The 235,872-nt window shown below is 40.9% G+C and overlaps 9 protein-coding genes across 21 annotated transcripts; 7 read left to right on the top strand and 2 right to left on the bottom strand.

Moving 5' to 3' along the window:
- Positions 1-17,241: 17,241 nt before the first annotated feature.
- tm6sf2b (transmembrane 6 superfamily member 2b) lies at positions 17,242-30,469 on the bottom strand. The gene is made up of 12 exons (XM_028587683.1): positions 30,439-30,469; positions 29,709-29,772; positions 29,353-29,477; positions 27,442-27,545; positions 24,242-24,339; positions 24,042-24,145; positions 23,337-23,419; positions 22,249-22,373; positions 21,383-21,484; positions 20,516-20,608; positions 18,525-18,644; positions 17,242-17,478 (listed from the first exon to the last, which is right to left on the bottom strand). The coding sequence occupies exons 3-12, from the start codon at positions 29,430-29,432 to the stop codon at positions 17,242-17,244; spliced, it is 1,146 nt and encodes a 381-aa protein (XP_028443484.1). The 5' UTR covers positions 29,433-29,477; positions 29,709-29,772; positions 30,439-30,469.
- Positions 30,470-32,617: 2,148 nt separating this feature from the next.
- On the top strand, positions 32,618-104,664 carry sbno2b (strawberry notch homolog 2b). Of its 2 annotated transcripts, XM_028588285.1 has the most exons (32): positions 32,618-32,766; positions 49,320-49,546; positions 51,003-51,088; positions 66,433-66,553; positions 85,050-85,226; positions 86,343-86,429; positions 87,245-87,350; positions 87,506-87,666; positions 87,775-87,908; positions 88,259-88,349; positions 88,527-88,670; positions 88,769-88,886; positions 88,989-89,094; positions 89,772-89,925; positions 90,047-90,223; positions 90,599-90,696; positions 91,384-91,466; positions 92,368-92,550; positions 92,739-92,860; positions 93,047-93,178; positions 93,332-93,467; positions 95,000-95,112; positions 97,695-97,766; positions 97,943-98,051; positions 98,164-98,235; positions 98,406-98,549; positions 98,876-98,970; positions 100,030-100,122; positions 100,328-100,459; positions 100,973-101,049; positions 101,397-101,587; positions 102,266-104,664. In XM_028588285.1, exons 2-32 carry the CDS (start codon positions 49,439-49,441, stop codon positions 103,030-103,032), a joined length of 4,389 nt encoding a protein of 1,462 aa, XP_028444086.1. In that variant the 5' UTR covers positions 32,618-32,766; positions 49,320-49,438; the 3' UTR covers positions 103,033-104,664. The 2 variants fall into 2 exon arrangements, with proteins under 2 accessions (XP_028444086.1, XP_028444087.1); XM_028588286.1 differs by lacking the exons at positions 32,618-32,766; positions 49,320-49,546; positions 51,003-51,088; positions 66,433-66,553 and adding an exon at positions 74,161-74,562.
- A 3,355-nt stretch (positions 104,665-108,019) lies between these two features.
- Positions 108,020-135,640, top strand: tjp3 (tight junction protein 3). Of its 5 annotated transcripts, none has more exons than XM_028588202.1 (30): positions 108,020-108,154; positions 116,262-116,318; positions 116,853-116,974; positions 117,136-117,238; positions 117,348-117,636; positions 117,735-117,838; positions 117,963-118,152; positions 118,423-118,498; positions 119,742-119,839; positions 119,994-120,084; positions 120,360-120,536; positions 120,685-120,788; positions 122,850-122,934; positions 123,645-123,733; positions 124,264-124,360; positions 128,448-128,524; positions 128,642-128,705; positions 128,897-128,970; positions 130,228-130,291; positions 130,403-130,559; positions 131,427-131,535; positions 131,633-131,852; positions 131,943-132,148; positions 132,319-132,414; positions 132,534-132,613; positions 132,751-132,961; positions 133,186-133,286; positions 133,735-134,310; positions 135,102-135,160; positions 135,253-135,640. In XM_028588202.1, the coding sequence occupies exons 2-30, from the start codon at positions 116,271-116,273 to the stop codon at positions 135,371-135,373; spliced, it is 3,888 nt and encodes a 1,295-aa protein (XP_028444003.1). In that variant the 5' UTR covers positions 108,020-108,154; positions 116,262-116,270; the 3' UTR covers positions 135,374-135,640. The 5 variants fall into 5 exon arrangements, with proteins under 5 accessions (XP_028444003.1, XP_028444002.1, XP_028444000.1 ...); XM_028588201.1 differs by having other exon boundaries at positions 108,065-108,252; XM_028588199.1 differs by lacking the exon at positions 108,020-108,154 and adding an exon at positions 111,235-111,313 and having other exon boundaries at positions 130,409-130,559.
- Positions 135,641-138,809: 3,169 nt separating this feature from the next.
- On the top strand, positions 138,810-154,795 carry arhgap45b (Rho GTPase activating protein 45b). Of its 3 annotated transcripts, none has more exons than XM_028588170.1 (24): positions 138,810-139,455; positions 140,643-140,892; positions 142,127-142,309; positions 144,840-144,983; positions 145,221-145,305; positions 146,341-146,413; positions 146,658-146,733; positions 147,285-147,416; positions 148,142-148,203; positions 148,365-148,475; positions 148,638-148,718; positions 148,829-148,999; positions 149,280-149,417; positions 149,583-149,779; positions 150,200-150,321; positions 150,603-150,689; positions 150,779-150,880; positions 151,017-151,180; positions 151,309-151,497; positions 151,601-151,738; positions 152,456-152,727; positions 152,829-153,066; positions 153,609-153,714; positions 153,869-154,795. In XM_028588170.1, the coding sequence occupies exons 1-24, from the start codon at positions 139,339-139,341 to the stop codon at positions 154,318-154,320; spliced, it is 3,690 nt and encodes a 1,229-aa protein (XP_028443971.1). In that variant the 5' UTR covers positions 138,810-139,338; the 3' UTR covers positions 154,321-154,795. The 3 variants fall into 3 exon arrangements, with proteins under 3 accessions (XP_028443971.1, XP_028443969.1, XP_028443972.1); XM_028588168.1 differs by lacking the exon at positions 138,810-139,455 and adding an exon at positions 139,532-140,120; XM_028588171.1 differs by lacking the exon at positions 138,810-139,455 and adding an exon at positions 139,533-140,120 and having other exon boundaries at positions 153,887-154,795.
- A 388-nt stretch (positions 154,796-155,183) lies between these two features.
- Positions 155,184-159,614, bottom strand: polr2eb (RNA polymerase II, I and III subunit E, b). The gene is made up of 8 exons (XM_028588176.1): positions 159,427-159,614; positions 158,743-158,917; positions 157,392-157,477; positions 157,125-157,205; positions 156,944-157,002; positions 156,655-156,733; positions 155,811-155,883; positions 155,184-155,341 (listed from the first exon to the last, which is right to left on the bottom strand). The coding sequence occupies exons 1-7, from the start codon at positions 159,481-159,483 to the stop codon at positions 155,818-155,820; spliced, it is 603 nt and encodes a 200-aa protein (XP_028443977.1). The 5' UTR covers positions 159,484-159,614; the 3' UTR covers positions 155,184-155,341; positions 155,811-155,817.
- Positions 159,615-159,804: 190 nt separating this feature from the next.
- On the top strand, positions 159,805-164,603 carry gpx4a (glutathione peroxidase 4a). Of its 4 annotated transcripts, XM_028588172.1 has the most exons (8): positions 159,805-160,005; positions 161,064-161,093; positions 161,883-161,977; positions 162,082-162,226; positions 162,945-163,096; positions 163,262-163,286; positions 163,533-163,592; positions 164,259-164,603. In XM_028588172.1, exons 1-8 carry the CDS (start codon positions 159,913-159,915, stop codon positions 164,289-164,291), a joined length of 633 nt encoding a protein of 210 aa, XP_028443973.1. In that variant the 5' UTR covers positions 159,805-159,912; the 3' UTR covers positions 164,292-164,603. The 4 variants fall into 4 exon arrangements, with proteins under 4 accessions (XP_028443973.1, XP_028443975.1, XP_028443974.1 ...); XM_028588174.1 differs by lacking the exon at positions 161,064-161,093 and having other exon boundaries at positions 159,805-159,978; XM_028588173.1 differs by lacking the exon at positions 161,064-161,093.
- A 633-nt stretch (positions 164,604-165,236) lies between these two features.
- On the top strand, positions 165,237-217,754 carry pip5k1ca (phosphatidylinositol-4-phosphate 5-kinase, type I, gamma a). 3 transcript variants are annotated; one of them, XM_028587065.1, is made up of 18 exons: positions 165,237-165,807; positions 186,475-186,506; positions 187,305-187,391; positions 187,928-188,058; positions 188,393-188,510; positions 191,795-191,947; positions 195,727-196,026; positions 197,300-197,508; positions 198,502-198,585; positions 198,741-198,789; positions 200,499-200,583; positions 201,389-201,550; positions 202,174-202,315; positions 202,960-202,992; positions 203,266-203,385; positions 206,962-207,226; positions 213,572-213,661; positions 215,059-217,754. In XM_028587065.1, the coding sequence occupies exons 1-18, from the start codon at positions 165,675-165,677 to the stop codon at positions 215,059-215,061; spliced, it is 2,196 nt and encodes a 731-aa protein (XP_028442866.1). In that variant the 5' UTR covers positions 165,237-165,674; the 3' UTR covers positions 215,062-217,754. The 3 variants fall into 3 exon arrangements, with proteins under 3 accessions (XP_028442866.1, XP_028442867.1, XP_028442868.1); XM_028587066.1 differs by lacking the exon at positions 213,572-213,661 and adding an exon at positions 207,536-207,581 and having other exon boundaries at positions 165,238-165,807; XM_028587067.1 differs by lacking the exon at positions 213,572-213,661 and having other exon boundaries at positions 165,239-165,807.
- Positions 217,755-219,269: 1,515 nt separating this feature from the next.
- Positions 219,270-223,706, top strand: LOC114561960 (ras-related protein Rab-11B). Its single transcript, XM_028588138.1, has 5 exons — positions 219,270-219,418; positions 220,495-220,690; positions 221,105-221,298; positions 221,433-221,513; positions 221,617-223,706. The coding sequence occupies exons 1-5, from the start codon at positions 219,379-219,381 to the stop codon at positions 221,760-221,762; spliced, it is 657 nt and encodes a 218-aa protein (XP_028443939.1). The 5' UTR covers positions 219,270-219,378; the 3' UTR covers positions 221,763-223,706.
- A 162-nt stretch (positions 223,707-223,868) lies between these two features.
- On the top strand, positions 223,869-232,045 carry marchf2 (membrane-associated ring finger (C3HC4) 2). The gene is made up of 5 exons (XM_028588136.1): positions 223,869-224,210; positions 227,821-228,104; positions 230,061-230,256; positions 230,570-230,779; positions 231,147-232,045. The coding sequence occupies exons 2-5, from the start codon at positions 227,923-227,925 to the stop codon at positions 231,303-231,305; spliced, it is 747 nt and encodes a 248-aa protein (XP_028443937.1). The 5' UTR covers positions 223,869-224,210; positions 227,821-227,922; the 3' UTR covers positions 231,306-232,045.
- The last annotated feature ends 3,827 nt before the right edge of the window (positions 232,046-235,872 follow it).

The raw sequence follows: 235,872 nt of genomic DNA, 5'->3' as shown, positions 1-235,872 counted from the left end.
AGGCAAATGTCTGATTACTCTACATTTTAATTGTGCTATTTGATGATTACATTTTGAATCTGCAACGTTCTTTGTCAGGTAAATGTAGGTGTGGCATTGTAATTTAATCTTAAACAACGCTCATTATCCATCCCTGTGCGGTCTCTTACCATTAAAGACGTTAAATTAAAATATAAAATATAGGCTACTACGGGACGTAGACCTGAGCCTACCCTATGCTCATGAACTCCGCATGACTGCACTTCACCATCACACCACTAGGCTATGTGAGCAAAGTCACCCTGCTTTTAGCTTAATATGCTTTTGAGGTAAATATCACCAATACATCTTAAATAAATAAATCTGTAGCTATCCTCTGCCATTCAGAGCTCTGGAAAAGTCAGTCATTGTCAGCAATACAATGCAATCTCTGATGTCGGACAACATCTCAGTGCAAATTCCAAAATTGTTTGTCTATTTATTTCCACGGTTCAACACACAAGACGTAGTGATAACAACACTGGGTGTTGTTATCACTATGTGTACATTACAAGACTAGAACATAGTTTGGCTGTGCAATGGCTTTATTCATTTCTGCCAGTTAGTGCACTTCCCCTGTGTAGAAGTTAAAGACTGCATGCATTATTGTGTTTGACACTGAGGATATCTGAGACGGTGGTCTGGTTCAAATGAGTTACGTTTTATTTCATTGTGAAATTGAGAATGACACTCAAACTAAATTGTTTAGTCTATTTCCTTGTATTGCGAAACTGAAATGAAATATGGACTATTACAATCAATAATATGTTGAAATTAATTAAAAGGAATCCACTTCTGTAAAAAAAAAAAATCTCTCTGTCTGTCTGTTGTGTGCGTGTGTCAAGTTATAGCCTAGGCGGTACCGTGCGCATACACTGCGCAAAAGTGCCACTGGTGCCTAGGCTCTTTAATTGTATAGCCTTGTTAGGCTATGTGCAGGGTGTGACAACTTTTTTTATGAGATAGAGAGACCCCCTTAAAGACAAAAAGATAATTCGAGCACTGTGTAGAAGTACACTGTCAGTAGTAGGCTATATAGTGAGTGGAGTTGCATAAGTGGTTTGGGGTCCAATTTGGAGAATGGAGAATGCTACAAGCAGCAATACCACAGGCCAAGCAACAGGCACATTTTGAACGGCCCTGTGCTAGTGATGTCTAAGTGGCTGTGACAAATTTGTTGCCATTTAGCCAAAACGTGCCGCTGTAGCAGCATCATCTAACCATGAAGGAAAAACTTCAATTATATGTAGCCTATGTATACAGGTATGACTTTCCATACCTAAAGAGCTGTTCATCCAATCGACTTCACACTTGGCAGGTGTATTGCAGAGGACCCAAGGAAGGGCTATGTTGAGTGTGAAGTCGATTGGATAAGTGGTTCTTGAGAACATCCGGGGGCAAGCAGTCAGCCCTTTCCGAACGGGCACTGCACTAGTTCATTACATTTTGGCAAGTCTGTTAATTGGGTTTCTGTTGCTTGACATACTTTTTGCTTTTCATGCACTCACTGATGTGTCTGACTGTGTCTGAATTCTCTCTCAAACACCATATGGGCATGTGGTGCCAACTCTACAACAGCCTTCTAACCCATGGGAAACAAAACATGTCAGGTAGAAACCCTAAAAGTCGAAATACTTTGTGACTGTTTTCAAGGATGAGATTCGGGCTGTGCTTGAAAGTGAAATGTCTGGCATTAAATCGGAGATACAAGGCGCCAAGATGGAGCTCTCTAACTTCAAGGCTGCTATAAAAAACGAGGTGACCGCGATGGGGAACACCATGAAGGAGATGGAGAGGGGACTTTCTGGATGCTCAGATGACATCGTGGCTCTGCACTGTACAACAGCTCTCAACACAGGTGACTGCCTTAGAAAATAAATGTGAGGACCTGGAAGGTAGATCCAGGCGCAATAATATACGTATCGTTGGGGTGCCAGAGGGCCGTGATTGTAGCACAACTGCAGTCTCCGTGCTGCTGAAAGAAGCTTTCCAGCTGGAAAATGCCCACACCGGACCTTACAACTGCCACCGAAACAAGGGGCCCCACCTAGAGCCATCGTGGCCCGACTTCATTACTTCCATGACTGCTCCAATATCCTGCGTCTTGCCAGAGAACGGCGGAGGGTGAAGGTGAACGACATAACTGTCTCGGTCTTCCCGGATTACACAGCAAGAGTTGCCCGTGCACGAGCAGCATTCAACGGCATTAGACAGCAGCTGCGTGGGATTGAGGGGTTCCGTGTGTGTGTGTGTGTGTGTGTGTGTGTGTGTGTGTGTGTGTGTGTGTGTGTGTGTTTTAAATTAAGCCTACCTGGAGAGGTTTGCTGTAGTATCTAGCTGTCTCTCCCTTCCATTGATGTGTGTACATGCATAAATAACTGAAGGTTAATGTCAGTTTACCAAACCTATATGGAAGTGATTGTTTTACGTTTTGATATCTACGCCTAATAGCTTTTTTGATGTTCTGCTGAGTTTAGCGTTTAGCTGGTTAGTTCCCCTATTATAAGCACAATGTGCGGATATTCTATGTTAGGGAGAAGTTCGAACCCAGTTAAGATGGTTGAGATGGGAAGGGAAATGAGGGTCTTAGTACATTCTGACTATTTTTTTATTGTGTTTTCTTTTTGTACCTGTTTTTTTTGCCTTGACTTATGTAGTGATGGGGGCCTTACATGCAAATTACTATCTGGCTTTGACATGGCACAGAATGTGACTACAGGCGGGATTGCTACATGTCCAATCTCATTTGTGAGCTGGAATGTTAAGGGGATGAATCATTCTGTGAAACGCAAGAAAGTTCTGACACATTTACAGCAGCTAAAAGTTGATATCGCCTTCCTTCAGGAGACCCACTTGAGAGTATCTCACCATTCACACCTGCATGCTGGATGGGTTGGTGAAGTCTATCACTCAAAGTTTCATGCTAAATCAAGAGGGGCAGCACTTCTTATTGGCAAGCATGTACCTTGTATCATATCTCAGATTGATGCAGACCCTGCGGGCAGATATGTTGTTGTCACGGGCAAATTGTATAATACCCCAGTTATTTTAGCAAGCATTTATGCACCCAATTGGGATAACGCTGCATTCTTCACCAATCTCTTTTCCCGTCTGCCTGATTTAAACAAAGTCAAAGTCAAAGTCTCTTTATTAGTCTCCCAAAAGAGAAATTTGTTTTGGACAGAGAGAAATTGCTGCAAGAGTAACATAGACACACATCAAACACAGGGTTAAAACAGTTAGACATTAAACATAAAGGCTACTCAAGTAGCTGTGCAAAATTACAAGTTACCATTTTCTAAAAAGGCAGTATAAAAATTTTTTTATCCATTTGGAAATATAAATATACTTATTTATAGCATCATTTGATAATAGGTGGAGACATGAACTGTGTGCTAGCTCCTAACCTAGACCATAGCTCTGTTAGGAATATGCCGACCTCTAAAGCTGCCCATTCAATTCGGTTGTTTCTTGACAGCTATGGTGTTGCTGATGTTTGGCGTTCTTCAAACCCTGCTGCTCGGAAGTATTCTTTTTTCTCCGCTGTCCACAAAACATTTTCACGCATTGATTACATTTTTATGGACAGGCGTCTTCTCTCCTCAGTTCAGCATTGTGATTATCATCCGATTGTAATCTCTGACCATGCTCTGCATATGATGAAGCTTAATCTACCGAACACAAAGCCTGCTTACAGACCATGGCGTCTCAACTCACTTCTGCTCTCTGATAAAAACATTTTAGATTTTATTTTGTCACAAATTGATCTCTTTTTGGAAATCAACCAGACCCCTAATATGTCACCATCAACAGTATGGGAGGCGCTTAAAGCTTATTTAAGAGGCCAGATTATCTCCTACAATGCACAGCTACGGAAAACCAGAAACGCCCGTATTAACTCACGCTTAGCAGCAACAACATCAGCTGAAGACATTAAGGAACGCCTACTCCTCCAAAAAGAATTTGATCTATTAGCCACACTAAAGGCTGAGAACCTTTTGATCAGATCCCGTCATAGGTACTACGAGCATGGCGAAATAACTGGGAGAATTCTTGCTCAGCAGCTTCGCCAAAGAGCAGGAAGTCTAGCAATTTCTGAGATCCGTGAGATCCATTGTACAGACCATGTCTGTATCAACTTAATGTACTTAATCAAGTCATTTCTCCAAAGCATTGACACCCGTTTTCAGTTGGAGAAATTGAAATGGCCATTAAGAGTATGCGGTGCGGGAAATCTCCAGGTCCGGATGGAACTACAACAGTTTTTCAAGAAATTCTCAAACCAATTGGCTCCCATACTAAACTCTGTATATAGTAATTCCTTGTTGGTTGGCTCACTACCCGAAACATTACGGCAAGCGACCATATCACTTATTCTGAAAGAAGGCAAAAACAAACAGGAATGCGGTTCCTACCGCCCTATCTCTTTACTTAATGTAGACAGCAAAATCCTTGCAAAAATTGTTGCTCGCCGTCTCGAAACAGTTCTCCCAACTATAATCTCAGAAGACCAGACGGGTTTCATAAAGAATCGGCAGGCTTCCTTTAATATCTGCCGTCTGTATAACATCATTTACGGTCCCTCTCCAGCCGACCATCCAGAAGTTGTTATATCTTTAGATGCCGAAAAGGCTTTTTATCGGGTGGAGTGGGACTATTTATTCCATACGCTTGAGAAATTCGGATTTGGGCCAAAGTTTTTATCCTGGGTCAAAATTCTACATAGCTCATCGTCAGCGGCGGTACGCACTAATAATAAAGATATCACTATCTTTTTCACTAACACGAGGGACGAGGCAGGGGTGCCCTTTGTCCCCCCTACTTTTTGCAATTTCAATCGAGCCGCTAGCCATAGCTTTGCGTAACAGTGAAAATGTTAAGGGTATTACAAGGGCGGGGTTGGAACATAAAACCTCATTATATGCGGATGATATGTTACTTTACTTGTCTGATCCTTCCTCATCTCTTTCCGCAGTTCTTAGTCTTCTGAATGAGTTTGGCAAAATTTCGGGTTACAAAGTAAACACTCAGAAAAGTGAGCTGATGCCCATTAATCCAGCGGCAAGGGAATCTCCGTTTCTCCCTATGGTGCCGTTCAAAGTGTGCATGGATAAAATAAAATATCTGGGTGTCCGGGTCACGCACAAATTTAAAGACCTTTTCCCAGCAAATTTCCCCCCTCGCCTGTCTTCTCTAAAGGTAGACATTGATCGATGGGATCTGTTACCCTTGTCTTTGGCAGGCAGAATTAACGCCATTAAAATGAACATACTACCCAAGCTTCTTTATTTGTTTCAGTGTGTGCCAGTTTTCCTAACTAAATCATTTTTATTTCCCTAGACAAGAAGCTTTCTTCCTTTATTTGGAATAAAAAGAATCCACGTATACGCAAGGCTATACTGCAGAGACCTAAGCAGCAGGGAGGTCTTGGTTTGCCAAATTTTCAGCATTACTACTGGGCAGCAAATATTAAAACGATTTCCTATTGGATGGAGAAGGACGATGCGACAGCCGTACCTGATTGGTTACTTCTAGAGAGAGACTCTTGTAAAGATACCTCATTGTTTGCTTTATTATGCTCAGGGTTGCCATTCTATGAGCCTATAACCAAATATACTTCTAACCCAGTTGTTGTTCATTCTTTGAAAATATGGAAACAATTCAGACTATCTTTTGGGATCAGTAAAGTGTCATTACTTGCTCCCATCGTGAAAAACTTGTCATTCCTGCCGTCTATGACGGATGCCGTATTCAGTACGTGGCACAAACGGGGTCTGTTCGTTTAAAAGCATGTACATGAATGGCTTATTTGCCTCTTTTGACCAAGTAGTTGAGAAGTTCAACATTCCCAGTTTGCATTTTTTTAGATACCTACAGATCCGTAGCTTCTTAACCTCAAATACAGCTCACTTTCCCTCACAGCCACCAGAGACCCTACTAGATTCAATCAATGACATTACTTCATCCAGGAAGGCAAAGATAGGTGTAATATATTCCTTGATAATGTCAGAACAAAATTACCAGCCTTAACTCCCTCAGAGACCAGTGGGAAGTAGATCTGGGTACTGAAATCTCAGACTCCCTTTGGTCAAAGATGATGGGGGGTATACATTCATCTTCAATAATTGTACACAAACTCAATGTGTCCTCATTGTGAATTGTTAATTTGTTGTAACAAAACTTAAATAAACCATGTTCAAAAAAAAAAAAACACTACAGTTGGCAGCAGGTAATGTTAGCCTAGCGTTAGCTAGCAGCTGGAGTAAACACGGTTAAAATGCTGACAGCTAAACGGTGTAAAAGTGTGTCTGTATTTCACTGGAGAGGATTGTAAAACCAGACTGTAGCTGCCGTTGTCTGAAAAACACAGAAGAGATGTGTCACCTTTTTCAGCCCTTCTGAGTTTGCAGGTATGATTTTAATATAACATTATTATAGTCATTATGGCCTTTAGAAAAATGTTTTTTTGTGGAAGTGGGGTTTTGTCCCCACGTTTTGGGGTTTAGCTTTTGTCCTTAATGGCATTTTTCCCCCTTACATCAGGGGTCTTAACCCCTTAACTTAAAGTGAGATGTAGCAAGGACCCCCTAGGCCTATATTGTATGAAATTAAGTTGCATATTAAACTGGGCCTACAATGACAAGGCAACCTAAAGCCTTCTTACATACCCTTTTTTCACAAGCTATTAAAATATTAATTGTTGGCATGATTTTATAAATCACATTTTAATGTTACATATCGTCACCTTCCTAAAATAATTGCCTAAGTAATTTTTTCAGGTTTTTCAGAAAACACAAAAAATAAAACTGCCTAAGTCACATGCTTGACATAGGCAGTTATACAAGGTGTAGAATCACATGACCTGTTCAACTGAGGATGTAGGCAATTTTACCAGTGGTGGCCAGCACCATGAGGAGATGATTTAGGCAAAGAAATCATTTTTGTTAAAAGTTATTTTTTCAGGTTTTTCGGAAAACACAAAAAATAAAACTGCCTAAGTCACATGCTTGACATACGCAATTTTACTAAAGGTGTAGAATCACATGATCTGTTCAACCGAGGATGTAAGCAATTTTACCAGAGGTGGCCTGCACCATGAGGAGATGATTTAGGCAACAAAATCATTTTTGTTAAAAAATGACTTAGGCAATTATTTTAGGAAGGTGACAATATGTGGCACAGTAAATCTAGGATTAACTGTATCTGTGGGCTGATATCATAGTGACTACCTAACCTATAGGCCAGTAAGCCTATCATCAGTGGGGATTTAAATTTGCTAAAAATATGTTGGAATTATGTTAAGGCATTTTAATTTTATTTTTTTAAAGACTCAAAAATTTACAATAATTTGGAGGCCCCCCTGCAATGACTTTGAGGACCCCCTGTCGAAGATCTCTACCTTACATTACTTTTACTTTTATACTTTTAAGTAGTTTTGAAACCAGTACTTTTACACTTTTACTTAAGTAAAAAACTTGAGTTGATACTTCAACTTCTACAAAAGTCTTTTCAAACCCTATTATCTATACTTCTACTTGAGTAATGAATGTGAATACTTATATGACAATATTCCGAATTTGGTCATGTAAACTGCATATTCCGGTTGGATATTCTGAATAAGGCCTTTTTCTGAATATAGCAATTTCAGATTAACACATGTGGGATATACAGGCTTAAAGAAACACGGCGACTAATTGGGACTTTAGCTTATTCACAGTGTCCCCCAGAGTTAGATAAGTAGGCCTAAGGATTAATGCCCTACGAGGTGTCCGTTGTCACCTCGTACATTAACCCGCTTATACCATGGTTACTTGCCAAATAACATATTTTTAAAACATTTGTTTATATTTTAATTTGTTTTATAATCGAAATCTAAAGTTTTTTTTTAAGATTATCTTTTTGGGCATTTTTAGGCCTTTATTGACAGGACAGCTGAAGAAATGAAAAGGGAGAGAGAGGGGAGAATGACATGCAACAAAGGGCTGCAGGTTGGAGTTAAACACTGCGTCGAGGTATAAACCTATATATATGGGCACCCGCTCTACCAACTGAGCTATCCGGGAGCTGTTTGGTAAAGAAGTTTTACCAAACAGTAACTCCGTTTCCCTTGTTACGCCTGAGGGTTAGACTAATACCTGGAACGATCATTCCCATCCTATAAGGTTCTTATGCAATGCAAACGTTGTTTACTCCTCCAGGATATAGGAAGGACCTTAGATACGACTTGCCACCCTTAGCAACGGGAGATATTTATAGCCCATCATGGGCGGAGTGATTTGCTCGCAGCACCTGAGAAGCCCCGTGGTGAGGAGCAGAGAGTAACAACCATCTATATTATGTCTGGTAACAACGGTGCCTTTCAGGTGTTGCGCTAATTACTCCGCCCAAGTAGCAGTGCTTTGCCTTCTGAGAATATAGTTCCCAGTATGTATACAGTTGGAAGATGGCTGTGTCTCATGTGACCTTGTTATTTGTATTTGTATATGCTGTGACCATAGACAGTATATAATTGACCAATAGACCCCGTTGCTCTGGACGGAGACCAGTGAAGGCTATTAGAAGCACTTTTCCGGTGATCTCTTGCTTTACTGCGCAGCCTCCAACTGAGAGAGATGACATAAATGTGACGTGAGCAACGTGTCTGAAAGTTGGAAGTCTTCTGGTAGCTGTGCCAAGAGAAATCTCAATCATTCCCAATCTTACAGAGACAGAGAGCGTAGGTATATGTAAGGAGAAAACGTAGACACAGGCTAATTATTGCTAACTAAAATGCTAGTTAACATCAGTAATTAAACCTAAACAGCTAATGTGAGTCCAAACTGCCTGCAAGCTTCTCCTGTACTATACGGTAATTCCTCTGCTATGCGACAGTAAGTCGCTTGGTTATGACACAATCGTTAGCCTATTTTTACAAAAACATCTGCTACGGAGCCATAACGTGAGATACAAGGTAATGGAGACTTTTATACATTGTCAAGTTTCTTTAGAAATGAACAATGGACAAATAGAGTCTTTAAACGCTTCAGATGTAAAGTTATTCGCTGTCAAAGTGACGTCAAAATGAATGGTCAATGAAATGCTAACGGCGGGTGATCACTTGTTAGCATCAAAATGGCGCCATAGGAGCTATGCATTCCAGACGCTCGCTTACCCCCTTGGCTGTGACTATACAAATCACAACATGTAAATAAACATGTTGCCGTTATTTTGTCACTTATTGGGAGCAGTAGGCTAGATGGAGCCAGTTACCTCCAGGATCTGTGCTAAGCTAGGCTAGCGGTTTGTACGCCAGGCTCACGGAGATGAGAAGGGTATGTATGGACTTATCTAACTCTGGGGGATACGGTGAATAAGCTAAAGTCCCAATAAGTCGGCATGTTCAAGGTCAGCTCTGTGCGTTGCAATGGTTACTGTAAACAAACCAACCAGCCAACAAGCCAGCAAGGCTGCAGACCCGATAACAAGGAGAAACACTGCTACTTTTAAACATTGTCAAAGACTTTGATATCAACAGATTTTTGGATATGCGCACACATCGCTACGCTGACCTTTTCAAGAAGCTGGTTGAAGGAATGAAAGAGGGACGCCGTGTTCACACGCTCCAACAAGTCCGCTGTCGCTGGGAACCTTTGAAAATATCCTGTTTTCCATGGCTACATGTAAACGAGAATATTAGTGGAATACTCACTTTCATTAGCCATGTAAACAGCTTAGTCGGAATATCGTCTTTTTCGGAATTAGGGCAAAAAACAGAATATTATGAGCATGTAAACGGTCTGATTGACAGCTTGCTTTCAGGCTTTAGCCAACAGCTCATCATCTTAAATGATGCATTGGTTGCTCTAAAATGAGCTAAACAATTCTCTGCCCTGCATCTACAGCAGGGGTGTCAAACATGCTATTATGTCATCGTAAAAGTCAAGCATCTTTTATTGTATTATGCATGTCTCATATCATCTTCTCACTTACAGCTCAGTCGACATAAAGACCCAAAAAAAGTCAACAAAAAAGTCGGAAAAAAGCTACAAAAACTAGGTGAGCCAAAATGTATTGTGAACCTAAATTGATATGCGGGCCGGATCATAATCTGCGAGGGGCCAGATTTGGCCCACGGGCCATGAGTTTAACACCTGTGATCTACAGGATTCAGAGAAGGTCTTTGCAGAAGAGCTGCTTCAGTTAAGGGACGTCAGAGCTGAGCAGAGAAAGAATATCCTCCGACAAATGTATTACAACCTCCAGGCAATTTTCTTGTAATATTGCTGTAGCACTCAGGGTTTTTCTAAGATTACTACCTGTTACCTCGAAAGGGAGGTCATTTTCTCTAATGAAATCCACAGAAAATAAACTGAGAACAACCACGTGCCAGAAATGTTTATTATCAGTGATTCTGGATTTGGAGAATTTAAAAGCCCAATTGTCCAAACAAAATCAGGACGAAAGGATTGCTAAATGTTCAGTATAGAGTTCAGTTTTCCTTGGAGATGCATATGGATAGAGCTGGTTATGTTGTCCAAAAATCAATGAATGCAGCTTCAAGTGGTTCAGTGTTTGAAAGGTGTTTACGGCCTACTGAATAGGGCTAGGTATCGGTACTAAATACCTCAATAAGGTGTTGACCAAAGTAACCCAGTACCGTGTAGGATTCTCGTAGGGTACAGATTTGATCATTGGCAAATTATCAAAGATGTTTTATCAATATTAATAAAGTTATGAATATGGTTATTAATAACTTTATCAAATCGGCAAACAAACAAAACGGGGCACCACCCTGCAAGTCAGGGACCAATAAAAAGACTGTGGGACAGTCTCATTTCTGTGGTAATCCTTGTGGAAATAAAGGAAGGGGTGAATCCAAGCACGGACCTGATCGACCAGCAATTATTACAACAAGTACACAAATAATCACAAGCAACTGCTAATTAAGTATAATAAGATTTATTAACGTCACAATTATCAGTAGCTAATCAATAATCCTTCAATAATAAACTTATATATCTTTTACAATATCACAACTAAAACAAAGCAAAAACAAAACAGCATGGACACGTCTGTGTCTGTGTGTGTGTAAGTGTGTGTGTGAGAGAGAGTGAGTGAAAAAGGAGGGGCAGTGTCGAAATGTAGTTCTAACACAAAAACAACTCCAAAAATGGCTACTCCTGTGAGCTGCACAAAACTATTTAGCCTCAAGAGGGCGGTAGTGGTGTTGGGTGCACCGAGAGGGGCCGAAGAAGCCGGGGGGTTGCTAGGCAACGCGCACGCTTAGCCGGTATGGTAGCTAGTTCCTGTGTTAGCTCTGTACGAACGTAAGCCGATTCCACGTGGCTAAACTACAGCGTTAGCTCGGGAGCTACGCGGCTAGCCTGTGTCGTGTGTGTGTTAGTAAAAGAAGAAAGAGAAGAAGAGTAAAGAAAAGAGGCACTTTGATCTTAGTTATCGATAATGACCCGCCCCCCTCAGCTACTCAGGTCTGGACCACACGTGTAGTTAGGACAGACTGAGACTTTTGACTTACTGAGGGAAACTTTGGTCATTATAACCACTCCATTGGCTAACAGCTGATTTTGCGATTCTATCGCAGACAGTAATTAAAACTTTGTGAAAGGAGTGATTAAGCAGGTAGCGATTACGGTTTACCAAGCTACTTAACACAACAAAAATCAAACAGTATAGTGATCAGTTATACATTCACAGAACAGATAATAATAATCACATATGGACCAGTACATGATTAAATCAGATCACCTTAATGGCAACAAGTGGTAGCGAACCCTTTTCTCATTAATAAACACACTACTTATCTCTGCCCAGACGTAAGCCTTCTTACGGTGTGTTCAGTCCGTTTGTTTCTGTCCATAGATTTCCACAGAAAGGAAACAGAACGAATCCCTTGGCGCTCGTCAGCAGACACGGAGAAACTCCCTCCAAAAAGGCAGAAAGGGGGAAGTTTAGTTGACTTTGAGAAGAAAAACTTCGTTTCCTTCTCACTGCAGATATGAAAACACTGGTGCGTTTTCAAGGATCCACCAAAATAAAATCCACTTTCTCCAGAAAATGGAAGTTCAGCACAAGCGCTTGTGCGCTCCCCTCAGCAACGGAGTTGCAATGGAAGACAAGGATTTTCCTAGGATTAGGCTTTTTATAGGTTGAGACCCCCTGCTGTGTTTATGGTCCCGCTGAACCAATAGGAAGACTCGAAACTCTTGAAAGGGTGAAGACTACAATCTTGTAGTTCTTTGACTTCCTGCCAGTTGTGAGGCGTTTCCTTTCTGGCTGGCACTTTCGCATAGAGGTGTGAATTACCCCGGCTTTGAGGTTGACATGCAGGCCAAGATTCCTTTGTCTCTGAGCACATGTGTGTCCTGTATCCAGAGGTCAGTTTAATCTGAGGCCTTTTGGTTAAAATCAGGTTTAACCAGACTCTTGGTCCCCAACAACCGAGTAGTATCGAAACACAATACCAGTCACACAATACACCTTTTTCACAGCAGACATGTTGACATAGTAGTAATGCACAGTTGTATTCAAAACCATTAATGTCTGCTGTGAAAAAGGTCCCTAGTTGTATTCAATCCTTTTTGTTCCCAGATCTAGAAAGACATGAATATTAATTGTTCTTCGATTTAATGTAATGTGTGACTGGCCCACTGCCGCAGCAGCTAGTTGTGGAGGCATTTTACACAACTTAATGCTTCCATTCACATTTACATAGATAGATAGGTATCGAATGAAGTAAAACAATACTCTATTGGTATTGGTATCACTTCAAGGTTACTGGTATTGGCACTCTTTCCAGCATTACTGCTAATGTATGCAGTGTTAACTACCACTATATTGTAAGACAATTATATTTCAACATGCATGTGTAACACATAAACATATTGACTGCAGAGAGTCATGTATCCAACTAGAACCGATCGGTGCATTCATTAACCTGACACTAGGTGTGAGGAAAAAATCGCAAATCATAAGTGTTGTAATTTTTTGGGAGACTTTTTTTAAAATTGATTCCTTTCCATAGAATCAATATTTTCTATTCATTTTTTTTTACCAATGATCCACCTAGATATTTTATGTTTATATACGGCACCGCCGACAGCAACTACATAGCAGCATGGCGGCCCAATGGTTAGCACTGTGGCCTCACAGCAAGAAGGTTCTGGGTCTGAATCCAGGTTGTTCCGGGCCTTTCTGTGTGGAGTTTGCATGTTCTCCCCATGTTTGCGTGGGTTTCCTCCGGGTGCTCTGGTTTCCCCCACCATCAAAAAACATGTACTAGGTTCTCCAGTCAGTGCCCTTGATCAAGGCAGTGGCTCAGATCTGGAGTTGGTCCCAAAGCGCTGTAAATTGCTGCCCACTGCTCCCTTGAGGGATGGGTTAAATGCAGTCAATGAATTTCGCTACATTTAAGTGTATGTGACAATAAAGTACCTTTACATCATATCTGTTTCCAGCAAAACAGCAAAAGCTGAAAATATATCACGTACTTCTGTACAAATGAAATAAATGTCAGACTGACTGATGTGCATTCTTCTAAGAAAACAATTAGTTTTTAGAAATGTCTCATGATATTATTGTCTCTAGAAGTGTATTATTCAACTTTTTGCACAATATAAACGTAAATCATGAAGATATTAAAACTAGTTTTCAATAGCACAAGGTCTCAACATTAAGTCATAATGAAAAAGCTGCCATAATGCAAGACCATTGTAATTTCAGTTAATTTTGTAATACTGTGGTGCATACGCATATCCACAAACCAAACACACATTGGACCTGGGGATTTTGGGCCCCCTAATGTTCTGGGGTCCCAGGGCAGTTGCCCTGTTTGTAATCCAGCCTGTTTATTGGAATTAATGAATGTGGGTTCAAATAAGCCAAATACTGGTGACCTACTGGTGACCAACCAGAATCACAAGTGGAATCACAGGTTAACAAATATCCTCATTACATAATAATGATAATTGTGTTTTTATGTACTACGTAAGAAGACAATACATTACCTGATAGCTACTTAGATACTACTAGATATATAGAATAAATACTCATTTATTATGTGGACCCTCATGCTATGCCATGCTATATTAATACTTTAAATGAAGCGATGAAATGCATTCGTTAAAACATATTTTCAAAAGACATTTCCAGATAAAGTGGTACCTTTTCCATCACTGTGGTGTGAATTGTTTAGTTGTGTTTTTCAGAGCCACAGCTCTCCGGGGCCCTTCTGCACAGCTGAGCAGACATCTGCAGCAGAGATGCCCCTGTGACTCCCGTCATGGGATTACAGAGTTGTTTGGAGCAGCCACATTTGATTTAAAGCCTCTGTCACACACACAGAATGCACTGCTAGCATGTGCACGCAGGGGCGATGCCACACTTCAGCATGAAAAAGCTGCTGAGGGAGAGTGAATTAAATGAGTCTGTCTGTTGGCCTATTGCTCAGCGAAGTACGAGGGATAATTACTTATGAGAGGGCTACTGTTATTGATGGGGTAGGGATGGAGACAAGGGTTACAATGCTGTTTTAAAAAGCTTTATCTAACCACGAAAATAACCCCCTTTGTCTCCGTCAGGAAAACGCTGTGTTCATTTAAATGAATGAACTGCACTCAAAGCATTATTTTATTGGTAAGGTTTGGCAAATAGATGTCAACTGCTTTGCATTGTGTGCTGACAATCTGCTTTTTTTTTATTTTGTCAGGCAATAGACCTCACAGTATTGACAGTAGTCTTGGCCGCCTTTCTTCTAATCAAATGTGAAATAAACCTCTTTTACACACTGCCTGCTGGTCATTTCAGTGTGTTTGTTTATGCATAGAAAAACCATTCATTTGATGTCTTTGTAAAAGACAATGATGAGAGCGGCGGCAGACTATTTACTGGGCCACCCACACAGAGCAAGCACACAGCAGAAATGAAACAAACAGGATCAAGGAATGTAAGTGGAGAAGGAATGAAGCACTCACAATTTGGGCACACAGGATCAGACAGAATGCAGAATGGCAGAGGCCCGTCTTGCTTTTTCCACTTAAGCTGAGAAAGAAAAGCTGTCTTTTTAAAAAATGAGATAGGCTGACAGCAGACAGTGGCGGTGTGTGTTCATCAGAGTGAGTGAGTGACAAAAGCGGCTGTTGAAGTATATACATTACCTTCTGCAGCACATGCTTGCCACTCAGCTCTGTGTAGTGATCTGTGGTGGCTCCAGTGGAAATAGCAAGCATATTGTGAATTATCCCGTCTACTGTAAAAGACTACTGTAAAAGTCAGCATGCTATTAACAGGTTTACAAATTAATTCATAAAAAGATGCAGCTAACACTGCCAATCAGCCAGCAAGGCAGCAATAAATCAGTTTCAGAGACAATGTCATTTTACCGTACAATTTATTCTCTGTTGTTGGAATGATGTATATTTTAGCTTTTTAAATGACTTGGTATTGCTACATTTTCTATAGCTTTAATCTCCTCTTTGTCTTAACTACACACACGCTGAAAAACTTGTTAATGTCATTCACTGGTTTGTGTTGAAGCAGTTAAGTGCAGGTAACGTAAAGAGTCACATCCAATTTCTCACTCATTTGTGCTCACAAACTTAAAGAAATTGCCACACGCTTTCCTGTTGGGTTGAATGCGCAGAGGATGCTTTTGCACTATTTATTAGCTCCCCTCGAGACTGTTGACACGTTAACTCTCTTCTGGTTCAGTCATACATATGGCTGTGGGAGTTTTTTCTGTTGCCTTCAGACATGTATGAACAAGTGTAAGGGGAAAGCTTTGCATGTGTGCACAGTGTCTTTGAGTATAAGTCTAAATAATAAATCATACATTGAAATGGTTCCAATGTCAAGTTAGATGTTTAAAATATTTATTGTGAAGCAACACTTTTACTTGCAAAGAGTGAGAAAACTGAAGCCTCTAATTTGCAAAGAACAAGTGGTTGGATGCATAAATTATAATGTAATATAATATACAGAACACTGAGCACTAATCTTGGAAACAGAATACCAGCTATTTGCTTTTATATTACTCTCATTATTAGTCTTCTGCCTTGTGTGCACTTTTATTGATTTGGGTACATCATAAGATGCTATATATATGTTTCTAATTAGGTTTCTTTTAGGGTGCAATTTGCCCACTTTTTAAAAGCCCCACCCACCACACATTATATGAAACCACAGCAGCGCGCTGTTTCAACCGTCAACGTCCAATTTGCTGGAGTCCTTAAGGCAAAGGTTTATAGAAAGGTCCTATAACTGATGCTTTAATGCTCATTCATCTATTTTTTTCTTACTGATTGGCTGAAAGGAACAGTGAACAGTGAAGTCTAGTTAGCATTCTAACACGCTCACTACGTCAATGCTAACATGGTGATTTTCAGCAGGTATAATGTTTACCATGTTTACCATCTTTTAGTATTGCGCGTTAGCATGCTAACATTTGCTAATTAGCTCTAAGCACATGTACAGCTGGCATCTGGCGCTACAAGAAACATCAGAGGATCCCTAAAGTTATTACAATTCATCCTAAGGGGGGCATGAATGTCTGTACCAAACTTCACAGCTATCCATACAGATTTTGTCAAGAAAACCGCAAATTTCAACATCTTGTTGGTACTCGAGGAAAAGTCAAAGTATCACCAAAGTAATAAGAAAACCTCATCTCGGAACCATATATATCTATACCAAATTGTTTGCCAGTTCATCAACCAGTTATTGAGATATTTCACAGAAAAAGTTGGAACTATAGATGAAAAGTCAGGGGATTATGAAAGTCAAAAGGATTCATCCTCTTGGCACCACGGATCCAGTTGTCAAGATATTTCATTAAAAGCCAAAAATGTCAACCTCACAGTGACGCGAGAGAAAAAGTCAGGGGATCACCAAAGTAATTGGGGTTTGTTGCATGGGCACCTTACATGTCTTACCTAAATTTCATGGCAATCCATAAAATAGTTGAGTTAAAATATTTCTGTCTGGACCAAAGTGGTGGACCAACAGACTGACCTGCATCGCCGTTCCAAGACCCATGCCGCTAGCATGGCTAAAAACAGACCAATCAGCTGTTTCAGTATTCATGCATGACATAAGGAATCAAAGTGTTACCAGCAAACATTTAAATAAAAACTAAACCCAAAGATGTTGAGCAAAATAATCTTGTATTTTGGCATTTGAAATAAAACAGCTCTTCATGAACCATCAGATAAGTAATTACCTTAAGAATTACTATTTGTCTTTGTACTTAGTATCTTTCTCCTCGCTGTTTGGCAAACCTGTCTGCCCAGGAAAGGGGGCGATCTTCAGAAAGAAATAGTGGTTACTGTAAACCCGCAAGGCCACCAGGATGGGAGTAAGTGTGTAGAGCAAGTTAGCTGCCAGCACACACCAGAAAGCATCATCTGGGATACGAAATGGAGCTGTAGTACGAGGGTGGAGGGACCCCCCGATGTGGGCCCACTGGCACTGAAAGGAGACACAGACAGCAAGACAGAAGTTAGACTGCATTGCCATATTCTAATACTGCATAATGTACCTATCAAGACTGATACTTCCGCTATTTAGTTCTATATTCACACTGATGGCAGGTCATTTGAAACATCAATGTTTCTTTCCACAAACCCGCCAGAGGAATAACTTGGAGGGAATAAGTTATCTTGAGTCTCTCCTCCAAATTATTAGTCTACCGTTAAAATATACAGAAAAGGATTCTAAAAGGGGAAGATAAGCCGCTGGACAGGAGATATACAAACAGAAAACCGAGTTTCTGCAACCTCTTTTTTTATTGATTTTTCTCACAATAGGAATCAGTTGCCTATTACTATCCATGATTCAGATGTGCAGATTATTGAGAAATGTAAAGGTATCGTTCTGTCAAATGTTCTACTGATCGCCATTTAAACAGTTTTTTTCCACAAGCTGTGATTACTTTAAACAAAGCACCTTAAACTAGGCACTTTAAATTTATGTATGGATTTTTATTGTACAGCATTTTAATATTGAGGTTTTATGTGGCTTTGTTTGTCTGTTTTTATGTTGTGTCCTCTTATGTGTTGACTTTGTACTTTGAGCTACTTTTTTCCAATGTGGGTTACACTGCAAATGGCTAATAAAGTGAATCTGAATCTGAACAGGGAAACAAGGCTTTAATCAAATGCTTCCTCGTGGTTAATGGCTCCAATCTTTCTGTCAGGTATGGGAGAAGGCACCAACCAGCTTGTTTATAACAGGAAATATGCTTCAAAGGATAAATGTGGTCCAGGTGATTATTAGCAGGATGAGAGCTCACTACAAGGAGTTTAATTGCAGTGAAACATGGCAGACCTCTTTGTACTGAATGTAAACTTTACTTTAATTTGACTTGAATCAATCAAAGGCAGTCATTTCCCCAATGGCTTAAGGTAATGCACCAAACTGCCATTGCAACCCACCTCAGTATGCAACACCTGTATCCTAAACTATGTATTCAGAGCCAGTTTTCACATATTGACCGCTTGTCTTCGTGGTGTTACCTGGATCATGGCTCCAGCTAAGAACACAGTCCAGTCTGACATCCATGAGCAACCGGGCTTTAGGAGACCGTAAACAAATGCACCCAACAGAGGTAGTCCATAGAAGAACAAGTGCAGCATCTGTAAAAACAAATGTGATAACTTGTAAGAATTCGATTGGTTGATTATTTCTTGTAAAAAATTGCAAAACAATAACATACGCATATTCAATAGTTATATACAATTGTTAGTGTATATTCCAGTAAATAGGGATCCAGTGAAAAGTGCCATCATCACTGTCAGTCTATGTTATTGTTGGGCCTTGACCAATAATCCAGCAGATAATTAATACAGTACATCCTCCTTCTCCTCCGGACTGCACTGCACTTCCCCTACTCTCACTGAATACAGAAGAGGGATGTGTTTAATGTGGAAATACAAACACTTCAGAACACAATCAGAATAATCTACTGCATACACGTTGCACTACTAGTATGGAAATACTTAATTAATACTTAAATAATTGCAGCAAAAGTAAAGTAAAAGTTATCAAGTATTAGCAGTAAAGTGTAGGTAAGTATCAAAAGTGAATGTACTCAGGTTTGTACCCTCTAGAGCGTTACATCGTTCAAGTGCTGCAGTGTTTTGATGTTGTACGGTCCAGATGTTACTGGGTCCAGTTACGACAACTAACACTGCATCCTTTTATAACCTTAATCTAATCTCATGTTAGATTATGTTGAATGTAACATTTTATTCTGCAGTGTGACTATTAACTGCGGTCATAAGACACATGTAATGTGAAATGTAAAGAAGTAAAATGAGCTTTTACGAAATGGAAATACTCAAATAAAGTCTCAGTATCTCTGAATTGTTCTTAAGTAGTGCTGGAACATTTTGCCACTTCTAAGCTCTGCAGTCTCTCAAACACAAATTTGCACCCTCAGCACAAATAACTACTCCCACACAATAGTCGTTACAGAGTCTTGACCTTCAACTTAAAACATTTGGCGAAAGCCAGTTTCCCCCTCTTTACAAAAAAAAAACCCTCAAATTATACCACTGAACAGTTTCTTTTTATTCTCGGTCTGAGGTCTAGATGAATGCTAATGAGTTCAGCCCAAGGCCTGAAAGCCAATCATATATGCCCTTCAGTCTTTTGTTCGAATGTCTTTTTAGTGCTGCCACGGAAATCTGTCACATATCGTTCATCATCATCAATGAATAAAGAGGTCGGTCAGTGCAGAAACAGTGCAACCCTGTGCAACAAACCAAACCTAATTTCATTTCTTTACACCCACACATACACACAAACATCCATCAGCTTATGCTAGACACATACACACACACAAACACACACACACGCACGCACGCACACACACACACACACACACACACACACACACACACATGCACACACGCAGAGAAGCACAGATTTGCCAAGGCCGCTACCCAAGACATACTTTCACATGCTGCACACACCCTCCTCCCACCCAGTGAGATGCTGATGTGGGGCTTTAAAAGAGGGATTAGTTTATCAAATTCTCAGCATGCGGTTCGTCTGTCTGATCAATGACTTGCAATTGTGACTGGACTGCAGCCCCGACAAGGTCTTTGGATAACCTATTGACAAAGCTGTGTACACCGAACAAAGCACAACAAAAAACCCACAGCTGAGTAGGGTCAGAGGAAGAAATTAAAAAGAAAGCAGACCCACCGCCAGTCACAATAATAATCTGTTATCCATCTTACACAAATGAAAGAGACAGACAAAGATGCGCTGGCCTTTCAACCCTCGCCCGTTGTTGCCGTAATGATGAAAAATGGCTCCGTAATCAGCTGCGAGCGAAAAGAGTGGAGGAGATAAGGGCAAGCCTCCAGCACACTCAGGGTGATATCCATGAAAGCAGAGGTCCATTATGTGGCTGAACAGGCTGTGGAGGAGCGCTCAGGTGCTGCTGCAGAAAACACACAGGCTGAGTGTGGAGACAGAGAGAAAGGAAAACACTCACCATCACTCTGGGGTAGCCCACAGGATCCTTCAGGTAGGGTTCATAGTGTTTCAGGTAGATGGAACAGGCTTCGAGTGGAGAGTCCAGAGCCGCCTACAGAGGGCGGACAGAATAACAAGAACACCTTACAATATTTGACACACCAAAAACTACAACTGTTTACCATAGAGTTGAACATCTCCCTGACTCTGTCTAAATGAAAAATGAACGTCCACAAGTGTTTTTTAGTATCAATTTTGGTATAAAATGACACACTGAACATGGTTAAAGGAATAGTTTGACACTTTAGCTTTCTTGCTGACAGTTGGATGAAGAGATCGATACCACTCTCATATCTGTCCACTAAATGTGAAGCTACATCCAGCAGCTTAAACAGGGGGAAACAGCTAGTCTGGCTCTGTCCAAAGACAACAAAAACTACAACATGTCTAGGCTGTTCATGTATGATCATGTAAGGAAACAAGATATAACATGTTAATTGGTGAGCTTTAGAGGTGCTGGGAGGTGGATATTTTGAACAGAGCCTCTCTAGCTGTCTTTGTGCTGAGTTAAACTAACCGGCTGCTGGAGGTAGTTTCATTTCCCATCATAAGACTAAATGTCTATCCCCTTATCCAGCTCTTGGCAAGGAAGCGAAAAAGTATGTTGAAGAATTCCTTTTGATTTACTAATATTATATATAAATGCCAGATCCTTTTCAGAGAATAAATACATAACGCTTCTATATGGCTCAATTAGTTGAATGTATTGCTTGTTAAAGCAAAAATAATATACGCAGTTTATCCACTCTGCATGAGCAAGATTGCAGGCTACATAACTTTTAAAACGTCCAAAACTATCCATGACGTAGATGTGATGTATACTCACCAAGCCTCTGAGCGCGGTGAAGGCCATGGCAGCTAACAGGAGCAGAACCAGGATCAGATCCGAGGGACGCCAGATCAGCTTCATGCTCTGAGCATGCTGGGCCTGTGGGCCAACACAATGTACAGTATAGAGCTGGTTAGTCAAGGTAATTGTTTCATAGCACACTCTCACTTTCACGACACCTGCGCCACTGTGTTCACTAGCGGGTCGCTAACTTTGTATGTCTGCCATGTGGTGCTGGGCGGGTAGCATTAAGTCGGTTCATCAGAGCTGAAACACAGCTGGAAGCCACGCTGATGAGAGTGAACCAAGACTGTAAAGCTGTGGGCCAGAAAACCAAAACACTGAGTTGAGGGGAACAGTAGTGTTGGGTTTTCTGTGGGTTCATCGCCTCAAGCAACACCTTTCACATAAGTTGTTGAGTTCCATTGTAATAGGAAAAAACATTGACTGTAGCTGCTGTAAATCCAAAACATATCTACGACCAAACTCACTTGAGTTTGAATTAAGATAGCGGTGAGGTGAGGCTAAATTAAGACCACTCTCCCAAGGCTAATCATTTTGTTTTACAATGTTTCTTATGTGGCGAACATTATACTCAAATTTGGTAAAACATCGCACCTCCACTTGCTAATAATCTCCAATAATTTTCCAGATTTAGGTGCATACACCGGAAAATCCTACTATCACACTGACTATACCACTGGAAATTACTGCAACTCATGAATATAAATCATTCAAATTTGTCATTCTTCATGTCCTAGATCATATTTAACTGGTCTGCACTGTGTTACCCTGATTAAATACAATCAGCAAACAATACTGCTCTAAACCATGGGGTCAAGCCATTCATGCGTTAGACTTACATTGTATCCACCGATTAGTGGTCTGTCCTTGGGCCTGATGAATAGTGTGATGGCTCCCCATACAGGCATCAAAAGGAAGAGAAAGTTGAGCCAGAAGGCTGGACGGATCTCTGACCCATATTTACCTGTCACAAAGAAAAAATAAATTGTTAATTTTCTATTCACCCATACAAAGACATAGCCTGGTCACTCTCCATTGACAAGTGTTAACTTCCTTGAAGTTACTCTGTTGAAGTTTAAAACTATTGGATCTGCCCAGAGCCACTCTGGATCTGCCATCACCAATCGCTAACGTTTGGTCGTGTCGTCGGCTTAGCATCGCTAACGTTCGCCTTAGCGAACTCTTTCACCACTAACGGAGCGAGCTGGAAAATCAAACTTTTGCCAAACCCCGTGGGGAGGAGGGCCACCAACATCATGACCACCAACAAAACTCAGCAAAGATTTTTCTTGCTCGGGCTTTAACTTCTGGATATTCTGCAGCGTTGCCACAACGGACCGAATGGCTTCGCTCGCATCTTTCTACGCCACCATTACGGAACTATAACTCAAACTAGCGCACAACGTCATCGTTCTCAGCCACTCCCTCTGTTCGCTGATTGGACCGGTAAAAATTTGACAGGAGAAAACCTGCAAAAATACCGCAAACCCAGACGGAGTACTGAAGGAAAATGAAAATTGAGCGGAAGTATGTAGGAGGGCGGAGCCAGGCTAACAAAGACACACTGTAAACATCTCAATGCAAATCTGTAATTAAGTTTCTAAATGAAACGTCTACAGGGCACTTCGTGCAAAGGCATTCAGTGCAGTATGTCTATGATAATACAACAGAGAACAACACGTTGCCTGTAGACGAGATTGATCTTGTGACACTCGTGTATGCAGTTTGAAATGCCAACAACAGATGCTTTAATCCTGTTTCCTGCTTTGTTCTGTGGGCTGTGACGGCAGGCAAGGCACGGAGCGTGTGTGTATTCTCTTGGCAGGCTGAACTGTGACACTGATGGTACACCGCAGTGCAGATGTTCGCTTGATCAACGCTTGGAATCATGGGACTGGTAAAGGGGGGAATAGGAAATAAGGCTCACCTGCCACTATGCCGCCAATGAACACACTCATGTTGGCACACAAAGAGCCAGCCCAGAACAAGCCCAGGGTACGGTAGGCTTTCCTGGGAGAGAAACCAAAACAACAAAGGTGATTATACTATTGTAGAGATAGCATGTAAGATAGAAGGAACACCAAGTTTGATAAGCCAAGTACTAGCCAGTTGAGGTAACGCATTGGCTCTATAATGGTTTTATACGTCTATCACACATGTTTTGTATAATACAAAGCCCAACACAATTTCTCCTAGTGTTGAAAGCTGGCATTGTTTAAAAGAGGATTTCATTTCCATGATAGCACCTGCACAGAGGCAGCTCTCATTCTGAACTCTTGATCCCTCACTGCACTCCATGACTAACTCACTCTAGACTAAAGGACCCCCTGTTTTTCCCTGAAAATACTGTTTTATTCCGGCCATTGAGTGAATTTTATGTGATAAAATGTCAATCTCTATCTCTACTTCTTTAGGAAAATCAAATATTTGGAAACAACAGGAAGCCTGAAGCCTATCATGTGCTGCAGTAAATGGTAATCTTAGGGTTGGGATGTAGTGTATACTGTTCTATACATTCAGACAGCTTCCACAACTTCCTAAGCAGTTGTTTGCTCAGTTAGATAAGGTATTATATGACGAGAGTAAGATGAATGAGCTTGATGTGACTTAGACTGACTTAACCATCACCCACCTGTCTGTTATCCTGCTGATCATCATCAGGTACATGATAAAGTGCACTATTCCATCCCAGTAACACATCATGATGCCATAGGCTGTCCCCAGATAGGGTTCTCCCTAAAACACAGACATTACATGAATAGAGTCATTCTAAATCCAGTTATTGTTGCAATATTACTATCAGCATTTTAGATGTGAGAATAAGAAACCTACTGTCTTTTGATAGAATTCCATAAAGCCGGAGATAATGCCATCATATTCCAAGGCACTTATCAGGTCAATGACACAAGTAAAGGAAAATACAGCAAAAACTGCAAAGGCAAGAAACAATACAGGGAAATAAAAACATCTACGAAAAAATGCCTTATTTTAAAAGTCAGTTTGTTTCAGGTGTGTGTGTGTGTGTGTGTGTGTGTGTGTGTGTGTGTGTGTGTGTGTGTGTGTGTGTGTGTGAGGGAAACCTTGACATGTTAAGCAGCTTTGTCAGCTTTGAACAAACGTCATTCAGAAGCCACTGTGATTTTGAAAGTTCCATGTCATTACTCAATCTGCTTTGTCTACCTACTCTGAAAACACACACACACACACACACACACACACACACACACACACACACACACACACACACACACACACACACACATTTAGCTTATTAGCAAAGAATGCTAATACTGGAATGGCAGAAAACCTAAACTTCTAATTCCCAGCCTTTTTTATTTATATTGAGTCCATGGTGAACAGCCTTCTTCTATCCTCAGGTTAAGAGCCCAGCAGAGCTGAAAGGCCATGTCCACAAGCTGCACAAACACAAGTGGCATATGGGTCACACTAATAATCTATACTAAAAAACCCTGACCACACTGATACCATGGCTTTTACAGACTCTTTTATCAATGGTTCAACTCCCTGTGGGCTTCCTGCAAGGAGGTTTTGAGAGCTAAAAATTGTACCTAATACCCACACTCCAGCACTGAAATAAGAGAAACAGTGTTCCCCTTCTCTGTCATTTGCATATGTATAACTACATAACAAGTGTGCCTACAACACCAGCAACTCCCTTCCCAGATTCAAAAACTTTCTTTTCAAATTAATTACTAAAAATGGGCTTTGAGCATGGTCAAACACTTTGATAAGGGGGTTATTATGGGTGCCAGGAGGGCAGGTTTGTGGCCAGGGCCACAAACCTGCCCTCCAAATCATCTCACTGGTGAACAATGAATGGACCACAACATGCGTCAGCTTACCAAAACATTAGCTAGAGCATGTTGGAGACTTTGAGCAGATGATTGTGGGAGATGATCAGGTGCCTCGGATCATTAAAACCATCATCAGTGTGCAGTGCAGCGTGAAATTTAACACCACAATATAATTATATAGTATAACAACAGCTTGGGCACACACAGGAGTACCTCTGCTGTCCATGATAAACTGTAAAAGGATGGATAACATGCCCATTGGACTGTTAATGACTGGAAAGATGTTGCCTGGGCTGGTATAAATTGCACAGTCCACATTCATGATGGCAGGCTCAGAGGCATGTGGGATAAACAATATGAGGCAATGGACCCTTCATCCATGGCTACAACGGTACACACCAGTTAGGGAGGTATGACTGTTTGGGGACATTTAATGTGCATGAACTGACTGTAGACACCGATAACTGCAGATGGATATTACATAGTATATATTTAGACTGGGTAAACCCAGCCCGATCTGCCGGCGATTTGATTTTCAATTCAAACGTCAAAAAGGCCCAGAGCCATAGCCGGGTTGGCTCAGTGGGTGGAGCAAGTGCACATATGTAGAGGTGTTTGCCTTGATGCAAAAGGTACAGGGTTCAAGTCTGAACTGAGATGATTTTCCTGCATGTCATCCTCCTCTCTCTCCCCCCTTTCATATCTAGCTGTTCTTTAAATTAAGGCTGAAATGCCCTAAGAGGTAGAGGATCAGAGGCTTCAATGGCTAAAATGGCGCCCCTTTTTTTAACTTTGTAAATGTATCTATCTATCTATCTATCTATCTATCTATCTATCTATCTATCTATCTATCTATCTATCTATCTATCTGTCTGTATCAGTGATTTACAGTTGGAATCAGTTCATGGGAAACATTGTAAAAGCCATTTCAATGATTTGCTGCCTGGACTTTTTTCACAATGTCATTGTAAAGGGAATCACTTTATGTTGTGACACAGGCATCTTTCTGCAGATACCAGGGCTTAAAGCGCTGTACCACATCCTTCCTATCTGTTCTTCTCACACTCTTTGCACACAGATGCACACAGTGTCTCTGTAATCCTCTAGACAACCAGGTTTATCGCTGACATCTAACAGGTGAGATAGCAGAGGGATTATGGCTCTCATTGAGAAGAGCCTGCCACAGCTTTGTCCTCATTGTTGTGGTTGTCCTGCACAACACTTTTAATTGTTTTTAGTGATTTGCATGTCCTTGTTCTATTCCAGTCATTGTTTTTTACAATTATTGTTTGTGTATTGTGTTCTAAATTAAAAAGTGATTGTCTATTTATTTTCTGTAATCTCGGCTACATTTAAAAATGAGGGCTTGCCCTCAATTGTACCTTGAAGGTTGATGATGATGACTGTAGAAAAGCTTAACTAAAAGTGTGTGAAAGGTGCACAAGCTGCCACTGTCACATGATCAAACTGAATATAAAGGTCCATATGGCATTTAGAGCAAGTAGTGGAGTATGAATGGTTTTATACAGAACAATATACTTTCATACAGGTTTCTTCTCCTGTATGACCGTATAGCTTTTGCTCAATTCTTTAAAGAATATCTACAATTTTAGGTGTGTCCGAGTGTCGACAAGTTCCTCAGCTTGGAAGGGGTTTGGGTCAGTCATGGAGGGGGTCTGGGTCAGTCGTAGAGGGGGTTTGGGTCAGTCATGGAGGGGGTTTGGGTCAGTCATGGAGGGTGGGTCAGGTGTTTGGGTCAGTCATGGAGGGGTTTGGGTCAGTCATGGAGGGGGGTTTTTGGGTCAGTCATGGAGGGGGTCTGGGTCAGTCGTGGAGGGGGTTTGGGTCAGTCATGGAGGGGGTTTGGGTCAGTCATGGAGGGGGTCTGGGTCAGTCGTAGAGGGGTTTGGGTCAGTCATGGAGGGGGTTTGGGTCAGTCATGGAGGGGGTCTGGGTCAGTCATGGAAGGGGTTTGGGTCAGTCGTGGAGGGGGTCTGGGTCAGTCATGGAGGGGTTTGGGTCAGTCGTGGAGGGGGTCTGGGTCAGTCTTGCCTCAGAAAAGTGTGGCTAAGATTTGCTCTGAGCCTGATCAGTCTAAGCCGCTTTCAACATATCAGGTGAAATCCCATTGAATGCCATTCACGATAAATACAATTCAACCTTTGTAAAACTATTTGGAAATATATTGCACGTGTGTTGGGAAATGCAAATACTTACCAAAGAATAAGGCGTCTTTAGGTGGGTTGCCACGAGTGATGAGGAAGTAGAACAGAAACACGACCACCAACACAGCGACGCCGGTCGCCAAGATCATATAAGGCCTGTGACAGAAAAGGAATTCAACTGTCATCTAAGAAAAATAAACACATCTTTACAATCTCACTGCTGACACTTTTAGACACCAATCTCCCTCTGATTTTCTGCTTCATTCTCTTTACTAATTAGTTTCTCCCATGGAAGTTGTGTCGGTCCTCTATTCGCAGTGCTAAATTAGTAAATGATGATGAATGGGAAGTCAGAGAGAATGATAATCACGTAACACCCAGAGTTAGCACAGGGAGAAAATAAAATAGTGCAGAAGTGTGAGGGGAAATCTGTTTGATAACACTGCACCCAGAGGGAGCAAAGGCACTGCTGGTGTGGTAGTCAAATTCCTGGTGAGATGGCAGTGTCACATTGGATTTACCATTCAGATCTCCTATCACCTCAGGTTGCTTTAAGTACAAAGAGTAGCCTCATTTTAATCCATGTTTTTTTTTTTTAAACATATATTAAGTGTAACTTGGTCCTGACGTTTGGCAAGAGAATTCTGGTTCTGTGTTGCTAGTATTTCTGATATTTCATTGTATTGTATGCATTGCATGTTTTGTAATATACCGTATCTTGCTAGTCTGATCAGGTAACGTCCACTTTTCACAAAGACAAAGTTGACCATGCTCAAAGCCCATTTTTAGTAAAGACAAAGACAGTTTGCCTTTGTTAAACTCTGAATTTGCATTACATTAAAGGCACAGCTTTGCAAAGGTTTAATCAATCATATAGTCAGAGGTGTGGGAAGCAGGAAGCTAAGGCCATGTTAGTTCACATCTGCCCTCCATGTTTACTGGTCAAAGGTACCACTGCCTTGCACTGGAAAAGATTAATGTGCTCAAGGTATCTCCTAGTAAACAACATTACATCCTCAGAAAACTCACAATGTGTGCTCACAGAAGGAAAACAAATGCCGTGAGAGCAAAGGGAAGCTCCCTTGCTACAACTCCAATTCAACAGTACAGGAAGATTTATGCACACAATACAGTTTGTTTGCGGAGTGGAAAAGCATGAAGCATATTGAATGTCAAGAGCAATTTATCAAACACTTCTGTGCCATCTGTATTGATTGTCAATGTCCACACATATTCACACAGGAGGCGTGTAAAAGTCTGTCAGAAATGAGAAATATAAAAGCAGTAAAAAGTGTGAGGGTGTGTTTTACCACGGGCTCTGTATTCTATTCAGCCTACAGTGATGCAGATCACAATCATCAACTGTGGAAGGTACTATAAAGGCAGTATGCCAAGAAACAAGGCAAAGCAGATAACCATTGAATAAGAAAATTATTCCTTACAGCTCAGAAAAGTAATTATCCCAAACATCACATCCGATTATCTCCACAAATTCTGTTCACATTCCCGTCTCTTTGCTCCCTATTCATTCTCTTGCCCCTCCAAGAAATGTCAGGTTTAATTATTCAAAGAGTTTACACATTTAAAGACGCGATTGGCAATACGCTCATGGAAAAAAATCTTGAAATTAGTAGTGCTCAACATGGTTGTGGATTTATGAGCTTAAAGCTTACAGTGTGCTCTAGTGGTGGTAAAGTATAATGTCTGGATCGCCTGCAGTATTGTACATTTATACACTTTTAATTTGATTATTATTTTAACACTATAGATTGTGTATTATTACAGTAATACCTGCTAGTATGGGTATTCATTGTATGTGTTGTGGTTGTATTCAAGTTGTTAACTATAATTTTATAGCAATCATTTACAGCTTTTTCCCAAAACAGAAAAGTGTGGACCTATACAGTATATAGACTTTATGTATAAGCCGAGTGATAAGAAATCAGTAAATGGTATGACTTACTCTTGAAACTCAGGAATGGTGTTCATGGCATAAAGAATGCCAAGGGCAGAAAATGAAAATAAAAAGACTAAGGTCTCCATCTCTTCGACAGCTGTTCAGCCTCTCTCCCTGTAGAATCCACAGCACTAGAATACAATACAGTTTTAAGTCAATGCAATCTGCTCCAGCAATACTGCACTAATATTTGATCAAAACAATACTAAAATGATGCCAAGAGATCAATAGATTCATGAGAACTGGAACAAATGAAATAAATTTTTTAAGTAGAATTAAATGATATGAATGTCATGAAATAAAATCCCATATGATATCTGTAATTTTGAATAAAATGGAAAAGAAGCAGAGCAGGCTCTTACCGTCTGGCTACTCTTTCGGTGGATTAATGAAATTACTGCTGGCCTCAGGCAGACATGGCCTTTACTGGGAAAATAATGAAGTGGAGACAAAGAAGCTTTTGGGGGGAAAAGTTACGCAATTTGGTTTTGTCAGAGCTTTACATAAGTCGTATTAGTGAATAGGCCCACATTCCACTTTATGCCGCAATACTCTTAATACTATACAGCCTTTAATGTTGTGCTTGATGAAACGTATGAATTGTGAGCGGTCTATGAGATATACTCACAAATAGGCTACTAACAATGTTGTATCGATTGTATGGATGTGACAGTACTATATTATATTTAGGAGATCAAGCACCAAAAGGGAATTGTTGTTGCCTGTTTTTTTTTCATTCTACCTCTAATTATTCAATATAGCTAATTTTATGGTAACTGTGGCCTAAAATATATGAAAATGTCCATCAATCAAAAGACATTTTCACATTCCAGTAGGTCCAAAAAAGCACAAATAAAAGATAGGTTAACTTCCCATGATAGAAGTTAACCACCAGTTTGAGTTTCGTAACAAACACTTTTTTGCTTCTTCTGTAAAGCTAATTCAAACAAAGGAAGTGTCTTTGACGTCCTCTGAACTGAGATTGCTGTAATATTCACTAAATTACGTAAGAGTCGCAACGATCATTTGCTGAATACGCAACATTTGAAAGAATAGTTCTGTAGTTCTATCAGGAACACAGTCAATACACACCATTTAGGCGATGACAGCAGGCAGTGAGGACACTAACAGGAAGTGGGAATACTGTATTCTTGCAGTGCTTTCTCCAGTCTTGATCAAAATGTCTCAATGGAGGCAGATCCTCATTGTGCCCGTGTAGCCTACCTAATAGCTTTGCTTCATGTGCTTTTTTTTATCAGCCCCTGGAATTGCCGTTTTCTACTTAAATTCTTCAATTACTTTGCTCAAACAGTTAAGATGAGTTCAAAATCCAGTTCACCTCAAACCAAGTGTTTGCAGTATGTTTCCAGTAGGGTGCACCAAATTCAAACTAAAAGAGCAGACTCCTTACCTATTGAATTAGGCAACAGTCCATTTAATTTTGAGATAAACCATCAGGTATGCTTTTTTAGCTCACCCGGTAGAGCGTGCGCCCTGTGTACAGAGGCGTAGTCCTCGATGCAGCGGCCACAGGTTCAATTCCAACCTGTGGCCCTTTGCTGCATGTCCACCTCTCACTCTCCTTTCATGTCTAAACTATCCTATCAAATAAAAGCCTAAAATGCCCCATCTCCCACCCCCCCAAAAACAAAAATTGTCTATGAACATTGTGTTTGGAATTGGTGCATCGCAGGTTTGTGCTATCATGTTGAACCAATAGTCATACAGTGAAGCTAGTAAATTTCAAGAGCAATATTTGTCTAAACTGAAATTGTCCTCAATGATAAGGTAACATGCATCTTAAAGGTTTGACTAAAATGTGCCAGGATGCTGCTTTCACTTCCTGTATCATCAACCACCACCTTGCTGACATGAAAGAATACAGCAATATTAGACAGGGAAGATAAAGCACAACCCTGACTGCCAATATCTTTCACATCTTTCAACAGTACCTTAAATTTGAGCGCACACACACACACACACACACACACACACACACACACACACACACACACCGCCCTTTGCTTCCCACCACCCTCCTTTGTTGGGAAAAGGGGGACTGTTATACCAGGAAAGCAGTGACAGTGTGTGTTTGCTGGAAACAACTGGAGCTCTTCCAGCTCTGTTGTTCAATAACGTAGAATGGACAGATGGATGCCAAAATGAAACAGCGACCTGCAAGAGGAAGATGGATATGTACTCGATTTAAATATGCTTTCATACAATAACTGTCTGCGGGGAAGTAGTTCAGATGATTTGCTAAAATGAAAATACCATGTATGAAACAATAACTAAACATATTCAGTTCATGTTCAGTTGCACAGAAAATCATACACCCCAAAAAATACAGAAAGGCTAAGCATATAATATGAATTAATCCCTGGGTCTTTTTTTTTTGTGAGAGAAAACAATTGTCCAAAGTCCAGATATGATCAGTGAAAGAAATGCTCATTTATTCATGAAAATTAAGATTTTTATTTGTCTTGATCAACGTTGTTGTTATGCTTAAATTTCTTTATCTTTTACCATGATGTTGGTTTTTTTAACTGAAGGAATCTGAGGAAAGGTTGCCTTTGAATAAAAAAACAAACAGAAATAAATGGACTCTCAATTTAAACAGACGATTTTAAGTGCTGCAGCCGTAGGTGCTCTATAAAATCATATCAATAATAGTATACTCTCATGGAGGAACATGTAGTCATAGACCTCTTTCCTACAACGATGTGGTTGAAAAGGCCTGACTCAATTTTCAGATATTATAGTAGTTTACTAATAGTTCAATGGCTCAATTTACTTCCAAAGACTAACTGGTCATACAAACTTACACAAGGATGTATACAGTAGTATTGTATACACCATACATTGTGGTGTAAACCAACCTAAACAATTTGCCTATAATTTTAATTTGCAGAATACAGTTTAACTAACATTTAGTCTTACAGATATCAATTAATAAATAAGTAGTCTAGTCCTTTTTTTTTTTTTTTAACATTAGGCTACATCTAATTACGTTTTTTTCTGAGTTTAGGCCTACTATTATTATGTTATTATTATTTAATGACATTAGGTAAATAGCTGAGCTGTAACTGGCTTATTTCTCGTCACATCTGCCTTCATGTATTTTACTTATTTATTCTAATTTAAAGCAGTGGTTTGGCTGTGCGAGACATCACTGTGATGAACTATTTATGGCCTGGCTGTTTTCTGCTTGCGATCTCCAAGTGGCACTGCGCGTGACGACAGCGGCGGAAATATTTTTTCGCTATTCAAAATGGCACCGTCTTAATCAGGAAGTGGAGAAAACAACTAAGAAGAATAAGTTGGATAAAATCCCTTATTTCTGTTACTTTGACGCGAGTGTTCTTTTAAAATCAGCCGGTGTGCCCGTGGTTTGGATTGAGAATAAGAAACATATTGACGGTAAGTGTAATTCGAGGATATTGTGAAAAGGCAAGCGACACATCGGCAGTTTTTCTTTACAACAAGATGCCTCTCCTATTAGGCGCACACGATTTCCACTACGGGCTACACCGGTTCTTTAGCGGTTGCCTTTAGTTTAGCGGTATCTTAGGCGACGATATCGCTAAACTTTAAATGAGTTTAGACCCAGGGATATTGTAATAACGTCACCTGTAAGTTAGCAAATGAAAAGAGACGCGGTGTTACTGATATCTTTGGCATTACTAGCTATACCACCGTCAAGAAAGGCCAGCAGCTAAACAAGCTAACGTTAGCTAGTTACTACGTAGCTAACGTTAATAAGCTACTGCTTTGATATTAACGTTAGTTATCCAGCAAGTAATGTGGCTCATCACAAGATTCCGTGCTAATGTTTCTTTAAAAAAAAGTAGCATGCTCGTTTGTGTGCTTGCTAACGTTAACTATTTATTTATCACATTGTCTTTAACAAACTAACTAGTTAGACTGCGACGTTAATCCAATAACAAACATAGGCCATGTACAAATCGAACATACCCAAAGTAAAAAAAACGGCTATGCTAACATAGCTAGCTAGCACAATTGGCTATTTGAAGTATGCCTAGTATTATTAAACTAGAGTAGGATCTTGCTAGCTATGTTTTCCGTCCGGTATTACTGGCCTAGAAATTGAAGTGGACAATGCAGAAATGCATTGTACCCAACGTTAGTTTTCTTGCTAGCGCTTGTAAATGTACCGTTTGTCGATCGGCAAGCTACCAGTAGTGGCACTAACATTGTAACGTAGCTATAGCCTTGGCTGCTGCCTTTCTTTGTGCTGTGCTGAGACCGATGTGACTCTGTACCTTTCTTTAGAAGAAGGCACATTTCGGCTTACTACGGTAATGGTTGTGTGGAAACGTTGCACAAAGTCCACGTAAATGTATGCGCACTTTAATGCGAAAACATGGAAATATTGGCTAACGCTAGTAGAATTGCGGATGGATGGATGGATCGTTGAATTGCAGGAATGGAAATGTAGCTAATGTTTTAGTATAATCTCAGTACACATTGAGTTAACGTTAGTCAAACAAAAATAATGTAGATCTCACAAAGCTTTCAGATGTATGTCATTACATTTATACATGATCAGCGTAGTAGTTGTAGGTTAGTAATACTGTACAGCTTAATAACAAACTTTGGTCGGCTTACGTTAGTGGTAGCTAAACTAATTGTAAACATTGTATGTAACTCATGTATGTATCCCCAAATAGTTTTACATGAATTATATGGTGTTGGAACGGAGTATGCATCAGCTTAAGCATTAATGCTCAGAAAGAAGCGGCTGTTTTGTGTGTAATTAAGAGTACCCTGCGTTATGCCACTGGACCACCATGCTGTGACTCATACATTAGGGGTAAAAATGTCACTTGTGTTTTCTTGAATTTCCTTACTTAGCTATATATAAATAAATAACTGACCTGATAATATAGGGCTTAATATATGACAGATACAAATGCATACTGGGATATTTGGGAGTGACTCAGAAAACTGGAGGAGTGACCAGGAGGAAATGAAAATAGCTTTCAAAGCTGTCCCCTCTAGTTCTTTGTCTTTCCTGCAATTTTCACTCTTTAGTTTCCAGTGTGCCTGTCGCCTGCAGCCAAGGCTAGTCGGGCCTCATGCAAGCCTTGACATAGTGGGTTGCTATGGTGGCTGGCTTATTTTTCTAATTATGTCATTCCCCCCTTGGTGATGGATACTATTTGCTAACTGTGAATGACATGCTAGGTTCCTGTCTTTTACCCTTAATCCCAGTGACATGGTCAATGGCCTTGGTGTCACTTGCTATCAAATCCCTCTTGCAGACCGGTCTATCTCTCCCTCCCAATATAGTGTTTTATAGCAACTGGCAGACTGTTTTACTATTGGATTGTCAAGCAGAAATGCAGGCTATAAACACACTGCTCATTTTTTTTTGTTTCACCAGTCCACAACCTAGACTACTCAAATGTATTAGACAGCTGTCCTCAGATAAAACCCTACAAGCAGGAAAATGGCTTCATCACATGGTTCCTTTTTTTGTTTTGTTCTGTTCTTAGTGTAACCAAAATATCCATCCGACATGTCCATGGCTGCAGAAGCAGTCATAGTAAAGGTACCTTCTGAAAAGATTAATGTAGGTGAGAGTGAAGTTGCATGTTTGTGCTGCACAGCTCTTCTTTTTCCAATTTCCCCCTGTGTCAGACAATTAATGGCTGGCTGCCCCGCAGCGACTCACTCAACAGTCCACCAGATCTGTTGATACTGTGTTAAGAGCCTACAGGATATGTACAGCAGAGTAGAACATAGGGGTATTTCACAAAGCAGGATGAGCAAGTTGGTCTGGATAAATGATCTTAAATGTAATAGTCTGGTTTTGTTTAACACATTCAGATAGTTGTCACCAGGAAACAGCATACTTATTTTTTTTTTTTTGGGACATTACTTTTTGAAACACTCACTGGTGGTGTGAGTTTAAACAAATGTGATCTATGGCTCAACCATGGCTCATGCCCCCTGCTCTTTGTGACTCCCTCTGCCTCCATCTTTGCCAGCCCGTATTTCTCCCCTCTCCAATTGGTGCCAGTGATAAATCTAATTTATGGCCCGTGGGCTGATTAGAGCGAGAGAGTGAAATGTGGAGTGGAGGAGGGGGATCAGGGCTAGGTAATACATTTGATTCAGTTCCTGCTTTCCCGGAATCTGGCCTTCATTAGATTATAGTTCATGTATTAAACATAACATGGATGTTTGGTCAGAAGAGAGTGTAGTTACATTTTTTGAGAGGTGCACGTCAGGCTACGGCGTAGGGTCGGTATCTCCACGTACGTACCTACAGCGTTGATTTAACACAGAAGTATGAATTGGCCTTAACTATGTCTCCTGCAGTTGAAAAGACAGTTGAATAATCATCAAACATACTTTTTGGAGAGACAGATGCTTTTTTCTCCTCCTCTGCATTTCATTATTTGCAGCAGTGAACCTAGAAGTAGGGCTACTCTAGTATCGATTTATGACCATTTTAAGACGAGGGGAAAACATTTCTCTTTGTTTAATATCATTAAAAGTAAAGTTAGGGCTTGCTGTCGGGGTCCTGACTCATTTTAAAAAAGACGGAGAGAAAAAAAGCGAGCCAGCAGCCACGCTAAACTGCTGCCGGGCTGCAGACGTGTGTCTCGGGCAAGCTAGAGGGAGGGAGGGAGGGAGGGAGGGAGATCGGCAGTACCTTCTGACGTTTTAATGCAGGGTTTTACGGGCAGCTTTTTTCCAACTGCAACTCCGCAATAGCTCTTCAAAACCTGGAGTCAACTTTGGAGAACGGGCGGGGGGATTTCTATGCTAATTTCGAGGTCAAAGCACTTGTGTACTGATATCGCAAGACAACTTTTTACCAAGAAATATCGTAACGTTTTGGTATTGCGACATCTTGTGGGAAGAGATCTCGTCACACCTCAAGGGTCCCTAGGGGTGAGATAAACATCAGTCTCACCGCTTCTCCCAGCCAGTTCAGTTTCATTTAAACCTGGCCTGTGGCAAATTTTGACCTGCTCGGTCCTCCTCCCCTATTTGTATTTGCGCTGTTGGCAGTTGGGTTTATTTGTCTTAGCTTATGTTTGTCATTATGAAGTGCCCAGCCTACAATCCTACACATATCCTATTACAGACTAAAGAAAAAAATCTGGTACAGATCCTAGTAAAAATCACACTATAGGCTAATCATTTTAATTTCCTTTAATGTTAAAATGTTGAATATTTTTTTGTTGCATTTTAGGCCTTTATTTGATAGGACAGATTAGGTGATTAGAAAGGGGAGGGGGGTGACATGCAGCAAAGGACCGGCTGCTACGGCGAGGACTGAGCCTCTGTATATGGGCACACTCTTTACCAGCTACCCAGGCGGCCAATTTTAATATTTTTCAATGAGAATAATGATACAAAAATTAGCATTCCCTCCAATACCGTAAATCATACCGCAATTGCAATATATTAGTATATAATATTAGTCAAAAACAATTGCAATTAGATATTTTCCTATTAGGGGTGACCCCATATAGTCGACTATTCGACAATTGGATCTGGAGCCTGATTCGTCGCAGCTGTGGAAAATGTGGTTATGAATCAAAGGATCATTCCATTCAGCGTATTGGGGGTGCTAAATGTCTGATTTGATATTTAATTGCTTAGTTTCTCCCAATAAATCATGTAGCCTATTTTGGAATACATTTATTAATCAAAGCACTCACATAAGAAGGTAGCACTAGCAGAGTGCTAAACTTTTTTTAATTTGTGAACGATTCTCTGTTAAAATCAGCAGGGGGTGGGGCGTCTGGATGGCTCACCTGGTAGATTGTGCGCCCCATGTAAGTAGGCTTGGTCCTTTGATTCTGACCCACGGCTCATTGCTGCATGTCACCCCCCCCCCACACACACACACACACACACACACACACACACACACACACACACACACGTTCACGTCTTAAGCTGTCCTATCTAATAAAGGACTAAAATGCCCCAAAGAAAATCAAAAAAAAAAAATAATAATCTGCAGCTTTGAAACAACTGTTTGCGGCTTGACTGTTCTCTTGTTGACTGCATGGATGTATAAGAAAACTAGATACAGTGTTGGCGGTGGGCCCCATTTATTCCTATGAGAGTTGCTAAGTGGCGCATGAAGCCCAAAAAGTTAAAGGGTAACTTTGGTTTTTTTCAACCTGGAAGGAACTTGATAGGAAGAACAATTTTGAACAGCTCACCCGGAGACTGAAGGCAGGGCACATCCAGAAACCCGTATCTCACACAAAACAGCGTGGATGGAGTTTTTTCCAAGTTTTTATGCATGTGGAACCACCAGAGACACAATTTTTTTTTTCATAATATGGGCACTTTAATACTAGACCAATTTTAAAGATTGTTGTTCCTATCCGTCCCTTACACACAAAAACATAGGAAAATAGAGTCCAGGTTGAAAAAAAAAATGAAATTACCCTTTAATCTGCTGCGCGTAAAAGTACCAGAATGATCGGCACACCTCCACACTATGGAAGCCATAAAGCAGGCGCAATAGCGACTTCTACCGGCTGAGCCGGCTACTTCCGGTTTAGCACTCCAGCTAACTTGACTGGGGATCAAATGATTTAATCATGCGACTTTTCTAGGCTTTCGAAATGTTATCGGACCGACTGTGTCTCCAAAGTGCTAAGCTGGGGGTTTTCAGAAGAGCGCTTGCATTTTTAGCTGGGAAAAAATGTTTTTGTGGACAGGTGGTCTCATGAAAGTAACGCCAGCGATTGTCCGATTGTGTTTTTGACCCCTTTGTTTTGTCTTCCACTTAATCACTTTTACATCATTTTTCGAGAACGAATTGTGCCTGTAAGGCAAATTTTCTGCATGGATTACTGGCTTGCAGTGGTTTTGGTGTTCAAGAGTATGATCACAGCGTCAGATGATACCAGACAGATGAACTGAATTGAACTGATGTAGCATTGCAAAGTGGCACAGATGGACAGACACAGACAGGCTCCCTGACGCTGTGCATGTGGTGCAATATTCTCCTGCCTGCCAGAGAAGTGGGGTCAGTCTGAGTGGAGCAGAGTACGGTTTGGATTTGAACAGCAGCAGGGAAGAGTTCAGAAAACTGAAACACTTATATTGTCAACGTCACTTATAGAATTTCACTCTCCTGTGTTTTTATTTTCAGCATGACAAAATATAATTTTTTGCTAATGCCATTTTTAATTCATGTAAGGAGTACAAGATATATTCTAAGACACAGGTTTGCTTCAGTTCCCATTTCAGGATAAGCTTCAGTAGGTGCTCAAGAATGCCTCCTGCTTGGATATGTACTACGCAACATGATATTTGAACAAATGGACTTACAATTTCTGTTTGTAGCATCACAACATGCGTGTTTAAAACCTGTCTTGCACTCTAGTGCAGTAGTCCAGATTTTGTTTCCATGTGCTATGTTGTTTGCTTGTGAAATGTGCATCTCATAGCTTTTGCCTGGTACTTTGACGGCCTCTGATTTACCAAGACTGAAAGGGGTGGGTAGTGGGTGGAGTCAGGGAACCAGCTGCCTCCAATCAGCATCAGAATCCATCTGGGGGTCAGTCTGGGTGAACATAAGGAAATTAGGGACATGGCTAGCACATGACAAGAGAGAGATTGTGATGGAAATAGGAAAACGGGCTATCACTATAAAGAAGAAAAGAGGAATAATGATGGAGGCAATATCACTGAGAAAATATGGGGCCAGTGATAGCAACAATATGGAGTGGGAGGGTGGCAGAAATGGAGATGGTTCACATTTTGAAAATGGAAAGGGCTGATGTGAGTAGACTACAGCAGTAAAGGTGGGATTTATCTGATGCCGAGAGAGAAAGTATACTCTATCACAAGGAAAAGCGGGGAATGGAGGAGCAGTGCGGTTTCTGGGCAGATGTTTGTACATTAAAAGGCAACATTGCATTTAGTGATAGTTAAAGGTGGAGTCTGGACAAAGATTGTTGATATTTGAACTCAACACCCAAACAAATACACCCCTCCTGTCAGTGCTCCGTCAGATTTACCATCCCTCTCGCTCCCACTGCCTTTCTCTTTATACATCCATGGCCTATACCCTGTCCTGTGCATGAGGACTAACAGATTTTTCTTTTCTCCAGCGCACGCATACACAACAGACAGCTAGCGGACTGCGAGGAGATATTTTACAAAAAGTGTATTGGATTAGAATCACAGACTCCACCTTTCAGTTTTCTGTTTATTATTTATCTACGATTGCAAATCTGATAATATTATCTTTTTTTTTTCTTTAAGATTATTTTTATGCCTGTCTACAGCTGTAGGCAGGAAAGGGGGAGAGAGGGGGGGACGACATGCAGCAATGAGCTGCGGGTGTGAATTGAACCCAGGCCACTGTGGTAAGGACTGAGCCTTGGTACATGGGGCGCACGCTCAACCAGGCGAGCTACCAGGGCGCCCCTGATAATGTAATTTGACAGACATGATAGTATAAAGACAAAAATATTATTTTTATTTGGTCTGCAATTACACAGCCTATATCTCCCCTTTTTAAGTTAGTACTTTACATTTGGCTTCTTTGCATTCTTTGCATCAGCTGAGTCAGAAACAGAAAAAATACACTCTTTGCATTTATAGCTTTGAGAAAATGAATCCAGAATCAATAGCTTGCTCATTAATTACGTGCACAAGCTAATTGCTATTGCTATGCCCGGCCCTCGGTATTCAGTGAGTACTTTGTGTGCAAATTTGTTTCGGTAAAATAAGCTTGTCTATTCACATAACTAGCAGTTAAACCAGGGCAATAACAAGTAGAGAGCCACACTCAGCTAGCATGTGTTATCGTCCTTCTATTCTGAGGAATTAGATGTCAGAGGAAAACAGGGCAAAGAAGCAGCTAAGTGGATCCTTCTCTCTGATCTAGTCGGCCTTTGATCTATTTCTGGTGGGTGCTGGTGGTACAAGTAGAGGGATTTGCTCCTAAAATGAGTGTCATCAAGCCATTGCAAACCGGTGTTTGTGATCTTTTCCTACTTCTCTGCACTTTGCAGTACTCCGCTATGGTCTTTGTCAAACTATTTTCTGCCCTTGCCTGTCTTTCCTCTTTATTTACCACAACAAAGGCATCCTCGGAGCCTCGAGCGCTTGATTAGGTTTTAGCCTTTATGGATAAGTCACTTTAATGTCTCATTCAGCTCGGGTTTGTGGGCACAAAGATATTTATCATCATGGCAAAATGGTGTGAATAGCCACTTGAAGTGGGTTGATGAGAATCTAATTAAGATTAATCGTTATCCCCTTGTAAGTAACTAAATCTTTGAACCCTGCCTTTCAGTCAGACCAAATCATTCAAATGACTGCCCGTTTGTTCAGTGTGTTCCTGTGTGCTGTCCCAGTCCAGAGAGCACCTTTTGATAAATATTTAAACGGGCTAAATGCAATAACAACAGGCTCCTAAAACCCAATTTGTTTCTATTTCCCGGCTTTTGATAAGACTGTAGATTCGGTTACACAGTCATCCGATCATTATTCTCTATCCAGTGTCCTACCCGGTCGCTGGGCTGTCCACAGCCCCTTTATGGCAATGTCTGTAATACTGAATGGGAATTGTGGTTGTGGGAAGCGGAACAGGAACCGATTGGTACCTAATATCTATGTCCTTTCATTTATGTGCTTAAGGGTATGTGTCGTGTGTGTGTGTGTGTGCGTGTGTTTCTGCATGTGCGCACAGAGGCAGGTATAGACCTTTTGTGTTGAAAAAGGTGCTGATTAATAATGTAGCGTGTTTTGAATGACGAAGCCCTGCGTTTCCCTGGGAAGTAACTTGTTCCTTTTATGAATATTTCATTATAGTAGCTAATTAATCTAGTCAGTCTAGGCAATCATAACTAACTAAAAGCCCCCTTGCTGCTCTGGTGTAAGGCAGCTGGGCCTAAATCTTTTCTAACCTGATTACTGGTGATGCAGATGGACTCCGATTCGTGATGAGTTAGTGTTGTTTATTGGATTGAATGATTGATGTCAGCCAGCTTGTTAGTTGGGAAGACAGATGCAGACTACAGCAGGAGAGGGACAGATGCCAACAGAGGGCTGTCGCATGAGAAACCTTTGTGTACTATAGAGACAGAATACATGTAAGTCCCGCCCCCACCAAGGGGGGAGAACTCTCCGCTCTCCATTGACTTGTATTGCGGGAAGGTCCATTTGTCTGCTAGCAAACAACAGAAAAATGTCTAAAAGCTGCTGTATGTTATTCACTACTAGCAGGGTAAATAACCAATAACTGGATCCCACAGTCTTCACTTTCTTCCTGCTGATTACAGTTTTTTTCGATTGCTAAACGACACGACGAGTGGGCACAACTGGAGTCACATGTGCAAAACTCTAACTACAGTCTGCACAGCAGCAATTCATGTGGACCAAACTCTAGATCGTTTTTCATTGCTTGAACACAGTTTTCAGAACTCTACACACTTATCCCATGACTTTAACCACAACTTGCACAACACTGTAGATTTACAGCACTTTGTTCAAATGCTAACACACTGCTGTCAAAACTGTTAACCACGCATTCAAAACAGAATAGCCTAGATTTCAGTCTGGTGCCTATCAAACACTGCTGATTGCAATTTTAGCTGAAAGCCTAAGTAGGTGTCTTTTATTTTAGACTAGTTAGTGAACATACAGAGAAAGCTCAGAAAGCCTTTTTTTGTATACAAACACGAAATAAGAATGAAACAATTATACACTACCGTTTGAGAGAAACAGGTAAAAGAGCAAAGATACCAATATGTCCAGGTAAGATGTCTGAGGCTATGTACACAGCTATAAAAAAAGTGAAAAACACTATCTTTACAATAGTAAAACTGTGTTCTTACTGTTTTTCAGAAAGTAATGGCGTTGAAAGCAATGGAAACACCACATTCATTTGTATTTAGAGATGATGCAGACATCCAATGTGATGAAGAAAACTTGCCACATGATGCTGGAGCGAGGCAGGATTAGTCACACTATTCTTTGGTACTGTTACGTATGTACCTTTAGTTTTTTTCCTCCAGTAATTCCATAAATTACTAGAGACAAAATACTATATTGAAGAAAACTGCTGATTTTAATTTCTTCTTTTTTACCTTATGTAAAAATTGGCATGCTATACAATCTATATTTTGTCCTTAAATAAACTTTTGAGTAGTGTAAAAGTCACTCAAGTTGTTCAAACTGTAAAGATGAAAAAGTTTGTAATTTCTGTATTGGTGTTTGACGCTAGTGTTTTTACCCTCAGTGTGTTCTGAGTGACAGTGTGTGTTATCTCAGTGAGGCTTGTGCATAGTGTTTGGCTGCACTGAGCCTGTTTTGCAGGTGATGTGAACTGTTTAGCTCATGTGACTGTTGGTAGTGCAGACTGTAGTTTGAGTTTCGCACATGTGACTCCAGTTGTGCCCACTGTTGTTTAGCAATCGGAAAAAACTGTAATCACATCTGTATCCACTTTTGTCTTCATAAAAGCTCAGTTTTTCAGTTTGGCAGCTTATAAAAACTTAAGTCATGGGTTATTTACCCTGCTAGTAGTGAATATCAACACACAGCAGCTTTTAGGCATCTTTCTGTTGTTTGCTAGCAGACGAAATTGACGAGGAGGCACCTTCACGCAATACAAGTCAATAGAGAGCCCCTGTGGGTGTGGCTTTCAGAGTATGATGCAATGTGCTCTGTCTCTATGCATGCAATTATACTGTGCATATTTATTGGATATGCAGTTCTGTTACTTTGAACTTCATACCGTGTCTCCTACTCCTACTTTTTTTTTTTTCTGGGATTTTGTTTTTCCTGGCCTTTCCACTCAGACTTATCATAGACTCATACACTACAGCAACAGCTGGACTTGTTCAGACAGTACTGCTCTGCACATGACTGAGCTAACAGACACAAAGATATACCCATACATGTAAGTGACATACAGTATATTGACCTGACAAAGTTTCGATCGATGAGGAGGTGGCGCATCGTGATGCATCTGGATATTGATTTGAATCGTTGACGGGATAATCGTAATTGAATCGTGAGACCAGTGAAGATTCACTCCCCTATGTCCTACACAGTTATACTGTCTCTAGCAAGTACGTCACCTTGTGTGGACACAAAAGAATGAATGTGTTTTACGACTATATTGTGTGTGTGTGTGTGTGTGTGTGTGTGTGTGTGTGTGTGAGATTACACATATCAGCACTCAACATGTGAGTGGGATGGCACGCGCGCCTGGCAGGGTGGTTGTTCTCCTCGTGAGCGTTAATCGTGATTTAGCAGCTTAAGGAAGTCACACTTCCCTTGGTGATCCCCATGTGCTCTGGCCACCACTGACACTAACAAAAGGCCACCAGCATACAACCAGGCAGTCCTTCCTACCACAGACTGCATTTTACCTCTCACCTAATGTACTTCCCGCACAAGTTGAGTGGTGAAATCATATAAACACACATCTTGTGTTTTTGAAGTGACGGAAGCATGCTGCTTGTTAACCTCGGTCTGGCTGACAGACACAGTGACTCATGCAGCCAAAGGCAACCAACTGGCCTGGAATGTGGCCACATTGCTAGAAATACTGTTTCTAACGTCACTAAATCTTAATGCATGCAGTCCTTCTGTCCAGATAAGTCAGTCTGTGTATTTTGGCATGTATAGCACATGGTGTATGGGCTTGTTTCAGTTTTTAAAGATTTTACTGCACATGAAATGGCCTAATCTCCCTGCAGTGAGCTTTTGCACCAGGCCACCCACAGAGAGAGAGAGAGAGAGAGAGAGAGAGAGAGAGAGAGAGAGAGAGAGAGAGAGAGAGAGAGAGAGAGAGAGAGAGAGAGAGAGAGAGAGAGAGAGAGAGAGAGAGAGAGAGAGAGAGAGAGAGAGAGAGAGAGAGAGATGGGAGGGGGTTGTACAAAAACCAGCAGTAACCTTTGAAGTAATTAACAGATTTAACAGATTACACTGCAAAAGAGTCTTTCTCTCTGTACTGCTTATAACAAAGGTATTGTGTGTTATTTTAAAATGGCCACAGAGGACATACACAGACATTTTACTTAGCAGTCTTAATACAGACTATAAATCCAGATATTGACAAAGGGAGACCCATTTTTTAATAACCGAGCAGTGTTATAACAATGACTTGTGTATGCTGCTTTTGGATGAATGAACTCCTTGTGTCCCTTTTGCTTCGTTCTTCATCTTTTGTTTTTATTCTCCTATATCTCCTACCCTCTTTCCTCTACTGATAGCCTTTCTTTATCACCTCCCTCTTTTTGTTCATGCTAGGAGTAGCAGGGTGTTATGCGGGACCACTTTTACAATGATCAGTATCGATTATCCTCAGAAGCTCGCTGGAGGGGCGGGGGTTCGGTAACGGGACAACAAAAGACAGACATTTCTTCTGTTGCTAAGAGACAGTAACTGGCATGGTACTGGGGAGCGACGTGGCTACGGGTGATGGAATGACGGCACCTAATCAGGAGTGTGTTTTCAGCTGTCACACTTGTTGATCAAATCATTCTGTCGGCTGAGGAATGTATACTACTACTAGCCTAATACTTCTGTTATTACTACTACTACTACTACTACCACTACTGTATTACAGGGCAATTATGTATTCTGGCTTTCACATAAAGTGGTATATTGCTGAAATGATCTTTTCTCTACTGAATGTGCTGTCACAGATTAATCCCTGGATGTAATCCTTCAGTGACTTGAGACTACAGCTGTAGTTCTCATACACGGCACGGCAGAACCACAGGATTCAATAGAATAACACAGAATTATAAAGTGAAAAAATTAAGTTTCAGTTTAGTTTCTTTCTCTCGCTCACCCACTTACATGCAATCTATCTCTCCTCTCTATGTTCTTTTTTTTTTGTGGTAGTTGGGAAGTCCATGACCTAAATGTACAGTGTTACACCCAAGTAAATCATGATCGAAGGAGTGTGTGTGTGTTAGGGCTGGGCGATATATCGATATTATATCGATATCGTGATATGAGACTAGATATCGTCTTAGATTTTGGATATCGTAATATCGTGATATGACATAAGTGTCTTTTCCTGGTTTTAAAGGCTGCATTACAGTGAAGTGATGTACTTTTCTGAACTTACCAGACTGTTGTAACTGTTCTATTATTAATGACTATTTATCTAAAATCTAAGTGTGAAGATATTTTGTTAAAGCACCAACTGTCAACTCTAGAATATATCGCCGCAATATTGATATCGAGGTATTTGGTCAAGAATATCATGATATCTGATCTTCTCTATATCGCCCAGCCCTATATTAGAAAATATGGGATGTAGAAATAAGTGCTGAAAATGTGTAGAAGAAAAATTTTACAATTTAAAACGTTGGAAAAAACTAAAACAAACCTTATGGAGCTTTGATTTCAAAAAAGGTACTCCTGTTGTTATACAGTATTTATGTTTACATTTTATTGTTATTTGAACAGCTGAGCATTTAATCATGAACAAGGTGAAGAAACCTGTTTATTATTTATTCATTTGATTTTGCAACTGTTCACTGAAATAGCCGGTTTCTATGAAACTACATGTGACATGTCATATTTGGCTTTGACTGAACTGCTCTCGCTTTGCGGAAAAAATATCGGGATATATATTGTATATCGATATTCAGCCAAAATATATCGGGACATGACTTTTGGTCCATATCGCCCAGCCCTAGTGTGTGTGTGTGTGTGTGTGTGCTCAGATAATGCACATTGACCCATTCAGATTGAGTACAAATGTGCATTTAATCTGCGTGTGGCCTGCATGTTGACTGTTGGGGCGGGGGAGGTATAGTAAAAAATGAAGACCTAGGACCCAAATTAACTGGCCAGACGCTTAGGAACCTTTGATGGATCAGCCTCCTTCGTGTTTTGCATTGAGTACAATTCTGCATCACAAAAAGGGGCCTCACAAGGCTCTCGACAAACACTCCCTGACTGCCCCGAGCTGCTTTGCTTTTCTGTGTCTGCTTTTATCTGGATCCTAGAGGCTGGAAGCTGTCCATAATACGTATACTTTTGCTTAAGACCACTTGTCTAGGAAGTATACTAGTTGGTTCTTTGCTTTGGTCTTCACATTTGCATCACCCTTATCCAGACAGTATCACACTGGCAGCTTGAGGGTAAAATGGCCTCCCTTTTGTGTGTATTGGCTATGCGAGTGCTGAATATGTTGGGGTCAGGTCTCTGTCTCTCTCTCACATGCACACAAAGGCCTTCTTATTTAGACCCTCATGAACTCTATCAGGATTTATTACCTCAGCTTTGTCCCCAGTGAACACGTCTGGCCTGTGTTCCAGATTGGGTGCACACTGAAGGAAGGGAGAGGGGCAGGAAGGTAACCGTTTGGTTAGTTTGAGGCAAGGGAGTGTTACTGACGTTACACAGACATGCATTGTGGAGTGCTGAGAGAGAGGACTGATTCAGCAGTCCAAATGGTGAGATATTTGTTAATTTTCAGCCTAATTGTAAAATAGAATTAATTTATTTATATATATATATATATATATATATATATATATATATATATATATATATATATATATATATATAAAAATTAATTCCAGGAACATCCCTCCCATCGCCGCAGTCCTGAGGTGACATACAGTACGGAAACGGCAGCATGTTAACGCCGCTGAATGCCTTCCACCTGAGTTCACAGCCTCTGCAAATGGAATATATAAATATATATATATATATATACCTATATACATAATGCATTTAGAATCACTATTTTACCATTTGTGTTCCCACATACCTCACAGAAACACATCTGTTGTAAGCACATAGTGATAGTGTGCTGAAGCTGACTTCATACACATTATTCCATATTGTACTGTTATAAAACCTTAGTGTTAGGCAGCAGAAGTACAAGCCGTGTGCGTGCGTGCGTGTGTAAGACTGGAGCTTTGTTGGCATTGCAGTGAGCCTTCTGCCTGTGTCCAGAGACTGGTCTAGCTAGTCTAACCTGTCATTATATTGGGCACGCTCAGCTTGAGCTGTTAAACACACACACACACACACACACACACACACACACACACACACACACACACACACACACACACACACACACACACACACACACACACACACACACACACACACACACACACAGAGCTAGTACTATGTCGACTAAAGGCGCTGACACACTAACCCGATAATCGGCCGTTGGACAGTCTTGGTGATTATCTGGTATATTATCTGATGAGCAGGTGGCACCTTGTACGGCAGCCTCGGCCACAGTGTGTGAATGTGTGTGTGAATGGTGAATAAAGAAAACGCTATATAAATATAAATACATTTAGATTTACAGTACTTAAAGTGTCCTACATTTATGCATTATCCCTGCTAATTTGGGCTTTATTTTCCATTTATTGCAAGTTTTACTGCACTTGAGGTGTTATGGTGTGGACACACAGGGCCAAAAATCGGCCATTGGACAGTCTGGCGAGGTCAGTGACTCAAATCTGTTCAGTGTGTCCCGTGCCGTCGTCCATCTGAGGGGCCGTCTGCCTTCATTTTGGCCGACCTGACATGTTCAGCCGGAGACAGGGCAGTCGGGACTCACCCGGAAATGGGGAGCGGAATGAGCGTGACTATAGTCTCTCAAAATCTGACGAAAATCTTTTAAAGTGACCCTTGTTGATCTGAAATGAAGACAGATTCAGCAACTGCATGGCCTATTTCTCGCTTAAAGTGTTTTCAGAAACACGTTTCAGTGAACTATTTTAGTACAATATGAGATCGTATTCTGAACGAGCCGCCATGACAGTCTGGCGTTGAATTTCCGGAGAAAACAAACCCATTTGACGCGTTCGTCCAATCAGCTGCCGGTTTTCATTTTTTTAGCAACAATACAGATAACGCCGCCTGCTGTTATGCAGATGTATTACGTCTCATCTCTTCAGTGTATTCTGAGGCACTTTTTGGACCAACACGGGGAGACTGATCAGTCCGACTGGCTTTTCTTCCGACGGTTGGCCGTCTGGTTGGTGTGTAACTGCCTTAATATCTAGTGCCTTCTTACACTTTGATTGTAAAAATTAATAATTTTGTGTAACATTTAGTCTAGGCTTTCAAAATATATAATAACACAAAATCAAACGATCTGCACCAACAAAAAATAAGTTGTCATAATCTTCATGTCAAATATCACTAAGTTCATAATCAGTTGCTGTACCTTAGAATAGGCCTGTTCCTCTGCCTCCCAGCCTGCTTGCTTTGTTGTGGACCTCCTGTTGGGATTTTAATTGGTCTTCTGATGAATTATGAATACGATCTGAATTCAGTTTGTGTGGTGACAGAGACAACTAGAATCATTCTTGAGATGGAAGACCAATTATTTGTCTGTAATCTGCTTCATGTTATAAAAGTTACTGATTTAACACTGTAAAACATTTTTTATGTTCTTTATTTTCATACAGTTTGAACTGTTCAGGAGTGTATGAAGTAATGGCCTATCTTGTGAAATTAACCTGTTTATAGTTTAAGGGCAGACTTATTGCTTTTTAAGGCCTCTTTTAGTTTACTCTGTTGACTGTTTGTTAAATTGAAAGCATTATACAACATTTATATAATCATTAATATAATCAGTTTACATGAAGTGTACTTTTATCTCCTGATCATTGTCAGCCAATGTTACAGCTCTTTTGTTGTGTGTTCTTTAATGGAGGGCATTGCAGATCAACCACACTTTGTTATTTATTGGTACTCTTGCCTTTGTACTATCTCATACTAATTTCCGTTTAAATAACAGCATGGGTGAAAAGCATATGGCCATTGAAATAGGCAAATGCTAGACCTCAGTGACTCTTTACACATGCTTTTATACACATCCAAAATGTTGACGCGGTATCAATATGTCTGCTGGAACCAATTCCCTGTAACTCTTCTAATGTCTTTTTGCCCTTCTTTCCCCCTCCTCTACATCCCTCCATATCTGCTGTCTTCCTCAGGTCATGGAAAGCGTTTGCCCTTGTTAGAAGTACTATCTCAGACACAGCCAACGCGTGTGCGGCAGTCGGAGGGTGCATAGCCTAAGTCAGCTGGTGGTCATGTGTGAAGCTCTGGTCTGATGCCCACCCTGCCCTCAGCGCTGGCCATGGACGGGGAGAACTACCTGCATCCAGAAGGCCCTCAGCTGGACAGCAGCTTGTTCTCTGTGGCCACCTCTAACATGGAGGTATGCTGTGGGATTTTATTTGCATTTATCTAGACGCTAGATGCATTTTTAATTCATTTACATGAATTTTTTTTTTTTTTTTTTTTTATCGTCTTCATGTGTCTGTATTGTGTATACAGATCTGTGTTTTCCCTCGGTTTGTGGAAGACTTAGGTTCAAGTATTTGGCAGGGGTTTAGGGGTCCTCCCTCAAGAAAATGAAAGTTTTTCAAGAAAAAGAAATGCAATTTGACATAATTATGGACCAATGTTATTACTATATCTGTGTCCTAAAACGTTGGAAAAGCTAGAGCAGATAATAAATAAATAAATAACACTCAAAATGCTCAAAGACAAAACTTGTTTAGTCCACTGGGGTCCAACTACAATCATTAGCTGTGAGAAAAGTTATTTAGTTAGTTTTGATTCTCGCATTGATTTCACATTTATTCAGCTTAGGTGGAGCCCAAAACTGCTCGGGTGCTGCACCTAAGCCTTATAATTGTAGGGAAAACCCTGCAAATGCAAATCAAATGTTTTACTCACTTTTGTGTTAGCTCACTATTTATGAAAGTCATACATTTCTTAAAGTAAACTTAAATTTCACCTCTTGCTCTTATAGGATATGTGTAGCATTTTGTTTAAAATATTATAGTATTTTCTAAATAGTGCTAAGGATCAATCCCAAAAGACTGCTCAAATGTATTAATTGCATGTTGTGTAAGTTTGTAAGTACAGAACAATGCGTTCTTACATTGGAGTGGATGCTCTACCTAAACATAAAGGTTGAAACAATGCCAGTAGTAATCATCTGCAAATATGTGGGAAAGGAAGTGATCCTACTTGTGTTATGCATTGCCTGTCACAACTGCTTAGCTTAGCATAGCATTTTTGCAAATCGTACTCTGTCATCAGTAACACATGGTTTATAGTTCCAAAGACCTTGTGGAGCGAAGATTTAATTTGATGTTAATAAATATGAACCTCCTGTACTTTTCTTTTCTCGCTATTGGGCATGGCAATATGCACTGGTGATGATAGTGTTCTTTTGCACTGAATTGTAAACATAACAAAGTGTGATACAGCTCGCTGTTTATTTTGCCAAAAAAAAAAAAGAAACAAGCTCTACTGCACTTAAGATGTTCAGTGTTATATTTCTATGTTTTTTTGTAACATGACAGTGTTTCCTTTAGGATTTTTTTTTTTAGCAGTGGAGGGCAGGTCTGTCCGAACAACAACATTGGGCCCAATAACCTCTGAATAGTTCTGCTTGTTGTTAAATTGCAATGTGAGTGGCAGCCAACATGGCAGGTGCATTATGTCGACAGGATAATTTAAAAGGCAACCGCAACTGCATTTTTTTGTACAGCCCTATTTTTGATAGCGTGGTGGCAGAAATTTTGCCAGGGTGGGCCGCCACTACAAAATCAACATAGAAGAAACACTGATGGCAGATTTTCATTTTGTTCTGTTTTTAGAGTTCAATATATGCCTCCTCTGGTTCCTGGGGACCCTATCAGCAGGCTGGATACAGCATACACTGCCCTATGCAATCTGGAAACCAGTAAGTAAATACAAACTCACACACACCTTTGACAATACCATGCATAATCGTAAGCTGAGAATGACAGGATATCCGCTGAAAACATGACCAGTGAAGTGAGCAGTAACTTTGAAGTAACATTTTGACACTAGTTCATACACGGTGCCTGAGAACTTTCCATAACACATTTCCAGTACTCACAGCAGGCATTGGCTTTTAGATTGAGGGGCTGCAAACTGTTGATATTGGCCGATAACTAAGTTTCCACACATGAGCTGACAAAATGCCTCATAAGCCCTGGACTCTCAAGTGTTACACAGTTATATGTAGTTATTATGAGTGTGATGTTTGTATTGAAGGTGTCATGCATGGGTTGTGTGTAAATTTGATGCATTGTTGTATGAGACAGCCACATCCACATGGCAAACAAACACACACAGCCTATATTTAGACCTAAATAGGACACTCGGACTAAGTTGCATAGATAAAATGTATTCAAATTAGGGCTGGGCGATATGGCCTAAAAATAAAATCCCTGATGTTTTTAAAAACAAATCCGATTTAAGATTTAAATTGATTTCTTTTCTCCCCCTACTTAAAATCAATCTGCAGATGACAAAGAAATTGTTCAAAACAAGTTTTAACTTTACTTTGTTTTGACTCATACACACACGTACACACACATGGGGCTACATATTCAACAACAACAAAACGGATGCAACCTTGCCCCTATTTTCACCTGTTGCTGAGTAACGTACATTAACATCCCATGGTCTCTTGAATGTAGCATACCTGTAGCAAGCTCCTTTGTAGTAACTAGCGGTAAAAAAAAAACGTCGAAGAGGAGCTCCATGCTACAGAGCGGCAATTGCTAGTTGTTTAAGCCGCTACAGACCTCCGTCCCATTCAGAGGTACAGGAGCCCAGAGGGGAGCGTCGGCGGATGTTAAGGAGAAAATCGATTTTCATCTAAACAAATCAACGTTAACTACACACTTGAGTTAATCGATAAAATCGATTTATAGCCCAGCCCTAATTCAAATTAAGTAATTCACTATGTTAATATTATACAGGACATATACTATAAATTCAGAGTTGTGTATTCTGTGAAAGTAAGTATTTTTCCATAGGAGTAATAATTAGATATAAAAGGCACTAGGTTTATATTTATATTCAGAAATGTTCAAATAGAATTATAATTGTGTGCGTAAGTGCTTGAACTGGAATGTGAGGGATGCTGCTTCACAGTAAAATCGAGGCTACGTTTTAAAGTGTTTGAACAGGCCTAAAGCTTTTCAGACACTTCTTATGTTGATTGACTATTCATTATTACATATTATTGGATCCCATTATTGCATTCCTGACACTAGACCTAACACAATCAGGCCAATATCTCACTTTTAACCTGACACGGCACCACACACTCACGTCATTGGGGATGGCCTCCTTTATCAGACATCCTTCATTTCCTGTAGCGGCTGGCCAGGTGACGGCCTTACTAGGGAGTTAATCTCAACATCTTGCGTTCTCTGTTCTGTTTTAATGACCTCACCGCTAAATGAGAGATGTTTGTCTCTTTGCTCTCACATGGGGTGTGTGTGTGTGTGTGTGTGTGTGTGTGTGTGTGTGTGTGTGTGTGTGTGTGTGTGTGTGTGTGTGTGTGTGTGTGTGGGTGTGGGTGTGGGTGTGTGTGTGCATAAGAGAATGTGTAATTCAAAGGCTGTCCAACATCTTGTCTGCTCCGTATGTAGTATAAGCAGCACGTCAACAGAGCAGAAGCGGCTGCAGTCCTTGTCTGTTTACATCGCACCCGCTGAACCACGGGATCGCTGTGCACTTACAGTAGAATACCTTTTGACAATCACAGCCCAATACACTATCAGTGTAGTTAAAAGATGCAGCTGAGCCATCTACCTATCTGAATTGTTCAACATGCATTTTCTTACAGAGCTTTGGTTCAACGTGCTTAGACTTAGACTTAGAAAACTTTAATGTCCCCGAGAGGCAATTTGTTGTACAGTACAGGCATATAGACACATAATCCACAACACAAACACCGAACCAGACATCCACAGCGCTACCCATCCAACACATCAATAAATAGAATACAGCAAAAAGATTATATTGCACAATATCATAAATAAATAAAATAAAATAAAAACTACTGCACATTGTCCTACTTCACATATATTCCTTCAGTTATACCCCTCCCTAAACCTTATTTAACTGGGTTATTGACATAGGAATGAATGAGTTTTTTGCTCAGTTGGTTCTGATATTGGGGTATCTATATCTACGACCGGAAGGGAGCGGCTTGAACTCCACTGACAGTGGATGGGTTATATCCATACAAACCCTATCTGCCTTCTGTGCCAATCTGGTCAGATATAGTTGGTACAGGTTGCCTACCAACAATTTTTCCACAGATTTTAAGAATCTTCCCCAATTTGTTCCTATGGGTGATTTTTGAATGTCCATACCAACATACAATAAAGTAAGAGAGAATACTCTCGATAAAGGACTTATAAAAAAAGAGTCAAAATGTTGTTGTCGACATTAAAATAGTTAAGTTTCCTAAGAAAATACAAACGTTGTTGGCCCTTTTTTAAAAACTGCATCAGCACACTGATCCCAGGATAATTTATGATCAATGATGAGACCGAGATATTTGCACTCCGTCACCATCTCTATCTCCTCTCCTCTAATCAGAGTTGGAGTGGGTGAGGAAGCCCCACGTCTAAAATCAAAGACCAATTCTTTTGTCTTCGACGTGTTTAACTGCAACTGGGAGGCTTCACACCAGTCAGCAAATTCCTGCAACACTGGACCATGTTCGGTTTCATCTTGCTCCAGTAAACTAATCACAGCAGTATCATCTGCAAATTTAATTATATGACGTCCTGGGTGACTACTGCGACAACAATCGGTGTACAATATATAGAGCAGTGGTGACAAGACACTACCTTGTGGGGTCCCAATTGAGGTAAAGTGCATCCCAGATAATGTGTTTCCCACCCTTACTCTTTGTGGCCTCCCACTCAGGAAATCCAAAATCCATTTAATTAATGTTGAATTTAGCTGGAAATTGTCTCTAAGATTGTATTGAATGCTGATGAAAAGTCTGCAAATAAGATGCGAGCATGCGTTTTACAGCCCTCCAAGTGGGTATACAAATAGTTTAAAAGCACTGCAATGGCATCGTCCGTCCCCCTCCCAAATCTATAGGCAAATTGTAAAGGGTCAAGGACATGCCTACAGGAATTAATGATGTGTGTTTTAATGATCCGCTCAAGTGATTTAACTAAAAGAGAGGTGAGAGCGATGGGCCGATAATCCTTGGATGAGGATGGATGGGAGACTTTTGGAAGGGGGGTCACAACTGCTGTTTTCCAAAGCAGTGGAACCACCTGAGTGTCCATTGAGCGCTGGAAGAGGGAACAGAAAATTCCACTTAATTGGACCTCTGCTGCTTGGTTGCTGGTCTGACTTTTGCTTGGCTTTTGTAAATGGGTGTTTCTATTAGAGATGGATTTCATTTATAATAATAACTTCTCCAAGACCAGAGAGAAAACAAGAGACAGAGGACACTAGTATGTAGGCAAAAGCAGTGTAAACCGAAACTGCAGTCATGTACTTTTAGTGTGTAGCAGTGTCTGCTAACAGCAAAGAACAGGTATTAACTGTAATAGCAATCTCATATTAATGGTCACAGTGTGTCTGTATTTTGGCTGTGCAGTAACTGTGAACTATGTATCGCTATCACAGTTATCAGAAAGCCCTACCATGATAAATATCAGTGTCTTAAAAACTTAATATCAACATGTTATTAGTTTTACTAATGCGGTTAGGAATAAGGAACTTGTGAATTGAATTTGAGATTTATGTGGGTGTGTGTGTGTATCTGTTTTGTGAATCAATAGATACTTCTTATTTTAAAGACAAGATTTCATGCTCTTTGAGTCAAAACTAAAATGACTTACAATATCTTGTGTCGTACTTAAACACTCAACTCAGGAAGTGTGTGACGTGAGAGCACGGTCTGTTGTTTTCAGGTTCACTCAAAGAAGAACTTTCTGACATCACTCTCGGTCTTACAAAGCACACATACTGTATATTGTGTCTGTGGTTTAGAACAAGATTGGTGTGATTGAATATCATCTTGTGACTTCATTATTGTGTTGTAAAGGCCCTGCTCTAGCAAGAGAAACGTCCTGTGGTTTGAAGAGGTTTTAATTCAGCATTATTCTCTGCCAGTAAATGTTTTCTCCCAGAGGAACCAGACATGTTCTTTGAACAAAGGACCAGGGGCCTCATTTATAAAACCTGTTACGCAAGAAAAAGTTGCGTGAATCAGGGTGAAATTTGACGTCGCAACATTCCACGCAAAAGTCGGGATTTATAAAGAATTTCCAATGCGTAAAAATGTGCCCAGTTTTCCGCAACCTTTTGACCACGCATGTGATCGTGCATTATGCTCCCAAGGTTTTGTAGACTACATTGTAGTGAACTCTGATGGTATCCCCGTTTTCCGAACCCAACCCAGTTTTTGTTTTTCTGAACCCAACAATCCCGTTCTTTCCAAGCTGACCCAGAGCCGGTCGCGGCGCCCGGCGAGGGGCTGCCAACAATGGGGAGAGGCAGGGGATCCTCCCAAACCGTGCAGCGGAGGAAATGTGCTTTTCCTCCACTGCCCTCCCCTGCCTCTCCCGGTGAAATGCGCCCCGTACATCAGGGAGAGGCTAGGATCCTCCCACACTAAAGGAGACTTTTAGCGTCAATAAAAATGACAAAGGCACCTGACCAAACGTCCGTATTTTACGAGATGGGAGTGAGAATCTGTTGATGTGAGCACACTCTAAATTTTAATAATAAAGAAAAATTATGGTATTTATTATTTCTTCTAACTCAGTCATTGGCCTTGGCTCATTTTTTGTGAAGAACATAACCAATAACTTATTTTCTATGACTGCCCCCACTACACATTACATATAAGGTGTTCGGGTCTACTGGACCAGAGTGTAATAATTGTAGGTGCTATTAAACTTAACTGTGTGTGTGTGTGTGTGTGTGTGTGTGTGTGTGTGTGTGTGTGTGTGTGTGTGTGTGTGTGTGGGCTGTAGCGATACACTAATCTCACTATACGATACACGATATTCAGCTCACGATACGATATATATCACAATATTCAGCCTACGATTCGATATAATTCAATACACTTACATCATTTTCTGAAAGATTTAAAGGGGACCGAGTGATTTTGATGACATCTTGTGAGTGTTCCATTTACTTGGATTTAATTAATTGAACTGAAAACATCAATTACACAATATATGTCTCTGACTGGACAGAGAGTCTACAGCAGGGATCATCAACTACATTTTTTTCAGAATTTTTCTAAGCACTCTGGCGACCGGACTTTCAAATAAAGAAAATAAAATGAATTTATACCTAATACGCCTATTCTTGTTTGAAATTTTCACTTTCTTACTGAATTAATGCTACTATTTTTTTAAATGTATTAGTGTGAGCAAACTCCTAAAAAACATGGAAACTCCCTAATGATAACTGGCTCTTTAACTAAAAAAGATCTCCGACTAGGAGGCAGTTCACTGAGGAGTGATGGTTAAAGTCTGTGATTATGGAAACATTGTTGTAGTATGCAGCATCCTGATTGGTGGAAAATGCTTTCAGAAAGAAAGGCTGTTGTCAAGTAAACATGTCACTGTCAAAGACGCTGAAGCAAAATGTTGACGTGGAAAAGCCAAAAGCCCAGCTTTAATGATGAATGGACTGATAAGCAGGCTATGCACTTGTCATGTATGCCTCATTTGCAATGAAACGATGTTGCAAAATAATACAACCATCATCATCATCATCATCATCACTGAACATAACGATCGCGTCATTCACGTGCATATTAAGTAGTTCCAGATTGTCCGCTCCAGCGGAGAGTTTGGTTTGTTCAGCCAGCAGTGAGGTTTACAAGAATTTGTCAAAATTTCCAGATTCCCGGCAACATAAGAGAAACAGTTAGACTACAAACCGACAGCTTTTGTTTTAGCTTGTTTGTAAAAATTCGCTATTTGCAGAGTTGAGCTGTGTTTGCGTAAAACAGTGCGGTGGACTGAGCAGATTGAAATATCGCTTTCTAAATGTTTATGCCGGTCTACACAGGTGAGTGCATTGATAAGTATTGACTTTCTACTCACGAAGGTTTAATTGTAGCCTATTTACAGAAAAGAGACCAGCGTGAGTTCATCTGCCCCAGCGGCCATTGGTAACTCTGTATCGTTCCCAGTCAGGTGCTGCGTGTTTTAACCTTTAACGCACCCACATCTCGGCTCAGCTGTGTGTGTGGAGCTCGGGCATCGCTGTAGAGAATCCCGGCATGTGAATAGAGATGTAAATACAGGGGGCTGGGTTTTTGCTCTAAATGCTTGAAATGATAAATAACAGAACACATTTTTTCCTCTTTACATTTTGTGAATTCATGATTATTCTGCGGGCCAGACTAAAAACTTTGGCGGCGGGCCGCCAGTTGACATTGGCTGCTCTACAGCAACACTAGCGGCTGGCTGACCAAATCGCTCTTCCTGCAACGTGAACGGGGGTAAACACGGGGGTTTTGAATGGGACTTATGTATCGATACTCGCGGCATAAAAATCTATACTTTCTTGGGGGAAAAAATATCGATTTATATCGCAGAATCGATAAAATTGCTCAGCCTTAGTGTGTGTGTGTGTGGGAATGTTGTCTTTCTGCACCTGCTATTCCCACACAAAGTTACAAAATTGTTACATTTCAAGCATTTTCACCTGTTTTGATTAAGTTCTTAGAAATAAGCACCAATAATGCCGTTTTATAATTGAATTTCCTTGTTTTCTCCCAAAAAACGAAAATGATCATATGATCGTAAATGTGATCTCACAGGGGTAAATGGCAAATATGAACCATAAATGATGTATATATCATTGGTATTTGAGCTAAATCTGTTAAAGTGATGGTTTGGAGTAATTTCACCCTAGGGTCCTTTGCACCATGACCTCGAGCCAAACACCCCCCCAGAAGCTTTTTTCACCTGGGTCGAACATTGGGGGGTTTGCGTAGAGTAGCGTTATCAGCCGAATAGCTTAGCGCAGGGGCTAATGGATCCAGTTATGTATCTCGTAAATGACCCCACTAATAATGCCCGAAATGATACCAAACTTCTACACTAGTACAAATAGGTTATGTACTCATAAAACGATAGATTGGAAAGTTTGTAAGTACACCAGACGTTTATGTAAATAACACTTGCCTGTTGGCTTCTGCTCTCTGCTGCTCTCTGCTGCTGCTGCTGCTGCTGTTGTTGTTGTTGTTGTTGTTGTTGTTGTTGTTGTTGTTGTTGTTGCTGCCGGCAGTAAGATGAATGCTTAGGGACGTCTACAAATTACAACACCGAAAAGAGATGCAACAAAAATATTTATTAATTTAACTTTTTTTTTTTTTAAGTAAGTGCTGTAGTATAACTAGCAGGAGACAAGTTATAATTGAGGTAAGTTTGGAGACATTACCTTATTTAATCATTAAATTAATAAATATTTTTGTTGCATCTCTTTTTGGTGTTGTAATTTGTAGACAGCCCTAAGCACTCTTACTGCCCGGTAGTAACAGACCCAGGTGAAAAATCTTCTGGGGGGTGTTTGGCTCGAGGTCATGGTGCAAAGGACCCTAGGGTGAAATTACTCCGAACCATCACTTTAAGTATTAAGGCGGTGTAACAAAAATATGAACACCACACAAGGGTTAAGGCTTCCTAATAGGATTTTGTTTCGATGCTCTACCTCTGTTAGGAGCCCATTGATCTCACAATCACTGAATCGTGTTTTTTTTGGGGTTTTTTTCCCCATTTTTTTTCTTTTCATGATTGGTCATCAAGGGCTTCTTTACAAGGCTGCTATATTCATTGATTGATTAACATGGACCTTATTAGGACAAATATGGGATGGCCTTGGGAGGAGTGTGAGACTTGTGCACGAACGCATAAGGTAGCGCACGTCCGTATTTATAGCGAGAAGAGTCGTACCGGTGTGCGCCGCAAGGTGTTGTATATCAGAATTTTGTTTTTGCGTACGAAAATTCTGACATTTTGGCGCACAAAATCTTTCAGAATAGAATCTATGCACAGTTTTCTAAATGAGGCCCCAGGACTGTAATCAGGAGGTAACTCTTTGTAAGCATTTTTGCTGCAGCACTTCAAAAAGTGTTTTCGGTTCTGCTCTCAGTTTGACCAAGTAAACGGGACCGAGGTTTTAAAGCTCCAGCTTTTGCACTGCTTCCTAGTCATGTTTCCTTCACTCACTTCAGTATTTCTGATATTCAGCCAGGCTCTTTTTCACTTGACTCTGCATTTGCTCCTCTTTTCTTCCATGCTTTACATGCTGCTGCTTAGTACGACTGACTTGCACTATACAGTCATGATGTAATTGAACTTTAAAGCCTGTAGTTGTCTTTCCCCATGGCCATTGAGAATAAGCAGAGGAGTGCCTTGATCACATGGCACTAGTGAGGAAAAAATGTGAATGGGCCGGTGCTCTGTTTGCACTCATTGATGCACTGAATGACGTGCTCACTCACCGCTGCACAGCAGAAACTATTCTTACGAGTAGTGATAAAAATGTCTCTCGGACTCTGTAGAGTTAGTAGAACAGGAACCGGTCTATTCTAGGCCACAACACTGTTTACAGAGAATAGATGTCATAACAGCAACTCATGTACAACATAATGCAATCCAATACACTAACCCTCTAAAAAGGTAGTATTCTTTTTTTTATTTTTATTTTTTATAAAAAACAATGTTCGGTTTTTGTTAGGATGCATCGATCCGACTTTTTCAGTCCTGATACCGATACCTGGGCTTTGGGTATTGGCCGATACCGTATACAGATCCAAAGTGTTTTATTAATGGGTTGTATGCCATGGGTTGTATGCCAAACTGTGTGGAAGTGGGATTATTCTTTTATGGGACTCATACAGCTGTGGGAAAAAAACAAACCCTGGTGTAGACCCACAGGCTGAATTTCAACAGATTAAGCCAGAATTGCATTTAGTATTACGTTAACTATCTGGTTAAAAAATATTGGTGATGGAACACCACAAGGCCACATCAGGCTTGACTTAAACATTGCTTTCCAAACTTTGTAAAACAAAATGTAACAAATAAATACATACTGGTGGTTTTTTTGCATTCCACCCACAGCAGCTTTAATCCAATGTTTGAGATGAGTCTGAAAAGTGGAATATGTAGGGCACTCCCTTATTGCACGTGGTAGGCTATCCCAATATTTATCAGTCTCGGATGAATGCATCCCTAGTTTTTGTTGACATTGGGCTCTGTTTTAGTGTTGCCGCACATTGATGAGCGCCGCTCTGTACTGGTGAACTTGCATTTTCCTGCCACAGTGGGAGGAGGGACACTAGAGAGTGTACCGTTGTCAATCAAACAGCACACTGTAATCTTGGTCAAGGATAACTGCGTCTTGTACGGTCCCCTGCATGCTCAGAACAGTCAATTAGAGCCTCCGTTTGGAGGCTCTAATTGATGATGTGCTCTGTCGAGCCACAATCACGTGCGGTAGATCCGCTGCTTAAATTTTGTGGAACCAGCACCAAACTGTTGCAAAATACCACAGAAACCTCCCTGCCTATGTAAACATAAAACTTGGCTGCCGGTAATGATTAAGCCAGGATTTCCCAGTTATCCTGGCTTTATTTAGCCTTGACTTGGTTTCACGAAAGCAGAGGAACCTAAATTACCATGGAGATTTATTCTGTGCAGCTAGCCTGCTCCCGACCAGGTTAACAGCCAGGATTTATTTATCTTGGTGCCTTTTCTGTTCACTCAGCAGTGGTTTTACCTTATTATTATTATTATTATTATTATTATTATTATTATTATTATTATTAGCCTGCATTAAAATAGCATAGGTACATATTGCTGTTCAGTTAAGTACTGTTATTTTAAGTACCCATGTGAATGTTATTGTTGCGCTTACATTGCGTTTATGAAAAATGCCTTTCATATTGTTGTTAGAAGTTTGATGAATGTTTTATGGCGGCAGTTGACATGATTAGAAAAGGCTGATGAAGTTGCAAATGTGTTTTAAATAAAGTAAATATATAAAGTGCTATACAGGTGTGTTTTTATAGTGGTTCCAGCAACGGCAGACAGGTGAGAGACAAATACGTTGGACTTGTTAATTATTTTAGTTGATTTATTTCTTTTTGTATTCTTTAATAATAAAGGATCATGCTTGTAACTCTTCCATTTGCATTTTATTTGGCGTTCTTAGCACACAATTTGTGTTTTGTCCAGTGAAATGGGACTATAATTTGGGAGGATTGTACAATTATCATAATTGTATGATCCTCCCAAATTAAAGTCCTAGTTCACTGGACCAGTCACTATATGTGACAGTGTATGCTACTGTACATTCATGAAACAACAGGGAGAGGACACCTCAATGATTTCGACCTTATATTTGGCATGCTGTGTTAGTCATGTTTACTGTATGCATTAAATTTATCACTTAATTATCTTCACAGTTTCTAGATTTCAGAGTCCAATGTCTTCAGTGTCTCTATTATGTGTCCATACATGAAGAAGCAAAACATATAATATATGGGGGGAAAGTGTGGCAGACAATAGTGGAGCGACTGAATGATATACATTTACGGACTGCTGCTCTTAACCAAAACCATTCATGGAGTTACTTGTCACAAACAAACCGTTGTAGACATTACATTAAAGGTCCCATGGCATGAAAATGTCACTTTCTGAGGTTTTTTAACATTAATATGAGTTCCCCCAGCCTGCCTATGGTCCCCCAGTGGCTAGAAATGGTGATAGGTGTTAACCGAGCCCTGGGTATCCTGCTCTGCCTTTGAGAAAAAGTAAGCTCAGATGGGCCGATCTGGAATCTTCCCCTTATGACGTCATAAGCGGAAAGGTTACCTTTCCTTTCTCTGCTTTGCCCACCCAGAGAATTTGGCCCGCCCATGAGAAAGTGAGAGACATCATGGCTTGCAAACAAGCAAAGCATGGCAGTTGGTCAAGGCCACACCCCCACCTACCACTCCCTGTTACTCAGAAAAGTGCGTTTTAGCCCATAGAAGAGCAGTGGTCAGTAAATGTATATTTTTAGGCTACTTACACATTCAGTTGGTCCGCGGTTGTCTGTTGCGCTTTTATTACATCAGCTGCGTTTCTTTTTTCTTCTTTTCTTTTTTTTTCTTATTACAAATAATGTTTCACTTCATCATACTTCCATAAGAATCTGTGGCTCACCCTGTGTAAAGTATGCACAATGCGTATTCTCCATTTTAGCATCCGTGAATCTGTGATCGACCTTGCGGTCTGTTAAAGAAAGCTGTGAACGCGCATCCATCCCAATTACTTCAGCTTGGCCAAGCTAGTCGCACCTCCTCAGCCTGGCTTGGCCGTCGTGAAACACACACACAGTCAGGATGCACAGATTAGACTAGGCCAAGCCTCGCTTTATCAGTTGTACTGGATTTATAAATCCTGCTTTTGTGAAATAGGCCCCTGGTCTGGACAACAGTTTATCCTCATATATGTCACTGTCCACTACGTACAGGTCGCATTGTACATACAAAAAACAAAATGATGGTGTAATGCAGTAAAAAGCTCTACACTGTTATGTTAATGAACTACCTAAAATATGTTGTGTTTTCCTGTTCTCTTATTCCATTTATTTTTCTAAGCAATTTAAAGAGAGAAAATAAGGCCCACTGTTTTGAATCTTTTTAGCAAACAACAGCAACCGTTGTGGTAAGATGGTTAGGTCTGTCCCACACAGCTGAGTCTGGGTGTATGTTTACAGCTGAAGAATGAGAAACAGACCACAAATATGCTTCTATTTTTTATATTTTTATTTCTGATTGTCTATGACCGACTCTTAAGTAATCAATCATGAAAGCTCAGATTGTGTGCTGTTAGTATTTAAGGTTAACATTGTTCTGTGAAATAGGTCTTTATTATATTACTTGATACTGAACATTAGACAATATTTTTTATATCCTTACTCCAATAGTTCGGTTTGACTTGCTGTCTGTCTTCTCTCCGTTACTCACTGTTGAAACTGCCTGCAGCCAGACTGAAGTGTTTCCCACTGCTATAAGTCAACGTTCACTTATTGCACAATATTAATGGCATTAGAGCAAGACGTCATGATTGGATTGGCTGTAAGTAAGAGTTTTTCCAAGGAATCTTAGAAGTTGGGGTTCGGGTGTCATTGTTTACTGGTTAAATAAATGTTTTTCGGTGGAAGTAACATTTTGAGGGTGGCTGTGGCTCAGTGTTAGAGTGGTTGTCTGCCAATCAGAAGGATGGTGTCCTTGGGCAAGACACTTAACCCCGTGTTGCCCCCGTTGATGTGCATCAGAGTGTAAATGTGTGTGATTGTTTATCTGATGAGCAGGTGGCACCTTGTACGGCAGCCTCGGCCACAGTGTCTGAATGTGTGTGAATGGTGAATGGTTCCTGTACTATGTTAAAGAGCTTTAAGTAGTCGCTAAGACTAGAAAAGCGATATATAAAAAAAGTCCATTTACATTATGTTTACTTACAGTGCATTTTATGGAACTTTTGATGACTACTATGGAATTCTGTTCTTCTTACTTGAAGGACAAGATAGCTATTCTATGTATTTATGTTATATAAAAATGAAAACTTTGTTGATCCTTTCTAAATTGCAAGAAAAGTTTTGCTTTAATACGGTTTGTCTGTCTTTGCCTTAACATCGGAGTGTAAATGTGTGTGATTGTTTATCTGATGAGCAGGTGGCACCTTGTACGGCAGCCTCGGCCACAGTGTGTGAATGTGTGTGTGAATGGTGAATAAAGAAAAGAAAACGCTATATAAATATAAATACATTTAGATTTACAGTACTTAAAGTGTCCTACATTTATGCATTATCCCTGCTAATTTGGGCTTTATTTTCCATTTATTGCAAGTTTTACTGCACTTGAGGTGTTATGGTGTGGACACACAGGGCCGAAAATCGGCCATTGGACAGTCTGGCGAGGTCAGTGACTCAAATTTGTTCGGTGGGTCCCGTGCCGTCGTCCGTCTGGGGGGCTGTCGGCGTTCATTTTGGCCGACCTGACATGTTCAGTCGGCGGCAGGGCAGTCGGGACTCGCCCGGAAATGTGACGGGGGTTAGCTCCGGAGCAAGTACCGATTCCGGTGGTGGAGACGGAGAAACAAAGTGTCTCCCTTGTGCTTTCTGACCACGGTCAGAAAGCTGCAGCATGAAAAGTCAACCCTCTCCTTGATTCCATGTCGCTCATGGAGAAGGAACAGCAGGAAGTGAGTAGGAGGAATTACGACGCTACCGAGCCACGGCCAAGTGAACCAATCACAGTTGTGCGGTCTCTGTCGCAACCTAAAATTGCATTTCTGGGGAGTTGCTATGGCGTGGGCTACAGCGTGGGCTATAGCGTGGGGTCAGTATCTACATACCTCCGTACGTACCTACAACGTAGTAGATTCAACGCAGAGCTGTAAATCAAGCTTCAGTGTGTTTTGAAGAACAGCACTCCCAGAACTGCATCATAAAAGTCATTATGATGTTTGAAACATACAGGAGTTTCAACACTTTAAGTCCCTCTGTTATGAAGTTGTCAACAAATAAAGCACTTGTCTATATGTAAATTAAATCTTTGTAAAGTGTCTAAAAATGACATTGTTGTCATGCCTGGCTAATTTTTTTAGTTTTTAGCCTCAAATAAGAGATTGTGAAACAATGATAATCTGTATACAGCTACAGGCTGCGTAGTATGGGAAGGCAAACTGTAAGTCAGTCAGCTCCTTTGGCGGAGAGCCCTGAACCAGCTTTGTGCCAAGCCTTCTGCTGTAATATCACTGTCATATCACGGTTGGCTGAAGGGCTTGGAAGGGTATTTCCAATGTGGATGATTGTTATCATTGATAGCACTGTGATCTTTCTGAGAACTAAACGATTCTTTACCTGTATGATCTCATCTTTTTTTTTTTTTCTAATTAATGTTTACCCCTCATCATGATTGCAATAGCTTTATTGCCCCAACTTCGTTGTCATATTTAACTTCCTATTTGTGTGAGTACAGAAAAAAAAACCATAGCAAACATCCCAAAAAAGTGTTTTTAGGAGTAAAAACTCACATAAAAAAAAGGTTGTTTACATCACAACCCAGTGTTATTTATGGTTATCTAAAAGACAATGCTGAATTTTTGAACTCTCCAAAAATAGAACATTTCAACATGGACACTGTTAAATATTGAGTTTTGCTGCATGTTGTTTGAAAATTTAAAAAAACAAAAAAACCCACAGGAACCTTGTTTTCATAGACCAGATTCCATCCACTGGCTACAGGCTGCTTTTTCATCTTCTTGGTGTGTTTTGAACTTAAATCGATCAATCTCACTGATCTCTGACCCGTGATTAAGGACCCAGAGCAAAATCCGGTGAATAGCTTTGGCCGAGCTCAATCCCTCTGAGCCCTGGCACCTGATTGGATGAGAGGAACGTGGGAGGGTATGATTACAGGTCCACCAAGGTTTCGTTTTACTTTCGTTTTGACTGTATGTCCACCACTATCGGTGAAACTTCACTTACTTTATAATGACTTGGACTAAGCAAGAAACTGAAAAATCTCATGTTGGGAATACAAGGTCTGTGGACCCGTCTCTGATATAAACCTTAGGCTCAGGGAGAATTGTAGGTATTAATGATAGTTGGACCTTGGATCCTCAAAGTGGGTAAAGGCTGTTCTTGTTCTCCATTCTTTGAATCTCTGTGTAGAAGTCAAACTCTTGCCCTGTCTCTCACCTTATCTTAACCGCTCTCTGCCTGTCTGACTTGATATGTGTTTCTATTATCTCTCTTGACAGTTGAAGTTGCTACTTTGTTGGCTTTGAACACCTGGATTCCTCTTAGATACTTTGATTTAGAAAGATACTAGACCGTATTGATATCTGCTGACATCAGTCCTTTCCCTAATTAAATGTTCAGATCATTTTTTGTCAAGAAACAAAACTGAAAGTGTTTGTGTGATGTGTTGGAATTGCTGAAAACATGATATGATGCAGCGGTGTAGTGTTAGATTATTGTACTTAAGCATTACAGTACCATCTTCTCTGTTCTGACTGTGACACTTGATCACATGAGGTGCCTTTCTTTCTCCATTATTAAAATATGTCATATTATTATAAGTGTACATTTGTGTAATTGTATGAGGGTGAAGGAAACGGCATGTGTTGGTTTTACTTGAAGAAGTATGTGTTAAACAAACTAAACCTTTTTTTATTTTTTTTTGTCCTCCAGGCAATACCACTTGAACAGCAGCACTACCACCACCACTCCGGATGTGCCCATGGACATGTACTCGGGATTCCCTGACGTGGACTTTGGCCTCAACCTCGCTAGGAATGGAGACTTCTCTCAGGTTTGTTTCAATATCCAGGGTTTTTCCTGGCTCAGAATAGGCATTTATGGGGGAAAACATATATGAAGCGGGGTGGTCTGGGTGACCTCCCCCAGGAAATTTTGAGCATCAAAGACTTCATTTCCTGCATTTTGATACATTTTCAGGGACTAATTCATGGTAATTTATGTCGAGGAAAACACAAAATTCTGGTGGCAACAGTTCAAATTATACCGTACCGTGTGGCTCGCATCAACCAACAACAACTGTACCAGAACACAGAATTGGACTACTAATTAACGCGACTACGAGACGTTTTCACAGGTTCTGAAACTGTCTCAACGTCAGCGCAGCTCGGCGCCCGTCAGCAGTGGCTCCTCGCTGCGCTGCCAGTCCCCCGGGGCAGCATGATCACCGGGAGAGTCCGGGTCCGGTACAGCCTGACTCTGAAAAAGGGAGATCCTATTAGCGCTAGCTTCACAGCGAAGCGTTCAGATCCAATCAAATAAGCGCCAGCCGCATGTGTATGCATGTAGCAGCTGTGGACAAGAGGGAGGCTGGCTGCTGAAAATCAGACGTTTTGGCACTCGTGATTTTTCTTTTGGCGCAGGCTTAAACCTCTTTGGGAGGCGCCAAAACTTTCTCTTTGCAAAACCACTGATATCTGTTGTACATGTTGGCATATTTATATTTGCATTAAAGTAACAGTGACAAATTGTAGTGCCTACAAAAGCCAATATGAAAACACTTATAAAACTCATAACTTAAAACTAACTTTAACACAGTTGGATGTATTCTAGTTTTCCTCTTCCTCTCTTACTTGCTTATCAGAGGAAAGGCCATGCCTCCCACCCACTTCTTTCATCATTTAATCTACGTGTATTTAGCTCTGCCTAATTTACCATAGAGCAGCCTGATTAAAGGCTAGTGTTGTCTAGACGACTGCAGCAGTACCTGCCCCATTCTTGTCAAGGCATGTCATTAATAAGACACTGTAATTAAACATTCTTTTACACTTCCACGCTGCATCACTGTTGGGTAAACCCAGAATCTCTTTGTAATTTCCAGCCATGCTTGGAATGAGTCCACAAAGTGAGATATGTTGCTAGAGCCTTCTTTTGTAAGTAAATATTTTGAGTGTCTTTGGGATTATCCCCAAAACCAGGCATATACAACTAATAAGATTAGGATGTTCATTTCATGATACATGGTTGTTAGACTGGGACAGCCAAGTAAATGTGCAGGCTTCAACTCCCTTATATTTACCTCACCGTTCCAGATGATTACTATCCATCAGTTACATTTTCTATTTCTGTGCACTTGCGTGTCTGTCCAGCCAATTCCTTATAGTTAGAATCATATGAATAGGAGCCAATTGTAATGACACAGGCCAGTGAGTTTTAATCTGAGGCCTATTTGGGTTGAGCTGATGAGTGCCATTATGTAACCATATTAAAAAAATGCTATGATGATGAGTTTTAAAGAAGGGCAGTCATGGGTTACCAAGCAGACTTATAGTATCCCCCTTTATGATTAGCCTGTCTGACAGTAGAGAGGGCATCTCTATCTTTGTTTGTCTTGGTTCAACATAAGGCCAAAGCAGTACAAAACAAGGGATGATGTGTGGTGTGACATCAATGTCTAGGGAAAAGGCATTTCTTCCCTTGACTATGCGTTTTTAAGGCTTTTCACTGAATAATACAAAATGTTGGTACAGTATCAGTTTAAACTGCTGTTCACATGGATTGTATGTCTCCACCTGTCTCATGCTTGTTCCAAGAGCAGGTGTGGGTTGATTTTCTGTAAATAAAATCCCTATGCACAATGCTTTTTGTGCATTGGAATTTCTCTGACAAATTATGAGACAAATTTAAGTTTTTCTTGCAGGTTACTATATTACTAAAATACATGTAATACAGCATTCACAAAACTGCAATCCAATAAATTAAATGTAATACATTTTACATTTACTTAATTCTAATACACAAAGTAATGCCATGTGTTAGAGAAATTACAAAAATACTATAACTGAGCTAATTTGGCATTGAGGGATGTGTTTTTCTTAAATTGCTGCATGATGGAGTTAATTGAGGGTTTTCTTGTCTCTGGAGGTAACCGAGTCTTACAGCCTGAGTGTTTGATGAAAGCTTAAGGCTATATTTTAAAGTTTATTCAATTTGATGCTCAGCAAGGTTTTGCCAAATTAAGTTAGATCCTTACAGGTTGTTGTTGTACTTTATTAACCCCCTAGTAGAAATCAAATTTCCAAAGATCTTTGCTAACAACATACTGTTGACAGTTAACAACAGTTTAAAGCAACACTAAAGATTATTTTGTACCTTAAAGGTAAAATTTTACTTTGAGGTTTTTTAACATTAATATGCATTCCCCCAGCCTGCCTCTGGTCCCCCAGTGGCTAGAAATGGTGATAGGTGTAAACCGAGCCATGGGTATCCTGCTCTGCCTTTGAGAAAATTAAAGCACAGATGGGCCGATCAGGAATCTTCCCTTTATGACGTCATAAGTGGAAAGGTTACCTCCCCTTTCTCTGCTTTGCCCGCCCAGAGAATGTGGCCCGCTCATGAGAAAGAGAGAGACATCATGGCTTGCAAACGAGGACCACTGAGGCCTATATAAAAGCATCCAAAAAGCAGCATGTCATAGAGACACTTTGTTTCTCCGTCTCCACCACCGGAATCGGTACTTGCTCCGGAGCTAACCCCCGTCACTCCCTCACTAGCTCTACCACTTACTCCCCATGCACACACCAACCTCCGTACTGGCTCTGCTATTCACCGAAAGAGATATGCTAAAACAACGCAGACTCAGCAGCACACCAGTAAAAATCCTCACAACGGCGTAGGCCACTTAAGTAGGTTAGGCACAGGCTATGCGTAAAGCCTACAACCAACAATACATCTTAAACTATTAACAAAGCAACATCCTTTCAGCACACTAAAGGTGATGACACACTAAGCCGACGGCCGACCGTTGACAGAAAAAGCCAGTCGAGATGATCAGTTGCGTCCCCGAGGTCCAAAAAACTGCCCCGGGACACACTGACGCAACACCGACTTGAGAAACGTAATACGTCTCCATAGCAGCAGGCGGCGCTACTCTGTATTGTTGCCCAAGAAATGAAAACCGGCAGCTGATTGGACAACGCGTCACATGGGTTTGTTTTCTCCGGAAATTTAAAGCCAGACTGTCATGGCGGCCGCTCAGAATACGATCTCATATTGTACTAAAATAGTTCAATAGTGTTTCAAGAACAAAGACTACACATGAAGGCTTTAAAATACAAGAAAGTGATGTGTCATCCTCATCATGTGTGTTGTTGTGCTGGCATGGATTTTGTGATTCACGTGGGGTTTCCCTAGTTTTCCATCTGCCCGTCTGGCTATGGCTTTCTTCCTTAAAAGTAATTCTGAGAGTAATTGTGATATGTTTTGGATCTACTCATCTCTCTCTACATATTTAGAAACATATGGCTTCACAGTTGTCATTTTTATGTGGTTAAGTTCAAATGAGCTCCTTCATCATTGGTGCATTCGTGAGCAGCAAGTTTGCTTTTCCTGGCAGTGTAGATGTGGAATGTTATGGTGCCTGAGAGAGAAGAGAGCGATGTTTTGTGCTTGTGTTGTGCTTTCTCAGCTGTTCTTTCTGGTTTTGGACACTCCCTGCCATGTGAGGCATGCAGAGAAAAAAGTAAGTCACGGGGTCATCATGACTAATCTGCCACCTCATGCTTAGACCCCCTTTTCAGCCTCCACTTTCTTTCCCACCATCATTATGGCATGCTGACCATGCCCATTTTTCCCTCTATCTGCCTACAAGCAGGATTTCTTGTTTTCTTTGCACTGCTGAACCATGACCGTACAGAAAACGTTGAGGCATGTGTGACTGGGTGAAGTTATTGATGTTATTCTTTAGTTTGTCAGGTGACGGCCATGTTAATTTCAGCCATTTCCTTATTTCAATGACAGCTGTAGATTCATTAGTGAACTCTCTTTTTGTTTTGCACAGCTTCCCGCAGTGTTAGTTTGTTTATGCAGTTCACCAGAGCTCTGTTGGAATATCCTGATATTGTAAGGGAGCACACTGTTGGAGCATGTGTACAGGATATGTGTCTCTAGATTAAGTCAAATGTTTGTTTGTATTAGAATCAATAGAAATGTAATACATGGCTACTGTACAATGATGTGGATAAAGTTGGCATCTCACATTTTTAGTAAGATTTGGCCCAATGGCACCAGAAAATGTCCCAGACATGTCACAATTGAAACTTCCTCTAAAACCTATATTATTTTTCCTTATTAGGCATCAAATCTATCATAGTAGTAGTAAATTAAGTTGCAAGTAATTCATGCATGATCCATGTCCACTAACTTAAGTGACATACATATCCACACAACTTTTAAAAGTGTACTTATCTAGATGTTTGTATGTTATTTATTTTCTATTTTGTAGATATTTATATTTTACAGATGAAATCGATCTAGACAGTGGCTTTATGAAAAACAAAACAAAAACGTAAAGCTCGATCATTTGATATATATCGGTACCAAATTGCAAATTGCCTTCCCAGGAAACTTCCCCAGAAATAACAGTTATACATTAAATCCTTTCTTGGGAAACTAAGGACCCCCCTAAAATAAAGCATTATCCAAACACCCAGCTTGGGCACGGTGGAATTAAGACAAACCGTGGAAACTTTGACCAAACCAAATTGAGGCTTCATCATATTTCATCGAAATTTACATTAATATTAAGTCTGTAAAAGTATTGATGGCAGGCTGAGGCGTCTTGTATCTTTATTAAAATGAACTTGGATAGCTTCAACCGTGCTGACACACCAGAGGTGGTTTAAAAAAAAAAAAAAAGTCTAAATTCAAAAAAAATCTGTAGCCTGCACAAAATGCTACCAATACCATTAAAAAGCACTAGTACTTTGCGTTGAAATCTTAAACTAATTAACTGTGGTTTGAAGGAGAATTGTAAACTTTGCCACAGTGACATGTGCACACCTGTCTAAAGGTTGGGTCATTTGTGGATCTAAAGTATGTGAACTTTTATGCAGAGCATCAGAATGAAAATAAGACTTACTGGAAGACAAAAACCAGAATCATTCACAAACCACTTTGGCTAACCTCAAAGAGTGAACAGCACTTTGCAAGCACACACAATTGACATACATACTGTTCACAAACTATATATACTGTACACAGACTAAACACTAAGGCACGTTTAGGGATATTCACAGTGTTTGTCTCTTGCTACATACTGTACTCTTGTTCTTTCTCTATGCGGTTCCTCTCACTATTACAGATACTCATTTGCACACTGCACTTCTAGGAAGAGTTGATATGCATTTAGTCTGCTTTTACAGCTCCTTTCAGTTTTGCTTTATGTGGAATCGGAATCACGTTATTTGCTCAATATGGCATACCCAAAACCCTGAACGTGTCTTAAGTCTTTAACCCATCCTAACTTTTAACAGTTTGCTAACAAAACAAACTGAAGATACTCTACTACAGATTTAATTTTACTGACATGAAAGATCTTGTTTTTCTGAAGTTATTTATTACATGTGGCAAGCCAATCATGATATAAATCAGTTGGTAATTCTCAGTTACTTCCTTGTAAGATGCTATAACTCTTAGTCATTTCAATACCCTCCGTTTAAAGAAGGAAGTTGAAGGTTAATTCAAAGGGTTTTAGTAGGTGCATTGTTTTCCTTGGTGTGTGCTGATCCACTTTAATTATGGATTAGCATTGGATGGTTGAACCTCTATCTAGCCTGTATTTAATCAAGTATGCTTTTTAAACAAAAGTTTAGACCTACTAAACCTTTGTTTACATTGCCAGTTACGCATTGTGTCAGTGCACATGTATGGTGTTCACAATATGCTCGCACTAATACTAAATATACTGTATTAACTGGGCAAAAGCAATTTCTTTAAACAGAGTAGGTTCATCTAACATGACAAAGAATTTTCTGCAGAATGGCGCAGGTAGGGTATGTAAAATTATGTACGCAGTTGTAATTATGACAGCTAAGGATAAGCCGATGTTAGCACATCCAACTGAAGTAAAAATGGTACCAGCAATCAATGCGAACTGGTATCAGAACCAGAATTACTGAAATCTAAACGATGACTAATTTTGCTCATATGTGGTCTCAAGCAGCCACATCACAGCCGTCCCCAGGATTCTGCAAAACAGCAGGAGTGAATAGGTGCATGTAACTGTGAGAGTGCATCGAAATGTCTGTACTCCAACTGTGTTTGTGTGTTGTCTGTGAAGTCAGACATGGATCCTTCCTTCTTTAGACTGTAATGCAATGAAGGTGTGTTTGAGTTTTCAAAAGAAGCTCATCAATGATTCATTCCTCCCCATTGACCCTCTATGGCCCCCCGCCACACACACACACACACACACACACACACACACACACTATTTAGAGGATTCCCACCATGATGACACCATGGACAGGCGCCACTCAGTCTCTAAGAGTCTGACTCTCCTTCAGTCCAGCAGAGATGGACATTACTGTACCTTACCATGCTGACTTGAGATCATGTATTCCTGGAAGCGGGGTATGCAAATGTACTCCTCTGTTCCATTCGTCAAGTAGACAAATCACATTATTTGTTTTTAAATACCACAATTACCTCATTTATGACTGGAAAAACAAAGGTTACGACACTGTCTTTGATCAGCATCTTTGTTGAAAGAATCCATTTGCCACCAGATTCCCAGAATATTCTTTTTTCAGCCATTCTGCCCCTAGTTCCAGTAAGCCGGAATGGCCATTCATTATGAAGTATTTGTGTGTAATTGTACACAGATAGAAGTAGTGGCTGACGCCTGAAAGACCCTTTTGAATAGGCAAACTTGCAGCTTGCACTTGACCTGTTAATACATTCCTGACCATGTCAGCTGCCTCCTCCTCACTTAAACTGTCTAGAATGGTTTTCAGCGTTTGTCCATGGGAAAACTATAAATTTGGTTGTCAAGTGTCATTTAATGTTGATTAACACAGCGGAGCTGAATTAATAGGGAATGTTTTGTCAGGCGTATTAATAATTCAAGTCTACTAACTGCACCTGCATTCTCAGACGTAACATACCGCTCCAATCAGCTAATTATCACACTAGTTGTTTGCTTCATTCTTATTAGCTTTTACACCTCTAAGCTATGGGTCATTATATTAATCAGTAATTGTTACCAGAACAGCAGCCTTGAAATTGAGCCTGTGCAGACAAATACAAAGACAAAAAGCAGAGTATGAAGTAAGACAGACAGCCACGCAGAGTCTGTCTCTAAATATAATAATCATTAAATAGTGGCCCAGGCCCATTAAACATAGCAATAAGCAGCGGGGTGTGAGGAGCGGCAAGGTCCACAGTGCAATACTGTTTACACTACAAATGCGGTTGAGTTACACCATGTACAGTAAAATGGGCCTGACTGCCAGTAACTCTAGTCACTTACCAACAAAAGCATCATTTCCTGAAAGCTCCTCCCTCCTCCCTCCCTCTTCTCCCCACCTCTCCCCTCCCCTCCCCTGCTCTCTCACTCACTCTCCAACCACCTTTTTGAGCTCTGAGGAACTAGTCCACAATCACTATGACTAAGCCCTCTATGCAAATACCTGACTGGCCTGGTGAAGCAGGAAGCATGTTTTAGACTTGCTCGTGTCTCTGTTGTGAGGGAGCAGAGTTTGTATGCGTGAGCTCATTGCCCAGAGCGTACCTGCAGTAGATGCAGATGTGTGTGTTGAACCAGAGAAGAACCGTGAAAGGGCTAGCGAGAGTCCACTTTTGGGCAGAAGTGCACCATCTGTGAGGTCAATACCAACACTTTGACCAACAAATGGAAGAGGCTGTCGCATTCAGGGAGACCAGGTGAACAGGGGTGCATGTGTGTGTGTATTTTCCCCCCACCATACTGCAGCGTTTGGACCCATGTCGCTCATGCAGCTCTGGACTAAATTGTATTCACAGCTGGGACGACCACTTCCCAAGGTACTGGTACTGTTTGCTACTTTTTGGTCTATATTACGCTAAATCAAGTCTGCTGTTTTAAGACTTGCTGTTATTTTGTCAAACTCTTTTTTATTTTATTTTTGATGCCAGTAATTGAAAACTGTTAGATAAGGAATTGTGACAAACTAAAAGCTGCTTTTGTGAAGAGTTTTATTGTTCTTATCAGGAAAGTAAGCACTGTATTACTCATTTATGGCTGTGTTTTTGTCTTTACTTCTTAAATGAATTTAAATGAAGTACTTCCTTATTGTCAGATTATTAATGGAAGCAGGCCTGTGATTTTTTTGTGACTCTTGTTTTTTCCGCTCTAGAGTTTGGCCCACATTGAAATTAATCTGTTATTTAAAAAAAACATTAAACTTTAAAAGTTGTGTGGAAATCAATTTCAAACTTCAGACTAAGAACATTTTATCAATAGGAGTCACCGTTGACCGTTGTTTTCGAGTAGAACAAGGCTTAATTCCTGTTACAGAAAACAGTAGTCTACTCTACTTGTTTATTTCTGCATACAACACTAACCCTGCTGCTGGTTATTAAAAGAGAAAAATGCCATTTCTTTGCTGGCAGGCCAGAGTGGACAGTCATTCACACTGTACGCCTTTTGAGATTCTCATTCCCAGCCAGGAACTATGACAAATGATCGTCTCCCTCACTCCTTGCTGTCTTCCAGTAAATGCGAGAACCTGATATCTTGTGATGCTAAATAGCACTCTTGTCTGTTTTCTGGATGGCTATCAAATATGGCTATTGTTGTTCTGCGCTGTAAATAGAACTGAATTGTTTTTTTTTTTATTTGCTATTCATTAGACTACAGTGTTAGTGGAAGTGTAGCTCATATCAGTCAGTCTAAGGTCTTTATTGGTGCAAGGCTTGATGAGCACATTTCCACTGAATTTCTGATTAAGTTGATTGGCTTATCTGAAAAATTATACAATCTTTGGTTTCAAGTAGTTTATGCTTTAAACAACAATGTTTTTGTTAAATGAAAAACGTACAGACTGAAGTTGGGTTTGCTACGTATCCTGTAGCCTGGGCCCATTTTCTTCTGTTAGTTTTTCCCTGACAAGCTGACTGGGGGTCTCTCTCCACAACATATGCGTTATGTATATGTTAGTATCCATGCATCAATATCACTATCCGTGTGCACTTGCCACTTAATGCCACAATATCTGTTCTACACCCTTTAAGGATAGGTTCATAACTTTTTTTAATTCTATATTTAAAAATAGCCAGGTTCCAATATTCATTCCTCCTCTTCATACTGGCCATTTAGAGATACCTTCCTAATGTGCTTTAAATCTAGGAGATGGGGGCCAAAATTCAAAGTCCAGTTTCTGTTCAAAAATGTATTCCAACATTTATATGAAGTTAATCCGAGGCTTCAGCCGTCAGTTGGTTCTTTCCAAAGATATAGTCTTTTTTTTTTTTTTTTTTACTGCATATGCCCTCACTATTGCTTTAAACCAGACTTAAGAAAATGAATTGAAAAAAATTGTGATCCTATACTTTAAGGCCAGGGGTGCAGCACGGCAGCCTCTTGGTGGGCACATGTTGTCAGTTTCCTGGTATTACGTTAAACCTCAAACATGACCTAGGCGTGCAGCTTACGGGAAGTGAAATAAACAATGATAGTGAGGATGAGTGAGAGCATGGGGGGTGGCGGCCTTATGATAAGTGGTAAAGAGAACAGGGGAGCAAGAAAATACAGCATGAATGCCAGGAATGCAGTTTTTTTTTTATGCTGCAGAGACAAATTAAAGGTTGATGCCTTGCTTATCTTGCATGCCGTCTTTACCAATATCTTACTTTGTTAGCAATAATTAAACATATTTCGGGAGCATTTTGTTATGTGTCATGCGTCAGTGCCAAATCAAACTGCAACAGTGGAATAACCCAGGGTGGCGCTGGTGAAAAGACAACATAACGGGGTTATATCCTAGTTAAGCTAATTATTGCTGGACGTTAAAACAATTCTTGCGGGATACAAGCTGCCTTAAATATGTCACGTCAGACAGTATTCAGAAACAGGACAACCGCTGCAGTAGGACGAAGATGTGACATTACAGGTTTACCGCAAACAAATGTTAACAAAGAATTTAGGTTTTACGCATCAGTGGTTGCCTTTTAATAATAGCAGAGCTTAATGCCTTATTGTTGTCCTTATTTCCCTTTGACTTGAGTTTGGAATTTAAAAATATAATCAGATGGGTATGTTTTTGAATTTTCAAACTGTGTCACATACAAGAATGATCATCCTGTAGCTGAACGGTTAAGATGTGTACCATGTAATCGCAAGGTCCCCAGTTTGATTTCGGCCAGCGACCTTTGTTGCATGTCATTCTCCTCTCTCTCCGCCCTCCAAAGTCAAGTCTTCTGTAGACCATAAATTATTGTTTAGTTGTTGATCTCCTTTGCCACCCTGGTGGGAAGTCACACTAATGCAGTATTTTTGACGTGCGTGTGATGGAAATAGTTTTGGGCCACTGTGTGCCCCCCCCCTCCTGGTACGCACAACCAACTTTAGGAACTTACTGGCAACAAGCCCACCCTCCTCTGTCACAGCATGATAGTAGTTCAGTCACCGCAGGTGTCTGAAAGTGTATGTGTGTGACAAAAGAGAGAGGTTATTTGAGGTAATACAAGAACCTGTGAATATACACTTCAGATGTTTCATACAACTGCATAATGTGGACCTCTAGTATTGGTCTTCCACATATGGCAAGTAAAAATAGGATATAGTAACACTAATTAATTTCAAACTTGACACGGAGAACCCTCACTTTAAAAAATAATCAAAAATTTCAGTTTAGGCTGTACTGTATAATACCAATTTACACACAGATATCAACATGTGATAATGTACTCGAGTCTCTGACAGGTCCCTATTAGAGCATGAGCTAGCACAGGTGTTTTTGTCCTCCTATAGATAATATAATCATCTTCTTAACTGTATGCAACTAGTGTTCTTTAAAGTTATGACCAGTTGACACAGTCACATTGTTTCGCTGAGATTTTAATACCATTTTCAGTTATTATCTAGGCCATTTTGCATGTGACTGTAACAAATGACAGCGTTTGCCCCTGTTGCAAGTGTTGTGTGTGTGTGTGATATGTTGAAATTTCTCCATAAGTGGGATGTCATGATCTTGCGTCAACACTCCCCTCACATCCACATTTTTTTCAGCGCTGAGGACGCAGGCTCACACACGTATTTAGTTATCACACATAAACACAAAGACCCACGCACATAATTTGAAGCTGTGTGAGTCATTTTTCGTGTTCTTTGGTTTCTTATGTTCTCTTAATTTCACAATCGCACATCCTTTTCAGATGACCACCATATTGTTTCATATCATTTCGTAGTCTTTTTTTCAGTTCAGGACACAGGTGAACTGAAAAAACTACTGAGACATGCCACTGTGCATGCCATCTCATCCTCATGGCACCTTTCTGTGCGTAACTTCCTCTAGGCACCACCCCAAAAGATGAAATCTTTGTCAATGCTGCTCTCTCTATTTCTTATTATTTTCTAAACTTGTTCTACTTTTCACTTGTTTAACTCTGCTTGTGCTTCTTTGGTGGAGAAAGAATCTGTATTTGCCAACAAGATTTATTTGCTGGCAGTACCATGAGGATCGTAGAGCCTTGTTAGTTTCTACTAGTCAGCTTACGTTTCAGGCTCTCCTACATACACAACTAGCAGAACAGTTCTTTGGACCAGTTTCGACGTTTGGCTGCTAGCTGGGACACTTGACATGACATCCTTTTTATTTTCCAGAACGTATGAAAACACTGGAAAGTTCCAGGAGACTTGTAAGCATCAAGCAGTAGCTGGCTTGGTTTACTCAGACTTGGCACAACATGAAGGCTTGCCTGTCAGGAGGTTGCTGGACTGGCTGCTCCGCTTTGATTGGCCTTGAATAGTTGATCAGGGATATGCTAGACTTGACTGTCTGTGGGATAGACGAAGATGATACAATAATTTTCTTTAGACCCCATAATTATAAAAATATAAATACAATGAAAATTGATTACCCCTCTTATTTTTTCAGACCATCCCTTTTAAACTGACATTTGCAAATTTTATTTCAGCTGTCAAGAGTCAACCTGGGTCTAAGAACAAACGTATTATGATTTCAATGGAAAACACTGATTAAATAATATTGCCAGTGGCCAAGTTGGATCAGTGGGTACAGCAGGTGCACATATATTTAGAGTTTTATGCCTCGACGCAGAGTTCCAGGGTTCGTGTCCGACCTGTGACAATTTCCTGCATGTCTTCACCCTCTCTCTCCCCTTTCTCACTGTCCTGTCCATTAAAGGCGGAAAAAACCCCAAAAAATAATAATAATATTGTCAGAGGCCTTTTTAACATCACTTTTGGCTTGGCAGGGGGTCCTAAGCGAAGCTCTTTGGTGTCAATGGAAACTAGTGAGCACTTCTCTAGGCCTGACACTTTAAGTTGTCTGTGAAGGACTTTGAAAAGTGTTTGAATGTATTTTTGGCTGGAGGTTGTGTGACTAAAGGGTCCGAAACAAGATGTAAAACTTTCCATGCACGTACTCGTAAAAATACAATGTGTTTTTTTTGTTTTTTTTTGACAAATTAGCTCCTTGATCAAAGCTCTGTGAAAGGATAAGCTGATTTATGTCTGCACGTCTTCTAGAGTCATTTTGGTATAGAAAGACCGCTTTTACTGTCCACAAAACACTTGGTGTGCTTAACTATTACGCACCACAGCAAATCAATTTTATATTGAATTCAGAAGACCTCTAACTGCTGCCGGTCTTCTCATAAATTCAGTGTTTGCTTCAAGTCTGTGAGACGGTCAAGGAAAAGGAAAAGCTTAGAGCTGTGCTATTAAAGTCACGGCTCAACAGATATGTCAGGGATGCAAGACATGCAGACAGCTTGGCATTACATAATCTAGACAGAAAGAGAGACACCAGTGATGGCTTTTTGGTTCCATGCCCCAGACCCCACTACTTGAAAAGACACACACACACACACACACACACACACACACACACACACACACACACACACACACACACACACACACACACACCATCAATCAGGTTCTGTTGAATGCATGGACAAGGTCAACAGCTGACCCCAGAGGGGAGAGCCTGGGGTGGGGGTTGTTTTAATCAGCTGATGAGAAGTGTGGGATGGGTGGTTTAGTAACCCCTCCGTCCCACCAGCCTTTCCACTTAGACACACCACGGAAATTGACAGGTAAGACCGTAGCTTTCAGTGCAACTGCTTGTCTCGTTGACAGGGTTATGCCAGGTAACACCGTCATTTTGCACACGTCATTTATAGCCATTGATAATATCTCCCAAAAAGGATGTTGAGCTACATGCATATTAGTATCAGTGAAAAGTAAGTGTTGGGTTAAATACAGTAGATCGAAGAGGATCTACTGTGGGGAAAAAACAAAACTAGGATAAACACACAGTGAGAGGCTGAAAGGGCAAGCAGAAAAGGTGACCGAGGTGGGATGGGAAACTAGGGGGATGGAGTTTAAAAGACTGGGAGAAAATACAGTAAGTAAAAGCTGATAGAAATGTATGTGTGCGACAATAAGGTCATTTGAGGTGTGTTTTTAATACATGTGGGTGTGTGGGGTAAGTGGTAGGACAGGGTGACTTGTTTCCTGGCCTTGGAAAAGCTGGCAGTGTGTAGGAGGGGAAAGCCCGGGGCTTGCCTGCCTGCCTGCCTGGGGCTTTAGCCTGGCCTTGTGCTGAGGCAGGTTATTGAGTTGACAGGATGTGGCCAAGGACTATATACAGTACTTCTTACCTGACGCTTGCTTTTTGATAGCAGGGGAAAAATGTTAGCCTCTAATATGTAGCAGTAACATAAACTAAGGCAGAAAAAGTCATTTCTGTTTAAGGTTGGTTCATTGTCAGCCTTTGGCTTTGTCGTGAACTGCATTAAAAATAATTGAGGGGTCTTTACACGTGGAAAGTCAGGAAGGAATCATGTCCCTGTCGTTGCAACAGCGACAACACGTTGACATGTCAACAGTTGTCGACGTTTACAACATGCTAAAGAAATGTCCGGTGAGAAGTAGCAGCTGGCAACACCATGTGTTTCACAGGAGGCATGTGGGTGTCCATATATTCCCCTGGATAACACTGGAGTTAGCAGTGACAATAACTACAATGCAGATGGTTTTACCAAACTTTTAGAGGAAAAAGTGTAGACAGCTATTCTTCATTTGATTTCAGAGGCTATGCTTGTAACATAACGGAGCTTATTAGGAAACACAAGCTGCTTCTTCTAAAGATATTCCTATAAGGACATGTGCTTAAAAAAGGTTCCTATCTGATGAGCCATACATACATTTTAACCAAAGCAGTCTTTGTCACGATACACACCTATTATTGATGGGATTTGTGATTAGAAACCGTTTTTTCCTTTAAACGTAAGGAGAAACATTTACAGACAAAGAGAGGTACAGTCCATGGATTTTTTTTTTTTTTTTTAATAAAGCTAACAAAAAAATAGGGCTGTTAGATTTCCTTGTATGGTATGGCAGTGCCTGAGCTCATCATAGGTGTCCTATCCAGTGTAATTGTAGTCATTATATCAGGAGCTGCTGTTACTTCTCCCAAAGCCATTGTTGAAGCTGCACGAGTAGCTCCGATAAATGCCTTTTCACTGTTTTGTATTTGCTAATAATTATTTTAGCTTGAAGGTACTTTGTAGCGGTTACCTCATATGGTCATGGATTCACTGTTTTTTTTTTATTTTATTTTTAAAGGAGGGAGTTATTCGTTTCAGATTACGCAACACTCTGTAAATACACCAACTATAACAGATGATGAAGCCAAGGTGTTCGTGGGTGGTTTGTGTTTAGAAGTGTATTTTTCCAGTTGTGCTCATTAGAGCTGATATCCACCACTTTCAACCACAGCCATCAAGTAACTCTGCAGCTCTGCCCTCGAGAAGCTTGTTGCTGCTGCTTTTCACTGCCGTGTGCCTCCATTCATCTTCGCCAGGCAGACAACTGCCATGATCCAGACAATCAAATACAAGTTACTGCTACTGTGGATACACGATGTGAAGACCAGTGCATGCACATGTGTTAAGCTTCTATACAGAGCTTCTCACTCTATGTCCATTTGAATACAAGGTTGTTTAGATTGAACCATTTTGTAGGCTAGTGGTCAGAAGGATGGCAGTATTTGTTGGTTTCAACTTTACTGGGTGGGATAAGAGGAGGATATGCTGCTGGCTTTAGCATTCATAGCAGAGGAGAAATTGAAGTGGGAACAGTGTAAAAGGCAAACATGAGGGGGGTCAAACGAGGTGCACATGGGCTTTCACATGTTTTTCTGTTTATATGTATTTTTTTTTCTTCTAACTATTCTCAGAAATAACAATAAAGATTTGAAGCAGATTTAATTCCCTGAAAACAATTTTGAAAAACACACACATTAAGACATTATTTTTATTGCACAGCAGAGAAAAAGAGCAAGAGAGAGCGAGGCAGGATTAGTAGTTATACGGTTGTGTGGCTGTGTGCTGTGGAGGGAGCCAGATTACCATCAGAGCAGTTGGAATTCAAGCCTTATCTCTGCTCGGCAGGGCCCAGTCTTAGGAACAGTAGATGAACTAGCCCTGGGTACAGGCCTGCCGGGGGACAAACACTGCTGCCTCTGTTACGCTCTGCTTAACAACTCGATTAGCATGGTACAGAGGTCGGCCGTGTCTTGGTTAGCACCAACCAACCTGCCGCAGTTTTCTGTGATTCCCTGTATCAGGACTGTCTGTCTCCTTGATAACAACACTGCATCAGCACAGTATGCTCTGTTACATGAATTTAAATGATGTGGTCACAAACATAGTCCCATCGTAATGTAACATAGACCTGCAGTTCCAAATGCAAATCACATATTTTCAGAATAAATTGATATAGGACTAGTTTCAGTTTGAGCTTGAATTAATCCAGTGTAATGCAGCATATTAGAATCATTAAGGGTTTCATAACTACTTTTTACAAGCAAAGCTATTATGACAGCTCGTATCTTTCATTGTAACCCAAGTTAAGCTGTATTTTCATATTAAATCTAATTAAGTAGTTTTCTAGTTAATTATTTTTTGTGACAAAACTCTACTACTCTTTATTCTACTAACCTTTTTCATCAGTTGTTTGGGATTTGGTCTGCTGCAAGAAAAAATCCATTTTTCCATGGTAAAATACATATGACTATGTGCTCATCTGTGTGTTTTCCCCAATTTTGCTTCGGTTAAATGATGCCTCTGGTGATGCAATATCCCTTTTCCAAGCCTGTTTACTCATCCATCCTCAGCCAGTAGAGCCAAAAAAGGAGGAAGGAGAGCATTTGGTGAGACAGACTAGGATTGGATAGGAAGACCCCCCAGCTGATAGGATAATCAAAGAAAATGGAGAAAGGAAACGTGGTAGAAAGTGACAGGTTATGTGGGAGTGGTAGTGATATTTTACAGAGACCCTCTCTACATTCTACATCTACACTTCTGGCACCCTAGAAAAGGCGGTTGTTACACACACACACACACACACACACACACACACACACACACACACACTACACACTGGGAGAAAAGGAAAGAGTGAGAGAGTTGCAGAATAAAGGCATACTCATAGAGCTCCTAACAAACGCTGATAAGCTGAGTGCTGTATGTACCCTTAAAAAAAGCACAAACATCCACGCGTTACGGTCAGAGAGTTTCTCTAACGTCAGAGGGCAAAAATATACACGTGTATCTGTAAAGGGTGGGCCTGTGTTTGTATGCCTGCTGTTTAGTCATGTTACACTAAGAGCTCTACGTATTGTCTTGTATGCCTGTGAAACCTTTTCAGCTGAACTGTGAGTAATGGCTAACGGGCAGCTATGACAGATGTCAGCACAGATTCATAGAGTTAATCAGTAGCAGCTTATATTGTTGAGATTGAGGCAGCATCACAACTTCTCATCTCCGTTTCAGGACAGTTTTTACTTTGGCTTCTCACAGCTTAGACTTTTCCTTTGCTTATTAGTCATCTTTAGTCATAATAACCCAACTCATTACGTGTTGTGCTGTACAGGATTTTTATCTGAAAAAGTGTCACTGTGGAGGGGCTGTAAGAAAACCATGTTTAAATGCAGGACAGTTACAGAGATGTGTAAACTCACTGTATAAATATTAACAGCACAGCACAGACAACCAGGCCTTAAAGGAAAAGTTTGTGTGAAATATGCGTATTTGCACTCCTGCCGGGAGTTGGATGAAAAGATTGATACAACTCACATATCTGTCTACTAAATATGACGGCTAAGTTAGCTCAAACACTAGAAACAGGGAAGCAGCTAGCCTGCCAGTACTTTTTTTAAATTGACTTATAAATATGTTTTTTGTTTCTTTAATGCTTACAAAAAAGCCTGGCAATTGTGCTAAGCAAACTTAGCCGGCTGCTGGTGGTAGAATTATATATACTACTTATGTCTATACAGCACAGAAATGAGAGTGGTGTCAATCATCTCATCTAAGTGAATAAGCATGTTTCTGAAAACGTGGAACTATCCCTTTAAAAATGGGTAAACAGTGTATTATTATAGTCTGGTAGTATTCAAGGCTGCTTCATGGTCCTCTGGAGGGGGAAGTTGGAACATGGGGGTGTGGGAACTTCCACACATGGCCCACAGAGTATAAAACATTCACACACATTTCAGACTACACTTGGCAAACACATACAACAAAAGGGAGATTCATACTCCCATCTCCAAAAACTGTTTTTCCTCTGTTCAGTCGTTGTCTACCATGCTGTCTCCTCCCTCCCCATCCATCTATCCCTATCTCCCCACATCCATGTTTATAAGTCTCAGGGGGCCCAGGGGTGCCCGGGAGAAGCTAGTTAAAGAACATAGCATGCTAATGGCTTGGAAAAGATATGAATAGAGGGGCGACTGGAAGGCAGCCATAGCTGAAATGACACACACGGACACAAGCACTCTCCTTATGCCTGCCCCTCGCTTTCTATTTTATGTGCTCACTCTCACACATCTGTGTGTGATTAGATTTTGTTTAGGCTACTTGTGTTACTCCCAAAAGAGTGTAGTATTGGCTAAAATCCAGAATGAATGGGCTACCTTTATTGTCTGTGGTTCACTCCCATCCATATAACGTTTTTCTTTCTTAGGTATACACATTATTCCTCTGCTGCACAACCTGTGTGTTGTGTCTGCAATAGCATATATAATAAGAATGTATAGTTCTCCTTTATTTTACAGTGAAGCTTGATGGTAAAGGGAGTATTTGGAAAGACTATGTCTAGCTGTGGTTGCATACAGTGGTTTTGAATTGGGAATCACTTTCACAATACTTAACTCTTTTTTCAGCTGTAGAAAATCAGTACGACTCGCCGCTCTGCCCATAATGTTGCTATACATCAGTGGTTGAACTTAACGCCTCCTCTCTTTCTCTGCCTTCAGGACCTGTCCTGCATTGATGAACTCTCCACAAACTCTCTGTTCTCCTCTCCGGCTGACTCCCTGTCGGAGTATGCTGATGCCCAGCCCTTCATCAGCCCAGACAACCTGAACACAGTGCCCACCCTCTGGGACATCAACACTAGTACCACCACTGCACCAGCACAGAGCCAGTTAGAGGTCAGTAACACACACACACACGCACACACCCACACCCACACACCAAGCACTAGCAAGCAAGGGTCAGATTGTCCCTCTTGCTCTGTTAAACATTAGTGCTTTTCTGGCTCTCTGCCACCTATCACTCTCAGATGGGACTGTCATGGTGTAGCAGGTTTAGTGTTAATTCTTCTGAAAATAAAGAAAACACCATCCACGCTACAACTCTGTTTTAACCCAGGCTTCACTGCAATCTACACACAAGAAAACAAATGTTTTTGTTTTTTTTTATTATTTAATTTGATAGTATGAAGGGCAGGGCAGTCATGTGGTACCATAGCTTAATGAGAGATTTTCACCTTGTTAGCCACCCATTTATTGTGTAATGGATTTAAGCCAATTTGTATCAATTATCTCCTTTTGGAAGTAACAATGACTTGCCATGATCAGTTACTGAATGTTTCAACCAAGGCTACTGCTCTGCGTCCTCAAATAACCTTGTTTTAACCATTAGATAAATAATGATTTACTGACACTTACTACAATACCAATAAGTCGTTATTTGGCTTTTATGCAGGTATCACTCTTTCTATGAGATAAACAATACCGTAATCATCTTTGTTTTTGTTGAACTGTCCCTTTTAAAGAAACTCATTGAAGTGTAGTATTTCATGGTCTCCAAGTTGGTCTGAGAAGAGCAACTTTGTTCTTGAGTGTTAATCCTCTATCCCTGCTCGCATTATTGTTGAGTCTACTTTGAATTAGATGGGTCCGAGGATATCTTTTTGATATGAATCAGCGTACATTTATATCTCCTGCCTTCTGAAAGCATTTTATGTTTTCCTTTTCATTCTGCCATCATTGCATCCATTATGTTGCCCAGACACTCACGGCTTTATCTGCTTTTTGTTGTTGTTGTCATTGGCTTTTCACCGCCAGACAACAAATTGTCTGATTTTGTTGAGTGCTGCTCCATCAGACATCCATGAAGTGCCCACACGCTCTCATACACATTCATGTATACACAACACACACATACAGTGATGTATCATGTTTTGTCTGTTACTCCTTTCTCATGCATTGCCACTGTTTTCATTTGTTTTTTTTCTATTTCTTCATTTTATGTTTTGTTGACAGCTGAATGGCACCAGCAGGTTTCATGGCTTGGCCAGTTTGGATGATATAACTGCTATTATCAGCACCCCACCTTTAGGAGGATTCCAGGTAGCCACACCAACCTCTCCAATCTGATGTTAAAATGAAACCAAGCTCTCCAACTAGATGAGCCTAATGGCAGTTATCAGTAATGCACAGATATTCAGTGTATGTTATGTGTCTAATGTGCAGCTGTTATTGCCCTGTGTGTTTGCAACACAAGATAAGGCTTAATTGTTTTACATAGCAATATAACATGGCACTAATCTAAGACTGAGGGCCGCATTTTGACAGTGCAGTACATGAAGGTAGGAACATGTGATGAGTGAAATTGTAATGGTTGCTCCTTCTTTGGCATGTCTATTTCCACAGATGATGAAAACATTGCTGCATGTTGCATGTATTGAACATTCCGCAAATGCACATTGCATAGAGAACAGATCTTATACAATATACCGCATTGCCTCATTTAATAGTCTCTGTGAAAAGAAAAGAGACAGTGTAATATTAATCTGTCTGTCAAAACGGGACTCTTTTGCATTTCCAGTTTCTCAGATAACATTAATCTGACGTTGCCGGAATATATCTACAGTTACAAACAAGTTTCAAAGCTCTTATTCATTCTGCTTCAGCTGGTTTTACGCACCAGTAATTTAAGTTGTTGTTTTTTACCGTCGCACTGGTTAACATTCTCAGATTAGGAACTCTAGATGTGCTGGGCTAACCTTTTACTAACTACTACTACTCACCTGCCTTTGACATTTTCAGCTACAGTGTATTTTCTAACTTGTCTTCACATAAGCTGGAACAAGAACTATAACTCCCAAATGTGGCTGTTATTATTAATGTGAATTACATTATTGAAATCTCTTTGGTGTTCCCAGCCACAGAGAACCCAGTCACCCCCAGAGGAGGAAGAGGATGCTGAGGAAGAGGAGACAGAGGAACTGGGACATGTAGACACATATGCTGAGTACAGACCTTCCAAATGTAGGTCACTAGACTAAATGTCAACATCTAGTTACCTATTACATCTACATTTTACTTCTTAATATGGCAACACACTCGTGCATTTTGCAATTAACATGTTTGTAAAACTTTCCCTTCTTTAAACTGCCGTTTTTTTTTTTTTTTCCTCTCTTCAGCCACTATAGGAATTTCTCATCCTGACATAGTGGTGGAGACCAACACGCTATCCAGTGTCCCTCCTCCTGACATCACATACACTTTGTCTATCCCTGAGGCAACTATTAACCGTGGCCTACTGTCAGCTCTGCAGCTAGAGGCCATCATCTACGCCTGCCAGGTACACACACAGTATACAATGCACTTATTCATTTTAATTTTATGAATGATTAATGGTTTGATTATGCAGGCATCTTTGTTCATGCATTTGCTCTTTGTGCGCCCTCAGCAACACGAGGTTATACTTCAGAACAACCAGAGGGCAGGCTTCCTGATCGGAGATGGAGCAGGGGTCGGAAAGGGACGCACCGTGGCAGGAGTCATCCTGGAGAACTACCTTAAGGGAAGGAAGAAATCACTATGGTAAGAGAGATAAACAACTCTGGTACACCTCCTAGAGGGGCCAAAAAAAATCACTTTGAAACCTAAGTTACTACCACAGTTTCATTGGGTTTCAATCAGGGTTCAAAATTAGCACAATCTAGCAGCCAAATGCTGGTAAAATATGCAATTGGCTGGGTGCTTCACTCACCAGCCAAAAACAGGTAATCTATTTAGCGGCTGGTAAAAGGTGAACATTCGCTAGCCATGGATGAAAAAGTTTATTTTGACCCTGGTTTCAATAATTGATTTATATGTTTGTGTGTTGCATGCAGTTAGTTAGTTGGTGCAGAAGCCATTCAAATTACTGACTTTCCTGCTCCTGCCCTCAGGTTCAGCATATCCAATGACCTGAAATTTGATGCAGAGAGGGATCTCAAAGACATAGATGCTCAGAATATTCCTGTGCATGCCTTAAACAAGGTGAGTCCAGGTGGAATTAGCGTGACAAGCTGAGAGAATGAGTTGTTCCTGGCAGCTGTTTGAGTTATATGTGCATCCTTGCAGAAAAGGAGACAAGTTATACAGTGTGGCTCTGTAAATGTTAATGCATACCTCACGAATACTCTCCTCTTTCGAATGTTTGATTTGTTATTGTAGATTAAGTATGGAGACACAGCTACCTCAGAAGGAGTCCTGTTTGCGACTTACTCTGCGCTGATTGGAGAGAGCCAGGCAGGAGGGCAGCACCGGACGAGAATTAAACAGATCATAGATTGGTGCAAGCCAGACTTTGACGGAGTTGTATCCTTCCATTTAAACAACCTCACATCCAACAGTTTTCTAACCCAAATTAGTGTTCCATTTCTGCGTTGTTTGCCCTTGACCTTTCCCCATTAAAGATTATTTTTGACGAATGCCACAAAGCCAAGAACGCCACATCTACAAAGATGGGCAAGGCGGTGCTTGACCTGCAAAACAAGCTGCCCCGGGCCAGAGTGGTGTATGCCAGTGCCACAGGTAGGCTGACACACAAATAAACACACACACTTGTACACGTAATGCAATACAACCAAAGATTTTAGAGTATTGTTTTTTCTTTTCTTCCCATCTCTGCCCCAGGTGCCTCTGAGCCAAAGAACATGATCTATATGAGCCGCCTGGGGATCTGGGGTGAGGGCACGCCCTTCAGAGCCTTTGATGACTTCCTGCACGCCATCGAGAAGAGGTTTGTAGCGTGACGTGTTGCAGAATTCCCTCAAAAGTGCTCTGTTTTCCGAGAGCCTTTCAATCATGTGGATACGTATCTTCAAATCATTGTGCTTACTGGAAAATACCTTTTTATAAAGGCAAGACTAGGACAGCACTCCAATTTAACTTTTTTTTATGACGTCTGTTTATTGGTATTTTAGAAGGCAAACGTATTGCTTACAAATTATATGAAAAATTACAGAAATAGTTTTACAAAAACATTTACATAAACAACAGGTCCTGTACAAGAGATAATCTGATTAGATAATAATCAGGGTACACAGCTGCTCCACATACTTATTGACATCCCACCTCAGATAGCTATCATAGCTAAGAGTTAACGTAAGAGCCAATGGGATATGTATTGCCTAGCTTCTACTATATCAATGAAGGGTTGCCAAGTTTTATAAAATGTTTCAACGGAACCACGCAATGTATATCTAAGTTTTTTCAGTTTTAGGTGCTGCATGACGTCTTTGATCAACATAGTGAAAGTGGGAGGTTGTGCTCGTTTCCAGTTCAATAGAATTCCAATTTAACGTTTTAGTATTGCCCCACGGATGTGGGGAAAATACCTTACAATCAGTTGGTGGTTATGGCCGGTTGATCCATGATTGAGTTATGTTGAATAATTTATATGCTCTTTGCAAACAGAGGTGTCGGTGCCATGGAGATTGTTGCCATGGACATGAAAGTGAGCGGGATGTACATCGCCAGGCAGCTTAGCTTCTCAGGGGTGTCTTTCCGCATTGAAGAGATCGCACTGGACAATGACTTCAAACTGGTCTATAACAAAGCTGCCATACTGGTGAGCATCATGCCTTTGTCTATTATATTTGTGTATGCTTATGGTAAGGTGTGTGAGATAAAAAAAAAAAAAAAAACACTATACATTAAAGTGACTATTTACATCTGGAATCTGTGTCCAGTGGGCGGAGGCGTTGCAGGTCTTCATGCGTGCAGCCGATGAGCTGGGCCTGGTCAGCAGGAAGTCTCTCTGGGGGCAGTTCTGGTCGTCTCACCAGCGCTTCTTCAAATACCTCTGTATCGCCGCCAAGGTCCGCTGCCTGGTGGAGCTGGCCCAAAAAGAGCTGCAGGCTGGAAAGGTCAGCACGACACACTCTTGAACACTGAGTCATATAGTATGTATAATCTAGAGGACTAGAAATAATCCACGGGACGATCCAAGCAGGAACTGATATTGTATAGATAAGTGGGGATAGCTGCAAAGACAGAAGTGAAGCATATTTATTTCAAAACATTGCTTTGTCTGCATAGGAACAGCCGAGTTTTGGATGTTATTAGTTGAATCTACCAGCAGTATTAAGGTTTTATTTAGCACTTCACTTCACACAGGTTGAGATGAGTGCATTTTGTTTTTTCCACAATCCTGGTATAATAACAACACGATAGAATTGACTTCAGGTAACGCAGTAAACCGGTTTGGTTGTTGATGTGTATTTGTTTCACCTCCACCACAGTGCATCGTTATTGGGCTGCAGTCTACTGGAGAGTCCCGAACCAGAGAAGTCCTGGATGAGAATGACGGGCATCTCGACAGATTTGTCTCTGCAGCAGAGTGAGTGAAAAGGAATATTTTCTCCGTTGGTTTGTTTTGATACTGTATGCTTTTAAATCGATGTGTTTATTTGAAAGAATATTCACTAAATTGACAAAATGTCTTCTCTGGGTTACAGCACTGTCTGAACAGCTAAATGCTCACTCACAACAGCAAGTTTTTTTTAGGAAAACGGGAAAGTTTAGCATTTTCCTCCTTCATACCTTTCTCTCGTACATTAAACCCTGTATGGAAAGGTTTCTGTCTGTTTGCTGGAAGCCATAGCAGCCTGTGGGTTTCTTCCATTTCATTTTGTTGCTTCATTGAAATGCCTAATGATTTGCCAATCTTGAGGAGAACACATCCTCACCACATACATTCTATAAAATGATAAGTATTCAGGTCATGCCATTAACGTCCTCACAATTTATCCTCAATTATACCAAACAATCTCCTCAGTTATTAGCAGCGTTTTAATTACGAAACGGCTCATCCAAGAAAAACAAGAACGAGAGGGTAGAGGTGATGAGTGCGCTGTACTTGTTTGACCCTAAACCTCTCACAGCAGACATGCTTGAAGGTTTGGTATATTAGATCACACGCAAAACGCAAATGTCTGTCAACACCTGACAGCTATAATAAGGCTGATCACTTTGCTGTCAGAATAAAAGTTTCTCTCTCTTTTACTCCTCTTCCTCTTTCCTTTAGGGGAGTGTTCCAGTCTCTTGTAACAAAACATTTCCCTTCAGAGAAACAGAGGAGAGAGAAGGCACCAGGGAATAAGAGAAAACGTAAGTGAACACCATGCAAGCATGTGTACCCTAAATCGTATTAGAGCAGTTCACTTCCCATATTAAGTCTTTCACTCTTAATATATGTAGCCAGTGCTCAGCTGACATGTCAGGCATTTGCCTTGCAGTCTAAACTAACGGTTAACAAAGTGTTGTTTGTATGTATTTATATACAGTACAGGCCAAAAGTTTGGACACACCTTCTCATTCAATGTGTTTCTTTATTTTCATGACTATTTACATTGTAGATTCTCACTGAAGGCATCAAAACTATAAATGAACACATATGGAATTATGTACTTAACAAAAAAGTGTGAAATAACTGAAAACATGTCTTATATTTTAGATTCTTCAAAGTAGCCACCCTTTGCTTTTTTTGATAACTCTGCAAACCCTTGGTGTTCTCTCAATGAGCTTCATGAGGTAGTCACCTGAAATGGTTTTCACTTCACAGGTGTGCTTTGTCAGGGTTAATTAGTGGAATTTGTTCCCTTATTAATAAAAAAGCAATGGGTGGCTACTTTGAAGAATCTAAAATAGAAGATATGTTTTCAGTTATTTCACACTTTTTTGTTAAGTACATAATTCCATATGTGTTCATTCATAGTTTTGATGCCTTCAGTGAGAATCTACAATATGTATAGTATAGTATAGTCATGAAAATAAAAAGGAAACTTGTTTAATGAGAAGGTGTGTCCAAACTTTTGGCCTGTACTGTATATGAGTGCATCTGGTTGATTGCATACCATCTGGCAGCCATGATTCACATTGAAAAACAATTCTTCTTGCAATCCGCTTCTATTTCTTGGCCTCTCATTGAATGATACTACAGAAAGTCTAAGTGTTGTTGAGCTGTACTTCGTGTTTCTTAATCTAATATCATTTCGTGGCTTCCAACCAGGGAAGCCTAGAGGTCGCCAGCCCAAGGTGCCCAAGCACACCATGGACAGCGGCGGTGTGATCAACATTAGCGACGACAGCAGCAGTGACTCCGATGGCATGGACACGGACTCCAACTCCTCACCAGACTCCCTGCTAGACAATGATGATGTCATCTTTGTTAACCACACTAGCTGCCAGACAGGTAGGCATAGCTCTTTCTTTGGTTTGTTTTGTCAGTCGGAAGGCAATTTCAGCCTCAGTAGGTGTGTCCAGTCCCAATTAAACAGATGCGTGTCTAGACGGTGAAACAACCTTCCATGCCCTGTTGTTTTTGTTACTCTTGCCTGTCAGGGTTACATGGTTAATGTCTCATCTGCTTCCTGTTCACAGCCCGGATAGAGGAGATGAAACAGGGCCTCCTCAATAAAATAGCCATGCTGGGAAAAGAACTACCTCTCAATACCTTGGACGAGCTCATCGATAAGTTTGGAGGACCAGATAAAGTCTCAGAGGTACGTGCCTAAAACACTGACCTGGAAACTCCCTGGCCACAGGTATCTAATGAGCTTAATTGGTACAGGTGGGATTCATGTGTTTCCTCACCATCTAAACCAATGCTCACAAATAAGAGCAACAAATAAACACATGTTTTTTAAGGGCAAAATGTCTGACAATGTAATGAATATTTTTTTCTGCAGATGACTGGTCGTAAGGGTCGTGTGGTGCGGTGTCTTGATGGCAGCGTCCGTTATGAGTCACGTGCTGAGCAGGGTCTTACCATCGACCACATCAACATCAAGGAGAAAGATCGCTTCATGGGTGCAGAGAAGGTCAGATCCACCAATCAAATAGATATAAATGCTGTCCTGCGTCTACAAATTCATGACTTGGCTGCAAACAATCTGTGTCTTAAAGAAATGTACTGCTTTTATACACAATGTTCAATACGATGTCAACCAATACCCAAAACCTATTTCCTTCAGTTGGTGGCCATCATCTCCGAGGCAGCCAGCTCTGGGATTTCCCTGCAGGCGGACAAGCGAGTGAAAAACCAGAAGCGCAGGGTCCACATGACTTTGGAGCTGCCTTGGAGTGCAGACAGGGCCATTCAGCAATTTGGTGAGTCTTTTAAAAGTGAAGGAAAGTAAATGCTTTGAGAATAAAACACACAAAACAACATATTTCTGCTTTCCCATTCAAATGTGCTGAGTACTTTTTTGTAGACAAAATCTTGGGTCTCTCAAGCTAATTTAAAGTTGTTGCTGTTTGTTACATGGAACATGTAAGTCAGTATTATTTTCCCTATTCATAACTTCGTTACTATAGCAACAAATGTCAAATACTCCTAAAACAAAGTTGGTCTGAAAAATGACTCATTACAACTATTCATATGGTGTCATTTCTTATCAGTGGATGTTATTCATCAATGAGTTGCGCGTTTCATGATGTCACGGGTAGAAAGATGGGCTGGACTCTTTTGTTTTTACGTAAATGCCTGAAACAACATGCAGCAGTTTTTGGGTCACAGGGTATCAGGTATATAAAGAGGAGTAGTTCCTCCTTTAAAGTCAAGAGAGGCTCACTCCAAGGAGCCTTACCTAGTTTGATGGATAACCATTGATGGATAGGATTACCAAATAAGGACATATGTTGTCTTACTGAAACACTGCTGGTAATACAGTATATGGTTGGGGTTGCTTTCAGTTATTCCACATAGAGTACAGTACAAGTCAAAAGTGTGTCCATACTTTTGACTGGTACCGTATATATAGGCAAGGATTTAGTAAGTGTCTGCATCCATTATGTATTTTCACAACACACCATCACAGAGGAGTGGATGGATCCATTGTTTGCCATAATTAGCAAACTGCTTAAGTAATTATTTTCATTAGCAGACTCCCTGCTTAGTGTCAAACTCACTCTTAGCTTAATTCTTTAAGTTTGGAAGGTTATTGTTCATACACACGCACATTGTACAAATAAAAAGTCATATTTATGTCCTCATAAGAGATTCTATTGAATTTTCCTTGGCTTCCATAGAAGAACTTTGCGGAAAGTTTTTTTTTTTTTGGTTGTAAGTTGTTGGCTGTTCAAACAGGGGATCTTCTCTCATAGTCTAAATATCAGATTGAATTGATATCAGTTCTCATTTGATGTTCCAGGTCTTATCATGTCACCAAAAATATCCCCTTCTTACTTTTCTGTTACTAATAATGTATCCATTGTGTGAGTAGATGCAGCCTGTGTTTCTTGTTTTTGTCTGTCTGGCTGTTGATACCAATAAAGTCTGTTGTAACCAGAGATGTTGCACACAAAGTAACATAAAGATCAGTTGCTGTTAAATTATTGTCCTATCACAAAATATATCAACTCATACTGCTGTTGTGTAATTTCAAACCTTAGGAAATGATTACCTTGTTTGTCAACAATATTTTCAGTCAGTGTTTTCCTTTGGCTAGATTTCTGTTTGACAACAGCACCACAATCATGACACTGGTTGCTCATCCATCTTTGTTGTTAAAATTGTATTCTAAAATTATGAATTTTAGCTGTAAGGAATTAATGTGCACTGTAAAATGCACTCAGTCTGTAGGCCTCATCTCTCTTACTGTTTTAGTAGTATAAATACGGTCTCTTCTTTGTCTTTCCAGGTCGCACCCATCGGTCCAATCAGGTGACAGCCCCAGAGTACATCTTCCTCATCTCAGAGTTGGCTGGGGAGAGACGTTTTGCCTCCATTGTGGCTAAGAGACTAGAGAGCCTGGTAAATATCATAGCCTTATAGTTGTGTTTGTGTGGGGGTGTTGCATTTGCTCTTCTTATTTTGCACAATTCTTCCACATTTACTAGATTTTTCCATTTAACTCAGTGAAATCTGTCTCATGGGAAAATAATCCTTTTCATCTTGTTGTCCTTTGGAGTGTGAGAAGAATTGTTCCACTGTAAACGGAGAGGAGCTGTGTTTTGTGTTTATTGATCTGCCATTTGCCTTTTCACCCTGGCTTTAACCTCTGTCCTTCTTGTTTCCTGGGGTTTTCCCTAGCCTAGAAGCTCTCCACAGGATCTCTTTTATTGTTTGTTCGCTTAAAAATCGGATTTTCTCCACAAACCTCAAGAAATTCTGGGTTTTTCCCTTCTACAGCTCAATAATGGAAAACTGACTAAGCAGAAAAAGCAAAGGAGCTTGTCTGGATAATTTATAACTCTAATTTTCCATAATTATCAATGCATTTCAGCACTAGCGTTATTTATTCGCTGTCATTTATTTCCATGGTGACACAGCATGACAGTTCTTTTGGGAAAACGGCAAGGGGGTGCTATGGGATGGCGGTTCCGTTAAGTCGTTCATGTGTTTGCCAGCCGTTTTCGGTAAATCTGCATCAAGAATATGTCTCATCTGTCTGCCTGCCTGCCTGCATGAACCCAATACAACACAAATAAACACACACACACACACACACACACACACAGACACACACAGCATCGCTTCAACTGCTGAATACCTTTGCAACCGGCTGACTCCAGATCAGCAGTGAAGTCATATTTGGCTAAGACATCCCTTTGTTTTGGTATCTCAAGGCATTTTTCTGCGTGGGCAGAGCCAGCAGCTGGCTACAAGACTGATCTGCTGTTGACTTTGCTTCTTCTGAATTTTCCTCCACCTTCCTCGCAGTTCATTTCAAATCTTTAAAGGATGAAAACCACACGAGCTGGGTTCTTAAATAACCCTGCAGTCATATTTAAATTAAGATTGTGGTAGAATAATGTTTCTTCATGCACTTTTGTCTTACAGTTGTGTTATGTCTGTGGCTCTTAAATGTTGCTCAAAGTCCTATTGAGGCACAACGTCAGTAGGAGAGTTGAAGAGCAAGTTTCGCTTTACACCTTAACCTCATCTGTTTCCTCTTGATACACTGGGCAGAGACTGTGTGTGTGTGTGTGTGTGTGCGCCTGTGTGTGTGTGTGTGTGTGTGTGTGTGTGTGTGTGTGTGTGTGTGTGCGTGTGTGCGTGTGTGTGTGTGTGTGTGTGTGTGTGTGTGTGTGTGTGTGTGTGTGTGTGTCTCACATGCTGCTGTTTGATGCAGAGTTAATCTAACTGTATCTAAAGGTGTTGTTTTTACCAGGATTTTTAACTGGACTGTAGTTCTATACACTAGTACATAACGGAGTTCTATCAGACCTAAGCCATTTTCGCATATGAATTCCAGACTATGTCCAAGCAATTGGGTCCAGACGTAGTCCGGAGTTTCCCTTTCACACATGTAGCACACAACAGGAGATTGTCCGTGTCAGATGCGTTCTCACTTACCGGAAATACTCCATTGGGTTAAGAAGAAGGGTGGTGCTGGGTAGAGCGTCCAGCAGACTGGACATGACACGGATTACAGTGCTTCATTGAGCCGTTCATAATTTGGTCATAAACAACCGAGTCTCCTGCCGTTCCTTGAATTTGTCTGATGATTTCGGCAATGGCCCTTACCGACAGGGATTGTCGAGATTTTTTGTGCTAAGGAGGTAGAGCGGTTGATGTCCGATCCAACTAATTCAGACGTTTGCACTCTCAGATACAGCTCTGACGGGTAATGTCTAGATCAGGTGTCGGCAACCTTAGGCACGAGTGCCACCGTTGGCATGCGGTAGTTCAACAAATGGCACATTAGCAATAAGTGTGCAAGAGAGTATTATGGAAATGTTCCATTCCGAATGCCAAATGACCTTTTTCCCAGCCATTGGCAGGAGCACAGACTTTTATTTACGGTAGTTTGGTTTCCTTCATCATAGGCAACGAGGGGGAAAAAAACCTGCCAGAGCAGGCTCGGTAGATGATGGCAGGCTTAATGCTGATATGGCACACTGATTAACAAGGAGGTTTTGAAATTGCTCTTCATATTAAAAAGATTGCAGACCCCTGGTGTAGATAATTTTAGGTTTGTGTGTGAAAGGGACTCTAGTTGTAGATTTCCAGGTAATTAAAAGTGGTGCTTGCAGTGGAGATTTAACATGGCAAACATTCATATGTGGTGTAATTTTAAAGGATTTCTGTATTTCGTCAATTTCTAAAAAGTTAATGCAGTAACATACACTCCACAATCATGTTACATACTGGATCTCTTCTATTTTAAAGAGCAGGATTTATAAATGAGAGGGCTAGAAGTCCACACTGTTACTATCTATTGTAAGGTTGTAGTAATTCTGTGACTGTATAGTACTATCCATATACGTAGTTCATAGTTAACAGATTTATCCCACGTCACTTTGTCCATCTGTATTAGTGTGATGATGGTCTGAAGCCTGCAAGCCTAATACTTATAATACTAATAATAATGTTGCTAATCCACTTTGCAGGGTGCATTGACACATGGAGACAGAAGAGCCACAGAATCCAGAGACTTGAGCAAGTACAACTTTGAGAACAAGGTAGGAAAATTTACCTTCTGAAAATAAAATTCTGACTTTTTAATGTCAAAACATGATTATTTTTTAACTTAAACTATTAAAGGTTTTTTTTTTCTTACTTATAGCAGTATTCAGGATTCTAGCAAAGTTGCTGAAGAGAATTTGTGTATACCAATTGCGTTTCTCTTTTCTTGCAGTATGGTACCAAGGCTCTTGATAAAATCACCAAAGCAATCCTTGGCCACATAGAGAACAAGGTGCCCCCTCCCAAAGGCTACCCTGGGGGTGATGCCACTTTCTTCAGAGGTATGTTTGAGCTTTGGTTGACTGTCAGCTTCTGGAAAATAGATAACTTCACCAGCAGAGTTTCCTGTGATTGATCAGTAAAACAACTATGCTTTTCTTTATTGCATTTCAGACATGAAAATTGGAATGATGGATGTGGGCATCTTTTGTCGAGAGTCTCGTTTTGGGATCAGTACTGAGAAAGGTAGAGTACCCAAGAGGCATGCAGGCATATTGTACGCCAGTATACTTAAGATAAATACGTCGACCCAGGCTACCTACTTCAACATTTAACTTTAGCTGTGTTCTTTGTTCATCTGTCAACACAAAATCGGCTGCATGAACTGTTGTGTGTGTTCTATGTCTTTATCCCAGACTGCAGCATCACCAAGTTCTTAAATCGCATCTTGGGCCTGGAGGTCCACAAGCAGAACTATCTCTTCCAGTACTTCACCGACAACTTTGACTATCTAATCGAGAAGGATAAGAAGGAGGGCAAATATGACATGGGAATCCTAGGTATGGAGCTCAAAACACTGCATGGTTTTAGGTTTTACAATAATGCAATTTTATTTATGATCCAAAATGGTAATGTTGCTTAACCCCAACCACGAAAAGTAAAAGTAAAAAAACGGTTTGAAATATATTGACAGGCTTTTCAAAAACAGCCTAACACTGTATAACAACGAAACTTACAGTATTGTTCATTACACTGACAATAGTCTCTGTTCGTTAAATTGGATTGCCATTGGCCCTTAAAGGATTGACTAAAAGAGAAAGATGGTTCCTAATCTTCTAATGTGAGTAATCTGTTCGGTTCTCTTGTTCTTTTGTGTCTCTGACAGACCTAGCCCCGGGTAACGATGAGATATATGAGGAAAAGCAGGAAACTTTCTTGACAGTTGGAAACCCTCAGGATGGACAGGTTGTTCTCTATAAGGTAGGCACCTCATAACCTCATTTCAGGTATATTGTTAGATGGCTTTCTTTAAACATAATGCACATCACTGATTCTCCTGTTGTTGTGCGACTCATTACTGTGGGCAAAATATCATCATTGTATCAAATATCGAGATATCCTGCAATGTCCAGCCCTAGTTTTAAAGAAGCCAAAATAAGAATTGTGTTGCACAAACCAAGAACAGATCAGCAATATTGTGTTGCCTACATGTATGTATGTATGTCGGATGATGTAGCCACCACCAGAAGGGCAACAGACAGCCTGGTGAGCATAGGCACATTTACAGGCCCAGGCTAATCTTGAGGCATTGCACTCACAAACCAGGTTAATTCTATGGATAAACATGATACATAAAAGAAAGTATTGTGCTCTCTCTCTTCTTTGAGTTAAATCCAGTAGGATTTGTAGGAAGCCAATAGAACAAAAACAATGACAAATTCATGTGATGGCAGCTAAGAAATCTTCACAGATAGCAAATACCAGTTCTATAAATCCATTAAGATTTCCGTGACAAGGTTTGCACTGCATCATACAAAGATAGTACACCTGGTACAACGGTGAAATGTGTTCCACATGCAGTACGAGAGGTAACTCAAGTAGCTACCTCTGCACTATGTGATGATTGATGTCACTTTGCCAGCAGCAAGGCTGTTATCACACGGGCTTAGCCCAGGGCTCAGGGGCCTATGTAGACACTAGTGGCAAGTGGGAACAGGATAATTACTGATGTCTTCTGCTTTTAGCTGTCGGCTGCATGCTAACCTGCATTTGACATTTCAAAGTTGGCAGCCAGGCAGAATGCTGCACAAGAAGGACCAGTTTAGCAAGTATAAAGGGAGACATGCATGACTGTGGTAGACAATGCGTCTTATTCAATTATATTTATGTCTGTGTGTTTTTAAATATATGTCTTTTGTACCTTTTGGGTTTCTATGCAAGAGTCGGTTTCACCTTCAGGATGGCAGTGTATGGTTACATAGCTGCTTGGTTCCCCCTCATTTACAGCACGTTTAAGTCTGATCCTTTTTGCCCCTGCAGATCAGCGTGGACAGAGGCATGCCCTGGGAGGAGGCCTTCAACAGGTCACTGAAGCTCAACGGCCCTGACGAGGGATTCTACCTGTCCCTGAAGGTGAGACCGTGTTGTAATTAGCAAACTAAACCCGTGGTCTGCTGTAAAAGGCACTTAAATATATATATATATATATATATATATACGTTTTATTAATTAATACAAACCTCACTGAATAGCAATGTCATGACACAGTAGACGTCCACTTCAAAGATTTTATTAGTCTCTAAGATAACAAGTCACTGTCTGCATGGCCTCTCCACAGCTGCGAGGTAACCACCCATGTGTGCTGCTAGCTGAGCAAGGAAGAGGCAAGAACCTGATTGTCTACAAGCCTAATATTGGCAAGCAGACCCATCCCGAGAGCCTGGACAACCTGCAGCAGCGTTACCGGAAGGTAATGTTGATGAATCAGTTGGGCTTATAGTTGTGTCTGTATATTGGTGTCTGTATATTAAATAATGTCTCCACCCAGCAGAAAAAAAACAAAAAATTTATAAAAACATGTTCTGGTTATGTAGAAGGTTTGACTAAAGACAAAGCTGGACATTTTCAGGACTCACATTTTCCTCCCATCTGCAATTGCTATTTGGAGTATATATATGTGGAGTCTGATGCCCCCTTGTGGTCATGGAAGAGTACTGAACCAGGCAATGTTCAAGGAAATGCTCAGAATATGACAATGGAAATAATACAATTCCTTTATATGTATGTATGTTGTTAATTAAAGCTGTACCGGTTTCCCTGCTTTGACAATAATTATAAACAAGATAAAACTATGCTAAAATTACACCCCTTTATTACTAAAGTTTCTATGTTGGTAAAGATGTGATTCTAAAGCTGTGTAATGGTGTCATGTCAAACTGTGGAGTTCCTTGCTGATTTTGGTGTTGTACATTTCCTTTTCCAGTCGACTCCGGAAGAAGCCAGGGACAGCTGGGAGAACCAGTTCACCTTCTCCTTCAAGAAGTGTAGTCATGCCAACTGGTAAGTAGGAATCCACAATGTCCCTCGGGATTAATGGCTCAGTGCATCCAATCAGGCTGGAACTCATTAGGATTTAGTCAGGGTGGTTTTAGGGTCAGATGCCATTCCCAGGGATTTGCAGATCACCTGAGAAGTAGTCATGAAGAAATAACTTGCAGGTCTCACATGTGCCCTCGTCACCAGATGACCAGTGAGCTGTGTTGAAATGCTAGGATTGGAGCCGTCCAACAGTCGGTCCCTCAACCTGCCATACAGTTTTCCTAAAAGAGGGATATGCAAGGAACTTGTGTGCTCTTTGTGTTGTCTGCATAAAACGTTTGACTTTTGTTTTCCTGTCCTTTCCCTAGGAATGGCAAGTGTAAGAAAATAGAAGAAGGTCAGGAGTGTTTGCAGGGCATGCGCCTCCGCCAGTACCACATGTTGTGTGGTGCTCTGTTGCGTGTGTGGAAGCGCGTATCCGATGTGGTGTCTGACATCACCAGCTCCAGCATCCTGCAGATTGTCCGCCTTAAAACCAAACAGCATAACAAGCAAGTCGGTTAGTACACCACCACCACCACCACCCCCACCCCCCACCCACCCACCCACCATGCAAGTCATATGCGGTTTACTAAGACAGTGCACATTTTTACTGGTGGTTAGAATATCTTTCACACTTGACAGTGGTAATAATGAGCTTTAAACATTGATAAACACCGAAGAGGAAGTTTTAAAATGTGCATTTAAATTACCAGATGTCAGTTTGTTGTTTTTATGCTAAAATATGATGCTGACACTTACCGACAAATTAAGGAATCAGAATTGTCGCTCACATTCTTCATTCTCATGAACTTTTGAGTAATACATTGATGCTAACTGATATTTGTTGAAGTTATTAGGCCAGATACACAGAACATTTTGCAGTTCAGCTTGACAACCCACGAAAACCCTACAGCATAAAGATAAAAAAGACAAATACACTGTAGAAAATATGTATTATTAGATCATAAAATGGAGAAGGCATCACAGAGGCACATAGCTGTGCATATCCAGTGCCAAACCTACCAGTCCGTTTACTGTTTGTGTTAATACATGTGCTGTGAAATGAAATCGGTGGAAGATCTGGGTCTGGATCGTCACGTTTTGAAAAGTGTTTGGTGAACAGTTATTCAGTGAAGTCTTTGAGTATTTACCTCGCTAATACCTGTGGCGTGACCATGCTCCTCGTCTCTCCCAGGTATCAAGATTCCAGAAAACTGCGTGCCCCGCGTGCGCGAGGAGCTGTTGCAAATGGACGAGGAGGTGAAGCGGAGACGAAAGGAGAGGGAGCAGCAGGCCGCCGAGCTGCGGCTGGTCGAGGAGCGCAGTCGTAAAATGGAGCAGGAGAACAAACACCTCCTGGCAAATCTGTTCAACTCCAAGCCCATGCTCAACCACTCCCTCGTTCGGTCTCTCCCCCAGAATCAGATCTCTCCGCAACAGAGACTGCAGGCCCAAACCCAGTCCCCTTTACAGCAGCAGCCCCTGTTGTCCTTACAGAGAAATCCCAGCCAAACCCAGCAAAGGACCCACATCTGGCCAAACAACTCCACCGCCACCAGCCAGGGCCCCGTCCCCAACACGGTTAGCATCCGCTCCAACTTCTCACAGTTTTACCCCCAGTCCTTTGTAACCCCTTTTCAGCAGCCGAAGAACCCATCTCGTCCACTCCATCAGACCACGCTGTCTTCCAAGAATCCCCTGGATGAGATCTTGGACCTGACTGTGAGCTCGCCGTCTCCCTCCCCAGACACCACGGAGGGCGGACTGCATCTGGACAGTCTAGGGGTGCACGCAGCATTCGGAGATGACTTTAACCTGGAGTCTCTGATCTCCCAGAGTGCACCGAATGCCCAGCAGGCCGCACCAGTACAGCAGCCTATTTTGCTACAGCAGCAGCAGCAGCAGCAGCAGCAAACATCTGCAGGCAACACCGCAGCAGAACCACAGCCTGCTCGCCAATAACCAAGACTTATTAGATTTATTTGACCTGCCCCTTTCTCCCCAGATGCCCACACAGAAAGCCAGCCCTTCACCCTCTACCTCCTCCTGCTCTTCCTCCACGTCCTCCACCTCCAACAACCTGGCTCCGCACGTCTCCACCGGCCTCCTGCCCGCATCCGCCCTCATCCCGACATCGTCCTCCTCTTCCCTCTTCTCCAACCCGTCCCCGTCCTCCTCTTTGTTTTCCAACTCTTCGCCTCACTTCTCCTCCAACTATCTCCTCCCTCAGTCAGACTCGCTGTCCTTACCCAACGGCCACTCCGGCACCCTAGACGTTCGCGAGGCTCTGAACAGCATGCTACAGCGCGGTCTGGACCGGACGTCTGTCATTAGGTACCGGCAAGAAGACTCGGAGCTTTAACAGCAACCGCTCGTCTGGACTTTGTTTTCCTTTCGGGTCATTTTGTTTTGTCTTTTAAAGCAGATTGTCTTGTTTGCTGCTGTCTATGATCGCACCCACGGACCTACTCCCTCTCCCCTCAGGGCCTATAGTCACATCACTGCCTGTCCTGCACTCGGCTCACCCTGCTCTTTATCCACCTGTAGCGTTCACCTGCTTGAGGCTGTTTAGGCGATAGCAGGCTCCATCAGTATCCGATTTCTGCACCAAAGTGTGTCCTCCACAGTGAATGGCAGCTGTGAAAACAACAACCGTGATAACTGTATTTTATTGCATATACGAGCTGTCAACAAACAACAAAAGCTCATTCATCGAGGTTCGGAAATCTGTAATAAGCCTCCCCGCTGCTGATTTTACGAGGTATGATTGGTGAAGTTGCTGGAAGCTCTAAATGCCTTTCACCAGTTAAAACCATATCTTTAGACTTTGCTTTACTGCTACTTCGCTTCATGGCCGTTTTTGTCTTGACTAAAACAAGGCTGTATGCAAGGCTTGGTTTGAGTGAAACAAAAGATAGCGTTGAACTGGAAGATGAGGAAAAAAAACAACAAAAACAGATTAAATCTTTTAGCTGATAAGCCATGAAATGCCTCAGTTTTCATTTGTTTTTTCTTCTACATGCTCCCTCTTGTTTCTCTCCCTGCTTGTATGAACACTAGTGTGAGGAAAAAGGGAGAGGAAGAGCAGTCTGCTGTTGCAAACAGTGCCTTTTGGAGAAATCTTTAAATGCAGTCTTTAAAAATCCATGTAGCCTAATGTATAGATTTGTACTCTTGGTTATTCATTTTAATTTAAACATGGTATATTTGTATTTAACTTTTAGCCCCCTCAGTCAGTCAGTCAGTCGTTTGTGTTACACTATGGTGGTGGGTTTCAGGAAGAAGCCTCCGTTAAGCCTGTATGTGCTCGTATGATTGTGTGGACTTGTCCTTTTTTCTGTGTTCTTCTGTCCCCGTTGATATGACATTGTGCTTTTATTATTGAGCAGCATGGATAGGAATTGTGTCCCAAAATTTTATCTCCCTATTTTTATTTTTTTTTATTTTAAGCTGACGATAACATTTAGTGATGTGACTCCTGGTTTTGATCTGATTTTGAATTTCTCAGGAACGTCTCGAATGCTTTGTTGTTGGTGTCGTTTTGACCAACAAACATATATATATATATATATATATATATATATATATATATATATATATATATATATATATATATATATATATATATAAAAAAAAAAAAAATTTTCAAGTCTAAGTACAGTGGATGACAAAGAATTTCAAGGTTTTATGGTCTTGAGTCTGAAAAGCTGTTTTTTTTTTTTTTTTTTTTTTTCAAAATCCTCACTTTTTTTTTTTTTTTTGAGAGACAAATTTCTGATTAAATGTGTTTCCATTTCAGGCGCCAAGGCTGTAAAACCATTTGTGATGTTCACTGTGTATGATAGTGCATAGTTAAAAACCTGTGAGATCTGGCCATCTTTGTGTGAAAACGATGCACTGTAGTTGGTTCGTGACAAAATGCCGGGGTAAGTTCAAGTGATCAAAAAGCAATAAAACCATAATTCTACATTTGTTGTGAAACAGACATGCCTAAGTACTGTTTACGCTCAACGGGCAAAGCTTTGTGGTTACCTTTGCATGGTATGAATCTCCTTATTTCTGTTGTGCTTCATAGTCTTTTAGTCAAACTGATTCTGAAATGCTTACAACCTTTTTTGTATAGTAAGTTTTCACGGGATGAACGCAATGCGTTCTTGGTGTTTTAGTCCTCGTTATTATAAAAGTTCTTGTTATTTATATTTAAGGGATATTTAGATTTTAGATATGTTATCCTGCTTATTAGAATAGTTAACAAAATGTTTGGTCAGGGAAGTTTCTAGTTTTCAAGATTACTATAAAACAAATTCTATTATAACCTGCCACCAAATAAGATTGCACTGTTCTGTACTGCTGTACAGCGTCTGGATTTATTTCTGCTCATTTCAGCTTTTGCTTTTCTCAAGCAGAATTGTTTCTCCAACTCGTAGACCTTTTTATTGTCAGGCCTCCAGTTTGCAGAGAGATACCAAAGTATTCCACGGACACCCCCCACCCCCCTAAAGTTACTGGCTCAAAGATAGCAGACCTTTTTCTCAATCTCAGGAAGAAACCTACAGGAGGTGTTAATGGCGGGGCGTTTAGCAGAAATCTATCATTTCCCCTTACAACAGTGGTGAAACTATCCAGTACGTGTGCTATTTTTGTTCCTAACTCTGTGCTGTGACACTTGCTGTATTTATGTTTTAGACTTTATGTAATGGGTTTGTTGTTTGTCCTTGTGAACATGTCAGTGATTCTAAAACATTTATGCCTTCTTAGGGCAAAGAGCAAAAGGCGGTTTCTTTTTAAGAAACATTTTTCTGTGGACCGTTTTTCATTTTCATTTGTGTTGGACATTTAATTCATGTTAAAACTGACCGATCTTTAAGTCGATTCGCACCTGGATTATACTGATATGTGCAATTGATCTGTCCAAGCCTTCACCTCTCCCCTCAGTGTAACAGATGTTTAGGTTTAGACTCACAGTATCTCCAGTTCTTGTAAACACTTCTTTTCTTTTTTTTTATTAGCAGACTATAGCATTCATATAGTCTTTTCTGGTACCCTCGATAATTTTGCTTTAAATATTCCTCATCAGGCACATTCCGAGACATCAGTCTGCAATAGACTTGCCTTTCTTTTTTTTTCTTTTTTTTTTTATAGCCACACAAATAAAGCTTTATGCATTTGAGGGATATGGACCGCATTTTAAGATTTGTAGTAACAGTATAGTTTTAACGTTTTATTATCATTTTGCACTAAGAATGGCATAATCAAGTTACTGTTCTCTTGTGGGTTATGATTGAGCGTTGCAAGCTTTTTGTTTCTTTTCTGATCTTTGATGGATAGCTCTGTGTATACTGTAACCATCTTTCCTGTTTCTCCACCGTTTGCATATTACATACATGTTATCACTCTTAAAATAATTTATTGCTAACAAAAAAAATGAAACAAAAAACATGCTACTGATTGTATGTATTTTTAAACAAAGCCTATTTTTTCTGTAAAAAACAAACAAAAAAAACTGTGTTCAGCACTTTTATTCTGGGTTGTGCTTTTGTTTTCTATATATTTATAATTTAGATCCAAATGTATATATTGTAAAATTTGTGCCTTTCGACTAATTCTTTTAAAAAAAAAAAAAAGTTTTCTACTCATTAAAGGAAGGACTATATGAAATTGCAATCTTAACTTTGTAAACAAATAAAAACTTGAAGATTGCTGATACGGAGTCTTTTGATCATCAGGGTTGTCCAGGCCTGGAGGCTTACTGTGGGTTCATGGAGGAAGAGGCAGCATGTGGGACATCACCCCTCATTTATTTAAACTAGGAACATAAAGAAAAAAGACTAAATAGAGCAGAAAGAAAAGGCAAAGGCAGAACTGTTACTCTTCAAACATCTGCACTCAGCAGCCGACCACAAACTTTTAAGTTCACACAAAATCTGAACAGAACTAGTTTCTGCCAGTGATGTGCTGCAATAAATGTCTTAAGCGTTATGGATAAATTACCGAACGTGGCTACCAGACACAGTCCTTTATAAGCCCCCTGTGTGAAGGACTTAATATTATTTTGTGCTGGAGAGTCAAAGTGTGTGTGTATATTGGGGGTTATAAAGTCCTGCATTGAACATTTAAAAAGATCTAAATATACTGAAGTACCAAAACCAAATGTATTCATTAGAGGGAATGGCCCATTTCAGAATAATAATTAGTATAATTTATGCAATAATGTGTCTATCACTTCAGTGTTGCAGCTGGTAAAGGTGGTGCTATTTTTAATTACTTGATAAACTGCTGGGTAGCTTGTCAGTTTCAATAATCAACAATCTTATCTTAACCTTTTATGTAGAGTAGAAGTATAAAGTTAGCCTAGAAATCTAGACGCACCCTAGTGGCAGCAAATTGAAAATACTCAAGGTATTTCAAGTACCTCAAAAGTGTACTTGACAAGAGTACCTAAATGTAGTTACTTTCCACCACTGGCCTAGCCCCCGAACCCCCATCATCTTGAAATCTGACGCAATACACTTGCTACACATCATTTAGAAGACTTTTACAGTTATACTGTAGACTATCTGCACAGTTCTCTGGTGCTCTTTGTGAAATTTATTTAAATCTCAAGTTCCCTTCACATAACAATAAAGCACAGGGTGGGGGGGGCAATATGCAAATGAATGATCATAAAATAAAGTTTAGCGGTTCTACGGTATCATTTGTAAAGTCGGCCGCCCGTTATACGTTACTTTCTTTGTTTTCAAAGCAAAACGAGCTCAAAATTAGGACTTGTGACAATTCCACGAAAGGCACAGCCTCGCCTGAGACATGTTTGCGTTCCATTAATGTTACACAAGCGAAAGATTTCTCTTATCGCAACCAAAACTGGGTGGATGAATTATGGGATGTGGGGGGGAAAAAAAGAAAAAAACTGGGTGGAGGATTATTTATGAGAAGGACCAACTTCCTGTCAGTGACGCTACACTCGCGTGATGACGTCGTGAAACTCACCTGTACGTTGGACGCAACTCCTCCTCCTCCTCACCTGTCTTCAGGAAGATTTTGGAGAAAGTTTTCAAACTATACTGCGATAGTTACCGTGAGCAAGGTAGACTATAAAGAGCATTTCAAGAGTTTATAGGTTTTTGAATTTGGACGAGTCGCGTGATAGTGACGGACAAACCCCTACAGAGCGGAAGTTTACAGGTAACATTCATAGACATATATAGCATATATAGGTAACATTCGGTAACATTACGTTAGCTTCACTGCTGTCAAAGTTTGCTTGTAACGTTACACGGGGAAAGCCTGGCGGTCAGCTTAAATACCGTCAGTCTGACGAGGGGAAAAGAAACGTTTAAAAAGTGAAACTTTTTACTGAGGCAACTTAAAAGAAAACATGTTTTGTGTAAATTAGACAAAAATATTTAGGCGCTAGCCACGGAGCTAGCATTGAGCAGTAATAGGCCTATAGATTATGACTGGATATTTACAGGACTAAAGGCCTTGTAGCTTCATTAATGATTCCTTCCTCATGAGTTGGCTGTTTACTATTATAGGCCTACATAATAGTATATAGCTGTGTTTTTTAGTTTCTTTTTTAAATAACCTGTTTTGATCTGTGGTTTACATAATTTACAGGGTATTTTATAGCATTGGCGTGTGTGTGTGTGTGTGTGTGTGTGTGTGTGTGTGTGTGTGTGTGTGTGTGTGTGTGTGTGTGTGTGTGTGTGTGTGTGTGTGTGTGTGTGTGTGTGTGTGTGTGTGTGTGTGTGTGTGTTGACTGTCAGCTGCAGGCCCCATTTTCCTCACTTTACTGGTTCTGCCACACAAGTTTCTACCTGCCCGCCAGAAAGTTTCACAATAGTTTCGATTTTTGCATTCCCAAACAGCTGCGTCTTCCTTTCTCTTGACTGCAGTCTGTGTGTTTACTGATGTAGGCTACCCTTTGACATAAACGGTGTTTCAGGATTTGAGTCCCAGATTTTGGCTCTTGTTAAGTCTTTGTCTCCTTGAAGAGAGCTGTGTGTTTTGTGGGTGGTATGGATACAATTCTTGATAGAAATTGTTAATGGATTAAAAACCCATACATGAATGTCTGCTTTTGGGTGATCCAGCTAATCTTAAGTACTTCATCACATCGACCCCATGTCAAAAAAAAAAAAAACAATATTATATATCTAATATTGCTATAACGTCGATATGAGGAAAATATCTAATTGCGATTTATTTTTTGACTGATATTGCGATGTGATTCACAATATTGGAGGGATTGATCATTTTGGTGTCTTCATTTTATTTTCTTTAGTCTGTAGGATGGGATGTGTAAGCCGGGACGTCTCTGTGGCACCACAACACTTTATTCAGAATGGTTAGATACATATTTTGCCTTTTAACAAATATTGCACCCTCCTGCGATTTGGATATTGCACTGGTCCATGTTGCGATTTCAATAAAACTGCAATTAATTGTGCAGCCACTATGAAGTGGGTGTTTGCAGTACTTAAACACTGTTGACAGTACATGCCATGAGTAACTCCTCTGTGAGTGGAAGCTAGAGCCGTGGTCTGTGTAATTACAGCCACTCTGTGGGCTCTGTAAACCTCTGGAGTATTTGTCTTTCAAATCGCTATACTTTACAAGGAGAAGCGTTGCCATTTCTCATCAACCACTAACCGCTGTAGTCAAGGCTTTATCGGTCTGTCTGTCTAAGTCATTCATATTTGTGAGAGTCGCCTGTTTGCATGATGAAGAATTCCAGTTATGTGTCAACGTCAAAGTAGGCCTCTGCATAGGGCTGGCTATCGCCGATGATTTCCCGTATCGATTGCGATTCACAGGGTCCCGATTCGATTACATTTTCAATATTGATTAGGTTAGGGACACTTCAGTTACAATACTAATTTTGCTTTGATATAAAAGAGATTCTTGGAAAACTTATGCTGTAAATTGTACAAGCAAGAAGCATACCTGCCCCAAAAAGGCTTATATTCAAAGATCGATTTTGGGATTTTATTAATCAATATCAGATCACTCAAAGATACATTTGATTTGTAGAATTGATTCATTAAACCCAGCCATACCTCTGTATTCATTTGGTTTTGGTGAAACAAGATACTCTGGAGTTGAGCATTGTATGTTTGCATGTTGGTAGGCCAACAGGAGTGGCCTTGGCTTGAAATGAAAGAAACAGCCTCTGCGGTGGCTCTACTGCTGAAAAGACGTGACACAGGAATGACTGATTATTTACCTAGTAGAAGGGGGCACACCTTTGCTAAGTGTTTGCTTCGGTAACAGTAGTGGCTGCTTGCCGTTCTCCGTTTTTCTTCCAACCTATTAATAATTCAGCACCGGTGCCCTGGCTGACCAGAGGCCAGCTGTTCCGCCTGGCTGGAACGCAGGCCCTTGTTATTTTATCAATTATTTTCAAAGTGACAAATTTCACACCAATGTGTGATAGACATTCTCTATCCCTTTCTGAACTCCCTTCAGAACTCCCTGCAGATACAGAACTGCTCCTCTTTGTGTCTCTTCCTGGTAAACAAGTGTGTCACTGTGTCCCTTGACTGGGCAGGGCACCGATAGTCCGAGACGAACAGAAAAAGATTGCATCACACTCGTGCTGTTGAGGCGTGCTTAAATGTTAACCTTGAAGGAGAAGCTCCGTCAAAGCTCTGTGTTGCCACAGTGTCGTTTCCTGCCACAGGGACTGTGTAGGAACCCAGGAAACTTCACTCCGGGCAAGCAGACCTATAGTGCAGTAAACACCCCGTCAATTATTAACAGCCCAGTGCTCTCATTCCCCCGACGTAACCATAGCAGCCAGCAGGCTGAAACTAAGCCAATAGCCTGGTTGCTGCTGCTTCCTTGTGGGAAAGACTACAAGTTAACTTAGACACACACATACCACTGACAGTGGGAGCAAGTTGTATCATTCGACACATGCCCTATCTGTTGGAAGTAGAGGAATGTCAATTTGTTACTTTTTATTTTAAGATCTTTAGTGGAATACTTTTGAAGTGTCCTGTGGATTGTTTTGTCTTTTGGGGACTAAGAGACCTGCATCAGTGCCCGTGTGTGGCTGAGATACAGACTACATGGTCAGACTGAAGTGACTGAGGTAGTCAGCAGGCATTTTTTTTTTTCTTCCTTTTTTAAAGAAGACCACAACACTGTCATCGTCATGAATCTGACGCAGCGAATGAAACTACTTAAGCACTTTGGCTCCGTGCCCCCGGAGCCTCCACCACCACTGCTGCTGGTGCCTGTAAGTGGATGGATAGTACTGTAACTGTAGCAGTAACCTGTATGCAACCTCTTAATGCTGGCAAGTGCTGTTTGATGTTATAGTCCATATTCGGGTATCTTAATTTATTTGTATTGCACTACATCTGTTTGCACTTTGTAGTAGCAGCGTGAGTGATATCACTGTTGCTGCTACTACCCCCCTTTCCTCCCCCCACATATCATTTGGCAGATGCCTCATTACAAATGCATGTGTTCTGGCCAAGCTTTAGTCAAGCCCACAGATCTTTTACTTTTAAATTTTTAGTCAAGATCCAAAAGCTTCCATTTATGTACTCCTGAGATACAGAAAGTCATTAGTTTATCATTCTAAATATTTGCTGGTTACAGCTTCAGGAATGCTAAGACTGTAATGTGATATTAACAAGTTAAAAGAATCTGATGATGATGTATCTTCTAGTATTTATTTTTGATCTACACTACCGGTCACAAGTTTGGGGTCAACTTAGAAATTTCCATTCCACTCCATTGTAGACCGAATACCAGCTGAGATCAGTTGCATTTTTTTTTTTTTTTTTTTTTTTAACCAGGGCAGCAGTTTTCAGATTACATTATGTGCTTGCATAATTGCAAAAGGGTTCTCCAATGTTTTCTCAGTTAGCCTTTTAAAATGATATCAGATTAGTAAACAGAATGTGCATTTGGAACATTGGATGAATGGTTGCTGATAATGGGCAATGTAGATATTGCATTAAAGATCAGCCATTTCTTTCTACAACAGTCGACAACCCTTTTGCATTTATGTAAACCCATAATGTAATATGAGAACAGCTGCCCTCATTAAAAAAAAACAGTGCAACTGACCTCAGCTGGTATTCTGTCTATGATGGAGTGGAATGGAAATTTCTAAGTGACCCCAAACTTTTTACCGGTAGTGTACATTTGTAAATATACCAGTACATTAAACTTAAAAAAAAAAAATTTAAATATACATTTATGTACTGCAATGTTTAGCATATCTGCCAACATATACACCGATGATAACAGAAGGACAAAATATCTGCAAAAAAAACCTGGCTCACCCATCTGTCAGCCTGGCTTCATCATAGATGCTGCAGTAGGTTTTTTTTGGCTGCTTATCAGACTGAGAAATCCTAAGATAAATTATTTTTTCATTATTTTACATTTTATTTTACTGAATGAAAATAAAAAAAAAATCTATTTGCAGCCCTACACATATGGCATTTTGAATAACATGGAAATGTGTATGACTCAGTTGAGGGTTGGAATAAGCATTGGCAGAATATGTAGTTTTAAGTGTAGAAAAATATTTGTTCTGACTTGAAAGCAGCCAATTTTGCAGTTCAACGCACACTTTGCATGTATTTGTATTTCTTTGTGTGTGCCCTTGAATTCCCATTGTCATGTTTTTTAACGTCTGGAATCTGCTAATATTCATCACTCTTGACTCTCCTCTTCGCTGAGCTGTGTATGGTTGGGGGGGGTGGGGGGGTTTAGTCAGGCAGTGCAGCTCCACCTTCAATCCCTGTTTATGAAAGGCCAGTGGAGAGTGGGCAAAGGTTGGGTGGGGGAGGAGCGCTCCAGGTGAGCGCTCTCGCCTACATCTTTCTTTCTCCCTGCTGAGAGCGAAAACACCACAGCTGGTCAAAGTACAAATAATTTCAGCGGGAGGAGGTCCGATTTTCTTCTGGACGGGAGCCACCACCCTTACAGGGCTGATCTGAAGAGGAAGTGACTGGAGTTGGATAGCTGTGGGATCTGTGAATTGTTTTGCTCTCGGTGTGTTGCCATATGGAATATAAAGAGCTGGCTGTTCTTTGAGCACCGGAGGCCACAGGTGTGTGGTTAGCTTAGACATCCCAGCGGGAAATGGAAGTAAGGTTCAAAGACCAAGTGGTAAGTGGAGAGGGAGGAACACAAAGCATTAATGGTCTAACCGTACACCACTGCCTGAAAGTAAAAAAAAAAAAAAAAATGTAGCCATTTAAAAATGAACAAAGGACCTAAATTATTACTGCTATGTACAGCACAATCCCCCAGCTAAATGTTCCTGAGAGCTGGTAGGTGAATACTTAAAGGGGCAGGAGGTTGTGGGATTAAATTTAAAACAGATTTTTTTTTACAGGAGCTTTTGCAGTGCTACTATATGATGTAGTTTTATGACAGTGTGATTTTATTGAAACGCCCCACTTCTGACTGAGAGGAATGATTTTCATTGCAGACCGACAGACATTGATCTCCTTTTGTACAAAAGGCCTGATTCGATTTTGGAAAATCTCAACTTATATTTAGAAAATTCCCTCGACTGAGGACTGATAGCGTACCTGCTATTTGCATATTTTCTTCCTTTTTACCGTCAATGCTGGATGAGAATTGACTACAGCAGTAATTGCAACATTAGTTTGATTTAGTTTTCTCAGTAGGGCAGTTAAAGAAGTTGTTTGGCAGACATGTTTGCAATGATTCATGTTTGATCTCTGCGAATTCTGGTTTATAATCCTCTTTGGACTTGTTTATTCTGGATGATCTTCTGATCCACGCCGGGTGAAAAAGACTCTTGTGTAAATGAGCTGCCGTTACTATATTATCTTGCACCAACTAGTGTTTTTTTTTTTTTTTTGACAGATTATTGTTGTCCACATTCAGTTGTGAGCTCACAATAGCCTGCACACGCTGTAGCTCTAACTAACTGCAGTGAAACCACAATATCAAACATTAACCCCTTCAGGTTTCAGTGTCAGTTTTGTTCAAGAAAATCCACAGCCAGCTTTTATTTAAGCAACCAGGTCAGTTACTGTGTTTTTTTTTTTTTTTTTTTTTTTTTCTTCCCGACTCAGGTTTATAATTAACTTGGTCAAACAAATGGCCCACTGTTCACCGGTCACACACTGTACAGCTGTGATTGCGGTTGCCTGCGGAGATTTTTGTGGTCATCATATTTGAGATTTTTTTTTTTTTTTTAAACTTAGATTGACTTCAATCTTGTTTTGTAAAAGGTATCTTTGCAGGATCAGTGAATTCATGGTGTATTTTTAGGCGATGCGTCTGGGTGTTACAGGGCATACTTGGCTGGTGTTTGTGCCCATTGAGTTGTAATGGTTGCACTGCCATTAACTGCCACTGCCCTGCACTGGTTGTGTGACCTGCATATTCTGCCCTTGTTTGAACAAACTCCAAGCTGTTTCTGTCACTAGACTACAACAGCTCTCTGTCTGACTGGAGTAGTTGCTTTAACTGTTCTCACTGTAACTCAGCAGGCGCCTTCGGTGCTCTATGAAATATAGTCCCCGGTCAGCCCACGCTTTTGAAAAAGTATGTGGAACATGATAAACAGGAGAAGCATGTTGTCATGTTAGTGCAGCGAATAAAAATGTGTGGTATGGTGTGTTAGTTAGTGGTAAATGTAAATGTTTTTTAGGGATACAAATGTAGAGATGTGACCAAGGTGAACAAAACGTCTTCATAGAAATATGGTTTAGGAAATGTTCACAATCTTCACAACAAGTAGACCTACTTGAGTGAAAACTCGACCGTCTACACAATGGCTCTACTATTTCAGCCTCCAGGGCGGAGTGATCTGACTGTTTACAGAGTGTCAAACGTAGAAATGTGCTCTGTAGAACAGGCACAATGTGTCCGTGTCTCTAAAGAGAAAATATTTTGCCTCTCGAGATGCCACGTTCGGTGGTTAATAGGTTAGTAAATCAACAGAAAATGTATTGGCATTTATTTTGATAATCGGATAATCCTTTTTTGTAAGCTTTCTGATTCCATGTTCCCATATCTCAGGATTTGTTGCTTTTTTCTTTGTCATATCTGATAGTAACGTCTGAAGATGTCACCTTGGGCTACGGTCAATTGTAATGGCAGTTTTTCACTATTTTCTGACATTTTATAGCCTGGATGCCAGCCGAACCTAGCCCCGCCCACAACATTTGAGGTCGGGAAGTTCGGTCTGGACTTGATCCGTTGTGGAGCAACTATGCTCGAACCAGAACTGTTCGGACCAATCAAATTGTCAGGGCAGCGCTTTATACGATGATGGACAGATGATCAACAGTGATGTAATGAACCACGTCACCAAACAGCGCTTGGGTTGAATTTGTTTACAACTCCGTTGTTCTGATCGGTTGTAGGTCTATCCAGCTGAGTGCAGAGGCATTTTCTTTCCTGGTTCGGTTGAAACACGCCCCATAATCACAGCCCCAATGGAGGAGCATCAGACTCATATTCTGACTACAATCTGCGTATCACGACGTCAGGCTAGACATTTTATAGGCCAAAAAATTAATTGATTAAAGCTGTGGTAGGCAGTATATTTGTTGTGTCATGTCATTGGGCGATATGTACCTTTCAGCATATTGTTATTAAAGTGGGCTGAGAGAAAACTACACTTCTGCACCTCCGCTTGGCTCTGTTGTCAGGCTTTAGGAAATCTTGCCGTGACGTGAGACTTTGGCGAATCACAGGTCATTTCAGAGATAAAGAGAGAGCATTCCTATTGGCTGATCTACACATGCATTGCAGACAGAGAGGAAGAGCAGCAGGAAGAAGTCTCACTCTCCTTCAATTTTCTGCCATTTTAATCAAGAAAATAACAGATTAATCGATAATGACAATAACCGTTAGGTCCAGCCCTACTTTTCTTTATACAATGTTTTTTCTGTGTGTACACTTACTAAAAAGCACCGCAGTTACATACAGTATGAGCACACACACACACACACACCCACACAGCCGGTAGCCCCTCCTCCATACCGGTCAAGCAGGATTGAGACAGGTGAGAGCATGTTGAGAGGTTGAGTCGCGTACACACTGTTCCTCCTTGGCTCAAACTCAAACTGTCCTCCATGTAAGGGCCTGGATTATGTATCAGGATTAATTATTTGTGAAATCTTCCTTTGCAAAATTTATTCTCATTATTGTTTTTTTTTTTTCTTTCTTTCCAGAAACCTGGTATGGAGGAGCTAACAATATGGGAGCAACATACAATAACACTGATCAAAGTAAGTCGTTATTTGTTAAATAATCTAATATATATGAAGTGCTTCAAATGATATGTGTTTCAGATGTGAAGGTGTTAGGGGTTATGATAAGGATATGGATGTTTTTTCCTACTCTATTTAAACTGTGTTAAAAACCACTATGTAAAACTACTACTATTTTAAAAAAAAACGCCTCAGTGGTGTTTGGTCTGTGCTGAGTGGCTGCACAAATACAGAAGTGAAAGTCGATGCTCGATGTATGGGATGGGGGCAACTTCAGTATCGTTTCCGCCGGTATTGTAAAAGTGCTGGACCGTGGGTGTTTCAGACCTCTCAGTTTCACAGCACATACTCCGGCAGGAATTTCAGATACACACCCTGCCCCACAGCGCCAGCTGCCTCTTCACTATCCTGCCTCAGACTGAACGCCACTCCCTCTATCTCTCTACACGTCCTCATACTCCGCCCACTTACTTTCCAGCATTCTTTCTCTTTGTTTGTGTTACTCTGTCATGTGCTTGCTGTAATTTGTGTCTCTTTCTCTCATAATGTCAGGATCCCAAAGTGGGCTTTGGCTTTGCCATTTCAGGAGGCAAGGACAAGCCTCACCCAGACGGGGATACAGCTGTGGTGGTGTCAGATGTGCTGCCAAATGGACCAGCCATAGGACGACTGTTGTAAGTTGGCTACCATGGCTCTGACCGGACTGTAGGAACTTTTTAAAACTTGACTGTTTTTATATTAAAAAAAAAAAAAAATCACATGATTACTTACTTGAAAGGACTGTTAACCCACCAACAGAACCTGACTCATGTGTGTATTTGCTTGTGCTCTTCAGCAACAAAGACCAAATCGTCATGGTCAACGGAGTGTCTATGGAGAACGTCTACTCTAACTACACCATTCAGACCCTCAAATCATGTGGCAAGACTGCAAACGTAGTAAGTAGGGAGCACCAAAACAAAACCGCTAAATGACTTCTAATCAACGATGCATCACTGCCCCCTTGAGTGCCTAAATCTCTGGCCCTGTTCGTCTTTCTCTCTCCAGACGTTGAAACGCCCTCGCAAGATCCAGATCCCAGCCACCACCAGACCGACTCGAGCCGCCTCCCAGTCCAACCTGCTGGACCACGACCCTCCCAGACGGACGCGACGCTACTCTGACGGCAGCGACGACCGAGACGGCAACCGTTACCGCGCCCGCAGCCCCTCGTTCGACCGCAACGGCCACGGCAACACGCTGCCGTTGATGTCGTCGGGGTACAAGAGGCTGCCGGCTCAGGACGTTGCAGAGAAACCCATCAAAACTACACTGCTTAAAAAGAAAATCACAGATGGTAAGACTTCAGTCACCCGTTTTTGTCCTGAAGTACTCGCGAGGGAGGGAAGAGTACCGACGTCTGACCGGACTCTTGTTGTCGTCCTCTTTCTGCAGAGTACGGATTGAAACTAGGCAGTCAGATCTTCATCAAGCACATGACCGATACCGGCCTGGCTGCAAAGGAAGGAACGCTGCAGGAGGGAGACCTCATCCTCAAGGTGAAAATTAAGATTTGGATGCTTCATCTAAAGTCTAAAGTCGTGTGTTTTTTTTTTATTTATTTATTTATTTTTTTTTTTTCTTCTTTCTGATCATGGTAAATGACGTGTCTCCTCTGACCAGATCAACGGCATAACGACGGAGAATCTGTCCCTGCTGGAGACCAAGCACCTGGTGGAGAAGAGCAGGGGCAAGCTGACCATGACGGTGCTCAGGGACAACCGCAAGTTCCTGGTCAGCATCCCAGAGGTGGAGGACAGTCCCCCCAACAGCGAGGACGACCACCGCCAAGAAAGCAGCACTGAACTGGAAGGTGAGGGAGGGAACGGTGGGGTGGTGTGTGGTGTGTGTGTGTGTGTGTGTGTGTGTGTGTGTGTGTGTGTGTGTGTGTGTGTGTGTGTGTGTGTGTGTGTGTGTGTGTGTGTGTGTGTGTGTGTGTGTGTGTGTGTGTGTGTGTGTGTGTGTGTGTGTGTGTGTGTGTGTGTGTGTGTGTGTGTGTGTGTGTGTGTGTGGAAAGACAATGACGGGAATAAGAGAAAAAGAATGGCGTCACCAATTGACGTCGTCTTCTGTTTCCCATCAGATATTTCAGACCTCGACGAAGACTCGCCAACTCACAGGACGTCCCGTCAACCCACCAGAGAGAAACGGACACGCAGGTACACACGACACCCACCCCACCACCCAAAGTAGTAAACAAAAAGGGTAACACTTTACTTTAAGGTATCTACATAAGAGTGACATGACACTGTCATGACCCATGAGCCCTAACCCTAACTTGACAAAAGTTGTCATGACAAAAACCAAATGACACTTAATGACAGAAGCGTTATGTCATAAACGTTTATGACTTGTTAATAATGTTTATGATACATTCATGACAGTGTCATGTCACTCTTATGTAGATACCTTCAAGTAAAGTGTAACCACATAAAGAAGAAGAAGTAGTAGTTGTAATGTTATAGTAGTTCAGTGTATTTTCTTAGGCTGTTATTTCTTGGGAGAGATTTATCTCGTAACGCAAAACTTGTCTCACCGCTAGTTTTCTGATTTATCCACAAGGCCATCTGACATCGTTTGTTTAATAGGTAGTTACTAGTTTGCCATTTCTTCTATGTGCCCAACCCACATCTTTGTGTGGTATATGTGTAGAGCAAGCAAGCCGGTAATGAACACAGTAACAGTAATCAGTCCAGTTTTTTTTGTGATTGTTGCGGGCAAAAATCCTTGATTATCTTTTTTTGATCTTTTTCTTAAAAAATGCGATGGAATATGCGGGATATTTATGCAATTTTATGCGATGAAATTGTGGGAACTTGCAAAAATTGTGTGAACTTGCAAAAACTGCGGTTTGATGAAAAAGAGAAAAAAAAAAGTGATTTCCCCCAACACCTTGCTTTTTTTTTTCTTTTCTTTTTTTTTTATTTCAAAAAATAGTTTACAGATATTCAGTCATTGCAATACGTAAACAAATAAAATACAAAAATATATACAAATTAAAGCTGCGAGCAGCGATGGATGGGCCCTCGCGCCTCTGCGCGCATCGGGGTTACCAGCAGACGCCGCTCCTTGCGACCGTGCATTTGCGCGGCACTCAGACACCGCAAATCTTCACCAATGAAAAGGGAACTCCCCGCTGAGTACGATACCTCACACAAGATTCTACGTCATGAGGTTCATTAGCTGTGAGAGGGGGCTGGCTCAGTATCACATGTAGACCACACATTCTGAGTTTCATGTAAATCAGATGATGTTTGTCATATAAGGCGCATTTCCTGTTGCCAGCGGGGGGGCCCTATGACCAAAAGTCAATTTTGGCCTGTATGTTCTCCTAGTTTAAGAATAAAGGCACTATAGAATGTCTTTTATCTTTTTAATTTCTTTTATTTTTTTGTTACTCAGAACGAGAGCTGAACCTCCTCCAGCCAAGTCTCGGGATTCCTCACCAATTCGCTCCACCCTGACCCGGCCTCCCGTAAAAGCCTATGCACCTCGCAGAGGTCAGAGCACACATAAGCTGTTGTGATTTTAACACTGTGATAGCAAAGGTTTCATATTTCTGTGGCTGCTGGAATTTGCATTGAGATTGAAGATGTAGGTGATATTACACAGTAATATATATATATTTTTTTTTACTGTTTATCGTTTCTTTAGCTCCATCAGAGTCTGAGTCGGACCGCAGTGCCTCTCCTCCTCCTGTCAGGAAAGACAGTCCGGACATGAGGGACCAATCCAGCAAATACAAGTCAGTTTCATTTACTGTTTAATTGACTTAATATTCATCAAACTCTGTGTTTGGGCACATCACCTGTATGCTTCAGATGTGTAGATAAAAGACAGATCATGACATGCAAAATAGATGAAGACTGACTGATCTTTTTGAATGTTGGAGAGATGAAACATATTATCAGATTTAATATGCAGTAAGCTCTCAAACATCCAATAAAATGACATTTGTCTAAGAATCAATAGTTCTAATTCTTATGATTCTTTCTTTGCTCTCTCTCTCTCTGTCTCTAGAACTTTGTCTGGTATGTCCATCGTCCCCAACCCCCGGTCCTCTCCTGTAGTCCCAAACTGGAGCACCTCTCGCAGCACCTCTTCCATCTCACAGCCTCGCAAGCCGGTGTCGGAGTCCGACTCTGACCACAGCTCTCCACCACGCAGACGGAGCCCGCGCCCAGACAGCAGATACAAGTAAGGACAAAGCTTGATTCAACTCCAAGCTGAAACTAAAGAACCTAGGGAATCCCAATGATGGCCAACACCATGAGAAATCAAACCTTTTTTTTTCTCCCACCAGACATTTTTTAACTGTCTTTTGCTCTCACTTCCTCCCGACCAGAGTTCTTCCTGATCTGCCTCACACCAGCCTGAGACCCTCCCCCATTAATGTTCGCCAGGAGGCACCAAGGAGGATCAACTCTCCTGTCAGAGTCCCGCCCCCAGGTCAGCACACACACACACACACACACACACACACACACACACACACACACACACACACACACACACACACACACACACACACACACACACACACACCAAAACAAGTATCCAACTCCCATTTGATAGGGGTGGGAATCATCAGAGGCCTCACAATACTTATGTCACAATACGATATTATTGCGATTTTAAACATATTGCAATATTCTGCGATATATTGGAATTTAGTACCTTTTTCCAACTTCAAATTTTTCCCAATTTCAAATTATGTCTCCAAAAGGAAACGTTGTCAACATCTGTTTTATTTAAAAAGATACATTTCTCTGTTTGTTCATCTCACTTCACTTTTATTGCTGCAAAATGGGATTGTCAAGCAGACAAACAACACCTATATAATAAAAGATGGATACTTGGCGTCTGTGTGTCGATACAGTATTGCTACGGAAAATATCGCGATACTAAGCTGTATCGATTTATTTATTTATTTTCCCGGACTTTGTCGGACACCTCTTTGACATTATTTGCTTTGAAATGTTGCTGCTGAACAGGTGTTGACCATGGGCGTCAGTTTGGTTTGGAATGTCCTGGGGACAGAGACTCATTTGGAAGTGCATTTCCAGAAGTGCTGGGTACAATAATATTCCATTCCTTTTTTTCTTTTTTTTTTGTCTTTTGCGCAGGTCATGTTTTGAAAGACGCTGTCTAACGTATCAGATAACTTGTAAATTAATAAAAATGTATTCAAAAATTGGATGACCTCTGACATGTTTTAAGAAGAAGAAGCCTTAAGTTTTCAAAAACCATTACACAGGCATTCTAAAACGCTTAACGTGGTTTAATGCAGGGTGCGAACTACGCAAGCATCAAGGCGTGGCGGCGCTGCAAATTCAACTCATGTTTAGGACATGTTGTTAATTTAAAGATTCGCAGAAAAAATATAAACATTGGAGGCCATTAATCGGCACGCAAAGTCCTTGAAATCCATTCTGCAGTAAGCGTCATATAGCCATGGTAAAAAGAAAACAAGGCAGTTTAATTAATTTCGGTTTTACTAAGAAATAGTGTAGCGATGACGTTAATAGCATGAACAATTCACCTGCTGCCAGCCCCACGTCCAACCGGGGTGACAACACAAGAAGAAGCTGAAGAAATAATGTCCTCTGGCTGAAGATGCTCCTAATCACTCTTGCTCCTCTCTCTCTCGTTAAACTGGAAAAGTCCTATTATTATGGACGTTATCTGATAAGCGTTTCTGCTTCATTCGAACCAATAAGGAAAAAGCTTAACGTGGTTGAATGTAGCAGGACAACCTAAACAACAATCAATGATCACCAAATTTCTCTCTCATATTGCTCATCATAACCACTGATAACTGTCAAAAAATCTAACCGAAAGTCCTATTATTATGGATGTTATCTGACATGTCCTGTAAGGTCCGCAGCAGGCTGTGTCTGTCCTGTCCTGTGGGGATCGAGCTTTTTGTGGATTTGTTGGTTATCTGTCGCTCACGAATTATAGGCCTATGTGTTATGAACTTTATTTTTTTTAACTAAATTGAGCTCGAGGTTTTAAAAAAAAAAGTGGTGGGTACAAATTACTTATGATGAAATCTACTCCTATGGTGTTGACAGTCAAATGAAGCTAAAGTAAGAGCAAACATGAAAGGTAACTTCTGCTGTTTATGGCAGTGCTTTTTGTTTTGTATTAAAAATCAATTTAGCTGCTTGTGTGAAACTTAACATGTTGAAACATCTGTAGCTTGCAAGTATCAGGCTATAGTTGTAGTTATTAATGCAAACATTTTAAAGGCTAACATGAATACTAAAAAAATATTTGATTGAAAGGACCCTAAAAGATATAATAATTATAAAACACATATATCAACATTAAAGTGGCATTTAAGCCACTCGCACCATTTTAAAACACTGGCAGAAGGGGGAAAAAACAACCATGGATGGAAAGGACGATGTGATGCGTAATTTTACAAAAAAAAAAAATGCTGCAGCACAGGGAAAGCAGTTTTAATCTGCCATATTCTATAACTCTTGTTCTCCTCATTCTCAGACTCTGATTCCGAGTCGGAAGTCAGCCTGGCGCCTCCTCAGAGGCAGAGCACCACGTACAGTCAGGACTCCCTCAGCAGATACAGGTACAGATGAAGGTGCACCCAACCCCAACCTCCAACCCCCCCCCCCCCCCCCGAAACCAAACAAGATCTCACGGACTGGGACACTGAGCAGACTGACGCTCCCGTTTTACATTAGCTAATTACATGTTTTTATTTACCCTTTAAAACTTAAATACCCTTTCTGTCTTGTGATTTTTATTAATTTTTTGTATTATTGATTTGCTCGTGTTGTGCCTTAAGCCTTATTTTGTAGCCTTTGATTTTGCTTGATTTGTGTGTTTGACTGTGTACCAAGTGTTTGTGTTGACATTTTGTTAACCAATGAAATAAAAGTGACTTATACCGAACATGTCCCTCTCCTGTATGTGGCTACATGCTGATTAAACAGAGGACACTTATCAGTGAAGAAACAATATTCCAATCAAACATCTGTAGAATAGTTCCCTGATTGAAAATGTGCATGTTTATTCAGCATGTTATAAAAAAGAAAATTTATAGTAAACACGACATGACAAGATCAGGAAATACGACTGAGTGGTTAATTTTGATCAGTTACAAAGCAGTTAACCGTCAAAGAGAGAGCGCTTCCCTCAGAGACAATAAGGTGAATATTCAACATTTCCGTCTCATCCTCTCATCAATATTTAGCCACGGGTCCCCCCTCTCCAAACGTAACTGAGATTTGCTGTCTTCCTCCTCCCTCACTCCCGCCTCCCTCTCTTCTCTTCCAGAGTCTTGCCAGATGTTGCCCTGCAGCCCCAGCTGGAGCCGCCACGATGGAGCGCCCCCAGCATCACTGCCAGCAATCCGCCACAGAAAGGTGTGTGTGTGTGTGTGTGTGTGTGTGTGTGTGTGTGTGTGTGTGTGTGTGTGTGTGTGTGTGTGTGTGTGTGTGTGTGTGTGTGTGTGTGTGTGTGTGTGTGTGTGTGTGTGTGTGTGTGTGTGTGTGTGTGTGTGTGTGTGTGTGTGTGTGTGTGTGTGTGTGTGTGTGTGTGTGTGTGTGTGTGTGTGTGTCATCACTGCCAGCAATCCGCCACAGAAAGGTGTGTGTACATAATGTTTTGGTTGAAGTCTGTTTGTATTGAGTTAGTGAGCATTATGCACTGTGGAGGAGGGAGCGTCTGTGTGTTATTGTTGAATTTAAAGAGTATTATGCCCTATTTGTGGCACATTTTACATAAGAGTTAAAATTGTAAATTGACTTGGAATCTTTTTTTAATAATTTGTTTTTACAGACATTGTGCTCTACATTTTAGCTACTGGCCAATGAATATCTGGAGTCCAAAATGATGTGCTAATATATATGAAATTGTTTTCGTAACCACAGCTTTTATTTATTTATCTTTCCAGCTGGTTCAGAGTCTGAATCAGAGGCCAGTTACACATCTGTCCCTCGCAGGGATTCTACAGACAGCACAAACTCCAACCCGGCTAACAACCGATACAGGTGAGAGACACCTGTAAGATCTTTTGTCAGAAGTTGACTCTCCGCAACATGTCAGGTGTCTGTTGGCAAGACTTACGAGTATTCAACCACCCAACAGTCTCAAAAGCTAAAACGTATTACTTCTTGCTGAAAATTTAAATGAGTCAATACTCTTTTCATAAACCCGACCTGTGGGACTAACCAGAAACCTAACTCTAAACTTACCAAGTACGGCCTATATTTAACCTTAACCAACACTGTTGACGGTAAACCAGCAGGCTGTTGATAGTAACCCTAGCAGGTGTACAATCAGAAACTGATCACATAATGTACCTACAGCTTGTTAAATGCTCGTTGATAGTCAACTGAAAATTCTTACATAATTGGTCTTTAATATCTTTCATTGTACAGAGTCAATAGGAAAAGTGTTATCCAAAGAGTCTTTATCGCAAAGTGAGTTCATGTCAGTCAGGCTCTCTATCAGGCAATCCTGACACTTACAGTGGTGCTCATACGTTTATGAACCCATGCTACAGTTGGCTAAAAAGAGGAATACAAAAATCATCTTTTAGAAATTGATCTTAATGCCTTAATTAAAAAAAAATAGGACAAATCAACCTTTAAGGACACCAATTTTCTTTGTGAATGAATAATGTATCGTAAATAAATAAATGTTCTTCCTTAAAATACAGGGGGCATAAGTATACACACCCCTATGTTAAATTCCCATAGAGGTAGGCAGATTTTTATTGTTAAAGGCCAGTTATTTCATGGATCCAGGATACTATGCATCCCGATAAAGTTTCCTTGGCCTTTGGAATTAAAATAGCCCCACATCATCACATACCCTTCACCATACCTAGAGATTTGCATGGGTTACTTTCCATAAAATCATCTCTCAATGCAAATCAAACCAGCTATTAGGCTATCTGAAATAAAACCATGCCAATCTCTAGGTATGGTGAAGGGTATGTGATGATGTGGGGCTATTTTAATTCCAAAGGCCAAGGTAACTTTATCAGGATGCATAGTATCCTGGATCCATGAAATAACTTAGCCTGGTCCTACCAGACTCTCGTACATTTGAAGGGAAATGAAAATTAAGCGGAAGTACGTAGGAGGGCGGAGCCAGGCTAGAAATAACTGGCCTTTTAAAAATGAAAATCTGCCTGCCTCTATGGGAATTTAACATAGGGGTGTACTTACTTATGCCCCCTGTATTTTTTTTTTTTTTTTTTTTTTAAACGTTTATTTATCCAGGTAAACTGTTTGAGAACAACTTCTCATTTACAAACATGACCTGGCCAAGATGCTACAGAAATAAATGGTAACATACTCCACAACTATACATATACATGTCATACACGTAACACACAGAACAAGCAATTAAAAAATAAAAAAAATAGACCGCAAAGAAAAAAAATAAAAATAAAATGCTTAAGTATATGTGTATAAATATGATTTATGTTTATCAACAGGAACAGGAATCGACTATATTGTTTTGTAGGTTAAGCTTAAAGGTGGAAATTGGGATTAGAGACGTAAGTTTCAGAGTATTTTGTAGTGTGTTCCAATCATGTATTGCTGCAAAGCGGAAAGCATTGCGTCCAAAGGTAGTAGAAGTAGGGGGGGTACTAAACTTAATAAAATGACTTGCTCTTGTATAATGGGTGTTATGAGCAACATGAAAAAACGATGACAGAGAGGTGTCTTGCCCATGATTGTCTTGTGTATATGAAGCAAAACCAATGATGGAGCCGCCGTGTATGAAGGGAGGGCCAACCCACCAGTTTATACAATCACAGCGATGAGTATGAAAAGGTGCATTAGTGGCAAAATGGATGGCTGAATGATAGTGTATCAAGTTTTTTTTAGGACTGTAAATAGTATCGCCATAGTCCAAAATTGGCAATACTGTCATCTTAACAAGGATGCATTTGGTAGCATGAGTAAAGGAAGCTTTATTGCGGAAAAGAAAAGCTAGTCTAGCTTTAACTTTAGTTTTGAAGGTTCTTGATGTGTGTAATAAATGACAAAAATGAATCCAACCAGATACCTAGGTATTTATATGTTTCGACATACTCTATAGCCATACCGTTCATGCAGATGATTGTAGGTGGAGTCTCAGTAACAGGTTTTCGGCTAAAAATTATACATTTTGTCTTACTAGTATTAATACAGAGGTGAAGATTATCAAAGAACTGTTCTATTGAGGTGAAGCTTAATTTAAGATTGGAAACTGCAGAGGTGAGAGAAGAACCAACTGAGTACAAAATGGTGTCATCTGCATAAAGGTGAATTCGTGAGGTGCCAGTAGCTCTGGCTATGTCATTAATGTAAATAGAAAAAAGGATTGTGCCCAAGATGGAACCTTGAGTCACCCCTTTAAAGATGGTAAGTGGATCTGACATGATGGTTTCAGCCTTCACTTGCTGAACACGGTTGGTGAGATAACTTGCAAACCAATCACAGGCAGAGGTGGACAGACCAATACTGGAAAGTCTATGTAAAAGTATCCTATGGTCGACAGAATCAAAGGCCTTAGTGAGGTCTATAAAGGTGGCAATACAGATCTGCTTACTGTCTAATGCTGTAATTACATCATCAGGCACCTTAGTGGTGGCTGTTATGCACCCATGTCCCATCCGGAAACCAGATTGCATATCGAATAATATGTGATTATTACCCAAAAAATCATTTAGCTGTTTAGGGATGAGCTTCTCAAGAACTTTGGCAAGGCATGGTAAGATAGAAATTGGACGATAACAATTTGGGTCAGATTTAGAGCCCCCTTTGAAGAGGGGAACAATTATGGCTGATTTCCAATCAGTGGGAAACTCAGAGAGCTGTGTGGACATATTAAATAATCTTGTGACAGGAGCAGCAATAAAGCGGACTGCTGCTATTAAAAACATGGGATGAAGGCCAGCAGATTTGTTTTTATTCAGCTTGATAAGTTCATCCTGGACTTGAGGGGTGGAAAAAGGCGTAAAGGAGAAGCCACGGTTACTTGGTGGGGAAAATTGTAGATCTGCTGAAATTATAGCTGAAGCGTCCATTGAGACTGGATTTGGATTTGAAGTTGACACTGTATGTGTTGTATTAATAAAGTGATGGTTTAAAAGTGATGCCATCCGAGACTTTTCAGTGATAATATTGTCATTAAATAACATAGAAGTTGGTAAATTGGAGGAAACAACTTTATTTTCCATTACCTTGACTGTTTTCCAGAATGCCCTAGCATCATTCCCACATGTGGTGAGTTTCTTTTTAAAATAAGAGATTTTGGCATTTCTGATAGCCTGTGTTGCTTTATTTTTAAGGAAGAACATTTATTTATTTACGATACATTGTTCACTCACAAAGAAAATTGGTGTCCTTAAAGGTTGGATTTTTCCTCTTTTTCTTTTTTTTATTAAGGCATTATGATCAATTTCCAAAAGATTTTGATTTTTATTCCTCTTTTTAGTAAATTTAGCATGGGTTCATAAACTTATGAGCACCACTGTATTATACTGGAAAACTGTATAGAACAAAAATTATTATTATTATTATTATTCCTTGCAAAAAGAAATTAAAAGGAGCATATTTAATTCTAAATATAATTAAATTCTTGATTATTTTTGGGAAATTGTGTACGTGTTGTGTAAATACACAATACAGTCGACCACTTTATTTACTTAGAGTAATTAAAGCTGGAACTTTTTCAAAAAAAATTAATAAACAATGAATCAACCCATAAACATTTGCTGTAGTATTTAAGTGCTGAACACACAGTTGAAATGGGAGACGTGAGTGCCCCTTTTTCAGGTAACTGCTGATACCAGCAGAATGTCTGACTGGTTCATCTGCTTAACACAAACACGAGTGTTCTCTCATTGTAACGCACTCTGTACACACTGATGCACATGACGGGACTTCCTGCAAGGATTGCTTCACATAATGTTTCACATTCAACTGCTCACGTACAAACACATTTCAGTTTTGATGAGATAATTGAATTAACAATCTCACTTTTGACAGTTTTGTTTCTTGTTATGCATCACGAGATGACAAAAAAAGGTTAAATGACATTGTAGTTCATTACATGTATTTATCTTTCAATCAGAGTCCTGCCTGAGCAAAAATCAACTTCAGTTGCAGTGAAACAGGAGGCTCCTCGGCGCATCAGACCTCCTTCTGATGGTCAGTTTACTCTCTTGTGTTACACACACTCATCCTCATCATCTTTTAGAGCTTTTAGAGCAGAAAGGTCAAAGTCAGCCCTGACCACAATCTCTGTTATCTGTTTACCTCATTCAGGGTCCGACCCGCTGTTAGAGCTCAGGAGGTCCGGCAGCTCTGAGCGGGGTGAGAGCCAACGCAGGTACAGCTGAGCACCCAGCATGCACTTCATCAAAATCCAATCAGTATTATTATTCTCGCATAAAAAAAAAAACTCTGTGTGCTATTGAGAAGTTTTAACCTCTTTAGGAACTTTCTCATGGCCTTTTGTACTGTTTAAAGTGTGAATGCCTTAAACTACTAAACAAATATGATGCTTCATCCGCCTCACAGAGTTCCTAGGGCTGCTAATGGAACCGACACCCTCAGGTCTGGGATTTCAATGAAGAGCAACCCACCGTCCTACTGTAAGCCTTAACATTTGACCTACTGCGATAACCTGATTGTCAGGAACATGAGTTTGATTACTGCTCAGTTGTTTGTATTTTTGTAATTCAATCAAGTAAAAGATATCTGTTAAACGCTTGTTATTGGTATTTCAGATAACAAACAAACCGTAAATACTGCTTACAAGTTGTATAAAATATTACACAAAAATGTATAACATATATGATAGAATGTGTATGTGTAGTTACACATACACATTCTATCATAGGTTAATAAGGTGTGGCAACAATCGCTTCAGGGTGTTGGGTCAGGACACTATTCCAATGTTCAGGTGAGAGTGTGGGAGAAAGGAGATGTCCAGGGTTGCAGTATAGATAGTTTATATAAGCAAATAGGCTTGTGTTTCTGTGTGTGGTTATTTTCATGGACGCACACACTAGAAAGGAACTGTCCATCAGAAATCGCCGCAGTCTAAACTCAAGACCAGCTCATGTCTGCTCCTCTGTGCTTCTCACTCACTGCTGCGTTCAGGGGTCGTCGTCAGTGTGGGCACACAGAGTGCACATGCAGAGCACATGATCAGGCACCGTGGATTCTTAATGGGAATGCATGCACAGGGCATGGCCTTTTTTTACAATTTACATACACAAAAAAAGTAGGTCTTGCACAATAAAAACAACAGCTTAGATATTAAAGAACAAAGCCGCTTCACATAGTTGTGGACATCTCGCATTAGGAAGTTATCGTAGCCAAGGGTTAAGAGGATATTTATTGCCTAACCTCTACATAATGAAGGGTTGCCAAATGTCCTCTCCCAGTACTCAAAATACAGCCAAAAAGATCAAATGTTTGCGTTTCGGCTTTAAACATTTTTTTTAAATTATTTTTTTAAGATCAACTTTTTATTATTTTTATATTTTATTGAACATACAGAACTGACAAATACAGCTGAACAAGAACAGCAACCCCCTCCCACCCTCTGCAGTCTCGAAGAAAACAAAAATAAACAAAAAACAGAAATCGCACCTTGCCTAGTCCCTTTCCTCTAGTTCTTGTGATGTTGCGGTCATTAGGACTGATACTGCGTTTTTCCATAGACCTATAGTCGATGACTTGGCTTTGTTAATCCTTGCTGTAGAGAGCTCCAGCATAACATTTTTGACATTTTATAGACTAAATAGTTTATATTATTTGACAATGAAGAAAATATATATATATATTAGTATGTATATTAGATGCACCAGCAGGGAGTCTCACTGTTTCCGTATCTCTTCTAGCAAAGGCTGTGGAGGAGCCACTCTATTCCCTACCGCCAGACTCTTACCCAGCCGCTAATCCAGGGTGAGTAATGCTCATTCGTTCATAAATATCCGTCTTCAATCTTTGAGCTGGTTAATTATTCAGAAGACAACAGAAAATTACCACATTTCTAATTCTCCTTCTTACTGTCAGGTACAGCTCAGATCTTCACAGAGTGTCGTTTGTGAAGGAAGGCAGCGTGGGTCTGAGGCTTGTGGGGGGCAACGACGTTGGCATATTTGTAGGTGGAGTTCAGCCAAACAGCCCTGCGTACGTACAGGGAATGAAGGAGGGAGACCAGATCATGCAGGTGAGAGGATTATGCTCTACTTCACTGTTGGTCTATATATACGACATTCCACTTCCGGGATTGTTCTGGATCCATGTTTCCTTCCGCTTTCTTTGTGTTGGAATTCTAAACTCCGGTGGATTTCTGAGGACTACGGTTCACTGCTCCTCAGATCTCTGCAGGGTAAATCCAGACAGCTAGCTAGACTATCTGTCCAATCTGAGTTTTCTGTTGCACGACTAAAACAACTTTTGAACGTACACATGTTCCACCAAAACAAGTTCCTTCCTAAGGCTATTTTCCGGCCCAAGACCATTGTGATTAGTTTAAAGAAATGCCAATAAACCAGAGAACGTTTTTCTCCCATCCTGGAATGCTGTATGGACTAGCCAGACCTTCCTCCGCAGCGCTGTGGAGGAGGGTCTGGTAATGCGAGACTACTTCACTGTAGGTTTTACACCTTGCAGTAGTTAATTATTAACTTTTTAAAGAAGAGGTTCATACTTATTTCAACATATAGAAACGGAAATTCTATTTAAAGTTCAGTAACAGCCCCTACTCCGGCATGCCAGCTGATTTTTCACAGCTCAGCATGAGTCAGCGCAATGTTTATGTGCTGGGGTTTCGCATCAAATCTCCTTGCCATTTGAGCTTCAGAGCAGTAAAAGTTAAATACGATCAACTTTACAACTGGAATTTCAAGAAATTATAACTTGATTGTGCATTTTAAGATGAAATCCGAACCCAGTGAGTTCTCTGTGAATGTAATCTGCAAAAGTCAGCTGTTGGATGGCTTTTTACAGTGTTTTGGAATTTAAAAGTCCTCGATCTTGTATCTTGTTCAAGGTAAAATGTCTTACTAGTCAAACTTTTCTCTCATTTGTTCAGGTAAATCAAGTTGATTTTGGTCATTTCACACGAGAAGAGGCAGCCAACTTCCTACTGAACATCAAGAAAGGAGAGCAGGTTGAGATCTGCACTCAGCACAAGATGGACAGTACGTTTATCACTAAACCCCTCGGATGATAATGATGGGCAAAGCTACTGTCAATCAGTGGCTGAATGTATCAAATCATAATTTTCTCCCTCCTCAGTTTATAAGAAGATCACCAAATCCAACCTGGCAGACAACTTCTACATCCGCACCCACTTTGACCATGAGGCAGAAGGCCCCATTGGGCTGAGCTTCACCAGAGGAGAGGTGTTCAGGGTGGTGGACACAATGCACCGTGGGAAGTTGGGCAGCTGGCTGGCCAGCCGCATGGGGAACGACCTGCACGAGATGGAGAAAGGCACCATCCCCAACCTGGCCAGGTCGGGAAGAGACCGGAAAAGACATTTCAGATTTCTAGTTTAACCAAGAACCATGATTGCAGTGCTGACGTCTGTCATTATCTCCTGCAGGGCTGAGACGTTGGCCAGCATAGAGAAAGCGCAGCGGGTGAGTGCAGAGAAGCAGGTGGCAGGGCCGAGAGCGGAGTTCTGGAAACTACGAGGACTCCGAGGGAACAAAAAGAACGAAAAGAACGTCCGCCGGACTCGTGAGGACCTGCTGCAGCTCACCATTCAGGGCAAATTCCCAGCCTATGAGAGAGTCCTGCTCAGAGAAGGTTGGCATGCTTTTTCACACACACACACACACACACAAACACACACACACACACACACACACACACACACACACACACACACACAGATGATGTCATGTGGAATCATGTCCTAACTCCAGTCCCAACGAGTCCAGCGAGTTTCAACAGCCCTGAACTATTTGTGTCTCCAGCTAATTTCAAACGACCCATTGTCATTATGGGTCCTCTTAATGATATCGCCATGGAGAAGCTGGTCAAAGAGATGCCTGATGAATACGAAGTGGCAGGTTGGTTTCTTCTTTTTCACCAGACTCATGTTCAACATAAGAAAATGTTCTCCTACCTTTTTTTTTAAAGTTTCATTAGTTCTCCTGATCTGATGTTCACATTATAAACATTATGGCAGACATGGTTCCTCGCAGTGGAGGAGGAGACGGAGGCTCCACAGTTATTAAACTGGACACAGTGAGGAGAATAGCAGAGAAGGTGAGCCAGTCTTTAATTGACCAGAAGTTAGAAAACATGATATTGAGTCCCTTTTAACGTCAACGTGAGTCTTGTTTTGTTTGCCTTCTTGCTTTCCCCACACACCCTACCTTTTTTTGCTCTTCTCCTTTAACCAGGACCTGCACCCTCTTCTGGACATCACTCCCACTGCAGTGGAAAGGCTGAACTACATCCAGTACCACCCGATGGTACTGTTCCTGGACCCTCACAGCCGCAAGGACGTCAAGGCCATGAGGCAGAAGTACAACCCCAGCTCCAACAAGAGCTCCAGACGTCTTTACACACAGGCCCTTAAGCTGAAGAAACACTACAGCCACCTTTTCTCAGGTAATGGCACATGACCTGAGCAAAGTCTGTCCCTGTCATATCTTTGAAATCATTGAAAATACAGTAAACTACATAAACGTAACTTCTTTATTTGTCTAGTTATTTGGTTTCAATTTACAATGTACTATATATATATATATATATATATATATATATATATATATATATATATATATATATACTTCTCACTGTACACTATGTTTCTCTGCTGACTTTCCCTCTAGCACGCATTGACCTGCAGCCCAGCTCCACTGTTTGGTATGAGAATCTAAAAGATAAGATCCGCCACCAACAGTTAAAACCTGTCTGGGTGTCTGAAGTGACGGTACGACACACACACACACACACACACACACACACACACACACACACACACATACACACACACACAACCCTGATTATTTCATATTTAACCCCTTATCTCTTTGTTTTAAGTCAAGTATGTTGCCACATTCTAATATAAAATCTTGGGAAAGGTCAACCATTAAGCAATAGATTTACAACCTTGCATGTACTAATGTTTTTTTTTTTTTTTTTTTATTAAATCTATTTTGAATCTATTTCCTTCTTGTATGCCCTTTTAAACATGTAAGATGTCCTTGTGTATTTAGAAAGGTGTCTACCAAATAAAATGTATTATTATTATTATTATTATTATTATTATATTGTTTTAATATTGTATAATTGTTTATTATATAATTAGTTTTGGTAAGTCTGTTCTCTTGCTGTCCAATGGTAAACTAATAACTAAAATGGATCTTTTTTCTGTCCAGTTGGAGAGTGGTGCTGGACAGGACTTGGATGCACTGGACCAAACCCAGTCCGACTACCTGAGTGCCGCCAGTGACCTGGAGGACACTGACGGAGAGCCGTTCACCGACGGAGACGCCTACACCGACGAGGAGCTGGAGGAGGGTTACCACGGTCAAAACGCTAACACGCTCCCCAAAGGCTCCAGGGTAGTAGGAGCTGCTTTAGCCCGATCATCTGAGCCCGCCTTTGGGCACCACAGTCCCACCGGGGACCCCGAGCCTCACGACGACGCGTACTCGCTCAGAGAAGTCCCACCGTTGATGCACGTACCCGAGCCCAGGACAACCCGCCTGGAGAGTTACAGCCCCCCTCACAGCGCTGCCGAGGAGGAAGACGCCTCTCAGCGCAGTTTTACAGACTCCGATTTTAGTGCGCTCGATGTGGTTGCACCCACCAGTCCGTCAGATGGACCCCCGGATTTTAAAGCCCCCGACCCCTCCACTCTGTACTCTGTAAAAAAGCCCACATATGCTGAGTTGCAGCCTGAGAGCACACAACATGCCAGCCTGTCTGCTATCGAGGACAAATTACAACAGGTATCTAAAATGTTGCTCTTATTTAAAGGACTATACCTGTGTTTGTGAGTATTTGAAGCCATTTACCTTAAACCAAGTATAATCAATTGGTCAGTAAATTGACTAATGAACATTTTTCATATTCAATTATTTATTTAAGCAAAAACCTGGTTTTGGCTTCTCAACTGTAAATATTTGCTGGTTTATTCTTCTAAACTAAATATCTTCGAGTGTTGCACTGTTGATTGGACAAAACAATACATTTTAAATGTGGCAACTTGCACTTTGGGCAAACTGTGATGGAGATTTTTGTAATAATTTATAAACAAAACAATTATTGTTTGATTATTTGAGAAAAGATTTGCAGATTAATCGATAATGAGAACAATTATTTGCAGCCCCAGTGTACTTTAAAATACTGTGCTGTGTATTAGACATGCTGGGGGGGAAAAACATCTGAAATGTGAGGGTTGGCTCTCAAATAGTGCCTTTTTTTTATAAACAAAAAGCTAGATTAACCTTTTTTCCTTTTCATCCTTTTGTTCTCCCTTGTTTGACAGCATAGTCTACAAGTTAACTTTTCTTGCCTTGAAAGTCAATAATATAAAAATAAATGCTTTGGCAAATGGTTGTCAGTACTGTAAAGGATATTTGATTCATAGCAAATGCACTTAAAAGTCCAGAAACACCATTATAGTGCTTTGTGTTAAAATATGTTTTTCTTTTGTTTAAACTTATTTGTTTAGGTCAATAATCATTGGAAACTGAAGCGACAAAGTTCTTGTTTAAAACCATCTCTTCCTCTCTTCTAGACTCGTTCTGCAGAGCCACAGGCACAAGCTGAGGAGAAGAAGGGCCCTCAGTTTATCGTGTAAGTCTTCTCCTGTGGTCTTGGTGTTTCAGAGTAAAGCCAGACCGAGGCTAATGCGCTAATGTTGACCCTTCTCTCCTGCTCTTTGATAGGCTAGCACATCATCACCAAGCAGTCCAGTTCCGACGCACACAGATCCGAGGCAGCGATAGCTCCGATGATGACGAGGGCGAGGCGGATGACTTTGAATGGGGTCCTGCAACAGAACTCTAGAGTTTGCATCGAGGATTACAGATGGAGTCTGCTAATCGAACAAGGATATGGAAACTATTTCAATCCCCCCCAAAAAACTGGATTTTTCTTCAAAAATATTTTTTTCCGAAAATGTACACTAAGTGCCTTGTTCAGGTTTGGGATATTGGAGATTTCTACAATTTGGACAGGTTTTACATCTAAAAGGTTCTCACAACAATGTTAAGAACAAAGTGGCTGCTTATTATTTAAATAACTCCATGTCAAATAAATCAATTTGCCCCAGTTTGTTACTGCTACTGTAATATATAAACAAATTCTAGTTGTATTAGAAATCATACTGAATGAGTCTTTTCTTAGAAATATGCCAGAAAAGTTGTGAAATGTTTGGATGCCTCTTTAACATTAAACTGTTTTCCTAATTTTAAAAGTGGGTTTGTTCAATCGTACAAAGTGGCAAAACACCATAATTGTGTGAATGCTGATTCAGCAGCATTCATCACATTTTTGACATACCATCACTTTTTTTTCTCAACATACAATACTATGACTTTTCTCAACATACTATAGGCCTACTATGACTTTTTTTGTGGCTCAGTGGTTAGCATCACTCCAACTAGCACCAGCTAGCAGGCACTTCTGACTCTGAAACAGGTTTGATTCCCAGTCCAGGCTGGCCCATTTTTTGTTTGCATGTTCTTCCAGACTTTCTTCGATATACTATACTAATGATTATACACGACTTACACAAATACAACCACATCGATCCTTCCCAACCACTCCGGTGTGGCACACCCGAGGCGGGGTTTGAACCTACGTATCCCGGTCGTCGTGCAGTGTCCTTCCCCGCTGGACCATCTCCGAGGGTGATTAACACAAAGAAAGAAAAAACTTCGCCTTCGTCAACGTTGTCTTTTCCTTTCGTTGCCCCTTTTAAAAAAAACTCTTAAACAAACCGATAATCCAATAAAACATCTAAAACATGCAGATAGTCCTTGAAAAAACCCTTAACACTTTCCAAGACTTAAGTGATAACCTATCAAACCCTTTAATATAGTGTAATGCATTTATCTATCCATGAAATAACCTAAAACCTGCTTCACAGAAGTGAAGCAACTGTGAAGTTGAAATATTGAGAACTCTTCAGAGTCCTGAGAGCTCAACTGGAAAAGACGCTGCTCCACTGTTGAAAAATATGTTGAAAATGACTTACACAAATAAAACCACATCCATTCTTAACAAACACTGCTGTGTGGCATACCTGAGAAGGGGCTTGAACGTGCATCTCCTGGCTGTCAGTTGGCGTTCTTCCCCACTGGACCATCTCAGGGAGTGAAGATCCAATGATAAAGAAGAATCGTGTTGCCCTTTTAAAATCTCTTAAACATGCCGATAATCCATTAAAACATCTTAAATGTGCAAATAATCCTTGGGAAAAAAAAACCTTTACACTTTCCAACACTTAAGTGATAACCTATCAAACCCTTTAATGTAGTGTAATGCATTCATTTCTCCATGATCTAACCTAAAACCTGCTTCACAGAAGTGAAGTTGGATCTTCATTGAAATATTGACATGACCTTTCAGCTTCCTGAGAGCTCAACTGGAAAAGAAACTGCTCCACAGTCTGAAGGCTGTGGTTCAAGTCCCACCTTTGCCATTTGTGTTTTTCTGTCTCTTGTGGATAAAAAGCCTGTGCCTGAACTCATTAAAACGCCTCGGAGGAAGAAATCAGTCCCAACATGTTTCTGCCTTCTTGTAGAACGGAGAGTAAAAACATTTTATCAACTCTCCAAACAGAAAGGGACTCCTAACTCTGAAAGCTGAAACGTCTCAGAGGAGTTTGAACCTGCTGATGGAGGCCACGCTGATGTTTTTTAACATGGTCTCAAGAGATATACGTACCTCTGGCCACTTTTTTTTGCACGCTATATTATGACTGTTTTCAACATGCTCTATTTGGTGGCACAGTGGCTCGGTGGTTTGCACTGCTCTGACTGGCACCAACAAGTAGACCGCAGACTCTCACCCTTGGTTCCATTTCCAGTCTGTGCTTGTCCTTTTTTTGTGGAGTTTGCATGTTCTTCCAGACTTTACTATACTATACCATACTATACTCAGACTTTTTTTTTTTTTTTTTTTTTAATTGCTTTTGGTTGACATACTATACCATGACTGTTTTTAAGATACTCTATTTGGTGGCACAGTGGCTCAGTGGTTAGCACCACTCCTACCAGCATGTAGGCACTGTTGACTCTGCCCTAGGTTTGATTCCCAGTCTGGTCTGGCCCTTTCTTTATTTGACATTCTATGCCATGACTTTTTCAATCATTTTCTTCGACATATGCTGCGACTGTGGCTCATGTTAGGTTCATTTTGTTGCAACTATGTTGTGGTTTATGTTATGAATTGCACATTTGTTTGTTAATGTTAACAATATTAACAGTAATGTAAGGTGACTTCTACATTTTTACCTGATCTTTTTTTTGTCAAAAACTAGTTTTTAAACATTGAATTGATTATCATTTGATGTTATGCTCACATGGGGAATAATATTCTCAAATGCATTTGCATGTAATCAAAGTATCATTAAACTCACATGCATGGGAAAATGGAGATTGTGGAAAGGGGCCCACAACTCATTATTGCCCTGGCCTGAGGCCCCCTTGAGAAATAATCCAGCCACCCCTCTGATTCACAATTTACTGTCACAGTTAAACATGACCATGCAAAGAGGAGATACATGCATAAAAACCAGTTTAATGTGGCACTCAACATTAATGTGGCACTCAACATTTTAAAGCCAGCACTTTATATAAAATTTCAATTTTATTTTGCAGTTTTTTGTCAGTCCACTCAATAGATGACAAAACCAAAACGTAGCCACTACTAATACTTACTGTTGCACTTTAAATACCACAGAATGTAATGTTTTTTTCTACATCTTTATAAAATTAAGTGGTTTGAATGCCCCCGTTTGAAATCTCCAGAAGCTATCGTTGAGTGTCAGTTATCTAATGATGACGTTTTGGTTTCTGAATTTAACATCCAAGTTTAATAATTTTCGTTTTGTTTTTTACTCGACAGTTTATTTTACATTTTACATATTTATTGATAATTATTTACTAATTTCATAAAGGGGAATTGAAATCCCGGAAATTAGGCAGCGGTGGTATACGTGCAGTTTAGTGTCCCAAATGATGAGGATCTTATTTGAGACAGGTTGCCCTAACCCTAACCATAATCATAACCATAACCATAACCATAACCCAAACACCTGTTAAACAGCTGGTTTAGCAGGTAGGGACATTGTATGGGGAATTTGGGACACTAAACTGCACGTAGAATCTTCCATAGGGAATTTGGGACACTAAACTGCACATGCCGGCAGCGATTTTATTTCGCTTCTATAAAAGGCATATAAAAACATATTTTTTGTTTAATTTGATGTCTGGAGCAGGTGCACGCGGATGCGGAAGCTTCGGGTCACATGTTGAAAACACACGTGTGAGGATGAGCTGATTGCTGAATTTGAACAAAGCAACAGTTGTCAGTTTCTGTTGAGTTTGCGCCAGGACGTAGTTAATTCTCCTCTCAAATTAGTTTAAATTAATGACAAAGTTCACGTTCCGGGATACAGTGTTTTGAGTGTAACTTCAACGCAACTACATCTTCCCAAAACCGAGTGACAAGTCTTATCTCGCCCTCCTCCTACTCCTACTCCTCCTCTTGAGGAAACTGAACGCACGCGCGCAGAGCGGATGCCGCGAGCGAACAGACAGTTTGCGGTGAGCTGCCTGTCTCTCTGTCAGTGAGCCTGCGCGGCTCGATGTGCGACAGCGGCAGGAGGAATACAGACAGACAGTTATCGTGGCTCCAGGTCGGCCTGGGTGGTACCGAGTACCCGCTGAGCACGAGCGGCAGAGCAGCCAAGTGGCGACTCGGGGGGTGGGTGGGGGCTGTACGTGAAACTCAAAGAAGTCAGCATGGACGGCAAAGGCACGCTGAAGATGTTCAGGAAGAAACGGGAACTGATTAAGACGCCATCCATCTCGAAGAAGAGCCGAGCAGGAAGCCCCGGGCCGCAGAGCAGCGCCCAGTCTGTGAGTTAGTGCATCACTTCTGGTTTGTGCCTGTCAAGGCTGCTCAGTCTGGTGTGTGTGTGTGTGTGTGTGTGTGTGTGTGTGTGTGTGGTGTCAGATAAACTTCAGCTGGAGGGGACTGGCTGCATAAAGGGCTCCGGACAAGGGGTGATAGTGATAGAGAGAGAGAGAGAGAGAGAGAGAGAGAGAGAGAGAGTGTGTGTGTGATAAAACGTTTAAGGCAAGTTTTGTGTGCGCATTGTGACTGTGTGATAACTGTAGTCTGACGGTGTGAAACTACTCAAACATTCATTATGATGCAGATGTGTGGTTGACTCATCTTGCTCATAGGGAGGTGTGTGTGTGTGTGTGTGTGTGTGTGTGTGTGTGTGTGTGTGTGTGTGTGTGTGTGTGTGTGTGTGTGGTTACCACCAAAGCAGAGTAGGGCTGCAGTGTGTGAATGCTCTTGTGAGATCAGTTCCAGAAGTTCCCTTGTGCTTAGTTAAAATGGGGACTGAGCTGTAGTGGTAGTGGGGTGGTGGGGGGGTAGAAGGAGCATGCTGAAACGTGGTGGCAAAAACAGCTACAACCCCTACTCTACCAGTCAGAGAGTTAGGAAGGCTGAGACTACAGGCAAGGACAAACTGGACATACTGCCCAACAAGCACAACGTATGGCTTAAGCAGGTACGTTTCGAGTATATGCGTGGCATCATATGTGTGCAACACATATGACAAATGTATAGGAATGCTTTTTCTTGTCAAATGTTAGCACTATTTGTAGCAGTGAGCAGTGTTCCTTGGCTTTGCCGGAGATGCGCTTGTCAGGCCCCCAGACTGATGATTTCAGTGAAGTGGGGAGACGAGATGCACTAATAGGGAAAGTAGGCACTCTATTGTAGGCGGACGAGGAGGTCATTTCTCTGGAAAATATCGCTGTTCTTATTCCAGACAGTAAATTTCTACACCCGGCTCTGTTTGCCACACCCGATAACAGCTTGGAGTCAGGAAGTGTTTCACAACGCAACGCAGGATCTTGTGAAAGTCTTCACATGTGTGTTTACCAACAACTGCGCTGCTGCGTTTTAAGGCCACGAGAATGAAGACGAGCCACTCTGTCGCTCCTCGTGCCGTTCAGGTCGAGCTGAAAATCCCGCGATTGTCCTGACCCTTTTTTTTTTTTTTTCTCTTCCTGTCCCTCTCTTTTAGCTGTCCATCCTTCAGGAGCAGCCTCGGAAAGATGCAGGCGACATCTCCCTCTCTTCTTCACCCTCATCCTATTCCTCCTCGTCAACTCTCACCCCGACCTCTGCCGGGTTCCAGGACGTCTCCCTGTCCTGCCCGAGCCCCCCCAGCAGCCAGCACGGCAAGCTGGCGGCGATGCAAGGGGTGGGCTGCCCGTCCCCTGTGGCCACCCTGAAGAGACCGACTGCGCTGAGCAGACATGCCAGCGCTGCAGGTCTGGTTCAAAACATACCGTAATAATTCATCACCTTGTTGAGTTCATGAACATGTTCCCAAAAATGCAGTTCCTGTCAGCCTTGCAACTCATCCTCACCTGAGCTGAAACGGAAAGCAAAATCTGCACAGAATACACCTTCTACCTACCTAAAATTTAACTAGCAAATTTCAATTCAATTTTATTTATAGTATCAAATCATAACAGAGTCATCTCGAGACACTGTACAGATAGAGTAGGTCTAGACCACACTATAAATTCCAAAACTCCAACAATTACAGTAATTCCCAAATCAATCCAGAACGAATGTTTTATTATTAAATTATTTGATCAGACTCTAATGAAAAGTGTGAGAGTGTGAAGGTCGATTGTGAAGCCTCAAGGTACGGGAAGGTGGCAGTCCCCGCATCCCCGTTTTAATGACCGATTTGATTTATTGATTATTATTTTTTTTCAATATCTAGCTTAGTCTCCAAAATGTAAAAAGAATATCCATCACAATGTCTCAGAGACAAAAGGTGACATTCTCAAATAGTTTGATTTGTCTAAAATTCAAAGATATTCAATTTACAATGATGTTAAACCGAGAACAGCAGCACAAGCCTCACATTTAAAAGAATAGTTTGACAATTTGGGAACTACACTTGTTCATGTTTTGGCAGAGTTGTATGAGAAGATCGACGCCCCTCTCATGTCTGTCCCTTACTTCCTGAAGCCTTAGCCAGCAGCCGCCTAGCTTTCTATAGCTAACACAGGGAAACCACTAGCCTGGCTCTGTCCAAAGGTAACAGCATCCGCCAGTCAGCACCTTGTTAAAGCTCACTAACTCACATGCTATATATGGTTGTTTATAAAAAAACCAAGTATAAAATGCAATTAGCAGTTTTACAGGCGGTGATGTGCCGGACTATTTATTGACTGGCAGCAGCGCAGCCTCGCGGAAGTTACTGCTCCTGACCAAGAAAGAAAATTGCAACTAATCGCTTTAGTTTAGTTTTTATAAGTTAAACTAACAACATATAAATGTTAATTAGTGAGATTTGAAGGGTTCTGGTAGGTGGATTGTGTTACCCCTGTAAGGATGTAACCCTATACAGGACAGATAGGAGAGTGGTATTGATCGTCTAATCTAACCCCGCCAAAAAGTTAAGCTAATAAGCATATTTCCCAGAAGGGAACTAAAAGGCGTCTGCTTGATTAAATGACTTGATGCATTTGTCCCGTGTCTCCTCAGGTTTCCCGCTCCAGTCGTGGGTGTTCACTAAAGGCCAGGGGAAAGGGGCCTTGACCCCCACTCCTCCGTCTGAGTGTCCAGAGAGCACAGCCATTGAGGTCGAGGACATCCCGGCGCTGCTGAGGGACGTGGCGCGCTTCGCAGAGGCTGTGGAGAAGCTGAAGGACGTCGTGCTGGCGGAAGGTGAGCGCGTCGACAGATCGATATACGAGTCAACCCACAGAAACCATTGACTTCATATATAATTTAGAAGGTCCCAAATATTTACCGTCAAAATGAGTTGGGCTCCTGTGTGTCTTGTCTGCTGGTTCAGAAAAGGGTTTGAGGGTGTGTTATGGGTTGATTTGATTTGAACTAAGCGCTCTCTGTGCTGCGATCACAGAACTTAAGACATGAGTAATGCTTGTTTTCATCACTGTGGAGACAAAACAGAGTTGCCTTTGCGTGTGTAGCTAGTTATGATTTTCATCTTCTGGCTAGTACGACAGTAGGTCATTGTTTCTTTTTGAGTTGTATACATGTTTATAATTAGTTTGCAGACGCAACAATAGTGTTTTGCCTGTCATCTTCCTCTTTGAGTTGCATGATCCAGTTAGTTTTGACAAGGGACTCACAAAAAGAGGACATGAGGTATCCACAAAAGGGTTTTGCTAAACTTACATCTAGAGCTTGGCAATATATTGATATTATATCGATATCGTGATATGAGACTAGATATTGTCTTAATTTTGGATATCGTAAGTGTTGTCTTTTCCTGGTTTTAAAGGCTGCATTACAGTAAAGTAATGTCATTTTCTGAACTTACCAGACTGTTGTAACTGTTCTATTATTTGCCTTTACCCACTTAGTCATTATATCTACATTACTGATGATTTATCAAAAATCTCATTGTGTAAATATTTTGTGAAAGCACCAATAGTCAACACTACAATATCGTTGCGGTATCGATACCGAGGTATTTGGTCAAAAATATCGTGATATTTGATTTTTCTCTACGTCCCCCAGCCCTAGTTACATCAGTCCTCTTCATCGACACGTGTGCACAGTGCAAGTGGCTCTGAGCGTCCTCTCTCTCCAAACGAAGGGCTGCGTTTCCGCTGCGCCCGCAGAGTCGACCGCACTCTTGTCTCCAGCAGGAAGCCAGCTTCTTGTTTACTGCAGCCTCATTCACACGCTCAACCCCTCCTGTGCGACGCAGCGCAGCTTAAAATGGCAAACCCCTCTACCTTTCCTCATTGAGTAAAATACCACCGCTTCTGCTAAACAAATGTTTGATCTGAGAACAACAGGTGTTTTTTTACGCTGTGGTTTCACCAGTTGGAAAAGGCTTGTTCAGAGCAGAGTTTTGTGGTTCAGATGAAACGGAAAGACATTTTGTTTGTGTGTCTTTTCTGTCTGCCGTTATCTGGCTCTGTTCTGTCTTGTTCTCCACCCAGCGTGCTTTCTAAACAGGAAGCCATGATGGATAGCCTCTGACAGAAGGGCCTCGTCCACACTTCCTCCTCCGATAGGCTGGCTGCGTTGCTGCGACGCCTCCTCCTTAATCGGCAGCGCAATCAGAGTTTTAGCCTTGCCCCCGCCCCCCTGCAATCCAATGTACCACTTACTCTGGAACCTTGTTGCTGCTATAGGTCCCACTTTATTCCATTAACATCAAAGCAACCAAGTGGGGAGTAAGGTGATTTGTTTTCATGAGCCGCAGAAAGCAGATGTAGCACAGCACCAGAGTTAGTTTCTAATCTTGCAAAACAATAGGTATGACCACATCCTCTCCGGCACAACACTCAGGTCACTCTGTTCTGATTGGTCTTGTGGCAGGATCGTCTGCCCTCTGGCCTTCTCCCTAGGCGAGCTGCCTTGATTTAGAAAAAGGGTTTACAGAGGGGAATGAGGTTGCAACATTAAACCGAAAAAAAAGTTAATGAAACGGAAGAAATGAGGATGTAGGCTGCAAATGTGTCACTGGTGACATCAAAGCAGAGGAGCTGACACTGTCTGGGTTGACTCGACCTGTCTGACCCCCTGGACTTGTTTGCCCATTATCACTGACCTAACCGTTTGTGCTCAGACTGGCCGTCTCTATCCGCTATATAGAAACAGTTGAAATGCTGACTTGCAGAGAGTTAAAGGAATAGTTTGACATTTTGACAAATGGGCATGATTGCTTGCTTTCAGAGAGTTGGATGAGAAGATCTATCACTCTCATATCTGTACGGTTAATATGAAGCTACAGCCAGGAGCCTCTTAACTTAGCTTAGCATAAAGCCTGGAAAGATGGGGAAACGGCTAGCCTGGCTTACGGTCTTAAGGTAACAAAATCTGCCACGTCTTAATTATATTTAGTTTGTTTAATCTGCACAAAAACATAAATTGTCTCTGCTAGAAAAAAATGTTTCCTTTTTAAAATAGAGGAAAAAAAATTTTTTGGTCCAATATTACCAACAAGTTGTAATGCATTTGCTAGCATGGACTGAATTCTTCCTTTACTGATGCATTCAAAGACACTTTGACATCTGAGAGCCATTAATTGATCCCTGTTTGCAATGCCATTATTTACACTTGATGTGATGGGTTTCCTGTCTGTCTGAAACAAGCTACAAATCTCTACAATTCAATTTTCATATTGTGTTGATATAAAAATATATATAACTGCACTACAGTCTCCCCATTTCCTCTTCCAACCATACTTTCCTCCTTCCTCCCTCTCGTCCAGGTAAGAAGGAGAGTCAGAGGCCCGTGGCTCACGAGTGTTTGGGGGAGGTCCTACGGGTGCTGCGTCAGGTCATCAACACCTACCCTCTGCTCAACACCGTGGAGATCCTCACTGCTGCTGGCAAGCTCATATCCAAAGTCAAAGGTCAGTCTGTTGTGCAGAGAATCCTTCAGCCATGAATTGAAAAGTAGAGAAAACAAGTACAGGAACAATGCAATACATGTTTTCTCATTTTATTTACACCAGTTTGCTAGAAATGACTTCCATAGCCTTTGGTAATGCTCAACCTGTAGTTTGATGTAACTGGTGTACAGGTGTGATAGTTAATGTGGTCAGCAGTGTATTTTAAACTGAAACTTGAACACGGTTGTGATTTTTCAGGTTTCCACTATGAGGCTTGTAACGAGGCCGATAAAAAGGACTTTGAGAAGGCAATTGAAACCATTGCAGTTGCTTTTAGCAGCAAGTGAGTATCTCATACATCTTCACAATGTGTCTGATTAACGAAATTGCAACCTTTATCATCCTAAAGTATCTACATGGTGATCACTACTTGTATGATAACGTTATTGTATTTGCTACAATGACTGATGGTGATTTGGCACCAGTGTATCTTACCCGGTATTACCTCTTTTACAGACAGTAAGCAAGCGTCAGGTAGTGTGTTTGTGTGTGTGTGTGTCAATGCGTACAAAGTAGTCTGTTGTTGGGAATTGGAGTGAGAAGTGCAGCAATGGTGACACATTTGCATGAGGCAGAGCCGAAAACAGGAAGTGGTTCTTTTCTTCTACCATATGACACAAAACCAAAAGTTTGCTGTTGACTACCTGGCTGCTTTAAGTGAACAGATTGCTACAGACTGAGGACATAATAACTCACTAGAATGATTGGAGATATTTGAGAGAATTTGAGACCAAACACATTATTAAATGTGAAAACTATGAAATCATCAAATCTGTTTTTCCAAGTTTTTTTTATTTATTTAATTTTTTTACATGAACGTTTTGCATCTTTTAAAAATATGATAAATTAAAATAAACCCAGAGTAGAGGAATGTGTAATTGGAGTAGAGTGCACCAACAATGTATGTAATACGGTGTATCACATGCTAGTCTGTGCCATTTCAGGGTTTAGACATCTGTCACAGAGCTTTAGGAGGAAGTGAGCTGGCAGAGCCGTTGAAATCTGCCTTACGTGTCTGTTTCCTCATTCTCTCCTCCTGTCTTTGACAATTTTTTTCTGTTATGAACAGAAAAACACCAACATGGAGATGCAGCTTTTTTGTTTAGTCTGTATTTCAGCAAGCGAGTTAACGAAATTTCTTTTTAAAATCTGCCATTTACTAGTATTTTTTTTATTTTTTTACACACAGATGAATATTATTACTGCCTCCTTTCTATTCACAGTCACTTCTCACCACATCAATATATTTACTTGTCATATTCGCCAATGTAAAGGTGTCTTCTTTTTTATTTTTATTTTCTTTTGTGTTTCTCCTCAGTGTGTCTGAACTGCTGATGGGTGAGGTGGACAGCAGCACGTTGCTCTCCCTGCTGCCCACTGAGAAGAGCAGGGTGAGTTTATCACCACTTTGTTTTAGTTTTTTTTACCATCTGCCAAATTAATTTTAAAATAGTAGGGTTATCTAACAGGGTCAGAAACGATGTAATATTGTGCACCAGTTTTTTACACCTCGATCAACTATCACTTAATCTAGGGTGATTTCCACTCCCAACTTTCCACTTAGATGAAGAGAAAAAATCCCTTTTTAGTTGATGACGTGTGTTGTCAGTAATGAATCATCTTTGTGCTCTGTAGTCGATGGAGAACTTGTACGCTGCGACAGGCCATGGAGCAGACGGGGGACAGTTCAAGAGTGACCTGCAGGACATTGGTAAGATGATCAGCTGCTCCCCCACTCGGCTTCCGCTGACTTCTTTCAGTTCCTCTTGGATATGTGATGGTTCTACACCTTTTGTCCTTCCATTCACTCTCATTTGTGAAAATGCTACTTTTTCATGATATTTCCATGTTTGTGTACCCTGTCTTCCATTTACATTAGAAAGTAGCGATCCCGCCTTAATTCAGATCATGGAAGCTTTGACATGTTGTTCCACACGCTGAATGTTGGGTAGGTCTCCCCCTGCTGACATAAATGCGGTGATACAGCAACGTGTTTTACAGCAACAGTGTCAGCTGCAGAAACTCAGTCTTCATTACAGAAAATCTAAGAAGTTAACAAACAGTATCTCAAATTAAGGTATTTAAACACCGCAACGTCAAACAAAATAAAACGCAGGATGTTGTTGATAATCACTCAGAATCCTTACACCTCTTCTGCAAACGATTTGCCTCCCACAAATCATAATCCGCAAAAAACGTTTATGTTGTCAAAGCAAAGAACTGTGCTTGTTCCTGTGCAGTGACCTGTGTTTGTATGTGTAGGCAGAGCTGAGGCAGTGGATGTGATCCTCCAAAACAGCGAAGGAGGGGTGGACTCCGCTCTGCTCTATGCCAAAATCATCTCCAAGTACATGAAGGACCTGATGACCTACGTGGAGAAGAGAATCTCACTTGGTGAGTGGGAAATTGCGCATATTGTGATTGGTGTTTGCCATTTAAACATTTTTTTTTTTTTTTTAAACCTTTTATAAGCTAAAGCAGTGTTTCTCAAATGGGGGTACTGGTACACCTAGGGGTACTTAGGAGTTATGCAGGGGGTACGAGATTTCTTTTTATGCATAATTCTTAAAATAATTATACTATAATAATTGAAATTGGTGGTGGGTTTTAAACATTTGAAATAGCTTTTTAGTGTTTTTCATTTACAAGGTTGTAAATCAACACTGATGGGGCAGTGCTGTATTATACCTCTTTATGTAGACTTTTTTTTTTTTTTTTTTTTTTTTTTTTTTTTTCTACCTAAAATGTCTTGTGGGGCGCCTGGGTAGCTCACGTCATTCACCCCTCTCTCTCTCTCCCCTTTTCAAATCTAAGCTGTCCTGTCAAATGCAGGCCTAAAAATGCCACACACAAAAATGTACCTTTTTCTTTTTTTTTTTTTTTTTTTTTTTTTTTTTTTTTTTTTTTAAATGTCTTGCGCTGTTCATGGGGTACTTGGCTGAAAAAATATTTCAAAGGGCGGGGGACATTATTGAAAAATGTTTGCGAACCACTGAGCTATATGATCAGTCGTGAATAGATATAAATTAATCGTTGATTAAAGTAATAGTTGCAGCCCTAGTACATGAACCACTGTAGAAAAACTTGCTAACACATTGTTCTCTTTTCTTCTTCTTCAGAGACCGAGTTCTCCAAAGGCCTCCAGAGATTGTACCAGTCCTGCAAACACAGCATAACACATGTAAACCTTATTGATTTCACCTCTGAATGTCTCTCACTGGTTATCTGTGATATTGAATGTTAAAAACCAGGATAAACTTGGAAGCAATACAGCATTCCGTCCCCGTGTTTGTGTTGGATATTGAACCTTCTCCTCCTGTGTTTGTGTTGACTCCCTTTCAGCCCCAAATGCCCCTCTTCTCCATCTACTCTCTGGCTCTGGAGCAGGACCAGGAGCAGAGTGTGGGGCTGCAGCAGGCCAACGCCACCCTGTACAACCAGACCTTCATCCAGGTAAACCTGAAACTCGCACTAAAGTTTGTTGCAACATGAACACTTTTACAACTTCTGTGAGTTGTGGTCATTCTTGAATCACCCTGCGACAGTCACTGTTAATAGTGGAGCGTGTTGCCCCTGCGCACATTGTATTGATCACAGATGTGTTTGTCTGTGCAGCCTCTGATGCAGCGTAAGCAGGATCATGAAAAGAGACGGAAGGAGATCAAGGAACACTGGATTCGAGCTAAGAGAAAACTAGTACGACCTCCTCTTTTGTACATTCGAGCACGCGTTAGGAATAGACTGTATTCATCTCTAAATAACAATTAGATATTGTAAGGACCAAACATGATTTGTCTTTTGTTTAGATGGAGTGCGAAGCGAACCTGCGGAAAGCCAAGCAAGCCTTCACGGTCCGCTGCGAGGAGTACGACAAGGCCAAAACGGCAGCCTGTCGAGCTGAGGAAGAAGGAGGAGGATCTACCTCAGCAAAGTCTGTGGAGAAGAAGAAACGATTAGAGGAAGAGGCTCGCAACAAGGTTCTTATCAATAACTTCATCCTATTGCTGAAACGGTTGTTTCAGAGCTTCATCACTGTGGAAGGAAAAATGATTTGCATGTTAGATAATTTAAGCGCAAGACGTTCTTTTTCAGTGATGTGTGATTATGTTGAAATTGAAATGATTGTCTTCCTGCCACAATGTCACGGACTCTTCACTGACTTATCGGTGTACAAATCTGACTGATTTAAAATCGAAAAAAAACAGAACGCAGGAAGTAAATTGAAAATTCGAAACGTGTGTGTGTGTGTGTGCACAGTCAGATGAGGCGGAGGCCACCTACCGGACATGTATAGCGGATGCCACCACTCAGCAGCAGGAGCTGGAGCACACAAAGGTCACAGTGCTGAGACAACTGCAGGACATCATCAAACAGAGCGACCAGACCATCCGCTCGGTCAGAACAAACACACACACAAACCTCATTGTTACAAAACGATGTCAACCTTTTCTAAAGATGCCTAAATTGCCCTATATTTTGAATCCAGGTTCTGGGCAACGCGTGAAGGGGACAAACGAACTCGTTGCTGATCCTTTTTGTTGTAACTCTTTCCCCCACCAGGCGACCATCTCGTACTACCAGCTCATGCACATGCAGACCGTAGCCTTGCCGGTCCACTACCAGACTCTGTGTGAGAGCAGTAAGCTGTATGACCCAGGCCAGCAGTATGCCGCACACGTTCGCGACCTGCAGCTGCCAGAGCAGCCGACTGTTCAATACACATTTGAGAGCTACAGTCCCTTCAGCTCATCGTCACAGTAAGCGCTTCAATCAGAGCCACATTTATCCAGGTTTTCAGTTGAAATCTGAAAAAAGGTTTTAACATTTTGAGAAATATTCTCTTCCATGCTGAGAGTTGGATGAAAATATTGATATCGCTCATCTGTACAGTAAATATGAAGCTACAGTTAAGTTAGCGTAGCACAAAGACGGGAAACAGGAGGAAACAGCTAGCCAAGTTTGGCCCAAACCCCACTGTAAAACAACAACCCGTTTTTACGGTCTGATCTTTGTTCAGATTAAACAAATGAGACCTAGCATGCTGATTTGTAAGAGCTTGAGATGTGCTGGTTGGCTGATTTTGTTGGCTCTGATCAGAGCAAGGCTACTTTTTAAATATGTATTAACCCAAAAAAACAAAACGAATAATAAATTCTCTTTATAATTCCACATTGTAGCCATGGCCACAGACCGAGGAATGACAGTTTCAACACTGAGCAGACGAGCCACACGGACGTCCCTGCCACCAGTGTGGATACAGCAGCTGGAGACAACCGAGACACCGAGGTTCACCGCAAGAGTAAGTGATGCCTGCTGCTGCTGCCGTAGAAGTTAGTAAGCTGTAGTTTTGTAAAGAAGATTTATTTTTGAGACATCCAGTCTGTTTTTGCCTGTAGTTCATTTCATTCCATATTTCAAGAGTAAACAGTTACAAGAGTCAAATTTAAATGTTTTTTTTTTTTTTTTAATTAACCAATCTAAGATGATTGATGGTTGACAGGAATGGCTCAATTTAGCCATGTAATCTCATTATTCTGATACCGACTATTCGAATATTCTTGTCCCTTGGTTTATCCCCAGGACAGGGCCACAAGTCGTGGGGTTCAACAGTGAGCGATGACAGCGTTGGAGGAGACGGAGCCCTAGAGTCTCCTACTGCCAGCAAAAGTGAGTGGGAACTTAGTTGCTGTAAGTGTCTTTTTTTTATTTTCTTTAAATATGTGAACGATCATATTTAAACTGAATATTGGTCCTAGGTGACATCAGTAAAATTGTTCGGACGTCGTCCACTGGAACAATGTCGTCCAATGAGGACGCAGACGAGAAAGACGGGAATGTGACCTCATTTGAAGCTCCAAGTAAGATTGTAATCACTATTGATGTCACTATTCAATAACATGGCCAGACGGAGAAGAAAAACCTGCTTGATGTATCCCCTTGTTTTCAAGGGGGCCCCAATACCGCTCTTATTATGATGTGGGTCTTTGTCCTCAGACATGAACGGCATGGATCCTGATGTAGTGGTGTCCACCCGACCTTTCCGTAACATGGGCCTGTCTAAAGCAGCCCAGACCCACCGACTGAGGAAGCTACGGACTCCTTCAAAGTGCCGCGAGTGTGACAGCTACGTTTACTTCCAGGGGGCCGAGTGCGAGGAGGTGAGTCCTGCATCTTGTCTCCTAACATCCGACCTGCGGAGAGAGACTCGGGATGCCGATGTGCGGCTCTCGAAGCATCTCCCTAAAGACCAGGTTGATGAGGTCAACATCTCCTCCTTTGTCCTCAGTGTTTCCTGGCGTGTCACAAGCGCTGTCTGGAGACTTTGGCCATCCAGTGCGGCCATAAGAAGCTGCAGGGCCGTCTGCAGCTGTTTGGCAGGGACTTCTCTCAGGTAGCCAGCTGTGCCAGCGACGGCATTCCCTTCATCATCACCAAGTGTATTACCGAGATTGAGAGACGGGCACTGAAGATGAAGGTGAGAAAGTGAATTTCTACAGTTTGTATCGTTAAGTGAGTGCCGGATGTCTGATTCTTTGCCACCGATCGAGGCATTTAAACTGTCGGCTTGCTCCTTGCAGGGCATCTACAGGGTGAACGGGGTGAAGACTCGTGTGGAGAAGCTGTGTCAGGCCTTTGAGAATGGCAAGGAGCTGGTGGAGCTGTCCCAGTGTTCACCACATGACATTAGCAACGTCCTCAAGCTTTACCTCAGACAGGTACGCACGCAAGAGTAAAACACAGTGGGCCTCGGGAACCATGGCAGCTAGTAAACAAATGTACCTGATTGACATAGTTTATCTCCTACTTAGTATAGTAGTATTATAGTACATGGTATAATAAAGCACTGTCATAAGACCATTGCATTACCATCAATATGTTAATTGGTTTGTCACAGATGTTTTTCTTTCTAATATAATAATTGAAATCAGTCTAGTGTTAAATTTAGCTATTATACTTTAGTTATTAAGTAGTTAATTCATTTATATTATTGACAATTAAAAGAGATTAATACAAAAATACTTAATGGGTCCATCAACAAGTAAAGGACAAATCTAATTAAATGTATGGAATTCCTTAAGTCCTAAAAAGATTTATTTATTTTTAAATCTTGCACTCACAAGTTTATATCTTTCAGGACTTTGGTTGCTCTTTAATAACCAGAGAAACTGTTAGTAAATCGGTTTGATAGCTGAACTCACAAATATTTTTTAAATAAGTCAAAAAGTGAGATTCCTCACTGCCAGTTACCTACATAGACCCCTTGCTGATCTGTTCAATTTATTTGAGTGTTTTTTTAATAATCCCTCTCTTAATTATGGTTAAAATTGCTCTGTTGTCATCAGCACGCCTTTCTTGCTACTCCATACTTTTAAATGTTGTGTTACTTAATTTAGTCCCTCTAACGCTACTTTCCTGCCTCTGTCACCCCCCAGCTGCCAGAGCCCATCATGCTGTTCCGCCTCTACAACAGTCTGATGGGTTTGGCGAAGGAGAGTCTGCATAGCGAAGCATTCACACCAGAAGGAGAAGAGGCCGAGTCCAACAGTACCAACCCAGCAGTGGGCAAGGGTCCGGAGCTGGTGGATCTGGGCCCGGACACCGACCCGGAGGTCCTGGTCCTGGTCAACAAGCTGAAGGAGCTTCTGAAGGAGCTGCCCAAGGCTAACGTCGCTACGCTGCGCTACATCATTCGCCACCTCCGGAGGTCAGTCATTTTAAAAAAAAAAAAAAAAAAAACAGCAGGAAGATAAAAGACCAGGCTTTCTCTATTTATTCTTGATCCTCCCACCACCTTCCTCCCTCCAGGATCGCAGAACTAGAGGAAGATAACAAGATGAGTCCCAGTAACTTGGGTATTGTGTTTGGTCCCTCCCTGATGCGTCCCCGTCCGACCGGGGCCACGATCTCCCTGTCCTCTCTGGTCGATTACCCCCACCAAGCCCGCATCGTGGAGTCCCTCATAGTCTTCTATTCATCCATCTTCCAGTCCAAGACCTCTCAGTCCAACAAAACCTGTCGCACTGATTCCACCTCCACTCCGCAGGTAGGTGTGTGTATGTGTGTGTGGTCCTTTCTTTATAAAAATAAATATGAAAATGAAAGGCAATAAATGAATAGGCAATGAATGGGACTACCTATTTTATGGTCCTGAAGATTTATGATGCCCCTTATAAATATTTGCATTTCAGCACATCATCATTCAGTTGAACTGAACTGGTCGCTATGTGAGGGCACCCTTTGTCACACCAAAAGAGATAGTAACATCATGTCTTGTGTTTTTGATTAATGTGCTTCAGAAAATTATTTATGAGCATGAACCTTATTTTTACAGTCTATAGCATGAACAGAACCTGGTTTACCTCTGGCAAGAGGCAAAAAAACGGAAGCGCTACATCCATTTTCTCATCATGAGTTATATATACCTACAGCCATGATTCATTTGAATACAGCTTTTCCCTCGTGATTTGCAAGTTTTTGATATGCTCTCTGCAATTAAAAAAAAAAAAAAAAAAAAAAGGGCCAAAGATACTTTCACATAGTTTTTCTTGATAAAGATCTCTTCATTTCCTCCCCCTCCTGGTTCAGGAAAGTATTGCAGATAACAAGATGGGGAGCTCTGCTGATGGAGAGGAGGATGGAGGCAGTGAGGAGCCAAATAAATCTGAATCTGACAAGATGGAGGAGGGATGTGGTAAGTTTTTAGAAAGGTTGTATAATACAGTTGCAAATGTAAATCAACCAACCTTCTTTTTAAATGACCGTAAATCAGGAGAAGTTCACACATGTTCTTGCGGCATTGACTTCATGATATTTAAAAGTATTTTTTCACAGCTGAGCAACCATAGGCCTCTTTATCTCCACAGGAAGTTCTTTAGGGTCGCTGGGGTCTAGTGAGCAGCTCCCAGACTCCGACTCGGAGCTGGACGAGAGTGGTCAGAGGACTACCCACCTGGTGAAGCAGGAGAGCGAGGTGAGCATGGACGACGATCAGCTGAGCTACAGGGACAGCCTGGACCTGTCCAGCCAGTCTGCAACCCACATGGACCCGGAACAAGACGCAGATCACGACCACGACGTAGCAGAGCCCCCCGCGCTGCCAGACAGCGGGCCCCCAGATGACGACATCGGGGCAGAGCAGGACCTGAGCGCCTCTCTGGCAGAGCTCAACATGAACCAGTCCAACAACAACTATCCATGCTCCCCAAAGTTAAACTTGTCGGGGCTTCGACTGGCAGGTCTGTGTGGAAAGAAGTTACCCCTGACCAGAAACCGGGACAGTGAGCCTGAGTTTGTCTGATATCATTATCAAAGTCATACTGTGTGTGTGTGTATGTGTGTGATAAGTCTTTTTTTTTTTAGTTTGAGCTGAGTAACCGGATTATTGATCTTTTTTTATTAATTCAAATCTAGCAAATCCTTCATCTGAGAGGGCTGTGTTGTATACAGCAAGATTTTAAGTTTTTAACATGTAGGTGTGTGATCAGGTGTATTGATCTATCGTGGCAGTGAAACCTCTGCATGCTTACTGCAGTTTGATGCGACTTGTCATTTCATGAAGTTTTGACTCAAATTATATAGTTTGTTTTATACGTTGCTCTTGCAAGCTTGAGGAAAAGGTGGGTAGCAAAAGCCAATTCTTAAAGTTTTAAAGTGGTTTAATTTCAGCACTAAAATAAAAAAAAAATTTAAAATGTCTCTTTATAAATGTTGCCTGTATCGCCTTGTTATGGATGTTTGGTATATTTTAATAAACATTTTATTTTAAAATGTAAGTGGGTTTTGTTTTTTTATGCTATCTACAACGTTTTGATAGATTTGTGTATTTTAAAAGGGCAAAGACAAATAGGGAACAGTTAAAGGTGAGCAGGAACAAAATACCCAAATGAGGTAGGTAGGTAGGTACGTACTACCACTGACTATTCTCAGTGGCCAACGTGTTCACTTCCCAGGTAGTGGGGAGGGCGTTAGAGGAACTATTACTGTGACACAGCAGGCACAATAACCAGGCCAGTTCAGTCTACAGCAGCTACAGCATGGCTTTCAAAAGGAAAAAGAAGGTAGGCATCTAAAACTATCCCAGCGTGATGTAGATAGGATTATGACTGTGTCCTCTGAAGTTTTTTTTTTTAAATGTACACAAAAGGTGACGTGAATCTCGAATACAATATTTGATTCCATTTAATAGTTTATTTTAAAAAATAAGTAATTACAAAAGAAACTACAATTTAAACAAGTCGAAAGCCGAAGGATGAGCGATGAAAGCTTAACATTGTCAGTTTCTTTCACTGGTCCTCCTGAATGTTGATCCTGAAGAGTATCTGGAAAACAAAATATTCAAAGCGGGTTTATTAAAAGCAGCTACACTTCGGCTGATAAGATCTGAGCGGACCTGTATAAACGTCTGTTAAACATCGCTGACTTTCCTAAACATTTTGTTGAAAACGTTTGGGTGGGACAACTTCTACCTTATCAGTCTTGTGACTGGTGACATCAAGTAAATCCCAGGACAGCCTCAACCAAAGTAAAACAAACGTGGGATCTTTATATGTACAACACTTAAAAATTGTGTTGCTGCTTAGCTCAGTTGGTAGAGTGGGCGCACATGTGCAGAGGTGTCATCCCCCCTCCCTCTCCCCTTTCACATCTCTGCTTTCCTATCCAATAAAGGCAGAATTGCCTAAGAATATAAAAATAAATAAATTGTATCCGAGTCTAATATCACAAGGTGAATGCGTGCGACTGTCTTGACCTTTCATAACAAACTGCAAATGTATCCGTAACCCTTACCTGTCTGTCACTGCACCAGTCTGTATGTGATGTACCTCCCAGCTGTTTCACTAGGTCTGATGATCTTTACTACCTGGAGAAATTGTAAAAAAATAGAACACTGAACACATGTTTCTTGTATTTGCATATGGGTAGAGGTTCATGTAAATTACAGCTATGGAACAACCAAATAACTTTCAGGTGTGTTAAAACACAAGTCCAGTTTATTACGGGCCACCATTCCTATTAGTTGTAATAACATTCTAATTACGTAAAACCGTTGTGTCTTGTAACAAGCAATGGGTCTAAATCTGTTTGAGTGATCACACTCTCTTACTGAAAAGCAATTTATTAGAGATATAGTCTATATCCTCGATGTTCCAGTTCCGGGATTGCTCGGGTGCCGCAGGAAATTCCGCTGGATGCATGTCTTTTCACCGATGTCAGTTACCTTCCGCTTTCTTTGTGTTGGAATTTTAAACTGGTGGATTTATGAGGACTCAGATCTCTGCATGGTAAATCGAGACAGGTAGCTATCTGTCCAATCAGAGTTTTCTCTCGCACAACTAAAACAACTTTTGAACGTACACGTTCCACCAAAACAATTTAATTCCCAAAGCTATTTTGCAGAGGCTCCGTGTGGAGCTTAGCGCCGCCCAAGACGATTGGGATTGGTTTAAAGAAATGCCAATAAACCAGAGCACGTTTTTTTGCTTTCCCATCCCGGAATGCTGTGTGGACTAGCCAGACCCTCCTCCACGGCATGTGGAAGATGGTCTGGCAAAGCGAGACTATTCGAGGAACAACCCAAGATCCACAAAATACACAGCACCATGTTATAAAAAGCGTCTCCTAGATGGGTTACCTGTCCTCTTTTCAAGCCAAAGTAGCGAGCCACAGGGTCCCCAGCCTGGATCCTAGGCAACTGACTCTCCTTTAATTTACTGAGGTAAAAATGTTAAGGGAGGATTACAAATGCATATTTTAGAGTTGAGTCTTATAAAGACACTAAATACAGCTTGATGGTGGTCTTTAGGTAAATCAACTGATAGGTCATACTTTATTACAAATAGTAAGTATTCTGAAGATGCCCAGGTGCATTTTCTGCAGGCAAATCATTGTGACATGTATTATTGCAGTGTGTGTAAGGATACTATCTTGCCAGAAGTTCAGTCAGTTCCTCTTTTGTCATCACAATGTGCTCTGGAACAAGCTGAAACAACAAAAAAAGAATCAAAAACAAAAATGTAATTCTACATCTGAGGCATAGTCTGAAAGGTAATTTATAGTTTCAATGGCATTTTAATACAATGGACGTATCAGTCTGTTGTTTACCTCGTGCTCTGTGATGTTAATAAGCAGCTCCTGCTGTAGAAACTGTTCCAATATATATTTGGGTGCCATGTCAACTAGAGACTGTAAAGGAGACATTTCATTAAATATGTTAACCAGGAGGGCAAGATCCAAAACGGAAATAAAGTGAAAACAGCAAGACAGTCACAGCATAATTACAAGACATGATCAGAAATCACATGTTTAATCCATTTTATATACATTTTTGTGTTGGCTTGGTTACAATGTTCTACAATGTAGAATATTTACCTGTTTGGCTGACGGTGTCATGCCCATTTGAACAACAATGATTTGATGTTCCATTTGAACAACAATGATTCCCACCTTGGGCTCCTCTGATGTTCTCCTCCTGCATCCTCAATGACAGTTTTACATCTTAATATTATATACGGCCTCTTGATTCCACCTTTGGGCTATCCTCTGAAATGTGAAAAACTTAATATTTTGTCGACTAATCGATTAGTTGATTTAATTGACAGAGCTGCTGCATGGTTAAGACTATAAAATACAATGCCATCTGTAAACAGTTTTACTCCTGCACTAAATCTTGTAATAAATATTTCTTGGAAATATACTGGCCTCATCTTTAGTTCCAGTACAATTTGTGTGTGTGTGTGTGTGTGTGTGTGTGTGTGTGTGTGTGTGGGGGGAAATAAGTATGTTATTTTGGGCTATCCTTGACTTCTAAAGTGAAATTCTTCATATGAATTTATTAAAATTGATAACCATCTGAAAAAAACAAGTATTTGACTTATAAGGATTTTGACACAGCCCCAATCCGAACTAATTATCTACATTACACCTGCCTTGATTTAAAACACACCTTGACAGAAACAACCAGCATCCAACATCACCACCATGGGCAAGACCAAAGAGCTTTCAGAGGGACAAGATTGGTTAAAGACTAGAAAAGAATCAAAGCAATATAAAAAGATGTTATCAGTTAATTAACCATCTGTAAAACTGAATCATCCCAAAACCACAAGTTTCTCCACCACAGTTACAAAAGAAACGGTAATCCTGCAAAAATCCGCACCACTTTAAATCTTGTGTTTACCATAAATCTGCTCAGAAGAGGCCTGGAAGTTTCTTGAGAAATGAGTAATTAAAAGAACACAGAGTGAATAATGGTGGTGGCAACATAAAAATGACTAATTGACCGACATAAAGAAAGATGGGTCGAGGATGGGTGTTTCTTAGTCAACGACTAAGACCAAAATGACCTGAATCCGATTGAAAATCTTTGGAGGGAGCAAATTAGTCCACCAAAATGATTTGGAGTGGCAGCCCTAATGTATGTTGTATATAAAAACCGTTGTGTCTGTGTGTGTGGCTTTTCTACAAAATATTAACATGCTGTTTGTCCAGGGGGTAAATATATATGGTTATATATATATATATATATATATAATATATATATTCTGTCTTTCACTGTTAGAATGTACATATGATTAAAATTGTAGATTTTTGCATTCTTTTGTAAGTGGGCAAACTTGCCAAATAGTATATATATATATATATATATATATATATATATATATATATATATATATGACTGCTAGCCACCTAGTATTCTATCTAATAATAGGTTTTAACCTACCAGGAAAGAAAACAAACATCTGGTCGGTTGGGTCATCGTTGTGTGCCACCAGCACAGTGAGGTCTGTGCGCCTGGGGCGACCCTCGCTGGGCTTGTCTCCAAACTGACTCTTAAACTCATCCAGTGTCTGATCCAACTCGTCCTGTGTCACCAGGTAGCCTCTGTCATGACACAGCTGAGGGTGTGAAGATGAGACCATCAAGTCAGTGAGTGCCCAGGACAAACCATCACAGTATTCAAAAAGCAAACTAGAACGGACTACGGGCAGCTCTTCACTCTTAAGACCGTTTAGGTGCTGACTTCTAACAGCAATTATAAGGCAAATTAGGTTTCTGCCTTGAGGCGGTCTTTATTTAGTGTTTAGGTCTCTCAGTCCTGGTAAATGGTAACGCTGTAATGTTTCGCAGACAGAATCTAGTGCTTCCTGAAAAATGTGAACTAACGCAGTTATCCTGCAAAGCAAGTTACTCAGGGCCAGCTGCTGTTAAATTACACTGACAAAATCATCAGCTACAAACAAATAGCGTATCAATACAAAGCCGATAAACTACCCTACACTTAACGATCGAAATCCAGAAAACCTCATGTATCCAACATTACAGAGCGGAACCTCTGGTTTAGCTAGCTAAGCTACATGCTAAGGTAGAAAGCTAAAAAAAAAAAAAACATTCAAAACAAACGCACCTGCATGATGGTTTTACGAATCTTCCATAGCCTGTATGTTTCCTCTTCGTCATCCATATCGTTCCACTTGCTCTAAATTTAATGTAAAGTTTATTTTTGTTAATTTATCACTTTCTCTCTTGTTGGTACACACAGCGACCAAACGCCAAACCGTGGATGTGCGACGCACGTTTTGTTGACGCAAGCTGATGACGTGACGTGTGGTGGATTTTGACAAAATAATGACTTGCATTATTGTCTGTATAATACAAATAACAATAATTATTATAATTATAACCATTAGGTTATGCTATAAACATTGGTGATAATAATAATAATAATAATAATATATTTTTAAATAATGGTTGTATTCAGACGGTGTTGTTGTTTCCTGTTTCCGGTGCCCACCCACCGCTGTTTTACAACAAACTGCAGGGCGGAGTCGTGCGGGATTAGCAGCTACAGTGCAGTTATATTTGAATAAATGTGGCCTCTCTTATATAAAAAATGAGGCCGTTGTTTGCTATTTTGACGTTTGGGGCTGTGGCGAGCAGTGGAGTACTACTAACGATGGTACTGTACTTGATTTTATCCTCAACGGTAACGTAAAGTAAAGTACTTGGTATGTGCGTGGTGTGAGTGCTCCTGTGATTTCTAATTTGTGTAAACAGTGATGTCAGGCTATTATTGACAACTGTAACAACCACTGGTTTTCCTTCGCCAATTCTGTATCAACAATGAGTGATTTTTTTGGTAAAGATACTGTGTGTATATGTAAATACTCGTGACATGACATATCCGAAAACCAAATCTTTCTTTCTCATGCAGTTCATCAACCGCCTGGTGGTGCACTAACGTCACACAGGCAGCGCACTTTAGTATACTGCGTATTAGCTAATTGAGGGTGTTGCAGTATGAAAAAGTTACATATGAGTGTGGTTTGTAACACTGGATGTTTCTGGATCAGCCCCCTCCATCTATCTACTGGTATCAGCTGATAGGCGTATCAGTCTTAGAAATACAGCAACATACATACAGTCATTGAGAGGGTTTAAAACACAAGATATTTGTCCGTTACAACTGAAATTGTATTATATAAGCAAAAAAATAATAATTTTATTTTACCAGAATCCTTTTAGGCAACTAAATCTCACAAACAATCATAATAAAATATAAAAGAAACTAGGAACTATGTGTAAAGTAAAAGTGGAGGCACTCAAGTGAAAGTTGTATGTAAATACAGTACTTGAGTAGGAATGTACCTAGATAGCCTACTGTCCACCTTTTGTAAACCAGTTTACCAAAAATACAGGTATTTATATAAATATGAAGGGGACTCCAGGCTAGAAGTAGTTTTGTCTCTATTCCATATCCTCAATTGACAATATGCATTGCTTTCCCTCTCAAAACATATTTCATTCGTCATTTTCATGACCATATTTTTTGGTTTACTTAATTGTATATTTTGATCATACAGTAAAGTATCTGTAAAGATTTTAATGGAGTGATGTGTATATATTGTAACCATTTGTCAAAGCCATGAAGCAGGATTCCCACGTAGCCAGAAAATTGTGAAATAATCAGATCTGTGTGTTGCCTATATTGTGCAATGCTTTGCCTGATGGTTCTATTGCTGTAATGCCATATTGTGCTTGCAAGCTAGATCTTCTGGAGAAGTACATGGGCAGGTACAGAGCTGTTACATAAATTAGTATTTTGTAATTGCTTGAAACACCAACTCTGTTGTTTTCCCAGATTGTGATTATTTGGTAGAATGAACAAGGATTTTAATGATGGGGTAATATTTAGGAGGTTATGTGTGCTCATTCACTGATGTAACTTTTAGTTTTTCATTCCAATATTAAGCACATTACATAATGAGTTTATGTATTTCTTCAGACTGTTTGCCTTTGCCCTGGTCACATGAGGCTCAACCCCACGTGGCCTACTTTTTAGCTTTTATAACTTTCTTGATAAGGTTGTGGACTGTGGACTGCACTACATGTGCATTTCTGATGTGGGTTTATTTAGTCAGCAGCAGAGAGGGACCTATTGGAGAATCACAGCCAATCAATTCTGTTAACGATCAGCCGCCCCCTCTACATGAGGACAGCGGGTTGTGCGTTTTCTCCCAGTATTGTGATTGTGGTCTGACAGTGAGGGTGTAGCTGAAGGGGGTCTACAGATTTGAACGCTTTCTGCCTTTAGAGGATCTTATTGAAGGGCAGTCATGCACCTGATAGGGTCCACTGTCTTCTTCTGTGTCCTGCTGCAGGCTATGGTAAGAAAAAATGAGAGGAGAACTTATGTTGCAGTACTGGAGCTTGCTTTTGGACAATGTCAGATTTTGTGGAATGATTGGATGTGTTCTTTATTTTATTTTCATTTATTTTATTTTCAAATCATATATAGCTTGTTATCTTATGTGCATTTTAAAAGTAAGCTCCCCTCACTCAATTGTTTTTCTCCCTTTACAGTCTGCTCCGACAGAGGACTGGCAGACGGCCACGTCTATTTATAACTTCTCAGCAACAGATATTGATGGCAATGTGGTTTCCTTGGAAAAATACAGGTACATTTCTAAGACATATTCTCTCCCTAAATGTGCTCCATCATCCTAATACATAAGCCTACCATCACCAAAAATTATGTATGTGTGCCTCTTTGTATTTTCAGGGGGAATGTTGTCATCATCACCAATGTTGCCTCTAAGTGAGGCAAAACCCCAGTAAACTACTCTCAGCTTGCGGCAATGCACGCTACGTACGCTGAGAGAGGTTTAAGTATCCTTGCCTTCCCTTCTAACCAGTTTGGGAACCAGGTACGTTACTTACAAGTGGGGGAGAGACTATGCATGACAGTAAGCATGATTGGTCCGCATACAGAAAGGCAATGTGTTACCTTATTTGACAAAAATCTATGCATTTTGCTGTCATTATTTCTGATTTCTGGATTGGAATTGCTATTTTTATTCTCAATTCTTATCATTTTGGTGCTGGTGATTTTACTTGGGGGCTGGCTAAAACCTCTTTGGGGAGGGGAGGGGGGGCTGCCAAAAATTCCTCTATGCAGGAAAAACCCTGATATTGTTGTAAATTAAGCCAACTTTTGCTTTATCGGGTGCCAGTAGCTCAGTCAGTAGGAAGTTGGGTTGGGAACCGGAGGGTTGCTGGTTCATACGGACCAAATGTACGGTGGTGGACTGGTAGCTCGAGAGGTGCTAGTTTGAAACCTCAACTGCTCTGGGCGCCTCTCATGGGCAGCCTCCCTTACTCTGACATCTCCCCATTAGTGCATGTATAGCTACTGAGCATGTGTGTGAAATTCAGGCCTGTGTGTAATGTGTGTAAGAGTGAAAACATTGTAATTTCCCCTTGCGGGATTAATAAAGTATACGTTATTATTATTATTATTATTATTATTATTAGTAGTAGTAGTAGTAGTAGTAGTAGTAGTAGTAGTAGTAGTAGTAGTAGTAGGGCTTAAATAGTGCTGGCCAGTTATATTAATTATTTCTCTCAACTTGTTTTACTTTGAAGGAGCCCGGCAACGAAACTCAGATTAAGGATTTTGCCCATTCCTACAACGCTCAGTTTGACATGTTCAGTAAGATTGATGTGAACGGGGACACCGCTCATCCTTTGTGGAAGTGGCTGAAACACCAGCCTAACGGGAAAGGCTTCATGGGAAAGTAAGTGGTGATATTACAGGCATATTGATACTATAATGACATCATCCACAAACTGGTAAATATGTTTTTGATTAAAATGGAGCCAGACTCCCTAAATCAATTATTGACCATCATAATTGTGATTATTTTCTAACATATGATTGGTTTTTTTTTTCTTTCCTGCAGTAGTATCAAGTGGAATTTCACCAAGGTAAAAATTTCATATCAGTTATTTATTATGTATTTCATCTATTACTGTATTCTTGTGCATCAATGCTAAGCACATGCCCTTTTTCTATAGTGTGTTTACAAATAGTGTACTGAATACCTATTGAAAGAAGCCTGTACATGTACCATACAAGTTTTTAATTTTTAAAGTAAAACAGAAAATAATTCTTTGTTCATGAATTTCATTTTCACTTTATTTGAGTTTTCTATGTTTCCTCTTTCTCTTTAGTTTTTGATCAACAGAGAAGGTCAGGTAGTGAAGAGATATGGACCCCTGGATGATCCCAGTGTATGTACAAACATCTTCCTTTGCCACCGATACTATAGTGTTTATAGCTTGACTGTAGCACACTTTCTATTTATCTCATGTGGCTATTTTTCTTCAGAGGCCTGGTGACACTGGGAAGAGTTTTTCTTTTATTTACTGTCCAGATATAACATTGTGTACAGAAAAAAGTTTTGTTGTTGTGAATATGAATAAGGTAAAGCAAATGAGATGAATACGTTGAACGAATATTCAAAAAGGAAAGAGTGAGAGAGGACACTAAGCTGACATTATTTCTAGTCCACAATAGACCTTTTTCATGGCAGACATGTTGACATGTCATAGTAGGAAAAGCACAGGTGTATTCAAAACCATTAACAATGGCTGCATTCCACTTAGGAGAGGCCCTGGTATTGTGCATGCTGACTCACTGAATTAGCTTACTGGGACACTTGATGGAACTGAGCCATCGTTAAGGTTATCAATTTCAGCTGTGCTTTTCCTACTATGACAAGTCAACATGTCTGCTGTGAAAAAGGTCCATTCACACAAAAACAGTGCAAGATTTGTATGTTACTATAGTTGCAACTCCACATACTATGTGTGTATTGTGATGTCTGTCCAGGTGTTAATATACTTTCATTCACACAATGGATGTCAACTTCTACTCTTTCTACGCTTGCTTTCCAGGTGGTGGAGAAGGATCTTCCCCGATACTTGTAAATACCTAATGGATGATCGATGCCTCACTGATACTCTGCCCTTTTAGCACCTTTCTCTGCCTCTCCAAGCACCGGTGAATATAGTTTGGGTCCACCCCAGACCAGTGACGGTTTGTTCATAAACCCGCATGGCGGCCAGAGCAGACCTGATGAATATGGCGTGCAAACCATCTGGGAGGATGACCGAGCTTGCATTTTTTTGGTTCTCTGGAGAGAAGTGATCCTGAAATACATTATTAGCTAATGGTGTTAGTAGATTAATGTGTGGCATTGTTTTCATAATAAAATGCACTAAGATTTTGCTCTAATGGTATTCTAGTCTGTAATCTTTGTCAGTCAGGAAAACATTGCCATTTTCCAAGTTATATTATATTGTATTTTATTGATGTTCTTTGTAGAAGAGATGTGTTTAGTCCTGAGTTATTGTTGCGCACAATGATCTTTCATTCTGTATAATGAAAATGGTAAAAAAAAAAAAAAAAGAAGAAGACAGAAAATCTATTTTTCTGTCATACTGAAAAATGAAAGCTAGTGTGTCAGAAAACTGCTCATGAGTGAGCGCAAGAGCTTAAAATGAAACAGATTTGTTTTTCTGGGTAGAAAAATGTATCATGTCTTTTTGGATATATGATTCATAGTACAGCAACTCAATATTTAGATGACAGACACAGTTATGATACATATATACAGTTTGTTTTGAGGAGGTAAGCACATCTAGCACTTGAATAAAGGGAAACACCTGCTGTTATGAGCCAAAAACCTAATACATTTTGTCAAGGCTATGTATGCAATATAAGATATTAAAAAACTGTACGATTAACATGCAGAAGTCAAAAGGCCAGAGCCAGCATGAGAACTTGAGCCATTTTTTTCATTAAGACCCAATTGACCAGTCCACCATCTCTCTAGCTGACAACTAGCCTACTTGTTTCTGTATACGTTTTTGGAGCACAAATAGAGTAAAAGATATGACTAAGAGGGGTTTGACTCACCAGACTGATTGAGAGCCCGTGTTAAATGTAACGCAACCACTCCGACTCCACCAGTTCAAGCTGACCTCTGCATGTGATAAAGAGCCTCCGGGAGGACACGCTGAGCTCCTGGCTGCAGATCCCTCGGCGTCCTGCAGAGGGAGACACGCTGTCCAGCACAAAAACCAGGCAGCAGCAGCAGGAGCAAGTGCGGTGCCATCGACCTGAGAGGAGCGGACGCTGTTCCGCCGTCGTGAGGAAACACCGCACAGATGAAGGGACCCTCGCGGATAACTATCACATATTCCTCCGTTTGATTATTGCAACACATTGTCCTTCCTCTCACCGGGATTGCGCCGTCGCTCTGAGTCTTTCGTACGGAGGGCTTGCCTGTTTTTCCTCCGGGAGGCTGAATGGAAGCAGCAGCCGAGGGAGCGGTCGGGCTGTCCGAGGCCAGGGACGGGAGCCCGCTGTCCGGGGCCACAGCATCCGATGATGGGGACACCGTCGTTGGAGTTAGCTACGGGATGGACGCCACAGACACGGGTACTTTATCGCCTTTTTATATAAACCGTGTCCACCTTTTAATGTTTATTTCATAACCCTGACATCCATTTCCATCTGATGCTAATGTTAACGTTACTGTGACCAGAAAGTCCCGACTCATCTTTGCTAGCACGGAATTGGTAAGCTAACGTTCGGCTAGGAGCTAACTTAGCTGAATGGGTGAGGGAAGCAGCAGGTAAAGTTAGATATTAACGTTATATAATGTGTATAATGTGTGGAACGTTAGTGCGTTTATGTTGGTAACGTTACAGTCGTGTCTAGTCAGCAACACAACAAACCATGGCTAGGAAATGACTCGAATTTGGAAAGGGTAACATGATATGTATAACGTTATAGTATAGCTGAATTTATAATTACTGGCTTGTCTTAACATATAGAAAGAGCAAGGGGTGTAGCTCGGATTTATGACCATCTTCTCCCCAGGAACAAAATCTCTTTTAGCTCCCTCCTCCCCTGCCTTTTCCAGCTTTAGGCACCTATAATTATCTCCACCTGTCACATACAATCTGTAGAAAAACATGAATATCCCCTATTATATATTATTTAACCATTAAAGCCTCAATTTGGGTTTACCATTTGCCACCATCTTGGTATTTACTGGAGCCAGAAAATCCACATTTCTGCAAGGCGGAGGGATGATGAACAGACCGCAGCCACCATGGCTAACTGTGACATGCTGAGACACTTAGCAGTTGGACCAGACATTACTGTATTTAAATGTATCTTTTGAGTGTTTCTTTTTAATTGACACCAAGACACAATACCTTTTTCTCGGCAGCCATTTCTATGTTACAGTAGGAACAGGTGTTACTAATAAAATTAACGGTTTTTAGTAGCTTTCTTCAATTTCTCAAAGGCAGAGCAAGATACACTGCTCGGTTTACACCTATCGCCATTTCTAGCCACTGGGGAACTCATATTAATTTTAAAAAACCTCATAAAGTGACATTTTCATGCCATGGGACCTTTAACAATGGTTCCGCTCTATTTAAGTGTCCCAGTAAGTAAGTCAAGACAGTATGATAGTGAGCCATCATGCACTGACGCTGAAACTGTAGCAGCCATTATCAATTTGATTATTTACACCTGTTGCTACTGTGTAAAAAATGTCCTTCATCTAAAAGGCCTATTAGCAGTTGAGGCCATGACGTAAAAAATATGTAAATCACGTAATACTACTACAAATATCCGTATCAGCCTTCATTTTTTTAATTGATTTTGGAATTCAAAAGACAATTGGAGAGTTTTCTCAGCGCAGTCAGAGTTGTTTAATCCCAGTTTCTTTCAGTCGAGTGTACTTAGCTGCTTTGTTACTGCTTTGTCGTGGCTGCTGTCGTAAGGTTGCAGGCTGCATGTGTGTGTATCAGTGATGAGAGATGAGGGAGGTATGCTTAGATATACAGTAAGTACCCTTCTGTCAGCTGTTGCTCAGCTTGTGGACTTCAATTAAGATTTATCATGTTTATAAAAATCTGTTCTAAATACCAGGAGGATGGATATGCTTCCCAAGGGCTGTATTTATTTTGTGTTGCTATAGTTAATCTGGAGAACAAGTTTGATTCTGTTAAGATTTCCTTGTGAGAAGTAAAGTGAGACAAAATGGCTTTATGAATAAACAGGAGTAAATGATGCACTTTTCTTACAGAGAGAGAGAGAAGGTCACATTTTGATAATGTCTCAAATTGAGGTAATCGGTTCTCATTTTGGAAATCAACATACATTTAATTTTACTACTATTTAAATTGTACAATATTTTGATATAGCCAAGTGATGACTTTAAAGTATACTGATGGATGTGGATATGTCTGTAAATGACTGCCTGAAGCTAAATGTTGGGCTCTTGATTCCAACAGCAGTCTCATGCTCATGCTGCATTCAATGGTCATGTTCAACTGTACTTCACAGTTTGGGGATTTTCATTGTCCCTGGTGAGAAAAGTGCTGACCTTGACATGAATGAATTGCTCCTGAATGAAATGGCTGTCTGGTGAGGGTTACCAGCCAAACTTAGCTGTATCAAAGGGGTGAAAATGGATGTCTTTGGACGCCTTTCACTGCAGATGCTTTTTTCTAGCACGCTAGCTGGCACGTGTCGCATAGACCCAGGGTGATTTCACAAGTGTGTTTCTACCCTGTCAGTGCACAGCCACCTTCTTTACATGCAATAGAAAACACAGACCTTACTGGAGAGAGAGCGTGAGCTTGCACATGCAGATGAACAGCGCTAAATGGCTGCATTATTGAAACACCCACATAGCATTAGAATATGAGTGGTGCCTGCTTGGAGCTTCAGTATTTGGGCTTATTCTGGTACAAAGAAATTAGGATAAATGTTTACTTCAGCAGTAGTTAGGGCTGGGTATCAGTACTCGATACCTTTTAAGGTGTCAACCAAAATAACCCAGTATCAAACAAACGATATCTGCTGCATTGGATCCTTTTTGTACCCAGATCTAGAAAAAAAGGACTTTTTGTATGGTTTTGCTTGATTTATTGCGATGTGTGATTGAATCACTACCGTTGCAGCTACAACCCACCCATACAGTCTGTGGTGTGGTGAGGTGAGGTCGAGCCTGGTGTATTTGATGGAGTCGGCAGTGTCAAGATACCACCAAAACGTTCAAAATTATGGCCACACTACACGCCTGTGGCGTCTCATACACATAAATGTGTAAAATACGGAAGCGCGCAGTACTCTATTGGTATCGGTGTCCCTTTAAGGGTATTGAGTATGACTCTACCCTTCGAAAAGGGTTCAGATTGATGGTTTACGGACAGTCAGCCTACACCTATCTGTATTGTATTGTATTTTTTTTTTTATTATTATTTGGGGGCTTTTCCCTTTATTTGATAGTGACGGTGGATAGACAGGAAAGGTGGGAGAGAGATGGGGGATGAGACGCAGCAAAGGGCCGACTCGCAGACTCGAACCCGGGCCGCTGCAAAGGACTCAGCCTACATTGGGCGAACCGCTCTTACCGGGTGAGCTAGAGGTCGCCCCTCTGTATTGTATTTTGATTGACTTGACAGCAAAATAAAATGTTTATAAAAGCAACAGAGGACAATTCTTCCTAGTATGATGCAAACTGTAGTGTGATTGCACTGGATAGAGTAGAGGTCTGAAAGACACTGCTGACTGTTTAAGCTTCTTGTTTTTAACTTACCAATATCTGTAACCCTGTTACCCCACTGAACCTCAGCTTTATTCATCTCTAAATCAGCCAATGCTGTTTGTTGAGTTGGTTTTCAATATAACTGTGGCAAGGCATCTTTCAATTATGCCCATCATCAATGTGGTCCTGGCCTGATACAGCATGCTATTAGGGCAGCATTAAGGATCCATTAAAAAAAAGCCAGTCTAGTCGATACCTTGCATCAGGTCGTCCAATGAATCAAACAAGGAGTTATTCTGCTTCCCAAGCTACTCACTATTACACTATAAAATCCAAACATTTTCTGACCAAAGCAGTCTGTGAAACATGTGAGAGCTTAAATACAGATGAATACAAAATACAAGAATTATGATGTGTGCAGTTTAAAATGTATCACTGCAGAGCTGAATACTGGGTGGGTTGTAGGCTAATGGAGCAGAATCTCAGCTCCGAGTGAGTGATATTATCTGATACTACAATGCTCTATCATAGATTCTATCACCATTTGAGTTTATTAACACAGTAACGGTGACCCTGGATTGAACTTGTCAACCTTATTTTTTTGTATTGCTAATGTAAAGAATATATTGCGAGCGTCTCCTCCGTTAAACACAAAGCTTTTGTGGGTTAAGCCAGTTCGTCTGATAAGCCCTGCAGCAGGGAGGGGTAGGTGTGCATCTCACTGTGACTCCCATCCCCATGCAACATCTGTCGGCGAAGGGTCTTAAAAGGATAGTCCATTAAAGGCTATTCAGCTAATATGTGTTAAACCCAGGGATTGTGTTTATTTCTATGGCAGTGAAATAACAATCTGGCATTGGCACTGGTTAATTGGGATGCATGGAAATGTCAGCTGAAGAGGTCTTACTGGATTCTCACTGGCTCCTGGAGATGGCACTGTAGATGTTCACGTAACACTTGGTTACTGTCAGACCTTGCTTGTGTGTAATTGTAGGCTGCGCTGTTCGGCTCATCTGCTCTGCGTGAATACAAAGCGGTGTGTGGGTGTCACAGCTGACTGTTGAATATCTGACTGAGCATTTAGTCTTCAGGCAGTCATAGTTTGTCTCTATAGTCTCCTGTCAGCACGAGAGCATTAATCTCACTTATCTTCTTCCCACACTCATACTCAACTCTTTTCACCTTCTCCTCTCCTCTCCTCTCCTCTCCTCTCCTCTCCTCTCTCCTCTCCTCTCCTCTCCTCTCCTCCTCCTTCCTAAGTGATTCCCTTGGCTGAGCCACTCATATGTCACTACCCAGTCCTCCCCCTCGGTGTTTTTCTCTGTTCTCCGCTTTAAGCAAGGCCTATCAGAATTGCGGACGGAGGCGAAAGTGTTGTTGCCGTCTGTGGAATTTACCATCTATTTGCTTCCTGCAATGTCTCTCTCTTTCTCCCTCTGTGGCTGTGTGTGCCAGTATCAGTTTGTATCCCGCTGGCCAGTTCACAGGGTTTGCTTAGGATTTTGAACCTCCGCCAGGTTATTTGATGTCATATTATGTTGCGTAGATGATGACGCAGTTCAGTTACGTCTTACATCCTGCTGATTTTGCCTGCAAGTGGGGGGATGTGTGCTACAGTAGCTATCGGACGCCACAGAGTTTGCAGGGCTACCGCTCTCAGTCCTCGTGCTTGGCCAGGGTTTTTAATTTTCTGAGTGATAGCTAGGGGTGGGAATCTCTTGGCACCTCACGATTCGATTCCGATTCAGAGGCCAATGATTTGATTCTAAACCGATTATCGATGCATCTTGATGCAACAATTTTTGTATGTACTTTTCCATAAAAATATACATATAAATCAGAGTTTGCTACTCAGAGTTTGCTAATCACTTCCTAGACAAAGCATAGATTTTGACATATACCATTATATGTCACACACAAGTTTTAATGAAATGTTTTGTCTACTGAGGTTTTTTTTTTCTAGTCATTCCATGCTTAAGCCTTAAACAAGCTTGTGAAAGTCCCCTTCTCTCCCAGTAATCTTCCATGTCAGAGGCCCAGTCATGTTTAAAGGTGGAGAATTGGCTTCTTAGAACATGAACCATGAGGTGGTCAGATGTAATGTGATAAAGTAGATGAACAGCCTATATGTGTTTTGCCTAATTATTTTATGTATGTTTTATTAGATCATGTGTGTATATATACAAAATTGTATTTATTTTTCCTTTTGGCCATTTTTGTGTGTGTTTTTTTTTTTTTTTTTTTTTTTTTCTGCACTCTTGCCTAAACTCTAAGTTGTTGTCCATTATCCCATCCTCTTTCAGTCACTCTGTTTTCTGATTTGTACTTGTCTGGAGACAGTAACTTTTAAATAAAAAAATTATCAGAATCGTTCTAGAGAGAATCGCGATGCATCTAACAATTGATTATTTTTCCCAGCCCTAGTGATAGCTGCTGGGAAAGTGTGTGTGTGTGTGGGGGGGGGATAGGGAGGAGAGACATAAAGAATTCTAGATTGTATTTTCTTCTGTTGTGGTGACTCTGCAGCTGTAAAAGGTTATATGTGCCACTGGATGAGGCTCTGGCTCAGTTTTACACTTACATGACTGCAGTGTCACACTGCTTTGGCTCCCCTCAGAGGGGACCTGCTGTTTTCAATTAAGATAGTTACTGTGCCCACTGTGCAGGCTATTATTATTTCATAGTCACCAGGAGCATAAAGCTCTAAAAGTCATCTTAAACACCCACATAGTATTAGAATATGAGTGGTGCCTGCTTGGGGCTTCAGTAATTGGGCCTATTGTGGTACAAAGAAATTAGGATAAATGTTCACTTCAGCAGTAGTTAGGGCTGGGTATCAGTACTCGATACCTTTTTTAAGGTGTCAACCGAAATAACCCAGTATCAAACAAACGATACCTGCTGCATTTGATCCTTTTTGTACCCAGATCTAGAAAAAAATGACTTTTTGTATGGTTTTGCTTGATTTATTTGCTTGTGTGATTGAATGACTACCGTTGCAGCTACAACTCACCCATACAGTGTGTGGTGTAGTGAGGTCAAGCCTGGTGTATTTGTTGGAGTTGTGTCAAGATGCCACCAAAAAGTATGGCTACACTACATGCCTGTGGCGTCTCATACACATAAATGTGTAAAATACGGAAGCATGCAGTACTCTATTGGTATCGGTGTCCCTTTAAGGGTATTAGTCCTGGTATTGTAATTCTTTAAAGTATACCCAGCCCTAGCAGTTGTGAACCTGGGTGATTGCAGAGCTAGCTTTGATACCGTGGAGCTGCTGTGACAGTAGTGATACCAACTACCGACACATTCAGTCAGGGGAGCCTCACATTAATAGTGACCTGGGTTCAAAGCTAATATAGCCAGCTGGAGTCTGTCTGTGTTTGCATGTTTACCTTGTGTCTGTGTTGGTTTCCTTCATGCTTCCTTCCACGGTCCAAAAACATGCATGTTAGGTGAAGTGGAAACTCGTAATTGCCTGTAGTCAACATGTTTGTCTATGTGTGTCAGCCCTGTGATAGACTGGTGACCTGTACAGCATGTACCCTGCTTCTCGGCAAGAGGATGCTGAGTTAAGCCCACATAAGCTTTTTAGAAAATTGATTAAAATGATTAACCAACGGGGCGACCTCTAGCTCACACAGTAAGAGCGTGCGCCCCATGTAGGCTGAGTCCTTTGCAGCGGCCCGAGTCCGACCTGCGGCCCTTAACTACATGCATATTGTAAACACAAACTGAAAGAAAGGTGCAGTGCAAATCTTTGGAAATTCTGGCTCTTGTGGCGTTAGTGATGCGCCTAAATTGAGAAATGTTCTGCTCCAAAATCCCATCAGTTTGTGGTTATTGCTTTCCTTGCACAATCTGGAAACCTACTTTCTTCACTCCCCAGGCTCTCTCCACAGACAGATATATGTTTCCTTCATTTGTTGACATTCCGGGGCCAGCTTGGAGAAGAAGCTTCATTTTCCAGCTTCATTTTCTTCTAAAGTTTTGAGTTAAATCAGCAGCTGCATGCTGTGGTATTTGCTGCATTGTACTTTACAAAAAGGCCAAGGCTGCTGCCTGCCTGCCTATCAGTTTTTCTGTGCGTATTAATTGATGATTAATGATTTCTCTTTAAAACCACAGGCAGTGGAGCCTCAAACTGTGCAAAAGAGATATAGGCAGCTTTCTGTAGCTAGGATGGTAAATGATAGAGTACACCTTGCTCCTTTCCGTAAAAGGACCTTTTTCTCTCTGCTTTGACTGGATTTTTCAAGCTCAGCGAGGGTTACTAAGCTCGGTGGTTCTGATCTGAGAGCTCAGTAATGAAAAACATACTGAAGTTGCATAAGAGTTTGAGCACTTGTTTGTGTGTGATTTTTGCTGGAAGGACTGAGCTGTTTTTACCTTTGGCCAGAGAACAGGGTTGCTGCTACCCTTCAGGAGCAGCGAGACCTCCCTGAGGGAGTATAGGACACACACACACACACACACACACACACACACACACACACACACACACACACACACACACACACACACACACACACACACACACACACACACTCTTGGCATACCAATCCAGTGGTATTAAGCCAGGTGAAAATGTTTACTGCCATTGTGACTATTACTACAACTCTGGACTGTGGATTTGTACTGAGTCAGACTACATGTTGACTCACACTGTGGGCAGGCATCACATTCCCACAAACACACAAGTAGATGTCTGCGTAGCTGACGGTCAGGAATCACTGTTATTGACGTGTGTGTGTGTGTGTGTGTGTGTGTGTGTGTGTGTGTGTGTGTGTGTGTGTGTGTGTGTGTGTGTGTGTGTGTGTGTGTGTGTGTGTGTGTGTGTGTGTGTGTGTGTGTGTGTGTGTGTGTGTGTGTGTGTGTGTGTGTGTGTGTGTGTGTGTGAGAAACAACAGCTACTATCACTATGGTCATCATACTGTTCTGTCAGGACTTGGCCGAGCAGCTAACGCAACCTCTTTTTGCATCTCTGCTCTTTGAATTTCCATTTCAAAGTCTGCCGAGCTTTCAGGCCTCTCCGAGGAAAAATTACACTTTCATACCCACCTGTTCCATTAGTCTGATCCACAGTGTGAAATGAAGCTGTAACTGTCGCAGCCTCTCCTGAACGGCGGCGAGGTTCAGGCTGGAGCTCATCGCTGCTGTCAGTAACTGCCAAGCCGGTCATTTCATCCACTTCTTCATGGTCAGTTAGAATGATAAATAGATGGATTTGGATGGTGAAGTAGGTGGCAAGTATGGCATTTTAATGATGTTTGCATTTTTACCCAAAGAGCTTTGTCATCCTCTCACCTCTTTATAAAACAGAATACAGTCATTGCCTGCAAACATCCGTTTGAACAGAAATAGAGTATTTTAACAGCCAAAAAAAAACAGAGTTCAATTTATGATACAGTATTAATTGAGAAAAGCAAATCTTTGTATTGAAGAAGCTGTAACAAGCAACTATTACAAATGATCAGGTATCAAAATAGCATTACTTTCCTGTTGATAGGCAAATTAGTTAATTGGCAAGTCTCTTAATTTGTATAAAGAACATACTATTCAACATGGCATCGTGACTTTGCGTAAACATACACCCGCCAAATGGCGTGTTATCTGTACGCATTTTGAACGATCCACGTGCATGTCTACACTGTATACAACGGGTGTAAACATACACACCACGTAGCGATGCCACGTATGTTAATGGCATACAAATTGGCGTGTCATACATACGGCACTTTATGAGATCAGTCTGTACTATTAGACACTATAACTACTCCATTCTATCCATTATTTTTTAGCTCAAACGGTTACTTGGTAAATTTGATTTGTTGTTCAACTGGACAAAAATCTGCAACTATTTGGATAATCAAGTAATTCTTTAATTGCAAAAATCTCTGGATCCAGCTTCTCAGGCTGGCTGCCTTTCTCTGTTTTCTATGAAAGTTAAACTGATATCTTTGGGGTTTTCACTGTTGGCTGGACAAAACGAGGAATTTGAAGACATGAGGAGGACATTGTGATCTGCATCGTTCGCTAAACTTTCTGAAATTCAACAATAAAAAAAAGAATCAACAGATAATTTCATAATGAAAATAATTACTTGCAGCCCTATTGTATATCTCCCCTTGTAAATAAAGCTTCTTATTTTTGGACTCAGCAGCAGTTTTTTTTCTGTATGCAGACTGTGTTGTGCATTGCTCATCACGAAGCTCCACGCTCAATGTCTCAAAGGGATGTTTTTTGTGCCAGCAGAAGGCAGGAAGCTTTTTATTAAGCCCGCTTGCTTTTGCCTGATGCCATTGATCTTAATGGATGACTTGGCATAGTGAAAAGCCTTCCTCTCCAGCCCCTGCTTCCACCACACTCACTGTATTATACAAAGTGTACGATATGCACAGACAGCAGAGGACGGAGCAGCTTTCCCCCTTTTGTGCACACCGCTTTGTTCAGTCAATCGGAAGACTGGGAACGATTCAGGGAGAAGGTTGAGGATGATTCCCCGCACCACCACGCCAGTTTAAGATGTTGTTAGCAGTTAGTTGGGTACAAGCACCCCATTTCTGCACCAGTCCGTGTTAACACAGCCCACCTCCACTAGTCTTACCCTACAGTCACATAAAGTTACAAAAGAGCGTGACATGCACTCACTTGTGGGCTCCCATAGATCTAAACACAAACTATATCTATGGTGGACTCCTCCTGGGCGTGCCTAGCCTGCCTCTGGTTGCTTGGCAACAGTAAACAGAAATTCTCCGGTGCTACCTTCAAGCGCATCTTAAAAGTTACTTCAGAGGTATTGTTAAGTCACAAGAACAATGTTTTTGGATTTAAAAGTATTTATTTCTCGATAAAAGTAACAAAATATATGAGATAAAATGCCAAACCTATCCGATATATACATAAATACGATGTCCTGAAGCGCTTTCCGCCATCTTGAATTATTTTCTTTGACTCGAGCCACTGACATACATCACGCTCAATGGGGTAAGCTTCGCTTCAGAACTCGAACCTCCTATGGCGCCATTTTGATGCTACAAAGTGTTCACCTCCCGTTAGCATTCCACTGACTAGCATTCATTTTGACATCACTTGACAGCAATAACTTTTCATCTGAAGTGTTTAAAGACTATTTGTCCATTGTTTATTTCTAAAGAAACACGACAATGTATAAAAGGCTCTGTTACCTTGTACCTCACGTTAGGGCTCTGTAGCAGACGTTTTTGTAAAAAACGATAGTGTCACATAGTAGAGGAATTATATATATATATATATATATATATATATATATATATATATATATATATATTCAGGAGAAGCTCACAGGCAGTTTTGACTTACATGAGCTGTTTAGGTTTAATTACTAATGTTAACTAGCATTTTAGTTAGCAATAATTAGCCTGTGCCCATCTTATCTCCTTACATATACCTACGCTCTCTGTCTCTGTAAGATTGGGAATGATTGAGATTTCTCTTGGCACAGCTACCAGAAGACTTCCAACTTTCAGACACGTTGCTCACGTCACATTTACGTTGTCTCTCTCGGAGGCTGCACAGTAAAGCTAGCGATCACCGGAAAAGTGCTTCTAATAGCCTTCACTGGTCTCCGTCCAGAGCAACGGGATCTGTTGGTCCATTCTTATATACTGTCTATGGTCACGCTGCCCTCACGCTACCTTTACTCCGACTGGCAGTCGCTTTGTATCATCACTCAGCATTTGCATAAAATAGACTTCTTGTCTATTTTGGCCCCGCCTTGCTCGTGGCAGTGGCAAGCTCGTCGCTGGCAAACGGCCACTCCTGTTGAAAATGAATGGTAGCCTGTCTAGAGATGCACCAATTACAACTTTCTAGGCCGATTTCGATTTCCGATTTTCTTTGAGTTAGGCCAGCCGATAACGATTTTAGCCGATTTTGATTTCATTTTTTCTAACCACTTTACAGCACACAAATATTTATTTTTTATCTTTTCTTTAATAGAACATTTTACATAAAAAAATGTTGAAAAGATAATCGATCGCTATAAAATAAAACTATATAAATTACTCCTGGTGTGGGAAATTCACACAAATCTAAAGTACAATATTAGAACCATTTCCTTCTTTTCACATCCAATATCCAACTTAGTCTCAGGGGGACATGAGGGAAGGAAGCACAGTCATTCGAAAATACTACCGTGTTTCTACTGATCCAAAGCTTAATGCTAATCCGTGAAGTATTCCTTTAACATCACAGAGCTAACGTTACGTACCGAGTAACGTCAGTACAGGGGGGAGTGACAGGGTGCAGCTGGAAATCGGAAGAAGGATGGGAAATAGTTTTATCTGTATTCTCAGTAACGTGACAATCAATGCGACACAAGGTAGGTCCCCTTTAAGGCCAGGCAAATTTTGGAAGTCCCACTAGTGGACAGAACGTGTAACAACAACAACCACATGCTTATAGTGACATTGACAATGCATAAGCCTGAGTAGTGTAGTAGTGTGTGTTTGCTTCTGTGTGTGTTTATATGCAGAAGCAGTAAAGATAAGCTGTAAGGTTATTATTTTGCCAGTGTGCAGTAATTGCCTAAAGCCTCTTTGAAAAGCTTATCATTAGGACGTTGACGACTCCTTAATTATAAATGTACTGATCGAAGGGGAATGGTCATTTGAGAGGGATTATTGATACACATAGATGCACGTACAGATATCCACATCTACACAGCAGTAGAAAGAGTCACTGAGTACGTTTACATGCGCATTAGTGCCAAATGTTGAACTGAAAGTGTCACATGATGCTTCTCCATTATTCCTTATAAGATCAATACATTAAATTGTTGTCCAGCAGACATTGTTAAAATGTGTTAAAACAACAATAAAACAAAGCGGCTTCATTTTCAAATGTTGGGCAGTACAGAAATGACCACTCAGAAGAACTGTGTTTTGTGAAGCCTGGAGGTGTGTGTGTGTGTGTGTGTGTGTGTGTGTGTGTGTGTGTGTGTGTGTGTGTGTGTGTGTGTGTGTGTGTGTGTGTGTGTGTGTGTGTGTGTGTGTGTGTGTGTGTGTGTGTGTGTGTGTGTGTGTGTGTGTGTGTGTGTGTGTGTGTGTGTGTGTGTGTGTGTGTGTGTGTGAAGTAAACATCATATCCTTAATGATAAGACTCTGCTGTGCATCCAAACATACTCAGTTAGGCCTCTTTACTGCCTCCACTTTTCCATTCTGGGCCAGAGACCGAGGATAAAGACCACACTGGCTGACTGGTGTGCTCATGGAAAAACACACAGAGCCCGCCGGCTACTGAGATCAAGGGTGGAATGGCTTGATGACACTGATTTAGGATCGGTTTGCCTTCCCTCGGTCTTAACAGCAGCCATCACTGTTGCGTAACTCTCCTGTGTAAAGTGAACTAGGCTGAGGTTAACCATAAATTAACATATTCTAAAATAAGGAGGTCCTCCAGGCGGCTCTGTCCGTCTGAACTTCAGCAGCATTTAGCACAAAAGAGAACAAATGATTCTGGCCTCTAAAGCCCTTTTTTCCACTGCATGGTACAGTTCGGCTCGACTCTACCTAACCTGCTTATTTTTTGTTGATTTTCCATTAGCAAAAGGTGTGGATAGTACCTTTGTCAAGGTTCCAAGTGAGCTTTGCCAATATTAGAAACAGTGTAGACCACCGATTGGTCAGGGAGAATAGTCACTAGCCTTACATGGGAGATTCTGCACATACCCGTGATTTTGACAGTTTTTTTCGATTACTAAACAACAGTGGGCACAACTGGAGTCACATGTGCAAAACTCAAACCACAGTCTGCATTGCCAACAGTCACCTGAGCTAAACAGTTCACATCACCTGCAAAACTCATTCAAAGCAACACAACTCTTAACACACTTCTCACACACTTTCACTCAGAACACACTGAGAGTAAAAACTCTAGCATCAAACACCAATACAGAAATTACAAACTTTCTCATCTTTACAGTTTGAACAATTTGAGTGACTTGACACTACTCAATAGTTTATTTAAGGAAAAGATATAGATTGTATGATTTTTGCATAAGGTAAACAAGAAGGAATGAAAATCAGCAGTTTTCTTCAATATAGTATTTTGTCTCTAGTAATTTATGAAATTACTGGGGAAAAAACTAAAGGTACATACGTAACAGTACCAAAGAATAGTGTGACTAATCCTGCCTCGCTCCAGCATCATGTGGCAAGTTTTCTTCATCACATTGGATGTCTGCATCATCTCTAAATACAAATGAATGTGGTGTTTCCATTGCTTTCACCTCCATTACTTTATGAAAAACAGTAAGAATGCAGTTTTTCTATTGTAAAGATAGTGTTTTTCACTTTTTTACAGCTGTGTATATAACCTCAGACATCTTACCTGGACATGTTGGTATCTTTGGTCTTTTACCTGTTTCTCTCAAATGGTACAGTGTACAATTGTTTCATTCTTATTTGGTGTTTGTATAAAAAAAGGCTTTCTCTGTATAAATACCATCTATGTTCACTAACTAGTCTAAAACAAGACACTTGCTTAGTCTTTCAGCTAAAATTACAATCAGCAGTGGTTGATAGGCACCTGACTGAAATCTATTCTGTTTTGAATGCGTGGTTAACAGTTTTGACAGCAGTGTGTTAGCATTTGAACAAAGTGCTGTAAATCTACAGTGTTGTGCAAGTTGTGGTTAAAGTCACGGGATAAGTGTGTAGAGTTCTGAAAACTGTGTTCAAGCTATTGTGTCAATAGCAATAACTTTATTCTCTCGAAACCAGCTTTTAAAAAAATTGGCAACCTGCTTCGGTTCTAATCCACAGCAAACAGTTCACTGTTTACCTTCATTAAACCGCCTGAAAACAACACCAGGCTGCTACAGTATTACCATACAGACCTCTACACACATCAGACTGCTCAGTTATAACTTTATAACTCTATAACTCAGCTCAGCCAGATATTTTTGCGATGGACGGCATAGGCTGCATTGTTTTCACTTCATAAATTAGCCAGTGTCAAGCGACCTTTAGCTAGCAGCTAATCCTGACAAAACCCCCCCCGGGGAATTTCAGCCTACATGCACATTGTTAAAACAGAGGGGACTTCCGAGTCACCACTGCATCGTCTCTGCTCGACACCCGGGGGTGTGTGCAAAGCCCTGCCCTCGATGAAACACAACGATCAAATGAGCGGAGAGAAAGACCGTAAAGAGTCTCACACTGAGCTGAAATGGAAACACTGCGCTGCAGCGCGTGTCTTTCGTTTAGAAATAAAGGGATTTGTTTTTAAGGATTCTGTCATTATATAGTATTGGGTGGGAAAAAAGTCAGAATCCCACAATTAAAAACCTACCCAATGAAGGAATAGTTGAATATTGGGGTCCAGCCTAGGGCTGGGCAATATATCGATGTTATATCAATATCGATGACACAAGTGTTTTTTCCTGGTTTTAAAGGCTGCATTACTATAAAGTGATGTCATTTTCTGAACTTACCAGACTGTTCTCGATGTTCTATTGTTTGCCTTAACCCAGTCATTATATCCACATTACTGATGATTATTATCTCATTGTGTAAATATTTTGTGCAAGAACAAATTATCAAGCCAACAATATCTCCTCAATATCGATATCGAGGAATTTGGTAAAAAATATTGTGAAATTTGATCTTCCTCATATCGCCCAGCTTTAGTCCAGCCTAAATGTACACTATGCTGTACAACTGACTGATGTCATGGCAGTTTCATTCGCCTACACTGAAGGGGTACTATCCCCAGTGGAAAACAAAAAGAGAAAAGTACTGGTACCAAAAAAAGTGAGTTGGGCAGAGCCGCACCATATAGTGGAAACTTAGCACTCATCTCATCCTCACGCTGTTGTCAGAGATAATATTACACCCCCACAGCATTGTTCACCAGGCAAACACTGACCAGTAGCTGACTGTATTATACCCCACTTTTTATTGAGTAGGCTGCCTTGTTAATTTCCCTGCTCTTCAAAATTGACAGAGTTATGGATTTTTGCGTTCTATAGGTCAGGTCAGATGCCCTTTGACATGATAAGCAATCGCTGCTTTGTTGTGGCCCATCGATAGTGGCCCCATCACTTAGCCTTTGCTAAGATAACAAGCATCTCAAAGACCGCCTCTTACTTAGCTCATCCCCTTGAATTTGTTCCAATCAGGGTCAGACTTCGCTGTCAGTAAGACACATCAATGCTGACTACAGTGTGTGATGTGTACATTAGCCTAGGTGACACACCCAAGTCATTATTTGTTTTAGTTTAATTTTGTTGCTGAGATGCACTAAGCCATCATGGCGATCTGCTGTTTTTTTGTTGACGTAGTTTAAAAACTACGTCACTACGGGGTGGGTGGAAATTTAATCATGAGGCCAGAGCAGATATTTTACTGTGTATTGCCCAGGGCCAGGACACAGAATGTAATGCAGGTTATTCACTCAGTGTCACAGTCAAAGGGTTTTAACTAATGTGTGCCATACATATGTAAAACCCCTGTAAATGTTGCCCCTGTCAATCATTTAAAAGGGGGACAAGATCACGAAAAGAAAGCAGAACCCTGAGTTAGCTTGTGCTCTGTTTTTTTTTTAAAGAGTAGGCTTCTTAGGATCCTGCACTATCCTCCACATCATAAAGCAAGATTGGACAAGAATTGAGGACCATAGGTGTTAATAAAGAGTGGGGAAGCAGAACACATTTTGAATATATATCCACATGGGCAATGGCCATCGAGTTTATTATCAGACATTTGAGTGTTTTATTACAATTTCAATGAACAAGTCTTCATGGGAACACTGAGTTGAGATTGTTACATATTACTGTGGAAATAATAACTTATACAGTAATACTTTACTATGTAACACTAATTATTTGACATTAATTTGTATTTCAGAGTATCTCTTTTTTTTAAGGAACTCTGTGTTCAGTGATAAGCTGTTCGATTTAAAGCATATAGGCAGAGTAATTGGTATTGGCAACAATATTGTTTTGTTTTGCGCCTGCCATTTTCATTGTGTGTGCGTAGTATTTCTGAAACAAAAATTGGCTGGCCATTTTTATTCTCAAGTATTTACACTGCGGTGACAATTTTGATGAACAGATGCTCTGTTAAGCAAATATACAGAATCTGGTATAGTTATGTGGTTTAGCAGTGACGTGTATGATTGGTCTTATGTAAATTGGCAACAACCAGGGACTAAGCTGTGACAGCGGCGTCCCATGAGCGGGTCAAACATGGGTTGAACATGTGATCATACATCCTGTGTTTTTGCTTCAGCTCCCATGGCTATTGCCAGCTGGTAATGGACCACCCTCCTAAGGGTGTAAGAGCGGGCCATTAAATCAACACAAAGTAGTCCGGCTAGGCAACAGTCTCAGCTAGAAGCTTTTTATTGTAAGGGTCGATTTGTTTTTCCCCTGAAGAACTCTTCAGACTGCTGTTTGCAGCATGATGCTGGAGTAGGACCTATATTTTTCTCATGTCCGTATTGTGAAAGCCTCTTTACTTGGTCCAGGATGAAATCACTTGGCTACCTGTTGAAGCTATGAGGGGATGTTCTTAACACTGATAACATCAGTTCAGACTCCTGTGCTGCTAGGTAGAGGCATATTTCTGAAGATGGCTTTCACACAGTTTTTACAGGGAAGCCATAATTAAATATAGTACAAAGAGGCACTCCGTACCTTCTAAACACCCCGCTTTCTATCCCATCATAACTCCTTCTTCCGATTTCCCACTGTCATCACTTTATGTCTCTCCATTTCTGTTATGTTATAACTCTAGCGCTATAGAAATAGCAGCAGGGCATCAAGGTTGTGTCACTTGCGGCACTCACAATAGACCTTTTTCACGGCAGATCTGTTGACATGTCATAGCAGGAGAAGCACAGGTGTGTTCAAACCCATTAATGATGGTTGCATTCCATTTAGGAGAGGCCCTGGTATTGTGCATGCTGACTCTCTGAAATAGCTTACTGGGACACTTGATGGAACTGAGCAATTGTTAAGGTTATCAATCTCAGCCGTGCTTTTCCTACTACGACAAGTCAAAATGTCTGCTGTGGAAAAAGGTCCATTGGTTGCTTGTAATCGTAATGTGATTATATTTCAGTCTGGCGCAAACCTAAATGAATTGGCTAACATTTCAAATGGTTCTGTGTGGCTGTTACTTGAGAATTTACACATCTCTCTTCTTTCATGAGTCAGCTCCGTCTTCCCAAAATTTAATTTCTACTAATGGTGTTTGTGTCTGTGTTTTACTTTGTGCTTCTGAGGACAGGGATAATAGATGAATATTAGAATAAATTACCTGAATACACAAAGGTTATATAGCGGTAGGGCTGGGCGATATTACTTGTAAATAAATAATCTTGATGTTTTTAGGCTGTGCCACAATATACAATCCCGATATTTTCATATTTTCATTCTGAAATTCCACATCAGAACGTCCTCATTTTGTCTGAGTGTAGTCTATATCCACGACATTCCACTTCCAGGATTGCTCCGGTGCCGCTGGAAATATCGCCCGCCCCTATATAAAGGTCAAATAAGTACTGCTGTCTGCTCTTTATTTCAAAGACCGCAAAATGTATTGGAAATGTAATTTTCAATACAAAAATATGGAAGTAGTTGGAGAAATGTTAATAACATTATAATGAAGTTAATAATTGTAGTGTAACAATATGTAGGAAGCATAGTGGTTTGGTAGTTCTAAGTGAGATTAACTGAACAGAAAGGCAGCCATGGAACTGTGTGGGTTCAGATTGGTCTGCGTTTCTGGTTAAACTGTCACGGTGGTGGTTCACTCAGAGTCGAGCAGGGAGAGATGGAGCACATGCCTGGACACACACACACACACACACACACACACACACACACACACACACACACACACACACACACACACACAGTGCCTTAAAACCTGTAGTCTCAGCTTTAGGGCAATAACAAGTGCAGTCATGTGGAAAGGAAGAGACGCGGTTGCAGAAAGATATGACATACACACACACCCAAATACATGCACACATACGAAACAGGCATTTGGAAATGACAGAAGAGATGTGAAAGAACCACACTTAGCCAGCCAATCACATGCATCAACACCACACTTGGACATACAGGCACACAATACAAGTATGGGATGGTAAAATGCAGGAGAGCCTCCTCTTTAATTATCTCTATTGCAAACATTCTTTCATCAGCAGGTTATTGTTTTTGTCAAATTTTATTACCTGCACGTTCCAGCTTGGGAGCGTTGCCGGGTTCGCATTGGCAAGCTTCGGCAAGCTTGGCTTTGCGCATCCCGGTGCGAGCGTGTGCATGTGTGACCGAGGGAGAGAGATGGAGGCAGAGAGCAGGGGGAGGGGTGGCAAACTGGCTATTCTGTGGCTCAGTCACATGGGTGTCCACGAGAGGCAGGCCGACAGGCGCACAGAGACCAGAGAGGCCGTCTATCAATTCAGCTGCAAACACAGAGTCAAGCTGTGGAGATGCTATCCCACTTCTGAGTGACGCTGGGTTACATAGGTTAGTGCCTCAGCTGGTGAGGGAGGCTTCTTTTGATACTGCTTTTAAAGTCGGGGCATCCAGAGATTACAGTCAGAAAGTTGTGTTTCATCTCCTGTTGGCCCGTTGTGTATTGTTGACGCTTTTTAAAAGCAGCCATGGCATGCTGGCTCAGTAGTTCATTGAGACACTTACTTACTGGAATGGAGCCATCATCGATGTTTTTAATTTCACCTGTACTTTTTCCTGCTATGACGATATTGTGGCTTTGTCCGTAACAAAGTAAATATAATAATGTTAATAATGCTACTCATTAATTATTAACTTCTAACACTACTTCATTTACATGCACAAGCTTTAGTTAGTTGAAGCATGACTGACAAAGTCCATGTGAACTCATAACTATTCTGCCATGCACACACACACATACACACACATACACACACACACACACACACACACACATACACTCCAGAAAATTGCTTGGTTATACAGTCAGCAGTCAAAAGCAGCAAAGCACCCCTTTTGAAGCAGTCAAAGCCAACTGACTGAGTGCTAGAACCCTCTTTCACTGGAAACATGTTTGACATAGTAGGAAAAGCAGAGTAAAAAGTTGTGAAAATAATCAAATGAATGATGACTGAATTCCATTTAGCTGCTTCAGTTTCAGGGCCCTGGTTGGACTGGCCGGCTCACTGTCACACTGTCGTGGCTTACTGGGACACTTGGATAAAACACACCTGAGCGTTTCCTGCTATGAGAAGTCAAAACGTCTGCTGTGAAAACAAAAGGCCTATTCTATGCATGTGCAGCAGTGAGATATATATATATATATATATATATATATATATATATATATATATATATATATATATATATATATATATATATATATATATATATATATATATATATATATACATATACATACATACATACATACATACATACATACATACATACATACATATAAAGTAAATTCATCTAACCAAAATCCAAACTATTGCTTGTCATAAACAATACTATTTGATCTGTTAAGAAGAAGTGAAAGAACAATGGAACATATATACATATAAAACTTGTGCCTGCCCAAATATTTTAAAAATTGTTGTAAACATATCTCTATAAATTCCACCATCTGGGCGGCTGAGTGTGATATTGGTTATGAAGATAACAGAGAGGGAATTCATTTGCCCCACTGTTGTACTGTCTAAAGCCCTCTCTCCTCCCCTCTTTCTGTCTGTCTACTCTTTCATTTGCTCATTTTGTGTTCTCTCTCTCTCCTGCCCTCCTGAGCCTCGTCGCCATTATTATGCTGAGTGTTATACGTCTATAATTGTTGATCTATTTCAAGCCTTCCTGGTGAAAAACAGTCCTCCATCCTTTTACCGCCTACATCCTGTTTCTAATGTGCTTTTGTTAGTCTAACCCATAAAATTAGGCTTGTAAAGAGTATGATCGTGTAGTTTACTCCCGCTCCAGCAAACATAGCAAATTTAAACTTTGCAGAGCTGTTGTTCCATGTTAGTTTAAATCAAAGTCTTGAGACCAACTTCAGTAAAAGTGTGTCTGAGCTTTTTACAGTCCAAAATGTATGCTTGTTCATGTATGCTTAACCCTTTACACTTTACATTTCACCGAAAGTGGTGGCCAGACCCAACGACAGACATAGTCATCACAGCAAAAAATGGCTAAAAATGCATTAAATCTCACACACACACACACACACACACACACACACACACACACACACACACACACACACACACACACACACACACACACACAGTACATAGGGCTTTAAAAAGGGCCTGGTGCTCTGTAGCTGACGTTACTGTTTCCTGCGGTTCCTCTAGCTGACAGGCCCCTACTTGTGTTTGACACTGTTATTACATAATGTTGGACCTGTGTCCACCCTCTGGTATTCATCTTTGTCACCGAGAGCACTAATAATGCTGAGTAATGGAGTCTCTCCGTCTCAGAGCGACTAACAGTCATCTCTGTGTCTCTTCTCTTTCTTCCTCTCTCTCAGATGCTGCTGCTAGGAAAGCCTTCATCACAGAGGTGAGCTACCGTCTGTCCCTGTGATCATCCGCTCCGCAACGCTTCTCTTTTTAGTTCCTTTTTGATCCTTCACATCAACAACGTTTTCAACAGTTCTTTGGTTTTAGACGCAAGTGAAAGCGCTAACCCACAATCTGAGGATCTTAGGCAATTAATATTTGCTGTACATAATTTTCCTGAAGACAGTACAGACTACAAAGTGAAAAAGAAAGTGTTTAAATATTGCTTTGGTATTCTTTGTCTTTGCAATACAATTTGCCCCATATTATCTTAATCCTCCTAATTTAGTATATCCCATCCATGTGGCACACACAGCTACTGTACTGTACGTTAAGGCAAACATTCAAAGTATAACATCATTTCTCCCATTTGAGTCTGCTGAAGCTATTTCATTAATGCTTAAATGCCAATGTAAACCAAAAAGCTTAATGACCATTACGTACAACAACACCAGAAGTATTTACGTCGGATGTACGGCTTTAATATCTGAACTATCCACTGCACTTGTTTCTAAATCCGTGTGCTTTCAGACCTCATGCTATGCACAGTTTGAGTTAGATTGATTAAGAAAGTAAAGATCCACTTATTAAAGATCCAAAGTTTGCATTTTGCTTCAAAATGAACACCTGGTCTGCTCCGTGAAAGTCAGTTCATAACATTAAAGCCTTTAATCGCTCTCTCATGCATTATTACTGTGTCACTCTCCAGTCTCTAGTATTTGAATAATCAATGTTGATGAACAGGTGCAAATCCTCTTGTCCTGGTTATACAAGTCTCTCGCTCTCTTCTTCTCGCCAGATGCCCTCATCCTCAGGCCAGCCTGGTCAGGGAAAGAAGATTGGCCACAGAGGGGTGGATGCATCAGGAGAAACTACGTACAAGAAGGTACTGTAGACGGCACATGCCTGTACCATCATGTGGTCTCTGGTTTGCAAAAAAAACAAAAAAAAAAAACAGAACAGACTGAAAAACGGATGCTATCAGACTGCTAAACTCAAATAAACACCACTAAACTGTGCTTTACTTTGCAACTTGCAATACTATTTATTCATTTACAAGTGCAATACATCACATAGTCGTACGGACAAATATTCTGCTGGAAATGATTTGTTCTGTTTTTAATATATGTTCATAGAGCTATTTATTACCCTGTTTTTATCTGTGTTATTATGCGGAGCCATACTCGTAATTTTCTTCATGCTTTACATTTCCGTGTTTTGCTGAATGACAGTAAAAGGAATCTTGAATTTATTTTGCATTTTAAAAGCGTTAAATATGTATTTTTTCTCTTTTAAAATGATCTGCTCCAACTAAGAATAGGACATTCAGAACATGTCACAGGACAGGTTCATTGACTGTGAGGGTTCAAGAAAGGGCAATTATTTCACTACACACGTCTCTCTCTGCCTTGCTCTCCGCAGACCACATCCTCAGCCTTGAAAGGTGCCATCCAGCTGGGCATCGGCTACACAGTGGGCAACCTGAGCTCCAAGCCTGAGAGAGATGTGTTGATGCAGGACTTCTACGTGGTGGAGAGCATCTTTTTCCCCAGGTCTCTTCTGCAGCCAGACACAGAAAAAAGCATACTGCATACATGCACTATGTTTCCAGTGCACATATGAATAATACAATATTAATGCATGTTGCTGATATGTTGTTCTTAACCTACCTGTTGGCAGGGTTCAAAATTAGCACCATTTACCAGCCAAAAGCTGGTAACATATGCAAGTGGCTGGTAGATTAGCTTCACTCACCAGCCACAAAAACAATAGTAATCCACAATCATTTTGAATCCTGCCTGTTTGATATTTATGTGAGGAAAAATATGAATTTGATTACTCTCTTCTCATCTTCTGTGCTCTGATATTTTGTTTTTTGTACTTTAGTGAAGGCAGCAACCTCACTCCAGCCCACCATTTCCCGGACTTCCGCTTTAAAACATACGCTCCCGTGGCCTTCCGCTACTTCAGAGAACTGTTTGGCATCAGGCCAGATGACTACCTGGTAAGATCTTACAGTGTGTGTCCCTAAATTCATTAAAGGGAATTATTACCACATGGTTAGGACTATATGGTACAAAATGAAAGAAAAGGTTGCATCGAGCTATGGTGGATATTGAACTACTAACCACAGTAGTAAGTTTGTATCCGCTCAATCGGAGGATAGACTAGAACACGGTGCAATGGAGAAGGATGTAGGTAGAAAGGGAAGGGAGGCCAGACCAGGAAAAGACAATGAAACACGCAGAGTAAATTAACAGAAAGAGGTGTTGACAGAATCTTTTTTTTTTTTTTATATATATATACTTTAGTTTTTATTGAATTTTCAGAACATTATAACAAGTGAACACAGTCACCTCAATTTGTGAGTGATATATGGAAAAACAAAAACATAAAAATAAAATATAACAAACAAAAAAGGGAAACAGGTCCTGTGAGGAAAGGTGATGATAGCCACAAAAATAGAAATAAAATAAATTTCATTTCACTAATGAGTCCAAGCTGTGAACCAAGTAAAATGCCATCTTTTGGCATATAAATCTTCTCTATTGATAAACATTTTTTAAGAAGGATTTAATAAAGATGAGAACTGCAGGAGAGAGCTGAGAGGGGAAGAATGAGGATGAGAAGCCATGAAACAGCCCAAGAGAGAGCAGAGGGGAGGAGAGCGGATGGTTGAGGAGAGGGGAGGAAGCTCTGCAGCTTGTCACCCTTCATCAGCGTGGAGGACCTGCAGGCGGCATGATTCACCGCTCTGCCCTGAGCAGCAGTCTAGCAGAATGTACATGTACATACTGCACGCTGCTTAGTCAGTGTTTCTGCGTGTTCCATGTGCACGTGTCTTTAATGCGTGGGCTCTCCAACCACGTGGAAACATCCTGCCTTGTTTCTGCCATCTCTCTCAGCCGGCCTGTGTTCACTCATCACGATATGGCCACATCTGGGAACTTGCATGTTATCACCAACTTGCCAGCAGACTTATTTTTAAGATTTTAAATCCAGGCACACTGACGTTATATGTACATAGGTAGGACAAAACCGAATCTCTTCCTTCTTTCTCCCTTTATCCTGCTTACATTCTTTTAAACGTACTTGCTTATTAAGTGTTTGGCCACTTGTACTACCATTAGAAATACACAATCTTAGAGGGGGGCAGGGTGCTCTAATTGGTCTAATTAGAGAACATCCTTAATTAGAGGACTCAGGTTCTCTGTGCTGTGTTTTTTTAAGGGAGACTCTGAATCTCTTTGAGATCCAGGGAAGCTGCTCTCTACCTGATTCTAAATCTAGACCCCCTTGTGGAGGTAGAACGTTTAAAAATAATAGCCCAATGCGGTCAATTAAGTATCACATTACATCATGGTAGTAGAGTAGCTAACATTCCCGAAGATTAGTCCACCTCTAAAAGAGTTTTTCATCAAAGTTTTAATGAGGGGTTTGGGAGGAGCATCTGGGCACTAGAATGTTCTCATTTATTCATTTATGTGTAACATGTTTAACATGCACTTAAACAGGTTTTGAGTAGGAAACAAAAAACACAAAAAAATGCTAATGCTAGTAACAAGACTCAATTTTGGCCCTGTAAGAGCTGTCATCTAAACAACAAAGAGACAAATTTGAAACTATATATGCTTTAACTGCATGTATAACTTGTATAAAAAATAATTCTAGATAATCAGCCTCGTCTCACTGTCTACATTCAGCAAATGGAGCTGGCTCAGGTGTTATCATGTGACCTAAGGGTGGGTCATTGGTCAGGTGGTAACTTTGGCTCCTTCCCAGTCAATGCTGATGCTGTCTGTTTCCAGTGTTTAGTCAGTGTCTTGTCCAGGGCCTGGCAATTTCACCGCTGTCCTGTTTCTCACAGCTGTCGCATCAAATGTCGTACACTATTGAGGGCGTATCAGAAGAGATTTCAAGGTGTTAAAGGAACACGGTGACTTATTGGGACTTTAGCTTATTCATCGTATCCCCCAGAGTTAGATAAGTCCATACATACCCTTCTCATCTCTGTGCGTGTCGTAACTCTGTCTGACGCACCCACCGCTAGCCTCGCTTAGCACAGATCCTGGAGGTAACCGGCTCCATCTAGCCTCTAGGGGATACAGTGAATAAGCTAAAGTCCCAATAAGTCGGCGTGTTCCTTGAACATACTGTAATGGGCCACAACAAAATATTTTTATTAAATCATTGCAGTATCTGCCAATCACATTTTTAGTATTTGTTGTGTCTAAAAAGGACAAAAATAGTGACAAATATCTATTTAATTAGAGCTTTAAATGCTTACATAGGGGCTGGGACCAGTGATTGTTTCACATTTTTATCTTTGCATTTTTATTGAATTGTCAATCAACTGGTCAATTATTTGACTAATTGCAATTGCAGCTCTGGGATGATTATGTGATTTAGATCATATTTGCACTAGCAGTCATGATTGAGTGTTTAGGGGGGAATCTGATGTGTGTATTAAAAAAGCTATATTTCAAAAGAAGTCATTATTCAACATTTAAATGCATCTAATCTGTATTAGCTGCCTTTGTTCTACAGCAGTACAGCATGCACTGTACTTATTCCTCGCTCTTTTTCTTTCTCTCTCACACACAATCTACTTCATACCCTCATATTTCTTCTCATTATTTTGCAAGAATGTGTATGCGATGATTAGTGGGCTTGTGTGTGATACATTTATTTTATTGATTTTGGACTTTCGTTGGGGGAGTGCTACTGCATATGTGTAAAAAAAAAAATAAAAAAAGTCAAGTCCAGGCATATTTTAATGGATTGGTGCCATCCTTTCTTTACTGTACTCTACTGTGTTTTGCAAGTGTTGCAGCACGTTGCTCTACACTGCGAGCATTTGGCCGCACATGTGAGTGAAAATGTAAGTTTGGAAACGTGCAAAAAATATTTTGAAAGTTGATTGCCTCTGTGCTAACAGCCGGGTTCGCTAACGCCGACGGCAACTAAGCTGTTATCTCTTCTCTCTCTTTCTCATTAGCAAAGTGCAAAAAATTCAGGGAGCAGCTTTTCCTTTTAGGCGCAGACCATCTCTTTATCTGGGTCGTTAGGTAATCAGAAAATGCTGTCTTTTTCATAGTGTTTGGGTTAATATCAGAATATTGGCTACCCTATATGTGCTGTGATTAACGAACGCAGTCTAATCTACAATATCAGATCACTTTTTGTAGTTATCACTTTGTTTAGGATTTTCAATGATTTGCCAAGAACTTCTCTCTTACTGTGTGTGTCTGTTTGTGTGCGTTTCTTTGTCTCTGTGTGTACCTGCAGTACTCCCTCTGTAATGAGCCTCTGATCGAGCTGTCCAATCCTGGAGCGAGTGGCTCGGTCTTCTATCTCACGAGGGACGACGAGTTCATCATCAAGACTGTGATGCACAAGGAGGCTGAATTCTTACAGAAACTACTGCCTGGATACTACATGGTAAGGTGTGTGTGTGTGTGTGTGTGTGTGTGTGTGTGTGTGTGTGTGTGTGTGTGTGTGTGTGTGTGTGTGTGTGTGTGTGTGTGTGTGTGTGTGTGTGTGTGTGTGTGTGTGTGTGTGTGTGTGTGTGTGTGTGTGTGTGTGTGTCAGGCATCACACATGCAGGGTAATGCATGGTGAAAAAATATTCCTCATGCGTACAAAGATATGTGCTCAAACAAAACTATATATATATTATATATATATATGCTGTAGTTATCAAGGCACATGTGCATATAGTGAACACACAGATTCATATTGAGATTTGTTTATTTAAAATGATTATAGCCTGTGGCTAATTTACATCTTTAGTCTAAAAACTTCCAACACACTGTACAAAAGGGGGAGAAGCCTGTCAGCGTTCATGTATCTCAGTCTGAGGAGTTCACTCCACACACGCATCCTTCAGACTTGCCAACCTCCCCCTCCGATGTTCTCATCTTTTGAGTCTTATTTCATGTAAGACCCTGGAAATCTCTCCTCCATGCGCTTTCATCAAGAGATGGCCGGTGTGTTTTGCATAAGCCTGCGCCAACAGTACCCTCTCCCGACCCACGCCACGGTCGGCAGGCTCATTCTGAATAGATTTAACCAGCAACAGCTCCATGTATGTCCATGCTACTATTCCTGCTTCTTAAGGTTCACAGCCTTCAGCCTTGTGTTTATTCATGTGCCGACAGCCATGGCCAAAGATCCCTGCAGGAATTCATTTAATCATTATGGAACGTTAATGGCTCAGCGCGTTTACCGTGACCTTTTCCATTGGTCTCAATAGCCCTGAAGCATTTTTGCAGGTATAATTAGTCTAGAAAAATAGGTTTAATGAAAGCAGAGAGATTCGGGCTCATGTATCGTGGCTGTAGCCCGAGGCCACAACAGGTGAACTGAGGAAAAGAGACAGAATAGCACAGACGGACAGAGCAAATCGAAACCCATGCCAAGATAAACAAAGAGCAAAAACCACACAAAACATAATGATGGATACAATTGTATAGACTCACAGAAACAACAACCTAGAGATGTAAAGAACAAAATAACACAACAGCAAAGCGCTGCACAAGGTAACCGCTAAATGTAGTCGAACAGGCTCATCTGTATTTGCAGCAAACAGAACAGACAACACGCCGGCCGTCATTGGTGGAGCTCCTCATGTCTTCCACAGCTGACTGGCTGATGGTAGTGGGCCGGCTGAGGAGTCTGGTTCTGGGCAGCATACAGATCACAGTGATGTAACCAACTCCCCTGCTGCCACTTCTCTCCCTTGTGTGTGTTCGCCCTTCTATTATACGTCTAGTCCTTCCATCTCCTCTCACGTTTTAATGTCTTATCCCTCTCCCCTGCTGCTATGACGCTCTCAGTGTAATTTATTTCCCATTATGTCTCACTGTGCCTGCCTCGTGTTCTAATCCGCTCTTTTTCCAGCCTGTCTTTCGCGCTCATATTCACACTCTTCTCTCTCCTCTCCCTCACGTGTCTGTGTTGTTGGCTCGACACGGCTCTGCCCTCTTCACATTGACAGAAGGGTCGTGTGTGGCTGAGAGCAGAGGATGCTCTTTCTCTCTCTCTCTCTCTCTCTCTCTCTCTCTCTCCGCAATCTCTCTCTATCATTTTATTCTGCTCTCTCTACCAGTTTCTCTCATCTGAAGGTCACTTACACAAGTGCTGAGCCTTAGGCCGGCTGCACACTGGCTGCGTGGCGTGTCCGTTTTTTATTTTGGCTCCCTTGTTAACAGGTTAGAGCTTGCACACTTCCTGCGTGACACGCACGAAAACACGTGCATGCTAGAAATAGGACCGACGCCTATTTTCCACGCGACACGCAAGCGTGTTGGAAGCGTTTCCATTCAAAATAGAATACAAAAAAGATGTTTATATGTCATTTTGACACAAATAAATGACATTTTGATGTTTGAAAGTGTCTAGGTTTTGACATAAATGGCAATATAAATGTAATTTAAAAAACGTCTTTGCTGTAATCAAATCAGTATATATTTGTTTAACATGAAGTATACTGGTCCTTGCTTGAGTGCAGTTAATCAATGGGAAACATACATGTGTACAGAGAAGGCTAGCAGCAGCAGCAGCGCCGCGTCAGACACGTTTCTGGTGCGCAAAGACATAGAAAACGCCACGCAGCCGCCACACAGCTGACACGCAACAGAAACACCACACTCACACCACTCATCCGGTGTGTAGCCAGCGTTATAGCTATACTCCACATTCATCTTTCATCTCTCCTCCGTCTGTTTCTACTCCTGAATGCATGGATATTGTGTGTGTGTGTGTGTGTGTGTGTGTGTGTGTGTGTGTGTGTGTGTGTGTGTGTGTGTGTGTGTGTGTGTGTGTGTGTGTGTGTGTGTGTGTGTGTGTGTGTGTGTGTGTGTGTGTGTGTGTGTGTGTGTGTGTGTGTGTGTGTGTTAGAACAAGGAGTTGAATGGTGTTATTTAGAAATGTTTGGTAACTAGAATGGGATGTCTAATGGAAAGCATTTGGTGTCCGATAAGATGCACAAGGTGAGAGTCCATTCTCCCAAATGCTGAAGAGGATCCCCAGTTATTTTCTGCAGAAAATACCTCAGATCTTTTGTTTGAATAAAGAGCTTATTGTACCATCCACCAAATTCCTTGATTCGTAAAAATCGGCCGCTAGGAAATCCACAACACCACCCTTTCTTTCTCTTATTTGGACTGAGTTGGCCCAGGTCTGCAGGTTTTTAACTGCGCACCCAGCCTGACCAACCTCATTTGTTTGGATCGACAATTGAAACATTCAGCACAGATTGGTTATTGAGGTCTTGTGTAGAGTAAAGAAGGCAGAATCATGTAATCAATAAGACTATTTAAAATACTCAATACTTAAGTTAAATTGCATTTGGATAAGCAGAACATGTACTGTAAGTTTGGGGCTTTCGTTATTAATGTTTCACCTTTGCTTTAGACATTTCTCTGTTCCTATGGGGTGACTTGTCTTGCCAGTATTGTATGGTATGTGTCGTTCGTACTTCATGCTACATTGACATGGTTATTAATCTGATTCTAAATTTTAAGTGTGTTGTAGGAGTGCAACCATTATTTTCATCATTGAATAATCATTCATTATTTTGTCAAGTATTCAGTTATTTATTGGGTCAATAAAATGTCAGAAAATAGGTCAATGACCTAAAATCCATCCTCAAATTCCTTTTTTGGTTTGTAAAACAGTCCAACTCTGAAACGTATTCAGCTTATTATCACACAAGACAAAGAACAACATCCAAACCATTACAATTGAGCAGCTGGAACCAGAGAATGTTTGGCATATTTGTTATAAAAAATGACTTTTGCAAATAATCAATGATCAAAATAATTGACAGTAGAAATGTAATCACAGTTCTAACGTGACCACTTCCCTGTTTCATAGTACTGAAAATGTGTGTTTATCAGTTAACTATTCGCAGAACATGTATCACCTATCCTATTGCTTATGTGTTTTTTTCAGACATTAAAGTGCCAAGCTTATCCTCCTCCTGTAAAGAGTCAACCACTTTAGTTAGCACATCTTAAAAATTAAATCCTGTAAAATGTCATCATACATTTTGTCGTGACCTGGCCAACTTTTCCCCACAACAAAATCCCTCAAATCAATTCCCTCCAATGTTAAGTCCTGCCTCGACATCCTGTCAAAGGACAGCAGCAGAAACCAATTTATGAGACCTTGAAAGACCTTTGGCTTTTGTCCCTCTCTCATACACTCTTCTGCAGAACTTGAATCAGAACCCTCGCACTTTGCTGCCCAAGTTCTTCGGCCTCTACTGTGTCCAGTCGGGCGGTAAGAACATCCGCGTGGTGGTGATGAACAACGTCCTTCCCCGCGTAGTTCGCATGCACCTCAAATATGACCTGAAGGGCTCCACCTACAAGAGGCGAGCATCGAAGAAGGAAAGAGAGAAGGCCAGGCCCACTTTCAAGGACCTGGACTTCATGCAAGACCTGCAGGACGGACTGATGCTGGACCAGGACACATACAACGCGCTGGTCAAGACCCTACAGAGAGACTGCCTGGTGAGTTAGATGGAGGGAGGGGATACATTACAGCTGCCACGTAAAGGCTCTTCACTTGCTCCGCTTCTATTTTACTGTATGTTGAGATAGACAGGCGAGAGCGATGGCAGAAAGGAGGGAGAACGAGCTTAAGGGGAGTTGACGAGGGTGGTTTACCGATTCTGAAGGAGGATACCTCGAACACCCTGATCCAGGGTCTCCAGAGAGAGAGAGCGATAGAGAGAGAGGATACTAGGCAGGAATGGTTAGAGGGAAGGATTAGAGGGACGGTAGAAGGAAGGATAAAGTGATGCCATGATGCAGAGTCTCATAGGGGAATATTGATAAAGAGACATCGAGCACAAAGTCCACAAAAGGAAATGGAATGGAGTGGGAAAACCAGGATATTATGGTTCCCTGATTAATAAAAGAGCATCATTGGATGGATGGAGGTGAGAGAGAGAGAGAGAGAGAGAGAGAGAGAGAGAGAGAGAGAGAGAGAGAGAGAGAGAGAGAGAGAGAGAGAGAGAGAGAGAGAGAGAGAGAGAGAGAGAGAGAGAGAGAGAGAGAGAGAGAGAGAGAGAGAGAGAGAGAGAGATTTAGAGAGAGAGGTTGGAGAGAGAGAGGATCCCTCACTGTAAATTAGGGCTTTGTTACGAGGCAGCCGGTTTAACAAGGTGTCTGGTTTGGTAGCAGGCCTGCCCTGGTCTTGTAAATCGCCACCTCACATTTACTTTTATAGTGCATGCGCTTGGGAGTGCACATTTTCTTATTCCTATACATTGTTTATTAATGTGTGCATCACTGTTCAGTGTCTGCTCAGTGTCTCCTGTATAGCATTAATTTCCCCTGGTGCTGACACTGTTATTGCACTCTGGATGAAAGCTTTCACCCAGATTCATACTTCACGTGTCTGTAGGGCTGGGCAATATATTGATATTATATCGATAATCGTGATATGAGACTAGATATTGTCTTAGATTTTGGATATGGTAATATCGTGATATGACATAAGTGTTGTCATTTACTGGTTTTAAAAGCTGCATTACAGTAAAGTGATGTACTTTTCTGAAATGATTTGCCTTTTCATTACTGATGATTATTTATCTAAAATCTAAGTGCGAAGATATTTAGTTAAAGCACCAGTTGTCAACCCTAGAATATCGCCGCAATATCGATATCGAGGTATTTGGTCAAGAATATCGTGATATGTGATTTTCTCCCTATCGCCCAGCCCTACGTGTCTGTCAGTCACTGCGCATTGGACACCTGTCTGTATATGTCCTTTGCTCAGGTGCTGGAAAGCTTTAAGATCATGGACTACAGTCTGCTGCTCGGGGTTCACAACATGGACCAGGCGGAGAGGGAGAGGCAGATGGAAGGCTCCCAGGGCGAAAGCGATGAGAAGAGGCCCGTGGCCCAGCAGAAGGCCCTGTACTCCACCGCCATGGAGTCCATCCAGGGAGGAGCGGCCTGCGGAGGGTCCATCGACACTGACGACACGTGAGTTCAGACAGAGGGACAGCAGGCTGTTGGCAAAAGAACAAAAGAACCGGGTGATAAATGTGACTGCTGGGAGATTAAAAAAAAGGGGCTGAGTGCATGTCTCAGACTTGCACTTTCATGCTATATAAATTAAAAGTAATAAACTTTTATTCATCAGCACTTGCTTTCATCTGTTACTCTCTCTGTACCGACAGTTCAACTGCTTTCAGTGCTTACACTTACACAAAAAAGTCTCTTCAAACTCCTCGTATTAAACAATTTACACTTTTTAATGCTCACACTTCAACTGACACTTCAAGCCCTTTCAACGCTTCAACTTCAACCGACACACCTTTAGTGCTTATATTTAAACTGCAACTCCCATACAATATTTCACAAGCAAACAATTGACATTTTTAACCTGTTGTAACAATTTCCAGCATAAGTGGGTCTCTTCTAGTCTAAAAAGTTCAAACAAGAGTGTTCAAACATGGGGGATATAAAAGTCGACACTGAAGCAGGTTGCTCCACTTTCAAGTGACCCTGATGGTGAACTTGAGATTTAGCCGTCAAGCAGTCAGTAGTGCCAGAAGATCTCCGGCTGTGCTTAGGTTCGGTGTGGATTAAAAGGTCAGCTGTATGGCTGGAGGCCAAAACCTGCTAGCTATAAAATGAAGACCAGAGTGAAAGAAGTTGCTTTAGTCTACGTGAGATTAGTTTGCATGAATAAGTGAAGGTAGTCTGAATGACTCCAAATAATATAATAATAATAATAATAATAATTCTTTTTACATTTTAGTGAAAAGAACCAGAGCACATAATAATATCCCAGTCTGTAAAGCTGTAGTTCCCATCTCCGGAGTACTGCAGGCTTTAAATCTAGCCATCTATCTGGGATTTATATACACCTTCCGCATCTGCAGGGAGTGTTGACTGGACATTAAGAGCATCCAAATTCACAGACCTCATGACATTCTTTTAATTCCAGGTTTATTTTTCTTATCATTTCAGGATGGGCGGTATCCCAGCTGTGAATGGAAGAGGGGAGAGACTTCTTCTCTACGTCGGAATCATCGACATCCTGCAATCCTACAGGTGATAAACACAGTAGTCATATATATATATATATATATATATATATATATATATATATATATATATATATATATATATATATATATATATATATATACATACATACATGAATGTAATATCACTGTGTTAAACTGTGCTTCTCTTTGTTTCTGTAGGCTAATCAAGAAGCTGGAGCACACATGGAAGGCTTTGGTTCATGACGGGGTGAGTTTTTTATAGCTTCTTACATAGACACTCAGTACATATTTCGGACACATGTTTTCAGTCTTTTCTTATCAGATAATGGGAATATATCAAACTGTTTTTGTCCTCTTTTTGACTCTCTCTTGTATCGCATCATCCAACTAGGTGACTGGTTTTGCTTACAGACAGTCTGGCCCTCCCTTAGGATAGTTACTTTTAGCAAGGCCCAGATCCTATAAACGATTGCCTCAAGCATTTTTCCGGTTCTTTGTGTCAGTGAGGACTTTTATTAGCTTTAAGTCTGGCAAACTTTATTGTTTTGAAGAACTGTCTGTGTATTTTCTGTCAGCTTGTCTCTTCCCTTACCTGTCCATTTTGCTCTCTTTCAACCTGTACAGCTAAATCTCTCTGCCCTCCCAGTACTTACACACACAGTTGTTGAAGAAGTTACAGCTCTATCTAAACACATCATTGTCTATGGTTGTGTTTGAGTATTAAAGCTTATTAGACGTCAGCTCTAAGCAGAGCAATGGGTTATTAAAATGGGAATTCTACGCCTATCACCAGCCACAGTTTTCTTTTATTGAGTTAATATTTAATATAGATGTGTGCTCCATACAAGTTGATTCTCATTATGTTTTGCCATTGTCAAAAGATTGGCTATTACTGAGTTTTTCTTGTATTAAATCAGCTTTATGAACAGTCGGCCTTTATTGAACTTGAATATGTTGCACACTCTCCTGATGACAGGACTTTTTACTCTTTAATTAAAAGTGCACATATATTTGTATGAATGCCTGTCTTTTTGGTTTCTGAAACAATCTCCTCATACATTATGAAAAGAAATGTGTGGGCATCAAAATGCCACATATAAAATCATACAAATATTTTAATATCAAAAAAATCATGATCACATTCATTTTTAGTATACTTCCATGAACAAACCTGAACCATGAGGAGTGGCAGCTCATACCAGCCTACATGCAACATGTATTTATGGTGTGCTGCCAGGGTCACAGGCTTTGTTGCATAAATGTAGCTGAAGCTTGCCAAGCACATCCCTGTTGTGGGATAAGCAAAGGGATGATAAAAAAGCACCCCCCATCTCTTAATCTACTCTGGGGTTTACACAATCACCAGATATTTCTCAAGATAGAATCCATCCTATCAACCTCTCCTTACTCACTCCACACTCCCACACTGAAACACGCTCATACGCAAGATATACGTGGGAGAGCAAGCAAGCCCGTAACAGCCTCCTGTGCGTCACTGCTGATTATTATAGGTACTGCACACTCTATCTTTGTTACATACAGTTGCCTCAGTTAGGTGAATGCATTCAAAGACGTTACTCATAGTAAAGTCCAGTGATGCTGATGTAAAAAGAAGAGAAAAAAAAAAACTGCTGTCACTTCACTTCCTCACTCTCCCCCATGCCTCCCTCCTTCCTTCTATCAGTCTAAACCAAACACCAAGTGTCATCTGTCAGTCTGCTGGCAGTGTGATCTCAGTCTGCTGCAACATAAATAATGAAGAGAAGTGTCTGTACCCTTGTCTGACTGCGTGTCTGCCTGTCATTTGTCTTTTTTCTATGGTGGTTTGACCTAGAGAAAAGAATGACTGAAATAGGGAACTAAATACTAATAGACAGTTTAATCTACTGTAAGCACTGGTTTGATCATTTTATTCATGCACTGATTGTCTCATTAATCTCTCGGACTCTCCCTCAGGACACTGTATCAGTCCACCGGCCAGGCTTCTACGCCGACAGGTTCTTCAAGTTCATGAGCAGCACAGTTTTCAAGAAGAGCTCCTGTGAGTTCCATTTGCATCGAGACAATGCCTTACATAGTCAGTACAGAGCCACAGACGCAAATGTCAGATGCCAGGCTTTTGTCTCTTTTACTGCCGAGCCTTGACAGGAAAATCAGATGCAGCAGCTAACTGCCTTATTAGGCGGTGCTTCGTGTCAAATGAGAGTTAAACATCCATTTGATCCTTGTGCGGCTTTCTTTTTCATCTCCTTCCAAAGATTTTTACCCACAAAGAAATAATTCAGGGGGCAGATGTCATTTTGAAACCTTTTAGTTTCTACTACAACTCACAATTTAAATTGCCTTGTTATGCTGCAGCCTTACAATGTAGAGTTCCTGTGAATCATGTAGCCATTCAGAAATATTTTGCCACAGATTAACACGTCAGATTCATCTGCTGCACTGATAGCTGTACTCAGTCTGATGTTTAGATTTGCTGAGATTTGTGTGGACAAACTTTGTTGGATTTTTTCAAGTTTTTATGACTTGCAATTTAAATTTTTTAAGTGTAACAAAAATATATATAGTTTATTTATAGACGCAGAACTTTCCCAGTTATCCACTCCAACCCGGCCCAAACACAGAAATAAGAGCGTTCAAACCAAATACAAAGTGGCTTTCTTAAAAAAAGAGTAAAGGAAAAAAGAACCCAAGAGACATCTACTAGAAAATGGGTTGTTGTAATAAAAGTTGATTTACTTAAACGTAGGTTTAATCTTTTATTCTGACAGAACAATACACTATACCATACCACACGTCCATGTTTTACCGAGTTAATGAATGTGTGATTGTGCATTGTCCCTCAGCTCTGAAGTCATCGCCATCCAAGAAGGGCCGTGTGTCGTTGTCAGTGCCTAAGTGTGCTGGTCCTGGTGCAGCCTGGTCAGCCAGCCAGCTCCCCTCGGAGCGAGACGAGAACATCTACGACCTGAGAGGAGCTCGCAGCTTCCCGACGCTGGAGGATGAGGGTAAATAACTCCTGTATAGTATACGCTGTACACAAGATCCCACACAGATAATGAAAAAACAGAGGCCACTCCCAGATGCAGATTTACCAGAATTTACCACCATCAGTGGTTAGAGTTTTGAGTTTGCCTACAGACAGATACAGTCCTGTTTTCTGGACAGTTCACTGCATCCCAGAGTAAAATGTAGTTCAGGTCACATTGAGGAGGAACGCAGCTTCTGTTCACGTGACATGAAAATGTTTCGCAGTCTCCTTTTGTAAACAATAACACATCTGATGGTTCTGGCCCTTGGTAAATGACAGTTATCTGTTGCCATGGGAATCAAAAGGCTACACAAGCAGAACATCGCTTCAGAAAAAGTGAAATAAGGTGGCCGGGTTGGATCAGTGGGTAGAGCAGACGCACATGTATTTAGAGGTTTATGCCTCCACGCAGAGTTCCAGGGTTTGACTCCGACCTGTGATGATTTCCTGCATGTCTTCCCCCTCTCTCCCCACCCCCCTGTCTCACCTGTCTTGTCCATTAAAGGTGGAAAAGCCCCCAAAAAATTATCTATAAAAAATAAAATGAAATAAGTGCTAAAATATAATAATATTTGAGTGTGTCTCTCTCTCGTCCTGCAGGGCGACCAGATCTTCTTTCATGTACTCCTCCATCGTTTGAAGAGGCCACCACAGCGTCAATTGCCACCACCCTCTCCTCCACCACCTCTCTGTCCATCCCCGAGAGATCCCCCTCTGACACTGCCGAGAACCCCCGCTACAGGTGCCAACACACACACACACACACACGCACACTTTAAAACACTGGACTTATACATTGCAATCAAATAGAGTAACATTAATTTCATATTTTTGTGTCCAAGAGAGATAAATGCATTCACTGGCATGTTACTGTATATGTAGGAAAAAGTACAGTTGACATTGCAATTGATATTACTTTATTCTTATTGTTTAAGTCTTTATTCATTCACCAACTGCCACTTTGCTCGTTTGAAAACCATGATGTATCTCTCTTATGGGTGGGCCAAATTCTCTGGACGGGCAAAGCAGAGAAAGGGGAGGTAACCTTTCCCCTTATGACCTCATAAGGAGCAAGATCCCAGATCGGCTCATCTGAGCTTTCATTTTCTCAAAGGCAGAGCAGGATACCCAGGGCTCGGTTTACACCTATCACCATTTCTAGCCACTGGGGGACCATAGGCAGGCTGGGGGAACGCATATTAATGTAAAAAAAACCTCATAAAGTCCTTTTAATTACAACTTCATCTAAGAGACTTCACATTGTTGAGTCAGTAGTTGCTCATGTGAGTGTTTTAAACAGCCACACCAACATGTTGCTTGTCAGCTAGCTGCTGCACTTGTCATACAGCATACAGCTTGTACTAACACTTTGTTCTCTGTCTCCAGGAGGCACACCCAGTCTCTCACCCATGACGGGAGGTGAGTTGGGAGCATGAATGCTACTTTGACTTTATAAACCTTTAGGAAGCAGGATTAACTGAGCTGTTTTTACAAAGTCGTGAGGCCTGCTAGCTTCATGTTTTCACAGCTTTAGACATTTGTGGGTGTGGTGGGTGGGTAGAGGAGATAAATGTGAGGTCAGCGTGTTTATGAGAAGGCCCGTTCTTTCCGTTGCTAAGATGTGGGCCGTGTTCGTTCTTCACACTTCACACCTCTGTGCGTGTTGTTTCGTGTGTGTTTGTTTGTGTTCAGGACCCAGGAGGAGCTGCGGGTGCGCGAGGATGATCAGCAGACCATCACAGTGGAGGTGGAGTTGAAGAGACGCGACAGCGAGCCCACCCTTTCCATTCCACAGCCTTCCCCTGAAACCAGGTACACCAACAACACAATGTTGAACCCAGTGGATTTCCACAATAATGTGTGACCACGTCTAGATTCTACAGTGCATCAAAACATGTCATGTAGTCTAATAAATGAGACAAATATGACATAACCCTAACCCTGTGGATCTGATGCACTTGTTTGTGACAATAGGGTAGATCACTCCTTGGTTCTAAGGTATTATTTGCCAAAATAGAACAATACAATTCACAAATGGTTTAATACTTTTCCGCTCTTTCGTCTTAACTATTAACTGAACAGACTGAAGAGACAATGTCATCTGGAGTCAAATCCTAGAGCTGCTCCTCAGGCAATAACTATAATAATAATATATAAATATAATAATGCAAGAAATCCTAACAGCACCCATAATTATTTACTTAAACATGTTCTGATCCACAACTTCTGGAACACATACGAAGGATGGTAATAACAATGGTATCAGATCCTTCATGACATGACAGAAATTCAAACTAACCAAAATGACATGAATTATGTGAGTAAAGTAAAAAATATATTTAAATGAAAATGATGTCTCTTTGTCTCCATAATGTGAAATATACAGTATGTCCATGATACACTAAATAGACCATGAATATAACCATAACACACAAGTCTGTATAGGATGACAAAAAGAGTCACCTCTGTCAAACACTCTCAGTATACAGGATGGATAAGCTGTATAGATCGTACGAGCCCTACACGACCTCGATCACCAACATGACTCAGTTTGACGCTGAACTATAAATAACCTGCTGTATCATCTGGGCTCAGCCAGCTGTTAGATAAGCACATCTCACATGCCTCACACACACACACACGTACACACATTTCCTGACATGTAGACGCTGAAAGCTGTTTTACTGGACTCTGGGGTCCTCTATTGTAAAGTTGTTCGGTCTGATTCCGTAACTACTGAGGTGGTTTTAAACCCGGAGTGACCTGGCTGACGCGCTGATGTTAACATGCTGTGTAGCGTTCAGGAATCGTCTGACGATGTTGTATTGCAGATTAACAATATGTTTATTTGGTTAATCGCGCAGCATGAAATGTCCATTATTTCATGTTTTCAGCGATAAATCCATAAACAATTAGACAATCTTAGAACAAAAGCTTTGGCGCCAATGCACTTCAGCTTCACAGCATTCGGTGTCACAGCGTTAGCGGTCAAAAACCATTTGCCCTTTCCGGGCCAAACACCTGCCGGCAACAATTTGGAGCTCACCTTTATAACCTTGCCCCAGGTAATACCACAGCACCACCCAATGTACATACAAAAAAACAACACCCCAAATCCAAACACTTGAAACAACATATTTGGCTCCAACAACTATTATGGACAGAAACATGCTGCAGGCATCTACTTAATTAGGTCATGAGACAGTGCACAACTGCATGTAAATATTTGCGTTGTGTGTACCAGCAGTGTGTGTTTATTTATGGGGCGACACCGCAAGGCAGACTCGGGCCGAGGAGGACGTGGGGGGACCAGGCGGTAGAAATAGGGCAGTGGGGCGGGATGCCTGCAGGCCTGGAGCTGCTCCCATGAAGCTGGGATGACCTGACACTTTTCCATGTTCTAACCTGGTTTTATAATTAAAGTTAGTTGTTTCGGCATTTAAGATTCATTTTAAAGTGAAACTGCATCAGAGAAAGAAAACACTACATCACATACAAAAACCATTTGTGAAATCTGCATGAAATAAACTCCGTTCAAACAGATGGGAACGTGGCAGTGGGGCTCGCATTTTACACCGGGGTTAGGTCAGGCTCAGGGTGTGGTTGCCGAGGGAAACCAAGTGAATAATTGGGTCTGATGGTGAAGAAGGCAGTGGCTAGACTTATGGCCGGGGGGGTCTCGAAGGAGCCGGCGAGACGGCGACGGGCGACTGAAATAACTATCTGACTGAGCTGCCTCACCTGCAGCTGGAAGAAGTGGTTGGATGGGTGTGAGGAGAGAGAGATGGAGCGGATAAAGGGAAATGGGAGGACTGATTTGAAGAGAAAGACAAAAAGAGATGATTAGACAGAAAGATTCATGTGTGAAGTAAGACTGGGGGGCGGGGGGGAGAAAGACAAAAATAGTCTTTGTAAATGAGCGAAAAAAACTAAATATAGAGAAAGGGAACAGCAGCAAATGAAAGATGGGAAGACGAAGGTATGTATATCTAAATAAAATGAGAGATGGTGGGAAAGAGAGACATTCTGCATTGCAACCCCCATCTTATCCCCCTCAATGATTCAGCCAATCAGTTCTCTCTTTGAGATGCCAGCTCAGCTTATTTGCCTCAGTGAGCAACTGCTGGGCTTTTCCTCTGGTGGAGCTGAGCTCAAACACAGACGCTGAGAAGCTTTCTAATCGTTGATGATCTGGCCAGGAACAATAAAGGATTGTGGCAGCACAAAGCTAGTTGGCCAAATATTTGAGCTTAAGCAGCTAAACCACAAACACCCACACACACATCTGTTGAGTTTTAGCTCTGATAGCTCGGTCCTGTTCCTGTGTCCTGCTGCAGGAAAGTGGCTTATGTTAAGTGACCCAATTAATGGCTCTCGGTGTTGGCAACTGCTGTGTGCGTGTCTGTGTGTAGGCATTAGGCAACCTTGTTTATTTTGTCCTTATACTACACAGAGCCGTTGTAAGAATGACTACACAATATTTTTATATAATATTCACAATATTATTTTTTAAATCATGTAACGTATTAAGGAATGTGCAGCCATACGTACTTGTATTTCTACACCGGATATAAGGTAAAGATACTGTGTAATGTGAAATGGACAGGTGCATGTGTTCTCAAAACAACAGGAAGCTAGTTATTGTCGTTTGGCCTACTTATCAACACAGTCAACAGTTGCAGCAGCGGCCGTGACACAGGTCATGGGGTTGTGGTTTACTCCTCGATGCAGCGGCCGCTGGTTCGACTCTGTCCTGGGTCCCTTTGCTGCATGTCATTCTCCCCTTTCATGTTTTCAGCTGTCCTGTATGAATAAAGGCCTAAAAATGCCCAAAAGTAATCTTAAAAATAAATAAATAAACCTTAGCATGCGTGATTGGCACAATTTGCCCTCCTTCTGAGAGTCTTGACTCAGTCCAGTCTGGACACACAGAAAGGATACACATACACATATAGATTCAGGGTGACTTACACTTACCGGGATATCATTATCTCTGATGTTAATTGTGAATAAACATCCATAAAAATGTTTATAAATCATAAGAAAAATGCATTCCTTATAACTGCAAAACTTGCCTGAGAACTCAAGTTTTTAAGTTTTATTCAGTATCAAAGTAATCCACTGATAGTTGTCTGTACACTTATGCGTAAATGGCAAAAATAGCTAATTCTGCTTACTTTTGATGGCGCTAATTTGCCAAATGTAAATAAAATAAAAAAACACCTGCTAACCCAAAGCGTAACTGAATCCATGGCAATATTACACCCACTGTTTACACCCCCAAAGCTTTATTACGGGGTGTAGTTGTCTCAGTTTTGTCTAACGGGGGGTCCCACGGTGTCAGACTTTAAAAAAACCAGGTCAACACTAACTCAATCCCATTTCCAGTGAGGTCGAGGAAGGAGCTGGCACAGAGGCTGCTGACGCCACTGCAGCGGCACCCTCCAGCTCTTCACCAGCACCTGAAGCGGCCTCCTCCTCCTCCTCGTCTGCCCCAGCTGCTCCCTCTTGTTCAGGGGCAGCCAGTGAAGCCCCGTCCAGTCCCAAGGTAGTGATGGAGGCAGACAGGGCCAGTCAGATGTCCGGTTCAGGGTGCACCAGCCAGGCTTCAGTCGATGATGAAGATGATGTGCCAATCACAGATATCTACTTTGTAAGTAAAGTAAAACCCTCAACACATACATAAATACACACACACACACACACACACACACACACACACACACACACACACACATTGCACATTGCAGTGCATGCACACACACATTCTTTTAAATCCCTGTTAAGAAAGTAAGCACATCTCAGACTAGGACTAGCTCCCATCACGTCTCATCTGTTTTTTTCTTTAGCCATCCAATCATCCTTCAGTGTCAATGTGTATTGGCTGATATAAGATATATTTGTAATAATCAATGTATTTATGATCATAAAGTTAAGGACTCAGCTATATGATCTCCCACAGAGGCGTTGACAGAAGGACCGCAGAAAGGGAGTAGCGACTCAGGCTGGTATGGGAACAACCGTGTGTGCAGTTATTGCTTGCAGTGTGTGGTGTATTCAGTTAAAGGAACAGTTTGACATTTTGGGAAATATGCTTATTCACTTTCTTGCAGAGCGTTACATAAGAAGATTGACACCACTTTAATGTCTGAATGGTAAAGTGAAAGCCAGCAGCCACTTAGTTTAGCTTAGCTTATTATAAAAGTGTGAAAGCAGGGGGGACTATGTGCTGGACTATTTCTTGGCTGGGTCTTTGCTGCTTGCCTGGCAACCTCACATTGACGACAAGTGTCCAGGAAGTTGCTGCGTTTGGCCAAGAAATATCTGGCACGTCTGTCGTTTTTGCACTTAGCTTTCTGTTGGTTTTATTTTGTACAGATGAAAGAAACAAATCAAACATGTTAGTTAGCTTTAGAGGTGCTAGTAGGCCGGTTTTCTTTCTTTTGGTAAGACTCAGGCTAGCCGTTTCTCCCTGTTTTTAGTCTTTATGCTAAGCTAAACTTACCGCCTGCTGGCTCTAGCTTCATATGTAGCGTACAGACATGAGAGTTGTATCAATCTTCCCATCTAACTCACAGCAAAAAAGAATAAGAACAGAATAAGCGTATTTCCCAAAATGTGTAATTATTTTGTTAAAGTGATGGTTCGGAGTAATTTCACCCTAGGCTGCTTTGCACCTTGAACTCGAGCCAAACAACCCCCCTTAAGCTTTTTTCCCATGTTATAACGTTGGTCGAGTCAGCGTTGTCAGCTGGTTAGCTTAGTGCAGGCGCTAATGGATCCACGTTTGTAGCTCGTAAAGTACCCCACTAATAATGCCCGGAATGATACCAAACGTCTACAGTAGTACAAATAGTTTCTGTACTTAGTACCTAGTATATTTAAATAACACTTGCCTGATGGATACTCCTGTTGGCTATCGCGCAAGATCACGCACAGAGCAGAGTGGGGTTCTTTACGAGCTACAAACGTGGATCCATTAGCGCCTGCACTAAGCTAACCAGCTGATAACGCTAACTCGACCAACATTACAACAAGGGAAAAAAGCTTATGGGGGGTTGTTTGGCTCGAGGTCATGGTGCAAAGTAACCTGACTCCGCCAGATGGATTGCTTCGCATTTGCTCAGCATATCCATCTGGGAACTTTCCGTTGGAGAACTTTTGGGAAGGGGCGAAAATACTGGTTAGCTGATTGGATAAACCATCTGTCGGGCCAAATCAACCAATCAGATCAACGAAGCGTATGAAAATACAACCACAAGCCCCTGCTGCTGCAGGCAAAGCATAGCTCGTTAGCTCAGCAAGCAAGCAACATGTCGGTAAAGGATATTTGCCGTTTGTGTAATGATAATTTACGAATAAAAGGCACCCTTTCAGGTTCCCGGTCCATATTCCAAAAAAAGGATCCAAGAGAAAAAAGCATTAGCGAGCAGCTAACAGAATTAGCGCTACCGCTGGCTGAAAATACTGGTTAGCTGATTGGATAAACCCTCTGTCTATCACCACCTAACCCGCTTCAAAACCAACGCTGATTGGCCCGGTTGTTTGGCGAACCGCTCCAAATTTTCTCTATCTCAAGATGCCAGACTGATCTGCGAGTGGAAAACTGGAGCTCGCGAGATCAGGACGGTCTCACGAGGCTAGGTGCAAAGCAGCCTAGGGTGAAATTACTCCGAACCATCACTTTAAACACAGTGTATTGCAGGGTGCACTATGGTTTGGAGTGATTGCAGAGCATGTCAGCCTGTCAACATCACTTTGGAGTTCCTGTCTAATATAATCGCCAACAAGGCTGCAGAAACACACAGCAGCTCATTTTGTGTGGAAAAACAACTACAGTTGTGCAGTGTGCATATGTTCAGTCTACATAATCTTAAATTCTTAAAGCAACTGGCTACCATCAGATAGTGTTGTGTTGGCAGCTCTTAATGTGCCCAAAGGGACAGCTATAAATGAATGTATGGGTGTCAGGTGGATGATAGAGAGGGCCAGTGATCACAGTTACAGATAGAAACGGTCCCACCTGGCCGCACTATTACTGGGTTTCTCTTATCAGGAATCAAACACCCTCTCACCCTGTGGATCAAGAAATCTTAATGGCGAACAGGTTAGTCAAAGAGCTCCCTTAGTTATCTAAGAGCCCTATTGTCTGACTGTCTCTAGCTGATGCCTAGTGCATGCTTCATAAGCCTGACACTCTCTGTAGCAGCAGGGGCTCTGTAGCGCTGCATGAGGGGAAGTGACACTGTGCACACCCTGAAGTGTAACTACACAGAAACACGCTGCAGGTGCTGCAGTCACAAGGGGCTTTTAGGGACTGACCAAGTGAAAGTAAGTTGTTTCATCAGCTGTTAACACGCTGCCATAGATCCAAACTGAGGTTGAAAGCTTCTTGTATATGGATCATCATAGACAGGTACATTTAAACCTTTAGCATCTCTGTGGCTTCACTCAGCAGCTCAGTCAGTCAACTCGCCATCTGATCAGCCTTTGTGCTCCCTGTCTGTTTCTGCTATCTTCATCATCATCATCACTTTTGACATCCCACACAAATCATGTTTCTGCATGGCCGCTCAACCTTGGTTTTTTCCATTGTTAAATGCGTCATGTGCTAATCCACAACTTTCACACGGAAAAAGCAAGAACCACTGAACAATTTCAGTGTTATTGTAGAAAAAAAAAAAATATTATTGTGAATTGACATCCATGAAATCCATTGCTTACATAATTGCTGCTTGTACATTTAAAGGACAAATCTTGCGCAAAATGAACCTAGGGGTTAATAACATGTGTACCGAGTTCGACCGTTCTCTGGGATATGTTTTCATGCTAATCGAATGTGACCAGTTTTATCGCAAACCGCTAATTAGCTTATAACGCTAGTTGTCGGGGCACGGCTAAAGTAAAAATAAATCGCTATTTCTATACCACTAACAAGGCTCAAAATAGCAACACACTTCCACGGTAGCATAATGAGGGTCCTTACATGTAAACCGAAGCATTGAGAACTTTGTAAGTGTACAGACAGTTTATTAAAAAGATAGTTTACAAAGACAGTACCGTTCACGTATACAGTCACGACAAGTCGAACGACGAACGCCGTGCAACGTGAGCTGAACTGTCACTTGAAATCTCCCATTGTCCGTGGTTTCCCAATGGGTCGATAGGAATTACGTTTGTGAAATGTAATTACATGGAAATGCATGAATTATATCTGTTTATTAAAATATATGCACGGCGTTCTGCATACGACTGGTCGGACTGTTTTCCGAAGATGGCGCCCGGGTGTATACGTGAACGGTACTGTCTTTCTAAACTATCTTTTTAATAAACTGTCTGTACACTTCCAAAGTTCTCAATGCTTCGGTTTACATGTAGGGACCCTCATTATGCTACCGTGGAAGTGTGTTGCTATTTTGAGCCTTGTTAGTGGTATAGAAATAGCGATTTCTTTTTACTTTACCCGTGCCCCGACGACTAGCGTTATAAGCTAATTAGCGGTTTGCGATAAAACCGGTCACATTCGATTAGAATGAAAACATATCCCAGAGAAAGGTCAAGCTCAGACACATTTGTTATTAACCCCTAGGTTCATTTTTTGCCGAATTTGTCCTTTAAGTCTATTATGATTGTAAGAGAGAAGAAAGCAAATTGCAAACAATACTGCAAAAGAAACCGGACTGAAGAGTACAATCACATTTAATATGCTTTAACTTGACTCTGCATTTAAGCACATTTCCTTTATTTTATTATTAGGTTTGGTTTGCTAGCTTGAGTTTTTGCAAGAGAAAATAAATCAGATGTCAGTCCTCATAATAATAAATAATAATAATTTTTTTTATACATAACAAAATGATGCTCTGCTGCTGCCCTCTGTTAAGTGTACAGGATCGTCCAGTAGTTGGTGTTAAATGACCATATTTTTCAAAGTTTTAAATTACACAGTAAGTGTACAAGGAAGGGTCAGTGAAAATGTTTCCATTTTCATACAAGACATGGCAGCTTTTGTGATCACGTAACTCCTCGGAGAAAACACAGCACATCATTCGGCTGTGAGATTGGAGGGATCGCTCACGTCACAGAGGGACACAGGTGTGTGTGTGTATGTGTGTGTGTGTGTGTGTGTCTCATCACTTTACAGGTTCCCCAGAGTGGCTCGTGACTAAATTATTCAACTAGTATCAGCAGTCTCCACATTCACTTTCCACGATTCCCGCTCTGCTCTCGTTCACCTCTGTCCTCCACATCATATTTTTTTTCTTCTTTAGTCCGCTCTCCCTCATCGTCACTTCTTAACATCCATCATCTATCCTGGTCTGCCCAATTCGCACACAAACCCCTACTCTTAAATCATTTTCACCTTCCACCGTTTCCATCTAGTCCTGAAAAAACAAATTCTCCAGTTCTCGCTCTTTTTCTGCTTTTTCTCGGTCCTGTGATTCTCCTCATGAGTGGGTTGCAGTCATTCTGAAAACAGAATGACTGCCAGACTTGTTAATCTATCTGGCACCATTGACTCATCCAGTGTATCTCTGCTGGGTTACACACATTCAGAATAATCCAATTTCCATTTTCACCTCAGCATGCTTCTTTTATTTTCCACTTTTCTCACTCCTCCTCACTTCCTGTCTCTCTTCATCTCTTTTTGTTCATCCCTGTCCCACGCACACACCTATGTGGTTGTCAGTTTCCTGATGGGAGGACCTGGGTGGTCTCTCCTTTCCGACAGAGGAGGAAATGCCAGTCCAGTTTACCAGTAAGTGAGAACTGAGTTAGATGGTGCTAGACTTGTAGGTGGGCGCTGTCTTGGTATTAGACTAGATTAGTGAAGTGCATAGCTGTTGGTGTTTATGGAACATATAAATGACAGCGTTTCTGCAGCTTGTCATGGTTTGTGTGATGTAGTCGCTACCGTTGTTTTTGTGATTGTGTTGAAACTGAAACATAATACCTACTCTCCACATAGTGAAGTGTGGGAGGCAGGTAAACACAAGACATCTTATTTGACAGTTATTCTGTTACTCTTGTATTCATCGACTTTGTAATATCTATTTGATTCCTCGCTTACTGACAGCCTCCCTCTTCCCCCCCATTGCACCTGTGTGGATAGAGTGTTAGCTCCAATATGCTGGTGTGTGTGTGTGTGTGTGTGTGTGTGTGTGTGTGTGTGTGTGTGTGTGTGTGTGTGTGTGTGTGTGTGTGTGTGTGTGTGTGTGTGTGTGTGAGAATATGTGTGTGTGTGAATATGTGTGTGTGTGACATCAACCCATCTCCATCACCATCACCAACATTCCGTGTTGCAGCTGCTTCCCTCTCTTAAAGGGCCAGTACCTAAAGTAAGAATAAACCTACTTTTAGAAACATTATACCAAGAGCACTTGTGCTTGTTGGAAATGGGGGTGGGGGGGGGGGCATTATGTTCTGGTTTTGCTTTGACTGAGGATGCTCTCTGTGTCTGACTGTCCTGGCATCCTGGCTCTCTTCCCATTCCCACCTCCTCCTCCCCGCTCCTCATCCTCCCCGTTTGGCTGATGCAGCGACTCATCCCTCGCTCTGCACACTTCACCTTGCTTCCCAAGAGTTAGTCCAAATGGGGCAAACGCTAAGAAATCTCATTTAAACACGTCAGTAAGACCCATCCTAATATTTACATGCTTACAGCACTTCTCTGTACCGCTACAATGTGTTATTTGCCAAATTTTTCATCTCTGTGTTCAAGTCTTCTAACCGCCAAAAGGATTAACACATCCTTTTACACTCTTTTAACATTTTTTTTTTTTTTTTACACCTACTTGATATGTCAAATTCACACTTTCCGATGTCTCTCAGCAACATTTCCTCCTATATGCATCCCTAATTTTCATTTCCTGTCTTGTCTTTTCTTCTCCTGTGATCTCCCGTGTCTTTTCTCCTGCCTGCCCCTGCTGCTTGTCTCTGTGCCTCTGGCCTTTCCTCTGTCCCTCTGGTCCCCTCTGCTGTGGTGGGTGTGTAAAAACAGCCTCAAGACGACAGGACCTGGGTGTACTCTCCGCTACACTATGGCTCAGAGTCTAAGGCCCTGCCAGATGGGGATTGGGAAAGAGAGACAGTAAGTGAGAAGCATCGGACTAAAATATAAAGGACAGGAGAAAAAAATCCCTTAGACGAGGGAAAAAAAGCCAGCTGTGTTCGGTCTTCATTTGTGGTAACAAGGATGGAAAGGATCAGTTGTAGCTTTACCTGCGTGAGAAGCTTCTACAGTAAATGTAAAACAAGCTTCTCATGTTCAAAAGTGCTTGCTCTGCATCCAGAAACCCGTGCCAACATTACAGCATCCATTCCTCATTACTAAGTGGGTGGAAATGGTCACCTGCAGCTCGCATGACCATTTAGTCCCCGACCAGCCATCCTGTGTCCCTCCAACAACAAGCTGCTCATCGGCCTGCGTGAAGCTGCTACACTCATGCATCACCACATTCCCACAGCTCATGCTGCTAGATGGTCACACTAAAGATATGTACATTAAACTCACAGAGGAGTCACGATTTACAGAACGCTGACATCATTTTGTTCAATCTTAGGCAATGTGGGTGACTTTTTTTATGTAATTATATATTAATTTAAGTCTTCTTTTAAGTCATTTAAGTTTACTTAAAAGAGTTTTAAATGTTAAATGTTCTCACCCCAGATAGAGCTATCTGCCTATGAGACAAAGTGATAAAAACGTGGAGTCAAATGAGAATGAGCTCTGACTGTTTTCCTGTAGAGGTTTTGTTTCTTTAGGCTGCTGGTCCACTCTGCTCAGCGTAGCAGCATTTGCCCATACTGTGCTCTGATAAGGTGTCATCACCCATTTAATTTTACCCCTACTCTTTTTATTATTCATCTTCTCACACACTTTACACCAGGAATGTCCCAAGCAAGTTTTGCGCCAACATTCCTGATCAAGTCATTTAATAACCAATTCAGTTTTGGTAGTCATCTGTGTCAAAAGATGTTAGAAAATATTGATCTAAACATAAAAAAAAAAACGTGCCTAACTTAATCCCTGTTTCATAAAAACGTGATGCCTTATGATGAAAGTAACTGGCTGTTTGGGCTTTCTCATTTTCCAGTTTACCAAATAAATACACAAGAGGCCACTATTTGATTGCAATTATGTAGCTGATACGGATGAATTCAAATATTTCATATTGGCTCAGGAAATTCTTACTTCGCAGCTGCTCACTCAGAAACTTACACTGTTATGGTTTGATGTGTAATACATGAATGCATCTTCACTTTTCCTGGTTTTCAGTTACTCAGGGTGTGTGTGTGCGCTGTTTTTTTTTTTTTATTTTATTTTCCTGTCTCCCCTTTTATATTATAAATGCACTCTGATTAGATGGCTCACTGTTTCACTATCAATTGCAAGTAATGCATGAGAAGATACACAGTTTACACCCTGGGGAAATAAAAGCATGTGTACACTCTGCCTAATACATGCACTCTGTCTGTGTCCAACAGTAAGCCCTGTTCTCTGGCAGAGAGGAGCGAACGTCTCATTGGAGAGGACTCATCGGTCTGAAGTCCAGACCTCAGCGGTAGCAGCAGGATCTCTGTCTGAACCAGGATTTTAAACATGCATACTGAAACCGAACACTCTGAGGGGGAAATTGACTTGCGTACCAGAGAGAGGGGGGGTGGGGGGGGGATCCTGACAGTGATGAACATCACTGATTTCCAACCATCCCTGCCTTTCACCCTTGACAAATGACAAATTATATCAATTTAATAATAATGTGTATGTGTGACATACAGTAGTGTGTATACGGCTGTAGTCCTATATGTTTGACATACAAGAAAGACCATAGTAACTTACTGTGCCTATGAGAAGTATTCACCCCACTTGGAAGTTTTGATGGCCACATTAAATCCCCTTCGATTCAATGTTATAAAACAATAAAACATGATAACTTCCAAGTGGGGTGAATACTTTTTTATAGGTACAGATACAGGATGTTCTAGTTCACACAGGCACAGCGCTCTGACAGGCTCTACAGGCTTGGCCACTCACTGCCCCTCACCTGGAAAACAGTTTAAACAACTGAAAGACAGTTCAACAACACAAAAAGATAGATAATCACTTTCACCTTTGGGTCAAGATTGGCCTCGACTCTCGCAATGCTCGTCCTGCTCAGGTCTTCTTGCTGCCTGTGACATCCATCTGAGCGTATAGGACATGCGGCTACTTATAGACTGCAGTGTGCTGAGTGAGGAGTGAGTGTTGGGGCCTGTGGTGTCGGAGGGCTCTGCTTGTGCTCATAGAACTGGAGTTGCACCGATAACCGTTGTTTGGTAAAAAAAAAGGGACATCTGGACTCTGTCGTCCTTACATTTCCAGTAGTGAATATATGCAGTTTAGTTTATGGAGGAAAGGGTTTAAGTGCATCATTTCCTTTAGTGAATATATACAGTGATCATAAGTTGTTTCATTCGTAGCATTATCATTTCTTCTTTTACTGCTGGTCGCTTCTATTTATTTGTCCGTTTGTATTTTATTCCAAACTATACTGTTTTCTGTTACTTTTGTACTTCTTTTTTTTATTATTATTTGCATCCAAAGAATGTTCTCTTTTTGTTTTCTATAATTCCATCTCTGCAGCTTTTTATTTTCCCTGTTGTTTTTTTTACATCACGTGTTTGTCGTGTAAACTCTAAACTACTTTTTTCACTACTTCTCTTGTGTGGAAACAACTGAGGCTTATGACTCCTGCCTTCATAACCGAAGGCATCAGTCGCAACACTAAGGCAGCAGACATTGTCAGTCATTATAGTAACCTTCACATCATTGCAATGTCTTCCAGTGTTGCCCTATTTTTGGACAGATGCACACAAATCATTTGTAACAATATAAATTCATATTTTATTTTAGGTGGAAAAATAATAAGCATATCAGTGACAGTTGCTATATCTGGTCGCCCTCACCTCATAATAAGAAATCCATCGACTGGACATTTCCAATGTTTGTAGATGTAGAGCATCAGTTGTAGTATTTGCAGTTGATATCGTACCTGTTATCTGTATATTTGAATGAACACACAGTGTTGACTTGGTGAGACACAGCAGTTTGTTAATGGGTTGAATTGCACTTAAGAGGACCTGAAAATGAACTAGTGATAGAGGCCAAATAAACATACATTACTTTGTTTCTGCTCACACAGGCTGATGTTTAGGCAGCATTTCTTTTAGGAATATTAAGTGAGCGTGTGTGCTGGTGAAGTCAATCACAGTCATTGTAAGTGTTTACTGTAGTCTCTCTGTGGCTGACATCTTAGGACTCTCAAGTAAGACATGTTAAAGTTCAACAAACTGATTTTTTAAAATCTAACTTCAGAAACTGTGTCTTCCGTTGGTTGGTACGTTTCTGAGTGTGTTAGTGTGTAACGGAGGAAACCTCAATGTCAGACATTGTAAAATAGAAATCAGTTTGTTCCCATGACGTGCAGTGGCCAGTTGTAATCAGTTTGCTGTCATTCATCAGATGGAGACCATAGCAGCAATATTTTGTACAGTCTAGCTCTTAAGTTCATTTGTATTGCCTTATTGAGAAATGTTACATGTAGGCCTATCGTTTATATTTTTTTTTTCACTTGTGCTGTTGTATTTATTTTTCTTTCTCATAGTTGTGCTCCTGAGAATGTGTACATACAATTATAAATACATATATAAAGATATACAGATATATTTTCCATTTGAATCGGAGAATATTATTTTTATTTGGTTTTATTTTTGCTGCTGGGCAAGAAATGATTGCAATCTACATAATTTACTGTACCATTGTCTTCAGCGTGTTTATTGAGATGCAGCTGCTGTATATTTATGGTCTATAAACCACAGCTGTTTCTTTATAAGATATCCAACATTGAAAGATTTGTGGGTTTTACTGTACATGCAAATCAATAGGGATTCTTCCAACTGTTTGAGCTGTGTTGTGTATGTGTTTTCAAATCGCTGTGTGCCCTCATCCAATAGGGAGAGTCCTTGACAGAGACATAGCATGATTTCAAAATGAATATGCATATCAGAAATGTGTATTTATGTATATCTGTGTATACTCATCTATTTATACATGACGATAAATAGATGGCTGTATGTGCGTGTGTGTTTGGACTCATTCAGAATGAATACAAAATAAAGCAGTTCTATGAATTGTTCATGGAGATGATGTCATACCATGTTTTATTGATTCCTTGTTGAAATCATCAGCCCTCTAGTCGGAAATGGAAATGAGCCGTTTGTACCAGCGACCTGGGATTTGGGATACAGTTTCTAAACATTTAACTTCATTTGAGAGACTGATCAGCACTGAGTGATTTCAGTTGTTCCCCATTAACTCCTGAGTGCACAAGTCATAAGGGTCATACGAGTGGGTCCTCAGATTTTATGATGTAGTATGACATACAAGTACATGACAAACAAAAGCAGTGTTTTGGAGGATTTGGTTTGACTGTATTTTAGGGATCCATTTAGCTCCATTTGTAATCATATCACAAATCAAACTTATGTAATCCATATGGCTAGATGTATATGTAACAAAGTAGAATTAAATAAGAGAAAATATAAGCTCAATACCAAACAATGACACATAATATATTGTTTCACTATCATTTGTCCACACAGTCACTGCTGTATGTGGTTTTAACTTTCTCCGTCATATTTGCCGCATTCTAGGTTGTGTTTCTTCAGTGCCAAGAAACACAACCTAGTATTGTGAGATGTTAATGAACATGACAATCTGCCTATTAGATTTAGAAATGTTGGCCTGATGGTGGTGCTACATTAAAGGCCTGGATTAATGTTCATTTGGCCACTAGCTGTTAAGCTATCTTGCTCTCACCCAAAGTGTTGGACAGATGAATGCTATCCAGATCCGTTCTAATATCTGGAAAATGTGGCTGTGGGAGTTGATAAGGTCGGATCATTTGAAGCCATTCGCAACCATTCATGATAAGTTACTTTTCTCTAGCACGGCCAGAGACCATCAAGTGTCCATTCCTACCAGTAGAGGGTAGCTCTGCCACAGATCAGACAACCAGCATGCCAGAAGAGAAATTTCAAATCCAGCCTTTCCTGTAATTTGAAGAATACTGAAAAATAATTGCCTCATCAATGGTTCCACTCATGTAAAAGTGACCACAACCTGCACATATGACAATCTACTGGGTCTGTATGTGTTAAAAATTTGATCACAGTAAAAAAGGTGGAAGTACAAAGTGAACAACATGACTTAGTTAATATCATGCTTTATTAACAGCAATTAATACATAACATAGACTATTGTATTGGTTGGATGTAGATGATCTGATATTTCCAAATAATATCAGAACATTTGTTTTGAGATTGGCTGTGCTCCTGAGTAAAATTTAAAGAAAAGAATGCACAATGTTGAAATACAGTGTACCGATTCTGGTGTTCTCTCCCTTTGGTAATCATTGTGAAACAGTCAGCATGCTAGAAAATAGTTTTTAGGCTGGTTTGGTTATTATATTATTGCTCAATCTATAGGAAGACACAGGGCGTCAAAGTTTGGAGAACAAAGGGTGTAATGCCTCACCTTGTTCTCTACTGTGCGTGATGATTCGTCTGCGTTGTCAGAGAAAGCAGATGATTGGTTAATTTACGTGTCAGTCAACGTGTTAGCATTTTTGATTGGTCGAAAACGACGTTCCTAAACTCACGTGCTCGTTCTCTTCCTTGAAGGCGGTGTCCCGTAGCTGCCGGTGAGGAGGAGTGTTGTTGTTTGTGGGGAAAGTACTTAAAAAGTGCAAAAACTAGTCTTCTACAATGGGAACCCGAGATGATGAATACGACTATTTGTTCAAAGGTAATTTCTATTTTAATTGTGGATAAATGACAGCGTGGTAGTCATCTTTATAAAAGTTCGACGACAGTAACTGAGGAAGTCAACTTAGCCAGCGTTAATGCTAAAGTTAGCTCTACTAGTAGCAAAGTGGCAATCGATAACCTGAGCAAAACCTGTAATCGCTATTATAAGTACGCCCAGCATTGTGTAATGCTATTTGAACACTTGGTCTTAAGTAGCTAGACGCTGTACTCGCGAGTCCAGTGATGGCAGTTAACGCTAGTGACTTGCTAACGTTAGGCAAATGAGTTGCTAAATAAGTAAGCTAACGTTAGCTTGCTAACATGGTAGCTAACGTTACTCCGCCTTGTTAAAATCACTTGAGACGACCTCAAGTGTACTTCAAACAACAAGCTCTTCAACAGCCGCCCTCTGTCGTCCAAGACAGAAGCTTTATTTTATTTTATTTTTTAAATGTTCCCTTTACAAGTCATCTAGCTAACTTTATAGCTAAGACTGACGTCAGAACGCTAGCTTGCTGACGTCGTCAATGAGCATAATAAATCCTGCTTGAAATATTGATCTAAGCTGCTCCTGATCACACTATGAGCTGTCCTCTGGTCAACGTCTTAAGCAGTCATGCACTACTTTAAACATGTAAGGTAGTATACCAAAATACGTGTTTTTTACTTTTCACCTTGAATCAGTATTTTATTACAGCATAGATAGATAGATAGATAGATAGATAGATAGATAGATAGATAGATAAGGGAATATTGAAGTCTCATACCGGTCATTCACTAAACGAAAAAGACAAGGACACTCAATGAAACACCATCCAATGAAAGCCATAAATAATAATCAACAGTCATCAAGAATAAAATGGGAACTAAACTCAAAACTAAGACCTACTGTAAGTTAGTACTAAATGTGCGCCGTACCTTAGTGTGCAAGTAGGTAAAATTGTGTGCTGTAGAGCAAGCAATCATGATTGCTATCTATCAGCGCTGTAATAAAATATAGTTTGTGAAACTAACACTGCAGGGCTGCTGTTCAATGTTTTATTTATTTTTTTGCTGTGTGTATTTTGGTTCTAGTCGTACTAATCGGAGACTCTGGCGTGGGGAAGAGTAACCTGCTGTCCCGCTTCACAAGAAATGAGTTCAACCTGGAGAGCAAGAGCACCATTGGGGTGGAGTTTGCCACCCGCAGTATCCAGGTGGACGGCAAGACGATAAAGGCTCAAATTTGGGACACAGCTGGACAGGAACGCTACAGAGCAATCACCTCAGCGTCAGTTTTTTATTGTTTTATTTGATTGCAATATTTACTGGTTTTGTGATAGTCTGGTTTTTCAAAGGCTGAGGCTGTTCGAGCCCATTAGGATTTTGAATTTCATGCCTAAGGATCTCAAGCACATAGTCAGTATCCTCTTTTCAATCCCGCCGTAAATCTTTAATTCTAATAAATTAACTCTTAAAAAGGCTTTTTCCTAGTTTCTTTTATGTAATCTCTACATATGGTGTATATATAACATAGTATATGGTAGCATAACATGCAGATAACGTTAATTTACTTGAGAAACTGCCATTTCAATTGTTTCTACCGGAAAATATTTGAAATACGAGTCTTTGCATGATAAATGGATCAAATTTGCACATTGCTGTAATTTTTGATTCATCAATTTCTTTGCTCTGCTGTCACCAGGTACTACCGGGGTGCAGTTGGAGCTCTCCTGGTTTACGACATCGCCAAGCACCTGACATACGAAAACGTTGAGCGCTGGCTGAAGGAGCTGAGGGACCACGCTGACAACAACATCGTCATCATGCAGGTCGGAAACAAGAGCGACCTGCGCCACCTCAGGGCGGTGCCCACTGATGAGGCTCGAGCCTTCGCAGGTAAATTATTAAAGGTTTCTATTACGGAAAAGCATTGCATTTAAAATAGGGGTGGGTGGGTGTGGGTGGCTGCCCGTTGTTAGCATACGTTCAAATTGCTTTAATGTGTAAAACACTTTTTTTCTGTCCTCCAGAAAAGAACGCTATCTCATTCATTGAAACCTCCGCCTTAGACTCCACTAATGTGGAAGAAGCCTTTAAGAGCATTCTCACAGGTAGGGGAAGTGATCAGCTAAAATACAACATGCAGCTTACTGTGAATCTCCCGGTAAGGTAACATTATGTTTTACTGAACACAGTCACTGTTTTCTCTCACAGAAATCTACCGTATTGTATCTCAGAAGCAAATATCGGACAGATCTGGAAATTATGAGTCTCCAGGCAACAATGTAGTGGACATAAGCCTCCCCCCAACCACAGACGGGCAGAGGGGCAACAAACTCCCTTGCTGCCAAAGCCTGTGACGCTCTTGTCTTCTTTTCCTGTCTGACTCTCTGTCGGTCTTTCCTCTCTTCACCTCTGGTTTACTTCAGATGTCATGCTGCTGTCATCAGAATACCCTCACGGGTATTTGACATTCCTTTTTTGCTGGTTTCTTCTTGTTTGTTTGTTTTTGTCTTCCTCTGGATTCAGAAGAACCTGTCTGCAATCATTTACAGCCTCATAATAACCTGGAGAAGGAGAGAGCGTAAAGCTCTTACGATGTTGATCTTGAAGCTAACTTCTTTTTAATTAACTAGCCTTTTGTGGTCCTATTGACCTGCTCCTGTAGAAGGAGTGGTGAGGGATCAGTAGACCTGTGTATCACTGCTTCAAGTGGTTTCTACTTGCTTCCTTTTCTCGGCTTTCAGTGATACAGACTTTTGCCACGATCTGCTACAGTGGAATCCCAATTTGATGTCTGGTTGACCTGATTCTGCCTATCATGCAATACGGGTGTAGAAGAGGAGACGCTAAGGCGGTACCACTGGAGTATTGATGTGTACTCTGTCTGGAGTTTCTATTTGCCTCTTTTCCTCTTTGAGCCGTGTGCCCACCGTGGCATGATATTAGCATGAGCACAGGGAACAGACTGGCTGTGACTGTCTGACTTAATATGGGCAAGTGTGAAACAAATTAAGTGTTTTTATTTGTGTGTGTGTGTGTGTGTGTGTTAATCTCAGAGATACCAAAGGAGATGGATGCAATCGTTATCAGTTTTGGGTTTTCTCATTTAAGCGTGTTCAAAGCTGCTGAGGTTGCATTTCATTGCTGATTTGGTGAACCAATCCAGGCTATTTTCAAAACCATGTATAATGCTAAATAGCAAAATGTTATAAATTGTGGTGTATGATTTATTATTATTGATATTGTGTAATAGTATCAGCCTGGATCAAGCCTTGTGTTCCTCACTTTTAAACAGGCTATCTCAAAATGAAAATGTCTTTTGCACTTATTGCCAATCATTTCAGTGGAACAAATCACCATATATTTTTAAAATAAACTCATTATTGGGTAACATTTTCCTGTTGGTTGTAAAGAAAAAGAAAAATGCACTACATGTGGTTTTTTTTTTTTTTTTTTTTTTTTTTTTTGTGTGTACAGCATTTTCCCCTCATGCACTCACCCTTTGCTGTCATATTCATGTTATCTGTTAAAGGGAAATGGATAAAGATGTAATCTGAAAACATTTACATGGAAAATGAACTAAAAATGTAACACTTTACACTCCAGCTAGTTAAGAAAATGGAACTGAAAATCAGAAATGCAAATTGTTAATCTGTTTGGCTGAAATGCCTCTCTTTTCACTCATCTGCGAGAAATGCTTTCATGTGTGATTGTTTTGATGCATTGGTGCGTGATATTTCACATTTCTTCAAAAATATGTCAAGGTGGCAACCGTTAACTTGTTTTGCTACTTTTCGCATTACACAGAAAATTCTGAAGCATAAATAAACCAAATCCACATGACCATATAGGAGACAGACTTATTTTTGGATACATTACTCACTCAGTGTACCCATAACTTTATGCTGTGTTCACCACTATTGTTTAGCAACTTAGGCATCCCCTACCTTTGTAAATCTACACATATGATGGCTAAGTGCTCAAAGTTTTAGTAGTAGAAGTTTTACAGCATCTAATCGGCAGGCTCCCTAAAATATTGGATATTTGGTTTCAGAATTCTTCATCCTTATTCAAACAAATATTGTCAATGTGAATGCATTTTAGCACTACATAAAAGAAATATGTAAAATGTTAAAAAAAATAAAATAATCTAATAATCTAAATTGCTTGTTCAATCCAACGTGGTTGGCATGTCTGAAAAGGGTTAATTAAGTAGCTACATAAAGAAATAATATTCACTATGCAGTTGTAAAACCTGCTATTTCCAGGACTGTAAAATAAAATGTGGAAAGAAATGACAATTTTTTTGTGGTGTCAAGCGTCTGTCTGTGCTGTCAAGTCTTCGAAAGAGTTCCGTGTTTGTTTTAAATTGTAAATGCTTTATAGAAATCATATGGTCCTGTCGGTTTATGTCTTCTGGCGTGTTGCGCATGAGATGTTTTCGGTGTGCGCCCCACCCTTGGACAAGCTGTTGTTATTCACAATCACAGTTGACCTCGTCCGCTTTGTGTTTTTGCACTCGTCTGCCCTGTCTCCACCGCAGAGGCAGACAGCTAATGATGAGCCTCAGGGGGATATTTAAAGCTCTGGGAAAGCGGAAGCCTGGTCTGCTGTGTTATCATCAGCTGAGGGCTGCTAGCTAGCACAGCGCCGAATAGCATATCGCTAGCTAGCTAGCGAGTGTCACTTTGTTCAGCGCTGTTACTTCACACATAACAGCTAAAAATGAAACGAGAAGGAAACACGAGGTTGTTAGGGCGGTAATGCCTGCAGCAGTGAAACGTCTCTAAAGAAGAAGACACGGGGTGAGTAGACTTTTAAATGTTACACCGGGCGGACGGCTAGCAGCTTACTGTAGTGTAGGTACTGACAGTTGGCAGCTAGCAAACAACACAGCTGTGACGGGCACCAGCTGACCTTTTTGCTGGGAAATTGACATTCATTTAAAAAGAAATGACTTGGATAATTGCTGCCAATGTCTTAAATATGTCACTGCAACATGGCTAACGTATACACTGCTAGCTAATGAATGCCGCCGCCACGTCAATATATTATAGACCTTTTTCACAGCAGACATGTTGACATGTCATAGTAGGAGAAGCACAGGTGTATTCAAACCCATTAATGATGGCTGCATTCCACTTAGGAGAGGCCCTGGTATTGTGCACGCTGACTCTCTGAAATAGCTTACTGGGACACTTGATGGAACTGAGCAATCGTTAAGGTTATCAATTTCAGCCGTGCTTTTCCTACTGTGACAAGTCAAAATGTCTGCTGTGGAAAAAGGTCCATTGCATTGACATGATACAAGCCTGTTCCAGACAATAGTCTGGATCACAGCTGGATGCAGTGGTGACGATTATGAAACCGTGAAAATGAAAACGACTTTAATTTGTTAGTAGTAAATGTATCCTAGCATAACGTAGCTGCACTTATTAACTGAAATAGCATTTTAAAAAACAAACCAGGTTACTGTCACATTCACATGTAGCGTTTGGCAAACAAATTAAATGAATTAACTGTTTCTTAACTGCCTAATGGCAATACGTCGGTCTGTTTAACTCCTGTGTTAACACACAGTACACCACTCACATACAGTAACTTAATAGATTTCGTTGTCTTTGTTTTGGGGCTACCCTTTGTTTATCTGGGTTGGGGATTGTGCCTCTTAATCGTGCCCCCATGATGTGTCAGTATGCATAAATAATTATACCGAGCAGTAGCCTAGTAATACTGAATTGAATGGGTTAAGAGGTAATCTGACCAGGGACCTGTATAATGAAGTTCACGTTCAGACCTTCAGGCTTCACCAAACATTTGCAATCCTTGCTCTGTTAATTTAAAGTGTGAGCCAGATTAGCCTATATTTGGGATTTGTTACAAACAGTTAATGTAACAGTTGTAACAATGTTTTACAGTGTTAAGGGCTGCATATTTAGATCCTTTTTATTTTGGTGTATTAGATCATAGTTGTAAAATTAGCATATAACTAGTATATAATGAGTAGCCTATAAATGTTACAATATTCATATCTAATGGACCAAGTGCAGGAATTTCTATATAGTTTCAACAATATAGAACATTATTTCCTTCACAAGTATATGTGTAGCATTATTGCACAAGCAAAATGTCCCCATGGAGACAATAAAGTATATCTTATCTTATAATAATCATTGCAGGTCTGTTTTTGTGGATTTAATTGGATCAGATGTTGTGTTAAAATGATTTTAGAGTGTAAAGTCTTATTCATAAGGAGATGGAATAAAGACACAAAATCCCATAAATTAACACAACAATTTCAGCACCATCTGCCATGTTAAACCTCCTGTTTAAAAACAACACAACAACAGTGTTGAGTACATAGGATTATATATTTATTATGTTAGTTTGGGTGTAATGCTATGGTTTAATAGTGATGTGTATACAGCCACTGGCCTTGTATGAGCACCAGTGACCCAGTATTTACCCAATAGTCTGGTATGAAGGATCACATGTTGGCTCAGTCAGTATGTGAACACGGTCTTATGTTACATACAATATGTTTGTGTGCTAAAGTTACTCACTTAAATGTAGCTGTGCTAACATCATTGGAATCGTGAAAAAGTTGAGAATTTCATAATTGATTAAAGAGGAAAGAAGCTACTTCTATATCATATCATGACATCCTTTTTTTTTTTTTTTTTTTTTTTTTTTTTTGTCTTGGAAAATAACTCATAACTGTATTGTCTCGTCAAAATGAAAAAAATTCCATTTGCCATTGGTCTGTCACTGTACAGGATAACTTCCGAAAAGCATAGCAAATTTAGCGGTGTGCCTCTTATCTTTAGTCAGGGGTTATCTGAGTGGAGACAGCTGTTTATCATTCTGCTGCACACCACTCGCACTGCCTCTGACGATCACACTTGCTTTTCTAATGGATTTGCAGCTGCTTTGTGCAAATTGGCGCACCTCCAAACTCACAGCATTCTTGTTAATGATGTCTTTTTAGATCACCTTAGTTATTTTCACATGGCAGAAAATGAATAGTACATGAAGCACACTTTCACATGAGTACTGTCCTAACATAAAGCTAAGTTTACCTAGAACTAGCCGTATTGACAAAAATGTATTTATTTTTTAAACAGTACTGTTATACTGCTGATAATATGACTGTTGTTTTATTCTTTTCATGCAATATTTAATTTCACTCATTTTGGAACAGCTAAATGGGATATTGTAATGTAAAGCTAACTATCACAATATTGTGTTGCCCCAAAATGACAATCTGTAAATCTAGTGGCATTTCATATATCTATTTACATATATTTGTATAAATGTCATGTCCGCTTGCTTCAGTTGAATATTATACTGCATTCTGTAAATCAAAAGAGTACTTCCTTGTTTTATGACTGAAGAGAAGGCGAGTTGAAGTAGCAGTGCTGTGTGTTTGACCAATCAGCGACGGTCATCTGTGCAAACCTCACCCCGAAGGTTCCTGTACTTTCAGAAAGTACTTACCGGGACTACTACAGGGACCTTTTTGGGGGAAGAAATAAAGCCCCCAGAACTTAAATTAGACCCTTGTCCCTGCGGTCAAAAATGCAACAACTTCCTTAGAAGGCTCCTAGATTCGGGGGAAACCTCCTGCGGTCGAAACATGGCTTAATTGTTTACAATTGTCCTGTAATATTGTATTGTTTCCATTTCAGAATAATATATCGGATTATGTATGGATGCATTAGTGTGTAAGGATCTCTTTAATTTTGTAGCTGGTAAAGGCATGGCTAATTTGAAACTTTTATATACCGCTGGGTAGCTTACATAGTATAATTACTGTATATAGTCAAAATACATCATAGTTTGTTATTTGTATTGATAATCTGAATCTTCAAAGTAACTAGTAGGGCTGCCACCTCTTAGTCGATTAGTTGACTAATTGGTCGTTTTGGTCTTAGTCGACTAAGATTTCTTTAGTCGTTTAGTCATTTTTTATGCTTATTCATGCTTAATTACTCATTTCCAAGAAACTTATGAGCGCATTTATGGTAAACACAAGATTTAAAGTGGTACTTTTGCAGGATTAATTGTGGAGAAACTCAGTTTTACAGATGGTTAATTAACTACATTTATATTGTGCTTTTCTAGTCTTAACCACCTCTCAAAACGCACAGCTCTGTCAATTCACTAATCGATTAGTCGACAAAATTGTGTAAGTGTTAGAAACTAAGAATTTCTTTAGTCGAGGACAGCCCTAGTAACTAGTAACTAAAGCTGTGAAATAAATGTAGTACAATAAAAGGTACAATACATGGCTCTGAAATGTAGTGAAGTACAAGTATAAAGTAGTGTAAAAATTGAATTACTTTACATCCGAGTCCCTCAAAACTCTAAAGTACAATACTTTAATTCTCAATCAGTCTCTTTCTCTGCTTGTAGAAACCAACCACTCCCAACCTGTGGAGAGCAGAGTTTGTGCTTCCTGCTCCTGAAGTCAACCTTCAGCCCCTGACCCTTTCCATCCTCACCTCCACCGTAACCATGACGACAGGGGGGTGTTGCCACCTGCCTGGCTCTCTGTGTGACTGCGCAAGCAGCGCTGGCCTGTGGAAGAGCGCGGAGGAAGCAGGTGGTGACGGGTGCCAAGCGCTCTACGTCACCCAGGTCACGGCCATGGATGGGCGGTTGCTCTCCTCTGTGCTCAAACCCATGAGCACACAAAGGTGAGAGTCCCTTACACTCAGAACAGAAATATGTAACTGCCTCTTTAGTCCTTTTTATATACACAGCAGACATTTGGACTTGTCATTGTAAAGAAAAGACAGATGTTACTAATATCATTAACGATGGCTCTGTTCTATTCAAGTGTTCCAGTAAGCCGTGGCACTGTGACAGTGATCCAGCACACACAGTACCAGGGCCCAGAAACTGTAGCATCTATATTAGGAGATTTATTTGTTGTTTTTCTACAGTGACATGTCAAAAATGATGTCTGTAAAAAGGCCTAGTGCTTGTATTATATATGTATTTATTGAATTGTATTTTTGAGGTACACTTTGGATTTTCACGTCTATTTTTTTTAAATGTTATTGTATTTATTGTAGCCTCCCTATTCGGTCATCTGATCTACATCTGTTTCCATGTTTGAAGTTTCTGCATTTCCTGCAGTTTTAAAGACTGTGAGTAATGTGATTCGGGTCCCGTGTCACACCTGTGTTCTGCTGATTGACAAAGCAAACCAGACGGAGAAGACGCTTAATGCGTTGCTCTCTCTTCCACTTGCAGAAAATGCTTTAAATTAGAGATGGTCCGATACCAGTATCGGCTCCGATACTGCCTAAAACGCTGGTATCGGTATCAGGAAGTATTGGAGTTTATGCACCGATCTGATACCACGTAATAAAGCCCTAAAGAAAATCTACGTTAAAGTAGTTTATTTATGTTTTTTTTCCATTATAACTACCTGTCAAACTGCATAATAAAAGAGAGTTCTACGGCATTCATTGTTTGTGTTTGTTCATGTTTCACAAATAGTTTAACCTGAGCCAGACCGACAACAAAGATAGAGATATCACATCTATACAGGGATAGTAGTATACAGTTGTTAAAACATCAATAAAATATATGACACACTGGTATCGGATCGGTACTCGGTATCGGAAGATACGCAAGTTTGGGTATCGGAATCGGGAAGCAAAAAAAAAAATGGTATCGGGCCATCTCTACTTTAAAGTGATGATTCGGAGTAATTTCACCCTAGGGACCTTTGCATCATGACCTCGAGCCAAACACCCCCCAAGAAGCTTTTTTCACCTGGGTCTAACTTTGGGAGAGTTAGCGTAGCGTAGCGTTATCAGCTGAATAGCTTAGCGCAGGGGCTAATGGACCCACGTTTTTATCTGGTAAATGACCCCACTAATAATGCCCGAAATAATACCAAACGTCTACAGTTATGGGTATAGGTTATGTACTCATAAAACGATGGATTGGAAAGTTTGTAAGTACACCAGAAGTTTATGAACACTTGCCTGCTGGCTTCTGCTCTCTGTTGCTGCTGCTGCTGCTACCTGCAGTTAGACGAGTGCTTAGGGCTGTCTACAAATTACTACACCGAAAAGAGATACAACAAAAATATTTATTAATTTAATGATTAAATAAGGTAATGTCTCCAAACGTATCTCAGTTATTACTTGTCTCCTGCTAGTTATACTACAGCACTTACTTTAAAAATAAAAGTTAAATTAAAAAATATTTTTGTTGCATCTCTTTTCGGTGTAGTAATTTGTAGACAGCCCTAAGCACTCGTCTAACTGCAGGTAGCAGCAGCAACAGAGAGCAGAAGAGAACAGGCAAGTGTTCATAAACTTCTGGTGTACTTACAAACTTTCCAATCTATCGGTTTATGAGTACATAACCTATTTGTACTAGTGTAGAAGTTTGGTATCATTTCGGGCATTATTAGTGGGGTCATTTACGAGATACAAACGTGGCTCCATTAGCCCCTGCGCTAATAAGCTATTCAGCTGATAACGCTACTCTACGCTAACTCTCCCAATGTTAGACCCAGGTGAAAAAAGTTGTGTCCACAGTTGAGTGTCTTTGACGTGCTGCAAACCCCCTTTTTTTGCGTTTTAGTGTTCTACCTGCATTTGGCTAAACTATATTTTATTTTGTCTCAGTGATGGTCCCATCTGTCGTATTTGCCACGAAGGAGGCAGCAGCGAGGGCCTCCTGTCTCCGTGCAACTGCACGGGCACCCTAGGCACGGTGCACAGGAGCTGCTTGGAGAAGTGGCTGTCCTCCTCCAACACCAGCTACTGTGAGCTCTGCCACACCGAGTTCAGCATCGAGCGCCGGCCGAGGCCTCTCACAGAGGTAACAAAGGTCAATGCCCTTTGCTCGTCTGCATCAATCTTTGTGCTTGCCTTTTTTTTTTTTACTTTCAGTTCATTTTACGTGGGTTAAGCTGCTGTTTGTGAATGACTGTGCATATATAAATGTGTGAAGGAGAAGTAGCTTTTTTTTCTTCTCCTCTTTCAGCTTGCTTGCTATTTTATGTACTTGATTGACTTAAGATCTCTCTTCCACCTGTCCACCTACCTCTCCTCCCACCCTCCGTTCCCTCTCTTTCGCTTGTTTATATTCTCCCTCTTCTCCATTTGTCTGCCTCCTACTTCTTACGCCACAGTGGCTGCAGGACCCCGGCCCTCGTAATGAGAAGAGAACGCTGTTCTGTGACATGGTGTGCTTTCTGTTCATCACGCCCCTAGCAGCCATTTCGGGCTGGCTGTGCCTGAGGGGCGCTCAGGACCATCTTCAACTGGGGAGCTGGCTGCAGGCCGTGGGCCTCATCGCCCTCACCATCGCCCTCTTCACCATCTATGTTCTGTGGACCCTGGTAAAAATGAATTCACATACAGATTAGACTGCAGGACTATTGTAACGCACATCTTGAAATCAAATCAAAAGAACTTTATTTTTCCCGTGAGGGAACTTCATTTGTGGTCAGGCCCAGTCAGACAAAATACAACAATACATAGTCAATAATCATACACAAGAATAAATAAATACTTTAAAATACTAAGAACTAAAAACCCTGTGGGTAGGAGTAGAGGGGTGGGTTGGGAGAATAGGTCAAAGTCTGGAGCGATGGGGGGGTGTATTGTTCGTTCAGCAGTCTGATGGATGCTGGCACAAAGGTGGCACTAATCAGCTAAAAGTCATGTGTATAATTGACCTCTTCTCTTACCTGGTTGTCTGTGCAGGTATCTTTCCGCTACCACTGTCAGCTGTACTCTGAGTGGAGAAGAACAAATCAGAAAGTACGTCTGCTCATTCCTGAAGCCAAGGAGTCTAACTCTTCCCAGCATTCCTTGCTCTCTACCAAACTGATGAAGAAGTCCGCCAATGAGAGTATAGTATGAGACCAAATGGAGATGCTTGGTGATAATGGTGTCTTTTATGTCCCCTGCCAACCAAGCCTTTAAAGAAGCACTTGTGGGCTTTTTTTGTTGTTGTTGCTTTTCACACAAAAGAACTGTCTTTGCCCCATCAGTACTTAAGTCACATTACTTTTTAAAAAGAAATCTGCCCTCCTGTGGGTGCAGAAATATGTTGAAATGGGGTCTGGGTGACCAAGCTTATGCAAAGGCACTGAGGAACGCAACAGCACATGGAGATGTGCAGAGGCATTTGCAGACACATTGGGACATCATCATGGATATAACATTAAATAACAGTGACAGCAGAATAAGACATGACCAAACTAACTGTAAACTGCTATTTACATGTCATATCTGGGCATGCCCTTACCTACATAGGCCTTGCATTCTCTGCAAAATGTTGCCCATTGGGGAGACCTCTTTCAAGTGATTGTGTGATGCCATATTAATCTGGAAAAAAAAAAACATAGCTCTTTGATTTATTCACAATTCAGATGCCAGTATGTTGTCTGAGATGAAACTTTAGTTTTGGCACAAGCCTATTGGACTTCTTTCAAGGTTTTCTTTTTAATCCTTCCACTGTTTTTACATCTCATTCAAGATTAGCACAGCATTAGTAAAACCAGAGATTGTGCAATAAAACACTGTGGACATCGAGGTCTTCACAGTACACAAAGAGACCTTTCCCAACATGCACAGTTATGCATGCAAGCACTGTTAATCATTTGGGGGGGGATTTTTTTATTTTTTTTTTATTTTGTTAGTGTGTTGTAAAATTCCTTTTGTGGTTTAAAAAAAGACTGACTAATGAAAAGATGTACTATTCCTACTGAAGTAGGGTTTAACAGTGTCCTCGTAGAGGTTCTTGTATTATCAGCACTAAGCAAGTAGGTCTTGTATAGATCGATGCAAAACTTCATCAGAATGGCTCTTAGGGGAACATTTCCACAAGTGGTGTTGGTTGGCTAATGCAGTGTACTAAAGTATCATTTGACTTTGTATGTTAAAGTAAAGCTTTAGTGCGTAACTTTTTGATATTAACGATTGTCCGTTCCATTCAAGCCATTGCCAAATGAGTTGCTATCGGCGCCACACAACTCTCTCTGTATTTCTCAGTAGGACTGTTCAGAAGATTGGGGCGTCCGGTGACTTTCCCGCACAGAATCTCAAGTGAAGATAATTACCTCTTCTGAAGAGTCCGTCCATGTTTTTTGAATCCTCCGTGTCCTCCTTGGCTACTAGCAACTGTGTGGACGCGGAAGGCTTGCATCATGAGGATGCGCCGACAGTTTTGTTGTCATTACTTAGAATTCCTCGTGGGGGCGGCAGAAACTACACACCATAGCTTTAATTCACGCTTTTTTATCCTGTTCAAGTTTTTAAAAACAATACACATCGCTGTATGTGTGTTGTTGCCATAATCATACCACAATCAGGGAGGCTTCCTGCAAGCATTTATCACTGAAGCTATGGTCAAACACCATTTTCTGCGCTGGTGTTTTTGGGTTTCTTTACCCACCAACAATGACTTTCATGGTGGGTACATTATGCAAGCACCACCAAGGCTTAATCTGACTTTAGCTTTGTTTTCTCTTTTCTTTCAAGGAAGCCATGTGCTTATGTGCTTTTCTACATCCATTTTATGGATGTCAATGTTTTTTAGGGTGCAAACTTGCCCTCCTTATGTTTTGATGTTACTGACCAGACTCCATTTGGGTCTGTATTGGTTGTTTGGGAGAGTAGACAAACTTCTCTCTCTCTCTCTCTCTCTCTCTCTCTCTCTCTCTCTCTCTCTCTCTCTCTCTCTCTCTCTCTCTCTCTCTCTCTCTCTCTCTGGTGTATATAGTTTGCTGCAGTTTATAATCAAGTCACTCACAGTGGCTGTTACTCAGTCAGAAAACAAACCGCAGTGTCTGCCTGGTTTCCAGATTTCGGGGTCATAACATGGTCCTGTTTTGAACATGGTTTATTACTCACTTAATTTAGATCATGGAAAGACGGTTTATTGACATGTGAACACAATGTGGTCTGTTAAAAGGGAGATACGCCTAAGATGTCAAAACATGTAGTGTCGAGAACATTATTGTTAAAACCAAGCGAAGGCCATGGGCTGAACACATTGGCTTTTGGGTGTTCAGTATTATTGTGCAGATATTACTACTTGTAAGTGTTTGATTTTTAACTGTGCAAAATAACCTTAACATTGAAAGCATTAAAGTGCCCATATTATGCTCATTTTCAGGTTCATAATTGTATTTTGAGGTTGTACCGGAATAGGTTTACATGGTTTAATTTTCAAAAAACGCCATACTTTTGTTGTAAAGCAGCTCCTCTTTTCACCCTGAGTGTTGAGCTCTCTGTTTAAGCTACAGAGTAAAGCATCACACTTATATCCCATCTTTGTTTGAAGTCGCACATGCGCAGTAGCTAGGAAATGGGCTACTAGCTAGAAGCTAACGCCGCTAGCGGTTAGCCACCTCGTTCTCAATGGCAAAACACTGCTACAACACACACAAGTTCACCCTAATCTACAAAAGAAATTGTATAGAACTATTTACATGTCCCTCGTCTGCAGGTATTCAACGTAAAGTTGGAAGTGTGCCCTCGTTTATAATAAGTCTCCTGGCTAATCCTGCCTTGTACTGACCAAAGTTGGAGAAACAGCTAGCTGATGTGGTATTAGTTAAAGTGGTTAGCACACCCCAAATGTTTCGGCCGAGATGTAGAAAGCCGTGCAGATTTTGAAGACTGAAGGCAGGATACATTCAGAAACCCGTATCTCACTCAAAACAGCATGGATGTTGTTTTTTTTCCCAAGTTTGTATGCATGTGGAAGCACCAGAAACAAAAAATAACCCCCCAAATCCCAGATTTTTTTTTTCATAATATGGGCACTTAAAGGCAAACTTAAAAACTAGTCTACAGCTCGACTGGTTGATTATTGTTCATTTTAAGACTAAACTTTAGTCTTCAAGAAAATGATTGGCTTTGGGGTTTTCTCTATTCAGTGGAATGACATTTGTATTTGTATTACTGAGTGATCACACTTTTGATTATCATACTTATAATTAATGATGATTAACATACTGATCATGATTTGCTCTTCCAATATGCTTTTTGTTAACCTTCTTCTAGATGTCAGAGTGAAGGCATTGATCCAGAGACATTCAGTATTGTCACATTGTAAACACATGCAGTACGTTGCCTACAGTGTGCAGAGGCCAAACGTCTGGATTTTATGCACAAATGTGTTATTAATCCTGTTTTTATGCTATATGTATTTACTTTATAACAGTCAGTCTTGACCAAACCGTATTTTACTTAAACGGGTGTGTGTAGATGTGGCATAGTCACAAAAGAGTCATCAAAGACCATTTCATACCTGTTCAGAGCAGATTTCTGTTACTGGCTGTCAGTGAGCATCAATTCAAATGCCGTGTGTATTTTCATGCTACATAACCTTGTGATCTGAAATGACAATACAAGTTTAACGGCTCATGGGCTCGTTATAAAACATTAGTCATAGGAACAGGGTGAATCTCTGTAGCTCTGCTTGGTGGGAAATTGACACCATAAAGTGAGCTGTTGTGCAACCATCTTTTTTTTTTTTTTTTTTTTTTTTTTTTTTTTTGGACTGCTGACACTGTGGCTTAACTTTCACACCCACTGGGTGCTGGTAATTTCCTTTCCCTGGCTGTTTGTCTACACCAACATTTATGCTTTGGTACTTTAGCTCCTGGTGGGATGTCCCACATACTGCCCAAGTTAATAAGTTTGTTTGTGTTTTTAACCGATCCCAGAACAAAGGATTATATCCTGCAATATTGCGATGCACCCGTGGGGGGGGGGCTGTACAAGCTTATGAGTCATTTGATCATCCATGTGTTTACGGTTTGTCATGAACGAGGCTTTACTCCACGTGTTGGGATCTGATCTGAAGCAATGCAAAGAGCTGAGCTGCAGTTATGCAGCAAATGACCAGAAACCAAACAACAGAAGTTGTCGGTTAATGCAGAAGATGATGTACGCAACACTGCTCCTCCTCTCGGCTCCCTGCAGATCCTCGTATCTCCAAAGAGTTGTTACACTTGAACCATAATGAAAATACTCACTTCATACAGCTTCCACAATTCAAATCCCAAAAGGGATTTTTAAATCATTGTTTTCTTTGCTGTTTGTTTCACCAACGAACATGTAAATGTTACTTCTGTTGTGTTGTGTTGTGTTTGTTTTCTACAGGTCTTTTTTTTTTTTTTTTTTTTTTTTTTTTTTTTTTGGGAGGGTATGTTGATATGCATTGTTTGCAATTTATGTAACCATTCTTCAGTATTTACATTTTTAAATACTACAGTGTTTATGGTGTGCTGTGGAAAAAAGAAAGATGTCTTCATCAAACTACTGGTTCCTGCAATCAGTCACGAATTGTTTGCAAAGCAAATAAAACATGATGATAAATTATGGGGGGGGACATTAATCAAGGTGATTTGTGGTTTTGTTTAGATGGCTGCGTTGATGATAATCACTATTGTCTGTTTTCTGCTCTGTACTA

This window comes from Perca flavescens, chromosome 9 (genome assembly GCF_004354835.1).
Source record: "Perca flavescens isolate YP-PL-M2 chromosome 9, PFLA_1.0, whole genome shotgun sequence".
Classification (NCBI taxonomy): Eukaryota; Metazoa; Chordata; class Actinopteri; order Perciformes; family Percidae; genus Perca; species Perca flavescens.
Note: the sequence above shows the minus strand (reverse complement) of the source record. Positions and strands in the feature narration are given on the sequence as shown.

Excerpts from the sequence above, each read along its gene's own strand:
- sbno2b (XM_028588285.1), top strand. The coding sequence starts at position 49,439 with ATGCCCACCCTGCCCTCAGCGCTGGCCATGGACGGGGAGAACTACCTG. Across the intron at positions 90,224-90,598 it reads AAGAGCTGCAGGCTGGAAAG|TGCATCGTTATTGGGCTGCA; the intron begins GTCAGCACGACA and ends CCTCCACCACAG. Across the intron at positions 95,113-97,694 it reads CTAAGAGACTAGAGAGCCTG|GGTGCATTGACACATGGAGA; the intron begins GTAAATATCATA and ends TCCACTTTGCAG.
- tm6sf2b (XM_028587683.1), bottom strand. The coding sequence starts at position 29,432 with ATGGAGACCTTAGTCTTTTTATTTTCATTTTCTGCCCTTGGCATTCTT. Across the intron at positions 27,546-29,352 it reads ACCATTCCTGAGTTTCAAGA|GCCTTATATGATCTTGGCGA; the intron begins GTAAGTCATACC and ends TTTCTGTCACAG. Across the intron at positions 24,340-27,441 it reads TAAAGACGCCTTATTCTTTG|TTTTTGCTGTATTTTCCTTT; the intron begins GTAAGTATTTGC and ends TTGCCTTTGCAG.
- pip5k1ca (XM_028587065.1), top strand. The coding sequence starts at position 165,675 with ATGGAAGCAGCAGCCGAGGGAGCGGTCGGGCTGTCCGAGGCCAGGGAC. Across the intron at positions 201,551-202,173 it reads CCCGACGCTGGAGGATGAGG|GGCGACCAGATCTTCTTTCA; the intron begins GTAAATAACTCC and ends CTCGTCCTGCAG. Across the intron at positions 202,993-203,265 it reads TCTCTCACCCATGACGGGAG|GACCCAGGAGGAGCTGCGGG; the intron begins GTGAGTTGGGAG and ends GTTTGTGTTCAG.
- marchf2 (XM_028588136.1), top strand. The coding sequence starts at position 227,923 with ATGACGACAGGGGGGTGTTGCCACCTGCCTGGCTCTCTGTGTGACTGC. Across the intron at positions 230,257-230,569 it reads GGCCGAGGCCTCTCACAGAG|TGGCTGCAGGACCCCGGCCC; the intron begins GTAACAAAGGTC and ends CTTACGCCACAG. Across the intron at positions 230,780-231,146 it reads TCTATGTTCTGTGGACCCTG|GTATCTTTCCGCTACCACTG; the intron begins GTAAAAATGAAT and ends TTGTCTGTGCAG.
- polr2eb (XM_028588176.1), bottom strand. The coding sequence starts at position 159,483 with ATGGATGACGAAGAGGAAACATACAGGCTATGGAAGATTCGTAAAACC. Across the intron at positions 158,918-159,426 it reads TTCGTAAAACCATCATGCAG|CTGTGTCATGACAGAGGCTA; the intron begins GTGCGTTTGTTT and ends TCACACCCTCAG. Across the intron at positions 156,734-156,943 it reads ACTGAACTTCTGGCAAGATA|TAAATTAAAGGAGAGTCAGT; the intron begins GTATCCTTACAC and ends TTTTTACCTCAG.
- tjp3 (XM_028588198.1), top strand. The coding sequence starts at position 111,248 with ATGAAACTACTTAAGCACTTTGGCTCCGTGCCCCCGGAGCCTCCACCA. Across the intron at positions 120,789-122,849 it reads TGTCAGAGTCCCGCCCCCAG|ACTCTGATTCCGAGTCGGAA; the intron begins GTCAGCACACAC and ends CCTCATTCTCAG. Across the intron at positions 134,311-135,101 it reads TCGAGGACAAATTACAACAG|ACTCGTTCTGCAGAGCCACA; the intron begins GTATCTAAAATG and ends CCTCTCTTCTAG.
- arhgap45b (XM_028588168.1), top strand. The coding sequence starts at position 139,992 with ATGCTGAAACGTGGTGGCAAAAACAGCTACAACCCCTACTCTACCAGT. Across the intron at positions 140,121-140,642 it reads ACAACGTATGGCTTAAGCAG|CTGTCCATCCTTCAGGAGCA; the intron begins GTACGTTTCGAG and ends CCTCTCTTTTAG. Across the intron at positions 150,322-150,602 it reads CACCGAGGTTCACCGCAAGA|GACAGGGCCACAAGTCGTGG; the intron begins GTAAGTGATGCC and ends GTTTATCCCCAG.
- LOC114561960 (XM_028588138.1), top strand. The coding sequence starts at position 219,379 with ATGGGAACCCGAGATGATGAATACGACTATTTGTTCAAAG. Across the intron at positions 221,299-221,432 it reads TGAGGCTCGAGCCTTCGCAG|AAAAGAACGCTATCTCATTC; the intron begins GTAAATTATTAA and ends TCTGTCCTCCAG. Across the intron at positions 221,514-221,616 it reads CTTTAAGAGCATTCTCACAG|AAATCTACCGTATTGTATCT; the intron begins GTAGGGGAAGTG and ends TTTCTCTCACAG.